The sequence below is a fragment of the Falco rusticolus genome, chromosome 14, assembly GCF_015220075.1.
Source record: "Falco rusticolus isolate bFalRus1 chromosome 14, bFalRus1.pri, whole genome shotgun sequence".
In the NCBI taxonomy this organism is placed as follows: Eukaryota; Metazoa; Chordata; class Aves; order Falconiformes; family Falconidae; genus Falco; species Falco rusticolus.
In genome coordinates, this window is record NC_051200.1 from 21,629,721 (window position 1) to 21,855,655 (window position 225,935).

The 225,935-nt window shown below is 44.9% G+C and overlaps 5 protein-coding genes and 2 long non-coding RNA genes across 9 annotated transcripts; 3 read left to right on the forward strand and 4 right to left on the reverse strand.

The window, feature by feature from the left end:
- Positions 1-66,147: 66,147 nt before the first annotated feature.
- On the forward strand, positions 66,148-73,015 carry LOC119157398. The gene is made up of 5 exons (XR_005107525.1): positions 66,148-66,258; positions 66,713-66,950; positions 67,806-67,970; positions 70,761-70,940; positions 71,397-73,015. It is a non-coding gene; the product is annotated as an uncharacterized LOC119157398 (long non-coding RNA).
- A 3,598-nt stretch (positions 73,016-76,613) lies between these two features.
- Positions 76,614-92,052, reverse strand: LOC119157578 (transmembrane protein 182-like). Its single transcript, XM_037408598.1, has 5 exons — positions 91,872-92,052; positions 89,180-89,297; positions 87,045-87,143; positions 84,311-84,448; positions 76,614-77,386 (listed from the first exon to the last, which is right to left on the reverse strand). Exons 1-5 carry the CDS (start codon positions 92,022-92,024, stop codon positions 77,157-77,159), a joined length of 738 nt encoding a protein of 245 aa, XP_037264495.1. The 5' UTR covers positions 92,025-92,052; the 3' UTR covers positions 76,614-77,156.
- Positions 92,053-99,610: 7,558 nt separating this feature from the next.
- LOC119157540 (sodium/hydrogen exchanger 2-like) lies at positions 99,611-131,186 on the reverse strand. Its single transcript, XM_037408552.1, has 12 exons — positions 130,798-131,186; positions 128,812-129,275; positions 128,197-128,447; positions 123,004-123,221; positions 119,617-119,813; positions 114,720-114,809; positions 112,578-112,648; positions 111,276-111,440; positions 110,482-110,593; positions 109,018-109,152; positions 104,520-104,586; positions 99,611-101,971 (listed from the first exon to the last, which is right to left on the reverse strand). Exons 1-12 carry the CDS (start codon positions 130,961-130,963, stop codon positions 101,835-101,837), a joined length of 2,073 nt encoding a protein of 690 aa, XP_037264449.1. The 5' UTR covers positions 130,964-131,186; the 3' UTR covers positions 99,611-101,834.
- A 14,099-nt stretch (positions 131,187-145,285) lies between these two features.
- Positions 145,286-150,860, reverse strand: LOC119157579 (TLR adapter interacting with SLC15A4 on the lysosome-like). 3 transcript variants are annotated; one of them, XM_037408602.1, is made up of 4 exons: positions 150,694-150,860; positions 150,105-150,270; positions 148,842-148,900; positions 145,286-146,976 (listed from the first exon to the last, which is right to left on the reverse strand). In XM_037408602.1, exons 2-4 carry the CDS (start codon positions 150,116-150,118, stop codon positions 146,009-146,011), a joined length of 1,041 nt encoding a protein of 346 aa, XP_037264499.1. In that variant the 5' UTR covers positions 150,119-150,270; positions 150,694-150,860; the 3' UTR covers positions 145,286-146,008. The 3 variants fall into 3 exon arrangements, with proteins under 3 accessions (XP_037264499.1, XP_037264497.1, XP_037264496.1); XM_037408600.1 differs by having other exon boundaries at positions 148,842-148,903; XM_037408599.1 differs by lacking the exon at positions 150,694-150,860 and having other exon boundaries at positions 148,842-150,105.
- Positions 150,861-151,046: 186 nt separating this feature from the next.
- On the forward strand, positions 151,047-154,572 carry LOC119157581. The gene is made up of 2 exons (XR_005107581.1): positions 151,047-151,326; positions 151,888-154,572. It is a non-coding gene; the product is annotated as an uncharacterized LOC119157581 (long non-coding RNA).
- SH3BGRL (SH3 domain binding glutamate rich protein like) lies at positions 153,345-190,966 on the reverse strand. The gene is made up of 4 exons (XM_037408603.1): positions 190,830-190,966; positions 164,862-165,047; positions 161,514-161,594; positions 153,345-157,294 (listed from the first exon to the last, which is right to left on the reverse strand). The coding sequence occupies exons 1-4, from the start codon at positions 190,872-190,874 to the stop codon at positions 157,262-157,264; spliced, it is 345 nt and encodes a 114-aa protein (XP_037264500.1). The 5' UTR covers positions 190,875-190,966; the 3' UTR covers positions 153,345-157,261.
- Positions 190,967-203,605: 12,639 nt separating this feature from the next.
- Positions 203,606-212,904, forward strand: HMGN5 (high mobility group nucleosome binding domain 5). Its single transcript, XM_037408281.1, has 6 exons — positions 203,606-203,844; positions 205,251-205,280; positions 205,807-205,836; positions 206,769-206,819; positions 210,777-210,920; positions 212,218-212,904. The coding sequence occupies exons 1-6, from the start codon at positions 203,830-203,832 to the stop codon at positions 212,263-212,265; spliced, it is 318 nt and encodes a 105-aa protein (XP_037264178.1). The 5' UTR covers positions 203,606-203,829; the 3' UTR covers positions 212,266-212,904.
- The last annotated feature ends 13,031 nt before the right edge of the window (positions 212,905-225,935 follow it).

Below are 225,935 nucleotides of genomic sequence, written 5' to 3' on the forward strand. Positions count from 1 at the left end.
GATTTCTGAGTGCTTTGCATGCCAAATAACTTGTTTACCCCCTCAATGTTTGCCAAGTTTACTGTCAATTTACAAATAATTTCCATTTTGCTGTTTATTCTGCTGCCTTTTGATGGATATGTCTTCCAGACTTTTATCTTGCATGTAGACAAACTAATTAATATTTTCCCTTCAGGCAAATATTTTTTTCTTAGATCTAAATGTGGGTTAGATTCTTCTTCGTTTCCATATGCTTTGTTCTGTCAATCATTTCTCTTCTATGTTACTAAAAATGTACCTTTGTGGATGTCATTTCTCATGTTTTACAGATTTATTTCACCTACATCTATATGGGAGTGTATGTATGTAGAGAGACATATTTGTTATATATGTGTTCATATATGTTTAAGCAGAGAGAGTGAAAATACTAACCTCGCATTAAGGTTTGGTTTTTAAGAATGAATGAAAATACATTTTGTCTTGCCTGTTGCTGCCATTTCCCAGGCTTGACCTCACAGTTTGTGGTTACCGCTGCCCATATGGCACACGCAACACTGAGTACATCTCTTCTGCAGTGTCAGCCTGGATTCCTGCACGTCTTTTTGACCTAGTCCAGCCCTACTAGCCATGTATAAAATCCTCTGCATCTCCCATTTCCCTTCTCCTGCTATCATCCCAGCACAGACCGCAGTGGGCTGACCCTTCTGGGGTGAGCAGGCTGATGCAGAAGCGGTCCTGAGCTGCTGTGGCTCCGTGGGAGGGATGCTCCCCCCAGCTGGGCTGGCCAGGCTTGGTACCCAAACCTCCTCCTGATGCATCGGGGCAGCCCCAGCCCCAGGGACACCCCTCCCGCAATGCCTTTCCTCGACATCTAGGTATGTTTCAAGATCTCAAATAGCTAAATATTGTCATATTCAAGGAACAAGATTTCCACAGAGTCCCTGCAGCTTCCGCAAAGCTTTCAGGAGGTATTGGAAGACACAGTGTGGGATTTTAAAAAAAAAATGTTATCGGAAGCCTGTGTGTTAACCACGTTCTGCTGAGAAAAACACAGGTGGTAACTGAGAGCACAGATATTGCGAACAGATTCTTGCAACTTACCAGTCGTAAAAATATCTCTGCAAAAAATACTCCCAACGACTCTGTTTACAAAATGCTTGGTATTTCCTATATCTGGAAATATTCTCGTTGTAGCTCCATATGTTGCAGCTAGTCTGACAAGCTTGCTTTTGAACTGTTTGCAGGTTGCAGTCTGTCTGGAGGGCTGGGTGCTGATGCCTTCAGGTTTTTAGGCCCTGCATTATGGGCATGATTATCTTGTTCACTTTGCAGGCATAGAAAAATGGAGCAGGGATTTAGCAGGATTTGAACAAACTTCCTAATTATGCCAAGTAGAGAGCTGCCTGAGTAAAATCTCAGCCAGAACCCCAGGTTTTTTATTACCGGTTCTGTTGTAAGTGTAGCTCTGTAATTTTCTGTGTTTCTGCTTTTGTTTATATCATCGTAGTCAGCGGGACTGGGAGATTAAAAACCGAAATATATTATCTTCGCACATCCTCAAAACCTGTCGAGAAAGGAGGAGAAATTAAACAAGGACAAAAACTCTCAGTGAAGTGAAGCTGCTTCCTTTGAGCTGCCTTATTAACCAGTCAAGCACTTGACTGCCACTGTCAGCTAGATTTCTTTAGAGAAAGAGTGGCATTTTGAAAAATACAAATTCACCGCCTGCACAAGTTAATGAGGCCCTTCAGCAATGTTCATTGATAGTGTAAATTCATCATAATACAGTGCTACAAACCATAAATGGGATATGCATACAGGAAATCATCCACTATTAGAAATTTGCCAGACACGAGAAGAAAAAAAAGCCATTGATAAGCAGAAAACTCATCTCAACTGCTTGGTGCTGATGGGTGTGCGGCACATTAGTAATGCCAGATAGTGCCATGATGAGAACTTATTAAGGTGAATTGAGGTAGCTCGTCAAGTATATTTTGCTTCCCTTTGTTCACGTATTATGGACTCTCTCAGCTGCCTCCCTTACGTTTTCCAGTGTCGGGTTAGATAAAGTTTGCTGTGTAAGGACTAGCATCAACATAAAGGGACAAATGTCTCCAAATACATCCATTTTCTGCACATGCACAAATGTGCTTATGCATTTAATCAATTTTCAGTTGCATTTGCAAGCTATGGCTTTACAGACACCAAATTATCTTAAGGGCTATACAGTACACCAGGAGTGGACCTGTAAGTAATAAAAACTGGCAACGCCCCAGAAAAAATATATGAATGTGACTTCCTGATCTTTCAAATAATTATTGAGCAGTGCTATTTTGCTGTCCATATCCATCAATAAATCTCTCTACAGCACAATACATTTGGTGTTCCTACTCTTTTTGAATAGTATCAGTTTAAAAATCTCTGGAACAATTAAGCCAATACTTTAGTGTGATTTGTCTGCTGGCCAGTTTCCATCATCCTGTTTCAGGGAATGAATAGAAAAATTATTACCTTGCATTGCGGTCATAAAATGGTCAGCTTCTTAAAGAGGTGTACAAACTTGTTAAAATCTTGAAGATCATGGCCCCTGACATGCAGGACACCACCAAATTGTATGAATGAGCTCTACAAAATAAGGCAGACTGGTAAGAAAAGGCTCTGAAACATCTGCATTCATCTCCTGTGGTCTTGATTCCAAATATATAGGGATCTGAGGAAAGACTACATTGGGTTAGTCACTGAAAAGTGTCTGGAAAAAAAGGGAATCACCACCCTAACACCCTACTGCCCTGAGTCCACGCTGTTAAATGAATCTGCTTGTTGTGGAGCCACAGGTGGCTGGGGACCCAACAAAGGACCATCAACAGCAGAACCTGAGAAGGTGCAGATTCTGGTACCCCTCTTCCCTCAGGGTCTTGCGTTTCACACACGAAGACAAGGTCAAGGGCGTGAGCTGTGTTTTTTTCCCCCAGGGGGTCTGTTATCAGGCATCATCTGTAGCCTTCCCCCAGGGGTCAGTTCAGACGCCATTCCAATCCATGGAAACCCTGAAGCCCAGGTCCCCTCCTCCCAATGTCACCTGTGTCATTCGGCTGACGTGTGTTTGTGTCATCAGCTGCACAAGGCATTGGGCTGATCAGCAGAATATTAAGCAAACATGCCTTCCATTTGTAAACAGGAATAACGATGTTGGCTGGAAGATAAGCAGGAATCACCGAGCAGAAACTGCAGATGTTCATGCTTTCACTTCCCTCTGCCTTTCTAACCACCTTGGTAGCTCCTCTGTACTGCCCCTGTCCCCTCTCCTGGAGGAAAAAATCCTTGTGGGCAGCTTTTGTGAGCCCCGCCAGTATCTTTTTTTTTGTGCCTCTTCCATCTTCCTCACATTGCAAACTATTTCAAAGCTGACAGGCCAGAGAGATGCTCTTCGGTCCTCTCTGACCTCCTGTGTTCCTCCTCCCCTCTCCTCTGCTCCAGCAGCTCTTCTTTTCTCCTTTCCCCCTTGCCCCATCTGACTCTCCCCCGGCCCCAGTTGCCCCACTCTTCTGAACCAGTTTTTCTCTCAACTCTTGCCAAAGTCCATACGATGATCTCCAAAGAGATCTCAGAGCTTGGCTTCTGAAAGGGTGGCTTTCAAACAGATCTGGAGTGCATGTTGTTTATGCACTGTGGACTCTGAGAGATGAAACGGAGTTAGACGCTTTTGTTCCTTTTGCCTGCTACTCAAATCCCCAGCTGATAATTACGAACAATAGATGAAAATGTGTTTGGTATATATCATAAGAAGAAATCTTATGGAAACATTAGGCAGCCTATTATTGTAAGGCTCTTGTAAATACTGTTTTGTAAGAAGAACCTATCTAAGATGATGTAAAACTTAATATTCCTATTAACAAGATGTACTATACAATTTCCAATTCATATCACTGGAAATGCATTTTAAATTACAAAGTGCTCGTATTTTATCTGAGCCAATGTTCTGATTCATATGCCTCCTCTTCAATCCTATTTTCATTCAAAGTTTCACAATTCACATCTTCTTTTTCCTATTTTATGTAATATTTTCTGTGTTTTCAAAATGTAATCAAAGCTTGTTAGCTTCTACCCAACCACGTTTCATTGAATGGGAATATTAATAATACCAGCTATTGATGTCTTTATGTTAAAATTTGATTTATTGAGCAAGTGGCACATAATCTGTGGGGAAAATACCTAGAGATAACACCTTGAGATGATTAATTGTGTTTACAGTGCATTTCTGTAATAATTGTTTACAAGGAAATTTATGCATGAGTTGCTGCCCCAGTTCAAAAGAATAACTCATCAGATTGTCAAGCTCTCTGCTCTTGAGTATTCTAGCTAATTGCTATCTTTGCTAGTTGAGCATCATAAATCCTTCTTCCACAGAGCTGAGAGCAGGATTTTTGGATCATGCTTTTTCATGCAATGAAAACCTTTTCATCCTTAGGAACATCAGCTTTCTCATGCAGGAAGGGTGGGGGGAGAAAAAAAAAGTAAGGGGATGATATCTACAGAAGATTGTGACAAGTTGCCCAGTGGCATTGGATATAACTTCTGAATGAGCTTATACAATCATGTGTTAAAATCTGTGTTGGGCAAATTTGCCACTAATGTTATTGATAATGAATAACATATGAGGATGTAGACTTAGTCTTCTATATTTAAAAACAATTAAATTCCCAGTTCTGCTGCTCTCTACTCTTGTATTGCTTTCTCCTTCACGAGTGCTGCAGGGTAGAGATGGTAGGATGGGTTGGAGAACGGTTCCTTTGCAGCCATCTGTGCTTATTACTGATCTAATAACAATTGCACAATTCTCCCTTTTGGAATGAAATTCGCCCTTATAAATTCACAGAGATAAACATACTTTTCTTTCGCACAGTTCCATGTGTCTGGGAGTGCGTGTGTGTGTGTGCTCTGTTTCCAACTTTCAGGTTTAATTATTTCATAACTAACTTTCTTGTAGTTCCAGGAGTGTTATCCGAGCAATACGTTGCCAGGAAGGAGTTGATAATGCTTAATAATTCCCGATTACATTCCTGTTCCAGTCCATGATCATGATTATACAAATGTTTCTGGTGCTATTTTTCAGTACAAATCCCTCTTTTCAGATTTTTTTTTCTTCCTTGTTGACAGTGTATTGGTCAGAATACAAGAGAAACCGACCTATTTGCTAGTTTAATTAAAGATGTCAGTAAAATCCTTAAGGTTTGCCTGGGAAGGAGCAGATTTACTTGCTGCTTTTATGCACACTGTGGGATTTAAACATTTTGAGAATTGCTTTGGTGATTTTTCCCAGGAGATAAAGGAATGGATTAAGTGAAGTAGTTTCTGACTATAATTGGTCTGGTTTAAACACTTAAAAATAACTTTAAGAAATAAGAAAACACAAAACAGGTTTTCAAGTAGGGATTTAACTTTTTTTTTTTCTTTTTATTTCTTTCCACCACCACCCCCCCCTTCCAGCTATGTGTTTATTTCAGCTCATTGTGCGCTATCAAAGTGTGCTGTACGTAAGGTGGTATATATGTACTTTAGCTGCTCCCAACAGCAGTCCAGGCAGAGGACAGATGTCTGAAGGAGAAGAAACAAAAGGACTAAATCTGAAGAAACAGAGAGGGAAGAGAAAAAGAAGGAGGGGTGGGGGTGGGGAGGCTTTCAGCCTTTGGATAGGTTATTTGCTCTTTTCAAACAAAGTGGGCTGTGTGGGCTTTAAAGTTTCCCCGTGTTTCCAGGCAGCCTGGCAAGCCAGCGCCATCAAAGGCAGGAGCCACCTGTTGCTGAGGTGTCCCTGGCACAGCACCTCTGTGGCTGGCACGCTGCTGCTGCTCCTGGCGGCTGGGAAATTCAATCAGCTATACACACGGGGCATCACGGAAAAGCTGTTCTGTCTATTTTTCTAGTCAAACACATGGGTTCTTCTTTCTGCCTGCCTTTGTCTCAGGCAGGTGAGCGGCCAATAACAAGGAACTGCTGCCAAATGATTCATGTCATAGTCATTTAGGAAGACAGAGGTAGCTTTGGCATAAATCAAAATCTTCACATGACTAAACCAAGCCTAACACTGCAAGCCCTTAATACCATCAGGTCTTACGATACCAGCTGCACTGGGTGAAGGCAATAAAACACACTGCTGAGCGGTGCGAAAATACAAATTTAACAGCTAAATTTCGGTTCGTGGTCCAAATAAACGTGGATGATTGTTACACGTATAGTAACTATAGTTCATCGAAAGTCAGCAATAAAGGAATTCTTGAGAGAAGAGTGAAAAAAACCCACCAACCGAGACTTCACAAGCAGGTTTTGATCAAAAGTAGACACAACACAACATGTGAAGCAGATTCTGCAGGAAATATTAGACTAACCTTACAAAATATTCCAATCATGCCTATCAGGAAACATTAATAACAGTGTTATTGACAGAGTATTCATTTAAAGTCTTTCTGTTGGATACAATTAACTTTTAGATGAGAGACAGTTATAGGTACTCAGATGATATATACGAAAGAAACAATGACTCATCTCTCCAACAGCAGCGGTACCAAACCTTGCAGTGGGGAAATTGCATTTCTTCTAGCTTAAAAAAAATAAATTTCCACGGACCTTAGAGGAGAAATCAGCTTGTTCCTATCAGAAGGATTGCTGTGTACTATTTCTTATTCAGAGAGGAAATTTCTGTGTGAATTGCCAAGCGCTGGGATGAATGTACTTTGGGCAAGGGTAGGTAGTGTAGCAGAAAGGGATGAGATGGACAACTCAGCCCTGGGGTAAGGAGAGGCCGCTGTGCTCTTCTACAAGATTTTTATTCCAGAAGATCTTTGTATAATCAGATTTTTACATCACCCACATGAACATCAGCAGTTGATGAACCTCTGTGCATCAAGGGTGAGGGCAGTGGTGGTGGCCCCACCTCCCCCTCAGTATCTGTGCTTGAAAGCATGAACCAGAAGTCCCTTCTTGCTAACACCATCTCCCTAACATCAAACCAGACCTATTTAGACCTGGATAAATGGTGGATAGGATGCTGGAAGGATACATTCAGACAATGATTTCCTGAGATTCATGATGTCTCCAACCAGGTAACAGATAAACCTTGGGGCTTGGATTCATCTCACCTGCTTTTAGTTCTTTAAAAATTAGTCTAGGCTTGCTCTGAGTTTGACAGAGAGAAGTAAGTTTGGCCTGAAAGCCGTTCCTCCCAGCTAGCTTCAGATCTCTTATTTTCAGAAGACTGAAGTGCTATCCGAATGCAAGATAACAAAAACTTCAATGGCAGTCACTAGTCTAAGTCTCTTTGAACGTGCTGATGGTGAGCTGGCTCAGGAGCCTTTGTATTAGTGAGCCGCTGCTTTCTTCTCTGCCTCTGTACCTGCCTGGAGGTCTCTCCACCTGGCTGGGTTTTCTACAGTTTTAGAAGATGCCTGATCAGAAACTAGCCAAAAAAAATGAGTGCAATCCACTGAGATTAAGAAAATCTAGAATGATGACAGAACTTTCCACCGTAAACACTCTGCACGCTAGCAGCACTGTTTTGGTAACTAAGAACATGATGACTAGGTTTAGAGACAGTGGCATGAAAATTAATTGAAAAATGGCCTCATGTTCCAAATAAAAATTTTAGATGAAATGATGCCACAGTAAGAAGACTTGCAAGTCTTAAAATGGGGTTACCTCCAACCATGCTGCTTTAAATCTGATCTATAATAGCTTGGTAGTAGTTTACTTAAATTATTTCTGTACTGTATATTTTACATTTTGTAGAAGTGCCTAGAGCAAGCATATTAAGCAGTTAAGAAAATTAATCTGCTTGAGCAGTGATAACATTTGTAGAATGAAATCCTCACAATTAGAAAGACATTTGAAGAAACCATGTTAAAAGGTGCTGAAATGTTCTTGAAGAAATGCCACATGTTGCTGCGGGCAGTAATGAAACATTTCCATATAAAGTACTACATAAACACATATAAAATGTAGACATATGTTAGCAGATTATGGAGTGTGAGAGTGCTACAGTAGTGATGATTATTTGCAAGTGTTAATGTTACCAAAGCTTAAGGTTATCTCCTGGTCTTGGACCCTATATGTAAATAATTATATCTGAAAATATGCGTCTCCAAAGCTATCAAACATAATATACATTCAACACTTCTGAAATACTGTAGGGTTTATTGATCTGCAGTATATGATACTAAATTTCAGCAGATTTATGCTCAGATATCAGTGAACATATGGCTTAAGACATGCAAGTTTGAAATAAAGTTATTCATATTACATACACTTCCACATGGTTAAGTATTTGCAACTCGGAGAGTGATCAATATGCAAAAGGTGAAGTCAAATATACATTATCCACACAGAGGCAATTTTATATGCATAGCACATAGGAGTTCTATTAGTAAACCAGAGAAATTTTATCTCTGCGTTCGTCTAGCAAATGTTTCCTGTGGATATGTCCATCTACTATGTAAATAGATCTGTTTTTCTAAATATCTGTTTGTCTAAGTGAGAATAACCTACATATTCCCATAGTCTACTGGACCCAAAATAGTGTCTAAAAGAAATGAACATACAGCAGAGAAACAGCAGTAATAACTTCAGCTTTGGGAATATGATCTGAGTGGGCCTTTAATTGGGGATTTATTCCAAGCCTATTCCAAACTCTTTAAAACCTCATTTTTTTGTTGGTGACTTTTGCATTTGTCTTTGTAATAACAACGCTGAACGTCGCTCATGCTCCAGGATCTAAAAGCACAAGTATGAAATAGGGTAAGTTGGTTGAATACTTCTACTGAGATTCTTAGTGTTGTTTTCCTAATGAGCATTTTTTCACATCCTTTTTTTCCCCCAAAATGTTTGCTTGAATTAGAAAACAATCTCTGTACTCGAAAGTGGCAAATCACTTGAGCCTCGTTTCTGAATAGTGCTGAGAAATCCCTCTTTGCCTATCTTTAAAGATGTCGCTCCAAGAAAAACAGGAATTTGTAACTTTAAAACCTTCATCAACCCTGTATCTTTGAAATATATAGTTCTTGAAAGAACCCGGTACTTATCAGGCCAGGCTGCCTAGTTGGTGTGCACTGAAGCTATAGAAATTCAAGCAAAACAGGCATGATGATCTTAATCTATTTAATAGAGTGTGTTTGTCTGCATCACAGAATTGCATCACCATTTTCCATTCTATAAAGACCAGATGAAGAAAAATCAGAGAAGTTAACAATATCATTGTATTGCAGAAAGCCTCATATCCTTTCTGACTGCTTTTGTCCATATACTTTTTTTTGCTAAGGACTGCAGTCACGCAGTACATTCCTGAGAAACCTGCTGTGTGTTCTGTCGATATCAGTCAGAAAGAGCCCCCAGTCATTTCCTTTGGTTCTGGATCAGGCTTGTTCTTGCACAAACAGGAAAAATATGTAGGCCAGTGCAGGGTAGATTAATTATAAATTCTAAAAGGCATGACAGTATTAATTTGCATTTCATTGCTTGGTGCTGTTTAGTTATCAATCCAATGATTCTACATTGATTTTTTACTACTAATACAGTGTACTTATGTAGTGTGTCGGAGGCTTGCAGACCCTGAAAGCAAAGCGGTATTTCCACCCCAGTGCTATCAAAAACCATGTCCCACCAGCTGTCTGCAGAGTCCAGCCTACATCCATGATCTGGGAGAAAGGAACCGATGCTGACAGCATTGTTTGATCTAAATTTCAAAGGGAAAATTGAAACCATGCTTGGGGTGCAAAGAGGTTCTGTAAACAGAATAATCCACACCCTCTCATTCCTCTCCAAGCCTGATTCCCATGTGAGTTGTTAAGCCCAGCTTGTACATTTGGTGGCTCCGCCAGCGAGTTCTCTCATGTCCGTGCTGCAGGAGTTGGGGACAGGCTCCCACTCCCCGGCACCGGCAGGGCCCCAGCATCCCACAGCCCCCTTCCCCCCGAGCAGCAGGGTCACTGGCAGATGCCCACGTGCCGAGGCAGAGGGGACGGGGCTGTTCTTGCCTGTGTGATGCACGACTCGCCCGCTAATAGTGTTGGCGCATCAACAATGTGTTGAGCACTAAAGTTTTACTGTATCTGAAGAAGCCCTTTTGCTACGTGCTGTGCCCAGCACGTCAACAGGCGTCAAGGGGCGTGAAGTAAGATCTGCAAGCAAAGATCGGGCAAGTGTATTTTCCAGGTATACCTGTTTTCAGGAACCCATCTATCTCCTTTCCAGAAAGGAGTTAACTTTCAGGATGAATCTTTACTTTCTTCATTAGTTTTTTATTAGAATTGGACTGATCAGGTCAGGTAGAATCAAAACTTGTCAGAACCCTCAGCTAAAGATCAGAGGAAGCCATTTTTCCTTTTGAAAATTACATTTCTTTTCTTTTCTCCTTTTTTCTTTTTTTTTTTTTTTCCTGATTTCTGTTCCTGCTGTCGTCATACAGGAACAGATGTGAATGCGTTCCCCAAAGAAAATTTGTTCTTATGGCATTCTGGTTCAATTTCTTTGTCCATACCAATCCCAAAAGATAGTAAACAGACATTATTTATAGGAAGATTTTATGATCTGTCTATTTCAGATCCTTTTGGTATTTAAAAAAATGTGAAGAAACCTAAGTGATAAAATTGCAGCTAGAGTGCCATTTTAAATCTGAGTGTATAGTAAATATTGCACTGCTAGTAAAAGAAAAAGCCGGATTGAAAAATATTAAAAATCATACTCCTAACAGCCTGATAGGGTAGATAGTATGAGTAGTTATTGTAGAAGCTGTTTTAATGGAAGTTTCTAATGCAAATTCAAACCATACATTACCAGCATGACTCTCTGTCATGCCCACATAGTAATCTAGATCCTATAGTGGTTCAAAACGCTGGTTTTGAGCTTATGGATTTGGATTCTTGTGGGTGAATGATGGCAGCCTTGTACCCCTGCACCGTGGTGTACAGTAGCATCATTTGGACTGGGAAAGCAGTAGCTATAGATGCCACTTTGAGGCTGGATTATGAACACCCTGTCAGATGCTTCGGAAGTATGTGGGATACATACATTTGATAGAATGTATATGCATTTATAGGGTTTGCTCCATTTTTTGGTAGGAAATGACCTACTAGAGGTATGAAAGGGCTCGGAGATTTCTGGGTGAAATCTACTTGCTCTTTGGCAGGGCTGAAGCAGTTTATCAATAGTACCTCACCACAATTAGCAATATTGAAATAGCTAAAATCATCAGTTTTGTCAGCTTAAACAGCATGCATGAGAAAACATGGTGGTTTTATAACAGTTATGGAAAGGTCTGCAAGCAATGTCAATGTCAAAGGGGTGCAGGAAGCTGCTTGTGATGCCAAAAGATGTACAGGGATGCTCCTTGTCTTGCTGAAGGTGTTTGGAGATCCATCCTAATCCATCCCAGCCAGCAGCTCCTGTCCCTCCCATCTCCCTCATTACTTTGTCCTCTTGGATTCCTGGCTCTTCTCCCTGGGATCCTGCCTTTGGTTAAGATCTGTCACTTGCGTTGCAGCAAGAGCAAACCTGTTCTTAACCTGCCCTGTCAAAGCTATTATCCATCACTGTCTTCTCCCCTCCCATATCCTTCTCCTTCCCAGCCTGCTTTGCTCTTAGCTTTTAATTTCCTTGTTCACATTTCTCTGCTGCTGTCCATTTTTCTTGCCTTTTTTTTTTTACCTTTCTTTTTTATTAGTCAGAGCAGCATCGATTGGTGATTTAGTGCAATCACTTATATTTTACTCCTTGACCACTCCTGCTAGTTATTTGTCACAGCAGCAAAACATGATCTGTGCCTGAGAGACTCATTAGCTGGGTAAATGCCATATTTTATTTGTATATATTTTTACGAAGAGTTCAGGAATACTCTCCTCTCCAGCATCAGTGACATGTGGATGCCCATGCTGTCCTGGGCTGTGGATGATCACTAGGGAAGGAAGAGGTGCTGCAGGTGGAGGCATGCATGCCCAGGGCTGTCCTATGTCACGGCCGGCACCTGGCACCTCTGAGGGAACTTTCTGGAAGCCTTTCCAGCTCAGGAGCTGCTCTTCTAGGCTGCATAACACAACTGCACAGTACAACGTGCTCGGCAGGGCTGGTGGGAGCATCCAGAAGGACCAATGGTGCCAGCACAGCAGTCAGGACAGGACAGTTTTAACCATACGTGAAGGTGCAGAGCAATTTTGGGAAAAAAACCCCAAAACATCAAAAACAACCAAAAAACCCCAAAACACTCAAAAATTAATTTTAAAGGCAAAAAAAGTGTAATTATATTTTAAAATTGGATTGATTTTTCCCTCATTCTCATAGAACCTGATGACATCCAAGGCTGCAATCAGACAGTTTTTAAGAACTTTTCCTCATCAGATATCATAGGGTGTTCTGAGAAGTGCAACAAGTGTCTTCTCACATTCATCAACTATTAGCACATCCTATAGCAAAACAAAACACACTGGCAGACCAAGTCGGAAGTTAAAGATGCAAGTCTTGGTGAAGGTTAACTTAAATCAACCTTCAGATGTGAGGCAGGGCCTCTAAGCTCTGATTGTAAAAGCCTCAACCATCGCCCTCATCACATCCTTTAAGCAGTCAATTTTAAGAACTATCAATATCTGTACAACAGAAGAATTTTTAAAAAGCTGAATGAGATTTTTGAAGAAAAAAGTCAGTTTTGGAAGATTGAAAGAGACGTTAACCCTTTAGTGTAGGCAGTGGGCTGCATTCGTAAGAGGGACTCTTAAAGACAAAGAGCAGAGCAAAGCCAGAGGAACCCTTCACATCCTTTCTTAAATGGCAAAGGATCTTTATCACTGTGCTTTGTGGGGACCCTCAGAATCTGAATATTCAAGTTACAAAGGATACAAGTGCTAGCTAACATTTAGCCCCCAGTGAGTAATGGAGGACGTGGTTTTCAAAAGAGGTTTGTATGTCCTCATTGGTATTTCATTGTAAAATCTTATTACCAGATTAAAGTAGCAAAGGGATAAATCTTAAAGGAGTTCATTATTATAAGATCTCATCTAGTTGACTTAATAATGAGCCTGGTGGTTCTGGAGGGATTTTCCTGATTGGGGTTGGAAGGATTGCTGGCTCATGGTCCCATTACTAGGATTCTGGTAAAACACACGTGCCACCCTCGTCACCAAAAGCAGTATCGAGATGATCACTTTGTGGTTTCTGAGTTTATGTTTTCCCGGTTATATAGTTCCTCTAGTTTGTGAGATTGCATAAAGATTGTGTAATTTGTGAACGATTTAGCTTCATCTACAACAAATCTGCTTAAAAAAAAAAAAACAAAACAAAAAACAACAAAACAAAACAAAAAAAACCACCAGAAACAAAGTAGGTAAGTACTTTAAATGAGAGAAAAATAATGTTTCCTTTAAATGATGGTGGGATACTAGGAAAAGCTGCACACTCACATGGAACTCAAATGCTCTAAGGGTGTACCCAGAGCCTTGTAGCATTTCTGCTTGTGCTCCCGCAGCTGTCTGCACCATACAGTGATGCTGGTAATGATGGCAGAAATCACCCAAGCACCATGAATGCTCTGCACTGCAAACAACAAACTCTTCTAAGTCACCTGGTGGCTTAGAAAAATCAGGATAGCAGCAGAATTTCCAGGAAGCCCCCAAAAAATTCAGACCTGATCTCAGCTACTCCAAAAATCACTGAGCTTTTGGCGGGGGAGGACGGGGGGAAGGTCAGTCTGGCAGCCCGAGGACATGCCCAGAGAGCAAAGGGAGCAACCTGGTCTTCTGCTGCATCAGGGCAGCTTTCAGACCTTATCACCTTGCACAACTCTGGTGATCTGAAACTATAGCACAAAAGTGGAACTTTCTGGGTTGTTATGGTGTTTCTTGATTTTAATATAATAAATCTGGATCTAGCTCACCCTACTTAAAAAGTGTTGAGCCACCAGAGTATGCTGTGGTTGCCCACAGGCTAGAAAGTAACACTACTGGGGCTGTTTCCAGCTTTGATGCTCAGCTTTCAACACTCTCAGAGCAGTGTTTTCAGGTTTCTCCAAGGACAGGCTACACTTTCGGTCCCGCAGCAGTGACACGAATTCATATTTCTTGATGTTTGAAACATTTCTAGCTCTGTGAGTGATGTTGTGTGGAAAACAAATTATTGACAAGGTTTGTTGTTATGCTGTTTCTGCTGTCAAGGAATAACGGTATGGTGCTGCGAGCTGTCTGACCCGAGTCTGTCTTCTCTTAGTCTGGAGACTGTTTCATAAATTTGCAAATGCTAGTAGAGACACCATGTTTTGCTATTATTGATCCCATGCTTGATGTTGGCTAGGTTCAACTAACCCGCATAGCACTAAGCTATTCAGAGCAAAATCTGATGTACGTGTGAAAAAATACTACTTCCCCATGTGCTGCTGAGACTTCTGACCTTTTATTTTTGCAGTTTGGTTTTAGGGTGTGGTTTTTTTGGTATTAACAAAGCTACTGCATCTCAGGATGGGCTTGACACCGTCCTGAGCAATGCTTCTCTTGCCCTATAGGGTAACACAAAATAGAAATTTAAGAATCTAATAGAAAAGCCACAAAAGTAAATTTGGGTCATTTCACTGACTTTACGAGGCTTTTGAACCGCTCTGATATATTCCTGCAGCAGAATTCTGTAAGGTATCTCGTCGGACCTTTGGAAAGGTCATTATACTCCATCAAATAATCTGCGGCAGATCCTCCGTGACAGGGATATTGGTATGCTAAAATGAACTGTAATCATCAAACAGTTTTATAAAGAACAGCCTTCAGAAAATAATAGCTTTTTATTCCTTTTGCAACAGGCCTCAAATGGAAGGAGCAGCCCAGCCTCGGGTTTTGGTGGACGCAGTTTTATTGACTTCAGTAAAAGGACAAGCTGGTATGAGACACCTGCGGGCTTCAGTCTCCGTGTCAGCTTCTTCTCTAAGTTCTCAGCCCCCCGAGTCAGCAAGCAATACAATTTTTAAACCCACGCATGCCATCTTATAAACATTATTTATCTTTTTTTCTCTTCCCACTACATTAATTATGTGTTACATCCTTGAAACAGAAATACCCCAGCTACCAAAATTAAAGCACGGTAGTGATAACGCTGTAAAAGTGCTTTTCTGGAAAAGAAAGAATAGATTTTCACAAATGCTTATTGACCTTCTAGAAACTCTGTTCTGGAACTTTTCAGCATGCTTTGGTGCGCAGCAAACACTTTGGTACTTGGCCACCGCCTGGTAGGATTTCCATCCTCAGCACTCAGTGGAGCAGGAGACCCGATGCACAGAGCTGTGTACTCCAGTACATCACTTTAAACCAAGCCTTTACCATCTGTTTCAACCTCTAATTACAAATGCAAAATAACACAATTCACAATTGCATCATAAAAAAGTAAAATATAAGTGATTTAAATGCATGTGTGTGTTCCTTATGCAAGGCAACATTCATCTGTTATGTTTTACCATCTTTTAGAAACAACTCTGGGATGAGATCCCTCTTTGTGGAAGGAAGAAAAATTATTTCATTGTAAGAAAGCATTTTTTAAAGGTATGTTTCCAGGTCATTATTGCATTTTATATATTTCTCTCTTCACAAATTCTTCTTCTGCCAAAATAGCACTATTTTTTTCATGGTGGCACGGATGATTTGTCCAGAGCAGTCTGCTGTCCTCGAACACGCAGGCTGGAGAGTCCTCCAGCCAACTGTGCTCCCTCCTGGCTTCCCACAACATCAGCCATGTGCTGCTGCTGTTTTCCCTCCTCTTGTAGATCTGTATGTATTTGTATCATTATGTTTACACAGGTTTTTTTAACCTGTAGTTGGAAATACCTATTAGTTCCAGCCAGTTCATCTCCTTTGCAGGGCAAAGGCATTAATAATCTTAAAGGCAGCTTTTAGTTATCCCTCACCATGGAGTTTTTCTTGGCTTTACTATCCTGGGAGGCAGTGCTGGGAAGCTGCGGTGGCCCATACCCGGCTAAAACTCAGCTTTCTAAAAAATTACATTCATTTGAGTTTTTTTGTTTAAGGTATTGTTATAATTCTATTATCACTGTAACACGGGTGTGCTTAACTTTTAATTTCCATCAGAATTCACCGTTTCAGTTGACCAGACACGTTTCTTGGTCTTGAATAAGCATCTTGTGATTTCTCAATATCTTTTTGGCACTGAGATACCCCAAACCGAAGCCTGCATGCTCTCTAAACCTCTCACTTTCCTCTGTCCACACCTCTGCCTCAAACAGAGATGACACCTCTTAACCTGGGAGAATAGCAAACTAAAAATTTGCTTTCCTGGGGAGAAACAAATTATTTACCATAAGCAGCTCTCGGGGAGCATCAGAGCGGCTTTCTGAGCTCAGGTCTGATGGCAAGCAGTGAGTATTTTAAATGCAGCCAACTGTGAACTTCTGAACCCCACAACATTTGGAGCCTTTCTGGATAGTAAAACCCAAGCCATGCGATGTGTCAAGCCTTACCGCATGGTCTGTATAGCATCCATACGTGCAGCCTACGCACAACCCTCTGTCCCAGCATTTGTCCTCCCTTTCCCCTCCTCTCCTCATCAGTGTACTTAGAATAGGGGCCCAATCTATCAGGGGATTGAACTTTATGGATTTAAAATGAAAGCTGAAGAATTTGTTTTCACTCTAACATGAAAGGAACAATTAGCAAGGGCGCACACCCCTTCCCGACAATGGGAGACTTTTCAATTACTTTGAAAGGCTTTGGATCAGGATCTAAAAGAGCAAAGACTTACTCCTAACAAAGATACTTGAATAGGGATGGAAAACTGTTAATCAGACACTGGCATACTAGAAGCTAAAACAAAACCATCAGTAGACTTAGTGCCTTCGTTTAAGCTCTGTTATAGACAAAACGATCGGTTTATAACTAAGGAATCCTGGAGGATAACTTGTGGCTGTTACAGCCCTCACTGCTGATTGCTCACACATGTTAAATGGTCACAAATGCAACTCGTTTATTCAGTCTCATGCCAAACACCTGGGAGCATCCTTGTGGCTGCAATCAGGTGTGGGCATGGGGAGCAGGACGTGCTTGCTGCTGGGGAGCGAGAGGAGAGGGACATGGGGAGCCCTGCTGGGCGCAGCCTGGGTGAGTGTGGGGTGCTGGGCTGGTCCGTGGTGGGTGTCGGGGGGGCAGTAAGTGTGTGGGTGCTCAATGTTGTCCAGCAACGTGCTATGTGAGAGGGATGCTCCCATCACCCCTATTCCTCATCTTGGTGTTCTGTTTGGTATCAATGGGGTTGAAAATATTCATTCTGCTATTGGGTTGTAACCATGGTTTGGATTCTGGTGAACCTATGAGATGGCAAGAAGAATATGAGAAGTTACTTTTATTTTAATAAAACTTAATAAATGTAGTAAGTTTTTTTTTATAGTACATCTAAAATATAATAGAATCAATTGAATTGATTAAATACAATTTTAATAAAAGGGAATATTTTACACGTTTTCATGTTGCCTGCTCTATCAGTTGGCGGCTTTTGGCAGCCTGGCTATTCAGAGGCATTTTGGAGTTGTCTGTTCCTGTTTTCTTTTCCTTCTAGTCAGCTGCGGTTCTGTTTTTCTTAGCTAACCATTCTGTACTGTTAGGGTTCTGTGGATTTTTTAAAAAGTTTTGTAACTGAACTATTTTTTTTTCTAAATGTAATTTGGTTTGGAAGTTGTCAGAACATTTTTTGTTAAGAAAAACAATAAATTCGACCACATTATGAATTAGTTTTATTTGAAGAAAACATAGTTCCAGATGCATTAAAACTGGGTTATTTAGCAATAGGAGGCTTCGGGTCCATTCCCTCTGGAATGACATAGTCCCAATGAAACAATTGCTAAAAGGAATTTATTTTAAAATAACATGACCTGTGCTTTAAAGAAATTGGCCTCAGATAGTCCAGTAAGTTGCTTTTTCCTAAGCTTGCTTATTGTTTTATTTAAAAGTTTGTTCAGAAAAGACCCATTAACTGGTCATATTATTGTGAGCTGGTCTTTTCTTTGGCTTATAAAAGCTTTGGATTTGGGTCAACAAGAAAAGGGATGCAGTAGGCAATTTTAAATTGCCAATTTTTCTCATTTGAATATCAGTTCTGTTTGGCTTGTTTGCATTATGCGTCTGAAGCTGTGGTACCAGAACCTAAAACCCTGATGGTGTCCACGCACTGCTGCGGGCTGCTGAGAGCCATTGTTTGGCCCAGAAGCTTCTCTTGTGGGCTGAGGGAAAGACCTTGACGTTTGTTCTTCATAATATCATTCCTTTTCTGTTATTCTGGTTTGCCTATGAGGGCATGTTCTCCCGCGTGTCGGTGATGCTGCTTTATTTTGTGCTGTAGACAAATGTCATCAGTGTTTTCTTACTTTGCATGCCACATTAATGCAAATACCGAACAAGGGTTGTTTTTAGTGAGTCCTCTTCCAGCTGGGTATTTTTTAAATCTTTTTTTTCCTTGGACCTTTAAAAAAAAAAAAGTTATTTTTCTGAAGGGAAGGGTCTGGAACCTGTGAAGAGCTTTACCACTATTGGTCTTTTAGAGCTACAGATTTTCTTGTGAGAAAAAAGAACAAAATAATTGTCAGTATCTTTCAATTAAAAACATTAGTCTTGATTCACCCCAAGTGGTGTGTATTGTAAATGAAGCTGTGATTTGAACTCTCCTTGGTTGTGTTTGTTTACACATATTTATAGTAGCATAGCTGAGCATTGCAAGTGTCAATTTAATACACAAGGAAGATTAAAGAGTAATAATTTACCAGGCAAGTTTCTATCCAAATATGTTGCACGCCTTTGGCTTGGGTAAACCAGCTGAGGTAGGTGGGATAATGCCTTGAAAAGGAAACAACTGACAATTGTAACATAATTTGACGCAGATTTTAAACCAAGCTTTGGTGTAGTCTCATGTTTTTTCTGAAGCAAGGCAGGCAAAACCATAGGCAACTGCATAGAAGCAATTACCTTTACAAAAGTTTATAAACTATTTTTTTAACAGCTAGGTAGTCTGGCCTTAATATAGCTAAGACACTTATGCCATATCACTTCTAAATGATCACTTATGTTCCATCTGTAATGCAGAGGCAGACTTGTGGCTTACCCTCATCCTGGGGAGAAACTGCTTTTATTGTGAACTATTAAAATTTTCTGTATGTATGAAGGAGACTTAACAGTCAGGATATTTTCTTGGAATTTGCAATGACTGTATGGAGATGTTCTTACTGCTATGACTTTGTGGGACAAAAATATATTCTTCTCAAGGAAGGAGCGTTGTGGTGAAAGCTTTAAGATCAAATCAGTACTCCATCGCTAAGTAGGGGACTAATACACTACGTCTACTCCCAGCAATTCACAGCTGTGTTATGTCAGATTCCATGGTTTTGTCGTTTTTGGGGAATTCTGTAGCCACGACATGAGGCAGGATGGTCCCCCCATGTATGGGGATGGGCTCTGCCTCGAGCCACAGCCCACTCCTTGGCCGGTGAGAGCAAGGCAGTGGTGTTTACTCGGGTCAGATTGCTTGTCTTATGAAAGGTTGAACAGGTATGTTGTAGGTGCTAATCTGATAAAACAAATTTTGTATTAGCTGCAGGCTCCAGCCACTATTTTCTTTATTTTTGAGAAGTGTACTGAACATAGGGTTGTTGTTTTTTTCAGAAATCCATGTATTTTTGGACCAATCAGTATGTTAAATATTTTCTAGCATTCCATCCTTTTTTTTTTTTTTTTTTTTTTTTTTTTTTTTTTTTTCCCTTCCTGAAAGCACCACTTATGTTAGTTGGAGAATACTGCTGCCTACCAGAATGTGAAAATAGGTTTCATTTAATTAATGAACTGGAAACAGGAAGACATTACATAGTAAATGAGGTTTACATATGATAATGTTGGATTTGTCATGTAAAAGATTGCTTCCTTTCAGCTCCCTGAAAGGACTAAATTTTGCTTTTGTACAGATTGTACAATGCTAATAAAAAGAGAAGGCTCTGTGGAAGGTATAACAATAAACTAAATCTATAATTCTAATGAGCAGAATAGAAAAAAGATGATGATATTTTAATACACACACAGATCAGAGTTGGGTAGTAGCATCAAAAGCTAAAGGCTCAATCGCAGCTTTGCAATGGGCTCCATCCATAGAGCAGCATCTTTCTCCTACCCGTGACTGATGCACGTTGGCTGGGATGGGTGTGGAGGAGGAGCTGAGGTTTCACCCCCTCCTTGCCATTTTGCCCCCGTTTCAGTGGGAACAAATGACATCCAGTGACTAGAAACCAATGAGCCCCTACCCAGCTGGCTGAGAGCTGCCTGCCTGGCAGGTTGCACCAGGCTGGGCCCAAACGCTGCCCACTCCCAGGCAAGGAGCAGCTTGGGGTTTATTCCTTGTGACTCTCTTCAGTAATACATTTTACCTTTTTTTTAATCAAGCCAATTAAACTAAAGTAACAATGGGTAAATGCTCTACAATTAGTCCAGTATCATCACCTGTTATAACCCAATTTTAACTCTTGTACAGTATGTTTAGTTTTTTGAAAGTTCATATCATGAAAAGGGGTGTTAGAGAACCTTGATACTTCTTAATGTGGAAGCAGGGGAAAGATTGCAAACGTGATTTGAGGATGAAAACTCACAAAGTAGAAGGAAAATAAATCTGAAAGGAAAGTCTTACAAGATGCTGTGAGTTTCAGCTAAGTCTCACTGTGCTGGGTGCTCCAGCCCACCCCTTTCTCAGTGCATGTTGGCGATATTTCTAGGGAGTTTTGATGCGTGTGTTAACCAGCATGGTAGCTAGATGAGTTTAGTTTAGTTTAACATTCATCTCTTGCTCTGCAGGAACTGTACTCTGTTTCTGTCTTTATCATTAGTAATTCTCCGCCAGTGTTTCCCATCTCTGACCTCACCGCTCCTCCCACCGACCCGGAGCACGTGATGCTCTGGTAGCCCCCGGCACCGGAGCTGTGCTGACCCTGCCCCCCTTTCTCCAGAGGGAAAGAAGCTGATGCAAGTCATCTTGCATATGTTTTTATGTCACGGAATTGCCTTCAAACCTTAAAACAAATGTGCTAAACTTTGTATACAAAATCAACAAACAAAAGGTCTCTTCTAATGGAAGACAGTTACCAGCGTGCTTGTAACAGTAGTCTTTCACCAACTGGAAGATTGTTGATGATATCGCTCCCAAATTTTCTCTTCATTAAACTGAAGAGCATCATCTTACTCCTGCAAGCCATACTTCAGCCCTGACCATGCTTGCTATTCCTAGCTGGGCTTTGTTCAATTTTTCCCAGTTTCTTCGCTCCTTTGTAAAAAATATGGGCTCAAGACTGGACCCAGAGTTCTAGCTGAGGCCCCATCTTAATTGAGGGTAGGATAATAACCACAGTGGTCTCATATAAGATGCTTTTGTTAACAAATCCCTGAAATCACCTTTTCTGGAGCAGTTTTGTTCCATGTGCTGAGGTCGTAGGCCACTATAACTTTGAAACCCTTCTCCGTGGTACAGCTCCCTTCCTGGCAATTTCCCCTTTGCACTTGACTTTTCCTCTGTAAGTGTAATGCTTTACACTTGGCTTTACTGAATTTCATCTTAATTTCAGACCATCACTCGAAACTGTTAATATCTTCTTGGATTTTGATCCAGACCTCCCATGGGTTCCCACCATCCCAGCTCCTCAACATTGCAAATTTTATAAATGTAATCTCTTTTTCCCTTTAACTGAGTCATTATGAAAATATTGAATACTGCTGGAGCAAGGACAGATCCCTGAGGAACCTCACCTGAAATTTCCTCCAGATTTGACAGTGAACTATTGATAACTACTCCGTGAGAGCAATTTTTCAACCAATTGTTCCCTCCACCTTATGGTAATTTTATCTAGTTCTAGACCATATTTTCTTAGTTTTATTATAAGAACGTCATGTGAAACAGTATCAGAAAGCTTACTAATAACAAGATGTATCACATCCACTGTGTCTCCCTTATCCAAGAGGCCAGTTATCCTGTCAAAGAGGGAAATTAAATTGAAGAGCTCGGTGCATGATACTATTTTTTTTTTTAATAAAGGCATTTGAGTTATGACCCCTGCAATATTAGATAAATTTTTCAGAAATAACAAACGTGCTGGTTTTTTTCTAGGCTACCACTGTAAAACAGTTTGCTTGTTTGTTGGGTTTATTGAAATAATCTGGTGATGTGAGATTAAGAATAAATGGTTTGAAAGCCAAAAGCCGTTACCCGAGTGTCACCAAAGATAAAAACTAGGGTGGGAGAAACAAGCCTTCCTCCATAATAGTGTTTTCTCCATTTCAAGCTGATCAGTAGGAAGTGGATTTAGAAGTGCTTTAAATTATTTCACATCATTTACTGGTAATCTAACCAGCATGTACTGCGTGTACCCTAAGTGCTGATTTTTTTAAAAGCATAAGAGGAAGAGCAAAAGAACTTTTTATTCTAAGTCATTCTGTAATTTACACATTTTTGTATCAACCCACTTACTAGTGCCATACATAAGTGTTTCCTCTGAACAGATTTAATTTTTAATTTTCCTGAATCAGTGTTAACCAGGAAAAAGGTAATTGTTGTCAAGAGTATTCAAACTGTCAGAATATCATTCAATCTAAAAGCTGTTAGAATCTGTGCAAAAGTAATTACTGAAACTCTATTCAACTGTAATAATAACCTGCCACTGATGACAGCAATTACTGGGGAAAGTGTAATAGAAATCAAAGGCGCATTTTTCTCTGACAAGTACATTTCTAACTAAGGTTTACATTGGTTGAATAGTGTTGACAATGATGATGTGCTGTATCACTCTTAATCACGGTTGGCATGATGTTACAGTTTGAACTGCTCACTGTTAGAGAGGGACTAATTGCCTGTTTCATTTGACACTGTCCATGCTTTCTGTACATAGGGCTGTATATTATAGATGAGCAGAGTTTAAGTGTTGTGCCTCATTGCCTGACTCACATCCTTTTTAAGTGTAGGTTATAAGTACTTTTGCAGTTAACATAAAGGCTCCAATTAGAATCGGGATGAACCAGTTAGGTCAACTCCTTGTATGTACAAAACAGAGAGGGAGAAGAAGGAGCACGGTGGCAAAAGTCACCCTTCTTCTCCTTCCTGGCTAACAAAGGCCGCACAGAGCCCTGCTCCTGGATTTACCTCCCCAGGAGGTATAGCGTTTGGCTCAAATAGGCTTGAGAAGATGGTTCTTTGGTGCTTCACCTTAGTAAGAGGTCGCTGAGGCCAGAAGTTTGCCATTATTGTTATTATTGTCAGAGCTGAGCATCAGTGTTTCCCTTCAGCTCGGATGAAAAACAAGACCTACATTGGTACACACAAGGTGCCAGTAGGGGTAGTTTCCCTGGTTTTGGTGGACTTGTGTTGGGAGACCTGGCTGTATGCATTATTTGGAGAGGGAGAAAGAATGGACATCCTTCTTGACAGCACTTATTCCTCTGTTGGCAAACTTTGCTCACTTTTTCAGCAACAGGTGCAAAGGTTCCTCCAGAATCCTTCCCCATTGTAAGAACTCCTCAGGAACAGCTCAGTTTCAGAATAATCCATCTACAAATCTCTGTTTCAGCATCCTTCATGTGTGCGTCCCTCAACAACGCCTGTCACTGGGAACGAGCTCAGGAGAACTGTCCTTTGGGAGCGATACTGGGGCACGTGTCCAGTGCCATGTGTGTTGGTCCTGCCCAGTCATTCTCAAAGTCCAAAAACATGTTGAAGCATCACAGAAGGAGCTAAATTTAGCAGGTTTTTCAGGTTTATCAGAGTGACTTTAAGGATTGAACACATGCAGGAGATGATGCGGGGGTCTGGAGCAAAGATGATGAGAGCAGTTTCAGAACACACTGATGATCAGGTTTTTGCGCAAGAGCTTAGGTCCATTGATTTTTACGGAGTGGAAGAAATGAAGATAACTGGGTGACAATTGTACAGTTAATCGCATTGCTCTTGTGAGGGGCTGTTCTGTCCTTCCTACACTTCCACAATCCATCAGCTCACATTCATTACAAAGGCCAAAACTCATTGTTATTTCATGGCAGAGCAAGCTACATCCACCACTGAGAATCAGCAGGAAAACACAGTGTAGGATTCAGGTGTGGAATAGGGAGAGACAGAGGTACACAGTCTTTCCAAGGGCACCAGATAGGCTATGTCCATTAAAGTTAAACCCAACTACGTGCAGAACTTTTCTGCTGCTGCCAGGAGGTTTTCCAAAACAGCTTTTGGGTGGTGCCACTTCACCACAGATTCATTGACCGTCCCTGCAATGCAGTTTCCCCAAGATATTTCTAAGCTTTTTACAAACCGCTTGCGCTAATGTGTGAGTAGTCCCAGTAGACTCCTAGGATGATCTTGGGGACTTAAACACATGCCTAATTGTTCATCAAATTGGGGCCTTGCTTGGCTCCAGATAGGAGACTTCCAGGAGGAGTTCATTGTATCGTTCTACTTATCACACTAATTGCTTGTTTATGTTTGTTTTCTGACAGCCAACACTACCCAATAATTTTTATAAACAGAGGTTCTTTCACAAAATCTACTAAATAGAAGTCACAGCTCTTGAAAACCAAAATGATTTTAAAGGAAACTTGATGTTTCCCCTCTGAATTTCCTATTGATGTGTAACGGTTGTATCAGGCTGGGTCCCTGGTGTTCTGTTAACATGTGGCTCTCTTTTATTATAACATAACAATAATGCAATTCAGCTGAAAACATGTGTTAAAACACTCTTGGATTTTGTGCACACCTTATTAATTATACTAACTGCAAAATGATGGGGTCTTTGACAATCTTTTCTATAAACTCTTTGGGTTTCTAAAATGATGGACTACCTGAATGAAGGTAGTGCTTTTCTGGTTTATTGAACGGCTGCAGGCAAGTGTTTGCATAACTAGGCGATACGTGTATTTATGTACACCATGCTGATGAGCAGTTGCACTTCATTTCTTATTTGAAATAAAGACACGAGAGTGACTGAAAACAAAAACATGCCAGGACCTCCTCCCCGATCAGAGTTTTCTAGCTAAAAGAAGAATAATGTGAGCTACGGCTGAACGAAGGGAAGAAAGAGCCCGTGCAGATTCCATGCTCAGCATCACTCTTTGCTAATTACAGATGCTGGATTTTTTTTCTTAGAGGGTTGCAAAGGGTGGCAACCACAGCAAGGTGGCACAGGGTATGTGCTGTGCACAGGGTTTCTGTATGTCTCTTTCCATAGGGTGAAAGCGCCCAGGGCAGAGCAATGTCTCTGTGACAGTCGCTCCGCGGGTGCTGTGGCTGGTGTGACTGTCGGTCATCCTTTTCACAAGCTGGCAGGGGACAACATAGTGTTTGAAAACCTCATTCCTTACTGAGTGCAGGCAAACTCGGAGTCTGTGTGCTTGTGCAGTTTGCACTCCTGCGTCCGGGTGGAGAGATTAGGTGTCTGTGGGACTTGCAAAGGTGTGAACTGCGTATATAGTGGATTTTATGAAAGGGTTACAACCTCTTCCATGATACCCAAGCAAATTTGTTTGGGAATTTAGAGACTTTATTTCTACTGATGGTTTTCCCTTTATGCATTTGCCTTTCCAGCACTATGCTTGCTAACAGCATGGAAGAAATCCCCATCATCAAGTGCTTAGAAATTATTAATCAGGTCTCCCCTAGGTTAGGATCGTGGCTTAAAAGAAAAAAACAGTTGCTTGCTTTCTCTTTTTCCATGTCCTTAAAAGTTTATCTTTTAAAGCTTTTCTCTGAAAACCTGAGAAGCTTTACTTAAAAAAAGCAAAAAAGCTGAGCTTAATGAAGATCATATAGATAACGTAAACCCATTGTCTCAAGAGAGCTGAGACTTTAAGAAAAATACTAACAATCACAACTTTCTGATAATTTTATCAAGTCTGACAATCCAGTGTGTTTGCTAGAAAATTGTGAAGTGTAAATTATAAGGCTTTTCTGAAAACAGCAGATGCAAGAGACCGCATTTGAACCCTGAATCTCTTCCACTCATTCTTCCAGCTCTTTCCCCTCTCCCGCTTTGTTCTGGCTCTATGGGTTTGGGGGGAGTGTGTGGGGTGTTGTTGCATTTCACCACTGCCTTCTCTATCTGCTGTGGCAGCAAACAAAGGAACTGGTAACTGTCAAAAAAGGGTAGGAACAAAATTTGAGAGAAGCCAGAGGAAGGTGGGCAGTGACAGCACAACTGCAGCTGTTTCTCTGGCCCAGCTACGGCCGCTGCGGGCCAGCGCTGCTGCTGGGTGGGCTGGGGACACGAGTGCTTGGCTGGGTGGTCTTCTCCGGTTGTGCCACCCAGGCACCACTTCACAGTGTCTGGATGGCAGCTGTGCCCTGCCTGGAGCTTGTACCCTCCTGGTTTTGTTCAGTGGGGAAAAGAACAGGAAAACAGAGGAGCTGTGGCGGGGCTCCAGCGCCCTCCATGCAGCGGGTGTGCGCCTTCAGTTCCCACCACTTTGGGCTCCAACCTTGCTCAGAATTTTACATTCTTTTCTTAAGGTTTTTGTTCTTTGGTTTTGTGGGGTTTTTAAAAATATTTATTTTATCTGGCGGTTAATATGAGATTTCACCCTTACAGCAATTTGTCGCTGCTTGCTAAATTCATTAACGCTGGTTGAAGCTGCCCACCTGACTCTTGTTCCAGGTGTGCCAAATAGAGACATTTTTACTGCTTGTTACTGAAATTTCTTGTCTAAGCTGAGGCCCAAAGCTGCTATGAATGAATATTTGTCCACTGATATCCGATAATGCTATGCAAGTTTACAAGAGCTGAAAATCTGCTCAAAGTAAGAGAGCAGTGGTGGAGATTCGTTATTGGAAGCCATCTTCTCCAGAGGCTTCTCTCCCTACAGGAAGAGGCTGAAGAGTAATTAAAAAAAAAAAACCACCCCTGCCTAAAAAGCAAAACAGTGAAATGGAGTGAAAGTGCCTACTCTATGATTAGGCTTCTGGAGACCTAGAGCAAACTGTATCCAGTGGAAAGGAGATGAGATGCGCTTTGACTGTAGATCACTTGAACAGCAACAGCCCGTTTTCTCGTGTTAAATATCACACTCGCTCTGTGGAGCTGAGGTGTCCCTAGAGCTTTACTTTCTCTTCCTGCAGGGATACACCATCACTGATGTTTTTGCTTTTATACCAAGCTTACATTTAGTCGAATTGAACACCTAATAAGCAGGAGTACCTGACTTAGACACATCATGACCATCTTCTCTGGGGTGCCCACCCACCTCCAGTGGGCAATCGCAGAGGAGGTGGCGTGTGGGCCAGCGGCGAGCTGCAGCGTGGGCAGGACGGACAACATCTGCCTTGCATACTTCTACTTGCCCACATAATTATGCATAGCTTTCTATTGTTCCAGGAGTTACTCAAGCATATAATAGAGTTTCAATGAGTTCAAACCTCCTGTTTTAGATGGTGTTTCAGTGAGCTGTTTTTCTGCCTCAGCATAAATTAGATATTAATTTATTTATTTTTTTTTTACCAACCCTGTCAGACACAGGGAAGCACATGGAGAAAGCATGAAGGAAATCGTGGCTTGTAAATGTTGACTACACAGCTGTATCACAAATTTTAAAATGTAGGGAAACCAAATATTACCTGAAATATACTTGTGACTCCTGCTCAGTAACTCTCTGTCTGTCAGTGAGAAATAACCCTCTGGCCCCCAGCACCTCCTTTGCCATTCACAGATCCTGCACCTGCAGGTGGAGTTTCAGCCTGGTGCAGATGAGCTGGCAAGGCAGAGCGAGGGCTTCACCTCGGGAATGGCAACCCCAGGCAGGATTCACACCCGGGGCTCTTGCCTGGTAGTTTGGTCTGCAGGTTTGTGATGACAGTTCAAAGATTCTGTGCAATTTTGCTGGGGTCACGTAACTAGTCCTGTGCAGTGATGCTGTACCTAAGGGATCCTGTCTCCTGGGCCACGTCCCCTGGAGATTGCACAATTTCAGTCATAATAATATAATGAGGAAAAAATACTAAAAATAACATATTAAGTGCTTCTGGGCCCATGTTACACTAAATACTTTTAATTCAAGTACACAAATGATAGACTCCTGTGAAACTGGAATGGGAAAGTGGGATGTGTGCTGGCTGAGGCAGAGCCCACACGGGCTGGCGGATGCTCCTCCCAGGCTCCGTCAGCCTGCTGGTCAAGTACTGTGTGCTCATGCTCCTAATTCCTCTCAGCCAGCTTGGTTTAAACTGTTTGAATTGCTAGTCCCAGCTAACCCAGATGAGGTTTCCTTTCTTTTTTTTTTTTTCTTTTCTTTTCTTTTTTTTTTCCTGAAGAGAATTAAAGTGCTCATTTGAACTGCTTTGCCAACAGATCTGTTCAAAACCTCCAGCAAGCGGGTTTTAATGAGCAGCTGGGGGAGTAACTTCTTCCCGGCACAGGCTGCTCCTTAAGAGGCTATCTGTGCATTTTCTTAAGACATTTTAAGAGACTGAACGTTTTTATAACTTTAAATCATATTAGAAGTGACTTCAGGTGTTGCACTGCTTCAAGTCATTTGATTCCTTAAGACTGTGTGGTGCCCACATCTGCCATTAGTGCATCCCTTTAATGATCAAGGCGGGACTCTTCAAACGAGCTTAAGCAAGTTAGCGCTCAAATCCCTTGGGTAGCCAGCGGGACAGATCTGAACACATCAGTCCTGCTTCTTAATTAGATCCCAAAATCTCAAAGTAAAAATCAAGTAATGTTTTAAACAATTCTTGTATAATTGCTATCTTAGTTAATTTTTCCTAAGGATTTTCAGCCTTGATTTAGAAGATTACATCAGTTGTGCACTTAACATTAAACTTGTAAATAATCTCGCCTCTCCACAGCAATAATTTCAGCAGCCATATGAACACCTTTGGAAGTTAGGTGAATGCTTAATGTTTTGCTCAATAGATGTCTAACATTAAGCAGGTATTTATGTGCTTTGCTTCGCCAGGGTCTTAAAGATATAATTTAAGTAGATGGGTGTCTTCTTCTAATGACTATAATAAAGGATCAGTGAGGGAAGGTGGTGGGGAAGTGTCAGATGCAGTGGTGGTTCTGGAGAGTGCAGGAATGGATTAGAAAATTTTCCATCTCTCTTACTTTCATTTTCCAAGCACATAAAAAAGGAATCTCATCCTTTTCTGCAGGTGAGTAAATGAAAGGACTGCTTTCAAAACAGCTGCATGTAAATTTTCAATTTCTTTCTGTGTGTTTGGTCACTTGAAGAAAAAAATCTGTCTGGCAGGCAGATGTGAGAGACTTCTCTGTGCTTTCTCAGAGGGAAAATGTTTAAAAATAAACTCGCTGAGGGCCATACGATGCATGGTGGTTTATTAGCCATTGTTCTATTATATGACCCATCATTCTGCCTTAATACATGCACAACAGCAAGTACCCGTGTCTTAGAAACAGCAAACCTGTGCTGTTTGTCTTGCATTTTCTCCAGTGGACAGCATGCCATTATTGTCACACTCTCTGGTTATATTTAATGCAAGGAGGATACAAGTCCTTTAAAAAAAAAATGTCACTTCAGTGGTACTCTATGCATTTTTATTCCTGAATATTAAGTCTCAATTTTTATAGCCTTAGCTCAGTCTGTGGCTTCATAAAACATCATAAATTGGAGCTTAGCTTTACAGGCAAGCAAGATGATTTGATAAGTATGGGATTGCCCCTACTACATCAAATAACGTTTCCTCTCTTAGTATCCAGCAGCACTGAGTTATGGCACTGGTTCAATAGCCAGCCAAGAGATATAAGAAGCCCTATGCAATTAACTTCTTGCATCTTGTCTTTTTATTTTCCAAGGGGAAAAAATGAGAAAAGTTCTTTTAACCAGGTATTTTCTTCCAATTTTACCTCATAGTGGAGTCAGCTAAGTGCAACCTCTTGTCAGCACAATGATTATCTGTAATTTACATGCAAGAAGCAACAGAAACTTTTAGGATGAAATGAATGTAAAACCAGAAACCTCTGCCTGTTCCATCATCCAGCCTTGCAAGTACAGTAGCTATGTCAGTGACTGTATTAAGAGCTATTAAAATGGCTTTGATGTATTGCTGGGTTTTGGTATGATTTTCTAGGTTTTATTATTCCTCTGACTATCATTTGCTATTTTTAAATGGAAACTACTATTATGGGATACGAGCAGTCTGTCCTTCAGAGGAGACTCTGCACCAGTAGCCCTTCTGCTCATCTTCAGTGGCATGTACAGGGGGACGCTAATGATCCCCTGGTATTTCTGTGTCCTAGCCACCATTTATACTATTTATCATCAAAGAAGATTCTGATATTCAAGGTTGTGTGCAGGCACAGGAGCTGCATACATAATGGCTCTGCTGTTTGGTGCTGCAGCCAGAGAGCTGTGTGAGCTTAACTCTGTGCAGATCTCCATCGGGGCTTGCAAACCACGGGGTTCCCTTCGGCTCTGCCCCCGCTAGCAAGTGGTGTGGCCCAACGTCGGCCGAGGGAAGGAGCCGGTGCTGGCCTCCCCCCATTCTTTTCCTGCATCTGACCTTATTTCCTTTAGATAAACCACCTTTCTCCATCCATGGCCAGGTAGCACTCTCAGCCACAGCTGCTTTGTGGGTCTGCTGCGTGGGGGTTTGGCAATCTTCTTCCACAAAGACCTGCACAGTGCTTTAAGGCTAATTCAATACCTGGGTGACATGTAGTGGTGAGAAAAACAATGGGATTGTTGAGAAAAGAATAGCACTTAATGAACAGTAAAATGTATTATTCCCTTTTTAACAGAGCTGCCTAAAAACTATTGATTTCACTACCCACAGATTTCTAATAATAAAAATTTAAAGCCTTACTATCGTTGCCCCCAAATCAGGTTTATTTCCAGCATGCCTGAACTCATAAATTCACCAGTTAGAACTATGGGACTCGGATCCTCCAAATTAACAAATTCCTCTTCAAGTCTAACGAAATGTGCTGTTCATCTGCACCCGCATCCTGGGAGTCGGTGCTGCTTAGTGAGAGAAACAAACCGCAGCTAGATTGCCTTCTTCGTCTTTGGCTGCTGCTCTTTTCCCTCTGGCTCAGCCATCTTAACGAACCCCTCCCCGTGCATACTTATTTTTGTAACTATTTACAGATATTCTTCTGTTACATCTCTTTGACTAAAGTTAATGATAATAGGCTGTTTTATCCCTGCCTGTCACTCTGGTTAACCTCCCGTTAAACCTTTTGGGTTGCATCTGGAATGACAAGGCTCTAGTAGCAGTATCAAGGTACCACACCTGGCCCTTGAGCCACTCTGTTGCAGCTACATCTGCATTCAGTTTTGTTATTCATTTGGTGCTTTTTTTTTTTTTTTTTTTTTTTGGTCCTTTTCACCACTGATAAGATGCCACAAAGAGACTTTTGGCCAAGCTACTGGTTTTCCTTGCAGAGTGGTTATCCAGTGTATTGCTGGCAGTGCCTTTAGGGGGAAATACATAAGTTGGAAATCAAGCTTCCAAGAAAACAAACAGCACTTCTGATTAGTATCTCATATTGTTATCCTTCCTGCTTCATTTGTTTTCCAGATGGGCGAAATAAAGGTCAACAACCCTAGGGCAACGATCTGATTTGAAAGAAATGTGATTTCTAAAGGGAAATTTGCAAAAATAGCCATAACCAAGAAATGAGAAACATTTTAAGAAATTGGCAGTTCAGACTAATCTTCCATGTAGTTTATCTTCATGAATTGGTGATATTTTATTGTCCATGCAAATACACTGATAATCCAATCCTGTTCTTTTTGTGGCATCTTTAAATCATTTTTCTTTATTCAAATTTTGGTATTGCCATCATAGTGAGTGAGGAGATAAAGGAGACCATCATGCACTTAGTCGCCTACAACATGCCCCTTTTTTTTTTTTAACTATAGCTATAGTTTCCCTGGAGGGAGAAGTTGGAGCTGCCACGTCCCCAGGTTGGCTGGGAACTGTTCTTCCCACCACCCATCCCCTCCCGTCCCCGTGCGTGCCTCCCAGTGTGCTTGGTCCAGTACATCATCACGGGATGCGCTCTGCCGTGGGCTCCTCCTGCATCCTGGGTGGCTGCTCATAGATCAGGCCAGCACTGCCCACCGCTCCTCCAGGAGCTCCACCAGTACCACGCATTCTTGGCAGGGCGGGGAGGGCTCACGGCAGAGCCATCGCCCGGAGCATCCCTCTGCTGGGAGCATCCCTCTGCTGTGGCTGACCGCTCGGGCACGCCTGGGAGCTGGGATCCCGTGCCTGCCGCCTCCTAAAATCTGGGTCATGTCTCCCCCTAGGGGCTCGCAGTGAGGCTGAAGCCCACCTCCCCGGCCCGAGGCGGCTTCACCGCGCGCTGCCAGTCCCCCGCGGGCAGCGAGCCTGCCTTAGAGGGAAAACGGTGTTTAAGCTTGTGGAGGCTGCAGTGTAATACTGAGGGTGTACCCATGGAAAAAACAGGTTAAAAGTTTTATGTTAATAAAATTTTCTGGCAGAAATGAAATTCCTGCCTCCTGTCACACTATAAGGAGGCTGAACTATAGGCCGAGGTGATTTTGCCGTGTGGCTGAAGGTCCAAGCAGTCTTGTCTTTGCTGTGCGCCGTGTCCCCAGGCTGGGCAGCAGTGACACTGCTCCTGCAGCCCCCGGGCAGGGCAGCGCCGAGTGCTGCTGTACCCTGTGCCCCAGACCCGCGGGGTTGCCCCTCGCCCTCCTCTGCAGCATCCTTAGGCACCTTGGAGGTGGGTGTTGCTGTCTGCTCTTCCAGAGGGTGCTGCCGGGTGCTTTGCTGATCACTGATGCATCTCCCCCCCATGCAGGGGAAAGGATGGGGACACAGACGTGGTCCCCAGGAGTAGAGTGAAGAAGAAAACTGGGGGGGAACATCAGACTTTTATTTCAATGTTGTGTTGAAATGGAAGCCCAGAAGCATCTAATTGGTGCGATGCAATATTTAAACATAATTCATAGAGATGAATTTTGAGTTTGCAGTTTAATTTGACACCTTTGTGGACTTTCTGGATAGTTTGTGTTTTCTGTTTTTACAGTAACAAGAGCAGTGGGATTTTTTTCCCTGTTTAGTGGCCAGCCAGCCGTGGTAATTGTTCTGTGCCACAATTGACCTAATATTGATCGAAAAGTCTAGGAAGAAAAGAGGTCTAATAAATAAATATAAATCAATAAATTCAATCAAAATATAAAGGATAGTCTTCCTAGAGGCACAAGTGGGAATTGCAGAAATTGAAAGCCAGCCGATGTAATTTGAATGACTTTGCTGGTTTTGTGTGAGAAATCAAGTATGGCTCTTGAAGGTCTGGCTTTAATTAGGGGACAGAGAGATTCATTTCACTAGCTTTAATCATCTAAAATTTAAACTAAGGCTTCTTCAACAGTCAGCTGAGAGATGGGATGAGTCATCTTCTGGAGGAGTGTGCTCATCAGCTGCGGTACAGGATCAGCTGGGCAGTCAGTGCCTCATTTTTAGGTGGCCAAAGTTAGGTGCAGTTCATCTCATCCCTCTTGACAATGTCTTCGTGGGCCTTTACAGCCACTCCCTGAGAAGCCACGAAGAATCCTGTTTACCACAGCAATTATTTACATTGAGATGATTTCCCACTGCCTGAAAGTAATTCATCTTTTTTAAATTATGGTTGTTCAGTCAGCAAAACTAAGGATCTCTATAAAGATGTAGTGGCAGTGTTGCTGATAAATAATCTAACAAACTTTTGAAAAAGCCGAAAACAATTTGGGTACAATTATTTTTTTCATTGACTGCGGTGTAAATCAGGAATAGCTCCTGAACACCCAGCTTGCATACCAAAGACTTTGTGTGCCACTCATATAACACCTACCAGCTTTTGGTCTCGCAGAGTAACGTCACTGATGCTATGAAACATGGGTATGTCAGGTATGTGCAGTTCTTACATAATAATTACTACTTGCTTGTTTGTATTAACCCTAATTAAAGATTATAGTTACACTCAAAATGAAGCTGAAGGATTTTGCTGATTTGGGGGTCTGAGGATATTATTGTAGATTCAGCCTGGTTTGGGCTGGGAGGGAGCTGACAGCCCCCCGAGCCCCAACCCCCGCCAGGGGCAGGGACACCTCCCACCAGCCCAGGTTGCCCCCAGCCCCGTCCAGCCTGGCCCTGAGCACCCCCAGGGATGGGGCACCCACAGCTGCTCTGGGCAGCCTCTGCCAGCGCCGCCCTCACGGGGAAGAATTTCTTCCCAGTATCTGCCCTAAGTCTGCCCTCGGTCAGCTTAGAGCCATTCCCCCCCGCCCTGTCACTGCACCCCCCCGTACAAAGCCCCTCCCCAGCTTTCTTGTCGGCCCCTTCAGGTACTGGAAGGTGCCAGAAGGTCTCCCCGGAGCCTTCCCTTCCCCGGGCGGAGCAGCCCCCACCCCAGCCCGCTGGCACAGCAGAGGGGCTCCAGCCCCCCGTCATTCTGTACATGTCTGTGCTGCCAAATGACTTTGCTCCAGTGCGAGCTCTCGCAGTCTAATGGGGAAGACAGATAACTGACTGTAAAAGCCTTGTACTGGGGCTAGAATAACAAAAAAGTACTCCATGATTACCAGAAAGTCAATCCCTATTTGCTGCTTTTGCTGAATAAGCATTATTGGTATAAAAGCAGTGTCCCCTTACCATCAGCCCTGCAAGATGCAATGGCTTTGCCCCGAAGCACCGTGTTTAGCTAATTGCTCCTGGGAAAGCAGCGACCTGCGGACCATGGGGCAGGGAATGTGATAAAGGTGCTGGGAGAATCGTCCTCATCCCACCCCAGGTGCCATCCTCAGCAGAGCCCTGCCAGGCAAGCAAAGTGTAGATGCAGGAGATTTTACTGGGCCACTTGTGTCTCTTCTGCCAGTTCCAGGGAGAATAGCTGAGGGTGAGTTTAACTCTTAAATGTCCCTTTCTTTCATTTTGACTCTTCTGCATGTGGATGCTTTGGCTGAGGTCCCCTCTCCAGGGTGGCAGGACCAGCCCTGGCTGCGAGGTCTCAACCTGGGTGTCCCCGTGGCTGCTGGTGTGCCCTGACAATTGAAAGAGAAGTATTAGAATTGACGTTGTTCTCTTTATATATCAGCTAAAGAACATAATAGAAGGATATGAAAACCTTTAACGACAAAGACCCAGGGGCTGGGGGTTTGTGAAGGGGGAGAGCTGACGGGGCTCGCGGCAGCAGGCGGCAGGCAGGGCACGGGCAGGCAGCCTGTGCTGAGCCAGCCCCAGCAGCAGCGCGGGGAGCCAAGCCTGTGCCCCGAGCACTGAGTGGAACGCCAGGCACGCGTGTGGGCATGCTCGGGGCCGCAACCCAGGGGGGAATAAATATACGCCAGAGAGAAGGATGCTGATGTTGCATGAGGGGAGGAAAGGTTTTAGGTTTTTTCCTTTTGATTGTTATTTACAGAAATTCAGAGCCAGATCTGATGAAAGGCTTCATATCTAAACTGGGTTTGGTATCTGAACTGGGCTGTCCCGCTCGGCGGTGACATTTGCATCCAGGCCTGGCAAGGACAGCGCTGGGGCTCAGCAGGGTAAGGGGACCCTTGTGGTCCCTCTGACTGATCAGGGCCGAAACCAGCCTCCGGTTGTGGTGGGCACAGAGTCCCTGTGACTTCGAGAAGGTGGCCCCAGTCCAAGTGTCTCTGGCGGTGTTTTGTGGCTGCTGTGGGTGCTTTCTTAGATTTTCTGCTGATTATGCTAGAGCAATATCACCAGGAATTTATGCATAATGGACATAAATCTCGCTATACGAGCCACCTGAGAGGCAAGAAAAATGGTCTCTGTCAAGGATCTACATACAGAAATACATTAAACAACAGCTCTCGGTAGAGCAGGAGCTTCGGTTTCGAATGTAGGTTTGAGGGAACAATGAGGAATAAAATTAGTGCTTTTATAATGCATTAAGCCTTTTGGGGAGTTTTCACTGGCAGATTTTTATAGCCTTAAAGGATAAATGGTGATAAATTTTTCTAACTTTTAAACTGATCTTCCAAAGGAAGATGCAGAAAGCTTTTCCTGCATGGTTGTGGAGCTGGAGAAGCTGTTTGGCTGGGACCTGAGACCACTGTTGTAACTTCCCATTAGCAAAACATACGTTAAAAGCTGCTACCTGCCACGACAGGAGGGCTTCTGGTGGCCGTGATGGATGGCCCTGCACCCCGCGCGATCGTTCAGATTTCTGCACGGGGTCTTAACAGGGCGGTTTGTGACTCGTCCACACAAACTTCGTCAAACCCATCAGATGGGAGATGCCTTTTAGCATGGGATTGCATCTGTTAATTACACTGCCTGTTCTCTTCCACTAGGACAGGCACGGTATTTTTTTGCAGTGACTGAGAGCTGCCAAATGGTGTTGATAAAAGGAGTTTAAAAACAAAATTGTAAAATGAAAGCACGCTTGTTTCTTTCAATGTGTTAGTTATTACAAAGGGAAGCGTGATGTTATTAAAGTGCGTACGAGCCTTTTCCCATCACATTTCTGTGGCTCTGGCTTTGTTATACATATTCTCATAAATTATTTTGTTGCTATAGCAATACTTTTCTGTGGGCCTAATCCTTTCTTATTTACAGTGAAGCCCTTTGCTTTGCTCTCTCAGTGCAAGGGGGCTTTTACTTCAGCAAATTATCTTTCAAATTACATCTTGAGGTTACGTTTGCTTTTGCTTTTCAGTGTTAATCTGGATTAAGGAATTCTTAATTTAGGTTAAAATGGATTTAGAAATTCTTAGTAAAATAAGTGCCAAGAGAACGCATCTGTAAAACTACAATATACATCATGTGTGCGTGTGTGTATGCATGTATGTGTGTCTGTATCTTTGGAATCAGAATGGATGTCATCCTATAATGTCTCTTGTTATGGAGAGGGAAGTGGTGGGGAAAACAGAAACATATGATAAGAAACTCCCCATGCTTCACATTTTACAGATTTCTGAATTGCATTCTCACTGTAACTCAACTCAGCATTTAAAAATTATCTCTCAGTCCAAAAAATTTTTCCCAGCCCTGAGGCAGGAGGAACAATGGGGAGAATCTCAGATGGCACAAGGCAGAGGCAGTGAGTTCTGATGGGTCCTAGCACTAGTGGCCAAGTTCTAATCCATCATTTTTCTTCTTTTTATTTCCTCTTTTTTACATCAGTTATTTGCTTGGGTTTTTGGTTGGTAGGGTGGGTTCTTTTGCGTGTGTATATAAACGTGTGTGTGGGGGGGGTGTTTGGTTTTTACAATGCTCATGGACCAGGTATCTGCTGTCCCTCGCGCTGGGTCACTTGCAGCACTCAGCAATCCTTTGTTGTGTGGTTCATGGATCAGCAACAGGGGTGACAAGATTTAAATGACAAAATAAATACTTGTGATTACATATGTATGAAAGCCTAGTTCAAGGTGAAAGGATTAACTTGCTTGCTTTGTATTAAGTAGTACTTATTAAATAACGTTCTCTTATATTAATTTTTAAATGGGCAAATTTAGGAATGAGACCAGACTCTGGATGCTCTTTCCTTAATACCCTAAAAAAGTAATTATAAAATCAGCTATGTTGCCACAAGCATGCAAAATTAGTAATCATGAAAGGTTAATAAATGTAACTCAAGTTGTTAAGCAGCAGAAAGCTGCTATTGAAGGGCAATAAGGGGCTGGATTCTGATACTGTTACTTCAAATAAAGGCATTTAAAGTCCAGCACTACATTCATTGCAAAGGTCTGAAACTCAGCCCAGAGGGCTGTGGGTTAGTGAGGGGTAACTACCAACCACAACGGCCTCGTTAGGCTCGCAAATATTGGCATGCATTTGAATTCAACCCAATTTATTCATGGTTGCTCCTATAGGCAAATCTATTCAGATGCATCAACTCTTTCAACTATTCCCACTGGGTAAAAGCTTCCTAGCTGACAGATGCAGGTGTCTTAGTTTCTGCTGCGCTGCTTTAACACCCTCATGTACTTCTCCTGTTATGAATAAGGTCCCTTCCACCGTGAAATGAAACGCCGATATCTCCCTGTTCGAATGCTCGCGGTGACAGTGGGGTAGGATGGACGAGGTGGGCGCAGTCCGGGTGAGTGAGAGCCATAGGCACAAGGAAGGACAATGAACTTCTCAGTTCAAGAAAGAGAAAATACGGGGGGGGGGGGGGGGGGGGCGGGGCATGAGTTCCGGGCTGTTTTTCTCCTGAAGTCTGTTGTTTGTAACTTCCTCTGACTTTAAAGAAAAATGCCACCATGTAGAGCTAGAGAACCTGACTCCCATAGTGGCTGCTGAGTCCACACCGGTCTGTCCCAGTAGAGCTGTGTCTCAGAGGTTCACTGTGATTGATGTCTTTTCTGTCTTTAAATGCTATTATTAGTGTGCCTGAACATTTCACAGAATTTTAAAATTTCTTTTTCTTGCCCTTTCAAGAGACCCAGCTGGAATTATTCTGTCCTTATTTTCTGTGCATTTGTTTTTGTTCACATTCCATAACAAGTAATGCTAGATTATAAAAATCTTCCTCAGGCAGAGATATGGTTCTCTATCATTTTTCACTGAGACTGCTTTCCGTAAGTCACGTCTCTGTGCTACTTATAGTGGAGAGCTCTGCTCTTCCATGACTGAGCTATTCACATGGTAGTCCCATGTGTGGTGTCCTTGGGTCCCTCTGTAAAGCATGAACTCTTCTGGAGCCACCATGGCGTTCTCTGAAGATCTTAAATTCCCAAACTCTATTTGTTATTTAAGGCCATAGGATGTTCCCACTATGTATACAGAATACAGTTTTAATGTATTGCCTTAAGTATGATTGGAGGGAGCTCTTTCTGATATCTATTGTAATAATTTCCCCTGCTGGGGATGCATGATTGATACAGACTTTGATCAATCTCTGGATATTTGCCTTCACTCCTCCCCATGAAATGATGTATGGGTTTTGTTTCTACAATCTTAAAATGCGGACATTTTATGTAAGATTTAAATATTGGTTTAGTTTGATAAAAAGTCTAAGCAGGTACGTAAATATTCCAGAGGAATTACTGTATTTGCATTCGTTTCCCTCCTTTTATCATGCTGGTTTGTCTGGCTTTCTCTTCTCAATGTTGTATATATGCATGGAGTGGGGGAGCTGCAGGGACCCTATTGCTTCTGAGGGCTGGAAAACAGAAGGGAGGAGAAGTCAGTGCCACGCGTGCCAGACCCGGGATCTGAGGTATCATACTGACCCAAGGCCCTTTCTGAGGTGGTACAAACAGGTTAAGTGAAAATCCAAGTGTGCTGAGTTCATACCTAAAGTCCTTTTGTTAAATTTCTGCTCAGTCTTTGCTCAGGCTCCCGTGGTACCTGATCTTGTATCCATCTCCATCAAGTACCTTAATAATACCTTAGTGAATCTGGTGCTGTGAATGGTCTTTCTAGAATAAGATCTCCAAACGTACATTTTTTGTAGAAATTTTAGCAGTCTGTTGTTTTCATACTGAGTGTTACATGTTTTGAATGCTAATTTTGGTGACCAATTAATTTTTATCATGGCCATATAAAAAACCTAAGATAAACATCATTTTTTGTTGTTTATTTCCCAACGCAACAAATCAATTTTATATTTTGAGTAGGAGGAAAACTAACTGAAGCTAGGAGAAATATAGATAACTATGTATCTTTGTTAGGCCCCAAAAATAAAGATATCTCACAGCTTTTTAATCATGGATTCTCAAGGTCTACATTTAATATCTGGGATTTAGCATAATTAATTTCATAGCAGAGTTTATCATCAAATTCATTAATATTTGTCAGAATGCAAGTGATAAATTGTTCTGGATAAATAATCATCCATCTATGCCATTGTCGAGAGAGCAGCCCGAAGCTGGGCTTTGGGGCATTGGGAATCTTCCTCCATCCAGGCTTGTCAGATGAAGGCACTGGTACCCAGCAGCCACCCCCACTGCCACCTTACACACCTCCAGCTGCTCCAGCTGCAGGTAACCCCATGCCTCGCCAGACACTGGGACATCTTCTGACAACGCAGGGGAAAGCCACCCAAGGTAGCTGAAGTCATTGCAGAATGGGGTATCTTGGTCTGACCTTCTGTTACCTCTGAGCAACGAATACATATGCATGTTGCATTATTTACTAGCAGCAAAATATAGGCCAGCTTTGAAATGCAAATAAGCTTCCTCATCTACCAGCCAAAGCATGCGGTAGACTGAGTCTACCAAAATGTACCATTTTGTTGTTCGGACAGTTTTGTTATCACTGGCAAGCCAAGCTCACTGAGACACCGCACTTTTCTTTGGGACTTCCAGGGGAAAACAACCTCTGCTTTTCATGTGGTGTTCTTCCGAAGTCTCGGGTTTCTTGCAGGTACCCTTTGCTGGTCTCCATTTGATCATGAAATCAATCCATGTTCCCACAGGGCAATCGCAGCCATTTGCTGCGTCTACTCCCTGAAGTCTCATACGACAACATCTCAAACACTAACCGTTCTCAGGTGGTGGGGCAATGTGCTCTGCACATGGGCTCAGTTGGGACTTTTCACACAGCCATCACATTAGTTTAGGAAGAAAGTTCCTTTCCAGAGCAGAAACACAGCATCGTCCTTTCTTGTGCCATCTGGTAAGAATAAATGCTGTAGCAGAGTAAATGTATTGTGCCTGTACCTCCAGGCAGAAGTTCCCACCTTACTGCACCTGAAAACATGTCTGCTGTCACGGCCATCAAATAATTTCCAGCACGTGCAGACAAGCCAGTAAGTGTTACTCTGATTCCATGGTAACTTGAGCAAAGAGTAAGGGAATCCGACAAACAGGGAAGATAATCTTGCTAACAACATGAGTATTGGAAAAGAGGGAAAATATATCCAGCAGAGCAGATGAAGACAGATTAGGAGAAGACTCGACTGGAATCTGTAAGCACAGCTTTCCAGCCTTGTAGCTCAGTGGTATGAGAAAAAAATCAGCTCCTTCCACAAATCTCATTTTACTCCCAAAATAAAATTATTTATCAGTATTATCACATCCAAAATAGTGTGTCACACTCTTATTCCCAAATGCTTAACATTGCAGTCCCAGATTTTTGGCTACACATTTTTTAAAAAAGTAATAGAGAGCCTTCCTAAGAAAATCAGTTTTTATAGCCCTGTTTCCTTACCATCCTTCATCCTGGGTGGTATTCTTGGCTGAAAATCCCAAGGAATGTCAAAATTTAATTGTATTTACATTTGACTGTCCTAATCTTCAATCGGCAAGAGCCCAGCTGTGATGCTGGATCCCCCGCAGGGCCGCGCTGCTGGAGGCAGCAGAGGAGCTGGTCCAGCGGGGCTGCAGGGCAGGGTACCCCCAGCGCCCCGGACGCGTCCCTTCCTCGCCGGTGATGCGCAGCCAAGGTGAGGTGCGGAGAAACAAACTGGGTGATGCTGCACCAGCACAATGCACCGCAGCTCAGTGCTGGAAATTAAAAATGCTTGGTGGTTAAAGCTAGAGGAGGAATTAAAGAATGCAGATTTATTAATCCCAGTTGTTCAAACCAAATTCCAGCTCGGATAACGTCTCTTTTCTCATACACTAAGATTTTTATGCTAAAACTCCTCTTTTGGAAGCGTCTGGAATATTTTTCTATTACTTAGTTGTTCATGCTGAGCTATTGATTTTTTTTTTCTTGGCTCTAATCAGATGTTATTGCTTTCTCTAGATTTAGTTTTATAGTGTTTAATGAGTGCTGTTCCTGAATGGGGGAAAAAAAATAATCCAGAGGTTTTAAGGAGCTAGAAAAACTCTTGGAATCTGATTTGTGGTGTATCTCAGGTAGGAGGGGGTGACTAATGCTAGCTCTCCAGCTTTGATAAGGCTATACAGCACTGCAGATGAGATCATTTAGTCAGTTAAAAGTCATCCTGAAGCAACAACAGCTTCCAGATGTTTCTCTAATTTTGCAGGATGCTGAACTGTGAACAGTCGTTAAACTTTATCCCTTTTGCTTCCTGACTTTTCAGAGAGAGAAACAGATAAAAGAAAGTGGAAGGGGGGGGGGGGGCAAAAAACCCAAAGCACTGTTGAGAGATAATTCTGTAAGGGAAAACTCTGGACTAAATATGTTTCTTGTGGGTATGGCCAGAGTGGAGGAGAGGAGGCAAGGTACAAGAGCAAGGCCTGGCAGCACGGTCATTGCACTAAGGGCAAGGTTAACGTCGTGTCTTGCAGCAGCTCAGTGTTGGTAAAGTCAAGTGCTGGAAAACTGCGCCGAGGAATTTGTTTAACAGTTATCACTTTCTCTATAAGTGGCTCTGATTGAGACTATGAGATTGAGATCTGTCAGCAAAAGGGGTTTTGCTTGCAAAATTCATTTTTACTTGCTGAAGAACAAGCTCCTGAGTTGCAGTCCTTCCTAGCGCTGCTTAACTACAGTGAGAATCAAGTACATATTCTCCTAAAATGCTATTTCCAGGACTATGAATTAAATCCTTCATAAAATTTTGATAAAGATCTTGAAGCTTCAACTTTAGAAAGCATGTACTTATTAAAACTCCTCTTACTAGATGTTTAATAGTATATTGACATCCAGTAATTAGTTTATCCATGATAGCCTTCAATTCATTTCTGCCAATTTGTGCTGCAGTATTCACTTCTGCCTGTCAGAGAAATAAACAGAGAAGACACCCTTAGATTTTATTCTGTTACTTTTTTTGATGTGATTTTCCTCTTTCTTTTTCACCCATTTAATTCTGGAAGCTGTACTGAGATGTGGGAATTTGCCAGTCACCCCAATGCATACCCTGCAACACCTCTTTTTTTGGGGAGAAACACGTTGGCTCTCACCTGCCCAGGTACTGCCCGTAAATCAGCGCCTGCTCAGTTTGAGTGACTTGTGTTGTTACTGCTTCAACTTCTCACATGGCTGTTGAATGGAAAACCAAGTGGGTTTTTAACATCTCATTTGTATTTAGCAATTAAGAACCGCTAAGATCCCTTCATGTGGTTGCAACACTGTTTGGAAAAGACCCAATACAGGCTTTTTCAACATTTTCCCTGTAAATGGTGTCATTTTACATTAATATCGTCTCTGGTTTTGTTGAAGCAGCTCCTGTGTTTTTTTGTCGGTTCTTTGGATTAGACTGGCTGTTATGAATTTGACAACAGTTATCAAATCTCCCCTGAAGCGGACTGACTGTCAAGGATATGATGGTCAAATGTTTCACATATTGCAATCAAACCATTTGTGTTTGGTTTGAAAAATTCCAAAAGAAAGCTGTCAGCTAAGAAATGAAGTTGAAGTAGCCTGAAGCTTTTGGAGCATGTTGATCCAATTATGATGATCCACTCATATCCTTCAGCTTTTTTTTCAAAATCAATTTTCATTTTAGCTCAGGGGACGGGTTTTTTTTGGTAATGCAGAGAAACATCTGTAAGGGTATTTCAGATGTGTTGTTTCAGGAAATTTCTTTTTTGTGCAAGAGAGCAGTGAACTCTACATGTATTTTGCAAGTGTCTTTTGTCTCCACTACACACACACGTACATTTATACTACAGGTTTTCTGCCTGTACATATATGTATATGCATGCAAGCATTATATACTAATTTGAATATGAATCTGAAATTAATTTACACATGTTCAATGCAGTTGCTTTAACACTAGGGGAAAAATCTACTGCAACATCCCAAGGGGTTAAAGGGCCAGGATATAGGGATGGATGTAAAGAAACCTAGACCACGAGTGCTGTGGACCAGATTCCCAGCTGGTGTTTAACAGCAAAGCAGTTTGTCACCAGCAAGGCCACGTCCTGGAGAGACACTGCTGCCTGTGACACATTGACACAATGAGTCAGTGGTCAGCTATCTCCTTTCATTCCTTTGGCTGAAAAATAACATTTGAAACTGCTTAACATTTGCTATTCTGCTGCCAGGGTGTTGTTGCTGGTGTGTCTTGATGTCTTTGTACCTAGTACAGGCTGAGCGCGATGCCGCAGTGTGGCTGATGGGATGATGAGTACCAGAGCCTTGCTCACCCACATCACCTGCCCGCCATGGCCATACAACACTTACGAGTCAGGACAACAGGGCTGATCCAAGACAGCTGTGCTATTCTCAGCCTATATATGTGTTGTCACTATGTTTTCACGTTATATGGCAAGTCTTTAATAAATGTAATTAAATAAGGAGATATTCCAAACCTTTGGCCATGGTACTAGGAAGTAGGTCTGGGCACTGTCTTTGTGATGACGGACGTTGCCTTTGGGACGATAGACTCTCCAGTGTCCAGCAAAGGAAGAGGAGATCCCTGCTGCTGAGAGGGCAGCAAGATGCAAAGCAGGAGCTCCATCCTTTTGGTCAGTTTACCTGATGGATCCAGTTCTGCTGATGGTTCCCTACAGCCACAGCTAACCATCAGCGCCCACAACCTGATTCTCTTCTTGGACAGGAGCTCTATAAATTCTTCAAACTGGCAATTATTTCACAAACAATCTATACACCCAGCAAGCTGTGAGTCTGGTGACCTTTCAGAGATCCATAAATGCTGTTCAGAAACCACCTGTATAAAATCTCGATCATTTAACCCAACAGTAAGAAATATGTAAGTCCTCCAAATCTCCAGGAAGTGAAATTTGACCTTTTCTTCGTGATTCATCTTCGAGCTTCATTTAATGATGATTCTGTTATGAAAATGCACTACTGTGAGATAAGGAGAGGGAGCCTGTCTATAATATCAAGAAATATTTCCAAGTTTAGCATTGATGTTCCCAGAGAGAAAACCTATCTTAGTTTTAGTAACGACCGGGTAGGACAAAAGTTGTTTAAGGGGTACAGGTCCCCAGACACCACAAACGTGCTGTGGTCAGCAAAACCCTAAAAACCCACACCTGATACAACTGTGCCAGGGTAAATAGTGAACGTTGCAGTTCTCATCTGGCGCCTGATTCTTTCAGCCATCTCACTGCAGGGGCAGAAGGTCTTTTATGCTGTTTATCACCCATGCTGTGGGGCATCCTGCTCGCTCACCCAGCACAGCGAGCTCGGGACGTTGTATCTCCTCTTTTGGCTTGTGATTTCCTGGAGACTGCAGAAAGCTGTTCAGTATTGTTAGGTTTGTTAAGGATTTTAAGATTTTAGATGAGGTATTTATAGAGAAGTTCATCTTCTTGACTTTTATGCCAAAGGTACCTAGAGCTGAAGGGCAAGTTTAACCACTCTTTCAGCCATGTATTTGATTAGATCCAGATATTAATATCAATTGGATTGCTTATATTTTCTGTGGTATAATGTAAGCAGAGGCATAGCTGATGGTACTTAAATATCTTTGCACCTTGCAATACTGGACTTTAAGAACAATCTTGACAAATGATGGCTTTCAGCAGAAACCAGATCTATTTTCATTTGGTTCTGAAGTCCTGGCATTTCTCAAGGAAATGAAGAGTTTATTTGATAAACCCCAAATACCCAGGAACAGGCTCCAAGTGCTGACTTTACCAGAACGATGCGGATTTGCACCAGTTGAGACATTCAGCCCTTTCTCATACACAAAATTTGCAGTAAGGCGGTGCCACGTTCCCTGACGATTTTACTGGGAAGTGGATTAGCCCCATAAAGGCAGATACCTGGACAGGAATAGACCAACAGATACTGAATACCTTGTCAAGTATTTTTATTAACTGATGATGGAGAGCTCACTAAGATCAGAGATCACCTTTCAAACCTTTTGGCCTAAATGTCCTTTATCTTGGACTTAGAGTATATCCATCAAACTTTGAAGTTAAAAAAATGAAACAAGTTAGTTTTTTGGAGTCCTTTCACCTTGTACACTAGCACTGCTGTTCAAAAGAATTATTCAAAAATCATTTAAGGTTTTATTTAACTGAAAATATTTATTTTTCGTCAAAGGAAGGGAGTCCCAGAGGTGGGCTAGGCATCCAGCTGGCAGGTTTTCAACAATGTATTAATTTTTTGTATGCATTTTTCCAAGCTGTGCAGTCAGCAAGAGTCAAGTCGCTGTTGAAGATACGGCCTCCTGCAAAGGCCAGGAATGAGGGTGAGTTTCTCATAGGTTAACACGAGGGACTGTATTCTGCTCTAAAAAGGATTTATCCCGATTTTCTTTTCCCCCCAAATGAAAGGCTTCAGTTCTTTAGAAGGCAAAGCAAAACAATGGTTTCCAGTCAAAACAAAACATTTTGTAGGCTCCTGAATATTTAATTATGAAATCATTCCCTAATTTAGGTAAATTTTGAAAATATTTTTACCGTACGATAAGAACAGAAGCTAGAGTTCAATGCTCCTCCAGGAGACACTAAACCTCTGTGTTTGCAAACAGGGTGACGGCACTGCACAGATGTTTCAGACAAGCACGGACCTGCATAAACACAGAAGAAAACCTGTCCGATCTCTCTAGGTACTAAATTGTACAAGGAGTAAAGCATGCAAAATTAATACGGCTCATGATACTGAAATAAGGAAAGTGCCAATCAAAGTCTCCAACTGCTGATATGAAGTGTCCCAGAAACACAGGATTTGGACTAAAGCCTATGTCAGCAGTTAATGACTCACAAAACGATGTGATTAGTTATTTTTCAGTGTTGCTGCGCGTGGGTGCTCTAGCTGTGGCCCGGGACAGAGCTGTGTCAGCGCTGCGTGAACGCAAACTGTAATCAGGGATGAAATACCAGGGTGCCATTAGTGTTGTACGAGGAAACACTGAGGAAAATATTAATTGCCTGCACACCATAAATCTGACCTGTGTCAATTTTTTCTGCAGCTCTTCCAAGAAAGGAAAACTTTACAGAATGTTTTGAAGAAGAATCCTGTCGCTCTCCCCACGCTCGTAGGGTGGTTTGGGTGAACATGCAAATTGCTTTTTGGAACCTGTTGGCCTTCCAACACTGAACTGGGTGAGTTGGAAAAAATCAGGTTTGATGTTTTGATGATGAGTTCCTCGGCAGCCTGCTCTGACTGGAGCTGGTGTGAGCAGCAGATGGGCCTGGGTGGCTTCTGGAGGTCCGCAGGGGTCCTGTGAAGACACAAAATGCTGGTGGTTTGCTGTATGGATGAACAGAGAACGTGTATTAACTGTATCAGGCAGGGGAAAAAAAAACAACTGAGACTTAAGAATAGCCTGGAGGCTTACATAGGAGGAAGATTTGCAAGTGAGTATAAAGTCAGTATTACATAAATACAAGCTAAAGGATCAAAAGGCAGATAGCATGGCAGTATTTTCCACAACTGTTAGGTGCTCATATGTCTGATCAGGCTCGGGAAGAAAGATGAATAATTCCGTTTAAATCATATTGAACCAGAAGAGGTGTCTCAAGATCTACAAGAAGACTTCAACAAGGAGAGAAGCAAGACGAGGAGAAGGAGGGTGTGAGGCTCAGGTGCACCCATCCTGATCTGCGCTGGCTGAAGCTCAGCGCCACGGCAGGTGCTCAGCGCCACAGCGGGGAGTGTCTGAGCAAACGCTTTGGGGTTATTGCATCGGGTTTATCTTCTGAACGAGAGCAGGAAGACCCCTAGTGCTGTCTGTATCCTTGACCCTTCGTGCTTTCTGCTCTGAGCATAACCCCCTTATCAAATTCATGCATATAAATATCGTACAACTTTTAGAGTTGTGTTTAGCTGCTGAAATTTCAGACCTGAGCAAATGGAATAATTTTATTTATTTATTTTTCACTCTGCGCTGTCGCTGCTCAGGGGCAAATACATAAAGATGATGCATTTCAAAATCGAAGCTTTTGACTCAAAGTTTAGCAGAGCCATTAGTCATGTCACACATGCCAAGTCTGGTGGAATTTGGCGTAGCTGTTTAAACTTTAACAAGGGGTAAATTAAATGAACCTTCACCTAAGATATACAGTTGAGGACAGAATGCCTATGGTTACAATACCGGTGCTAATTTGTCAAGAAGTGTTGAGTACTCAGCTTCATATTAAAATACCAGTGTCAGCCAGGATCAATCCCTACAAATCTGCCAAGAAAGATACAACTTGGATCAAACAATAACATTTTTACTCAGGCTGCACAGACACAGCTTGGCTCTGATGTGTTTTCCTGGGTGAATTACAAAAGCAGGATTTGGAGATTCTTCCGTCTCGGGAATTAAATGCTCAGAACTATTGGCTGTCAACTTGAAAAATGTTAGATCTGCATCTCTCCACAATTGTCTTAAGTTTCTTGGAATTGAGCCCAGCTATTAGCAGGGGGTAAATAAGACAAAAATTGACAACAGTGTGCATTATAGGGCGAAGCAGTGAAGGATGAGTTTTAGATGTGAACGGTTAATGGATTTCTTAGAACGGCAGTATTTGATTTGAAGCTTACTATGTTTTTGAAGCAGGTTCACCTCAGTTGCTCTCCAAAACTTAAAAATATATATTATTTTTTTTATTCCCTTTGAAGTACCACAAAAATGTAGGGTAGTGTTTATTAAAAATATGTTTTAAATGTGCAGCATTATAAGTTTGAGGTCATCCGGCTTCAGTTTGGCTGTTGGTGTAGACCAGCACAGTAAAATGGAAATTGCTTGTTGAAATAAGGGTTAAGTATCTATTATTTCCAAGTGTATTCACATTATTTCCAGACGCCTCCTTTTGTTTTCATAATATACCATGCCCATATGAGTACAACGTTGTAAGGTCAGACTGGGAGCGATTATGCCTTTTCAGAGAAATGGTTTTCTGCTTTATTATTTCTGCTGACTTACGTGTTCGGACAGTAAGAATCCTCCTCCTCTTCCATGTGATGAACTGGGCTTTCTAACCTACATCACCTTTACTAGGGTTGAAAAGCCCCAAGAAATAAATGATAATTTTACTGCAGAGCCAATGAGTAAATAGCACAGTTAGAATATGGCAAACTTGTAAGGCATCCCATTTCAACAGATCCACTCAGTTGTATGCGAGAAGCAGGGGTACGGATACTTTGACACGAGCTCCAGGCAGCATGAACAAACCTAAGTACATATTAAAGCTTAGTTCAGCAAGGTACTTCAGCCTGAGGTTATTTAAACGCACATGTAGTCCCATTAAAGTCAATAGGTATGTTTACCTCCCCGCACAGTTGTGTGTGTACAGAAACACTTTGCCAAGCCGAGGGCTGACAAGCAAAGCCAAACCTTTATTCCCTTCCCTTTCTTTTACCATTGAAGCAAATGAGTGATTTTCTGTCTCTTTCTGGGCTTCTTTTCTTAAGAAAATATTTTCAGTGGTATTTTTCTTTAGGTTCTGGACGTGTTTCTGCAATGGCAGCAAGTTCCCCCACCCATGCCCATGGCAGTGCTGCCCGAGGCTCCGTCCAAGCTGCTGGTGGAGGCTTTGGGTAGAGCCTGGCTGCATTTACACCAGCTCCAATTCTGTCCTGATGGAAACACCAGGTTTCACTTTGGAACTTGAGACAGGTTTCTACTCAGAACTCGGGTAAATCTGCAGGCAATAACGATGAATCGGGGCACAGAGGTTCTAAAAACAGTGTGCAGGTTATGCCTTTAAAAACTGACTTTACTCAGTTGGGAAACATCACCCCCCTGCCCTGTCCTGTCTTTAGTAAACTGATGTTATGTCCCAGCTATCACATTTTATACTTGGAAGTTTGCTGGCTTTTCCCATATATACAAACAACTCTTGATTTTCTCAAGAAGGAAAGGAGGATTTTTTTTAAACGTTGTCTTTCCATGATTACAGGTATGCATTATGGCATTTGAAAGGAAACTACCTCCACATATATTTGGTTGATGGAAACCATTCAGGGGTCACGACGTGTAATAGAGAAACTTCCAAACAATTTGTCAAGGCACAACTTTACTAAGAAACATAAGCCTGGGGCTGAATGTAAGCATCTGGGTTGTTCCATTTGGTGAGACCATACAGCCCACAAGGGATGGGCTGAACTGAAGTAACTTTGTCTTCTGTTTTTACCAAAATATTACCCACTTGGGACTAAGACCCTGTACCAATATAATCTCATAGCTTAGATTCAGTAGCTGCATTAACATTAGGTCACTGGGTTAGAGAAAATGTTACATGGAAACTATCTGAGTGCAACAGCAAGTCCCAGCAAAGTACAGGAACAGACAGGTTAGGTGCAGCTTCACCAGGGTTCCTGTAATCGAGGAGTTTACAAGTTCCCATTGATCATTCCTCTTTGCAACATGTGTATAAAACAGCAATCTGAAGTTTCAGGAGGTCATGTCTGGGTGATGGGTCCATCAATTTTCTTTGGCTGCAGGTTTCCCTTCGGTGACTGGAAAGTAAATTATGAGAAGCTGAAGGAGAAAGCTGTAAATTATCGGGCTCTGCCAACTTCAATATCCTCAGCCTGATGGATCCTTGATTTGACAACAATCTGCTTGTCAGTCACTCTTGCAAAATATTAACACACTCAATTATCAAATGTGTTAGCCAACTGTTAAATCTAACGGATAGAGCAGTCGAAAGTCCAGAGATGCAAAGGCTCGGTCAGACTCTGCTTCCATTCCTGCTGCAAAGCATCTGCTGGAGCTCAGGTGCTCGTGGTTGGCATGTGACAGCAGTTTCTTTAGGGCATACAGTATTTTTTAGGACATTCTGGCTCTTTCTAAAAGAAAACTGGAAAGAAGACCACAAACATTGCTCAGTTTCCCCAGGTGCAGTCCAAGTTTCTGCTTATGGTCAATGGGAATGGGGCAAGCCCATTGCTCCCAAAACCCAGCGTTTTCGAAGATGCAGAAAACAGATTATGTGCCTAAACAAAGTCCCCAAGTTGGGAGGAAGAGCCAGGTTACCGTCACTGAAGGGTATTTTATAACTAGTAAATCAGCTGTTAAGGTGTCTCCTAATAGCCAGTCAAAAAGGTCATCTTCATCTGAAAGACCCTTTGGGAAAACCGTGGGGGTTCACCGTGGTTTTACCTGTCCCTCTGTATTTTCCAGCCTGATCTGCCAGCAGCCATGGCAGCAGCGTCCTTCACTGCCTGCTTCTACAGCACCTGGGGCTGCAGTTTGCACGTGGACCGCTCTGGGGGATGGCAGGGCGTGCAGGGAACTGAGCACCAGCTTTCCCCAAAGGTTGTGTGAGCACAGCAGAAAACTTTGCTCTCTTTGGAAAAGCAGTAGCTGACAGTGCCTCTGGGAGAGCTGTGGGAGTGCGGAATAGCAAGAGGGGAAGGAGGTGGGACCACAGGGAAGGGGCCACCAGTCACTAGTTGCATCGCTCAGAGATGGGAAACAGGCATGAGGTGTTGGAGAGAAACCTGCAGTGAGGTAAAGGTGGGTTTCCTATCCCCCTCCCCCAAAAAAGTATGAATTTTAGGAATATTTTACCGGCAATAACAGAGGGAATCCCCTCTAGCATTACAGCGCAAAACGAGAAAGGTACGTGGTAACAGCCTCCAGCAGCTCATGGAGCTGCAGTAGCGAGGTGGCTTGCAAACACCTACTAACAGGAGCACTGGTCCTTAATAGGCACGGTTAGTTTAATTGCCCCCATTACAGATGTTATCAGCAGCAGGAAGAAGAAAGGAATCGCCTGTCAAGCGGAGCAGCAACACCAGGGCAGTCAGCAATGAGGACTGCTGCGCTCTGCTGAATGCATAATGAAACTGCCAACCGGCATGTAAGGAATTATGCATTTAAGCCATAAGGCCTCTCTTCAAAGATTCCCACAGCTTTTTTTGGAATGACTATATATATATATATGTAAGTCCTCCTAAAATAACGTGCCTGCAGAGCTGGTTAAATCAGCACCGACCATTGGTTTAGTAAGCTCTGAGATACATCCCACCAATTCATGTTGGCAAGCTTTTTAGAGATGTGGCATTGATCAATTATTATATTTAATTGCTTGTGTGGAATTTAAAAAGAAAGTCGTACCTTTGAGCTTGCTAATCTGCCTCGGGAAATGATGATGGGCATTAGTCTGTCTCGTGCTGTAAACTGTGATGGGCCACTGTAGGTACGGGTGTTGTGCTAAACTTTAAAAACAGTTACCTGGAAACAAATAAAAGTATGAATAATAACCAAATGCAAATTTATCCCCTGTTTATAAGGTGCTAGTAAACGCTGACATTCCGAGAGAGGGAATGCAGTGCAGGAGGATGTTGGGGTTTGCAATTACAGTTCCAATCCATTCTCGAAAGATTAAAGTTTTACACAGTGGTGGTTCTCAGGAAATTTGCTGAATCCTAATATTTAAGATGAAAGCATAATAAGAGATGATTTTTAAGTTGTCTGATAGGTTTGATTTGCCCGTTCTCACTGAAGCAAAACTTCCCACTGGCTTCAATTATCAGTAAATTGTGTTGACCTCAATAAGGGGTTTTGCAGAGCTGGACCCGGAGCATGAATAGGCTGTTCTCACTGGAAAGTGACTGCATGAAAATGGCATCTTCTTACTCATCAGTTCTGCTTCCTGAGGGCACACCGAGCCGCTGCATCTGACTCTAGTGACAAAAATGAGGGTTTGCTGCTCTGCTCTTTCCTCCTGCAAGACCTTCAGAGCTGGTGGAACCAGCTGAGAGCTGGCACAACAGCAGCAGAGTCTGGGTGAGAGCCACTGTGCAGAGTGCTCATGCCCCCCTGGCCCTACATACCCGGAGGGGTGTGAGCCCCAAGGTTGTCCTTGGGCCCCCTCCCCATGTGACAATGAATCAAACATCATTTTCCCAGTGCGCTACTTCAGTCTGGGAGCTTTAAATGCTCTCTGTTTGACATCCTCCTGATTTATTGCATTTGTAAAGGTGACCTTAAATATTTTAATGGTAATAATTCTTTCAAGGGCTTGAATCAGTAAATGTGCTGTGTTCATATTTTGGCATTATATACTGTAGGCAATTTAATCCATATAAGCAGTTTCAGTGATATTAACACTGTAGGCAAACTGATACTAAAGTTTAAATGTCAGAGAGAGTTTTCATATTACATCTAGTGCAAACAAAGCATTTTTTCTCCAAGTACTGAGGCATAAAATACCAGGAGATAGTAAAGACAGAGAGTGCCAATGAATCTGAAATAAACAGGAGGTGAAATTTATAGTATTTTCAAATATGTGCCCTATCCAAGGACTGCTGCAGCTGCACAGATCTATAAAATTAGAGATAAGAGAAAAACCTTGTAGTGCTCCACAATAAATGCACCTCCACCAGGGTATCTATCTGGATTTCTGTAACTCCTTGGAGATTTACTATTTCACTTTGGATTTATTACCCCACTGTGCATACCATAGATGGCATTTTATATTTCTTCCATTGCCTCACTCATTATTTAATGACAGGTCCCAGTTATAATCAGCGTGCAGGGATGTGCCGTCAAACCATCGCCCACCCCTTGCAGAAGGGTACGAGCAGAGAAGCGCTGGGATGATCCCACCAGTATGTATCCAGTGATGCTATGGGAGCTCTAGGATCAGGCAGCTTTCCACCCTGTGGCCCCGAAGCTCTGGGTGCTTTCTCACACTCCAAGTCTCTGCCTTATTAGGGAAAAAAGCATGGACTGGTTAAAATGAGGTGTCCTTCATGGTCTCCAGCTTGCGGTGAGGTGCCGGTGCTGCCCATGCTGGGGTAAGTGATGCCCGTGGCAGGGACGCCTGAGCCGACCAAGTGCCCAGCGGCACTGGCCCATAAACCCTGTGACAAATGGTCAAGAAGTTTATTGCCTGTGTACTGCTGCTTATGACCCCATAAACCACCAAGGATAACGTGCGTGGAAACACGGGCTGTTTGTTAGGATGTTTTCTTGCTAAATAACCTGACCAGCTCTGAAACCTCCTGCTGGCATCCCCAGGCAAAAAAGGAGCGGCTGTAGGGTGCAGCCCTCTAAAAATAGGTAAAAATAGGTAAAGCAGCCCATGTGCACGCTTAGTAGGGTATGTAAATAACATATCCTTGGTCCCATGGGAACGCTTACCTGACTTCAGCTTCTGCTTTTTGTACAGGTAAATAATAGAGGTTCAAATCAAGATAACTGCCTGTTCTGTACTTTGGACATCTTCCTGCTAAAGTACTTCTTGAGCTGTGGACATCTCCCTTTCTGCGTTCCCTTGGCAGGACACGCATCCCTGTCATGCTGTGTCTGCCTCCCCCGCCCAGCCAGCCCTGGGCCATTCACCAGCACCGCTTCAGCTTTGGAGAGGCACTAAATGTAAGCTTTTCTCTTCTTTTTCCATCAGAGGAATTGTGCATATAAGCACAAGGTAAATGGGGATGGACAGGAGAAGAAACCTGTTCCTACAAGAGCGCTCATGCCAGTATAGCCACTGTTGATGCAAGGGAGATGGGCTCCTCCCAACCAGGTTTCTACTCAAGGAGGAGAACATGAGCGTGGAAACAACCTCTAGGTCTTCACAAAGCTTAATCATATTTCAGTACAATTAGTCACAGTTTCCCAAACTGTAGTAATAGGAGTCCTTGACCTTGGACAGGCATGGGTGGTGAGATGGTGGCTGGATAATGAGGTCTGGGTGTGTGGTGTTGGTGTTGTTTCCCAATCAGCCTGCACTGTGCAGCACCTATTTCTCTCCTTTCTTTGAGACTTCGCCAGTCACTCTTATAACACTCAATACAACCGTTGATCAGATTTTTTAGAAGTGGGATGAAGCTGGCAAGCTGTCTCCCTCAGAAAGCCCACAAACATGGTGTGGAGTAAATGGCTTTGTGGGAGGACAACTCAAGGACTCAGAAGTGACAATTTTGGAATCATTTCTCCATGCTACCCCAGCGAATGATGGGTATGAAATCACAGCAGGAGGAAGCACAAGTGCTGCCACATGGGAGGTGAAAGTGGGAGGGGAATGACCACTGAGAATCAAAATGTGTGAGCTAATGACGCTCCTTTCTCTGACAATTTTGTCCTTTCCGTCAAACGCAGAAGGTTTAAACCCTCTGAAGGTTTGGTACAGCTGTGGTGACTGTGGCTCCTGGGTGTGTTCATCGTTACCACTTTGATATATAGGACCGTGGTACTGGACTTGGCGGTACCCCTTTACCCCAAGGTATTTTGAATGTGCCTCAGGCAGCTTTAGGCATCTGTACTTAAGAAGGCAAATCCTGCCTCTGTTGCAATGTCAAAAAGGTCCTCAGCCTCCACCCTTCCCTGGCTCCTGGGGTGCCCAAGCTAAGCCCCACTACACCCTTCTGAGATGCCCCAGACCAGAAACAAAAAAAGCTCAAGACCCCATGGGTGGGAAGGAAGAGACAACCCCTGCCAGGAGTAGTTTCCTTCATTTTTAAGAAAACTTACACATAAAGAGGATCTTCCCAGCAGTGTAACTGTATCAAGGTGAACTTTTTTTGTTCCAGGCTGAAGGACTTATCTGGAACGGCGCTTGCTTTCAGGAGCCCCCAACAGCAGATGTGACCGTCACCTTTCCTGGCCATGGAGCTTAGTTGAGCAAGCGACCTGTGCACAACTTGCAAACTGCAAGCCCTCTAAAATTGGTAAGAAAATGAATGTGCTGAACAGCTAGTTAGACATTTCAGTCTTCTGCTGAAACAGAGCCCAGATCTTTAATTAATATTCAGATCTCTAATCAATATTTCAAGAAAATCAAAGTGTAAAGATCAACCTGCATTTTCGTACTCTGTCTTCATCCTGGTTGCACTTAATTTCAACAGGGTCACGCTGAAGAGCACAGGCTTGCTTAATTCTAAGCTCCAATAACAGTCAGAGGAACCCGATTTTAGTTGCCTCTCTTTTTTTAGTCAAAAGCAATTCTTTAGTTTTCTTTGGCCTCTTTAAATTGACAAGCAGTAAATAAGGTGTTATCACGGCTTGTTTCTCCATAAAGATGCTATCGCTATACTTAAAAACATACATAGAATGACTTGTGATAACTGCTACTACATCAATAGATGATAAACCAATAAATTAAAGTAACGATGCATAAAATGATGAATTCTGATAGACTTAAGGCAATATAAAAATAATTGGAGACTTTATTGCTATTTCCATTTTTAATGGGGTACTATGGCAGTACATTCTTGCAACAGGGCTGGAAAGGTAAATTAATCTTCATGCATCATCATCAAGCAGTGTAAACATGGCCAAACTTAATTACGATATAATAGATTGTTAAGTGTCTGCCCCACAGAGGTGTGATTGCTCTCAGGCAAGTGATTACAGCAGAGATGACTATCAGACAAGGTCTTCTTTAAAAGGCTGGTAGGAGCTTTTGCACGCCTCTGACAATAAATCCGCCACGAAAGCCGTGCCGGAGAGGTAGCTTCCCAGGTTCCCAGCTGCAGCAGAACTGGATTTGAGGGACGAACACAAATTTACAGTGGAGTGTTAATGACAGGAGGCCTGAGATTGCAGTACCTTGCCGGTGAAAACTCTCGTTTCACTATAAAAACACCATGGGAGCCATTGAAAGTGCAGCCTGGGAGCAGGATGGAGATGCTGAGCATCCCCAGCCGGTCTCCCTGCACCCATTGGCACCCTGTCCCACTGGCTGGGGACCTGCAGGGAGGAAAACTCATGGAGGGGGTGACTGGGATGAAGTACTTGTATGAAAAAGGCAAAAATCTTACTTGGCATATGTGCTTTTAGAGATTATAGCACATTAAGGAGAGAAATGCAATACAACGTGTATTTCTCACTTCTGCCTCAATATTGTTCTCAGTCACTAGCAGCTCGTTCCTGGCACAGATGTGTGAGTTTATGAACCTGTCGTACCACTACCTCTCTGTCCATGGTAGCAGTTTACTTTATACATACATATATAAGTATCTATTTATACTTACTAGACATACTCTGCAGTGATCTTGCTTCTTTAATGGACTAAGTTCACTAAAGGAACGCAAGGTAATAATTTATGTTTTAAACGTAGCTGCAAAATGTGGTTCGGAAGTCTCACAGTACAGGGGTTTGTGAGACATTTTGGGGAACTAATACTGCCAAGAGAATATGTTTTATCGAATAGTTTCAATCAGTCTAGATTTGAGGTCTGTACAGGGTGGGCAGCAGAAAATTCAGGTCAGGGAATATCTTTTAGTCTCAGGGAAATTGTAGTGACGCCTGCTTTGAAGCTCATGTTGTTTCATGTCTCAGCAGCACGATGCTGACAGTGGTATGAACTGGTCAGACACAGGGTGGCAGGTCTTTTTCACACTGTCAAACACCAAAAGGTAACTTCCTAACTGGAAATCAAACAGCATGATCTTGAATTCCTTGATTACTCTAAGCCACTTTTTGGAGTTGAACATACTTGTGTTTATTTCCTGATAATTGTGCTAAGAGTTTTCTGCTGCTAAATTGCCTCAGGAATTAGGATATGCTTTTGAGAGCAGTGGAAAGACTCCCCTGCTAGCACACCTCTCCAGAGCAGAAAATATCTCTCATTATGGAAATTATCATAGATGGTGGGTGAAAAGGCTGGAAAAGTCATTTTAGAGGTATGGCAATGGCCCACTCCAAATCACCGAGGAGGTCACTTGGACCCATCTTGATAATCAGAATAAAACAGCAGAGAAAAAACAAAATATTAACATCCCAAATTATTTAGTCATTAGTGTATCTTGCAGAGGCTTTTTCTGTATTTTAATTTCTATTTTAAATTTTAATTCTTTTTTTTTCATTTATGACATCGCTTTTCTCTTTGTTTGCGCCACCTAAACCAGTTTAATCCACAAACATCTCAAAGTCAGACTGCATCCCTGCATCTTGCTTTTGCATTTCCACTCTTTGATAATAGCTTTTACTAGCAGCCCAGTTTAAATTCTTAATTTTGTCTAATTCCTCTAAATGCACAATGATTCTTCAACTGGAAAGGAAAGAGAGTAGCTCTGAATGATCCATATGTTGAAGTACTGTATTTTCATCATTTAAATGATAAACTTCCCATCAAATATCCACAAATGTACATTCATGACTCCCATCCAATGATCTATTGGCCAGAGGCACATACATTGTTTTAATTTATTTTGGAGTAAAGGTGCTTTCCTGCCGAGTTTGAATAAGCTTGCTATGTACCAAACAGATGTTCAATAAAAGAGAGACTTTACTGAATATGACATATAAACACAGGGAAAGAGGATGAAGGAAGGAAAATTACAGGATGTATGGATTCCTGGTTCATCAAACAACAGGCCACAGCTTTAATCGGGGCCCTTTTATGGATGGTGCAGTAATGAAACAGAAGGACCGGGGATGTCTCGGAAGAAGGTAACATCTATGCGTTGCTTGTGGTGGAATTAACTTTGGTGAACCCACTGTGACAGTGCACGGTTTCCCCGCCCTCTGCAGCAGCACGATGGCTTCTCTGGTTGCTAAACTGTTCCTCCCATCATGAAAAAAGCCCTAAAAAAATACAGTTGCATGATCTAGGAGAATTAAAGGTTCTGGAGATGGGCACATGAGGGTTCCTTCCCACTGTATAAAATACTCAGTTTTGCTCTTGCCAGGGAAAAGTGTTTCTTAAAATGCCCAAGTCTTGCATCTCTTCAGGCTTTTCCTATCTGGAGAGAGGTGCTGTTTAAGGAGGCACCGAGGAGAGCAAAGCTGGCCCAATTCATCATTGGGAGATCAAAGAGGGAATGCTGCCTTAGAGATAAAGATGTCTTCTCTTTGAAAGGTTTCTCCTTTGTGCAGGAGTGTTGCAGCAGGAGGTCCACCTACCAGGGAATGGCTCTCTGAGTGGGACACCTCCTCCTAAGAGAGACACAAGAGGAGAAAAGTACCTGTTCTGCCTGCTCCCAGTGAGCTTAACCTCAGAGGCAAGGTGCGTTTTTGGATGTTTCCATCAAAGCGAGACTTTGTGCCTGACCTTCTCCAGACCCACCCCAGCTTCACGGCCAGATGCGAGCAGGGCAGCACAGCTGTGCCTGTCATCTGTCTCCACCTTCTTGACAGGTAATGAGACTCAGAGCTGCATAATTTGACACTGGAAACTTTTAAAACCTCGCTGAAAACTTCCTTATTGGCAAGTGATCACAGGTGTGAATCCTGATACTGATGCACTAAGGAAGTTTTATTGTCATTTGAAGCCAAATACTTCATTTGAAACCTAGTAATTTGCTGTGCTTGTCCAGGGCAGTTCATAAACAGTTTTTCCTCACTCAACCTTCCTGTACCGATGTGTCAAAGTGATGAAAACTTGAAGTATTTTAATACTTTTGTGGGTATTTTGGTAAAATCTGATGATACAGAAGACGGACTGGTGCCTGCAGATGTCACCATGCGCGCTCTCCATCTGCATTACTTGATACTTTCAAAATCAATCCTAATAGCAGTGATAATGTCCTGACCACCTAGGTGAGCATCGTTAAGCTGCTTGAGGCTTTCAGTATAATGGAGTGGAAAGAAAAGGTAAGAAAGAGTTACTGGAACAAAGACCTTTCTCACTGGGTTGTATATTCAAGATGGGATCAGCATTCTCCATGACCAGTGCTTTGGGAGTTCGGGCAGTATCCAACTGCTTCGGGCTCAGGTGATTTTCCCCAGGGCTGTGCTCTGCAGTGGGAACTGGTGTTGCAGGATGGGTTCCAACTATTTGCAAGCAGGAGTGACAGGGAACTAGAATCCATCAAACTACAGCCTGTCTGGCTTGAATCAGCAGGCACGGAGACTTTGGCATCCTCATTTCTATTTATTTATTTACTTATTTCAAATCGTTGCATCCATCTACAGGACTTCAAAACTCTTGAAGTTGCCCTAACCCTAGGTTACAGCATTCCTAAGCCAAAAGGAAGACTGTCGTGAGATATTTGTTGTTTGCTGTTTGATTTTTTTCATGTGATCTTTTTGAGAGTCTCGTGCTTGAACTAGAGAATATATTTGCTAGTATCTTAAGAACATAACCGCTCACTGAGTGGGAGCGGCATGTAAATGGCTGAGGCTGTTTTGGTGGGATCTGTAAGTGGCAAAGGCAATTGCTTCCGGGAGCAAAGGATTCAAACAGAAAATTGTAATGATGAAGCCAATCAGCTTCATTAAAGCTGTTACTTTAATTCCATCTTACATGACTGAGTATATTTAAAACAGCCACGGCAGAGGGACCGCTGCTCTATAGGTGAATGAAGACTCTTCTGAGAAGCCTTTTAATTCCAAAAAGGAAAAACTAACTCTGCACATTCTGAGCTTGTCACTGATACTGTTGAAGATTTGCTGCTGCTGCTGCTTCTTCCCAAAGGTCAGGCTTCTGTCCTGACTCAGAGTAAAACCATTATTATTTATAGTTACGGAACACACAATCTCAGTGTGTGTTATTGGGGTGGGAACATGCAGGCACTTGCAGTGACAAACTTCCAGTGAATTCTCAGCTTTGCTTAACTCCCCTACATTCACCTTTTGTAGAAGGAACTTCCTTTCTACAACCTACACAATGTCCATTTTCATTTAGACGTGTAAAACGATGATCAGATAGTGAGTACCTGCACCTCTGAGTTTTTCAGGGGCGGGTGCTCACCCAGATGCGTAGTTCTCAAGGAATAGCTGCTCTTAAAAAGAAAAGACTTGCCTCCTGAATAAGTCCTAAATCCACTTGCTTTTTCCCCCTCTAAATCACGTGCCACTGCAAGGCCAGGGAGAAAAAGAGCATCCTCAGGCAAACAGCTGCTGCATGTGCAGCGGTCAGTCCCAGCCAGTGTCGCGCAGGGCTGCGGGCCAGGCACAGCAGCGCACCAGTGCCTGCTGTGGTGACAGAGCTGGGCAGAGCAGGGGGAAACGGGGACAGCAGCTCTGGCTGTCGGCATCCAGCAGAAACTTCAGTTTCAGCCATTGTAACGCCGTCTCTTTTCCCTCTCGCTCCTTCCTTTTCACTTACAAAAACTCCCGTAATTTATCATGGTGTACAGATAAAAGTTTAGGTGTCAATTTAGGGCACAAAATAGCTCAAGTTGAAAAACACTTAATGCTCTGTTTGCTGGAGGGTCTGGCCAAGTGGCTGTGCTTGACAAGCTGCTCTCCCTGCTGGGAGCTGGTGAGGGGCAGGTAAGGGACCACACCAATCCGGACCAGATCAGTAGGCAGGCTGTGGTGCTCAGCATGATGAGCAGGCAGTGTCACAGCAAGGAAGATGCATGAGAACCATCTGAGGCCAGAAACAAAGCTTATTGTCAGGTCTCCTTTGTGCTATATATCAAATAACATGCCACAAAACTGCACAGAAACCGCAAATGGGTGAGTGAACCCTTTCAACCTTAGTTGCAGCACGTTGGGATGAAAAAATGGGAACACTGGTAACAAAACCCAAAACTTTTAGAAGTCTTTAAGGGATGATGAGAGGTTAAGAGAGAAGAGTTGAGGTTACTGTGAGGTTCAGAGGTTCAAGGAAGGCATTAATCAGTCAAAACCTCAATAAAGAAACACCACCTCTGAAAAAAAAGTCACCCCATTGTGGACAGTACGTCAGAATATTCGAGTACCAATGAGACAGTAAACGTGCAGCTGAGAAAAGTGAGTAGGATATATGGGGAAATAGGATGGTAAGTATTAACAGCAGAAGAAAAGCTGAAGGAAATAAAAAGTCCAAGTGATAACAGGCATCAGACAACTGTTCTTTTAAAGGATCCGCTGAGATGCTAACCTGGAGATCTAGAAAGCCCTTCCTTGGCACAACATGCTAGCTACCTTCCAGCTGAGGTGAGAAAGTAACTCAGCTGTAGAACTGTATTGGTTTCTCCAAAATACACTGCAAGATTTATTAATTTGCAACAGGGAAGCAATATTGCCCTTTCAATGATAGATTATTTTACATCCCAGTCCTCAGCACCACCAGCCATTCAGAACCAAGCAGTGAATAAATAGGAGTCTGCAACATGAAGTATGATATCATGTAGATAAAAGCCTGTGTAGACTTATTGCGTTGTTACTATGTGTAAGTCCCTACAAGCAGGAGCGCCAAGTCTTCTATGCCAGCTGAGGAATTCAAGCGTGATGCTGAAGTTTCAAAACACTGAAGCCTGGGAAATATTTTTAACAAGACGGATTGGCAGTTTTAATAATTCCCAGATCCCAAACACATATGAAACGAGCCCTTGATGAGAAAGGTCTGATTACAAATAACCTGCAGTGAGATGAAAGTTCGTTTTAATATCTGTTTTTTCAAGTCTGCTTTAGATTTTCAAGAGGCTTCAAAAGAAGGCAAAGACTAGAAAACAGTTTGATTTAATACTGTTAGATGAAATAAAATGCTGGACAATAAGAGATGTAAAACTAGCAACAAGTGCAAATGACTTAAATTAAAGAGCTAATTGAAAATAATGGAATTAAAACCTTTTTTGGTTGTTTTTATTCATCTGTTTTTCATCGCTGTTTGCAACAGCGTTTTTTTTTATCTTCTTTACTTTGAAGAACAAACTTTCTCTGCCATAAAAGACAATGATTTTAATCAGTATCTGAAATGTCATTTTATGGGGATGTAGATGCTAAATGCCAGTCAGGAAGAGAAGCACCATCAACATAAACCAGCAGGACAGCCAGAGAGCTATATGGCCCTTGTCTATAGAGCTTCCTGATATAACATCATGATACTGAGTTACTGGAGCTCCCATTACAGTGATCCTCACTAACATGTCTTTGTTTCCATTCTTTCTACTCTCCAAAGGAAACAGCGGGTTTTGCCCTGTTGTGGTTTGTAGCTTCAACTGTACAAGCCTCTGGCTCCGGTGAGCAACCACAAGGTAAGGGCAAACTGATGCTCGTTTCTTTTCAGAACAGTTTTTGCACAAATCGCCCGATACAAAGTTAGAACTTTTTTAAAAAAATAAATAAATAAAGGACTTCAGAGTGCGTTTAAACAACTAAAGAAAAATGAGGTTTAGACTATGCATGTGGGTTTATTTTCATAATAGCAAAGGAGTGACTCCTGTGCAGTGGGAGTGGTGTGAACGCAAGCCTGCCTGTGCTGTTGGGATGGGCTCTTCTGTGTTCCCGGTGCAATGCCACTGTTGGGCAGGAGACCAGGTGTCCCAGCAGGAATGCAGCTATCTTTGTGGCTCTTTGGTGTCCCACTTCTCCTCCCCTCTCCAGTGCCATTGCCCAGCCAGGCTGACACCTTCTTGCACTCCTCCTCCTCATTCCCCCAGCCATTTCTGAGCTCCAGGGCAGGAGTTGCTCAGCAAACGTGCATTTGTCCAAAGGGTCTGTGAAGGCCAAGACTCTGCAGTGCTTAGAAAAATGCAGTTGAGTGGCACACGATTGCAGAGTGTGTCTGCACGGGGACGTTACCTACAGCCTTTGAATGAAGCTTTGCTTTGCGAAGCAAAACTAGCCCTGAGCCCACCACCTTTAAATGCATTTTATACAGAAAACTCCACCACGAATCCCTGTCATCAGTGTTCAGAAAGTGTCCTTCTTTTCCTTGAATGGAAGCTCACAGAAATAACTTCCCTGTGGGTATCAGAGCCAGGTGGCACAGTGGGTTCAGTTGCCCCGTGGCTTTAGGGGCGATTTGTGCTTTACTCCATCCTGCACGTGAGCAAGCTGTGCTGCCTTTCTCGTGGGCAGCTTCATTTTAAATCTGCAAGAATAACGAGGGGAAAATCAACTGAGAAAGCATAAGGACAATTCCCCCGCTTGTGGGAACAGTATTTTTTAAATGAAATTATTTCCCCTGTGTACTGCTACGCTGCTTCTTCATTAGAAGGAGAGGAGAAGTGTGTGCGCTTGCCCGATGCTGAGCGCTCACGGTATGCAGGGACTGCATAAAGAAATCATTTCTGGTGCTAAAAACCAAACCGTCACTGCTCCTTAAGTTTGGTGAAATATCCAATCAGTCTCAGTGGGGTTTTGCAGGAAAAGGAATTAACGAAAAAAAAAAAAAGAGAAAAAAAAAGAAGGGGGGGCGGGGGAGGAGGAAGAGCAAAAACCCACCAACCCCAGTGCGTTCCCATAATGAAGGGTCTAAAAATGCCCCACTCATTGATGCAAAATTACAGTTATTGTTTATCCTCCTTCTACTTCACACAGCTTTATACAATACACACCACGAAAAATACAAGCAAACAACCGACACATTAGTTAAGAGACCTTCCATTTTACTTTGGCAGTTCACGATAATGGAATTTAATTGTGGAAAAAGCTGAATAATTTTAGCTGAATGTCATTTGGTTCATTCAAACTGGGAATCAGGGACATTTTTAACAAAGGTTTTCAAACTTCTTTTGAAATCAGGAAGCTGCTGTGCACAGATAAGGGGAGAGGTTTGAGGATTCTCTATCAGAAATTTCAAGGTTTTTTCCATCTGCTTTTTCACATTAACTGGTAATTATCCAGAAAGGCACATAATAGTGCAGAAATGACAGAAGCTGACAAAGGTTTTCCTAAGATATGTAAATTGTCAGTGATAGGCAAGGTGCAACAGAAAGGCTTTCTACAGCACAATTATTTATGCCAGTTTCATTTGCTTTTAGGTAGCACTGATGGCATACCGCACCGCCGCGTTTATCACAGGCGCTGCACATTCCCTTCACCACCAGCACACAAGAAAGATGGCAAAAACTGAGCTTGAAGGTTGGTGGTCTCCTCCGACTCTGCTATTTTATGTTAAATGCGTGTGTACGTGTGCCTGCGTGTATAGATATTTCTAAGGACTGTCTTCTTTGTTATAACATTCCCCTTCATTTCTCCTGCTGCATAAATAAATAAGTGGGACCCTTCCCACTGAAACAACTTCCACATATTGATTACAGCTGGTCTACGAGTCCACCTTCCTCGCAGCAGCGTTATTTGAGGGAGGAAGCGTTAAAAAAGACAGCTGTCTGCATTTGGTGTTCGTTAGTCCTTTCTGCTGATTGCATATTTTCAGCGAATAGGTGAGCCTGTTAAAGATGCTCAGATAAACTCCCTCCCCCAGCTGAAGCGCCCAGCTACTGCCACGCACTGCTCCTCTTGCTGGGGTTGGAAGGGCGGGTGGTGGGACAGCCCCTCCATCTGCTTTTAAAAATTCAGTGACTGGGTTGGCCGGATTCAGATACTCTTTGCCTGTACTCCTTCGGGGAGAAAAGACCATCTCTCCTTAAATTGCCCATTCAGATAATTCAGGAATTATTATACATAGGAATGCAAAAATGCCACCCTCCATGACATGTCCCTCCATAGCATATTCTTGCAGGTCACCAGGGTGGGCTCCAGGTCTTGAACAGGGTTCTACACAGGTGTTCAGAGAGGTGGAGGATTGATAAATACCCCCTCCCAAAAGGGGAAGCTGAGCTTCTGAGTCCTTCTGGGAAGTTCATTTTTATTTAAGTAAGTGTAAGGGGCTGTGCACGGGAGAAATTCCTGCCTGACCCCTGCCGCATTCAGCTCATACCGGAATTACGGGCTTTAATTAACCTTTTCTGGGAATAGGACTTCATATGTAGCTACATATGTAACAAGAGGTTATAAGATCTTTAATGGATGAAAGGACTTAACCTATCGGTCCCTGATGTAGCTGCACCAGTGGTATCATAGTGGTATAATTACTTTATATTACCGTGTGAGTGATGTTAAGTTACTCTGATAGGAGGTGTTTCCACGTGTGGGAGTGGAATTTATTTCCTTTATGGTAATATTAACTTGTTAGTGGGGGCTGTGAGAAAGTAAATAAGGATGCAGCACAATAGATTTATAGAGAGAAAAAAACCCACCAAGATTGCATTTGAAAGTCAATGGTCTTAGCTATTTGCTATAAAGACCTTGCCTCCTATCTCAGACTTTGTTTTCGCAAATCAGGAGGCTGGTGATCAAACCCATGTAAAAAGCTTTGGGGTGGAGGGGAAGGGTTGGACCCACCAGAGTGGTGGGGCTGCAGGCTGCTGCCTGAGGAGGGTCTGTCCCTGCAGGAACCAGCCCAGGTGCTTGCTTGTTTGCTCTCTTTGTGGTTTTTTGTTTGTGTTTACTTTAAGGACATTTTCTCTTTTAAGTGCTTTCATGCTATAAAAAATAAACAGAAACCTTCAAAAGCTGCTTTATTTGGTCAGTACTTAACTACACCAGGAGGTGCAGGCTTGGAGGCTTTGGGTGTAAGGTTCCAGCTGTTGATTTTGGGGGCTGCAGCTCCTGTGCTGGATTTTGTTCCCCCTCCTGTTATCTCACAGGACTCCCTCCCCTCCTGCCTTTCCCTGGCAGCCCCTGGCAGCGCTGGGGAGACAGAGCCACCAGCTCCAGCTGCTGACACTGGGCTGGAGCTTCACTGCGTGCTGGTGACGCCCTGACCCTCTCCTTTGCCTCTGGGCTTCTCCCTTTCATCGCAGGGTTGGGCTAAGTAGTCGCATTAATGTAAATCAAACATGCCCTTTTTTTTTTTTTCTTTTTTAAGTAGAAGCTGATATGTTATTAATTGCAAGGGGAGGGAATCCCCAGAGGAGACCCCAACTCAGCCCCAGGTGAGACCCTGGGACAAGACAAGGTGGGGGACCAGAGCCTGAGCCCAGGCAGGGATGGATTTGGGGACTCCCCAGGTGAGTTAAATTAGGTGTCTGAACCCGCAGCATACGTCTGGTGTTTCTATGTTTCTTTATGATATTAAATTAGAATGTTCATTTGGGATATTAAAAAAGTTGCCTGAGTGTTAATTATTTCATTAAACATTCTGGATTTGCTTTGGTTTTGCTCTTTAGTTTTGGGGTTTTTTTTAATTAAGTTTAAATTAGTTAAAAACACCAGGCCTGTGAAGAGGGTCTTGGGTGTCTGCGGAGCAGAGCTGAGGGCTTCTGCTGCTGTCATGCACAGACGTCAGGTCCGAGCTGGCAAAAGGGCTTTGAAAAGGCACGAAGGCACATAAGGACAGAAACCTCTTTTACTGGGTGACAGATAGAGCTGGGCGAAGCCCTGAGGATGATCAATAAACAGTCATGGCAGCGGTGGCGTGGCTGCGGTTCCGCTGTCATTACATGTTGCTGCATTTGTTTGCAGTGACGTTTTGGCCACCAGCAGGCACGCTCGTGCCAGCCCCCAGCCCTGGGTCCTGCACTGAAAGCGAGTCCTGAGCAAAGTTTCTAAGCCTCCAACTACCAGAAAAAGCCTGAAAAAACGACCGCAGAGGACCATCTGCCTAGGTCTGCTGCCAGCCTGGAGACTGGCCCCCTCCGTCAGCCAACGCCACACGTCTGTGTTGAGAGTAGAGCCGGGAAAAAGCACCAACACAACTCAGGTGAGCAGTTGCACTTACCCAGCAGAACTTAAATTTTGACCATTAAATAAATATGGCAAAACACTCACCATCCATCTACAGCCAGAGAATTATTTACTAAAGCTATTCAGCAAATAATTGGGAGTAATGAATCCATCAAAGTAAATTGTATACTGAAAAAGAGGTGAGATTCACTGGAAGAATTATTCACTTCAACTTACTCACTCAGCCCTGCTAGTAAAGAGTTGAAATACGGGCTTCAAGGAGGCTGCACAAGCATGGGGGACTGTGTGCAATGGAAGGAAAGAAGGGTAAGAAAAAACGCTGAGGCTGCAAAAAGCACTGCACCAAAACATAGCCGTTCCCCTGGCTCTTGCTGTCGCCTAATGACCCTCATGGTGCTCAGCAGCAGCTCTGGAAGAGCCAGTCTTCTGGCAAAGCAAGGCATGGCATTAAGCCCCAAATGTATCTTTTGGTGCTTGACTTTAAGGTTGATCATAATAAGTAGAGACAAGAGCGTATGTTGGCATCCCGGCTCTCAGCAGCATCTCCCCGCAGCCTCGTTACGTAGCCCAGGCTGAGATCTGTAGTGATACAGCAGAGGTTCGTTCGCCTGCATCAATTTTCTCTGTAATGAGGTGCCAGTGGCCGGTCAGTTTGGCTCTTACGGGATTTCACTCTTGCAGACTTTCTATACATCCAATGACCTTTGTGTTAAAAAAGGAGGAGTTCAGAGTACACAAAAGCTTTGATTAAGTAATGTGCTAGAAAACCAGCCGCTCTTTTTAAAAATAATGTCCCAGTGCCCAGTGTCTCCTATAAAATACCCCGCTCAGTTTTCCTTGGTCTGTTTTAATCAGAGCCCTTGAATTTCAGAAGCACTACTGATTTACCAGCGTGGCAGTGGAAGGTTTGGAGCCAGAAGGGATTTCTGAAGGTGATGTGTTTTGCCTAAGTCCCTTGCTGCAAAATTTTGGACGCGCTTTGAGCAAGTGGTGCCCCTCCTGAGATGAGTCTCCCAGGGATGCTGAAAATCACAAAGTAAGTGGTCACTAGGGATAGCAGGAGCTCTGCATCCTTCTAGATCATAAAAAGATGGAGGAAAAAGGCACTGTAGAAAAAAAATGCTTTAAAATTTTATGTTTTCATTGACCAAAACCTTCCAGTTTCTGTGATGCCAGAGCTCCCAAACACCATGCCCAACATTTTGGGGGCAAAGGGGTGGGAATCAGAGCAGGCAGATGTGGGGGTCTTAAATACACAGAAATGGCCTGAATGCACCATCCGGATTATCTGGATTTTTTTTCTACAGCCTCTTGTTAGACTTCGAAAGAAAAAAAGAAAAAAAATTAAATATATTTCAGAGTAATTGAACTGTGTTCACATTAACTTACACTAAAATTATTTTTAATTAAATGAACTTCCCCTGTTTGTAGCTGGAAGGTACTTATGTGAGATAAAAACTCCATTCTAATAATGCTGAGACTCACCACCACTTAATTAGCATCACAATTCAAGGCAGACCAAGCAGGAAGGTGAGTGGGGAGGTGGGCTTGTGCTGCTGGGTGGGATTCTGGGGAGAGAGGCTCCCTCCTGGAGCAGCCCCCATCCCAGAGCCCACCCAGTGCTGCGAGGCATGCTGGGAGGGGAAATCACACCTAGTATTTGACACAGTTTGTGGCAAAAGCAATTATAATTAAAATTATATTAAATATTAAGTCAAGATCATAAAACGTTGATTGGTACTGATTAGCTGTATAATCCATAATTAGAAATCACTGCACCCTTCACCAGGTACTGTAGTGCTTCGCTTATGATTTCACCGCTAAATTAAGCGAGTGATTCAGCTTTTGCCCTGAGTTTTACTTTTGCATTTAATTTAGGGCAGAACTGCATCCAGGCAAAGAAAGGCACACGACCTGTTCCTGCTGAGGCTGTCTCCAGCCTTGCCATCCCGAGGGCAGCCCCCCCGTCACTGCCGCTCCCACGGGGGTGATGGTCTCCAGCAGCGAGTCACTGCACCGGCCGCCTGCGCCGGCACGCCGGGGTGAAAGCTTCTGCTGTGCCACCCTCAAAAGGGCAAATACAGAAGGTGGAGCCGAGGCCAGACGTGCCTCCTGGCTGTCCTCAAGACAAGGCAGCCCTAGGCAGCTCCCGGATAATGATTTATTGCTAGCAGAAACTGGGAGTGCACAGATACCTCAGCAAGGAGGGAGCGAGGGAAGACTCTTTAGTCTGGTTTGGGTTTAGAAGACCGAACCCATCTGTGCATCGCTCGTTAATAGGGTGGAAACCTTGAGCCTTTGGTAAAGCAGTTTGGGCAGGATGGTGGCCCTGGGCTGGCAGCTGCTGCGGGAGGGTGGGTTACCCCCGGTGCTCGGGCAGGCTTGCTGCAGCGCCCTGCCTCCCCCAGCCGGGCCTGCCCCTGGTTTTGTGGCCCATTCATCATAGGCAGCCACTTCCCAAGGATAACGTCACCATTGCACACTGGGAAGCACTCGAGTTTTGTTAAAGGAAAAAACAAAATCCACCAGCCATAAAATTTTATGTCTTTGCTACTAACTTCAGTCAATGCCTTGGCTGGAGACCCATCTGTGATTTTCCATAGTGTTTCTGGATAAAAATTGGTGGTTAAAATCCCAAACCTGTGGCAGCCTGGCTGTACCTGCTTGAACTCGGCAGCCTCCTTGCAGTGCTGCAGGCGAGCTGGTCCAGAGGGACCTTCACAGGCTGAGCTCGGTGCCCGCTGGCAAACCCAGGGCTAGAAAGAGAAAAAACACTCTCATAATTTTTCTTTTCTGAGAGCACTCTTTGGAGTCCTGGGGAAGAAATCTTTTCATTCCTTCTGCAACTAGGGCATGCGCTGTTATCTTTCGCACCGATTAATATTGCCTGGGATTGGAGATGAGGTGCTGGACAGAGCCTGATGCTCTCAATCAATTAAATCAATGCAGTCGTGATGCTCCACCAATTTTCCCTAACCAAGGGTTTGGCCTAAAAGGCAGCGTGCGCAGCGTTACAGAGGATGCATGGAATGACAGATAATGCGGCTGCTGGTCAGGCTGAGAAAAACAGGAGAGCTGTGCTCTGGATCTGCATTTCCCTGCAAGGGGCACCGTGGGATGCAGTCCTGGACCAGGTCAAGGAAGCGCTGTGCCCCGTGATGTTAATAAACTTGTTCTCACAATCTTTTAATTATTCTTCTTATTATATTAATGATTACATTTTTATTTAAATGATGGCTTTAAGACTGCATAGCTCATCTCCTTCTCTTTGGTTAGTCCAGGAAAACTGCTGTGTTCTCTCCTGCACAGGGACTGCCCTGGCTGAGCTCCTTGAGTACCCATGTGTCCTAGGGAGATGTTTACCTGTCCCACTACAAAGCATCCAAACCCCAGGGTCACCCACATCCTTCCCCTGGGCTTCTGGCAACCTGAAAAGAACAGAAGAGAGCACCAGCAAGCACTCCCAAAACTCCTGTACTCTTTGTTGAAATGTTTCTAGTCTTAAGTCAGGCTAAATAGGCAGCTATTAAAGAAGATTCCCATGCCACGACTATTCAAAACCAAGATATTTCAGCACTTTCATTAGAAAAAAAAAATGGTGGGGGAAAAAACCAAACAACAAAACCCCCAGAATTTCCTCCCTTACGTGGGCAGCATCAAGTGCAGGAGGCTGCCGCAGTGCTGGGCACAGGGTGCTTCGTCCTGGTATAACACTGCATTTGCTTCAGCCCTCATCTCCTATCTGTGATGTACAACAAATCTGTCCATCCAGCAGGAAGCCTTTTGGATTTTGTAATATTAAAAATGTCTATTTTTTTGCCTGCAGAACCAATGCATTAACTCGGAGAAGAGGACCAGAATGAAAGTCCAGAGATGCTGCCCACCCTGGACCTGAAATGTCGCTTGAGTAACAGTGGTGGCATTGCTGTAAAATACAGAAAAAAACCCTCCTCTCCAAAATGGCTGCAAAGAGTACATCTCTGCAGTCCCTTCTTAAACACTGAAGGTATTTTTATTTTAAAATATCTACTTAAAGGCAGGTTTAATCTCAAAACAGCGTTTCCCAGGTGTTTTTTTTTTAAAAAAAAGAAAACAACTTCAAAATGTCTCAGGTTATTTCTCCTTCAATTTTTTTCCAATTAGATTAATTTAAAATGAGTGAAAAAAAATTCATGCCCTAAGATCCTGAAACCTCTGGTGTCAGCTGAAACTGGCACTTCTGCTCTCAGCTTCAGCCCTTGCTGCAGGCACCTCTGCTTTGAAGCCTTTGAAGTGTTTGTGGCACAGGCAGAGGCTCTCTGCAGAGTAAGACAGTCATTTTATATATATTTAATGTGTAAAGTGTGCATGCATGTGCTTGTGTTGGTATATCATGGATTTTCACAGTACATGTGGAAAGGTGTAGACTTCTTGACTTGCAGAACAAAATTGCAGGAAAAAACACCGTCTTCCTCGATGGGAGCATCCATCGGGACCTTTGCCTCAGCCCAGGTCACTTCAGCATCATCCTGAAGGTGTGACTGGAATTATCTGCAGACCTTCAGAGACCGAAACAGCTCATGGAGTTGTGTCTATAGGATTCACTCGCTCTTGCCTCTCCCAGCATCAGGATTCACTCTTTTAAAGCTTAGATGAAATAATGTCACCAAGAAAGCACGGAAACAGTGGGAGCAATGTGGCAGTGGCTGCCCGCCCAGCTGGGAGCTGCAAAGCAGCTGGCGTAACTACCCTGTGCTTCTTTGGGGGATGTGATGGAAGAGCAACACGACCCATTTGATCAGTGGTTGGATTCTGGAGCTAATTATTTGACCTGCAACATAACGACCTTAATTGTGAAAGTGAGGTGAGTGGTTTGGGAGACGGCATCTCTGCCCACGTACAAAATGATCTGGTGCGAAGGCTCCACCTCGGCAGCCTGTGGGACTAATTTGGCGCCTGATTTGTCTATATTGTTAAATCTCCCTACTGTTTTGGCAAGGAGAGGTTCAAAATTGATGCCTTTCAGAATCAGCCTCATTTGTTCACCATGCACTGCAATTATTCCAGCCTGTAACCGATGAGGTTTAATCAGTAATAAGAGCTTCAGACCTTACAGCGGCCCGTTCACCCTGTGTTGTTTGAGCAACATTTCTGAATGTTTTGGTGAGCAACTTCTCCCATGGTCTGGTTTTGAGATAGAAGTGTGAAAGATTTCTTACAATGTCTGAAATGGAAAAACAGTTACATTCTGTACCTTTGCAAAAATATTTCTGAGGACACATAATATATTTTGCCAGGATAACGTCCCCGTTCTAGGAGTCATTCTTTCTTCTCAACATTTATTGCTTTTCTGTGTAAGATGCACAGGGAAATACTGGAAAATGGGTAGGGAAAATAGAATTAACCCTGTGTTTTTCCCAAAATTGCCCTTTGTGTCGCTTTATTTTTATTTTTTTCTAGCTTTTATGAAGCCATTATTAATCTAGTCAGCCAAGGTCAGGCGAGACTTTTTTCTGCTTTGCAGATCCCGAAGCTTATAAAGCTTCAATCTACCCTGCCATAACCAAATGTTTAGTACCCACTGGCTGGGTTAATTAGAGTGCATTCTTTACAGCTCCAATAATAATCACTACTACACTGTCATAGCAGTGGCTGAAGACTATTTTTCCTTTTGTTATTTCTTTTTAACAGTAAGCATTTACATAGTCACACTGTCTAAACCACTGGTTCTTTTGGGTTCAGCCAAGGGCTCACATGCTTATACCTGGAAATACCAGGTTCCAGAAGGTAAGAGCATCGCCTGCTCTTGTGATCTCAATGCAGCACAACATCCTGGGTATGCCTCAAAAGGGGGTGACTTTGTGTTTTTTTAAGAGGAGGAGACAATATTCATAGGGGGTGGGAAAGATGAGATTAAAGACCGAAGATCACTGAATGTCTGGCACTGATTTAGAAACAGGCTTTGCCAAGCAGGGTGAGAAGGAGCCTTCCCTGATCCATCCAGTGTATGGCTCTTAGTATTGGTAACAGGGCTTTGGCTCCTAAAACAAAGAGTAGGGAATGAATTAGGAAACAAATACATTTCTGTAAACAAAGTTTTCAGATTTTTTTAGGAAATGGGAAAAAAAAAATCTGCTTCTCAAATGTCAAGTACTTGAAAGACTGAAAATACATCACCGGAATAAATAAATTAACCCAGAAGACAGGACTGATGCTCTGCAGGCATCAGGGATTAAATAAATGCACTAAATTCAAAGTGTTATTCCAGATAAGAGGTCTTTGTGCTGCAGCATGTACAGCTTATTGATTATAGGCTTGAGGTGCTGTGCACTCTTGTAAAATGTACTCTGGCTGATATGACTTAATCCTGCGGTAATGTACAGCCCCTTGCACAAGGCATGGAGCTGGCTTACATGTGATGTCCGGTTGATGTAGGAGCCTAGGGGAGCAGCTCAGATGGAGATATTGCTCTGCAGTTATATACGTATATGCATGTTATTTCTTTTTTTCTTTTTTAATATAAGCCCACCAAGGCAGCAGAAGTGTGTCTAACCAAAGGGAAAACACTACCTGTCCAGGTAAGATGGATTTTTCCTGATTAAAAAAAAAGAAGAAGAAGGAAAAAAAAGTTTGGTAAGTCCCAGAGGGGCGGTTACACTCCTAGCTGGATTTTGGTTAAGTCCCGATTAACCTGTTTTCCATAGCAGAGGGTGCTTTCACCCTCCTGCTCAGCTGTTGAACTGCCAACACTTCACACTAATACAAAAAGATCTTTTTTTTTTTTCCCTCCTTTGAAGCTCTCCTGCCTCTGGTGGTCAGCTCAGCTCTCTGCTGGTTGCTCTGAAGAGCCAGCAGACCTCTCCAACCATGGAATTTCAGCATGAAAAAGGAAAACCTCCGGCCTCTGGGGACGTGAGAAAGCAGCTGGGCATGGCAGTGATGCTCCACAGCCTACTGGTCTCCTGGTCCATCGCTCCCTGGGGCTGCTGCCCAGCACCTTCCCAGCCTCGGGGCATCCTTGGGTGCTGCTTTTCTGAATCACTGGTAAAAAAGTTGATCTGAGCAAGGCGGTGGGGGGGGGGGGGGGGAACTTTTATCATTAATTGTTGTCTCCCTGGTATGAGGGAACAGCTGAACAAAGGTGCTGCAGGGGCTTGGCTTTTCGGTAACCTCCTCCAAATCTCCGTATCTCCCACAGGTTTGGCAGATCTCCCGATATCTTGCTCCATCAAAATCAAGCTTCTTAATCTTAAGACATATAACCTCTACTACATAACACTGCCTCCTGAGCATGATCCACGGGGCCTGTATTTCAGCACCCGAGATTCATTAATATTTCCTGCAGTGTGCAGCGGTAAGTAGCAAATAAAGCAGGAAGTGTCCCAGATGTTGGAAAGAAAAAATGGAATTATTCATTGCTTACTAACGTCAAATGCTAATGTGAGAAAAGCATCCTTGAAGAAATCCTTGACTAAAATTCATCAGAGTGATGTGAAATCACTGTTTTAATTATGCGTTTTTGAATGTATTTATTAGTCCTGGTTCTGATCTGACTTACAGATGTTTAACAGTGATAAGGGTCTACTGCAGTCTTTGGAATTACTCATGATTTATAATGACAAACTTTGGATCAGAATTAGGTCCTTGTCACCACTCTATAATATCCTTTCATCAAACTTCTTCACATTCAACAGATGAAAGAGACTGCGGTTTCTGCAATTTCAAAGCCTACCACCAAATCCATTAGCTGGTTTTTTGAAATTTCTGCTCCAGAAATGACGAATTTTTGCCACAAAAATTTTGTGGCAAACTGCTGGAGTTATAGTTGCCGCAAGAAGCTTGAGAGCAAAGGAATTAGGCTTGTTGGTCCACCAAAATTATGTGTTTGGTTAACACTTGTGCAAGCTACAAATGTTGCGTTTAAACAGAGCTGCTAATTGCTGTGGTTGTGCTGGTCTATAATCTCATCAGCTGTAGCCTTACCGTTGTGCCTGGCAGGGTATGCTCATCATCAGATAACTGTTGGACAGACTATGCTCAATACTAGATAATTTTTTTTTAAACTCCTCTGTTCAAGAATGATTCCAAGTCCTGTGTTTTTTCAAAAGAATGATGGAATTTTAAACTCTTGCTTGTTCTAGAGCTGATCCAGAATGAGCAAGTCTCCAGGGATGGTTTACTCCCTAAGGCATGCATGCATGATTAAGCTAAATGTATTCCATAAATGCCTTGATGACATTAAACTAAATTTTTTAAAGAACAGATGGAGAAAGTTAATAAATATTTCATTCTATAATATAAAACTCACTTCTATATTCACAACTTCAGGGATTCTCAGCTTCACAGATATCAATAAGTCTGATGGATTTCTTGCTGCATTCTCATTCTTCTGCCCTGGTGTCTCTTATGGGATCATCATTCCTGCATGCTTGGATTGTTTTATGGGATCAGTGAAAGGCAAGTGACTGTAAATCTTGACCTCTTCTGCTCCTGGATTATATACTTTTATTCTTTGTGACCATAAGTGTTCATCTCTACACTGAATAGATAATTAAATGACAAAAATTATTCAAAGGGAATTTATAGTGAGAAATTATCACTAGAAGAACTGATGGGGCACAGGCATAACCCAAGGAGATATCATGGGGAAAAAAAAACGTTTAGAATGGCCAAATAAAATACTGAAATATCTCTGTATTTGTAAATGTCACGAAACATCTGTTCACTGGGAAATAACATGGTTTTTTTACCTGTATATACCAGTGCTATTCAAACAAAATTTCTATTAAGGAGAAATAGTGTGAATTTTTCTTAAGAACTGTAGACCAAGCCTGGTATTCATATAAAAGAACTAATCTTTACATGTGGGAATTACAATTTCTCACTCTATGTATTCCATGGATCTTGTAAAAGAATAATTAGAACTTGCTCCAAAAGGAAAGAAATGCCAGGCTTGAATAATATTTTAGAAAGGGCATTAACAAACATTTTTATACTGCCAACAATCTTCACTGCTTTCTAGAAGAGATTTACATTACATTATTAATTAACTATACCGAGTCAAATAGCATGATATAAAGCTTGGAAGATGTATGTTTAGCACAAACTCTGACATTCATGAGAACAGCATGCATTTTTAGGAAGTTTGATTTAAAATCTACGTAAATGAGTTGAGCAAGCAAGGGCCTAACAAACTACTTCAAAGCATCACGATCTGACTCAAAAAACATGACAAGGTCAAATCTTTGTCATTTCTCAAGTGTCTTTACAAACCTCTGCATATTCACCTCCGTCACCGCGGTAGCTGTAGGTAGACCTGGCATGCATGCGCAGGACCACTGCTATCTGTCAGGCGAGGTATACCTCGGCAAGTGCAAGAAGTTAAAAATATCCAAATGGTATATAATTTGTCTTTTTGGAGCTGACTTTTGTGCTCTGTCTAGAGAACAGAAGAAGGTCCTTCACTGAGCTGGCTGACAGGGTCTATTATAACAAACAAAATAAAAATAACAGGGCAATTGTTCCCACCCCTTTCCCCCAGCCCTGACCAGCTTTCAGGTTTGGGGTTGAGAGTCCCCACAACACTGTGTCCAGGGGAAATAGTAAATGCAAAGTAATGTGGTGCTGTAAAGAAATACTAATTAATTCATACTATGTTTCATGCCACGGAAACTGGTTTATTCACTTATTGAAAGTTAGGTTAGGTCCAGGTACACTTGTATTTTCAGAATCAGGGCTTTTTACAAAAACAGAGAAAAAAATTTCTCATGTTTCCTGACATCCCATTAAAATGGTTGTCCTTTGACGTCAATTAGAGTCAGCTAAAAAAAAAAATCATCCTTAATTGCTTTTCAGAAATAGACATTACAGCGTACACTGTCACAGCCAGATTCGATTACCTTTTACAAGAAACAAAGATGCTGGGAATGCCATAAAACTCAGGGGTTTTGACTGTTTGCAGCGAAGGCTCTTCCATGGGCTGCAGAGAAAGCCGATGCAAAACCCATACACATGTCTAAATTTTTCCAAAGTATAAAAATGCTGAAGCTGGATGCTCATCTGGGGCTGGTTTTGGACTGAGAGGTTGGATGCTCACTGCTCCATCCCTGCCTCCATGTAAGGGTGTAATCACGCACCTATGCTGATGATTGTAGCTACAACAATCATCTAGTCCTCAAAACTTGTGTATATTTCATCAAAAGGAGCATTACCAATTTTCTCAGAGGCCTTCCCCAAACTTGTCTTACTCCAGGGACTTCAGAATGTCTCTGCCGACCAGGTAGAAGAGGAGTCCAGACAGCAAAACGAGGGGTACCCCCGCTGCGGCAAACATGAAGGACCACCCGTAGTACACGTGCACGGGTACGTCGTCCATGCACTTCTCACTCCTCTCCAGAAGGATGTACTTCTGAAAATCAGCGACAAACTCCTTCCACATCACGAAGAGAAATATGAGCAGGAGAAATAAACCTCCTGGAAAGAGAGACAAAGGTGAGTTTTTCTCTGCATGTGAAACACAGAAATAAAATTGGAAATCGGTTGTGAACTTTTCTCATTTATTCTTGCGGGTCCTTTGCATCAAAGCTTAGTGTTGCAGAATAATAATTTGTGACGTTGCTCTGCAGGTTCCTGTGCAAGCTAAGCCCACGTGCCACGGGAGAGCCCCACAGCACCACGACCAGCCCCGGCCCCGCCACCGGCGCCTCGTGCTTTACCCACCGGCGCTACCGAGAGCTCCGTTCCAGCCGGGACAGCCATGAAGAACGCGCCAGGCCAGGCTGATGGGCATGGTGGGGACCCGTGGGGGGTGAGCGCCTTGCTCCGCTCTTACAGAGCGGTTGGGTCGCCTTTTTGAATTTGTCTGAGGTGTGAGACGAGACACTAACTCTCTTTTTCCTTCTTTATATCTGCCCTTCCAAGTAGTGTCAGATCCGATTCCCAGCAGAAAGGCAAAGGTAGGGGGCTCAGTCCTGCTGACGGCGAGCGTTAGCTGGTGTGGGGCCACCTACCCCCAGCAGCAGCACGAGCAGAGCCCACCCAGGCACCGAGCGGCGGCTGCAGCTTGTGGCCGTTCCCCTTCACACCTGGTGCCCCCCTTCCTTAAAGTGAGCTCTGCAACCAAGTATTAACACTCGTGGTGAGGAGTATAGACGATCCTATTTTGCAGAGAAATAACACATAATAGAGTGGAAAAGGCATGTAGCCATGAGATATTAATCTCAAACGGGCTACTAAATAACAGAATAATAAAAAGAATAATAAACAGCTTATACCATGAGGCTAGAAAGTCTATTACCAGCAAGTGAGACCTCCTTTGCCCTCCCCTGGAGCCAGGTGGGAGGAGGCTGAGGCCACACTCAAGCCTGAGCAGTAAGTGCAAGGTCAGCATCTTGCTCAGCGAGGGTCCGCTCACCTCGGAGCTCCCAAGCCTTGCAGGATGGCTGTGACCCAAATAGCAGATCTCCCATGAGACCTCGTGATCTTGTATTTCCAGACGCATAGCCCTCGAAGGTCAGCGTTTGCAGGAAGAGCTCGGTCACATCTGAAAAGCACGTGGGGAACAGGCATCCCCCGGCCCTGCCGCAGCCCCCAGCAGCTCTGGGGGCTTTAGTGCCTTAATAGGAACCTCCTTTCCTTGCGATTCAAAGTGATGGTGGTCAGAGGCTGCAGGTCTAGCTCCCCCGTATGAAGCAGATGACAAAAACTAGAGTGGCCCAAATATTCTTTACCGTGTCACATTGAAGAATATATATAGTGCATGTTAAAGTCAACATATATTAAAACTGAACAGTGATGGTGTGCTGGCAGATCTGAAACCAGTAATATCTGCTCTTGCTACATCATAGAATCATTTAGATTGGAAGCTTGCTATTTTTAAGTGGTGCTGTATAACATATAGATATATGCACATACACACACATATATGAAAGAAATAAATCACAGATTCTAATATTTTTTATAGTAGCAGTGAACAGTTCAAAATTAATGTACTTGAAAAGTTACCGCACAGTTCTGTGGATGTGCTGTGGCTTCTGCTGGATTTAATTTCTCCCCTTGCAATTTTTAAATCAAAGGTAGCTTGTACTGTATTTAATTATTCTTCCTGGCAGCTCATACACTACAAAATCCAACTCCCATGCTAAGCAAAGGAAGCAGGTAAAGCTTGACATTGATATGTGTTAAACATGTCAGTGTTTCACTGTGTTTCTGCTTATAATGGATATAAGCACATCTGCTGCTACAAACTTATGTGAACGTATAGAGGGTTCAAAGTCCTTCCTACGTGTTATACAAAAGTTGGAGCTACCCCTCCTAAGCTGTCATGTCTACTATACTGCCTCCTATACCCCAAGACTGCAGATTGAATCTTAATAATCAAAAATTGGTGTAACCATATGAATATAATTTACATCACCATACGCTGCTATTTCCAGCCATTCTTCCTTACATGGGAGAGTCCTTATGTTTGCTGGGAAGGCAGGCTAGGAGTTAAATAACAGCTGTTGTAACATTTGCATGTTCATTGAGATTTTGATACCACTTGAAATTAAGTGCACAAATAAATATTTTACACTTAATATGATAGTTGTATGCTTAAAATACCAATTATTCTACTATAAGAAAACGATTGCAGGTTTAAATAGTCACATGTCCTTTACAAAATACAATATATTGATAAGACGGCAATTAAGTCTTTATTACTGATGTAATTTAAAATTAAATTAATTAGATAGCAACTGAACCTTGGAAAGTGCTCTTTTAAAGAGCAATTTCTATTTCATTAACTTAAAATACCTACCGTAAGAGACGCAAATAAAACCATAGCCCCAACGGGACAGAGGACACGGGTAGGGCAGCGTACTTTTGAATTCTCGTACTTTTGAATTCTCATACTTTTCTTTAACCCAGCTGCAGGGGGTTGCATTGCACTGTCCCAGGAACAATTTAGATGGCATAAGCCTCATTGGTTGAAGAAATCGGATTAAAACCTACCAGTTCTTCCTGAGGAGGGTGCAGGGAAGCCTCACAAGCGGGTGGCACCATCCCTGAGCTCGCCAGGAGCTAAGGATGGGGAATCGGTCCCTCTCCTCGCCCCAGGAGAAGCACCAGGTCTCAGTATGGACAGATTTATTATTAAACAGGTACTGGAGGTGATGGCTCGGCCGTGGCATCTAAATTAAGAACATTTTCACACTCTGGGAAAATGACAAGAAAATGTAAAGTAAGCAGCCGCCTTCCCTGGAATAATTACAGCTGAGTGGCAAGGAGTCCCTGGGATTTACACCATCTCCTCGGCGAGAAAAGAAAATCAAAAGGCCAGGTGCAGCCGGAGAAGGACGGTGGAAGTGCAGAAAGAGCAGCTCACTGGAAACTGTTCAGCAAAAAAATGCTTATTTGGAACAATCACAAGTATTCATGAAACTGCCTAAAAATTGTCACATTTTTAGACATTAATGGACTCTTCATAATGAGAACATCTCCATATTCCACTCCCATATTACCAAAGTAAATATTTGGTGGTTTTCTTTTAAAATGCTATTTTATTTTGGATTTTTCATCTTTTGAACAGATCTCACTCTACGACCCCCTTCTGGTGGGGGGGTTAGTTTCAGCCACAGTGGAAAGGCAGCTTTGCTTCCTGCCAGCCCCCAATGGTTTTTCATGTACAGAGCCAGATTTCTTCCTGCCTTGGGCAACAAAAGGAAAAACTGAACATAATCTACTTTTTTGCCCTAGAAATGAGCCCAGCATTGACCCACATGTCCGAGATGCAGGATGTGTGTTGGGTTTGGGTAAGCGTAAGCAAAGACCTCGTCACAGCAGACCATCCCCACGCTCCTCTCAACATCCCTGTGGTTTCTACTACTGAAAAATTAGCCAAGTGATCTCTTTCTTTCTCTCCCTTTCCTCTTTGCCTCTGTTCATTACGACGGGATGGAAAAATCCTTTTTTCACTTAAGCCTACGCAGCTGGTCCAGAAGTATTAGGGCAGCACAGCAAGCTCAATGATTGCCCTAGGTCTGGAAGAAGTGTGTGCTCACTTCTAAGCCTGGTCTCTAAAATGTCCAAAAGAAAAGAAAACAGAGGAACACACACACAGAAAACCAAGGAGCACCAGCAAAGTTGTCTCAGCGATTCAAACATTTCCAGTGCAGTGTTCACCCGGCCCTCTTGGTGACATTGTAGTGATAATTAATCATATTGTCATCTGACTGTTGAAACAAGGGGACAATTAGTCACCAGGCAGTATCTGCCTCCCCCTTGCAAGTGCTGGAGCTAAGTCTGGGATGGCAAACGTTAGAAGGAAAGCAGCAGGCTGGCTCTTTGCTCATGCCGTTCGGGGGCTTTGGGGAGCAGGCTGGCAAGGATAGCAGCTCAGCTGGGGCAGTAGATGTGCAAAGGCAAGCAGCAGCAAATGTCAGATGGGCTCTGGCTGTATTCCCCGAGTTGCCCAGCAGAGGAAATCAAGGGGGATGGCTCTGATCCCGTGAAAGCGCTCTCAGAAACACCCCCCACCGAGCATGTTATGGTAGCTGGCAGACAGTCAGATTTGTCCTCTTGAAAGTGCAGTAACTAAAAGGCATCTCAGAGAGGAAACCCAAAGGGATCTAATTGAGCAATAACAATCCTCACCCTTAGGTGCTGAATTCCACCACCACCACCCCGGCGACAGAGGGGCACACTAACTCCTCAAGATCATGTCAGGCTGGTTACCCATAAAATGCAACTAGGAGCGCATTTGCACCAGTAACATCTTCAGAGCCTTTCAGTGGCAAGTGGTGCATCGTTCTGCAATGATCAGCCACAGCTGTGATTTAATGGCCCCAGCGTGGGCTGCTACCAAAAGGGACAGAGGGGGCTTATGGATGGAATAAAGTTGCATATAAAGGATGCCCTGAGAGTCTGGGACATCTTGCAGCCATGGTGCCCCATCTCACCATCCAACTGCCAGACCATGTTCCCACTCTACAAATTGCCAGCATTTTCACACTTCCTCAAGGAGAGATCATTTCTGCGAGGGAGGTTAATTAACACTGACCCACAGGCCATGATTAGAAGACAAGACGCACTTTCTCCTGCGTTGTCTCTCCGCTATCCGAAGGAAAGGGATGGCTAGGGAGTTGAAGCTGTGTTAAATCTATTGTTCCTACTGCTTAGCGCAATTATGCAAAATATTTTTAGAAGGGATACCGAGAAAAATAACTATGGAGGGATGCATCCCAAATCCATCAGGAATCCAAGCAGGATCCAGAGGTCTGAGTTCAGGATACACACCACACACACACACACTGAAAAATAAGGGTCAGCTGAAACTTTGCTGAAATTGCTGAAATAATATTGCATTCTCCTAACTCTCACTGAGACTGAAAATGCAGCAGGAAGTCTCTTCCAGCTGAACTCATTCCTCCTAATGGCAGTTAATAACAATGATTGCTGTTCAGATTGAAATTGCATTAATACAAACTTCAGTTTAAACAGCAGCATCTTTGTCTAATGCCAAGAGATATGATGGATAATCAGATCTTCTAAAAAGCGTCACATTCTATGCCCCAGCTTTTTAATCAAGAAGTGCAAAAACAATTTGAAAAAAGGAAGAATACAGTGATTCACTATTACTCAACACCCTTTTCTGTGGGATATTTCACTTCTCTAGCCACTGTCAGAAGGCGACTGATCTCAGTTTTTCCATCTGGGCTGAAAGCTGAGTATTTTGAAGGGGTAAGCCTTTAACTGAGGTAGGCAGGGTGTCACATCTGAGAGGATTCAAATATTTGGCCCTAGTCTCATGAGAAGAGATGGGTTCAATACACACACGTGTCGGGTGGCCAACACTACTCAGCAGAAGGCGTTGGTACCTGCTGGAGACCTCATAGCTAGACATCTTGCATTCCCAAATGAAATCCGTGTGTATAAAACCATGTGAAATTTGCCCTTAGAAAAATTAAGCCCAACCAAGCCTTTATTAAACTATATAAGAGAGAGATAAGCAGATACCCGCAGGCTTGCTGCCCTCACTTCAATAACTGAAGACCTGGAGGCAAATGGAAAATTGGACAAAATGCAAAGCAAATTAGCAGAGGCAGGTAGGGCCAAATTGATTTAGTGCCTTCCAGAGTTTTTAGACAAATAGATAGATGTCATCTAGTTTTGTTTTAACAAGCAGCTCAGCTGGCATCACATGGTTAATTATCAGTACATCTGGAGGAGACAGAAATTAGGAAAGGAGCTATAAAATGGATAGGGAGCTAAATGATGGGGGGAAAGAGTAAAAGATAGTAATAGCAGGGCACAGTGAGACTGGAAGTTTAGGTGGAGCTCTTCCAAGGGCAATGTTGAGACCTTTCTTATTAAACACTTTCATGGATGCCTGCAGCCCCCCAAAACCTGGGCACGCCTAAAGACCAAACTGGAAGCAAAGATACTGGCTCACGTTTGATTCCTGCTGTGTAAGAGGAAGCAGGACCTGGTGCAGGACCCCTAATTAAGCAGTGGGTGTTCTGAGAAAGGCCTGACTTCATTACGAAGTTCCTCACTTGGCATGGCCCAGCTGAGCGCCAGCCTTCAGCTGCCTGTGTCGCAAAAAAGCTTTTGCGTGAGTTTGAGCCACTACTATAAATCAAGTATTTCTACTAGTTAAGCCAGTTATTCCTTCTCAAATACAGAGAAGGAAGAAGCCCAAGTGATAATTCAGTGGAATAATTTGTAATGGCAGAGGGAATAATGAATAAATGTCTATTTTTAATTCATTTTCCTGCTGTGCCACTGCTTTATCTTTTCAGGTTTTATTAAGGCAGCCCTCCCATTTTGCGTCGCTGGGTACGCCTTTCATCACTCAGTGGGTTTCCAGCGCTGCCAGATGTTAACAGCAGAGACAGGAGAGCCCAAATCCAGAGACTGACTTAGGGGAACAGAGCGTGGCTGATTGCTGCCCAGGGTTAACGCAGCTACAGACTTTACTAAAATAAAAGTAGTAAATAAAAAAACACACAGCTACGGAATTTACTAAAATAAAAGTAGTAAATAAAAAAATGCAGCTACAGAGTTTACTAAAATAAAAGTAGTAAATAAATAAAAGAAATGTTCTGTTCCTCTGGGTTGCACAGAACGGGGCGGGAGGGGGAAGCAGTTTTTGCAGATTCCAGCCTTCCTAGGACTAAGGACTATCTTGCTAAGGCTTGACTAAGCACAGAAGTTTAATTCCAGCAGGGGAAGAGGGAAATCATTTACTCCAAGTCAGTGCAGCTCCCATCATTTACTCCAACCCAGTGCACCAGTCCCTCGCCTCCCCCCGCTGCGCCTCCCCCCTGGCTGCCTCCCCTTCCCCGGCACCACGAGGCAGAGCGCGGCTGCTGCGTTCCTGCCCGGTTACATCCTGTTACCCAGCTCAGAGCTTACCCGAGGTGAGGAGGAATCCGCCTCCCACTTTGTAGGACCGGGGGCTGACGAAGGGCACGCCGCACACCAGCAGCAGCCCTCCCACCAGCCCGGCGGCGACGGCCAGCATGATGAACGCCGTCCAGAAGCCTCTGTACACTGGGAGGTCAAAAAGAGCAAAGTCAGGGGAAAGAAGAGCAAAAGCAGTTTTCTTCAGTCCGTGCTTAACTCCTGCACCAGCAACAGCAAAAGCAATAACCTGTAACACTGCTTGTGTTAGGCAGAGCTGGAGCACCCGCTTTGCTAACTGCCTGCCGCAGCGTGGGTGCAACGTGCCTGGAGCCATGCAAGTTCAGGTTGAATGTCATGCCCTACAGAATGGGGTTGGAATGAGTACAAGTGGTTGGAAGGGTCTGCCAGGGAAGCGTGCCACAAAGGGGGGGGGGGAGTAAAGGACACTGTGCTTAGCTGTGCCCTTGGGGGGTGGAAAAGCTTGGCAAGAAAGGAAAGAAAATAGCAAAATTTGGAGAGATGGAATCAGACCACATCTTTGTTCCATTTTAATTAACACTTACGGAAGGTGCCAGTTTCCTGATTTAAAATAAAGGTGATTTTTGTTAGCAGGACAGTGGGAAGAATGGGAGCTAATGATTTCCCCCATTAATGGCCTTACTTGACTCCAAGTAAGAGAACAGGGCAGGAGAACAGCTGCCTCTTCATCCACCGGGTTCAGGGGGGTTGCTGTCACTTCATGCAACCACACCAGCCCGAGCTGAACAAGCTTGTATCCATCACATCCCATGGGATGGGACATAGCCCACGGACTTCAGCCTCCCAGTAACCAAGCCTCTTCCAGTCACTGCCATAAACCTTGGCCAGAGGTGGTGGTCTTCTGGCAGAGACCCTCTGGTACCTGCCTCCTGCTCCTCCAATTACCTGGATCCCCTCAGACCCCTGCATCTCACCCTGCCCCTTGTTTTTCAGAAGTGCTAGTTAGAGATTTAAGCTGAGCACGAGCAAGTTGGTAATGCTGAAATGATTCACACTTGAAAGAAAAATGATACAGAGAAGATGCGTTTTGCTCATTTGAAACCATTTTGTCAGGAGAGCCACTTAGGGAGAGATAAGTATCTTGAACTCTCCAAAACCACAGAATTCATTTTCATGTTTAACCTCCCGTCACCCGTTTCTCTCAGGGAGCCTAAGAGGATGCAGATAAGGCAGAATTATCTCTGGAGCAGGTAATAGCTGGAGAACCCCTCTTCTTGGATGGCCTCCTGTTTTGTCATCATTTGCGTATGAGGATAGACTGATTTGAAATAAAATGAGCATTAACGATGGAAGCATCTGCTCGCTGTAGATGTCCAAAGGCTTTGCAGCCAGGACAGCGCAGCAAAAGAGCCCTGTGCTCCCTCTGCCCTAAATGTGGGTGCTTAGACATCCTCATCTCCCCAGGGATCATAGCTGGGTGACTGCCGGGACCCTCCAGGCAGAGTTCCCCAGCACCTTCCTGGGACCCAACGGGCATTTCTGAGAGGCAGCTGGAGAGGGTTTCATAGCAAGGGCTGACAGGCAGGAACAGATGCCTCCAGGGCCCTTTATTTGGTAGGGAAAAAATAGTATGTTTATCAGCCAGACCATTCAGAAACTAGATGCCGTGTCTCTCCTAAGCAGAAAAAATCCCACCGCTGAACCCACACGTTAGCTGCACACAGCCTGCAACGAGCTCCTCCTCCTCCTCCGATTGACAGGTCCCTCGTATCCATTTTACACTACGGCATGCTCCCCGAGGCAGGAATCCTGCACAGCACAGCAAAAGAAACTAGCTGCTCTCCCTCACATGCTCCGACTGACAAATGTTGGGGTTTTTTTTAATTAATTCCTCATAAAATAAAAAATAAAAAATAAATAAAAAAGGTACTGCTAAAGGCTAAGGAAAAGGTCAAGATGTTTGTTTGTGCAGTACGCCTGCCCTGATCCCCAGAGGCAACGCAGAGTGATGCACACTATTTAAAGAAATCAATTCATTTCAAAAAAGATCATTGAATTAATTCTAGCTGCTGCCACCAATTTAGCAAATTAAAATTCCTAACAGCAGCTCATTCATTAAAGAACTCAGAAAATATAGAGAAACATAAATAAAAAGGGAACCAGTTGAAAGGAGAGCTCTCCAACTGTGTCATGTTCGCTGTATTAAAACTAAGCCAGTCACTTACGTGGGTCTTCTAACAATTTGGTCTTTAACTGATTTTCCAGTGTTTGTTTATCCTGTCTTACAACAAATCAACACCAGAGCTCTCCCAGGAAGCCAGGCTCTGGAAACGAGTCAGCACTGGGCTGCCACAAGCCTACAGCCCAGGAGAAATTATTTTCCTTGCTCGCCTACGGGGTCTGGAATTGGCCACAGGGCTGAAGCCCTCTGCCTCCAGCTCCTCCCAGTGAGCAAGGAGGTGGGGGAGAGTGGGTTTAGCATCTTCCCTAGCTCATAGGTGCCAAGCACCCAGCGGGAGGGTGCACAGCTCATGGCCAGGCATAGCAGGCTCTGGAGAAAGAAGATGTAGGAGAATGTCCTGATGTGCTCACAGCTCAGCTCAGTCAACTAGGCAAGGCCGTTTTGTAAGGGAGCTTTGCAAAAGTCTTGGTCATGCTTGGCCACGTGCATTTACAATGGGAGAACCGCAGCCCTGACACGCGTCGTAAATCTCTGCCCCAGCGCTTGGAAAGGAGCTGCTGGGGGAGGAGGAAAGGAACCCACCTGCGGTCGTGTCGTAGGTAGGGTGGGGGAAAGGTCCAAGAGCGATGGGCATGGGAAAGAGGTAGCCATGCATGCAGAACTTGGGGTGTGCTTGGCTGGCTGAAAAAGAACACACAAAAAAAAAAATAAATCCCGGTTTGCTTTGCTTTTCTGCAAAGTCACAGTGAGAGTATTAAGATGGCAACGTACTATTCTGCAATACCTACAAAACCCTCACTGAAAGCAGAAGGCTGGGGAGTAAAGACAGACAGTAAATTCTGGCTAGAAAGAAAAAAGAAAAAGAAGAATTATGAGAGAGGGGAGATATAACAGGATCTGAGACCGCTACCCGTACGTCTTCTCATCTTCATAACCTGAGTCTGAGGTGGACATAAATCATGAAAGCCACAGCAACTGAAATCAGTGTAAATATCCCCATCGCTGTTTTCCTCCAGAAAACATGTCAGACCGCCTGGAAGGGGCAAAGGCATTCAGGTACCCAAACAAGCTACCTCACAAGACCTCCAGTTTGTGAGAAGGGAAAGCACAATTAGAATGGAAGTGCCCCATCAATATTAATACCACTGAGGCTTATCATGATTAACGGTAATAGAATGAATGTTAAATGAATTAATTAATGGTTGGCCACTTATTTAAATATGTTCCCCAGCTCAAAGGAACACTTTATAATAGGTGGACATTAGTTCATGCTAAATTGACTATGGAATACCTATTGAATTAATTATTACATCCACGAGAGCAGCAAATTAATTTGCCATGATCAATCCTATTATAATAAATACCTAAAGAAGTAATACAAATTTGCCAGTTATCAGAGTCATCTTACTTCAGGTAACATTATATTCTATCATGTATTTTCATATAATGTAATTAGATAGCAAACTTCCTCTCGCAAGCCTGTCCTTTTTTATCAAAAATTCCTGTGTGAAAAATCTCACATTGTTCTGTTGAAAGGTGGCAGTAACCGTCCCTGCAAGATTTTACAGGAAACACAGGTCAGGGACCGGGAGACAGCAAAGTCATCTGAAATTTTAATCAGCGCAGAGTAAATTTATTGTGAGAACCTGCATTACCTGCAGTCCAGTGCCCTATGCAGCGATCACGCTGCTCCACAGGCATCTGAGCATCCTTGAGCGGATCGAAGCACCAGCGAGCGCAGGTCAAGGCCTTTGCAGTGTTTAAAACCTTTGCAGAACTGATTTAAAATCTCTTTTTTTTTTTCATCCCCAGTACTTCTCTAGGGTTGTGGCATCCCAGGGAAAGGATGACCTCTAATTACCCACCGTGCATTAACGCAGGTGAGCTGGCTGCTGGCTCGGCTACCGGCTGGTGCTGTGGGGTGGTCTCACTCCTCTGCTCTTTCTGGTGGGAGCACCTGGTTCACTGGGCCAAGACCCCACGCTTCACTGCACGTGGGCCACCAGTCAGCACCAACTGGTGTCTCAGAACAGGTTTCTCTTTCTCCTTCAATTTATTTTGAAGAGTGAATGCACTTTCAGAAAAAAAAAAAAAAATGCATCCGTCTGTGTTCATCCACACCTCTAATTTCAATGACCTTTGAAAAGAGGCAAGTTCTTAAAATAAAGGTCTTGTGTGCTTAAGAGCATAAACACATGTGGTTACAGCTCTCCAAGGTCCACCACTGCCCGCTGCTCGAGGTCCTGAGCACCCAGGGAGACCACACACGTGCATGTGCAGCCTTCCCCATGCTGAAATCGGTAGGAGCTGGCAACGCTCAGCACCCCGGTGGCTGAAAGCACTGACAGAATAGCAATGCCAATGGTCAGCCAAGGTACAGGCTCAGATTTAGCCGACCTTAGTTGAGCACAAACATGAAGAGTTATGGGAGAGAGAGCTGGTCTTGCTGGTGGAAACCACCTCTACATAACACTTTGTAGGTGATATATCAAATGGCGTCAACAGGATCCTACATTTCCGTGACCAACCCTCCAAGAGCAAAATCCAAGTCAAAAAAAGAGCACAGAAAGGGTGGGCCAAGTTTGCTTTTGATAGAGAGATGATGTGAATGAAAAAAAAATTAAATAAAGGCAACTGTCTCCTCATCCCTGGGAGCCCTTCTTGTGCTTATTTGCAATTCAAGCTGTAAGAGAATGCTGTGGTGGCACTGTACTCACTGTACCAGAAGGTCCAGATGGTCTCTGGGTGGCCCTCGCCGAAGAACCAGCACCGCCAGAAGAAGCCCTCATGATGGAAAGTGAGGATCTCCTTCCTGACCTCAGTCAGTGTTTCAGCCTGAGGAGGAAAGAAAGCCCAAGCTGATACAGGGATGATCATGGTGGAAAGGTGAAAAGTGAAATTATTTTGCTTAGACAATTGTTGCTTTCATTCTCTGTTGGGGTTTTCATTTGGTGTTTGAGTTGGTTTTGGAGGAGCTGGGGAACACAGACACAGCTGCTATCCTTAATTTTTTGTTGTATCACAGCTACAAAATGTTCTGACAACAAATTGTCCTGCAGACCTTCACAAAACAGTTCTTTCCCTGATATCTTTAAACTACTGATGGCCAGAACTGGACAGGCACGTCAGGGAGCAGAGCATTCTGGGTGATTTCTACTTCTTAAACGCTTTCCTTATGTAAATGTTATTGCTGTTGCAAATGGTAGGAAGCAGGCTGATTAACAGGTAAGCAAGTTTAGGTGTGACCCAATGCAACCATTCAGATGTCCTTGCTACTCTGCAAGATCTGTGCAAGATCTGGCTTAACCCTAGAAGACATCCCAACTGGAACACTCCCAGTGAGCCTCTTCCAAACTCCAGCCCAAAAGTTTCCTTCTTTCTCTCCCTCCGCTGAGCCTGGTAGAAGTTATGCTAAACTTAAGTGAGACAGAAATTACTCTTTTTTTTTGTACGAGGGACCACACCAGTCTTCTCATAGACCACAACAGGGATGTTGGCAGTTTTCCCTTTTCTGTGAGCCCACCTCAGCCCCCAGGCCAGACCTGTGAGCACAAGGTTTAGGCCTTTCCACAAGGGAGGATGCGCAAAGTTGAGTTGTGAACTATCTACCAAAAAACTTATTAAAACTATAGCCAAAATAAATTTTATCTTGATCACATACAGTTTGGTCAAGGAGACGTGACTGCTATGAAATTACATTTTGTGGAGGACAGAGAAACTCCATACAGGATTGGACCCTGTGAACTAGGAAAAGGAGGTGGGACTCAGTGAGGAGGTGCTAGAGGAAACTGCCCTCCCCTTGGGGTTTTTATGCATCAAATTATGACTGCTTCCAGAGCTCTGACCTGAATCTCCTTTCACTTTTGGGAAAAAATGTGAACTATGGCAACGGTAGGATGCAGCCCTCAAGCTTCATCAGCTGGGTGGCTGCTGACTGAGGGCATCTATGGCACATTTAATCGCTGTTTGGCAGATGCTCGAGCCCATCCTTATCTGTAAGGGACAGGATTTGCCAGTTTAAGAGAGGGAAGAGAAGCTAAAAACACAGCCTGTTGTACACAACGGGTAACTGAAATAGAAATAATAGAAACAGTGTCTGAAATAGAAATAAAACAGCTCAGAGGAAAGAGCAAGAGCAGTTCCTAATTCTGCCTGGCACTTCTGAAGTCACCTCTGCCTTAGCGACAGGCACACTAACAGCTGGCCAAGAGTATAGCTCAGATATTTGAGGTGCTTATTCACACGTGCCGTGCAGCATCTCTAGTCTCTCCACTTTAAAAGACAACAGCACAAACAGATATCTGAAACAATTCACACTGTCATTTCCCAAGCGCACCGACCGAGCGGCACTCCTCTGTCCGTGGCGCTCTGCCATCTCCGGGGCTTTACTGCACTGCTTGAAACAGCAAAGACAGTGTCTTCTGCCAGGCAGTTTTTCTATCATAATTTTTTTTTTCAAAAGTAATTTGGAAACATGAGTCAAGCAAACAGTGTCCTACATTTGATTATGGGATTCTGAAATGAAAGAAAATGTTTCTTGCTGGCATCATGATGCTTGCCCAGTGTGACTCACCACACCAGAAAAAAATCAAACTTAATTGGATTGAACTTTGAAGTAACAAAAAGTCTGCACACAACAAGGATCTTCCTGTCATTTTGTAATTGAAACCATACATTGATCGGCACAAAAACATTTTTGAAGAGTGGGAGGCTCAAGGAACTGATCTGGTTGTTATTTCATGGAGGAGTTAGACAATAGCAAGTGCAGCTAAAATCAAACTTTTGAAAGGATCTATAACCAAGTGACACCAGCAGTTAGCCTTAAAATAACAAATTGTCCTTTCAAAATGACATTTCCTGCTAACTAAAATCCTATATAAATCCGAACTTGAAAATACATAGGCCTCTTCTTGCGAGATGGCTGGAAACTCTTGTCTACTCTGTTCTGCCTCTGATACTCACTTTTGTTTCCTGCCTGTGCTGTAGTCGTATCACCTCAGATGGCAATGATTGCCAAGTCCTACACCTTAAAATATGAACTATTTTAAAATGAAGAAATGACAGAAGAAATCTTCTAATGGGAAATATCAGAAGATAGTGTTTGTGTTTAGAGGTGACTGCTGTCAACAAATACATCTCATTCTTACATTGTTGCCTTTCATTCCCTAATGTTCATCTCTGCCAGATTACGGAGGTGCTATCTTCACATTTCCTAGACACACCTTACATCAGTCAGAACGCTAGATAGCATGGAAAAGCTGGTTTGGATTTTAACACTAGCTCAGGCTGATGTTTGACATCAGCAAGACACTCTCAATGAGTATGCATATTATCACAGATTTAAAACTTTTTCTTCAATTACTTAAGTAAGTGAATTCTTGCAAAGGGAGACAAGATTTCAGAGTTTACCTGCCCAGTCTGCAGAGTACTATTCCCATGCTCAAAGACCCCGCAGGACTCCGTCGCCAGAAGCCAGTAGTCTGTCCCAAAAGCGACGAGGAAGAGCAAGATGCCGGTGCCACCGAGGATGCCGGCTGCCAGGGCGGCCACTCCAGCCTTCATCGGGCAGCAGGTAGGCAGCAGAACTGGAAATCAGGAAAGAAGAAAACCACTGAAGATTCCAGGATCACTGGAAGAGGCGGATGAGAGGAGCGCTATTTTTGGCCACGGATAATAATCTCCTGTCTGGTGTGAGTTTCAGTGGGCGGTGGGAACAGGACTAATAAAAGCAGATGACCTGGCGTAACCAAACAGCTGTGGCATTAAGGAACATGATAAATAGCTATTGAGACAGAGCAGGAAAATTTCCAAATAAACACATGGCCGTTGGTTTTAGCAGAGCGGTGCAGAGCCCTGAGCCCAGGCCGGCCCCGCAGCGGCTGGAGGTCATGAGTGGTTACGATGCAGAACTGCCCAGGACACGGGGGAGTTTTGGAAACCCCATTTGGGCAGGAGATCAGCAGAGAGGCTATGCGTGGCTGGAGCAGATCTGAACTCAAATATCTTTACCATGTCACAGAGTGCAAAGTTCCGCAGCCATTGCTGTGAGATACCTTTAGCCGTGCCCTCACAAGCGCAGTATGGAAGCTGCATTTCTGGAACATGCGGCTCCTTCAGCTCCTGCTTCCTCTGAACAGAGCAGCTTTCACACAAAGGAAGCCCCGAGATCCGAGCAGTAACATTAGCACATTGGCGATATCTTAAATGCCTCGGTGCTCTCAGAAGTGATACGATCGACCTATGCAAACACATTTAAATCAGGCAGGTCCACATCTGGCTAGACAAGGAGCATTAAATCAGGTGTACATACCAACATACCTGGAGTGTCTTGCTATGGGCTTGTAGAAAGGTGTTCTCTCTCCTGCTGGAGAGCTCTCCCACTGCCCAAGCCTGCTGTGGAAGAAGTGTCTCAGGGAATGAGGACATTCCTGCACATAATTTTGTTGCCATTTGGTTCCTAATGTTTTTGTCTTCTGCTGGAGCATCTGCTGTAGATCACTGCCAGGAATGGGATGCCAGACTAGGAAAATTATAATTTCTGTAGGGCAATAACTGTATTCCTACAACTTGCCAGGAGGCTGGGGGAGGAAATTCAAATTACAGTGAAAACTCAAGTTCTGATTTTCTAACCTTAGCCTAAGTCATGACCTGTTCAAAAAAGGAGGGTAGATGAAGATGTTGACTTCCTTATCCTATGGGATTTTGTGTTGCCAAATTAATTTCCAAATCAATTTAATAGATAAAGTTAACTGTGAACATATGGGTATCTCAGAGAAACTGCACACTGGTTAGGGAAACTAGAGAGGGTTGGGTAAAATTTTGACTACATTTCCAGCCAACTGTTGAGACATATGGACCGATGAATATGCTCGCTCTTATTCTATAAGCACAATAGACTTTAAATTATAATAATTCATTCAATCCTCTGCATTGTTCTTTCTTAAATGTTGCAGGGATATTATTTATATAATACATTAGCCCTCTCTTCCTCACCGTGGCAGTGGCAGAGCTGCTGTTTGTTTAACCTGACCGCAAGCACATGAAGCATCCCATAGGATCCAGGAGAGAGGTCCCTGCCTAGAGGAGTCCCTGCGCTGACACATGGAGAAAGGAGAGGTGGGACAGGTTGCAGACTTACCATCGTACAAGGTCGAAACTCAGCCCCAGTCCCCACAGCCCCATTAGTTAGAGCAAGAGTGGGACTGCCAAGGGCAAGAGCGCAAGGAGGGCAGAAGATGTCATCGCGTCTGGGATGGTAGGGCAGATGGTGGGTGAACAGGGCGACAAAGAGCTGCAGGACAGGGCCAGAGGGTTGTGTCAAAGGTCAGGTTTACATCTTGGTTGGCTGCTAAAAGTGAAGGATGCCTTCTGATGTTAGCATGAGATGAAAGTCCCCAGGGCAGGGCTGAACACTGCTCTCGGCAGGTCGGGACATCACTGTGTGGCCTTCAGACAGGGAGCGGTGGACGTGCATCTGAGGGGAGGGCTGTTCTACAAAGGCCATTTTCAGGGAAGTGAAAACATGCATCGTGCCTCCAGCCTGCTTAGCTATTCCGTTTCTTCCAAGTGAACTATGTTAGTCAGCTAAGGGAGAAAAGAAATCATTCTGACATAACACAGCCTCCCACCAAAAACCCTTGGCATGCCCGTGGGGGAACAGCAAGCAGCTCCACTCCTCCCACACCCTTTTGGCAGTGCCACCTGGGAAACGTGCCCTGCTCAGCCCTGTAATTCTGCATGGATAAACACGACCTGTCCCTCCTCGGCCACTTACCCTCCCGCATTTAGCTGCCTGCTCCCTGTTACTTCAATGGCTTCGCATGTAGGTGCTTGTGGCCACCCCCCCTACACCTTCACTCGTCCCTTTCCTACACATATTAACCCTCTCCCAGCTCATCCCCGGGCAGCCCAGCATATCCACTCTTTTTCCATAGTTTTGAACTGCAATAACATACCCATCTCACAGTCGTCTGGTTACTTTGCAGGCAACGATTACTGCAATGAGATGACGTCTTTGTATTGAACATAAAATGGTTAATTAAATACAATGTGCAATATGTCTGCCACCTAAATAATCCTCAATAAGTGTAATTTCAATCAGTTACTATTTAACTAACATGTAGTACTGGTTAAACCTGGCTGAAGTGACAAGGAAAATCAGTTGCCATCTATCCTTGTGATCTATATCTCAAGGCTGAAACACAACCGACGGGGGGGCTTTGGCAATGCTGGAAGGAGCTCGGTGAAGACAAGTGTTTGCACACCAGAAGTGAGGCCTTTTTTTCTGCAGATTGCACTGCAATCGCATAAAATTAAAATGCAAAGTGGGCACTTGTGTATTTTTAAAAAAGGGATTAATGCACACTTCCACATTGATGTGTGTGCGCTTTTTAGTCAGCTGTATTTGGCATTGCTGTATTTATGCTAATGCGTATTCGCAAGTTAGCGCTGTTTGCCATTTGGAAGGTGTCCTCAGCAATTCTGGGTCCCGCTGGCAGGAAAACCCCGGCGTGGCTGAGGCAGAGCACTGCTGGTGCCCAGCCTTGGCTCCTCGCGGGCTGCTGTGCGCCCAGCCAAACCTTTTCCAAATTCTTCGGCTGTGGAATAGGAATTGAGTTTGCAAGGTCAAAAACACCTCTCCACGCAACAAACTTTCCCCTTCTCCTTGGCACACCCCCACGCACGTGCTCATTGCTATTAGGATCTGAAAAATTCCTGGACACGATGGACAATGGGGCACCGGCAGCTGCAGGGACGGGGCAGCTGCGCCAGCAGCATGTGGTGGGAGCACCCATGCTTGCTGAGGACAGCTAATGCACTTGTGTTTCCTTCCATTCTGCTTGATTTTTTTTTTTTTTTTTTTTTAATTAGACATCAGCCCCATTGCAGCCAGCCAGCCCAGAAGGTGCTGGGGCCTGACACCAGCACGCACTGGGAGCTACCAGAGGAGCAAGCTTCTGCAGCCCCGCTCGGCCAGGGTCCACCTAACCTCTGCACACCCCTTGCTCCTCTATTTCACCCATGCTTGGGGGAAAAAAATTATAAAATTAAAAGTCTTGTAACAGGACTGGTTTTTTCGTAAGACTAATAAAAAAAACAGCTCCTTTACTCTTCAGTAAAAACATCTTTGTTAATTATAAGACTCAGACCCATTCTGGTTTCAAAGCATAAATTAGTTTTCTGATTTTCTTCTGTGCAAGAATTTTGTTCGTATATATTTCCTACAGTGCAATAGACAGCCTTGTTACTAGACAGGACACACATATACTAGAAGAAAAGAAAGGGATAAAGAAGAAAGAAACAGCAAGAAAGCCACCAATAAATCATTCCAGCCCCCTCTCTTCCTCTGCAGTTAGAAGGGGCTGGGGATTTTTTGATGAACTAATCAGAAAACGTGGGCTTTAAAAACCAAATCATTTCTGAGGAAGGGCTGGGTGAGTTAGTACCTCTGGAAAAAAATTTAAGCAAGCCGTTTCTTAATTTTGAACATTTCATTTCAACATTTTTAAAGAAAAAGTTACGTTCTGGATGGAAAACCATCTTTTGATGTCTATCAAAGAACTAAAGCAATTATTAAAGAAGTATATTGATGTAAAATTTTTATTAAAATAATTTTTATTAATCGTGATGAGCTCATCTGTATTTTTTTCATCTGGTTGTTTCCTGGGGTGCTTTATGATTCCCTTGCATCTGAGTTCTGTGTGGAAATGATGCCCCTGTACAGCATGTGTAGTGTTGGGGGCCAGACCGCAACCTGGGGTGGCACCATTAACATCCAACACCCAGCACCTCTAACTGGGAGGTTAGTGCAGTGGGGCTGTATGGCTGGCCCAGCATCTACCCAGCCTGAGCTCCACCACCCTTTGTGTGTTTGCAACATATTGTGGGACAGGGGGGAGAAAATGGGACTAAAAGGGCTGTTATTGTACAAAAACACATAGATAGTGGGTTTCTCAATTTCACTAATGTAATGGGATTTCACTCTCCATCTCTCAGCCTTATGGAGGGCTCAGTGAGCCCTGATCTTACTTTTCTAGCAGAGGTGACCTTTAATCTAGGAGAAGGAAAGAAGAAGTTTCCCAGCCAGGAGCAGCAGACCCTGGTACCAGCACTCGCCACCGTGGCCCCAGGTCCCACAGATGCTCTGCCCAGTCCATCCCACCCCTCAGCAGGAGGTCCAGGAGGCCCCTCCAGATGGTGATGCAGCTCTTGGTTGGCCCAAATGACCATTAGGACCACACTTGTTTCTGAGTGGAAACATTTCAAACAGGCTAACGTATACACGGATGCTGGGCAGACCAGGAGCTCCTCTGCCTGTCTCCCCAGCCTGGGGCAGGTGGTTGTGTGGGGGAGCCACGAGATCATCCCAAACTAGTCTACAGCCTCCTCCCATCACTAGCCAGTGCCTGAGTTAACGTAACACCCCTGGAGCACTATAGCTATAGGCTTAGGACCTCCATCCACCCAAAAAAACCCAACAACCCCCCAAAAAAGTAACATTCTGCAACAATTTTTAAGCCTATAGAAAATAGCAATGATGTTGGGTGCCCTTTGTAGCTTGCGCTGGGATCTCTGGAGTGCTACACCAAAGCTAGGTAGGTGTATTAACTGACCATCACCTTGATCCGTGTAAAAGTCAGACACAAATACCATTTAATTACTGAGGAAAACCACCCTCCCCATCCTCCCTTACCTCTTCTGGTGCCAGGCGGGAGCTGCCTTCAGGGTCCTCTTACCCAGAGAGGTCGAACGAGGTGCCACCACAGACAGCCCAGGACCTGGATGGAAGGAAAAGGAAGTTGTATCCTGGGCAGTTTAGTGACCTTTATTTCCTAATTGACCCTGATGATTTTTTTTCCCCTTAAGCTTTTAAACTGCAATTGTGACTCTCTCAAGCATACAAACTCTAGCCAGGCGCTGGGGCTAGCCAGCTCAGACTTTTCACAGAATCAGTGTTTTACCTTTTGATTGATCAAAGACTCCATCAGCACGCTCTGAGTTATTGTTATTTTTTGAGGTTTGATCCATGCTTGCAGAAAATAATTACATATTATGTAGATAGATCAACATATTTTCACACTCTCATGCTGAAAGCAGAGGATTTCTTGCAATTTTACAAACAGATGTGATTTCAGGGCTGCCTTCAGAGACTTCCCCGAATCCCTTTGGAGTTCTACATACCTTTCTGCCTTGGAGCTTACCCTGACAATCTGTCATGCTCTGAAAGATGTTCCATGTAACGTTTCTTTAGGAAGATGGGGTTAATATCTCTCACGGGTCTCTGCCTTTACTGTTGTCTCCACAAACCTCAGAACAAGAAGAAACCAAGGAGGAGAGCAAAGCCATCCAGACCATGACAAGCACTACCCAGGCACTACCAGCTTCGCCTTGGAAATGCCAGCAACATCCCCCGGACGGTTTTGCAAAGAGCAACCCCCCAGTATGAACAGCACGGGAAGGGAGAGGAATAGATATCCATATTGACATTTGCCCCTTTAATTCGGCAATAAAATTATAATCACCAGTTCATCTCCATCACATGGTCCTTTTTCATCTCTCCCGTCTCCATGTCTCTTGGAAGAAGCACAAAAGCCTGGATGATGAAAGATCCTTAACGTTTCTTAGGAGGTTGGATACCGCCCAGTACTTGACGTCAGGAGAGAAAAAAGCTCAGATTTGCCTCACCTGCTTCTTAAGCGTTGCCAGTACTTTCCAGGATTAAGCCATTACAATCTCCTTAAGCAGTCATGAAATAAAATAAACACAAGTGTGATTTTGTGGTCAAAATAAAAGTTAAAAAAATGTCCCCACGCTAAACACCAATGCTTTTCAGAGCTGCGAGTGCAGGGGAGGTTTAGCCTGATTTTTAAATGCAGCTGCTTGACCTATGTGCCCAGACTTTTCTGATGTAGTTTTTGGGCTCTCCATTTGCCATTGAGCTACTCTCCATGGTTACAACTTTTGCCTGTTTCAACCTTAACTTTCCAAAGACTCCTGTAAACTTCCAGAGTAAGCACAGAGCAATAACTCTCTGAACTACTAAAGGAATCAAACTGATGCAATTTATTTCCACAGAACCATGCAATATTCAATGATACACTGAATCCATGTTTTTAACACTTTTTAAAGGACTAAAACCCTGGAAAGAATTAATTAGGCATGCTCCAAAGCCTGAGCATTTAACAGTTTTCCACTCGGTTGTAGAATTTTAAGACCACCAACACTGGCTACTGGCAAAGATTATCAAAGGTATTCTGGGCTGAAATACATACTAGTCAGAGGGCTTGGCCACTAAGCAACTGGAAAATACTTCATGAAAGCTTTAGCTGTGCTATTATATTTTGTAAAGAAACTTTAAGAAAAAATCCATAGTATCTAGAAGGTTAAATTTGGGGCAGTGTGACTCATTGGGGAAATATGTACTGCACAGCATATTGTCTTCCCTGCAGATCAAGCAAATTGTTAATACAGCAGAGAGGTATTTATGGTCCCAGCACTGCAAAGCAGGGTTGAAAGTGATTAACGGGCTGGGATCTGCGCAGGATGCGGCCAGTTCGTGTGCACAGGGATGCGGGGCTGGCTGGAGCAGCCTCTGCAGGAACGAGCCACCGAGATGCACACCTGGAGCCCAGCAACATCTGCAATTGCTCAAAGCATTGAAATGTCTCTTGTGCTAAAGCGAGATGAAAATGTACAATTTTGAAAAAATACAAGGAAAATGGTTGTTTTCTTGCACCCCCTCCCCCCCCCCCCCCCCCATCAGATAAAACATCAATTCCATTTTCTGGAAGTGCCCTGATTTATCTAACCATTTCTGTTGCCTACTACAACATTACAAAGAAATCGACACATGCCAAAACAGCCACCATTCGGTACGGTCCTTGGTAGCCCATAACAATATTGCAGAGAACTCATTTTCCATGGTGGAAAACTCAGATGGAAAAAAATCATGATTTAAGTACCTGGTGCCCAGAAGCATGATGGATGCTGTACAAGCCAAAGACAGTACAGACATCCAGATGTTTCGGACAAAAGCAAGGCAGTTCAGAAGCCAAAAGGGGGGGGAACAAACCAAAAAACCAAACCCAAACCAAAAACCACCACCCACCCCACCCCTTCCCCCCCAAAAAAAAACCAGTATGCAGGAATTGGCCAAGGGATTCACAAAGTATCTATCCTTGATTTTTTTAAAAAAAATTTAAAAACTCCTTGGCAAGCAACTTGATTTATTTTCATTTTTGCTCTCCAGCTACAGGATAAAAGCGACCCATCTTAGTAAATCTTTCTATAGCTATTTACTCTGCAGAACTTAAAGAGAAATTTTAAACACAGTGGACACTAAACTGGAGGTAAAGGGTGGACATTCCATCCCCAGATAGCCAAGGACCTTCAGATTCAGGGGGTTTTTCCCTTGAACTTGTATGCAACTGCTTACGCCCATGAACAGCCCATTTTTCTCACTGGTTACAACTGCTTGCCTTACTGGTGATCTTGTGATCGCTGCGCAAGGGCTGCACGGGGCAGAGCTGAATGCGCCACTGTTCAAAGCGGATCGGCCAGGCTTGCTGTGCCGGGGCGGTGGCACCCAGAGAGACACCCCCCGTGCCACTGCTACCCTGACGTCAGCCTGAGCGTGCTGCGGGTGCGAGGAGGTAATAACTGAGGGGATTTCATAATACAGCATCTTTAATTGAAATAGAAACGTAGTACATTACAACACGTTCGTGTAAGTTGTATATTACAACATATTGAAGCACAGGCAGTTTTCTAAACTGTAGTCAAATCCACATGACTCCCGTGCAAGGTGAATTAAACTAAGGAAAAAGCCAACATTTCAATAAAGTCATAGAAGATGACAATGGACTTACACTAAAATCAATAAACACTTATATATAAGCGTATACACACACAAAATACACGTATAAGGCTAAAAGGTCCAATTTTCATTTGCAATGAGGTGAATTTCCAGCAGTGGGGCAGTGAAGAATGGCCTTCACGTCAAAGCTAACTACATCAGCTTATGTCAGGACACTAAAGGAGTTTGTTCAAATGAAAATGAGACCTCCACATCATTGCAAAGCAAGTACACACAATTTTGTGTCTTTAATTTAAAATTAAAGCCCCAGAGTACTAGGCAGTGGTCTCCTCGAGTATTTCTGCAAACAGGAGATCGACTCTAGAAGTCTAAAAATATCATGGGCAGGAGCACGCAAATTCCTACAGTTGCTTTTACTTTTATTTCAGAAGGAACCACTTGTTCAGATTAAATATTCTTGGATCCTTCAATGCAGAGGAAGGGAAATAAGAAAAAGAATTTCGACATTTACAATGCTAAAACTTACCCTATCAGGTTCAGCTAAGGAGGAGGATTCAAAGTCTTGAACACTTACCTGGAGTTTCAAAGAGCATTACCCAAACGCAGAGGTACCCGTCTCCCTCGGGTACTACCCCTGGAGGTCACCTGCACCTGCCCTGCAGAGGGGATGGCACCTTCCTGGCAGAAGTGCTCCACAGCAGTGAGGGTTTGGGTCCCTCTCTCTGCCGCATCTTCTGGGCAGATGCATCCAAACCTCGCCGCCCCTGCAGCTCTGGGCCACAGCAGCAGAGATCATGCAGTGAGCCCTTGCAGGCTTCCTGCAGCCAGCCAGCCGCAGCGCACGAGGCTTGCACAAGTATCACCAGCGGATTTGGAGCTTCCCTGATTTACTTTTTGAGGCGAGACGTTCCTTAAATATTTTTTTTACAAAATCAGTAACAATACATTTCCCCCTTTTAATGCAGCTGTAGTAAGTTTTCATTAAAAGAACACCATGTCTAGGTGCAGGACAGTCCCTCTGGTATGACACCCACTTAATTACATGATTTGGCTTTGGATTTCAGGTGATGAGCATTCATAGTCAGGAGCCATCAGTTCCTGAGGAGCAGGAAAGATCTTTCACTGTTTCTGCTGCCTTTCAGATGGCATGCTCCAGCGCCCCATGAAACCCCCCTCGAGACCACAGTTTCCTTAACGTATAACCTAAACGCTCCCTGCTGTTTACTCCATCCCTGCTGACTAATGAGAAGACCCGATATCTCACCTTATTAAAACACCCTTTCTTGCAGTCATAGACAGTTTCAACAATTTTCCCAGATGTTTCTAAGAAATTCTCCCTCGGACATTACCTTGCCTTGCTAGTGCTCAGCTGTGCCCCTTTTCCCTCTAGAAACCCAGCACTGTGCAACGAGAGCACGTTCGATGCCAACCACTCAGGATGTTTTGCCCTGTCTGTGCTGTCCTTTTCAATATGCGTCTTATTTACATTATCTACATGTATAGTAGCCAGCCACGAAACAGCCAGATCCCTCGTGGGAAGCCATCTACCAGTGTTTTCACATCTCCAACGTCAGCTCTTTCTCCGTTTCTTTCTTCTCAGCGCAGGCCGTCCCACTGGGCTGCGGCGGTGGGATGACACACACCGACTTCGACCGGTTCTCTTTCACTTCCCGGACCTTTTCCACATTCCCCACTGCAGGAAGAGAAAAACACTAACTTGTGTGAGAAATGTTCTCCTTTGTGCATCAACAGGAATGAAGAAATACCGAAAACTACAGAGGTGGCCGTTTCCTCATTGGAGATGAGCTATTCCACCGCAAGGATCACTTTTCAGTTATAAAACAAAAAACAAAGATCAGTATTTCAATGGAGGAAAAAGAAAAATAAAGACAATTCACACCCTGTTTCGTACTTTGAAATCTATTACGTATCTTGACCAGTATCATCATTCTTTTGTCAGTCCCCATCAGCAACTTTACAGAACAAAAATTCACATCTGTGACTACCTTAAAAGAGCTTTTAAAGATGCAGGTGTCATGCTGAGGCACCTACGATTCCATGTCACCACATTAACTGATTTTTTTGCAGGGGATGTATGTGCAGTCATGATGGAAGGGTTACGGTCTCCTCCAGCCCTGTCACCAGGTATGTCAGGGCGTTGTGCTCACATTTTCCCTGGGGCAAAAAAAAGCCCAACAAACCCCACCTAGAAACACCGCTTTTTATCACTTCACTCTGCTCACACTCATGTTTTTCTTCCAGAAGAAGATAGTTTAAACATTTATAATACACTGTGGATTAAAATAGCTGCATTCCCAGCAGATGTCCATGTTATGAACACACAAATGCCACACGGTTGTGTTCCTTCCATCCACTCTTGCAAACCCATAGTAAGATAGCATCATGCAGACGACCTGCCAGCTGTTCTACGGCTCTTTACTTAGCAAGTTTTTAGTTAATTGTTTAAAGAAAATTACAAAGGAAGAAAACATTAGAAATAGAAGAACACAAAAAGATTGAAAGGAAACTTTCTCCCTTCTTAAATATTTTTCCAGTACATATATAATAAAGAAATGTTCTGTATGTTAATGTCAGACCCAGCCCCTTAAGCTATCTCAGCCCATATTGGGAGGCAACATTATTTTTTTGGGTTTTTTTCAATGAACACTGAATCTTTTCAGCCACCATTCTTACAGATGAGATTGTCCTAAAAGGTGTGCCAAGCATCATAAAAATTCAGTGCTCTGCTTCCCACTGATGATGTCACTGAGGTTCAGAGGCTGAAACGACTCTGCCTACAGTTTTGACTGGCTATACTTTGTGTGACGCTTCATTGACCATTTTTAATTCATAAAAGTTCATAAACCTTTTTTTTTTTTTTTTTAAGTGTGAAAACTAAGCTTTCAGTTATCTGAGTTTGGGCTTAAGAAAACATGAGGCCCTGAGCCACTGATCCTTCTGTAACAGATATTCAAAAGATAGCGCTGCTAAGGGGGCACTCAAAAAGCATTTTAATAATAGTTAGCAAGAAAAAAAATATAATTTTTTGAAAGAATTTGAGCACAAACTTCATGTTTTGAAATATCATTAACTTTTAGAAGGTTTTAGTCTATTCAGTAGCGTCACCATGGGCAGAATGACCTGCAATTACTGCCAAAAATCTTAGCACTTCATGGAATATGAGGAATGGTACCAGTTTCAAACGCTGGCCTGGCTGGACATGGGAGACAAGAAAGCTGCATGAAAACTCACACACACCCCCTTGCAGCACACAGGTAATGAGGAGGTCAAACACCTGGACCGGGACACACTTCGCAGCTGCCCGGAGCACCTCCACTGCCAGCAGCGCATCCCAGCGCTCGGCACACCCGGCCTCAGGTGGGGCCGAGGTGGGACACTGGGGGGTGGGGAGGCTCGAAGCTCTGCTCGCTCACTCACGATGCTCGTCACGGTGCTCATTTTCCCCTGCGCCCGGCACTGGGGGGGCCCCGCGAACGCGGGGTTCAGGGCTGGGCCCCCGCTACAGGACAGACCCCGAGGGGCTGCAGCGTGTCCAGGGACGGGCACGGAGCTGGGGAAGGGGCTGCGGCACCGGCTGGGGGGGCTGGGGGGGCTCAGCCTGGAGAAACGGGGCTCGGGGGGGCCCCATCGCTCTGCGGCTGCCTGAGGGGGCTGGAGCCGGGGGGTCGGTCTCTTCCCCCAGGGAACCAGCGACAGGACAAGAGGGAACGGCCCCAGGCTGTGCCAGGGGAGGGTCAGGGGGGATCTCAGGAGAAATTCCTTCGCGGAAAGGGTGGCCGGGCAGGGGGACAGGCTGCCCAGGGACCCGGTGCTGGCACCGTCCCCGGGGGGGCTCAAAACCCCCGCAGGCGCGGTGCTTGGGGACACGGCTCAGCGGTGGGCTTGGCAGCGCTGGGTTAGGGGCTGGGCTGGGTGGCCTTAAAGGTCTTTTCCAACCTACGTGACCCTGTGACTCTGCGATGTAAGGAGCCCCGCTCTGTCCCCCGGGCTGCAGCAATGGCCCTGCCCGCAACACAGAGCCCAGGTCTTCCCGCTGCTGCCTGCAGGGAGGGCAGGGGGCTTTGCCTTGACTGTCTCCCAAATCCCAGCCCTGCAACAGACACACCGCAGACCTCAGCACATCCTCGCTGTCACCCGTGGGGCCATCCCTGGGGATGCAGCAGGGTGAGTGAGGGGGGGGCAGGAAATCGCTGCCAGCACCCACCGGCTCCCCAGCTTACCGGTAAAGGAGCGGCACAGCTTGGGCTGCGTGCTGGAGTCACCCTGCGCCAGGTAGGAGTCGTCCTTCTGTGATTAAAGAAGAAAAGTACTTTAATGCATTTACGAAGATTGCTAGCAAGCCTGCTAATGACACTCCTGCTTCATAAACAAGCCATTTGCAATCCCCAAGGACTCTGTTTCCATTTGTTTTACTTTTGCCAAGAAAAACAAAAAGAACTATCACTAAAAATAGACCAAATAGATGGCAGGAAATATTTACAGACAGTGATTTGTTTCCAGTTTGTGGAAGAGGTCTGAGCTCTCCAGGAGTGATTCAACAGACAGGATGGGACGGAGCAGCCCTGGAGCTCCGGGGAGGACAGGGCAGGCGAGCGTGGGGGGCAAAGCCCATCCCCAGGCCACGGGCGCCTCTCACCTTGGCTGTCCCCCACCTCGGCTGCAGGCCAAGGAGGCAGGTAATGAGCTTGCACTAACGAGCTCCCTGTCCTTTCACTCCAGTGCTAATCTCCACCCTTCAGGGGGGAAAAAAAAATAAAATAATCAGGTGTCGTAATGCTGCCTGAATTGTTCAGTGCTTCTGTAAACTGGGAACAAGTCTCTTACGCAGCTCTGATTTGGCACCTCGGTCCAGAAACCCAGACTGCCAAAATAACTCTGGACACCTCCCAGCCTGGATTTCTGTTTTGTTTCTGTTCGTTCCCTCCCCTAACGAGGACTGATGCTCTCCATCCCTTGTTCACACTTTTATTGACCATTTTAATAACAATGCCTTCCCGGCTCCAGCAGCAGCGGCCAGCTCCCTGGAAAGCCATTCCCAGGGGCATTTAATGATTCTCAGAGCATGCTCCATGAAAGGGCTCCGACATAATTACCAAAGGCAGTATGTCATTTACGCACATGGCTTACAGGCAGCTCCAAATAAGCTCCTTCTGGGGGAGTGTGCTCATGTTTTGGCAGAAGAAAAGAGGATGAAGTTGCCTGGCTACAGGTGCAAGGATTTTCTGGGTGCTCGGTGGTAAATAAAAGCTATCCTGGGTCTCAGAAACCGCTCTGCCAGTGTACGCTGCATTGGACCCCTGCCTAAAATAAGGCAATCTCAAAATCCGGACAGCGTTTCAGAGCCAGCGTGATGCACAGCTCCAGGAAGCAGCAGCCTTCGGCAGGAATTTTGTCCTTAGGCAGAGGAAGGCGAACTTTCTGCTGGAAATAGATAGTCTTGGAGTTAATCCTCTGGGCTGCGATTCAGATCTGAAGTCACCTCGTAGTCTTGCCAAGGTTTTTCTGCCTGGTGTAAATCATTTAACCTGCGCCGTTGACTCGAGAGGGATGAAGAGTGCCCTTCTCCTACCTCCTCTCTCTGCCTTCCCTATTGACCCTCACACCTCTCCCTGGCGGGGGCTTCCAACGCAGCCTAGGAGCCATCCCTCACCAAGCGAAGGCAGACACCTCAAGGGCACCTGAAGCCACCCAGGTCAGAGAGAAGGGGCGAGTCGTCCTGGCTGAAGCCTGCTGTTGGCCACGGAGCTGTGCCTGTCCTGGTGCAGGCACTGGTTTCTCCCCACCAACTGGGGAAGGGGATGGATTGTCCATCATGAAAGGTGAACTTCATGCTCGGCTCCCCCCAAACCTGGTGGAGCCACAGACCCATGGAAAGATGCTCTTCCAAGCATACCTTATTTCGTGGTGACTGACACAGGGGGGAAAAGACCAACCAGCACATAATAAACTATGAGGTGAATCTAACTGAGCTGTAACAGCTTCGTGTTTTAATAGCAAAGCACTAACCAGCTTCACTAAAAAAGAAAAATGTATGCACGGACAGCCAGCGAGCAGAAGCAGCACTGTTTCCACTATCCAAAGGGATTTTTACATTATTCATTCAGCTTGTAACAACCTCACTGATGGAATGTATCACCAGAGCTTTTTCCAAAGACTGGCAGTAGATGTGCAGGTGTTTCAGCAGCACCAAAGGGTTTGCAGTGGCCCTTTGCTTGAAGTTTGTTTGGCAGTTCCTTGATTTCCAGCTGGCTTTACAAACACAGTTGTAATGCTTCCATCTCGTGGTGAAATGCAGAACAGGAACGTGCGTGGCCGGAGAGCATCTAGTTTTTTCTTGCTGACTCAAAACCTGGAAGGCCAAACCCTTCCTTTTGGGACTACGAAAGATGGAGTAGCTGACAATTAGAAAAATCTCAAACACTAACCAGCTATGTTTTTCATTCATCTCCTTTTTAAAACAGGAAAATGCCGTTTGCTTGTCAATCTGGCATGAAACTAAATCAGAGTGGCTAGATTTTTTCCCCCAAAATTTAAAATATTGAGCTGCTTTTAATGGGATGAAATCTACTTTTCAGCACACTGTTCCTTCTTCCTGCTGACAAATTCTGTGATCTGTCCTCCTACAGCATAAAGTAACAGCATTCACCCACCCTCCCACCTCGTGTTAATATTCCAGGGCTCTTTCAGAACATTATCCCATTGCTTTTGGGTATCGCCTTATTTCTATTTGCAGTACAATGAGGCAGCTATTCTAGAACATTAGCAAATAAGCTGCCGATCACACAGAACACGCCTGGGTTTTCCTTTTGGGTGCAGAAGGATGTTTCTTGGGCTTAGAGTCATGCCATTTCGACGTCAGAGATGCCATGGGATTGGGCTCTCAGAATTTACATCTGCTTCACTCAGAGTGGCACAAAGCAAAGGTAGCTGCTGTAAAGAGGCATGATTAGCACCAAGAGATGGCTTCTACGACACAGCAGTATTCAGCATTAAATTGGCATTTTGCATAATCCATAGAAGCGCTCACCGCTCCCATAGGGCACGAGCCACCATCCCCGAGTCAGTACAGAAACAGAGTGAATTCTGCGGCTTTTGCAATTCCCCTCAAAATATTCCACTCCCTGAAAGGCCAGCTGTAAGCAAAGTAACAGGAGAAACCATCTTCCCAAAGGTGCTACGTTTCCTACCAACTGCACTGTAGTGCCTAAGGGGAGCAGCAGCAAAGGGGAGAGCAGGAGCGCGAGGGTTAACAATCAAATGTCCTTAAAGTCTGTAACATCGTGCTCAAAATCAGCCCTAGTTTGATGTTGTTCTTTTGAAGTTTAATTATACCAAATGTTCTACAGGAACATGCCATGTTCTTGCCTATCTATTTTGAATTCTAAGTACCAATCAGCATGTAAATGATCAAATTAAATCTTTTAAGTTGTTTGCAAGAGCCGGAACACCTTTCTGTGAATGAAGGGCTGAGAATCAGCAGCATTTGGTGCGTTACTGCCGTTCTCGGTGGGCTCTTCAATGACTGGCATTTGAACAAAGAAATCAGAGTGGAAGAAAGCCTGAGGCAGTCCCAAGTTCTTCTGCTGTTGTGGAAAATTACTATCTAAATAAAGAAAGATAAATTATTTCTTTTTAAAAGGTCATTCTGTTCTCCTCCACGAGGGAGCCTTGCTGCCCAGACTAGAGGCTGCAGTTCGCACTTGGACCGTGCTCTAGTCCAAGCCATCAAAACCTAAGATGCAGGGAAGCGGGTGAAATTTAGGAATGGCTCGGCAATTACTGCTGCTGACCTGGGGGGTGAGAGCAAAATACTGGGGGAGCTAATTGCTTCTCCTCCAGAGCAACAGTTACAGAGGATAGGAGGGGTTGAAAAGACCAAGCCTGCTCCTCCTGCACCATTCCTGGAACATTTCATCTTTCCACTGGGAAATGTTGGCCCAGCTTCTCTTGCTGATTCCCAAAGAAGCCAGCAAAAGTCTTCACCAGCCACAGACAACGTATTTACCTTGTTTCTCCTCTAATTCAGAACATGAACAGACGTGGACCTGTGCCAGCAGTAAATTTGGACTCAAAGTGGTTCTCCCAGGAATCCAGTATGCAACACTTCCCTCTATTTTACTTTCTCCAAGTCAGCCCAGAACTATAGCTGCTTTTAAAACCAAAAAAAAAATCACCTCTAGAATAAACAAGAAAGCTCGCAGTAATGCTTCTGTCCTTTCAAAAGGGTTGGGGCAGGGGGGAAATCACAGAACAGTTTCAAATATTTACAGTCCATCTGGACCGCTGACAATGGGCGAACCACATTCCCGCCTTTGACAAAATCTCCCAGAAAAGAAAACATGGGAAAAACAGGCCTCTGAACGTACAGACTGAAACCAAATTAATAACATTTGCTCAGTAAATAACTTTCCTAGCATGGATGGAAGCCTGTGTTCACAAAGCACTGAGCAGCGCAGCATGTAGGATGGTTCATTTGTCTGTCAGGAGTTGGGTTGGGTTTTGCTTTTTTCCCCTCGGTATTTCCTACTCACTGGAGCACAACTTCGCATTGAAAGATGCTTTTTTTTTTTTTTTTTTAATATAAGATACCGGGATTTGCCTTTAGAAGGAAATAGCACCAGCAATAAACAGCACTATTCCTAGTGCCAGTCACACCCGCGGGGAAAGGCAGCCCGTGCACGGTCTCTGCAGGTCCAAGCCTTCCCTGCTCCCTCTTACCTCCTTCCTGCAGCTGCCCGTGCCGTCTCCACTCACTTCCACCCGCAGGCTCTTGTGCCGGAGGATCAGGATCTCCTTGGCATGCTCCGCGGGCTCGGTCTCCCCGGGCAGGGTATGCCTGTTGTACGCCGGTCCCTGCACGTTGCACCAGAGAGACCACGTTGGCCGCAGGACCATCCCTCGCTCCTAGCAGCATTCCCTCACTAGTGCCTGTGTCTGTCAGGGGTCTTCACACCCTCTAGCCATCCTGCCCAGTTATGGGGAAAAACTGATCTACCCCAGTACTGGAGGCGGGGATGGAGGGAAAGAGCCAAAGAAGGAAGACAGGACTCCAGCCTCTGCTTCTTCATGCAAAAGTGCCCAAGCAATCGCTGAACGACAAGACTGAGATGCATCTCTATTAGCCCAGGTGACACACCAACCTAGCATTAGCTACTCTATTCAAGGTGTCTTTGGCCTCAGTGCCTCCGCTCCAATGTTTTTTATATCGACCCCACCTTCATATATTAATCATACAATCAACAGGAACCATAAATCCTCTCCAAAAACCATAAACCAGTCGAAGTTAAATCTCCCACTAACATCAGTGGGAGCTGGGATAACTGTCACTAAAAGGGGTGAGGCTGGATTTAGGCAGGAGTAAGTGTGAAGAGGAGGTATTGCCTTCATCTTCATCCCGTTCACCATTTCTATAGTTGTCTCCCAGCCTTATCTATTCGCTTCTCCCGGCTCAGCAAAGGGACAGGAGGGGGTGGTTGATCTCTCTGTGCTGAGCTGCCCACACCAGCTGCACCCCCAAGGACTCAGTATTTCATGTGTAATCCATAAAACAAAGGCTTAGGTGGATTTTAAGGATAAGGCTCCATGTACCGCCACGTGAACAGCAATTATAATGCACAGTCCTAGGTGCTGCAGAAAACCTCAGACAGATAATTCAGGAGTTGTTCTGTAAACAGCAGGTAGCTTCTGCGCTATTTAACTAGTTGTACCAGTTTCATGGCAAGACTGCCAAGCGGTTTTAAAACCTCTGCAGATTAATTCTCACTTGCAGCTCACTGACTGTGTTCTCTTCTATGGGAAAAAATGCAACATGAGGATAACCCCATCCCTGCTCTGCCCTGTAGGCAACCAGGAGCCGCTGCAACTGCTGGATCTGCTAACCTGATGCCTGAAGATCCACGTGCTCCTCCTTTCTCCTTTCTGGTTCTGGGTACTGATGCCTAAAATACTTCATGAAATTATAGGCTGACTAGGTGAACCTTTCAAAAGCTGTCATGCTGAAAACAGAAATGTGCCACTGACTTGGAAACTGGATCTGGCTTCCACAGCCAACTATTCTCTGCTCACAAAGAGACATCATTAGTAATTATGTAAATATTCATAACATCTGCTCAGGCTGTTCAGATAACTGAGATAACTTTTGTTATTGGACATCTAAAATACAGATTGAGGGAAGAGTTATACCGTTCTCCTTATTCGGTACAGGTTCCTTGCCAATATTTCCTGTATGTTTTCCAGGACATCCGGATTCAGAGCATCCACCAGTTTTTTGTCCGATATGACAGTCCTGTTGTTGCTGCAAAAAAACCCAGAACATCTTAGTTCGGTAGACACACAGCAGCGCAACCAGCACATCCCCAAAGGCCAGAGCTTGCAGCAGCCCCCTGGGACCCCACCACCCGTGGGCATAACCCTTGCAGACAGAGCTCGCTGCAGAAGTGGCATGCGGTGTTTGCACCGGGGCTGTGCCGTCCATCCCTGTGCTCCCTGGTAGTTAAAAGGGCTGTGGGGAGCTGTGACCGAGCAGAAGCCTCAGTGAGGGATGAGACGGCCGTTCTGACATGCAAATACTTGACGCCACTGTCTCAGCTGATGCTCACGCTCACTGTTGGTCCCTTCAGTAGGCGTGATGGTGCAAAGGCATTGAAAAATGGTGGCAGAGCCTCTTCTACAGAGCACTGTTCCTGTGTAACTCTGGGGTATACAGGTGAGCCTCCACATACAAAGTCAGAATCTGTGTCCATCAATGCCAGTAGGTTGCTCAGCCACCTGACCGTTTTTAATACCCACCTACTAATCTTTATTAAATAGCATTTACTTTGCATTTGTCCAAGCTACCTTGCTCGTTCCCATGGGCTAGCCCAGCAGGGAAGAGAAGAAGAGGCAGAGAAGTTTGCAAAAGTTTTTCATACCCGTTCCCTCAGGCAGGAGGGTTGGGAGGAGTGACGGGAAGGGGACGACTGCAGGCGAGCACTTACAGCAGGGACGGGTGAGAGGCAGCATGACCCAGCTGCCCTGCTTCTGCCAGCTCAATGGCGTGTTTCCTCTCCAGCTTTTCATAGAGGAGCACGATACTCGATTTTGGCTGGTCGTATTCTCGAAGTAGGATCTTCTGCAGGTATTTGCTGTTGAAATATTCTAATCTGTTTGAGAACAAAACAGGCTTAGCCTCTTCCCATGACTCTCCGACACCAAAATGGACCTGAGCAAGCCAGCAGGTTCCTAGCCCATGACTGCCTCATATTCTGTTATATTCCATTACCTTCTTTCCAGAAATCAATGGTCCAAGAGGTCAATCCCTAATTATTTCTGCATTATAGCACACGAGCTCAGATATTAAAACTTTGCCAAATACAATAAAAACTCCCCAAAGTGCCAGGTTTATCATGAACTCTAAGCACTACAAGTACATACAGTAGCCCCAGGGGATGCAACAGGTTTAAACACTTCCAGATTTCCTCTTGAGTCATTTGCTCTCGCTTTCTGCTCAAATGCCGCACAACATTTGGCAAAAAAGTAGCCAGTACCAAATACCGATGCTCAAGTTTGGCTGGTTTTAGCTGTTCACAAACCTGCTTGCAAGGAGCCAGGACACTCCGCAGCACAGCAGCAGTTCCCATACCCTCTAGTGGCACTTCCAAGCATGGGCATTCCTAAGAAAATCCCTACCAGCTGCATCAATCAGTCCTTACCATTAAGTTAGCTGCATATTTCTGCACAGCCATGGAATTGAACCTGGTAATTTCCATTAGTATATTTGATGTTATTTGTATTTATTTAAAAAAAATATATATCTCCTACACGTGTAATCTACCAGAGCTTAATGAAAATTGAGCACTTTGCTACATAAATCTGTAGAGAACCTCTGTAATTTGTCAGTCCACAACAAGCAGTTGCCCCTCCAAGTGATGCAAGCTCATATATTTAGTGTTAATTGTGAACAGGCGGGGCTGGGGTCCCCAGCCTGGCCGGAGGGCAGGGGCAGCACCGCTGCAGGCAGCGACAGGCTGAAGCCACAGGGGCTGTGCGCTGTGCTGGCATGGCCCCCTCGCTTCCAGCAGCTTTCTTTGTATAAGAAGGGGCAAACACAACAGGAGAAGAGAAAGGAGTGCCCCGAGAACCTGGTCTCACCTTGGCCAAGGAAAAGCTGCCCCCCTGTCACCAGCCTTGTGCCACAAGTTTGAACAAGGCTCAGCTGCCCGCAGTGGAATCTTAGGGGATAGAAACCAGCCTCACTTTTTTCTACACATGTACACAGTTGCATTTTGGCAAATCCTTACTTGTCTTTCCAGTAGTACTGTCCCCAATGTCCAGATATATCTTCGATGCCAGCCAGCAAATGATCCAAGAACTAAACAGAAGAGAGGATTTTGCTATACACCAGTTGCACGCATCGCATACCTGATGAATTCAGTCAGCAAACATCAAAAGCCAGCAGACAAAATGGGAGATGCTTTTAGCCCAGTACACAGTGCCGGCAAACAAGGAGAAGGGATGTCAGGCTAATTCCCAATCCAGTCATCCACGTGTATCCCTTAGTCCTGGAGTACAATAAGGGGTTTGGCTGCTTGCTTTCAGGTCTGTGCGAGCAAAAAATAATCGCTGAGGGACGTGGATATGCTCTTTGTGATATGTATAGGGTGGCCGATGGCTTGCATGTCCTGCATATCAGGCCTTGATAAGCAGGAAATGCTCAAATTGTCCTCAAAAACCTCAATATGTCTCAGGAGATCAGTTATCTTCAGGATGTAGATGCAGATAACATACAAATGATGCTTTGACTTGAATAAGAAATACTGCCTTCCCCCAGACACTTCCCACTAAATGAAATCATTGGTCATATCACGCCTTATACAAAAACATTATTATTGTTTAAAATTACATTAAAAATCCCAGACAAGTCAATTTTTTCACCTAGAAGTTAAATCTCTAATTTCCCAAATTGCTTTCCCTCCTACTGGCATTTCTAACCTGGGAGAGGGCTCTGCTCTACTACAGGTCAATACCTCTCCACACTCAGGCCCTGATGTCCCTGGAGCTTCCTCCAGGTCTGATTTTTTAAAAGATTATTTTGGGGGGGTCAGAGACAGAAAAATTTCAGAGTGGTTCGCTCAGCCCTGCAGCCTGGTACAGGTTTAGAGTCCTCACATTGCAGAAATTACCTGCCCCCCTGCCTCCCCATCACTGATGATCGCTTTTGCGAGCAAAAATATCCCGATGATGTGGACAGAAAAATAAATTTGAGGAAGAAAGCTGTTTCTGGCTTCTGCAGCCCTGATTTCCAGCTACCTGCATTGATGCCTTCGCAGCTTCATTGGTACATGGGCCATTTTCAGCTCACATTTGCTAATAAACACGTTTGCAGAGATAATGTACTATTCACACACTAACAAAAGAAAAAAAGTATTCTCTGTTCGTGATAGGGAGAGACTCTTCAGCCTGTTGAACTGTTCTGAACCTCGGACAAAGCCCCGCAATACAGCCTAATTGTGAGGGTGCCAAACAGTTTTTATAAAAGTCTTCAGACCCGATGTCTTCATTTCTAGCTACCCGAAAAGAAGACAAAAATATTACTGAAGGATTCATACCTGCAGAAATGTGACTGGTGAACCAGTGTGGAAACAAAATTTTCCACTGGATGCAGATGCAAATGCAAAGCCTCACCCAGGCATGCAGAGCACCCCGCTTTCTCCTGCTGCTGACACGCTCTCTGAAGAAGTCCTCTATGACTAGAAAGGCCAATGTTTGGATGGCGAGAAGGTGAACTAAGTTCCACCTTTGGGTTATGAACTCAGAATCATGGAATCACAGCCTGGTTTGGGCTGGGAGGGAGCTGACAGCCCCCCGAGCCCCAACCCCCGCCAGGGGCAGGGACACCTCCCACCAGCCCAGGTTGCCCCCAGCCCCGTCCAGCCTGGCCCTGAGCACCCCCAGGGATGGGGCACTTCAGTGGTTCCCTCCAACACGGTGCTAACCTTGCCCTCCCTTTTCTAAACTTTCTTGCAAAAATATCCACACTGGTGGTGGTGATGTGACTCACGAACACATGGGAGATCCCAACCCTGAAAGCAGCCAAGCCTTGTTTTCTTTTTCACTCCTTCCAGAGAAGCAGAAAAGTTGGAGTTTAGGTTAGAGTACAAACTTTTGGGTGAGTAATCATTGTTTTCTGTCATGTTTGTGCACCATTTAATGCAACATCAGCCTGACTCAGTCAGTGCTTTCTAATCCAACACAAATAACAACCCATGGTTCGGAAGCTGCATAGGACTTAAAACCTGGAAAGGGACCGAAGGGCAGAAGATTCAGGTAAAACTGCAGATCTGCAGAGTCCCTGGAGGTACCCACACTTCAGAAGGACCATACTGCTACCAGCAGAGCCTATTGGAAAGCTCTGGCCACATGTTGGCAGAGGTATCACTTACCCGAATATGGATCTGCTCTCCCACTGTGGGAGCACTCTCTCTTTTCCTCTTGACAGCCAGCAAGTCAACGAGAGGACGGATGGTCATCCCCTGCACACAATGACAAAAATCAGCCTTTCTTTGCATCAGGCTTTCTTAGCGGTACCTGCACTGGAACAAAACTCACCCACATGGCATGGTATGAGCCACAGCTTGTTTGCCAGAACAAGCCCTGGTGTCTGAGTGTCTCCCTCTGTTCCGTTTCATTAGCAAGATAAAAACCACAAAGCTTCAACAAGACTAGAAACTCTGTCCTCCCAGTTGTGAGCCAAACATTTTGTTTTCTCGTGGTAGTAGCCTGTCGACAGGAGCTCACATACAGGCTTCGGGATGGGGGTGGGCAGGGAGGGGAAACACTCTGCTCTCCTCATCTGGCATCGCACAGACCACAAAACATCAACCGCTAATTCCAAGGTCAGGCCTGCGGCTCGCTGTCGCCCGTGGCCCCCCAGCTGGAAAGGGGCTTGAAACCTTCAGAGTTCAAATGCCTGGAACAACGATAGCCCCGGCGACTTCACAGCACGCAGCCTCCACCAGCACCTGTCTGCTCACTTTTTGAGTATTATGTGTCACAGATCATTACTCCAGTGATCTTTGATGGCCAGCCGGTGGCTAAGTTTACTAATCAAAGTATCCACCTGGTGGGAAGGGTCAAGGGAAGAGTTTTAATGTCCTTTGAACCTCATGAGAGAACTTCTAAAATGCTGCTGTGGTGCATTTCTTAGCCTGACTTCAGTATGAAATGGCTTTTCTAGGACATGTTTACAGCAAAAACGATGGAGTAGTTGATGTTTATGACTTCTGAATGTCACAAATGCTGGCAGAGAGGAGAGTTGAACACATTTTTAATTGCAGAAACAATTAATATGTCATTTTAATAGCTAATAGCAATAAAAAATGCATCACTATTCAGAGTAAATAACATAAAACCCACAACTTCAGAAATAACAGATATTAAAAAAATTAAGTAGAGACAATATAATTTGGTCTCTTGCCTTCACTGGATAATCAGCTGCATTTTAAAGTGGCACTTTGGAGTTTTGTGACCAGGACTCCCAAACTTAGAAACACCTCTGGCCCTTCCTGACCTTGGGAACGTTATGGGAATCCCACGAGTCATTTCAAGCCACAGGTGATTTCACAGCACACCTGTAGGTACCCTGTGATGCTCCTGTACCCACCAAGGATAACTCATCTGAAGTGCATCACCACACGCTGACGGCTCTGTGATGGCTCACAAAGTTTTTCTACCATCAGCGGACCAATAGCTGCTGAGTCAGTGTAGGCAGCAAACAACAACAACAAAACCTCTTCACAATTGTTGTATTTGCTAACAATTTCATGGAAGGGGTCAGAGGCCAGCAGGCTGAGAGAGCAAACTTCAAATGGAGAACATGGTATTTCATTTTTAAACCGCACTGAAAGGCGGAACAATGAGGGCTTTTTGTGACATTCCAGATGAGCCCACAGCTCCTTGGAGGACTTTCTGGTCTACATGGCACATATCCAGGCCTGCTTAGAAGTGCTGAGGACCTGACAATTGCTCAGTCAGCCTTCTCAAAGTTATTAACCAGGCTTGTTGTGGGAAGAGCCTTATGCAACCGAGTTAGAAAGGCCAAAGTAGATGAGTTTCCTGGGTTGTGTAATGCACCGATAGACCAAGGTGTACGGACAAGCCCAGCTGCTTCCACATCGGTCATTATTCTGTGCAGCGTGAGGCTTTTCAGACAGCGTGGTCAGGGTTTCCAAGAAAATGAAGTGGGTTTGTGCTCTGACAAGATGTCTTTGCTGGCCTTCATCAGCTTAAAAGGGCCCAAATCATCTCACCCAGGCTGTCCCTCCTGTCCTCACACTGAGACACCCCCCCCAAGTCTGTACTGGTATCACTGTGACTATAAAGAAAACTTACTGCGCAAAATAGCGACACTCCACTATCTACAGAAGTTATTTTGTAGTCAACATTTTGCTTGTCCTTTTCACCCAAAGTGCCCTGCACCATGAAAGATGCTGGGATGGGAAAGATGTCCACACTTCAACCCTGCATCCACCGATGGGCTGGAAGCAGTGAAACAGGCTTCAGAAGCTGCAGGAATCATTTGCAAGCCCAGGTTTCTACAGGTCCCTCTTAATACCTGCTTCTGTTATATTTACCTATTTTTTCCTGTGCTGAGCTACAGCAACATCTTTCTGGTTCTGCTTTGAAGTAAGTTTACTCCCCCTGCCCCATCCTCAGGCACACACCACGCAGGTACCTGGAACCAGGTGAGAGCTGCCTCCAGAGATGCTGCGCTCCCACTGAATGGCTGAAGGTCAGGGGGTCGCCCCGCCGACACATACCCACGGGGGACCCTGTTTAACTCTCACCCTTTCGCACAGAGATGACATCATCAGTTGAGCTTTGAGGTGACACAAAAGCCCTTTCCCCAGTCCTGGGAAGGACTTTCCGAAGGCTCGGCAGAATGGAGCTGCTGCCTTAGAACAACCTTTGTCTGAGACTCAAGAGCGTCTCTGCATGAGCGGACGTGCCTAGTGACCCTATCTTTTCAATTTCTGACCCACATTTGCATCTTAAAACTTGTCAACCTCCACCTAAGTGTGCTCCCCCCACCCCGGCCCCTGCTCGCTCCTTTCAGCCTGAAAACAGTGCCCAGTTCAGCTGCCCTCAGGTCTCAGCTCCGAGCCCATCGGCACGTCACACTTGCTGACCATGTTTTGCAGCTCGTGGTGAGGGTTCGGTGGATGTGGGGATGCACAGCGTCAGCCCCAACCCTCCACATTGCCCGGGTACCCAACACCCCCCACCTGAGGGGTTCGGGGAGGCCACCTGGAAGGGATTTGCTCTTGAGGGTGATGCTCAGCCATGGGCCATGCGGCAGCTGTCACTGTGAGCTGCCGTCTCCCAAAGCCCCAGCAGCTGCTCTGCTCCCCCCATCCGAGGGCGGGAGGGCAGCCCCGGGTCCACAGCTCTGCGCGGACCTCACGCCCTGCCGCAGGAGCTCCCGGCAAGCTCTTCCGCACGGTGCCTTTCCCAGACCTCCATCCCACTTGCGTCAGCCCTACAGGGACCTCCTCTTAACTTTTTGGGATAGAGCACACCAGGCAGACATCAGCCTTGCTCACTTTGCAACCGGACAGCCCCAGTTTTTCCATCCTCTGCATCCTCCTTCGCATATGACAGCATTTGCCAGGTGAACTAAAAGGTGGATTTCAGGGAAGGGATCCTTGCCCCTACAGGCTCGCTGCTGGGCAGAGGGGAGGCACATCCACAGCCTCCAGCCCACCGGAGGAAGCACGGAGGCTTTCACCACTAGATGTCACAGCAATGCCGAGAGCTGCTGCCTGCTCCTCCCCAGCCCTGCAGCACAGGAACTCCTCACAACTCGGGTTCTCCCTCCTTTAGGCACAGCCTTTCCCCATCATACACCTGGAGGGTGCTAATTAAGAATCCGTGACAAAGGCACGTTAGTAAGGAGAGCAGTACCAGCAGCAGGCTGGCCAGCCTGGGACCCTGTCCGCTGTGTGACAGCAGGCAGGGGCAGATGTACCACCTCCCATGGGCTCCCCAGGAGCAGCCCAAGCTGCAGGTGCTCCTACAGCCTTCATATAGGATTGTGCTTTGCAAAACACACCCACGGCAAAAAACAGTCTTTAAAAAGAAAGGAAAAAAAAAAACAGGAAAAAAATAGTACATTCGTGCTTGAAACAATAAATCAAATATCTCTGAGCAACAGTGCTGTGAAGGTCCACCTCCCTCTCCTACCCTGGCAGATGAACACGTCCACAACCACTCCGTGATGTGGGCAGGTTGCACTCACTCACAGAAGTTTTCCCACTGGGTGGGAAACAACCCAAGAATCGCCAGGGCAGAAGGAGAAAGAAGGTAGACACAGGGCTTAGGGTTCCTTTATAAAAGAAAAGTTAGAGGCAAATAAATCAAATGTGCTATGACTTTATTTGCTTCTGATTTTCCTTGCCTGGTATAACAAGTCACACCCCCACATTTTTTTCTCCAGTTAAAGCAATCCCCTTCCTGCTGCATCATCATAAAATAACCGCAGCTGCTTTGCTGCATGAACTTAAAAACATCTCAGATGTATATATAAAGTATTTTGATGAACAACTAAGGACTGTTGTGGCTTCAGCTCTTGGATGCCCCAATAAAATGGAACTTCTCAGAAAACATTAGGAAGTCACTCCTTCAAAATTAGGTCCCTTTACATTGTCCCGTTTGTGAGCTACCAAAACTGAGATGACCAAACCATAAACCTCTTAAAATTCTTGCTGTCAATGTTCAGAGGGTTTGGAGTGTTTCCAGTCATCCTCCACCTTCTCACCTTTGGGATCAGCAAAACTGACCTTCATTACTGCACGGCTCAGGTGGCATTTCAGTTCATGACAAGATCTACAATAAAAATTAGTTCTTACCTTGCTCAAAGAGCAAACTAGTTGTAGAGATTGGTTTGCACTGGCTTTGCTCTCCCATAGAACACGCAGAAGCACTACAGCACTACTCCAGAGAGGAAACCTATGCCAGCAACATCCTTCACCGTTTTCACCACTGCTACCCCAATACGGGTGGACCAGATCAAAGATGGGACAAGTTATCATGGAAAATGATACAGCACACGTTGTAAGTCAACAACTGCTAGCCAGCCTCATGAATGTGTGACACATTCTCACACTTCTGCCTCTTTCAGTAATAATTTTAGATTTTTACATGCCTAGCCACTCAACGGAGGGAAAGTTTTAATGACTGGTAAACCCTAATATCCATCTAATGGCTTAGTACCAGTTATTTGTCTGGAAAATAAGTCACTCTCATTCTTTACATCTCCTGGTGACACCGAGATTGTTTTACCTGTACAAACACAGTGAAGAGGATGACAACAGTTGTCGCTGCAATGAAAAGCTTCTTTCTGTGAAAGTCGGGGAGCAAGAAAACCAAAGAGAAACAAATAGCTCCTCGGAGACCCCCGTAGGCGATAATGAATTGGTCCTTGCTGGTGATGGTGTTCACATTAAATCTGTTCACAAAGAAAGTCAGCACAAGAACCCCTGAAAAGCAGGAAAGAAGATGGGAGCACATCAAACAAAAGGAGCAATTTGATAAAACTCAATCCTATGATGTATTTCACAGTGAAACATCACTGAAATGGTAAACACTGGTCACAAGGAACCAGGGCCCAAAGTGGAAAGTTCCCAACATCCCACTGGAAAAGGGCTTTGCTTCCAGCCTGGTCCAAAAGGTTTGCATGTGATTTGTCCAGATAAAAATTAATCCCCAACACATTTCTGATTTGGGGGATTGCAAACACCATTGAATGGCCACAGTTCTGGGGGTTTGTACGACTGTAAGTATTTAGGTAGCACATATTGTAGCAAATTCTCCTGGTTTTTAACTCAGCCTTGTGCTTACCACAGTCCAGCTGGGAAACCAGAGTGTCTTTCGGGACTCAGCTCCACAGGGGTGTTTGTGTCATCCTGCTCCCATGACCGTGGGTCCCCAGAACACACCGTCCACCTGGTGACTCGGTGTTAAGCATCAGCTAAATGCTGAACAAACAAGAACTACTGGCAACAGAGGATGTATGAGCACATTTATTTTGATGGTAATTAATTAAGGTTTATAGGGCCATTCTATGGTCATGTGTCAGCTGAAACTTTACCCATATAATGATACGGCGCCAGATCCTCAGAACCTAATTGAAATATTAATTGATTTATTCTAATTGGTGATAACAAACTATTTGATTGCTTGGGTTAAAAATGCTCTCGAGGCAAACCATCAGCAACAGCTTAGCCACAGGTTACCCTCCGATTTCCAAAAGTTTCTAAGCAGCAGCTTGGATAAGTAGCTATATTCTGCCTGCATTAATGATGTTTCTTCACAAATCTTTCACTCAAAGATTTACACTGTGCAAATTTAAGACTGCGCAAGGTGACATGGCAATTGATGTAAATTATAGTCATTTGCAAATACATAAACAGATGCAGAAAGGTACAAAAAGTCAGGCCATAAATCAGTAAGCCATGATCTTAATACCAACGGATACAATAAACATCTTCTTTCCTGAAGATATACGGCTGTTTTGAGAACTGATGACACAGGTCGTCACTGACTTTTGCTAGGAACCAGCTGGATCCACATCACTATGTTTTTTCTAAAGGGTGTTTGTAAAACAGTGCACTTGTACGTATCCAACATCTTCCCACACACATACAACTAAAAATATCTGAACTCTGACTGCATGTCAGCGCAGTTTGAAGAAAACAAAAAGCCAGCGCTGTTTAGGAATAGGGAACTCACTAACTGAACCTTGCAACACCTTCCCCAGCTCTGGAGCTCTGTGGAAAGGGCGCCCAGACCAGCAGGCATGAAGTACTTCAGTGTCAAGGTTCTTTGTAACTTAAGAACAAATAAATACGTTAAATAAAGCATACCTCAGATCACATCTGCGGCTATGGTAAAGCTCACACAGTGCCAAGGATTTAAAGGAACAAAATTTACAGGATCTGATATCCTGGCCTTTGTCTTAATTTAATCCTTCCTCATAAATTATTATTAGCATGCCCTAAACTAATTCAAGGCCAGTTTGCTCCAAGAAATTACATACAATTAATCATTTTGAGCAGATTATATCTTCTTCTAGAGAGATACCTTCAGAAAGAGCAGAAGGAAGCCTCGTTGGTGCTTGGATAACAGTTGAATGTTAGTGCTGTCATGCAATTAATGTATTTTGCTTTTTAGATGATCTCTCTGATATCAGAGTAATTCCAGTCCCCAGGCTTCAGCAAAATCATTTCTTGTTTGAGAGGAGAGGGAGAATCCAACCAAGGACCGGGGCACAGCTGACACCCAACCCCAGCACCATCATCACAAGAGTCCCCCATTCCTGCAAGCAAACTCCCTGGGCACCTCCCAGCTCTGGACCAGTGCCTCCAGCAGCTCCAGAGCTGCTGGGCACGTCGAGCAGGTAGGGCTCTCCTCCCAAGCACCATCTCCAAGGCAGGCGTTTCCCAGCCCGGCTTCATGCAGCACCCTGCCCCGCTCGCATCCTCCCGGCATGCTTACAGCTCTCCAGGAAGGCGCTGCAGAAAAGGCACAACTTACTCGGCATCAGCTGTGCAAGACTATCTTCAGCCCTGGTTTGTGTATTCTCATTTAATTTAAGGGGAATTCTGAATGGAAAGAGTGGTTTCTTTCCTGGCTGCAGTGCTGAGCCCTGCGCTAATAATGTGCTGCATAATTAGAGGATGCAATCAGAAGAGCAGCGTTTGGAGAGCTGCAGCAGTCTGGTTGCACTTTCATAATGTTACTGTGTTCCTTATGTCTTGCAATAAAGACATTTTGAACTAGAAAAAGTCAGACTCACTCAGAACTTGTTTCATTGAGCAAGTCATTTAAGAGCAAACCACTTAATCATAACAAAACATTAAAATGTACACATAACTGACTAATAAGCATGTTTCCAAGCATGTTTATGGTGCAGTTACTAAAACAAACCCTGGCCTGTATTACCAGCTAATGAAACCCATTCCGCTATGTGTTGCTAATCACGGCCTGGCCTATTTAAGCAATTTCTCGAAATGTCTATCAAATTTGAGTTCACTCTCTTTGTGGTTCATAAACATAAATCCCGTTGAATACTTTTAGCTCTCAAATTCTTTGCCAAAACGCGAGCTCTGTTCCATTTGCAGACACAGTTAATATACACAACCATCCATAACTGAGGAGCTAGGCACTCCACTCCGCACCCATATAGGTGACAGTAACTGCACAATGTTAGAGGCACTGGAGAATCAGCCTCTCGGAACACTAAACCAACTGGTACAACTGGGGACAATGGGAGAACACTGCACCTGGTGTTCTAGTCGTTTACAATGAATGAAATCAGGATCCCAGAGTATTCCGGGACCAGGACTCAGATTTTCATTGTAACTCATCTCAAGAAGGTTATCGTTAGCCATAATTATCAGAGGAGTATTTTCATGCATAGCTCTCTTCCTCTTGAGAGATAGATATAGATATATATACATATACACATATATATACATTCACACAAAAACCTTGGTCACTTTTTTACCATGAGGCTGGTCAAGGGCTGCAGTAGGTTTCCCGGGGAGGTTGTTGAGTCTCCAGTGACGGAGATACTCAAAAGCCATCTGGACACAGTCCTGCCTAGCTGACACCCTGCTTAAGGGTTATAGATATAAAAAAAAAATAAAATCTGTAATTTCACCATACCTAGTGCTCTCCAAATGAGACAGAAAATGACAGTGAAGCAAATGTATGGCCAGTTCCACTCGTGATTTTCTCCAATGGTGGAAACTCCAAGAAAGATGAAGATGAGGGTATCGCTGACACTGCTCCACATCTTCATGAAGTATTTGACTGTGGTGTGAGACTTCAGAGAGATGTTGGCCTCCACGTAACGTTTCATGCCCATGGCACAAGCAATGATGCTGAGAAAATGAAAACAAAACAATAAAATTGACACATTGTTATTTATTTAAAAACAAATCGGCTTCGTCAGGTCTTAGGTATTTGCAGGTGCTTCAATTCCTACATCAGCCCAATGGTATCAGGAGGACCACCAGGATGATAAGATACTATGCAGGTCGACCAGACTGTCTGAATCTGGTTTTTAACAGATAAACAACTTGCCGTCTATTGCGCTTATTATAGCTACACAGCCATACCTACAATTAACTGCACCCAGCTCTTCCCATCACAACAACCTATTTTCAGCCCTTTAACTCCAACCACCTGGGCTGAAGAGTTTCATGCTTAGCAGTCCCCATCCCCTGTTTTGCCTGGCTGAAAGACATTCGAGGGAACGGGAGAGTTGTTTCTCAGCATGAGACGTGTAAATAGGACTCCTGTGAGTTTGGATGGTGTCTGGTCACTACAACAGATTCTTGCAGGACTTTGGATCAGCATAGTCTAAGAGCAGCCCCAGTGCTGTACCCTTCACACAAGGGACCGAACCCAGTCTAAAGCTGGAGAAACTCACGACATAGCTCACGCTGTGTATTTCTAAGCCTGACGGGGCTGGCACAGTAGGTTATTTGGGCACAGCTAGGAAGCCATCGACTCCACGCAACCCACAGACAATAAAACGCTAAAGCACACTCACAAGGCTGCACAACGAGCCAAGAAATGCTGTTGCTATAGTCGGAACATCTGACCTCCTCAGGTATTGAATATCCAAGGTCAATTCAGAAGTGTGCAGCACCAATTAAAACTTCTGCCTTGCAATTTTTCATGGATAATTGGTTCTTCAAGTTGCAGGGTATATGTGGTTAGCCTAATCCATCAGCTTTTCAAATAAATACATTATCAGGCCAGCAGTTTTAAAAGGTCAAAACAATTGAGCACTCGAAGAGCCAAAGTTCCATTTTTTTTTATGTTTTTACCTGGACAGCAACATTTTGTTCTAAATATTTTACCAGCGACAGAAAAGCAGTTTTAAGTTTCTGAGACCTGATTTCCATTGGTATTTGGTAACGCCATCCACACAGTTTTATCACATCAAAAATTCCTTTCACATGGGACACAGCGGTTTCTCTTCATATCACATCAAGCGCAGACAAGGCCACAGAAGATCCTTGGCTTGCAGAACTGCACCTGGGTCTGGCAGACTGGCTTTAAACACCAGCTTTAACCTAAAGCTACAAAGCTGTGACCAGGACAGGTAAGTGACCCATATAGATGCAAATAGGTGTTAGGATAGGTGGTGGCCTCTGCACCACATCATCCATAACATATCCTCTCAGCTAAGAGCTGGTCAGAAAAGAGCCATGCGACTACTGCTTTGCAGCAAAACCATCACATTTAACCGCAGAATTTCACAAAGGAGATTCTTTGGATTTTGGGGGTTGTGATGGAAAAAAAACAGGGTTGCCCACTGGCAAGCCTGCAGATGGGCAGAGCTGCCTGTGCTCTGGTTAGAATCAGAGCATCACAGCCTGGTTTGGGCTGGGAGGGAGCTGACAGCCCCCCGAGCCCCAACCCCCGCCAGGGGCAGGGACACCTCCCACCAGCCCAGGTTGCCCCCAGCCCCGTCCAGCCTGGCCCTGAGCACCCCCAGGGATGGGGCACCCACAGCTGCTCTGGGCAGCCTCTGCCAGCGCCGCCCTCACGGGGAAGGATTTCTTCCCAGTATCTGCCCTAAGTCTGCCCTCGGTCAGCTTAGAGCCATTCCCCCCCGCCCTGTCACTGCACCCCCCCGTACAAAGCCCCTCCCCAGCTTTTCTTTCTGGATGTGGTTTTATGAACTGTATGAAACCAAAGACCCCGATTCTCTCCTCCACAGCTATGTATTTATTTTGGGAAGATGCTGTCGTCCACTGCATTGCTGCTCCTCACCTGCACGGCCGCTACCTGACGCGGAGTGAGGGCCACTTGCCCTCTGGCTCAGCAGCGAGCCCCCAGCTCACCCTCACCGCCACTCAGCACCCACCGCTGGGCCCAGGCAGCGGAACGGGCAGCAGCGACATTCATTTCTGCTGTACTTAAAGCACTAAGCAAATCAGCAACACTATTACGGGAAAATACTTATCAGATATTTGGTTGGGAAAATAATTAAGAAATTAGAAGGAAAATAAAATCTTTTTTCAAATGAATATCCACTTCTGCCCACTGTGAGTTACTGATTACTGGGCTTTGCATCCAAACAAAAAAAATCCCCAATATGCATGCAACACATTTCTATATCTATCACTTAAAAGTAATTGTTATTTGGTTTTCCTCATTACTGTGAAAACACACCATACTTTTTTTGAAGGAGAAACATCTGGATTTGCCTGAAATTAAAACTGGGCTCCAGGAAGAGGACTTGTACTAAAGGTGCAGGACACGAAAGGTCAGACTCAGGAAAGCCACGGTAACCCTGCTGGGGAAAGAGACCCCGCTTTATCCAGCAGCATGAGTCCAAGACTCAAATCCGTTTTTCACCTAATGCTGTGTGAGTTCACATCTTTCACCTCCTAAAAAAATGTACCAATACTTAAAAATATTCTGAAATCAGTCGTTTTTGATTTACCCTTTTTTGACTGATCCACTTTGCTTAAAGCACTGAGCTAGAAAGAGTAACATGGATTGAACCACAGGCTAAAAAGAAAATAATGAATTCTGTTTCTGTGCTGGCCTCAATAAATAGTGGGTAAAATAGTTCTACCTAGGAACAAAGCAGCCCAACAAATGTTTATGGTCAAGTGAATTCCAGAGCCCTGGTTTGGGAACACTTACCAGAGAATGGATATGGGCTCACTCCGGATTCACGGAGAAGGTATAAACTTGACCTGTCCTGCCACAGCTTCAAAGATGGACACTGCTACGGGGGCAGGGCAGGGGCATCAAACTAAAAACATTTGCAGAATTGTTTAGCGGATTGGGTTGCATTCACAGATTATTTTTTTCTTTGACTACATAGAATTGATTTTTTGGCAATCATATTATTTTTCAAAGAAACAAACTGCCAAGATCTGCTTCTTATAATATAGTATTCCCTGGTCACAAATGAATGAATTGTTTGAAATCAAGATATATGAAAGAGGCATTTATAATGTGGCAATTATAAGGCCAGCGGTGCAGGATTCAGCTGCCTTTGCAATTGTTTTGCTTTAGAAACAATGCATTATTCAAAAGAATGGAAAATGGGTTCCATAATGGGTACAGTAGATTGTGATTGATAGGAGGAGACACCATTAGGATTGAATGTTTTCTGCTCTGTGATGATTATGCAGCATATTTATTTCACTGTTCTGACTTACATCCCTATAAATAGGCTTTCTCTCACCTATTCCCAGAGCTAGAATTGTTTTCAGTAATGCTAGGATATTGCTTCCATTAACCATTCAAGGAAAAAAAATCTGCAAGATATAGGAATGGTTTATATCCAAAGCAGTATCATTAGTTTAAAAATAGATCTTCCAGATACTCTGTGTCTAGTGATACCCAACAGAACAATCAAGATAAAAAGAAAATTAAAAAAAAAAAAGGTCAGATTTATAGTTGTTTCCACTGTAGCTATCAATGCAGTCTAAGTGCACTTTACAGTCTTTTGGGAAATATTAAATAGCTCGTTGTGATCCTCAGCCCCAGCTGACTGAAGTTCAGGTAGGAGAACCAAATGCAACAGATACCAGCCCACAGAAACCAGGACTGAATTGCTCTGGTTTTTGTCTGTCTCTGCTTTCCCAGGTGAGCTTTCTTTGACCATTAGGATTATTGCATTTATTTTTTTCTCAGCACCTGCTCTGCAAGCGAAATGCACGACGAGGTAAGCACGAGGTTCAATTGCATCCCTTAAAAGTGAAGGATCTGACCCAAAATTACTCGTTTTATCAAGAGACCTCCCCAATAAAAAGAAAAATAAATTAACTGTATTGTCTATAAACGACCATTTATGAAAGACTGAATTTACAGAAACAAGTCGTTTGGCTTCACGACCGGAGAAGCTGCCGGGGAGCGGGCGTGGGGCTGGGCTGTGGACAGGGGGTCCCCGTGCACCCCGCGTGCTGCCCTTGCTGCATGGCAGCTCACGGAGACACCCGCCGCACTCTGAAGCCCTTTGGAGACTGAAGAGCATATGGGGCTGGCTGCGCTGTAGGAAGCTGCAAGCAGTTTGGTTTAGCACCTTTGAAGCCTCTGAGAACCGTGGCTGAAGCAGATTTCCAAGTGGAGATCGAGAGGACGGGTGACACTGTCACTCAGGGGACCAAACTCCAGAGCTGCACCTGAACTGCGGCAGTAAGTCAGACTCTTCAAAGCAGAGGTTTCCTCACAGCCTCCACTCCCAAACAGCAGGAGTATGGCCAGGCTTTTGGCTCTGTAGGGGATACACAGCTCCCACCCCATGACTCGCTTTGCTCAGTCCCCACCTCTGGGGCCACCACCCAGAGCCAGCTGGTGGGGAGGGGTGCGGATGGGGACGGGGGACACTAAAACAGACGTGTTGTACACTGAGACCAAACCCTTCCAAGGAGTTGTTTAAATACTTCTTGTAGCTCTTCAAATCTTGGTTTTGACTAGGCAATGTGTGGACAATAACAAAACATGCCAAGAAAGCTTCGCCTGGCTCTGCCAAATCTACTAGACACCTCACTGCTTGGATGTCCGAGGTTTCCAAACAGAAACCATGGAGCTCAAAGAAGCATTCCTCAACAGCCTCCATAAGCTGACCAGCCATGGGAAGCTTGCCCAGTGGCAGTCATCTGCATGGCTTGTGACTTGCAGCTACTGCCACTGACGTGTAACTGCAATGTGTGCAACGGGGTTACAGCTCTCTGCTCCTCCACAGGCTTTTGGACTCGCTCCTCACTGCCGTACACAGGTTTCCAACTAAGCAAACTTACTTTAAAACTTTTACAATACTTTTCAGTACATACAGCCAGAAAGCTTTCCTGGACAGGTGAGATGCTGGGACATACTTACGCCACGATCCCCGAAAGGTGGAACATCTCGGCAGTGAGGTAGGAAAGATAGCTGTACAGGAAGACAAAGAGCGGTTCGATGACCCGGATATCCTTGGTGAACCGCGTGGTAAAGGCGGCGGTCATCCCAAAAGTAAGACCTACTAACACTCCTCCTAGTCCGACCACAAAGAATTTTCCAACTCCAGCAAAAACATCCACACTTTTGATGGTTGGCATTTCGCAGAAAGATCGAAATAGCTTGTAGAGCACCTGGATGAAAAACAAGAGACAAACAGCCGTCACCAAGTTACTCACTAGACACGGGCATATGTAGCAATGACTAAAATACACTGCTGGGATGGATTTCTGCCAGCCAAGGGTCAGCATCCTTCTCTGGAGGTCAGGCTCCTACCAGGGGAGTGCTATAGCACTTCTGCCTCAAGACATACCGTTGAAGAGATGTTCACCTGAAAGCTTCTCAGGACCCGAGGCCAGAGAAGTGGGCCAGGAGTCCTCTGCTAGAAGAGGCTCTTGATGCCTTTGTTCTCCCTCTGCAGATCCCACATCCCACCTCTTGGCACCTGCCCATCTTCCCTCTAGACATTAAATACTCATAATAAAAGCTAGTCCTTACCACCGTCACCGCATCGTTCAGGAGCGATTCGCCGAAGACCAAAATGTGTAGCTTTTCGTTGACGTGTATCTCCTCAAAGACGGCTAACACAGCCACGGGGTCCACGGCGGCGATCAGGCTGCCGAACAGGAGGTTGTGGAGCAGTGACACGTCCTGCAGGCGAAACGCCTTCACCTGGCAGATCCCGTACAGGGAAAAGCCGATCCCAAACACGTTCCATATCGTCCCCACCACCGCGTACAGGAGGATAGTGCCGATGTTCTCAAAAAAGGGACGGCTGGGCATGAAGTAACCTGCGTCAAGCACGATGGGTGGTAGAAGGTAAAGGAAAAAGATATCGCTGTCCATAACGGGCGGTGACTTGTCATTTAAGCCATAGATGATTCCCCCCATGATGAGTCCTACGAATATCAATAAACAGCTTTCGGGAACAACAGAAGGCAGCTTGTTATAGAGATGGAACCCTGGAAGGGGAGGGATAAATAAAAAAAATGTATTATCTCACCAGCCCAAACTGGCTAAAGAGCACCAACCACTCCTGGTCGGGGCGAGGAAGACCCCCACGCTCCCGCCCCCATCGGGCTCCGCTCAGAGCACCAGTAACAAACACACGCAATTAAGGTGGAGTCACTCAATCAGATATCAGCTAGAAACATCTGAAAAAGGACTGAAAAGACCAAACTGTTGGTTCAGACTGCTTTTCACCATAGCATAAGGTTAGAGATATATTTTTTAGGTAATACACATATAGAAAAAGGAAATAATCTGCACAAATAAAAAAAGTGGAATTACCTACAATGTAATCTGGTTCACAGGCTACCTTCAGCACTAACATAAAGAGCAACTGCTCATTTGAAACACAACACAGGTTCCTTCCACACATTAAGAAAAAAAACAACACAAGAAGCATTCCTATTAATTATAAATGGTGCACTTTATAATCTTAATATTATTTAATCATTAAAACTTAAAGCTAAAGGCAACACTGAAAAATGTCCAATCAAGCCAGCCTTGTGCAATGCCCAACGTTAGAGAGAAATGCTGAAATGCTGACAACCACCAAAGTACTCAAGGTGATTATTAAAAGTAATTGAAACAAATGAAACTGGAACAGAAATAATAAGGGGGGGGGGGCGGGGAATAATCTGTGATCATTAATTATTATTATTTCTTCAGGCATGTTAACAGAATTGGGATCTCATCATAAAAGATGAAGAACAGCAAAATAAAAAGACAATTTCCATCTGAAAGAAAATTTTTATCTGACTGAGTCTGAGAGGCTTCTCCCTTCTGAGGAAAAAAAATAAAGAAAAAAATGCTGTAAAATAACTTTTATAGCTGTAATTTAACAGAAGTGAACACAATTCCTGGGTGGCGGGGGGAGAATATATAATTTTGACTTTCCTATGCCCAGTTTTGCAAAGAGGAAAAAAAAAAAAAAAGGTCCAAGTTATACAAAATATCCTTTCTTAGGTGTTGTTGCACAGATAACCTCCGCGATGCAAAGGGATTTTATTTTAGGCTGTATAACACCCTGCACACGGACTGAATTACTCCTTGCAGCTGGCCAGGCACAGGACCCTTTTATAAGAACAAGGAGGATTCATTTTAAGATGAAGATGTCAGTGGACAACCTGCATGGAGCATAGCTGGCAAGCTCATCGAGATGGAAGCACACCTGGGCACGTGCTGCACTTAAATAAAATCCCTTCTCCTGGAAAGCCTAATATTTTTTGTACTAACAGAACAGCATGCAGAGGCATGAACTCCTAGACGGGAAACCACCATTTCCAACGTTGCATTCCAAAAATGCAACTGGGTAGTTATTTTCCATGCGTGCAGTACGTTTTACACACAGTATGTGTATCCTTAGGACTTGGCACGTTCTCTCAGGCTCCAAGATTGGAGAAGAGGTGACACAAAGGCCACCCCACCCCTGCCCACCCCATCCCCACAGAGACCCCCATCCCTCTCAAGGTACCTCACCTATTTTGGCCAAGGATGCAAGCATGATCCAGAGCGTGATTTCAAAGGGGACTTGGACATGCTGATAATCCAGAGAGAAAAACGCGTGCTTTGAGGATTCGTTGCCCTGCACTTCCTCGGCAGCCCAGCTGACGTTCTCCAGGATCACATCCTCTAGCAGCGACATCGGTGGGGAGCCCTGCAGGGCTCTGACCCTGGTGGCTTGGAGGATGGAGGAGAGCAGGGACCCAGCTAGGACAGCAGCTGCAGTTTGGCACCTTGGCCCCAGCCCCTCCGTTTGCCCTGGAAGCTGTCTGCCAGGGGATTTGGCAACTGGTTTCTCCCGGCCGTTGGCTCTCGCTGCTGCAGGCAAGTGGTTGGGAGCGCTGCTGGGGACACCGGAGCTCGGCTCGCCCTCGATGTGCGGGTCACTGCAAAGAGAGGAGCAACTGCTCCGCCTCACGCTGACTCCCCTCCCTGGTCCGTTACTTTCCAGCTAGGAGACTGTGCTGGAGAATCACACCCTTTGGCACCGTGTGAGCAAACGTGTGGAGGTTCCTCCTGCAGATGCTTCCCTGAAGGAGCAGCTTGTGTGCCCTTAGCCAAATCGCACGTCTACGCATGCTTGAGAAAGAGACAAGTTGCATTTTAGTCCTAACTCGTGGCATATTTAGGCTTGTGGTCTAAATCCTTCTTGGAGGGGGCAAAAAAAAAAAAAAAACCACTAAAAAATCCTTCATCGCTGCTAGAGCAGCCAGGTTTGATGGAACAGGTCCCACATAACACAGCCCCATCCAGAAACGGCCTCACCTTCCAGTGGACTTCACTGGGCTTCTCCAGTGCCCACAGATACCACATGGCAGCAACATTACTGAGAGCTACAGTTTCCGTTTGGTAAATCAAGCAAAGCTTTTTTACACCAAACACAGAGCGGTAATGCTGCGCTGGACGAGTAGGTTTCAACAATTACTTAAAGCTTCTTCCTACAGTAAAGGCCACCAGGAAAAATTACTTTCATCTCCCTTCACCACTAGAAATGGCATCAAAAACTGAGTGAGCTTGCTTCGAAAAGTTGGAGAGACAGAAAAATAAAGTTATTTTCAACAGTGTTAGATGTATTAATAACACAGAGGGGAAAACCCCACACGTATCAGGCCAAATCCCTCCACTGTGGGGTTTCATTTAAGGTGATGATGTTTCAACAGGGATGAACCTGGTCCAAAGAACACATGTAATTAAAATATGAAGGCCCTGGGCTGTTGCTAGGCTGATCGATGGCCTATTTGTTCCTCTTCAGCTGCCTAAACGACACCAAAATTGAGCTGCAATAACAAGCTGGTGACCCACTTTGCTGCTGCAGAGTCAGAACCCGGCATCAGGCAGGCAGAGAGCCTGGGATGCTCCGTGCCACGGCAGCTCCCTGTCCCTGATCTCGTTTGTAAAGCAGGAGGGGGATAAACTTTGGGAGACAGGAAAGATGTAGTGGTACACTCCAGGAGCGACTTCTTTCTACTCTACCGTGGTTAATTTAAATTTATAGCGTGCCTTTACCACCCCTGCTGACTTTGAAGCAAAGCAATACTCATCTCATTAGAGCAGTCTTCTAGCAAGTTCAGCTTTTTAAACCTGGTGCCACTTCTCCCTTTGTATATTAAAAAAAAACAAAAAAACCAAACCTGCAGGACAGATGCTTGGAGGACAGAAATCCCACAGGGTCTTTGTTCCATAGTTTGATTCCACAGGGTCTGGGATGGGGATGAGAGGAAGCATTGAGGAGATGGGATCCCTCATGACTCTGAAGGAGGGAGAACACAGTGCTCTTAACAGCAATAAGAAGTATTTAAGATATTACTTAGCCAGAGTTTAGAGCAGTGGAAGCAGTCCTGACCCTGTGCTTGCATGCCAAGCCATCATATTTCCTCTTTCTGCTGAAATGTTTGGTGCTGAATTTGGGCGTTTGAAGACTTGTTCGATTTGGTGGGATGGCAGAGGAGTTCTGCCAACCCCCCCTTCCCCTCCACCCTCAAATGAGCCACTTTGATTTCTGCTATTCTCAGGAAAAAAGCAAGAATGTTAATATTCACTTACATTTACCTTAAGCCAAAATTGAAATGTTTGCACCTTGTAGGGAAAAAAAATAAAGACCTGAAGTGGGGAGCTCAATGGCACCGCCTGGAAAATCTTTTTGTGCGTAGAATCAATATCTACTTGATAATGGAACCAGAAAAAAACAAACCAATAGAATTGGGACAGGATTTGAGGAAGGTCAACAGAGAGGCTAACACTAAAATATGCTCCATTTTTCAAACAAAGTCAGCTTATGAAACCAGGACCTTAAGGACTAAGCCAGTGATCAGCTGGAGCGGACAGACACGCATGCGCACTGGTTGACCTCAACTGCTCACCAAAGCTCTCTGAAGGGAGCAAACCAACCGTGGTTCTTCAGAAAAAGATATAAATGTTAACCGAGGGGCACAGAGCCTGGGCCAGCCCCCCGTGCAGGGGTTTTAACGAACCCGTTTCACTTGTTTTCTTCTCCGCTCCTTTCTGTGGCGAGCGTAGCAGCCCACACAAGCTGCACGCAGATGGGTCAGCGCAGCCTCTCTGCAGCCCGGCGTTCATCCTGCAGACCTTCACACACCTCCCTGAATACCCAGTTCTCCTTCTCATCGCTCTAATTGCCGGCTTGCTCTGCCTAGACCTGCGCAAGGACAACAAAAGACTCTTCATAAATATTTTGGACATTGTATTTCATTACAGTGAGAACCTTCAAGTTTGATTTTAGAATTTTGAAACTTTTCATTTTTCAGCTTTGCACTGTTTTACCCTGAAGTTCTATAGAAATGAGCTTGTAACTTCCCTTCAATTCTTATACGTATGCCTGTTCATTACATATTAGTCGTAAATAAACCAAAAGCCAAAGACAAAACGTTTTTCTAGAGTTCTATGACAACAGAATACGTGTTGTTCCTCTTGTAATAACTATTGATATTATTGAACCGCTTTTTAATGTGAGTACCATTTGATCATACATTTATTGACAAGCTTTCATTTTTTCTGCTCTAAAGTGCTTTCCCACATTTCTAGGTTTCCGGGCTAGATTCTAATCCCCATAATTGCATTGATGGGTCCCTTGCTCCTGCTGGAATGAAGAGGATTATGAGAAGAACAAAGTGTCATGTGATACGGTGACAGGGACCAGAATTCAGGCTCCTACAATAAAAACGTTAAAATTTATTATTTTAACTTCTTACAACAAATTATTTTTCTTTACTTACTTTGAGAGCAAAAGGAAAGGTGTGAAATCTTTTCTCTTACCTTCCTGATGTATAATTACCTCTAAGGGCACTCTAACTCGCTATGTATGCATGTATCATTTAACACACACACACAAAAAAGGTAAATCTCAGTTTTCATCACCTCTTGAAATTCATATATCAACTACTGAAAATGATAAAAGATAACTTTGAATAAGTTTGTGCCTTATATAGGGGAAAGGAAAATAATCTGTTGTGTACCTTTTAGCTATGGTATCACAAAGACTTTCCATATTATTCGGGCCTCAAATCAAGAAAGCATTTAAGCATTTACTCAACTACAAGGGCTCAAGGTTTCACAGCTTATGGTTAGTAACACCTGAAAATCCTACATCGGATCGGGGCCTCCCAGAAATACCCAGCACAAAGAATCACAGTATAATCCTCTCAAAAACTGCGCCAAGCTCAACACGCGTCGGCTGTCTTCCCCTCCGTGCAAAGGGATTGCAGGATTTCCCACCACTGGGACTCCCGCCGATTTCCAGTATTCAGTAGGATTCAGGTAATCCTGGTAGAATTACTTCTTCCTTCACAGAAGAAAACCTTGCTTTTTGCATACAAAGAAACGCCAGAGCTGCGGCACCGCACGAACGCGGGAGCGCCAGGGCTGCCGTCAGCCAGGGCAGCTCTACCTCTGGATCGCGGTCTGCGCCGAGAACGAAGAGGGTTTCAAACAAGTACTCGCGGTGTTTACTGACCTCAGACAGGCTAAGCATTCCTTTTCTATTTTTATACTAGGAAAGTTTAGTATTTCCAGAAATTATTTAAACACAGAGCCGCTGTGTGCATTCTCAGGGTGGTTTGTGTTTTCTCTTCACGCAGACGCCCCTCAGGGGCCCGGGGCACGCTCAGGGGGAACCTGCTTCCCTAGCGGCCCACGCTCGTCCCCGCGGGCTGCCCAACTTCGTGGTCTCCCTAGGGTGGCCGAGGCACCGCCGCGCTCCTCCGAGCTACTCACCCCCACCCAAACGCCACGGCCACCGCTCCCCGCAGCCCCCAGCCCAGCGAGCTGCTCTCCCCCCGCCGCACCCCTTCTGCCCCCGCCGCCCCCCCACGCTCCAGAAACAATCTGGGCCCCGACTGCGTTACCACTGCTGGGACAAGCCTGCTCCCCACAGCTCCCCACTCTTCAAAAACCGCCAGCAGACCCCAACCCCTTACCTACCCTACACCCATTTCCAGGACTATTTGGCTTCGACACTCCAGGCACGGCAGAGCAATCAATTTCTCCTCTCACAGTTCTCAGCAGCAACATGGTTTCCACCCTTTCCCCCCAGGGAACGCTCACCTTCCGTCCACCACCAGCCCCAGAGGTAACTCAGTGGATTATCCCTGCGGGAGCTCTTGGCTCCCTATGGGGAAAGCCTTCGTGTGCCATGCCACACTCTGTGTATCTCGTCTAGAGATCACCCACATGATGTTTCAGTGTTATCACCTTTCCCACCCCCTTCTTTGAAGCAAACCTTTTTTTCCCCTCTTACCCAAAAAAACCCACAAAGCTTCCTTTTTGCACAAAGCAGCCAAGAGATTCGTTAAAAGCATCCCACTCCACAAGCAGATTAATAGCCAGAAACTTCTTCAAAAAAGCTAAATAGGGATGGCAGTTTGGTTTTTCTCCATCCCAAGCAAAAATCCAGATACGCATCCTCATCTGAGCTGGGTCTGCGCTGTAACAGATCCAGCGCTCTGACAAAAGCTGAAGGAGGGGCACATAGCAAAGCTCCCAAAAAGTTATCCATACACTTCACCTAGTCAGCTTGTCAAATGATAAAATATAAATGTTAATGATACCTACGTTTGGTATGTGAATATGATTTTTCCCACTGTCATCAGAACAGCCATTTGTTTACATGCATTGGCTAAAATCGGAAGAAGAAAGCCATTCTCATTTATGAACATGCAAAATCTCTTTTTCCCCCCATCAGAATGGAAACTGCTTCTGTTTTCACATATAATCACCTTATTTTTCAGCTTCTCCTCCTCATTGCCTACATTTTCCATTACATTTTAATATGCCCAGTGAAGACTGCGCACAAAATACAGATCTTTCTGAAGAAGCCAGGACAGAAGAGCACATATTGCCACCCATACACAAGCCTGCGAGCAAACAGAGCACGGGTCAAGCAGGCAGGCAGTTTAGCAAGAAGATTTAATCAAAACTGAAATTAACCCAAGCCCTTGTCACACTTCCCTTGCTGGGAAAGATCACACTTGCAGCTATTCTGGACAGCAGGAATGGAAAACCCCTTAAAATCCAAAGCCAAAGCATGGGGGGTGGGGCGAGTGGGGGGGTGGCATATCACAGCCCATCGATGTGTTGAGAAACTCACTTTGCATTGCAGGGAGCTGGATGGATTGACACGCTGCTGAACTCACTGGCACCCCATTGAACCCAGGCAGGAACGTACATTTAATTTAACATCAGCAACTTCATTCACAAATCTGGTTTCAATGAGAACCTGAATTAAAAAATCCATTGAGCAAATGTAATATTAATAAGAAATGAGTAAAGAAGAATAAATCAAAAGAGTGAGACACTCTCCCCCTCCCCACCAGGGAGCTGCAGAAGATGCACACAGTGCTGGATACAAACTCTGTGGTTTATTGCCTAACATTTCTCCAGCTTGAAAATCACAGCTTTACCACTGATGGTTTCACCTTGCCTAAACGGACAGAGTTTAACTAATAGTCCCTCCCATACCAATATTAGGACGATCCAGAAGATCCATAGTCTCCTCACTGAGCACCTACTCTTCTTCCATACAGCTTCCATATAGCTTCCATCCCGCTCTCCCTGTCAGCACAGCAGCCTGGTTGTGCTCCCCGCAGCAGACTTGCAAATTGGCTGTGTTACAGCTTTACATTTAACAACTGCCTAATTAGCATGGCCTTAAAGAATTCCTATAGGGTAATCCCAGACCAAGTACCACTTTAATCATTTTGGCACCGACTTCTGTTCAGATTGTTTTTGTCAAAACCAGCTTGAGCTCTTTGAGCAATTGCTTAAATGACCGGTACATGGAATGGTCTAATTTTTTCTTCATCGTTATAACAGGAGAAGCCTGTAACTGTGGCCACAATAAAACAATAATACTTGTCCTTTTTGATAATCTACAAACCGCTTTTCTGATTAAAAGTCCAAACTTCTAATACCTAGAGACAAATCCAGAACTCAAACAACTGCAGCTCAGATTCATACTCAAGTGGTGGTATGAGATTTCTTCCACTAAATCATACTTTTAAGACTCATTACTTTTTACATGATCAAACTAAAGTCCTTAAATCTGTACCAAAAAAAATAACTCTCCAGGTCACGGTGTGGTACAGTGGGTCAGTCTGAGACCCAAAGGCTGAGCCCAGCCAGCAGAATCAACAATGACATGGCAGTTGTTCCTCATTAATTAGGTGCCCAAACCAATGGGGCTTCCTAAGATCCTTCAAGCCCTCCTCATGAGGGCATAGCCAAAGATTTTTCCTGCTCTGGCCTCAGGTATTACACATAACAAGGCTGGAAGGTATTTCACGGTGCAAGGAACAAACCCCTTGCAGGAAGCTGTCCTGCTGGGATGAGCTCCATCCTTTCCCCAGCTGTGGTCTGGCTGCTGGGGAGGGGAGGGCTGCCAGCTGCTCCCCCTCCATCACGGCTCTGGGGGCTTCCCCTCACACTCACACCAGCCTCCGCAAGGGTGGAGGGAAGAAATTCTTCTCGCTCACCTTTTTCTGCCAGCTTACTCAACCCTTCCTTCCCCAGTCCAAACTGCTAACCGCCCACTGGGAAAATACGCAGGCCTGGACAAACCAAACGCTGAGTATTACTGCTGTCATGGTGTGTGGTCATGACAGTTCTGTAATCCCAAAATAAAGCAAGAGCCAAAGAGGAAAACGGCCCTGGGGATCACCGTGATTTCAGCAGGCAAACTGCAGTGCCACCTGCAATAAGCTTGTGACTGGCAATAAAGCCATGGGACGGTTTGGGTTGGAAGGGACCTTCAGGATCATCTAGGGAGATGACACTGGTCACTCTTCCCTTACCCACCAGCACTGTAACCCCATCGTAGAAGGCCACCAAATTTTTCAGGCGTGATTTGCCCTTAGTGGAGCCATGTTGGCTGTCACCTCCTTATTTCCCACGTGCCTTGTAATAAAGTCACAGTAGATCATACACACACACAATAATTCTTCACCTCAGAGGGGTGAGCACATTGTGCCTCCTGAGGATTCTGTATTTACTAGCTATATGGATATTTTAATTTACAGAGTTCAACTCTGGGTGGAGATTGGTCCCCATTTATTGACTTACTGAGCACCACACAGCTCACTCTGGACACCCACACTCTGGCCCCACATACTCCAAGGTAGGCTGGAGATGCTCTGTTAGGAGGGGTCTACTTTAGAGAAAGTCCTTTATCTGCTGAACGTAGCCTTTGCTTTCTTTTTGTGGAATAAACATAGGCAGGTGGTTACTTCCTAGGATGTATTTGTTACATAAAAATATTCAATAGATCTGGCCAAAAGCCATTTCGATGCAATGGCATTGCCTGTGACCAGTGACCTGTACTTTATGTTTGATAGCTGGGTTCCAGCGGTGCATGGTTAGCAAGGGGAAACAGAGTTGTGCCAGTTCCTTCTCTGAGCATGCAATCGCCACCAGCAAACACCCAATCATATTATTTTACAGTCTAACTTGCACAATTTTTGCATCTGCAACATTAATGTTTTCATTTTCTATTCCAGTTTTTTGCAATTCAGCTAACAGGAAAGAGGAATAAGAATGAACAAAACTTGTTAACTTAAAACTTCAAGCCAAGATTTTTTGGAAACTACTTTGCAGTTATGTTCCTTGTTCCATTAAGTTCACAAATGTTGCTATTTTGAAACAAATCAGTAACAGTTTACGTACACAAAATGAGCAACAGCAGGCATGAGTCTGGGGTTTAACTCACTCTTCTTTGTTAACTTTTGTTACATCTCAGATTGAAACATCAGCTTTATAAGGTTGAGCAATGGACGGAGCAAGTAAATGGTCAGTGTCTTAGAAATTTGGCAATGGAAAGCAGAAGTGTATACTCACTACAGATGGAGAGTGAGAAAAAAACAGCAGCATCGCATAGTGAGTTATATTATTGCACAAAACAAGAATTTTTTTGAGAAGCATCAAGGAGCACTAAATAGTGAGTCAGAGCTTACACATCAGCAATGCTCTGTGGGTGCATTTCTATCACAGGGAACTCTAAGCATATGCTGTGTCTTAGAACTTGGGAAATCTATGTGGGGCTTCCTACAGCTGGGTACAGCAGGACCTGAGAGTTTGCAGAAAAGCCTGATGCAGAGGCGTGAGAGTGAGTTAGAGCCACACCGTGCTGCTTAACGTAAAGTGAAGCACCTCAGCTCCGAGGAATAACACTCCGCGTTCACAGCAAAGCTCGGAAGTCCAGTCCCACAGAAACAGCAGAGGGACATTAAAGCCAGCAGCCCCCTTTGGGATCAATTCAGCTGCGGTGACACTGCCAAAATAAACCTGTAACCCAGGGCTGGCTGAATTGCCAGCACTGCCGATGGACGGAGCAAACAACCACAGCCTGGTTTGGGCTGGGAGGGAGCTGACAGCCCCCCGAGCCCCAACCCCCGCCAGGGGCAGGGACACCTCCCACCAGCCCAGGTTGCCCCCAGCCCCGTCCAGCCTGGCCCTGAGCACCCCCAGGGATGGGGCACCCACAGCTGCTCTGGGCAGCCTCTGCCAGCGCCGCCCTCACGGGGAAGAATTTCTTCCCAGTATCTGCCCTAAGTCTGCCCTCGGTCAGCTTAGAGCCATTCCCCCCCGCCCTGTCACTGCACCCCCCCGTACAAAGCCCCTCCCCAGCTTTCTTGTCGGCCCCTTCAGGTACTGGAAGGTGCCAGAAGGTCTCCCCGGAGCCTTCCCTTCCCCAGGCGGAGCAGCCCCCGCCCCAGCCCACCGGGACAGCAGAGTTTATATTCCCAATATAGAGTTTCACAGAGTTCAGAGCCACGTATTTCAATTTTACATAGTCAGAGCTATATTTAGGAAAGATGCTGCTTCCACTTACCCTCAAGGAAAAGCAGAGTTAATGAGACATGGAAAAAGCCTGTGAGTCTTAATGCTGCTTCTGCTGCTGCTTTTAAAGACACAGCTCTTCTGGTTCCCCGCCATTATCCTTCACCAGGTGAAGCTCCTCAGCTCCTTGCTCACTTGTCTTTCAGCACTTCAACAAACATCAGCAAATAAACCCCCAAGAAAAGTGACAAGATGCCAGATTATTCACAAGAAACAGCAATTTAACAAGATTTTAACAACAGAGTCAAATTTTCTTCCTGGAAGCAAGCCCCAAACAAGCATCCCAAGCAAAATAAAGCCCTGATAGACACAGTCAACAAAAAAGCCCCAGCACGTCTGTGCAAGTTTCAGCTCCGGACAGTCACGGTGCCGATTGATGCACAAATCACCCCGACTTGTGCTGCTGTACCAGCTGCCCCTCCAGTCTTCCCCAGAGCACAGCCCTCGTGCCACGGGGGAACATCTGCAATCCCTGCCTGGGACAGGAGGCACGAGGAAGGTGGGTCTTTGGCCTCCTGGGATTCACAGGTCAATACCAAACTCTTCCATCTCCACTCGAAGCCTGCAGGCAGCCAGGACGTAGCAGTAGCAGAATCTGTTAGCAGCTCAGCACCAAGTGGCTGCTGGCCCACACAGGTGATTTATATTCCGAATAGATTGATGGGGTTATCACAAATAAATTAACTCAGGCAGGAATTAAGTGGTAAGGATCTTCTGGTAAAGAAAAATGGGTTAATTAAAATCAAACACGCTAAACGTTGGAAACTTGTAAAACAGGAGCAAAACAGAAATTAAAAAATCAGTATTTCGATTTCATGCATAAACTAGCGGAGGAAAAGCTGGATTACCATCTTTCTAGATTTTAACCTGCAGAATATAAGAACATCAGCTGATGGAAGCTGTTATTCTGCACACCTGGGCATCCTTTTTGTGGGAAATAATCCTCCCTCCAAAGAGAGGTGGACTTTAGGATTTATTTGCAAAATGGTTGCAAAGCTCTGGAAATCCTGAACTAAAAGGTACTAAAGGAAACCACCACTAGGTATCATCATTTGACTATTGAATAGATACCAGCAAAATTGTTAACAATGATCTGGCATGTAAAAATCCTGATTAAACACCCAGGTAGATTAAGTCACCTTCTGTAGGGGCTCATTTCCCACAGCAGAGAGCAGGCTGGGGAATGATATCCCAACTACAGGTCTCAGTTAATTGGCTATAATTAGCTAAAAAGCCCAGCTTACTCCAGGGTCCTGGTCCCAGCACCTGATGAATGTTTTTCTGTGGCAACAAGGAATCAGAACCGGGTATGAAAGTAAAAAATTCCCTGCCAGCATTTCTCCTTCAATTTCAGATTTTCTGGCATGTGGATAAAAATAACCACCAGCCAGAATGTGGTTTTATATGTCTGACCTGTAAAATTCGGCACTGCTTTCATTTGTAATAAAACACATCTGCTGTCCTTCAGGAGTCTGGGAAAGCACACCTTTTAAGGGATTTTCCTTATGCAATTTGAGTTCACAGAGCTCTTCCTGCTAGTGAAAACAGGCACAGCTTCAGTGCAGCTGATGGAGTTTTCCTCACTTAAATTCAGAATGGGACTTCGTATCTTTCAAATAGAAATAAATCCAAAGCATCTCATGGATTGAAACATGTCAATTAAAATTGCATTGAAATAAAAATAGTAACTGAGCAATAAACATATGTCTCATCTTTCCAGAAATTAGCAGATTTTGCTCCTAAAATGTATTCTGCAGCAACACTGCAGGTATCTTCCTACAAAGAGAAGTTAATTTTGAGAAGTTATTTAAGTTTTGGATTAAACCAGAGTAACAAACACAGGGTGGAAAAAGTACCCAGACGACACTTTTCCACAGGCGAAACCACATAGCATCCTTAAAAAAATATCATTTGTGGTGCTTCACATTACCAACGTGCATTTATCTACATCTTCCCTTGCACTGCTAAAACAAGTGTTACTGTGCTAAGTACTGTTTATTTATTAAAATTCTAAAAACTAGGTCACCTTATGTTTTTCTGTTAGAAAAATGAAGCCCAGAAGCATGCCTGCAATAAAGCCATGTATTATCCTTACAGGTGCGAGACGTATCCTGGCTTCAGCTGTATCCACGGTACGGCTGGGTTCAGCAGAGCTGCTCTCAGGAATTATATAGCACACTTCTCGCCTCCATCACGCTGTAACACTGGCTGTAATTATAATAAAGGCTACAGATAGCAAGCTTTTCTCATCACATTGCTTGTTGTGCTGTGTTTTCTTTTCATTCTAGCTAAAATTGTCCATGTATTTGAAAACAGTAACTCAAAACCAGGTTCTGTAACCAGTCCTGGAAAGGTGTGGGACGGACGCAGCTTTGCAGTAACCTTGGATTCTGCCAAATACGGAATATTCATTTCCATACTCTCTTCTGTCACTCTGTTTCTTTGATGGTGACGGGAGAAGCAGGGCCACCACCCCAGCAGCTGATGGTGCTCAGCGGCTTGGTCAGTGTTGAAGCCGCAGCTGGCTTCAATATCTGGGGCCGGGGGCTGGGGTTAGCAGGAGGGAGAGCAGGTCTCCCCGAACGCGTTTCTCAGGACAGAAAAACGACCGGAGTCCAGACCCCAGCTTTAAACTCTGACTCGCATATTTCCTGAGGAAGCACCTTGCGCAATTAACTTCTTTTAAGACTTTAGTTCGAACTATAAATACATCCCAGGGGAAATCAAAGGCTAGGGCAAGGCAGCACAAATGCCACAGAGCACTTTATTCTATGGTTAATTGCAAACCCTTTGGTTAGTGATGCCCTTTGGAGTATTTTTCCTCTCACCCTCAGTTAACTTATTCTCTGCCCCTCTACCAAGGAAGACTTCAGAACGCTGCCTACTCTGGACTCCTCCAGAATTTAGTAAAGTCATTTCGCCTCTTCCAAAGGACTCCCAACTTGATTTGGAATGCTGAGAAGGGGATTGAGACACACGTGGAATTAGGGCAATGCACAGTAAAAGCAAAGCATCCTTCCCTATCTTCCTCTTAAAAAACAAGGACTAGTTTCAGTATTACTTTGCTCCTTGCACCACTAAGATCAATGGGAATTTTTGATCAGGCAAGGATGTTCACCTAGGTCTTGGACACGTATGAGTCTGATTTTATTTAATTATTTGCTACATACTCAGCAGGAATTGTGTTTGCCTGTCATTTCGATCAGGAGACAGGTTCTTACTTTGGCCACCCACATCGCTTTTCCCTGCAGGAGCAGGTTCTTCCCAATCCTGCTGGTCACCAAACTACAGCAATCCCTCTTTTCCTTCACCCCTCTGGAAACCCCCATCCTGCCACAACACTATCACAGAAAAAGCTACCTCAGATTGAAGGCTGCCTGCCAAAGTAACCCATTGAAAGCTGGGCACTCAAGATGACAAAGAGCAGGAATAGGATTTTTAAAGGCAGAGAAAAGCATACGCAGCTTTCAAGACAGTTCAAGAGAAGCAAAGCGCCCATCTTCCTACAGCTCCCAGATGAAAGTGTATAAAAAGCGGGGAAACACCCCAAAACCAGGGGTGTTTGCTCCGCTCAGACGCTGCATTGGCTCGACGCTTAGACAGGCTCACTCACCACCACCCATCAGGCTGAGCAGCCTCGTTGGCCAGCTGGTTTCTGTTTGATTTCAGACCTTCGAGGTTTGACCTCAAACTTCAGCACACATACCACACTAAACCCACGTGCTGCCACCCCAGCGTGTGTTAAACGTTACGTACATAGATTCATTGAGCTGTGCGCTTAAGTTCCACCCATCCCAAACGACATTGCAAGGCATCAGGAAAGGTTAAAAAAAATAAAAAATCTTTAAGATACCCAAAAGTTTTGTAGTTCCCTTTCCAGTATGCACAGTGCTGTATTTAGCAGGCTGTTTGACAACACGTGCCGTGACGCACACAGCGGCGGTCGCACCCTCCTCCTCCAAAAGCCCCAGCCACCAAGGTGCAGCCTTTACACAGGTACAGCTGACTACGGGTCCACTTCGCCTTTCTTCTGCAAATTTCCTTCTCTGTATAGGCCAAAACAGACACAATTTTAACCCAAAGCCCCATCACACAGTTCCTATTACAGTAAATACAACTAATTCATAAGCTAAATTACTTGAATAAAGAGCTTCCAGGTGAATCCCTTGTGAATTCCTGTCTTCTCAATGTTCTGAGGCATTCTTTCAAGCCTACGGATATTTTAATTGTAAATGCCAGCTCAGAGATTATTTTTAAAAATGCCCAACAACTTAAGATGCTGGATTTAAACAAACAAAGAAAAAAAGCAAAATAAGCCATCAAAACCCCAACAACTTTGATCTCTTCAAAGGACTGATTGGATGCCAAGGGCCTTCATTTACAAACATGTAAAAAATTGCATTTGATGAATTATTACCTAGAGATCACCAGATCCTTTGCATTCTCTTAAGAGGGTTGACAAACATGTAAAAAAATGCGTATTATGCATCAGAGGTTAAAAGATGCGTCTCAAAGGCAAGGAAGGTTCGGGTTTACATTAGCTGTTTCGGAGCAAGCTTCCCCAAGCAGCTCTGCTTTACACCGTGTCCCATACCTGTGCCTTGAGGGGCATCAGGACCCAGGCAGAATGATGTCACTGGCATGCCAGCGTGCATTTGGGAAGCTTACACTTATAGAAACAGTTTGTTGCTAGATTTTGGATTGGGATTTCACGATTGCAAACTCAGAACTGCAGGCATGTCAAACTACTCAGTCACAGTGGAAGGGAAGAGGTTTCCTTACCAGAAGAAAGCTTCTGCAGACCAGGTAGCAGCCTAAGTAATTCATCATTTTACACTGGTGACAGAGTGATTAATTTCCAGTTGAAATACTGAGAATTAACAGAAAAGCAAGACAATGAGTTTGAAAGCAATTTAACAAAGTTTCCATATCAAAATCTGCATTTAAGTTTCCAAACCAAGGTGAAGAAAGCTTGCACTGGCTTTTCAGGAATGTTGCAGTTGTCTTAGCTTGCTGAGGCTGCAGGTGCTTCACTTCCAAGGAAATAAAAGCAGAGTCCATTTACTAAAAATGCAAATAGAACATAAACCAGCAATGTACTGACAGAAAACCGTGCAGATTTCATTGAAAAGGTCGGGATTTATTTAAAAGAAAAACATTTATTACAGAAAATTAAGTACTTTCACAATGTTGATCAACAATTTCACCTTGATTTTCATGGTAGCATACTCCACCTATGCAGTACAAACATACCTATGCAACAATATCGGCATCTGCACTCATGTGCCACGTTGATATATTTCCTGTGTGTGATAATATATACATAATAATCCAGAGTCCTGAACACCTCCATCTGCTGACAAGATTTTCAAACCAAAGAAACATTTTTTCAGCCACTGTGATCAAGCTTTTCAAGGAACAAAATTTGAACCCGAATATCCAAAACTTGGCCTTCAACTCTATAGCCCAAAGTCCAAAATAGACAACGTGACTCTCACTGGCTGGCTCAGTCTCACAGAGCAAAGTTTTACCAGCACGTCTTGATTGATTTGTCTTGCAGAAATAAATCCGATGATACATGACTACAATTAGTAAGCCAAGGGTCCTAGGAGAAGGACATAAAAATATGGCTGACTAGCATTTTTGAGATAAATTCATTTCAAATTCTTTATTAGAAGAAAAGAAGAGACCTGTACTTCCTTTGCTAACAAAGCATGGTTTAAGCCTTAATATATTTATTTGAAAAAGTCTGTAGTGTGTAAATGTTTTCATTTCCCAACCTAATCCTTAGAGTGAAATATTCATTCCTAACCACATTCATCTCTTCAGCTAAGTACATCAGTCACGATGTAAACTGCATCCTGCCACTCTTTTTCATGCATGCTGGGTTTGAGATCTGTAAGCTTGGAGTACTAAATTCAGAGCTATTTCTATGGGTAGTGTGCAAACTAAACAAAGCTAAAGAGTGCAAGAGCACTTCTCTGGCTTTTGACGTCTCTATACTCTGCTCCTGTGATATCTGAAAGCTTAACTGATACACGTTATTCCGTATCAAACTGGAAGTGAGGAGGTTTGTTACAGAACCACACCTGGTCAAGTTCTCTTCAAAAAACTGTTTATAGAGCTCTGCCACTTTTGTTTCCATGTACTTGTTGAGCACGGAGTTTGAAAGAGGCTCCTCACAGAGAATGATACTCCTATCTCCAGCTTCATCTCCACACAGAGATTTTATATTGGGCCTTTCGGGATGCTCACACAGAGGGGACGGCCCCAGAGGAATATCTATGGACAGCAGAACAGGGCCATCGGGAAGTTCATCACACACATGGTCCAAAACACAACCTGAATCACACGTATGGCCCCCCACACGGTCTCCCCCAATATGTAAGTCAGGATAGTTTTGATAAATACTGTTGCATGACCAGGATCTGTACAAGTCCATCTGCTCAGTATTTTGCTCTCTTTTGGGGATATGTAAAGCTGGCGATACAGTTCCTTTAACAAGTGTTTTCTGATCTTTTGGAGGTGCCTCTTGTATGGATCTCCGCTGAGGACCACCCCTGTGTTCCATTTTGCTACCCCTAGCAGAGATCTCACTCTGCTTCTCACATCCATCAGCAAAGCCTTTAATTTTTGGTTTATCTACAAGTTTCTGTCTCCAAATTCCCTCTTCAACCTTTCTGGATGCATGAGATCTGCGAGGTTTATCTTGATGACAGCTTTCTTTATAGATGAGGCTGGTTAAGATGCCTTCTGCCAGCATGACGACAAGCGTGAGCAACAGTCTAATCACCAGAGTTCCATGTGGTCCTGTAAGCGAAGGACAGGCAGGCAGAGTATCTCAAACATATTTGGACAAAGAGGAATAATAATAAAAAATGAACAACGCACCTTTCATATTTTAGAGAAAAAGGAAAATTAGTCTTTATTTTCTACAATTTTAACCTCTATACCATGTCAACAAAAGTAATTCCGAAGACACAGAAAGGGCATTAACCCGGTTTTTCATCTGTAGTATCACTTCTGTTCCTAAGTATCTCTTCTGCATTGTGGCTAGTTGAAAAGCTACAAAAATCAGCAAGATTAGTTTACTTGTCTATATCACTACCAACAGTTGCAAATCAAGATTTTCCATTGAAAGACAACAATTTCTAAGAGCCAAAGAGGTGACACAGGAAGGAAATCAAGATCAAATTCAGACTTAGAGGTTGATTCTGAATTGGCCTGAGCCCTCCTGCAAGGTGCCAAGGATCTTCAAAAGATGCCAATAGTTCTTCAGGCCTAATAAAACTGCATCCAAAATGCAATTCACATACACAAATGATTTTAGAGTTCCTCTTAATGATGATTTTTAAAGATATAGTTAGTTTGTCTTCCCTAATAGTGAAGTGATGAGTAGTATGTTTCTGTATCTATAGGCTCCACAGTTACACTAAATGCACATGAGTAATTAAAGGCTAGCCAATATGTCTCAAAATAATCTGCTACAGTTAATTATTCCTTAACATTCCTTTTCAATTTGCTTACTGTTAAAATCAATGGGAATCTTTCCCTTCAGAGCCAAGTCCAACCTAGACTCTCTAAGGAAAAGATCATCACCACTCCTCTTACGGAGGAATGGGAAAGGTCAACACAAGAAAACCTCTCTGTTCTTCAAATGACTTTTTAATCTCTTCATAATCTCTGAAGTACCTTCACACACCTCTCATGGTTTGGAACAGGGGAGGCAAGGGATGAGGCAGTTTTACTGAAGAGTACATCATAATTCTCCCAAACAACTTGATGTACTGACACGCTGTTTGAAATTCACCAGAAACGCCGCTTATATCAGGGACAACTAAGGCTCAATACTTTTCACAGTGCTGGCAATTCACATCAGTAGTAATGCCATGCCAGTCACTAGATAGTTCTGTGCACAAACGAAACCACTGCAAATTTAATACGATATCTGATATATAACCAGAAAGATCCTCCTCACTCAACTCATTTGCTTCTATCAGCAACCAAACCATATACTCTGGCTTATTTGTTTTGCAACAAAACTTGATGCACAGGGTCATTTATTTTTAATCCCAGTTCTAAAACTCCAATTACTCGAGAGATGGAATTTCTCGACTTCTCTTCTAAATTTACACATTGCCACAGTACAACCGTTTGGTTTTTTTCTTTTTCGGGGTTTTTTTTGTAGCTTGAATGGCACTGTTCCCTCCCTGAAGCTGAAGGTAACACTGAAATTGCGGTATGTTTGCAAGGGAGACCAAAGCAGACAAGAAAGGCAGTACACCATGCCCTGCCTGTTACATTAGCATAACTGTTTCTCTACAGAATCATTTACATATGTAAAAAGCAGGACAACATTTTCTTAAGCATTTAAGGCATTTAGGAAATCAAGTGCCGTTTTCAAAAGAGACAACAGTACTTGGCAGTCTCAGTCTTGCTGAACCTCAATGGAATTTGCAATGCTGCATGCCTCATTTGCTTCTGAAAAGCAGGACACAGGTACCTAGACCCTTACATGCTAAATAATTTTGCTTTGAAAATGCTCATAGTGCTAGTGTAGAGCTAAAACGTGGCAGTCTTAGCAAAACTGCTGTCTTTAAAAAAAATTAAATAGTGTCTGCATTCTGGAACAAAGCATAAGAATTTTTTTAAAGGCACAAAAAGCTCAGACTTACCGATCCTAGTCGGGTGAGAGAGGCAGATAATCACATAGCCCAGAACTCTCCTACTACAGCTGCTGTAAGAGAATAGATTCTTACATACTCTTTCTTTACTGCTGTCTATGTGGAAAAAAACCTTCCATACACATGATTTAGTTCCCCATTTTTTCGCTTCTAAAACAGAAGTGATCCCACTGGAAAAGTGAGTGGTTTTTGAATACAAAGTGACACTAGATCTAAAAGAGGATGTTAAAAAAAAAAAAGAAGAGATGTTTCCGATTGTGGTGCAACGCTGATGAGTTGCTAACTGCCATAATGTCATTTAAAACCAACAAAGACTACTAAAGGATCAGAGTGCCTGTACTTTGCCAGGCTGTTCAAAACTGAAACAATTCCTCTAAACATTTCCATCTACAGAAGTTCAGTTTTGTTCTAATATCCACCTGACTTACAGAGGCGATGTTATTTACATAATTTCCCCTTTTGAAACAATAAGTTAAATTAATAGTCTTGTGACCTTCTTCTGATGGGGAAGCAGTTGACAACTTTGTTTCATCAAGATTTTGATGAAATATCATTTGTCTAGAAAACACAAATACGAGAATCTGCCTCTGAAAGCAGTAGCAATCAGACAGCTGTGGACGATCACTTTTTTTTTTGCTCATTGACCAAAGCCACTTTCTCTGGGCTCAGAAATTAACTCCATCTCAATGGCACGTCAGACATGCCCCCATGGCATTGCTAGCGTGTCCTTCTCCCACAAGCTGAGGCTGAGCTACTACACTGAGCCACACCACTCCCCCAGCACCAGATCCAGTCTACAGTTTGAAGACTTTCTGTTGATGCCTTTCTAAATTTCCTTATTTGCAGATGAAAAAATAAATAATTCAGAAGCTGAATCTCAACCAAGTACTGGACAAAAGATCTTAAAAAGACACCATTTAATGTAGTGATATGAGCAAGACACAAATGCAAAATAAAACTAGAGTGCAAAGATAACATTACAACAACATTCTGATTGCAACCCATCGTGCAACATGTTTTGGCAATTAAATAATGATGAGTCTTAGAAATGAATTAATGTAAGGTTTGATATAACTATGACCACATAGGTCTAATGAAGTCTCTAAAATTATTCCTCTTCCCTACTTATCACCTGTATTTCACAAAAAAGACTTCTGGTTTTACAGAGCCAGAATGAAAGCCATTTTTAGTCCCGCTGAATTTGTATAAAACTGATTTCATATTTAAAAGTTGTTTAAAATTATTTTTGATCACCTCACACCATTCATTTCTTCTGCATGCTAGATGGGGCTGTGACTTCAACAGAGTACTCCTGCCCCAGTCTTGGAGGGCAGGAAACAGGATGGTTCAAATTCCATGTAGTTTTAAATCTTGCCTCCATCACTGAGCTTGTAATTAGTGCCAGCTGTGGTGGTGTTTTCTGCGAGGTAGTTTCAACAAAACACAAAAGTAACAGAGAGAGGGAGAGGAAGAAATCAAATTAGGTAATTAGTCTTGAGTGATTAAAAACAAGTCACCTTTCATCTCAGTTGTACTCAGGTGTCAAATGCATCAATATGCAAGGAAATGAATGCATTTCTATCAATAAGATCTTGCCAATGTGTTTCTGTTAGTAAGATCTTACCAAAAATAAATAGAAATATTACAAAAATAAAACCAGAGCAAGGCAGAACCAAAGTAATTTCAGAAGCTGGAAACAGACTGCAGCCAGTCAGCAAGACAAGCACGTCTGAATCCCGAGGCTGAACTTAAAGGAGAATGTATAAAGGAAAAAAAAATATTTGACTGCATCATTCATGTATAGGGAAAAAATTAATATAGCAGTGCGTATTACCACACGCACTTGTCACATTTCTGAAATACAGCAGCATGTGCGCAACGCCCCTGACTTCGGCCCTGACACGGTGTTTGATGCACGTGTGGCGGTGAAGCAGCAGCTGCTGACGGTCGCTGTTCCCCAGCACAGCTGTTGCAAGGCTTTGCCACTCGCAGCAGCAGGACTCCATTCCAACAGCCCCGAGCTCCCCGCAGCCCATACGCCCCGGCACAGCGGCTCCCGGGCACGTCCCGGACACGCGCCCGCCCCACCGCCGCTCCTCGGCGCCGCCTCCCGCGCCCGATGCACGGAGCGCAGCCCCGGCCCCGCCCGGCCGCACCGCGGGCCTGCGCCGCCACCTGCCGGCACCCACGGCCTTTCGGCCGGCCGCCGCTCCGGGGGGCCGCAGTGCTTCGTGAACACAGCGCAGCCCAGCCCCCCACACCGCGGCGGGCGGGCGGCACGGCGGGGCCGCGGGGAGCCAAGGCCGCGGGGAGGCGGGTCCGGAGCGCCTCCCCCGGGCCGCACAGCTGCGGCGGGCCCCGGCGCCGAGGGGAGGGCGGCGGCCCGCGCTCGGCGAGGCCGCCGCCGGGAGAACGCTGCGGAGAGGAGTGGGAGAGCGGCGCTCCCGGCGGCGGGGCCGCCCCCGCACGCCTCACGGTAACGGAACAGGCCGCCCGCGCCCACCCCACTCCCGCCGTGCCGCCCCAGCGCCGAGGGAGGGCGGGTCTTCACGCTGACTGACAGGAGGAGCGGCCAATCGGGAAGGCGGGGCCCAGTCGCTGTATGGCGGTTCGTTGCCGCCGCAGCAACGCCACGAGGCGGCGGCCGGTGGGGGGACGCGGCCGCCATGACGGTCTGTTCCCCCGGCGGGGCCGCGGGGGGCGGCGAAGCCCCGGCCGCTCGGCCCAGCCCGAACCCCGGCACGGCAGGGGAGGCCGCAGGCACTCGGGGCTGGGCGCCACCGAGCAGCGGGGCGAGTTCCCCGGCCTGCGGGCGGGTGACGGCCCGGGCCCCGCAGCCGGAGGCGGTGGGAAGGGCGGCCCCGGCGGACGTGAATCCGGGTTTAATGCCGGTGCCTGGTCCAGTTCTGTTTGCATAACGACAAATAACCTGCCCTGCCTGCTGGGAGCGGGCTCGAAAAGGGATTGGAGTGAGAGGGGAATTGTACTGCAGTTGACATTATATTAATGATGTTGCTGGCTGTGGGTTTTTTTAAAGGATTTTGAGACGTTACACCAAGTGACTGAAAATGGAAGTCTCAAAGTTCCTGAAGATGCCTTCAATAAACCAACCTGAGAGAAGGGATTACTGTAGATAGAACCAATTCTGATACTCCGCAAATGCAGCATACTACACGTATTTTACACGGAATACTCATTATTTACAGCAACAGTGCTCACCACCTGTACCAAGAGTGATTACTTCATCGCTTTAAGCTTTTAGAATCCTATTGCATTTTCCAGAGTTTTTCCAAAAGTTTACTAACAGTTCAAAATTGTTACTGATAGAAAAGTTCATTATTAACAATTTTGAAATCTAAAACATTCTACCAAGATCACATAATTTAGACAAATCACAGACTACTTCTGTGGGAAGCTCAGTACAAGTAATTTGAGTGGGATTATTTTGTGTAGGTACAAATTCAGGTGCGTTTCATGGATCTTTTTTTTTTTTCTACACTAAGTGTAATCCATTTCCAGAACAAGCGCAGATGCTGTCATGATCCCGGTGACAAAGGGGAAAAGAAAGTAACATGGAAGAAATGCAGTGCCAGTACTCGGATCAGAAACGGGCTGTATGGATGGGAGCAACGAGTACATGCCTTCATTTTCTGCTTTCCCCTTGAACCAGCTCGACATCAGAGGCTGGGGAGATGCAAACACAGAATACCTCTCTAGGCAGTATTGTGCAGGCTCTCCCACTGTTGTATTTGCATCACACAAAAAATCCTGAAAAAGCAAGAATGGCAAAAGAGGAAAACGCTAAGTCAGGAAACGTTAATGGCTTGGTCCCAGGTAATGAGCTGTCTCGAGTTTCTTTTTAAATTGGCTATTAAAATTCTCTTACCATAATGGGGAAAACACAGGAGAGATCTGGTCTGGTAAAAGTTCTTAACACAGGTTACCGATCAATCTGAATCTATTATTACATTGATAGATTTAAATTAGTCCAAAAAAAATTACGTTGTGCTTCGCAAGTCTTATTTTTTTGTATTTCTCGAACTATGTGCCTGAGTGCACAGGACTGGCCAATACTTTTTTCTAATGTTAAAAAAATAAACCCGAACAGAAAACCAAGCCACAGAACAGATCTTTACTTACAGCGTGTGTGTGTATATATATGTATACACACACACATAATACACACAACCTCCTACCAGCAATCGAGGTGCTCAAGAGCGACTTGTTACCTGCTTGTGCTGACTGCAACTGTACCTCACGGTAACACATTCTGGGCATTGTGAAGGTAACTGAGCTGCCCTGCTGAACGAAGAGTCTTCAGTAAGGGGCTAGCAGGCACCCATCTCCACTATGCACACCTCCAATTTGTATTGCAAGACACTTCTCGTATTTGAAATCCACGCAACAGGAGCTGAACGATACAATCAGACTTTACAGAATGTTCCATGTCATATTGATTAAGAATATTAAACAAGAAATTAATGAAATCCCACATTAGTTGGTAGAAAAGTTTATTACAGTGCACACCATTGTAAACTGAAACAGCAAGTAAACATATGCGCACACGTGGTTTGTTTTTCAAACAGATTTCTGAAAAGTATTTGTATTGAGCTTTACATTAATGAATAACAAATTGGGCTTTTTAAGACTTTTTTTTTATAAACAGGAAAACCAGAGATTTTTCTGAGTTATACAAGTGAAGTGCATATACAAGGAAAGTAAATGGGATTACCCGTGATTTAGAAATGGCATTAAAAGCCCTTTTCCCTATCTTACATTATGGACCATTTTTTAAGACACTAAAGGGCAATTAAGCATGAGAGACAAGCCACAAACACCATTAGATGACATCGGTGTAACTGACAGTTCTCGGTTGTGCTTGAGGTGGTCAGAGAGAAAAAAGTTGATCCTATAAATGGCAAAACAAGCAGCTTTTTTGAAACCACTCTTTAAAGAATTAAGTTATTGGTTTCCTTCAGAGGATGTGAATTGAAGTCTGGGATTTGGGCAAGTCAATCCTAGTGCAGTTTAGGAGCTGCGGATGCACCTTCCGTAGCTCTACAGATGTAGGTGGTGCAAAGCTTAAAAAGAATGCACCTGGCTGGATCTACCAGGCAAATAGAGGTAAAAGTGAATAGTTTTAGTTAAAAAATTTTTCCTACACTGCCCTCCGGCAACACAGATACTAAATAACATAGTTTCCCCGCTGTGAGCATAAAGCTAATTAATTACGCATTGCAAAAAAAGCAACTGAGACTGTTTGGCAAGCTCTGCAGGCATGGGGCGAAGCCGATTTGCCCTGTCCACTTTCAGTTTGTACCTGCCTTGGGGCAAGAGCAGGAAAAACGGGTTAATTAGGGAGTGTAGTCAGCGCTCTCCCAAAACCCCCAAAACCTCCAATGACTATTTTGGGTAGGTGTATCTGATGTAATCAACACCCATTAGTTGCAACAGGTGAGAGATCCAACCCAAGAGAGTTCACATGCAGCAGCAGCAGATGCATTATGTTCGCTCTGTTGAATAGATCCTGTACTTTTAAAAAAATTTTCATTTGAAAACTCCGTTCAACTTAGGGGACCACCTCAAACCATGAACAAAACATGCAAACAAGTAAATCATGTCAGAAAGCACTCTAAAACAGTTTTATTGGAATGATAAAGGAATGGTTAATATACAGGTTAAATCCTCAATGCCTGCCTTCTACATGGGGGGGGGGGGGGGGGGGCGCGGAGAACAAAAAAAGAACAAACTCAGTTCTTGTGCCCATCATTAAACTAACACAGGTATAGGAAACAGAAAACCAGCATATAGGCAACAGATTCCTAGCACTCCTAAATTCATGCAAGATATCCGCATCAAAATGAAAGGTTTACAAGCAGTCCCACAACAAAGAGCTACTTTCGGTGGTTTTCAGTTTGTGTCGGTGCCTTGTTCCCCAGACAAAGAAATAATTCAGTCTGTCTCAACAGAGCTTTCTTAGGAATGCTGATACAGTTTGAACGCTACCATATGGCAAGGGGGGAGACCAGATGAGGGAAGTGACTCTGCTTTCTTAAACTGGGCAATTTTCTTGACCATCAGAAACAGAGATTGACATAGTTTCAGAATGTTTTGGGTCGCTGAACTGACAGAATTTGGCAGCAACTTTCAATTACAGCTGCTCCAAAATAATTACTGTAATTCACAAAGCTTACACCATACTTTCCTTACACAGGAAACGCAGCAAATTGGCATGAGTATAGCGACCTGTGTGTCAAATTCCAATTTCTTCGCAAGACTTCACTTAGTATTCTTACTTTCTCAAAAATTTGACCACTAGTTTAGACACAGAGAAAGACAAAGCCAATATTAAGAAAGAAAAATCACCTCGTCTGGGACAGACTAAATCAGAACAAACAACAAAAACCAGACAATGGATTTAAAACGTAACTTAGCTTCCATCCCCAAAAGATCTTACAAATAAATTTCACAAAATTGCAGTAATTACTGATAAAGCCTGTTAATGAAAAAGCACAAATGCATGTGTTAAATCTTGAAGGTAAGGCAACAGTAATCTATCCCTTGTGGTACTGCGCTGGCTTTTGTAAGCACAAGCCTCAAACTGACTCCCAGGCTCCCAAATCAGCAAAGATAAAACATCAATTAAATGTAATTTTAAGGAATTTGGCTCCGTGCTTGATCCTGCTTTCTTGGACGTCTGTGACTGTTTCATCACAAGCTGTGTAGAAGCAGAGCTGCTCTCCTACCAAAGCAACTAGTTGCATTTCTTTTCTAACAAATGTTGACAAAATCATCAGTTATAGTGAACAAAAGTGGAGCAAAAGCCCCTAAGAAATGTTGGCGAGGGAAGCACTTGATTACTGCACTTTGGAACACTTTTGTAAACATAAGTTTTTACTTTTATCCGCTTCCTAATTTCAGCCTGCAAAACTATGAACTGTAATCTGTTTCAGAAAGTATTTAAAAAGCTCTGTATACATTTTACAGCATCAGTGTAAAATAACCAAACAGCAATGATGCGTTGCAGGCTTTCTCTGATCTGTACCACCTGCTTCTGTTGTCATAAAGCAAAAAAAAAGCAAGATATGTATGCACAGAGCTATTAGAATGATCCTTTAACTATAGCAAGAACTAATTATCTTTCTTACTGTGTTTTGATGCTTTTGGGGAATAAGTACATTATGTGGTGCAAACTCATTTTAAATGACCCACACACTTTTAAAACCTTTTTCTTACCCTTCAGAGCACTTGCAGTTATTTTTATTTTTGTAGAATATAGCCAAGAAATACATGCTATCTCACAAGCACTGGGGGAACCGACAGGTTAATATTGCACGTGGTAAATTCACCAATACAAGACATTTTAATAGATTTGCAATTCCTGTAACAGCTTCATGATATGGCAATAACAATGGAAAAAAAGTTTTTAAGCCTTAAGAAGTCTTGCTTAATTACAATAGTTCTCACTATTCAAACGTTTCCTCATTTGAAAAAATGCTGTATGAATCTAATGACTACTTGAACATGCAGTAATATGCCTAATGCTATAAGCAGTGTGAACTGGTATTTTTGCAGAGAAATACATTAAAGGCTTTCACCCTTACACAGGTAAGGAAATGCCATTTCTGGCCGTTTTGGCTTATTTGCAACGTTGCCTGGGAATTAGCGCATATGTGGCTGAATCTTGCACACAGACAGGTCACCGAGTCATGCATAGGCAGCTGGGTGATGAACTTGCCAATGCAAAGGCTGTCCATTGCTGAAATCCCTTTTTGTCAAGAGCCCACATGGATCACTTAGATGAGAACTACATGGCATTTTTGTTTTAATCATCTGTACAGTGTGTTACAATACAAATCTTAAATATCCATTCTACAAAAGAACAAACACAACTTCCAAAAGTGACTACAATGGCTGTACTACACAATACCACCTACAATTTCATCTGAAACCAGAAAAGACACTGAAGAATTACTGTGTAATTCAGTAACATTTTTGAGGCAACTCAGGCACTAAAGTTAGTATCTGACAAGGGTTTAGATGCTGTTTTCCATATTTTAAATAGTTGGACCTCTAGGTATAACCCCATCTGTATTATTAGTACTAAAATAGTTTCTTTAAGTTTACACAAAATGGACGGATTGCCAAGACAGTTTAAACTACATGGAAATCATTCATGTCTTAATTGCTTCAGTTTCCTATGCTTCCAACTTTGTAATAATACACTCCATGCTCTCTACCTTTATGTTCACATTTTCATCTTGTGTTCAAATCTGTGTTATGTATGGTGAATGCTGCAAGCACCAATCATATGTTAGAAATCACATCTACGTTTCTTGAAGCAGACAATTGTACTATTTTATAAAAAGCTGTGGAAATTCCCTTTACAGAACATTTAAGGCAGTTGAAATTCATGCTTGCTGCTTTGCCAGTGCTTCAGCTTCCTGAAACGGCAGAAGAGAATTACACATATTAGTACTTTATGAGTCTACATATCTGTGTTTGCATATGATGTAACAAAAACTGCAGCAGTATGTGATTAAGAAGTGAGTAGCACTGAACCCAACTCAGTAGAGAGACCTCGCTGCCTGTGATGACATTATAAAACAAGGCCCATACGGTGCTGGCTTTAGCCCCAATTCTGAGCTAGCTCAAGTAGGACCTACAGGAATATTCCAGCCTGTGCCCACAGCCAGTTTTGACCATAAAAGTTTAAAACAAAGGAAGATCAGATGTAACAAGTGATGCCTCATTTCACATTAGGACACAAGAACTATTTAGAGATCAAAGATTATTTAGAGAACTATGGTTAAAAGGAAAATGAATTCTTAATTAATAAAAGCCCCCACATTAAAAAAAAAAAAAAAAAAAAAAAAAAAAAGGTCTCAGCAGAGATGCACTTTACTTTCTGAACCAAACCCTATCAAACAGCCAAAAGCCAGCGTTTTGCTTTTGCCTTCCAGAACAGTGATCAGAGCAGCCTGCCAGTCCTTGGGCAGACGCAGCCCGGAGCCGCTCCAGCACAAGGCCACTGCGTGAGACCTGTCCCCGGCTGGCAGCAGGTCTGTCCTGGCACACGCGTTGCTAAGTAATGTGCCAGCTCCCTGCTGCAGAGGCAAGCGAGCCTGAGCAGGATGTGCTCCCTGGGGAGCTCCTGCCTGCCACCAGCTCCCCATGCCCAGGGCTCCCAACCCACACCTCTTCAAGGTGCCTTCGGCTACATGAAAACATCCCTATGAAGCTTCTGAGACGAAGGAACAGCTAAAGCAGTTAGGCAGACATACCAGATAACCTCTTAACAATTCTCAGGATGTTTCAGAAGGAACATTAAAAAATAACAGCCTGCATTTTGCAGTTTTCTTTTAGCCTTTGTAAGATGGTCACAAACGGGAGCAATGACAACAGAAGAAATACAAAAGGATTTTTTTTCGGAAGATGGTTTCTACAAGTGTACTTGTTACTGAAGATTCATTTATTACCTGTTAGCAGCAACATGGCCTACAAGAAGATGAACAGAGTCCCACTGTAGCACTTCAGGGTGGACAGTTGGTTTATTTTAAAGGAAAAAGTTCAACATCTGCTAAACAACTTTCATATAATGGAGTTGTTTGCTTTTGCGACTGCATAGAAATACTGACAATAACAGACTCAATAATTGCTAACATAAGCCAGTATGCTAAACAAATAAAAAACAAGAGGAGGAAGGACTAAGAAGGGAATTTCCCAGAAGCCTGTGAGACTTGTAAAAGAGGGGACACAGAGGGTGACCGCAGCCTGCAGGGCAGGAAGTACCATGCATATCTCCCTTATCTTAGACATGGTGGATCACTCTGGTTTTCCTGGCTATCTGCCCAAGCGCCTCGCATTGTGCTGCCTCTCAACCCAGGGGCGTGGGAACAGCCTCGCGCAGACCGCTGGCTCAGGTCTGCTGTGCTCCTGGCCTGCGCTCTGCTTCTCTGGCTGCACGTCGCAGGTCAAAGAGCAGAGCCCGGGGCATCACCGCACACCCATGCTGCTCATGTGAGGGCATCCTATCTATTCATGGCAGAAAAGGCAGGGGAAGAACGAAGGAAAGATTAAAAAGAACTAGAAAGCCTGGAAAAAACAAGGATGTTTGATATTCTCTAAAGGACAATGTAATTCTTTGCAAGGTAAGAAAGAGGAGATTGTTCCTTTGGCTTTGTAACAACTCCATTGGGCACTACAGAAGTGACATCCAGCTCTTTTTTTTTTTTTTTTTCCTCCAGAAAATGCAAGACAAGGTACTTGTCTTCAAAACAGGCACTGGTAAGCTGGAGAGGATTCCTGGTATTTCCCTCATCACCAGGGAAATGGGTACAAGTATCTCAAAGAGCATGCGAACCTGTTTGTCTTGAAGGTCAAGCTCAAATTTTTCACTCAAAACCTGAAAATTTCCTTGGGCGTGCTCCTGCACGTTACCTGGGAAAGCCTCAGCTCTTTGGATCTGACACCATCCCTCTTTCAAACTTGTCCTTATTTCTCCCTCAAGGCCCCTCACTGAGCATGTTCTCAGTCCTTACATCACAGCCTTTAACCCACAAAATCCTCTCCCTTTAAACCCCACCCATACTGCTTGAAGCAGGTATATTTAAGATAAACTGAATGCCACCCTTTCCCTGGGTTTGTCAGTCCAGTTGCACGCTCAGTGCCCAAAGCACAAACCAAACCACCAGGCCCAGTGAACAGTTACTTGCATTTCCCATGCTCACTCCTGAGCCCTTCTTGGTAGCGTTAATACTGGACCTTTGTGTTCAGAGTCAACTATCTTTCCAGATCTCTCCTAATGACATTTAATGGAGGTTTGCTGTTGAGGTCCTCTCTTGCAATCACACACAGGCTGATCCCAGACTCCTTCCATTTTCTGTAGCAGCATACGCAGGCACAATGTTATTAACGACAATATTATATGCAAGCTGCACGGAGCTATTCTGTAAATACCAATTTCAGCATCTACAAATCAGTTTCTCCTCCTCAGCAGCATGCAATCAGCTTGATTTGACATTGTGTAATTGTGGGACAGATACCAGAAGTCAGACCAACAGCACTGGGTACAAGGTCACTTATGCAAAGCTTATCCTCATCAGCTCAAATGCACCTCCCCAAGTTGCAGCAAGTAATACGGAAATGCAACAGAGAACTGCATTACATTTCTTTTTAAACCTCACCTTAACTTGGGTGAGGACGGACTCCGAGCACCCCTGAGGACAGAATGAGAGCAACTACTAGCCATGCAGACTGCTTCTGCAGTCTGGCAGGTTAAGTAAGCAGGAATGTTTGTAAACATTACAGAGACAGATAACCTGGTTCATTACAGCAGCAACTGCTCCCCAGCACCACTGCACTTCCCAGATCTCGACTGTGAGGGGAAATGCATGAGCTTTCCTGCATCCCATGGTCTCAGGGCTGCTTTCTCACTCCTTGGCTCCATCCTGCATACTCTCGTGCAGTGCCACACAGACGTTCCAAGTAACTTTAGTAAGATTAACGTGACTATTGCACTGTGTGCAGCTGGCCTTCGGACACTGGTGACCCATGATACTAGGACACATATCACAGGTTTTGCTCTCTGAAACCCTGTACGAGGCAGAGTTTCACCATTCACACTAGCAGAGCTAATGCTAGAAATTAGTTTGGCTCCCAAATCTGCTTCAGTCTGACCCATAACTTTTACTGCTCACTGCTGGTGGGTCATCATCCACCTTTAAAATTAGGTCTCTTAGTGATGTGCACAGCATGACCTTCAACTCTTACATGAATGAAGTTGAAAGGAAATGGCATGTTTATCCATTGGAACAAGAAAGCTGGAATTGACCTGGAGGATCCTGCTGCTGCTAAGTGAAACGTACAAAGCAGGCTTGTCCCATCCTATCAAAATCAAAGGGAGAATTCCAGCCCATTGCATCCACAAAGCAGCAACCCAGTTTGTAATTGGCAAAGGGAAACAAGTCTTCAGATAACAAGCTGGAGATAAAAATTACTCTGAAGCAAGACCACATTCTTTCAAAAACAGTGACTCTGGTTTCAAAGTATTTTCTAGTACAAAAATCTTCAAAACTTCAGATGCATGAAGTTTTTTCACTGAACTGAAATAACTCTTCAGTTTTGTGACAAGTTTTTTCACCTAAATTTCTTGTGCATTCTTCAGTGCAAATACTAACTACTCTTTGACTTATTCCAAGCATGTACAATAAACAAAATAATAAAAAAAATCCAATGGTAACATTAGTAAGAGACAATTATTACTAGTGAATAGCTTGACCCAGATCTTCTTTCCAAAGCTTGACCCAGATCTTCTTTCCAAAGCAACAAAAGCTTTTCCATTAACTTAAAAAGGAGCATCATGGCTCTGCAGTGAGAATACCAAAAAAGCATCTGTACCAAACACTTGAATTTTTCTGGTAGAAGGAGGGGGTGGAAAATGCCACCAGGGAACACAGCATCCTCCAAATAAACCAGCACGTAACAACGGTGTGTTGCTGCAATGTTAAAGCGTGAAAGTTAGTCTCTGGAGACCGAACATCAGACTAGGAGGTAAGACTGACTGGGGCAGTCAGAGAACACACAAAAGTATCCTACTATAAGCAGAGAAGAACCAGGTGTAAAATACAGGTTGTGTTCCATGTGAGAAATATGCACACCTACCTTTGAACCAGGTGGTGCAGTCAACCCTAAAAATGCATATACTGCATTGTTCTCTCGCGCTTCAAAGAAAGCTTCGTAGTCCTTCAGCATGGGAGTTGGGGTGGGGTGTGGAAACAAAAGAGAGAAGTATGAATTGTCAGAAATAACTGCAGCTCAATTTGGTGTGTTACCCAACCTACACCGAGCAAACTCCTTCCTGCAGCCAAATGCAAAATTCAGCGTGTCACCTCAGGTATTTAACATTAGCACTAATACCCCGTGAACTGTACTGTCTGCAAAGTGACAAGCTGGGAATTTCACTATCTGTAGCAACAAGATGCTGCTGTGAGGTGCTCCCACCTTTCCCAGAGGGACAGCCTCCACAGCAAGGTAGCTGTCACTGGGCTGGCACGGGTGTCCCTCCTGTGGGAACGGGCTGGGCCTGTACCTTGTCATCAGAAACATGTCATCTCCAGATGTCACTGATAACTACTGATTAGTAATGGCAACCATGCAACTATGGACATTAACTCTTAAACCTGTTAAAAGTTAAATTTAAACCTGTAAATGAGAATACACCTTTTCCCATCATGTTTCCCATTAATGATTAGTCTGTGCAAATAAAGGAAATGGGGTAGCACTGTTCATCGTATTCAAGGTGCAATATACTTGCTCTAAATATGCACGCAGCCACTTCCCAGGAAAATTAAGGTAAAAACAATGAAATAATAAAAGAATACCAATGCTTCCCTCTCTGCCCTTTCTTATATTTGAGGCAGAATGCAGTGCTGTACAGAGTACAAACAACTCAGCTTAGTTGTCTAAGTTAGGAAAAAGCAAGTAAGATGCCAGTGTGGCTCAGCAACAGCAGCTGCCAAACACCAACCAAACGAACCCAGGTTTGTGCAAGTCCACCGCTGTCCGAGTTACTGTACTTCACTCACTCTGATTTCCAAACTCAGCACATATCTGTCCTATGACTTTCCTTCTCTCCCTTTTTAACTGAAGCAACAGTACCAGCTTCCTTTGGCTTTACTGGGGAGTGTTTTGATGCAGGAGTCCTGGCTGAGAAACCCAGGGCAAGGCAGCAGCAGATCAGAGCAGGCTCAGTCTCGGGCTGCAGACAGGGAGGGAGCTGCCATTGAGGGCACACTGCTTCACATGCCCATCTGTCTGGTAGGCAAAAACCCAATAAATAGCCAATGCTGCTTGAAAATAGCAGCGTGTTCAGAGTGGGGCAGCTCTAAGAGGCTGCTGCAGCTGGAACAGAAGAAAGTACAGCGAACAGAGGATTCGAGCTGCCTACAGATCAGTGATGTCAAATTCTTGTTCCATTTGTACACACAACATTCAGGTGCTGGTTTGATAAAAACATGTATGATTATGTTAAATCCTCCCTGAAGCCCTTCTGTTGACGGCACTGGGGCTGCTTGATAACAAAGGGGTTGTTTATCTTGCTAGCACATAGTCCAGCAGTCTGCTTTGTGGCATCTACCAGGAAAGGAATGCCTGTGACTAAGGAGCAGGGCTCATGCCAACTTGCACGGCATCTATAGTTACAGCCTTCCTGCTGTGCACAGGCCAATAAAGTCATTTTGCTCATTCCTCTGCCAGTTATGCTGCATCAGATGAAACAAGCAGGGTAGTTCATGCTTGAGATAGATCAGATAGAAGCATAAAGGGGTTCAAGTGTGTGGGCACAGAACTAACTTTTACCTTCCTGAAAGCTAAACTGTACTAACTTGAATCCAGCTACACAAATTGATTGAACTTTGAAAGTTCAGAGTGACACCAACCAAAATTTTGGGGATGAATAAACCCACAGCAAGAACCAATCTGAAGCATTTGTACTCCTCTCTCCAAAATTACTGTATTCAGAACTGTTGTGGGTTGCAGTTGGGGATACAACAGAAACATCTCTGATAAGCAAGCATCCAGATCTAGGTACATACACAGCTTCTCCTCTTCCTGTCCCACACCACTGCATAGTAAAGCCCCGTTCTGCTGCACAGCTGCAGCAATGCAACAGAAATTTGGCAACGTTTCACTGATAAAGGACAACTGCGCAGGGATCTGCTTGCATCCCTAAAGCTGGGACACACCAAGGGGGAAGGGTGATACTGTTGCAACTGGACATTCTATGGTTACAGAAATATTTGCCTCTTTTTGATTGTTTGTTTTTAAAGAGAGATAACGAAACAGAGATCTTCAACTTTTTGTGACATGCCGCTTCCCACCTTTCAGCTGCAACTATTGATCATTACATTTGTTGCTCCAAATCAACCTTTTTCCAGGTCACAACGACAGTAAAATTTTGAGAGGCAAGTGGTACATTAGCTCACTGTGGATAATGTTTCAAGTTCTGCTCTTATTACAAGCAAGAAAAATTCCTGGCGCATTGAGAATAATTTCAGTAGCCACTGCATTGCCTTGCAAAGGTCCAGAACTAGCAGGTTATGACTTACAGGCCTTGCAGGACAGAACCAGGCTGCAAAATGACTCAGAAACCAACACAGCACCAGAAGAACGCATGCTGTGAGCTCTTTTCAGAAGATATTAAGTTTTAAAAATAAAATTAACAGTTAATCTAATAATCATTCAAGCATGGCCTGCTGAGTAGAAGTGCTGCAGGGCAACTTACTTTTGATCAAGGATTAAAATAATTACAAGTAGGAATTGTATTTGCAACATGAGTTTTAAACAGTTCAAGGCACTGGAGTAAGTGGACCGCAACAGCCTTCATTTTGCAATCAGTACATTAAAACTGATCCCAAGAAAGATCAGAAAACTGACTTACGATCGTGGCGGACATCACTTCATATAAGCACTTATTCTGGGAGATGAACAGACTACAGAGCGATCTGGGATCCACACATATTGGCAAAGCCCAGGTAGACTGAACAGATCTCTGAACTTGCTACAGGAGACAACGTTGGTGCAACAGTACTGGTTTTCTGTGAAGTGTTAGTTCACAATCATGGTGAACATGAGAATTAAAAAACTCTGTAAACTTTCGGAGCCAAAAGAGGAGGAAAAAACCCAAAGGGGAAAAAAAAAAAAAAAAAAGTATCTACACTGCAAGGTGGTGGTAGGCTCAATCCAGTACACAGCACAGTGATCTGAGAATCAGGAAGTCCAAATTTTAATCTCTCCTCTATGGCAGAACTAGAATATTCAAGAACCAATTGTTATTAAAAGATCAAGAGGAGGGGAAAATGTCTAACACCTTCCACACCCTTCACGGTTTGCACACTTGAACGTAGAGCTGGCCAGGTCCTTCCCCGCTGATTACAGCAGCAAAGCACAGGCTATGGCAGGGAGTTAGAGGACTGAGAGGAGGAGAAATGGAGACCTGAAGCCACCGCTTACCCCGAGGTACCGGCTGTCATTGAAGAGCCGGGGCGGCAGGGGGTTCCCACTTGCGGGCCGGCTGTCTTCAGGGACGTTCTCACGCATCCATTTCCGATTCTCCTCGTTGGCGGCAATATCCTTTTCCTCAAATTCAATTTTGTTGGCTTCCAAGAAACCTAACACATCTTGTTGCTGCTTTTTAATCTGTCACAAAAGAGGCAGGAGGGGAGAGAAAGCAAACAAAATCAGTCAAACCATTTTTTTCCACTGCTGATTATGCAATTCCAGGGTTCAATACAGAAACAAGGGGGTACAAAACAGGTTGAAAATGGAAGTGGTAAGAAACTTCTTAGAACAAATACGTATCTTCTAAAGAGCCATATCTGAGCCTTGACTTGCCTCCTATATAACTGAATAGGCTGAAGTCTAAAGACACTATCAGCATACACATGAGTGTTGTGAACCTTAAAGGTCTCCAACCACAAGCAAAGGTGCGAGTAGCCACCTTGCAGAGGCTATGGTGGTTGGGCTTTAGAGTTAACTCAGGGGAATGTTGTTTTTTAAGTGAAGTTTGCTGGCAGGACATCTGAGATACAACCTGCTTCCTTCACGTCTCTGGAAGCACAGTCTCAACCCACCCTTCTCAGAGTCCAGGTTTTTGTCCCCCCCCCATCTAGGCTGTGCACCTCACTGCAGGGACTTCCTGACAGGGGTCTCTGAGTTGTTCACAGCAAGATCCCACAGCAATTTTGGCTCATGTTTCTTTGCACTAAAAAATCCCCCTCTTCTGCTACATTCCAGGTTTCAGCAGCGGCAGGTATGGTTTCTGGAGAGCTGTGACCCTGCACTCCCTGTCCTCATTCATCTCCAGAAGTCTCAGGGAGTGACTGCACAGGCCGGATGAGATCTCACACCTGATGCTGCCCATCCTCTGCATACTCACACAGCAACCAAGTGGAAAGCAGGGCCTATGGGGCAAAAACTGCTGGCTTTTTACAGGAAAGGTGGTTTTCATTACTGTCCTATATGAATTACAGACTTCCTGATACGGCAATGTTCTGCTTACGGTCTGTTCTTCCTCTGCATGACTTTTCCACCATAGAGGAAATTATAACCATGCACATCCTGGCAAACAATTAAAAATGAGATTTGATGGGAAATTTGTTCCCTTCAAATTATTCCCTTCAGTACAAAACCAGTCCAAGGCCCGGCTTTAACCTGATCAGCTCAGTCCAACAAAAGCAGCACTTCATACAGATGTGGCACTGCTGCTAATTCAGGTCAGCCAGCAGCCTCCCCGAGCAGCCTCTCCATATAGGGTGAAGGGAAAGCACGCAGCTCCGGCGGCACGGCACGGCACAGCACGGGCACCCAGCCACGGAGAGCTAAATGTGGTGCCTGCGGCCCCGCACGGAACGGGAGCTGCAGGGAGGGCGAGAGGTCCCGCGTAGGAAAAATGCTACTACGGGACAAAACCGGCAAGGGTGCAGTTTGGGAGAGCAGCGTGTGGCATCTCCAGAGCAACCCAGGAGAGCAGCGTGTGGCATCTCCGAGGCGGAGACCGCCATGCCTCGGCAGCCGTTACCCATCCACTGCCTTGCCGTGGAGCAGCTGCTCCGGAGCCATCCCTGCTGCCTGTGCGACAATCCAGGATAGGGGAACCGGCCCAGGTGAAACTAGGACTGGGGTAGCGTAGGGTGTTTTTTAAAAACCTGCATAGCTAGATCTTCTGCATCCAGCTCAGTGTAGTGCAAAGGGGACCAGCCCTGCCCTCCTGACAGAGGAAAAACATGCTCCCAGCTTCAGCGGAGAAGCCACCTGGCCAGGGCTGCGAGAGCCAACTTAAGTCTGGCCAACACATCAGCAGAGGAGCTGCTAAACTCCATAAGTGAGTACTCTTGTACCCTCAAATATAAGAATATTGCTGGGCATTAGCCAATTTTCATCACGGCTAAAAATAAAAATGGACAACTTGATACCACTCTAAGGAAATAATTCATGTTACAGTCTGTATAGAAAAACATTTCTCAGCAGACTCTAATCTACTGGTAAGAGATTTCTTCGCTTGCTTTTATTTTAATAACAGGGGTCACAGCAGGAGGCAACAGTCAGGGCAAGTTTTTCTACATCATGCCATACAGCTCAGAGGTTAAAAAAAGGCAAGCACTTCCTTCATGAATTATTCTGTAGGACTAAAGTAAGGGAAAGATCTTTGTAATTGTAAACTCCTCTGTCAGTGGTTGTGGGTATGTCATAGGCCACAAGTAGTCAGTATCTAAGGCAACATACTGAACTGGTAATAAACAGATATTTTTTTTCCCCAAACTAGTAACATTTTAATTAACCTTTTCCCACCATTTGTAAATGCCAGATCCAACTAGTTTTCATCAGTCTCACTCCAAAATCTGCTGCTTAGTGAAAACACACTTTGAGATGTCCCAGAATTTTCAAGAAAAAAAAAACACCAAGTTTTAACCCAATCTGCTATCAAACTACACGCTCTGCCATGTAAAACAAGAGCTCTAAGTTTGACAGCAATTAGCATTTTGATCTCCTGACAAGTCTCTTTAGTTTTTAAATCAATTTTACTATTCAACTGCCTCCTAGCCATAAAGACATCCTCACATTCCTCACAGCATCTCAGCTCAGGCTTACAGTGCAACCCCTCCACAGGCAGACTCCCCTATCCACTCCTTTCGTGCAGCACTCAGTATGACAGGGCTGTACTACCTCAGCCATTCAGATGCTTCTTCAACAGGAAGAAAATAGCCTCTGCTATCCTATGTTGCCATTATTTCATACGATGAACTTAAACAGAGTTTTCCTCTTACACATACATATGCAAAACATCTCTCTGTACACTGCCACATTGCCTGTTTTGCTCTATTTTTGCTCGTTCTCCCAGCTTCATGAAGCAAGGATAGTCTGGGTTGTTTTTTCAGCTACAGGTAGCACAACCAGATCCCAAGTTCACGACCGCAGCTCCAACGGGCTATCACAGCAGATAACCCTCTCTGCTTGTTTAGGAAGAGCTAGCAAGCTGGAAATATATTTTTTTCTGCTAGAGAAGGCACTGCATGGAAGGCAAGCATGACAGCTTGGTCTCTGTGCTGTTCTCAGCCCATCTGTGGTCAAAGGAGGTAATTCTCTGAAGAACTTTAAAGAAAAGCAACGAGCTGGTGTTGATGCATAAGTAATATTAGTTTGAAATCCTAGTTTTCAGGCCAAAGGAAAAAAAAACAAGTTGGAAGATTAAAGAGATGATGTCTTCCCCCCAGCTCCTCAGACAAGTCTTCTGACCACAGTGACAAGCACTTACACAAGAGTGTTAAATGCTCCAGCAAAACACGGCACCGATCACTGGGCTGAACAGACACCGAGCTGCCAGACTGCATTATTTTATGGGATTTTATTTAGAAAACTTCTGTTAATCTCAGGCAGCAGAATACCACTGGGAGGGAAGTGCCTAAAATAGAGCAAGAGACGGCTGCTGCTGCTTCAGGGGATTTTGTCTTAATCAAAAGGGCATACGCTGTCCTCAGGACAAGAGCCTGGAAGATGGTTCCTGCTGCCCATGTTTGGTAAGGAGCGAGGAACCCTTCTTCAGGATGCGCCTGTCAACATGCAGCACTTGCTTCCCAAAAAACCCTCTCCCAGCTACCAAAGCAGGCATGGACACCGGCCAGCGCCCTCCCTGATACTGCACCTTGTCCTACGCCAACAACTATCATATCTACGGCTATTTTGGCCTGTTAGCTGTAGCTAACCACAGTTTGCAACCATGAAAATCCTTGTTTACAGCAAGTGCTTGCGACACATTTTGCAGGGCAGAGTGTGCCAGTGGAGAGCTGGGAACATGTGTGCAGCCAGCACAGGAGCTGGGGTGCCGAGAGCAACACTGCTGAGGCCGGGTGGTCCTGAGGCTTGGGGACCAGCACTGGTGAGGCAGGACTTGTGGATAGACACAAAAGCACAAGAACAACAGAGAAATCAAGGACAGGCATGGGTAGACAACGACAAGGAAGGAAAGAGGCTACAGGCAGGAGCAGATGGAAGAAGCAAAATGGATAGATGGAGACAGGGGTGAAATCCCAGGGGTGGAGGTAGGATGGAGCCAGAGGGACAGAAGAACGGTTGGGGTGGGGAGCAGCACAATCAGTTCTGCCAAGAGGAAGGGCCGCATCCTGCTGGAGCTCACTGCTACCCTGCTTGGGGAAACAAGTATGCTCTCACGAAAGCCAGTTTTGCTCACAGATGGCTTTACCCCCACCCCAGAAACACACACCTGGTTTCTCAGCCTGAACACACTGACTTACACTTCTCTCTCAAGCCATTCCGGGGGGAAAACAGCTAAAAATACCCAAGTGGAAACATTATACTTTTTGCTGATGTTCCTAAGATAATGTTAAAAGGGAAGCTTTAACCAAATGAATCTATTTCCACTTTGTTTTGCCTTTCAATGTCTGTTCCAGAGACAGAAATAGCTTTATGGTAAGTTATTGGTGGTTAAGTGAAGTCTCACCACCAAGCTGTACTCTTCTGCATGCAGAATCTGCATGAGCAACATCAGAAGCTGATGCTTCCAGATTTTTTTTTTTGTAAGATATCCTTCTGTTTTAAGATTCTCTTCCTTTCTAGTTATAAGCTGATCATAAAACATGAAGCTTTCAACAGAGCATGTGTACAGAATAACATTATGAAAATGAGCAGTTTAGAGTTATGAACAAGTATTGTCCCTCAATTGAATGTACATCAGAAGTTTAATTTGCATCAGTGAATGATGTCAGTATGCAAGAGAAACTGCGTCAAAGCTGCCAAGAGTAAAAACAGGTGACATTTTCCAAGGAATCACAGTCCATCAAAAATGAAGCTTTCAACCCTAAGTGGGCAGAAAAACTTCCCAGAAAATGCTGGAAACATTTTAGACTCAAGATTTTTTCTCTCCTCCAAATCTTTACTCATTACAAAAAAACCCCAACCAACCAAACAAAAAAAACTCAACTAAAAGATAACAAACAGAACGGAGGCAGGGGGTGATGCTGCAGGACCTCAGTCCAGCAAGCAGGCAATACTTCATCCCCACCTCCAGCCAGGCCTGTAAACTGGCTGACAGCCAGCCTCTCTTAGCACTACCTGCTGCAAGGCAACAGCTGTTGTAAACACTTTATTGAAATTCAAAGAAGTTTCTATCTTATTTTGTATACACAGCCATACACATAGAAAAGAATAGTCTAGTTTACACTGCTGGCCAAGAGGGGTTTGGGGTTTTTTTTAGGTTTTGTTCTTTTTTCAGTTTATAAATACATTCCTTGTTGGACAATAGACATGTTTTGGAAATCTATTTATGGACCACAGGAACCCTAAGTAAGTTTACAGTTTGAACGCTGCTTTTTTGATCCCACAACAAACTGCCCCATGCCGATAATGCAGCCGCAGCTCTGCCGTTCTGGCGCTCGGCATGGGGCGTTCTCCACCAGTTCTGTGGGTCCTGTGTCCTGACCTCCATGCAGGAAAAAACCATGGAATTTTCCCCCCCTCTATAAAGTTCCCAGCCATGGTTATATCATCACTTATAGTGTCCAGCTCCAGGTGAACATGTGGCCTGCACCGCCTCTCCCAACCTCACAGCCAGGAGCAGCAGGACAACAGAGAAGCAAAACCTTACAGCAGATCTAGATCTTGCACACTTCTCAATTTGGTTTAAAGACAAAACCAGCTTTAAAAGGGTTTTTTACCATTTCCAATTCCAACCTTCTGGGTTCTAGATTAGGAAAACCAACTACATCTTTAAAACAGTTGTATTTCAAGCCACTGATGATTTCAAACAAGCTGTTTCATCATTAGGGGGGCAATTCTTTAAACCACAGGGGGTATCCACTTTGTGCGGAAAGGTGAAAGAGTTCCAATCCCCAGATGATGCTACTGTTTGTAGCCAGACTTGTAACCATCAGTTCTTACAATGGTTCAGTACCTTTCTGAAGACTGATGAACTCAAGTTTAAACAGCAGAGTGCAGCATAAGAAATCTTCATCAAATCCCAGTGGCAGCCAGCAGTGCCATCCTTTCACTCATTTCAGCCAAGGTGAAAATATCCAGAAAATGGTTTTCCTTGGAGGGAGCAGGGCAGCACAAGGAATGCTGCACTGCTGCCAAGACAAATTAACTTGCCACAGGGTGTCCCACAGGCTGAGCTGAACACTGACTTCAGGACTTGACCACCTCTGCCACTGCGGCTGGCTAACACCACAGCAATTCACAGCCATTTTTTGAAGAAAAAAAAAAAAAAAAAAAAAAAAAAAAGTTGGGTGGGTTTTGGTTGGGTTTGGGGGTTTTCTGGTATTTCTCATCAGATTTCTAAAAGGGTAATGTCTTCCTCATGTGTGTTGCTAATGCAGAAGTTAATACTTGCAAATTAGTTGCAAAATGCTTGTCATTTCACCTCCTAGCACAATGTAATTTGTAGGAGTTAAACAGCACAGCAGTTCAGCTATGTATTTAAATGTCCTAGATTCCTGACAGCCCCCTAAAATTGTTCTCCACCCTCAGGACACTACAGCAGGGCTCCCTTCAGAGACAAAACACCTCTGAGCAGGCTTGGTCCTGGGCCTCCATCAGTTTTCTTTGTTTTTACTGTAATATTCAAGGAACCAGATTTTTGTATGAAGTGTGTTTGTTGATTTTATTTGTATGAACAAGCCAGTTTGTTTTTTTTCCCCCCTATCAGCTTAAAAATCAGGAGGTGTCAGTTACGGTGGTGCTGGTGGTCACCATCCACTGTCAACAGTGGACAAAGGGTGGGAAACCAGTAGGCACCTACTGTCTCTGAGGTGTCTCCCAGTGATTCGTGTCTCACTCTCACTCCTCTCTGCCTGGTAGAAAACCTACCTATTTCTAGGTCTGGGCAATTATCATTACAGAACTCAAACCACTTCTTTGTTCTGGCTGTTTTAAGCCAAGCTTTACACATAGTAATGTCGTCATTCTCTCTCCCAGCACTTGGTTTCTGGTCTGCAAGGAATGAGATTGAGGACAAACACAGCAAAACCACCATGAACTTACATGACCTAAATCAAACACAAGAGGCTGGAGAAGCTCACGCTGTATTTGTGCTGCGTTTTTGGATTTGGGTTGTTGGTTTTGTTTTGTTTTTTTTTTTTCCCCAGAAATCAGGCAGTGTCCAGATGGACTCCATATGTACTTTCTCCCTCCAGGGCCCTTTGGGAAAGCCCATGCAGCCCTATCTTATTGTGGTTTGCTCCCAACAGCTTAAAAGTTGTTTATCTGGATATGGCTCTCACCACCAGGCACCCACTGACCCTGGGCTGCATTAGCATCATGTTCCAGCCTGGGACCCAGGGCAGGAGGGAATGGGCCCCAGCTCACAGTGAGAGCGGCAACCAGACTCCTGTTGCTTGCATGTGATTCTGGAAGCCCCTTTTTAAAAGCAGGAAGAAGTCCTGGAGTGAAAGGATGCAAAAAGAGCAGCACTAAGAGCAAGGTTGGGGGAAACAAATCAAGGCTACTGAAAGGTTTCTGCAACCTAACCTGGAGGTTGCGTCACGTCTGGCAGCACACGGTCTGCCTGCAATGGGGCATTATCCAGGCGTAAGGTACCACACCACAGATCAGATTTTGCAGCACAAGCCAAGAATAAAGCTAGCACAAAGAACAAAGTCTGTACTTCCCAAAACAAATCGCTCCAGAAACCACAGAAAGTTATATAAATGGAAAAGCTGATTCATGAGAACAAAAATAAAAGCTTCTCTTATGGATTATAATGCATTGTAAGTGCACTTATTCAGCAACTCAAAGCCTAAAATTTTCTTAAATCCCCCACCAACAAAACCCAAGTCAAAAGATCCTAGTGTATTCAACAAGTTTTTCCTACCAGAAGAACCAAGTATGAAAGTTAATGTCACCTCCATGTACTGGAGTCCTGGGGATCAGGATTCTCAATGGAACCAAAGGCCCTTATGAACTCGACTCCCACTCAGTTTTATTTACTCTTAGACACAGACTGCAAAGAGAATAAAATCCCCAGTGGGAGTTTGGCTTTTAGTCCCCTTAGCCTGCTTTGGAAAGTTCAGCCAGTAACACAGGCTTAGCTCCTCTGTTGGGCACAGCCCAGTAAAGCAGCCTGCTGAGTAGGTTCCTAATTGCTATGGCGCTGACTTGCCATCGAATTCAAGAAATTACTTAGCAAAAACTAAGAAACTTTTTCTCCATTGTTCCAAAGGAAAGAAAAAGTAACATAATCATCATTTTGAAGATACTAATTTAGAAAACTAATCTGAGCCTAATTCTGTTCAGAAGCACAGGGGAACACTAAATGCAGTATCTCACACGTTTCACTTATGCTGTGGAAGCGCATCAAGAGCTGAAGGAACCACGCAGGCTCACTTTTCTGAAAGGCAGGTGAGCTGCCCGCTCCTTCCTCATCTTGGTCGGTGCTCGGCACCCGGATGGACGGTGCCTTTGTACCACGGACGTGTGGTCATGCACCCTGCACGTGTGTAAAGGCCTGAACGGTGGGACAGCACGCATGGCGTATGCTCAAGGCAAGGACTTCTGTGCCTTGTAAAGTATGATAAGCGTTGAGGGAAAGTAGTGGTGTAAATACACTAATGCCTGGTTTCCATCATCACTGGCTGTGCACATGGCAGTGTTACTTCCCACCCACGGGAGATCCAGGTGAGCACCAGTGTCACATCATTTCAGGTGGAGGTGTAAATACAGTGCTATGAAGAGCATGCATCAGGAGAGCAATGGTCATGGAAAGCAACTGCTCAGAAACAGGATCCCAAAGGCTCTTCACAGTTACACTACATGGTGATTTGGGGTATTTGTCATTTGGTACCTACAAAAGTAGACACCTGTTAGCAAGAAGCAAGGCTGGAGCACATTAAGCAATCCCTTAGTCATGCTGTGGGCATAATCACACCAGCACCTGGCAGAAGCAAATCTACAAGAAGTTCACTTTTGTTAGCGTTGCATCGTACCATCAGTCAAAAATATCTGGACTCAAATGGTATCAACTCTTTCATTTAAATGTATACAGGATTCAAGGTCAATGCTGCAGCAGGATTTCTGAATGTCGCTAGTTGCAATACAGCAAATTCTACCAAAGTTCTATTACAGTCAAGTTCTAATAAGAAAGATACTAAAAGGCCAGAAATAGGCCAGAACAGACTCGCCGCATCACATCGAACGTCTGTGTAGCTACTTTCCTGCAGCAGTAGCCAAAAGCAGATTCCTTTACCCAGTAGTCAAATATGAGGACAACTAACATTTCCTTACTTATATCTTCTCATCTTCTGGCAAACAGCAGTAGCAGCACTGCCTAATGAAGCCTTGATAACTTTTTAATGTGTTTTAAGTTAACTTTCTATGAAGGTACCTTAAGGATCAACATATTATCCCAGCTTAAGTCAAATTCTGCTCTTAACAAATACTATCCAAGCATGGGGGAAATGTGGGAGATTAATCCATTCATCCTTTTATACCTGCTTGTCAAGGATTACTGTGGTGCTACCAGGTTTCTAACACAGATCATCTTCTCATCAGCAACACCTGAAGACAATGTATAAAAGAACCATTTAATAAATTGCAGATTTAGTTCCAGTCCATGAAAATGATTCTCCATCAGCTGAAACACCACCCTTTTTCCTACGGAAGCCACCAAATTCAGAAGTAAATCTTTCTCTCTTTTGGCTGCAAGGAGAAAGAGTGAGATTGTGCATTCTCCTTTAACTCTCCTCCCTACTGGCCACTCCCCAGTAATTCAGTCACTCATTTAGCATTTCCTGGCCTGTCAAGGCTCATGTACCACATTGGCAGCATCCTACTCGTTTTGCCCAAGCGCCCAGCTCAGCCACAAGCCCACCAGCCAGATGCGCAAAACTCACAAGAGTGTTCTGCATGGTTGTACAGATCAGATGCAACATGCCTTTAGTCAGGGTATCTGTGTCCTCACCAAAAAAAGAAATTAAACATCCCTCTACTCTCTGCTTTAGATGCTTTATTAATTCTGTAAAGTGCTTAGAAAGAGTCACTATTGCCAAATCAAAGTTATGCAGAAGTCAGGCTGCCAGTGCTCTTCTCCATAGCAGTCACAGCCTACTAAAGGACTAGAACCATAGGAGCAATAGAAAACATTCCAAGGTTTTATCACAAATATGGATTAACTCATTGTGTAACAATAAACATGGCATGTCTCTCACGTTTCGCTTTTCTTAAGGAAAGGTCTTCCCTAGTTACCTGTGGCTCCTCTGCTGGAAATACAGTCAGAGTTCACTCTGGAGGAAGGAGCTACATGGTTAGAACTGAAACTCCAATACAAAGGAATTAAATTACTGTTGTGATCTGGTTCAAATCGCTCCATGCATGCTCATCTTTGCTCTACGCTTATAAGCACTGTGCCCAACACACTGACTTATACTGACAATCAGGTTATTAATTGCGAGGAAAAGAACCACTACACATCACGTGACTCTAAAGTGATCGGTTTCTAAATCCAAGGGGAAAAAAATAAGGCTCTCTGTGGGGTCCGCGTGACAGTCCTTGGCAACCTGGATTTACTAAACCCTGCATGACACTACTTTTCAGTTGGCAGGTAAGTGGCCTTCCTACAGAAAGCTTTCCATCTGACCAACGACTGATAGCAGTGACTAAAGTACAACAGCTAAAAAACCTTGGTTGTGCAGTACATCTGAACAACTCCTACCTCCCACCATGCGATTCAGACAGTACGAACAGTTACAACACATTTTCTGGATTTTTAAACCGTGATGCTTTTGGTATGCCAACACCCCTGAGTACGCTACTGCAGTGGCTGGTGTACTGTGGTGACCACCAGTATCTCTCCAAACACAGATCCCTCTGTACATCAAGAGATCTGCTTTTTGTTTGTTCGGGGTTTTCCATTTCCCCCCCACCCCCCCACCCCCACCCCTTTTTTTTTAAAGCCATGTGAAAAGTGACAGCAATGCCCAGTGGGATTATTTGCCTGGATTTCAAAAACAAACAATCCCCATACCACCAAAACTTCCATTTTCAAGGACTTCAATACAAGTTTTTAACATTTTAAATCTCTTTCCATCATCAGGCAAAAACTAGAGGTGTTTGCAAGCCTTTTTATACTCTGCACTTCCATGCACCTGAAACACAAGACCCCCAGCAGCTGGGCAAGGGAGTAGAGTTAAAACCCAAGAAGTCACAAGAAGGGGCTGGCAGCACCAGAGCTGTTACTAGAAGAGGCACCAAACCTCCCTATGCGAATGTTTTTTGTAGACAACCTAACAGCCCGAACACGGAAATACAGTGAATGCTAATGAAGCTTCCAACTGCTGAACACCGGGTGAAGTGTTTCAGCTCTGGAGAGGTGTCAGACTTAGATTTGTCCTCTCTCAAAAGGAAGGATCTGTGCTTCATGTAAAACAAGGGGGATGCCCGACTACTGCTTAACTCCCTGTTCACGCTGGGCTTCAGGGAGGAGTGACAGCAGCACAATTATCCCCTCCCTTCATGTGGTTTCTGCAAACAGCCCCACCAGGAGCCCTGTTTGATTAAGGATGAACTTTGTACTTGAAGCAGGCTGGTTTCTCTGGGCACTGGCTGGCAGCAGCTTGAAACTCATAGGCCCAGACCTCGCCAGCATCAAAAGCCTGCTTATCCTCACACAGGCACTCCATCTAGGCTGCTCCCAAACTTCACCTCCTCCAGCATGGGGTCCAGGGACAGTTATCCAGGAGAGAGTGTCAGAGAAGCACAGCTCATCACTGGGACCTTACACATTCAACCTGCAGAAATCAGGGTCATGGAAAGAGACCACCTCCTTGAACTCCAAAGGCTTGTCTCTGAGCACGTGTTTGCCCCTTCTTGCACCAGCGTATGCCTTGGTGCAGCTACATGGAGGTCTGAGCTGGAGAAACTCTTCCAGTTGCACAATGGTATTGTTCTGGGGGCCTCAACCCAGCTCACCGTGCTGACATGTGGATACTTGTGCCGTCACAAGGAAAAGCACAGGGCAGGGAAGAAAATGAGGCAGGGGATGCAGCACTGCCTCTCCCAGCAGCCACACCAGCTGAAAGGATGTATCAAACCGTGGCCTCAGGCCACCCTGTATCGGGCCTTTGCTTCATTCAGCAACAGGAAGGATTTGCAAGTGCAAATATTCACTTATCAGTGTTTTTTCTAGTTTCTTTTGTAAATATACTACTGAAGTTAGCCAAAATAAATGTCTTTCAAAACGAAGCTTACAGACCTAAGCCTCCCCTTATCTTGCTTTAGATGAGAATGTAAAGAAACGTTGATGTATTGCAAAGCCACAGCTTTAACCACGTGCACTGACACCACCCACAAACCATTGCAGCACTCAGAACTGTCACAATCAAAAGGAAAACACCACCATTGCAATACAAAATAAATTGACCCTTGGCAATTTTCTAAGTCAATTTTGTGGCATTTGACTTTCATAAGCCTGAAAATTGCTTGCCTGGTCCAAAACCAACAGAGAGACAGCTTCCTACTGCAGGAATACAGGCTCCATTATCTCGGTTATCCGTTAACACAGCATAAGCAGCAGCAGAGTATGAACTCTTCATTTATTACGCACGATTGTTTTCTGTGGCAGGCTTGGAGCTTGGCAGTCTGTATCTCCCTGGACTTTCAACCTGTGCCTATTCACTGCATCCAAATGCTGTGCAGGGTTAAATAAAAACAAACAGATCTGCTCCTCCCAAAAAACAGTACAAAACTAACATAGCTCCTGAACATCACAAACATGAGAGCAGCAGGAAAAGCAGACAAAGGAACCACACACTGCATTATCCTGCAGCAGTCACCAGGCTTCCAAGACTACCAGGGAGAAGGAAATGCAAACCCCAGCATCTGCGTAACAACAACTGCCCCAGGGTCTGGAATGGATGGTGTATCAGCCAGAGCATCTCCAGCAACTGCACATATCTGAGCAAGGTTTATGATTAGCAGGAAAGCAGAAATCTAACAACAAACCTGTCATCACAGCTTCTGAATTTTCCCTCATTAATCATTACTGACATTTGCAGTTGGTTGTGTGGCACAACTCAGGCAGAACAGCAGAGAACTGCAAGCCTCATGAAACCTTGTGTAATGTTCCTACTTGTACACCAACAAAGCCATTCGGGTTAGTGCCAGTACTAAGTGCCTGCTCCTGGTCCATCCCCCCAGGGAGGAGAGACATTCCACCACCACCACCGAACCTGGGAGCAGCCCCACACCCATCCACTCCCCAGCCATCAGCCAGCACTGTAGCCTCTTTGTCCATTTTTCCAAGCAGTGCCAGCTGGGTTAGGCACGACGGAAGGTGAAGTTGTTTATGCTCACTCCCTCCTTTGGGATGGTCACCTGGGATGGTCAATGGACAACTCAGAGAGGCCCTGAGCAGAGAGCAGCCTCCAGCCACGGCCTCTTCCCCTAGCACGACCGTTCAGTGTATTGCCAGTGTCTCTACAGCCTCAGCATCTCGCTCTAACTCTTATCTGAGGCACAAAACCGTCTCAGGAAACAGGAGCTTTTGCTATGTGGAAGAAAAAAAAAGTTCTTAAGTCTAAGCTACTTCTGTCACAGACTCCCTGAACAATTCTGAATATACCCTTTGCCTCCCAGAGCTTCCTTTCCTAAGCTGTTAGTTGGCAGGAGGAATTATTTTTTCAAATCACTGCTTATTTACTTTCTTATTTGGATTAGGGATCATTTTTGGCTGTTTCCACACACAGTATCAAATGCACCACCAGCCCAGCCTCATAGACACGCTTCACACACCGACTATAATGCAATTTAACACAAGACTAATCTCCCGCAAGATAATCAGGCTCAGCATCCTACAAGATGCAGAAAACTCTCTGGAACATGGCACGTTCCTAGATATTCAGAAGTTCTCAATGTGGCTGAGAATAATGGCGGGAAAGGCACTGAGGGTGCCACTGAAAACCTGACTACTTGCTCTAGAGGCTTTCAAAAGGGCTTTAGTCCTGAAAGTCTGAACTTCGCTGTTGTTGTCAGGTTCTCAGTCTGATTTTTTCAGCCAGTCTCTCTCTGAGAGCCAGAAGATTTATTCCTCCTTTACCTTCATTTTCATGGAGGGCTCCAGCACAGGTCTTAGCAGTCCATGCAATGCTGGCAGCAACTACACCCTATGAAAACTGCTGGCTGTTGTGTTACATCAGTTAAAATGGCACAGGTCCCACCTCGTTCCACCCTGAAACTTCAGCCTCCACCATCTGCACAGCATTTGGCTAGTATTTACCAGGGAAGCAGCCTGAGAAGCTAGCCTTAGATCAACATGCCCCACAGACTGCGGAGGGCTACAGTTTGGGGTGTTTTATGGAAACAGCTGCTAAGATAATTATTTCTCAGAATCTGTGGATTTATGCTGGCAATGAGGAGCCCTGCACGGCAGAGAGAGTAGAGAGGAAAAACATTTTTTGTTTTGTTTTTCTGATGAGAGATGAACTCTGGCTAGGCAAGGAGTTAAAAGCACAGGCAAGCATTGCACAAGGCTCCTGTGGCTTGCCATAAAAAGAAGGTTTATTTCCTGTATGGTTTAGCACAAGAGAGGCTAAATTAACTGACAAGACTAAAAGTTTACAGCATTAATAGTTGTTTCACTGCCAGGCATTTATTACCTTTAAATAAGAAACTACTTTAAGAAGAAATATAGTATGACCTCAGGGATCCTTCGCTAAATCCAGGTGCTTCTGATCTGTGTTACTTTCTATCTTTGAAGATCTCATACACCACTGACATTTAGCAAAAGTCTTTTTGATGATCGCTGTTCTAAAACTGAATCAAATAATTTTGTCAAGAGAAAAAAAGCTTTTTTTCCTGAACTAAAATACCTAAATACCATAATACAAAGGAAGAGGGGATTCAGAGAAAAGCTATGGATTAAATATAAGTTTTCCTCCTCTTTCCAAAAAGAGTCAGGCTGTACTGAGACAGAACAGCAGGTCAGTACAGCCACACCAAAGCATCCCAGAGTCGAAAAATTTAGCAGACAACAGTCTCTATGGGCACCAGCTTTCTGACCAGTTAATTTGCCTGGGTAACATTTCAAGTGCATGTCATCCTGGGGGCCCCTGATCCCCTCTTTATTTTAGTACAGACTTGGACAAAATACTGTAACTTCATAAACTGTCTTTAAGGGAGGCAGGGGTAGTGAGATAAATGGAAAGCTCACAAGAATTGGCTGCATTGCCGATTGTAATACTTTCGGTAGCTGAAGCAATGCAGCAGTTGGCCAACTTCTGCTTGCAGTAGCCAGGAATGCTGATGCCTAGGGATTGGCTCTCAAGATTTCTCAGGAGACATCCCAAAGTTATTCTTTACAGGAATTAAAAAAAAAGAAAAAAAGGAGCATTTTCCAGCACAGTCAGGTCCTTCCCATCAACAAGCTACTTTCCCCCGCTGCATCACTGCAGCCCAAAAAGTGCCAGCTTCCACCCCAGCCCAGAAGCACTAATCCGGATGCTGCCTACACCATGGTGGCAGGCACAGCCACCAGCACAGCCCCGACCTGGAGGCCACTTTGCAACCCCCCCACTGTCTTTTCTCAGCTTTTTAGATCACTTTTGTCACCACCGTATCTGTTGGGGGGTGGGTTTTTTTTGTTTAAACCACAAGCTTCCTTCAGCCTTTGTGCATAGCATCTGCTTACCACAATCAGAAACTAAGACAAACACACACTGCATTTTATTTTTTAAAAGACTAAGTCCCCCAGCTGTTTATTTGCTGTAGGATGGAGTTCTCTACGCCTGGGCAAGCAGCCAAAATAGCTTCATTCCCCTGATATTCTTCAGTCTCAGCTTAATGCTCGATGGCTGGCAGTATGAGGTGATGGCTATCCTAAGGCCTTCCAAGCTCCTAATTTTGGTCCCAAATCATTTTATGGAAGACATAGCTGTCTGTTGAGCTGTTCCTCAGTTTATACAGGTGTAAATTCCTGGAAGGAGCATTGCCCCAGACAGCTTTATGGAGCTACTTTGATCCTTTCACAGCACACACAACTCAAACCTTGATCCTCTGCAGGTGAAATGGAGGCTCTCATGGCTACCTCCTAATACATTTTAATGTGATGAAAGGAAATAGAACCTTAGAGAAAGACTGCTCAAGCACAAAGGTTTCATGGGTTTAGCCACCAAAACCACGAGACTTGCTTATCTGCATTACAAGGTGGAAAGGAATTTCCAGTTCATAATCAGGATTATCAAGTCACTAACAAGCAAGTTTGCAAACCTGCTCATTTTTATCTTTTTATTACTCCTCACATATATTTTCTGCCTAGGGGAAAAAAATCCTACACCTATTATCTATAAGTCAGCTTCACTTGAACTTTATTTCTGTTCAAGCCCAGTGAGAACATTTTGGGTTATATTTTTAATTCATTCACAGAGTTATTCTGCTCCTCTCCCATTCTTGCCAGCTGCTCTGCAGCTGCTGCTCTGGCTGAGTACATTTGCAACATGTGCACAGGAATGATCTTGGATAAGCGGCATTAAGTATTTCCTACAGAGTAAAATCTTGTCCTGCCACAGTCCATGGCAAACCTCCCAGTGACATTAGCAGAGCCAAAGGTGATCCCATGAGGTGAATACAGATGCGCTTTTTAAACCTGCCTAGAAACTACTACTCTCATAAAAATGAGGTTTTATGTGCAAACTGTTATTATTTTCCCCAAAGGCTGCCAGTTTTCTGTTTACATTGGGCTTTGCCAGTTTATTTTGACCTATGCCTAAGGCAGGAGATGTTTCTGATACACTACCTTACTACCTAGGTCTAAACATGATGTATGTCAGCATCTGTTGTTCATGCTGCAAAATCATATTGTTTTTGGAATCACCTGCTGTCCGTATCACCAAATGCTCTTACGTTTTGTATATAGGAAATGTTGAGATTGTGATTGGCAATGAGACACGTGACGAACAGCCACACTCACTCCTGTAAACTCTCATTCACATCTCCCTGTCCACCCAAGAGCCCAGGAAGAGTGACCTTTCAGCTCTGATTAATGGAAACCTCTCCCAGTCACACCCGAGCGCAACATCCAACTCAAACCTCAGATGGAGAGGCTGAATTTCACCTTGCAGAGCTCGCTACATGCTGACTCCCCCAGTTACTAACAGCCCAATCCCGATCTGGATCCCACCGTGCATTTCACTGTATGTAAAAGAAGATCCAATGGCAAATCTTCCCTATGCAGAGTCATACTCAATGTCCAAACCTTGAGATTTCAGTGTTTATCTCTCAACAGAAAATTTTGAGCCTGCCAGCAGCTACTACATAACAAACAGCTTCATACAATACTTCTGAACAGCTACAGTTCGGTTCAGGAGCGGAGGGCAAGGCTGTAAGAAGGAAACCAAAGGCAGAATTACCATAATCTTCTGCTTTCCCCCCTGGTTTCTAAGATACAGGGGACAAATATAATTAGAACTTCCTCTCATACCTACAGTCTCTCACACATCTTCAGACTTTGCGAAGCAGACAGAGGTAAGATTTCAGTCACACCGGTATGTCTGAATATGAAACAGATATAGAATCTGTTGACTTTTCAGACGAACTTTCTAGTTTCGCCTAAATGCCCAGAGCCTAATACTTTTACAATTGCAGGTGTTTGTAATAACCACCAAATTAAAAACAAACCAACACACCCTAAACCCACACATACATTCTCTTCCATCAAACGTTTTTCGCAGACAACACATTCTTAAATGCAAACTGTTAACATAATTTTGGGAGCAGAGCCAATTTCATCCAGGAACAGTAGAACAGGTTTATTGGGTTACATCCAACGCCTGTCTACCCCAGTATCCTGTCTCCCCTGGCCACAGACCCCAGGGAAGAGCACGCTGATGGACTGACTGCAGAGGGCTACATCACATCACACTTTCCCAGACTTGCAGTAATCCGCAATTTTGAGTCAGAGGTGTACTAATTATGTTTAATAGCCCTTAATAGACTTTTCCCCTTAATTTGTTTCACTGCTTTCTGAGCACATGCAGTTTTTGCCATATATGATGTTCTCTGGCAGAGTTTCTCCGTTAAACTACATGTCGACAAACAAAGTACTTCATTTATTCTGAACCTGCCACCTGCTAGTCTCATTGCTCTCCCCACACTGCTGAATTAGAAGTTATGAAAAATCACTTCCTATTTGTTGTCCCATGCCTGACATGATTTTATTAATTATCATACTTTTTCAGCTCTTTCTCAGCTGAAGAATTCTGCCTTATTTGGTTGTTCCTCCTACAGTGATCATCACACCCTACTTAATACCTTTTCTTACTTTTTTTGTATCACTTAAACACAGTAATTTCAGCCTATTAAAGATACAGATTTAACAGTGGTATTGTTTGGTTCTTTTTTTCCTTTGCCTTCTCCCATTCTAAAAATTCCTGACATTTTGTTTGCTTTTTACGATCACTAATATGGTATTTTTGCAGAATTATCTCGTATGGCTCCAAGACCTCTCTGCTAAACAGCATCGGCTAATTTAAACCTCAGTTTTTCACAGGGCGATCCCACCTGGGCCAGCCACAGCAGGCTGCTCTTGTGCTGTGTAACCGCACTTCAACAGCCTCATCACCTCGCTCCCTCTGAATTGCTCAAGGTACACCACAGATGTCTGTAGGCTCTCCTTGTAACTTCTGAATATTGCAAAAAGCTGCCTATATATTCCAAAGTCTTGACCGTTATCTGTTTCACAGAACTGATGTGTAATCAATTATATAAGCCAAAAAATTGTTTTAAAATCCTTTCCTTTTCTCCCACACCAGCTTAGTTTCTTTATGGAAAAAAAAAAAAAAAAAAGACTTAAATTGACCAAAGCTTGTCCAAAACTTTCTGTGGAAGTCCAGGGATTCAATATTAAGGCATCACCCATACTCATATGCTTGGTGGCTGCCCTGAGTAACTCTGCTGTGAGGCACAGCTTTCTTCTCCGCCTGTGTATTGATTCTTCCCACCACTCTATCTCTGTCCACATGGCTGCTGGGAAAAAGTCTAACAAAGAACAACATCAATTTGTCCAGCACAGGAAGATAGCTTGTAGCTTCCAGATTTCCCTGAGATCTTTTTAAACCGGTGCTGCCTTTGGCTCATTTTTTCAGTCTTGACACCACAGCCATTTAAACAATAGGTCTCCCAACAGGTAATAGTTAAAATTTTACACTCGAGCGCCTTTAGAACTTAAAAGCGAGGCAGTATTCATGCATGGAAAAAAAGCTCCACGAAAACTAAACTTCAGATAGCTAATTAAAGAAATCAAATCACCACATCCACTTCTCATGGGGAAACTTAAGTCCAACAGGAAGAAGTTCCAAGTCAGGATTCCAAAACTACTTCAGCTGTATCCAGAGAGCGTTTGTTAACTCTAGTCAGTCCACAGTCTGATGTTAACCCTTCGCATTTTCTTCTGGTGGCTCAAACCTCGGTCTCACTTTACTACGTTCTGAATCTCAGAAAAGGTTTCAGAAAAGTTTGCATTTAAGAAAAGGTCTCCCCTGAATATGGCTGGGGTTAAACAAATGTTGTTAACACTGTATTGTCACGTTTGAGTAGAAACATTCTTGAATAGCATAATATTGATCTAAGTTGTGGATCTGGTTCAGGTTTCCAGATCACTGATTAGTGCCAGAAACAAAGATCAGAGGTTCCAGGGCAGCTGCTCAAGGGTTGGGGGACACAGAGAACAGCTACATAACGCAGAGCTCATCCATCTCTGGCTACAGCAATGCCACATCCTTAGCTCTTATTTTTATCATATAGGGAAATATTTTAGTTCTGTTATGAGCCTGAACAGCTGAAATCTATCAATGTTTGTTTAGTTCCATTTGTCTCCTCTCTCCTCAATTCCTCCCCTTCTGGGAAGAATAAGAATAACCTTGCAGGGACTCCTGGTTTTTGGCATCCTCTGCTCATTTCACGCATGCCAACTGACTGACTCCTATAGGAATTTTCTCAGTGTAACTCTAATACCTCAGGACAAGAAAAGTTCCTTGCTCAACTTCACCAATATTTATTTCAAAAGCACAAGTGCTTAGCACTGACATGACACTATATGGATCCTATCTTAAAAGATGCTGTGGTTTGGAGTTCAAGCAAAGATTGTGCAAGCTGACAGCATTCACCTTCTTCCCCAAGTCAGCCTTTTCTCCCCAAGCAGTGCATGAGAAAGGCAGGATCCTGATGGACCAACTCAAAACAAACACTGTCATACCTGCATATACAGTCTACAGATATTCTCAGCAGAAAGCCTTTCCCAGCCTTAACTGTGGAGTATAATTTCCCACCTTTCTCATGCTGTCAGGAAACTGGTTTTATTTGAGCACAGTAGAATGTTTTTATTTTCATATATTAAAACTATTGTAGCAATTGCAGCCAATTTAATCTCTGGCTCTACTAAAAACCTGAATGTAATATTTTAAGAAAAATATTTGACTTATATGGATTTTTGAACGACTTTTAAAAAAAAACAACCCACAAGGCAGATGGAATGCATCCTAGCTAAGTGCCTCACTAGATTCACATTACATGTTTTGTCTTTCACCCTGAGAGCTCTAATACAGAACAATTCACGTGGGGTTTTTTTGAGAGAAACTAAGTTTGGTTAACACTGGGTATCCAAAAAGTACTTCATAGATATTATGTTTACACAAGAGATGGGTTTAAAAAACAACAGCAAGCCTAACAAGTCTGTTTTCACCCCCAGTATATATGCATGAGCTAGACCACAAAATCACAAAAATGCATATACACTTGTGAGATTGTTTTTCAAACTACAGGTGCAGCTTGTTTTCCCCATAATAATGGTTATCTAAAGTTGCATCATACTACAAGCCTAATTATAAGAGATTCATATCAGTATTTTCACCTCACAATAACTGCACTGATATGCAGCACCATTCGGACAGAAGGTGGCTCGTTAGCAGCTCCAGAACGTCTGCTGCCACTGCTTGGGGCTTCCGGGATGACAAACGTGACCACATGCATCTGGGCTTTGATAACACATTTGCAATCTTGAACGCGACTGCAGAACAAGGCTCACCTATTATGCACACTGATAAAAACACTGGATGCAAAGAACCACCCAGCTGTAGCTGCATTTGTCCTCAGCAAGGCTCATCACAGAGCCATGTCCTGATGTGGCCCTGCACTCCTGGGGTCTTCACGCAGCAAAGCGCCAGCCGCTCAGCAACCTCAAAGCAGCCAACCACCACAGAAACAGAAAGCATGCAGACTTTACTCGTTCTGTCTTAGGATGGCAATATTGGCGTTTATTGGGAGAAGCAGAGAAAAAAGGTTCTAGAGGGATTTAAATGCTTCCCCCCCCCGCCCCCATTTCAATTCCTCCATGTATTGCTTCACTAGGATTGCTTCAGAAAGGTGAAGTAACTTCACCAGCCCTCCCAAAGCCCCAAGCTGTTGAACAGGAACAAGAGCTGGTGGTTACACACAACTCTGCTCACTTCCAGTCGCTCTTCTCCAAAGCTGTTCTCCCTCAGTTACAATCTGTAACGCTCTAGAAAGCACTGGCCACTGGCTATATATTCCCAGCAGCACCAGAAAGTACCCCTGTGCCTTGGTGTGTTATGTAGGGGAAAATAAAAGAGTAATTGTGAGCAAATATTCACTCTCCAGACATGGGCCACTTTCCTCTTCATTTCCTGGTGGGTGGGAAGAAGACCTAGATCCTTTCTCAAGCAAGAAAACTATACAAGAAAAAACATGAAGTACCCCACATCCCTAACTTCATGAATGAAAAAATAAACTAAAATTTCCTTTCCTTTCTAAAACCATCCCTAAACAGCGGCAAATCTGATGTGTGACATGGGATGCTGACACCAGCTCTGGAGATCATCTCTTATTTTTGCTATGTCTGCAGTCACAGTAGGAGGCGAGGAAGGAAAACCACCCACGCAGCCATCAAAACAAGTGAGGGGGGAGACCCTGGAGAGACGGAAGCACAGGCTGTAGACCACAAACACGAAGCGCCTGGCTCTGAGGAACAGTTTGAACACCAGTTTCCACAGCTCACAGCACTGGCAGCAGCACATGGGAGAGCTCAGCCCACCATCTCTGTTGCTGGCACTTCCCTTCCATAGCCACCGCCTCCAGGTTCCATCCACGCTCCTGGAGCTTGCAAGGGGACATGGGATGAGCAAACACAATTCTATTGAACTAAGTCCACAGTCAGGATCCAGGCAGTTGCTGGCAACAAATGCACACCCATAAGACCAAGAAGAATTTAAACAGCCGGCTCCTTTCCACATGAGGTCAATAAAACCGGTAACCCAACCGCATTCAGGAAGATGCACACAAGTACTTCTGGTGCTGCAGGAAAGTTGGGGCAATCTCTTACCCAAAAAACAACACAACACCTAAACACTAATTGAGAAAATCACAGACTGCACTTGTGCAATTCAGCTTCTTCCCTCCTTGTATTCTTTTTCTTTCAGAAGCAAGAATCTTAATTACTCTCTGGCCTCTCCTCTTTTCGTCTCCTGAAGGATATGAATAGAAGTCTACAGTCAAATCACTGTCACAGCCTTTACAGTCCCCGCTCAAGTCAACGCTTGGGTGCTTCTGAATGCAGCATTTGCGTCTGTCATTTTATGTTTGTAGCCTCCAACACCATCTCATACTCAGTAATACCGTTCACTTCAACTGTATGTCACACAGAAAGACTCCTGGAGAGAAGCTACACATGCATTTTCCCAGGTTTGCTGTCTACAGCTCATCTTCATAATTACAATCCCTCCTGTGTCCTTGCCCAAGCCCACGACTCACCAGTACAACATTCACATTGATGAGAAAGATGAAAAGAAAGGGCAACTTTCCATACAAGACCTCCAAATACAGCAGGAAAGTGGTGCTGTAACTATTACATTATGATTTGCAGGGTGACACTCAAACAGGAGTACAGACCAAGACTGCAATCATCACATTTGGCCAAGTCCTTAATTATGAACTTACAGCATATTCAGTTATCTCTGCTTGTGAGAACCATGGCAATGAACCACCCCAAACACAAAGTCACCTTTACCTTGACCATACAGAGGTAAAAGCAAACACCCATGACCAAGAACAAATACAAGACTTCACAACCAATGAAGCACACCAAAGATAACACTGCGCACTGAGTCCTCAAGCTGCAAAACCTGTCAGGGGGCAGCTCTACAGTCCCACTTTCGGCTGCAATGCTCATGCACTGATTCTGAATGACACACGTACACAGGAATTATGTGAACTTCACCAGAAATTCCTTGAAACATACTTGTAAGATGTCTTTGCTTAGACATGAGCTTCATAGGATATTTCTTCCTCACAGATACATATTACTGAATATAAGCCTTATGGAAAACAGTGCCTTGGGGAAACATTTTCTATACTATGATGTGGCAAATTATACTGCATAACAAAGTATGACTTTGCCAATAAAAGACCACAAAATTTGGGCACCCTCCAAGACTTACAGCCCCAGGCTGTGAGGTGTGAAGCAATCTCAACCCCTCTTCCCTTCAGTGGGAGACGACACTTCCCAGAGTCTCACAAAAGCTTCACGAACTTACAGAAATGGGGCAGTCATTTCCCAGGAAGGAAGAGAAGAGATTTTACACTTATTTCTGTTTTGCTTCTACTCAAGCTAATTAGGTTTTTAAACACCAAAATAACACTGTGCCGGGTGTCGCTGACGGCACAAAGCCAACTTAGCAGGATTGAGAGCCCTTACAGGGCTGATGTCAGCCAGTTCAGTTACTTTCCTGGGAACAGCTTTGAGACTGTTCCATCCCTCTGTAGCAACCTCCTCTGATGTGGATTTTCCATTCTTAGAGTGGGTTATTTCAAATGCAGCACCCGGAAAGGCTCCGCTGGTCCTCCAAGCAAAGCCTGTCTCACCAACATCTTATGACCCACAAAAATGACTTGTTCCCATCGAGCACATTTCCCTCCAGATAGGTGCCTCTCTGTCTTACTTTAGGTTGAAACATCCATTAAAATTCTTAGGCTAGAAAGAAAACAGCCACCTGGTGAGGTACTTGGCTGATCCCTGCCAACAGAAACACCCTTGATGAACTCAGTAAACTGAGAATGTGCAAGTTCTGCTCATTACCACAAGATTACTTGAGCTACACCAACTTTAAACACAGGCATGAGTGTGTCTATATAGTGAGAGAGACACACATATATATATACACACACACACACATCATAAAACTGGCAATTATGTGCATGGTACACTCAAATTCCACAAAAACAGGCTATACCAACACCATATCCAAATTCCACAGTCAAGGATGCACAACGGAGCTAAAAGGCAGCAGTAAGTCGGAGTCAAGCCTTGTAACACGTACAATCTACACAAGGATGAGATAGCATCGCAGAAACCACTAAGCTAATAATTAAAAACAGGAAAACACAGCCAGGATTCAGATCAGTGGTTGCACGCCTGGAGCTTAGTATCACCACACAGACAGAAATCAATAACTGCCATTAAGAGGTCACTGATAAAAACCTATAGCAACTGAATCAGTCAACTTGAAACCTATTAACAGCTGTACTAGAAAGAATTACTTTTACAATTTGCTAATGACCGCTTCTTTCCTTCCAGACGATCATTTTGTATAAACCCAGCAGAACCTCTGGACCACTCTCATGGATGAACTACTCCAGATTTCAAGAGACTTTCCAGATCAGCACCAGACAATCATCTCCTTTTCACCATCAGCATCAGCACGTCAATGTCAGCATTGACATCAAGATTAACAAAAATGAGACGGGAAGAGAGCAACAGCAGGGACACCCAAGGCACACACTCCCGTGCCATCTGCACTCCACAGCTACAGGGCTCAGCTTCTATCATTAGAGCTAAACGAGGGGTTACAGCATCACAGCCATCAATGGCAAAGCTTACCAAGGTGGTGCTTTATCTGCCGAAGACCACAGATCTGAGACTGCACTCAACCGGAGAAGGAGAATTCAGTGAGGGCTTTTTTTGTCTTCTGTACATCACTGTCCTCTGAAACTTTGGGAATCTGCACCTGAAGTACACAGCCTAAAAAGTGACTTGAAAGGTCATCACAGAGCCACTGCTTAGTCTCTTTATCTACTAGACTATCTAGTAAAAGTCACCGATCATTAACTGCAATAGCTGGCATTTTCTAAGTCTCTGGCATTTTGTATCTCTCCAGCACATTCATATCAGGTGTGAATCCCCTGGATTTTAGACCCAGAGCATCTTTCCAACAGATCAAGCAGAAATCAGATGATCTTGAGGACACCACTGCTCTGAGCTACATCTGAACCTAGGCACGAACCCGCAACATTTTTATTTATTTTCCTTTTGAAAAATACAGTCTTCTGACCGAGTTCTGCCTACAACGCGCTGGGGCCATAAAAAGCGAAACCCAGTATGCCCACACGGCCACGAACTGCGGCTACCCGGTAGCCACACACGCCTGCCACCATTAACGAACGATACGATGTAAGGGGAATCAACTCAGAAAAACCGTTTTAGAAATGAACTTCAGGAACGACAACTAAAATAAAACACACCAAAAAAAAACCAAACAAAAAATGCACAGCAGCACCGCGGGCTTCGCCTTCCCGGCGCAGGACGAGGGGCGCGCTGCGTGCCACCCACCCGGCCCCGCCAGAGCCGTGGGCGCAGCGCACCCAACTCACGGAACAAGCTGCGAAATCATGAAGCGAATGGCATTTTCAATGGCATTTTCTTCTGGACGGCCAGCTGCCGCGCACGCCATCTCCCGACAAGAGCTGGACGCTTCTCCCGGTCCGCCGCGGGGGGCGAGGCGCGGCTGCCCCAGCCTCTCCTCACGCTGCCCGGCCGGAGGCCGCCGCCCCCCGGGCGCGGGGAGCCCAGGGGAGCCGCGGGGAGCCCGCCGCCGGCCCCCAGCCCCGCCGGCCCAACTTTCCCGGGGCGCCCCTTACCGCCGTGGAGCCGGAGGAGGAGGCGATGTAGACCTTGATGACCATGCTGGGAGCGAGGCGGCGGCGTGCGGAGCCGGGCGGGTGGGTGTGTGCGGGCAGCGCGGCGCGGCGCGGCTGGGCTGGGGCGGGAGGGCGGGAGCGGGGAGGCGCGGGAGGCCTCGCCCCGCCTCGCCGCGCTCACTGGGCTGCGCGCCCAGCAGTCACTGCCGCCTGGCCCGGAAGAGGGAAAAACGGTTTAAAAAAAAAAAATGAAGAAAGAAAGGGGCGAGGCAAGTTCTCGACGAACCACGCGAGACATGCGGGGGAGGGGGCGCCGCGCCATAGCGGCGGGAAGTCCCGCTGAGGCGCCGCGGGGCCGCCGCCTGAGGGAAGGGGCAAGGAGCGGGGCGGCAGGGCAGGCCGGGCCGCGGGCCCGCCATGGCAGCGGCCGCCCCCTCCCCTCACGGCCGCCCAGCCGGGGAGGAGCGGGCCGCCCAGGAGCCCGCGGGGGGCAGCACCCTGCCCGGGGGAGCCCGGCCGCCGGCCCCCGGGCCCTCGCGTGGCGCGGCGACGGAAGCCTGCGATGGGCAGATGTTACAGCGCAATGCTATTTAGAATTGAGAATTCCCTTTTAAAATTTATTGCAGCCTGAAAGTTACAGCCAAAAGGCACCCAGTCGAGTTCTTTGCCTTCCCATAATTATCATAAAGTATCTTCCACAGAAATAAAGCATAAAAAAAGCACATGCCAGCACAGGTACTGTGGGCCGGGCCCCTCTGCAGCCCCACGCCTGGCTGTGCCAGGGCCTTCATGCCCGCTTGGCCCCAGCAGAGCCGCGGCGCCGTGCCCAAGGCCCACAGGGACACCGCCATTCCAGGCATGCTATGTCATCACTCGTGCTAATTAGAACACTAGATAAGACCTCAAAGAGTACTTAATTGCTACAGCCAGGGTGACACGTTATTTAGGGAAATTTATATTCAGCACCTGTCTTCCACTTGCCTGTGGTACTCCAAATATTACCTTCTATGTATTCTGTTATCCATTCTGATAGCACCTTCACAGAAGATAAAAAATACTTACAGTGATAAACATTGCAAGCTGAAAGTTTACCACCTACAAGCAAAGATGAAAGGAAGATGTTTGTTCTGCCTTTGGCAAAAAGGGGGGAGGTATTTCTGAAATTATTTTTCCAAACAAATTAAGCCTTCCTGTCTCAAATTCTCAGGTGTTTTTTCTAACTGCAGAAAGGATTTAAAAAAAAAAAAAAACAACACAATACCTGTTGAAGTCTATTGAATGAAGTCACCTGTATTAATTTTACTAATTTGCCAACAGCAGGAGGAAAGAACTATTTTGAGGATGACATAGCTACTTTTGATGTTATTTGTGACACCTGAACCTTTGAGACTGTTACAAGATTTATGTACATTTTGAAAAAGCAATAAACCAAAATTTATTTAGGATGATAGGACACAATAAAAATTCCCTAGTTCAGGGAGTTTTGAGATTTAATAAAAATAAATGGTGTACTTTTTAATCTCTTTAAAACAAACCGAGTTAAGTCCAGGAGATTAAAATTCTTCAAGGAATGTTTCTTCAGATGTGTTTGTACAACCCCCTTCACAGCTGCTTGAGAAATGCACTGGTAATTCCCATTTCCTCCAAAGCACCATGCTACGTGCCAGTCTGTGATCCAAGTCATGGCAAGGAACAGTAGAGGTAGAAACCGCAGCATATCAGAAAGAATGAAAAAATGCAGGCAGAGAACAGGACAGATAGGTTTATTTGAACTTTGGGCTCACTTGTCACTCTGCTGGCTGGCTGCCCGCTCTCTGGCCAGCTCGCCTCTCCTCCTTGTAACACGCTTCAGCTCCTCGGAGCTGAAATTCTTCTGGAGTGAGCTGCATGTTGTCTTTCTGCCTACTAAAAATCCTGATATAATCATTACTCTCAAAAGTGCACTTTAGAAGGCATTTTGTCTTCATGAAAGAAGATTTATTAAGTTAAAAGCAATACATGAATTGGGTATTATTGAAACAACTAGGTTTGCTTGACTCATAATAGTAAATTTTCTGTTCTATTGGCAGAAAAGCACGATGTTTTCTATTCCCAGGCTACTCATGTAAAATCCGTGGTGTTATTTTTGTTTTCACTATTAAACAGTTGTGAAGTGTTTAATTATCCTTCTCAAGGTAGACCAAAACCTCAAACAAAATTAACAAATTGATCTAATGCCTCTAAGAGGAAAATCTCCTGTTCTTGTGCAGCCAACAAAATAGTATGTATATAATACTCAGCGATGATTGTTGTTGCCTCAATTCCCTTGTGCACTTGCTGTAAGGTGTGTTTGTACAAGGCTGTCTTGACAGGATGCATCTTTTATTACTGTCACTCAAAGGAAAACTGAACAGTTGCATTTTGGTTTACATTATTTTATATATTGTGAAGCAGCAATATTGAGCAAGTGGCAGCACTGGCACTGACTTCAGTGGCAGCAGGAGCGTAAGCGATTCCCAACAGGGAACCCAATGGACTGGCTACCCTGGGGTGAAATCTGGGGATTTCAGATAAAAATTTTGCCAGTAATGGCAAAGATCTACTCGCTTTTTTCTGAAACCACACACAAGAACAAGGGCTTTGGAGTACTGGCAAATTAAGCCATTAAAAAAAAAAAAAAAAAGAAAAAAAGGTAGTAGAATCTCACAATGAAAGATATTACAGTAATAAACTACAAAATCCCTCTTGTACAAAAGGTCAGGAAGCACATGTGCTCCAAATGCTCCACGGCTTCTTTGTAAGCACAGAGAGAAATACATCCAGAATTCAACTGCAAATATTTGGCTAGTAATGTGAGACCGTGCCAGGTTTCATTCCCTGATTGCACTTGCACTATTGCTAGAGAAGATGATCTGGATCTGTCTGAACTCCCGAAATGGAGGAACGTGCTATTGGTAAGAGATGTCTGCTCAGCACTCTCAATGGGAAGTAAGGAACCTATTCTTCATCTCCAATCCCAGCCTACCGAGCTTGCAATATTGGAGCCAGACTCAGAGCCTGTCTTCTGACTTCACCCGTGCTCTGCAAGAGCCATGTCCTGCTACAGCCTGTGCCAGTGCACTGCTGATTTATGGTGGGTGGAAACTCCACTCCCCTGCTCCAACATGTCCGTGCAAGGGGGTGGGGAATACCAGGAGATCTGCTTCTCCTCCTCCTTCTCATCTGGAAGCAGAGCAAGGCCGGGTTTCCTTGTTTTTATATCTAATTGTGCAAGACACATAGCAGTTGGTTACATAAGGAAGAAATCCACAGTGCACACAACATGGTACCCTGTTACTGCTTTTCACCTGTTGATTACCTCTGATGGAACTACTGGAGTTATGCTAAAGTCCCTCACAATCCAGAGCTGCGTACCTGTATGACATAAACCACAACATAAACCAACACCTACTCCAGGATTAATGCTTGAACTGCTGCTAGTTTGTGCAGTGTCCATCGGTACTGCATGCAATGCTCAGAATTACCACTAAGAACATTAAAGGAAAGCAGAGAATAATAGAATCACAAAATCATGTAGGTTGGAAAAGACCTTTAAGGCCACCCAGCCCAGCCCCTAACCCAGCGCTGCCAAGCCCACCGCTGAACCGTGTCCCCAAGCACCGCGCCTGCGGGGGTTTTGAGCCCCCCCGGGGACGGTGCCAGCACCGGGTCCCTGGGCAGCCTGTCCCCCTGCCCGGCCACCCTTTCCGCGAAGGAATTTCTCCTGAGATCCCCCCTGACCCTCCCCTGGCACAGCCTGGGGCCGTTCCCTCTTGTCCTGTCGCTGGTTCCCTGGGGGAAGAGACCGACCCCCCGGCTCCAGCCCCCTCAGGCAGCCGCAGAGCGATGGGGCCCCCCCGAGCCCCGTTTCTCCAGGCTGAGCCCCCCCAGCCCCCCCAGCCGGTGCCGCAGCCCCTTCCCCAGCTCCGTGCCCGTCCCTGGACACGCTGCAGCCCCTCGGGGTCTGTCCTGTAGCGGGGGCCCAGCCCTGAACCCCGCGTTCGCGGGGCCCCCCCAGTGCCGGGCGCAGGGGACGGGCGCTGCGCCGCTGCCGCTGGCCACGCCGGTGCTGGCACAAGCCGGGATGCCGGTGGCCGCCGTGGCCGCCCGGGCACGCTGCCGGCTGCGTTTGGCGGGTGCCACCCGCGCCCCCGGCCCTGTCCCGCCGGGCAGCCCCCCCAGCCGCTCTCGCCCAGCCCGTGGGGCTGCTGTGCCCGGGGCAGGGCCGGCGCTGAACCCCACGCCGCTGGCCTGGCCCCCGGGTGCAGCCCCCCCAGCCCCCGCGGCCCCCCGCCCGACGGGCCGAGGGCAGCGCCCCGCCAGCCCGCCCGGCGCCGCCGCTGCCTGCCGAGGGGCGCCCCCTGCTGGCGCTGCGAGGCCACCGGCGCAGGGCCCAGCCCGGCTCCCCGGGCGTGGGAGGAGGAGGAGGAGGAGGGCAGAGCGAAGGACCGGCGCTTCGCTGGGGAGCCTGCGGTGAGCCTGAAGTTTGCAGGAGCATCCAGCAGCCCCCCCTGCGTTTGCCGACCCCTTTGTCAAGTCTGGATTTTGCTTGGGGCGAAAGCGAGCAGGGCTTATGCCGGAGGAGCGGCCGGTGCGCGGGGGATGCAGACCCTGACCCGCAGTTTGACTCTCAGCTCACAACTAAAGGCAGAATGGGTGATTTTAATTTCTGTAATAACGTGATATGGGTCTGACAGCTCAGCAGGTACAGCGCCGAAGTTGCCCGGGGTTCTGTGAACGCTGAGCTGTCCTTTGGGGGAGCAGCAGCAGCTCCCAGCGAGGCTCTGCCTGCAGCAGGCACCACGCTGCCACCCACCCGCCGTCGGTGGGCTCCTCGGGGGGGCACTGGGCTGAAGCCAAGCAGGGAGGATCACTCCAGGGCCACGCACAGGGCGCTGCAGCAGCTGGGAAGCATGTGTGGGTCCTCCTCACTGGCCATTCCACTGCCCAGGTGTGTTCCTGCTGCACCCCACTACCTGCCAGGGCTGATCTGCACAACTGAGCCAAGCTTTACTCAAGACAAGGGCTGGACTGCCCTTTCCAGCATTTTCGGCAGACTACATCTTACACATAAAAAAACCTCCACATCCCAACCAAGTGAAGCCAGAGGTGCCAACTGGTCCAAGGGCTGGGGGTTCTGCATTCCCACTGCAGCAACCCATTCGCATGGGCAGTGCGAGGCTGTGCCCCTGCCAGGGCCTAGGTGGCCCAGCTCTGGCCGGCAGTGGCCACACCGCAGGTCCTGCCCCGGCTGCCTGTGCTGCCTGTGCAGCCGCCCCGGCTGCAAAACCATTACGGCAGCCTTACAGGGCTCAGCTACAGCAGACAGTGTGGGATTGTCCCCGTTCCTTGCCCTTGACACCTTCCCGTCCCTCTGCTGACTTCCACCCAGACGGGCTGGCCATGCACAACTCCCAGCTTAGCATTTCGGATCTCCCTTTCCTCGGGCCCCAGGCTGGCCACCCATCGTATGGCTCCGAGCCACCACCCAGCCCTGGCTCGGACAAGCCCTGTGCACCCTCCTCAAGTGCACTTCATTACCCTGAAGTACCCGAGGGAACTACATGGAAGGGAACACTGCAGAAACCAGGATTTCAGCCAGAATAACAGGAATAGTTGCACTTTTAACGCTGTTTTAGGCCAGTTTGTTCAACTGGGCGTTCACAGAGGATTGCTGCCCTGAAAGGCAGAAGATACAATCCAGAAGCCAACACCCTTGCCTGGTCTCTGGCTCCTACTCAGGACTCGGGCTGGACAGAACACATTTTTGTCTTCTGAACACTAAATCCTGCCTTCTCTGAGCCTGTCCAGCAAGTAACCTGCAGCTCTTGCTTGCTGTGAGCTCACAGCAAGCTGAAAGAAGGGGAAGTAGAGCTGCAAATCAGTACATGATGCCTGCCATGCTGCTGTTTGAAGTTTTTACATACTTGGAGATAGCCCTTGCATTCACAGTTGCAGAGGTCTTGGGGTTTTCCAGGACCAAGTCAGCTTCGGCTCACAGGCTTGCTCTCCCCGTTCCATCCTGTGTTCTGGGCACCTTCAAATGGCTGTTGGAAAGACCTGTTACAAAAAAAAAAGTGCTAAAGGTAGCGCGGCTTTGTAAAATTTTGCCGTCTTTACTTAGTCAGAACCCTCTCGGGTGCTGAGACTCCCCAGGATCAGATTTTAAAAGCTGGTGGCATCAGCCATCTCCTAAGGCAGTGTGTGTGGAAGCAGCTTTAAAGGAAGGCTTACACACTTCTGCGGCGGTAAGGACCATCTGGCAATGGTTAGTTTGTTATTATTTGCTTTGTTGATTTATTCTAACCCTTACCAATGCTTCGGTACAAGACAGATCCTCAGGCAAACTTGTGAGTTCCTGTCTGGGAACTTCCCCAGCCTCCTCCACAATAAGTGCAGATGCAAAAACTTCATTTGGGCTTTCTGCTCCAATATTGTCTTTTCTGCATATTCATTTTACACCTCAACAGCAGACTGGTACTAGGAAATGTCTCTCTGGCTTCCTGCTCCTGACAAGACTGAAAAATTACTTATTATGCTTTTTAGATCTTTTTGCAAGTTATGTGTCAAACTCTGATTTTTACACAACTGTTTTTGCATTTTGCTTGTTTATGATCTTTTTTGTTTTCCACATCAGAGCACAAGTTCAACTTTTTGAAGGATGTCATCTTGCTTCTGAGAGCCTCCCATGTCCCGTCTTTTAGCTGTGTTTTATTTTTTAGCTGTTTTTTTAGCCACGCTTGATTCTCTCACATGTTTTTTTGACAGGTGATATGCATTTGGCCAGAGCTTCCAATGTGATGTCTTTCAGTAGCCTCCATGCTGCATAAAAGCCTTTTACTCTTTTAGCTACCCCCTTCAGCCTTTTTCAGGAATCCTCACTTTACAGAGTTCCCCTTTCCAAAATCAAGAACAGGGGATTTCTTTGGTTTTTGTTGCTCTGATCAGAGTGGTGACCCTTAAATCCATAATGGTCACTGATTCAAAGACTGCTTAGTTAGGTCCTGTTCTCTGCCTTCAACCAAATCAAGAGTAGCTTCTCCCTTCATGGCTTCCCTGGCCAGCTGCTCCATAAAAAGTCACTAACAGTGTCTAACCTCTCACCCTCAGATGTTAGCAGCTATGTGGTCTACATCATGGCACTGGACATTTCCCATTGCAGTTGTGTTTTCTGCCCTTGCTGCCTCCCTCGTCTTCATCATCTCTACTAAGTTAGCTGGAGTTAACCCTGTGTCATGAGGGTAGTGGACTTTTCCACTTATTTCTATGTTGAGAAGTCACCAAACCTGTTAATAATCTCCCTTGTGTTAGGCGAGGAAATGTATTTTCTGGTTTATTATGCCAGGCTGAACGTCTGTCCTACAGTGGGGTGTGCCAGACGCCAAAGGTGCCTGCTTTGCTCTGCCAGCTGTAGAGGGAGTCCAGCCACTGAACTCAAACGTAAGCATCTGCTTTTGCATAGATGAATCCTGCCTGTAGCTCCCTGGACGTCATTCTTGTTTTGCCTATTATATTATTTACATATCTCAGTATGAAATTTGCATTTTTTGCCACTGTGTCATCTTGCAGTAAAGGCATATCCCTCAGACCCTGCTCCTGAGCATAATTCCAGGCAGTTTTGGGGACAGGCTTCCATTCAGTGCTTCATGCAAGGTCAGGCACTGGCAACACTTCGCCCACATGCATGACTCCTGCCACCCTTCAGACTAGCCTTTCTCCTCTCACCTGCGCTACCATAACCTTGTATTTTTTGAGAGAAAGATAATTGTACCATTAATGGTAGTCATTATGCGTTAAGAAACCTGTAGAGCAGTGCATGCTGTGTGAGAATTGTGAGGTAAAAGGCAAATAAAAGACAGCATTGGCAACTGATCAGCTGATGAAACTACTGCTTTTGCTTTTGTGCTTTTTCTGGCTTCATTTTAGTAGTAGTCTTAGATTTGACTGCTTTTCCAAAGTACATCTTCACATAAAGAACCAAAACTGGAGAAGAGAAATAATGATAATACAAATTTGCTGTTGACGGTCAGCTTGTCTGACTGCGATGGACTGAAATGTCTTCTTATCTGTATTTTGTGTGTAATAAAAGTCCACGTTTATTTTGGTGCTTGCAGTCAACCCCTTTACTGTCGGGGACTAGGCAGGAAGCTGTAGCTAAGCCAAAGGCTTTACCAAAGTAAAGATGAGGAAAAGAAAACGGCCTCAATGAGAATCCTAAGACAACCAACAGAGTTAACACCCTCATGTTCCCAGATTAAATTAAACACTAAATGTTTCATTGCAGTCAATACTGAATTTGACACATAAATCAATTTTTACCCAGGACAAACCATAAAATTACCCAGGACAAACTATAAAATTAACCAAGCACAAACATCTTCTATAGATCAATAACCCACTCATCCCAATAGTTATATAAAAAAAGGCTAACGGACACTTTAAATGCCAGGTACATCACAGGAAAACGTGTTTTGCAGTATTTTGCCACAGAACAATGCATGTATTAATGTTATTTGTCATATGTGGCATGACTATGATCACATACAGAACCCTAATTGCCCTGAACTCGGGACTACGGAGCTGTTGCACAGCTAGAGGGGCGCGGCTGAGAGCTGAATGTGTCCAAAGCCCGTGTCGTGCTTGCTTGCTTCTAACAGAAGCTGTCATAGCAGACTTCGGCAAGGTAGCGAGGGCAGCCTCGCCATGCCTTCAGCCACGCCACCAGCACCCGCGGGTGCACCTCATCCACCCCTCTGATCCCAGAGAGAGCAGTGGTGAGGAATGGTGTAACCGCTGTACCTCCAGTAAGGCCAAGTCTTTACGCATTAGAGACAAGTGAATCAGGGAATGAAATGCCTCGAGGTCTGAGCAGCATGACTGTGAGAGCTGCAAGCCTGCTGAGATCCCATGGTGGAAAGGAATCTCCTGATGTTCAAAGCCTACGTGAATTTTAGCACAAAGGAACGGGAAAGCAACATCTATCTAACTAACTGCCTGTTTGGGGAAGGCCAGACGTCAGTCACCCAAGTGTGACTTTGGTATATTTTGACTTTATTCAGCAATATTTTGATCTGCTTCAGTTCAAGAAGAAAACGTAGGAAAACATTGATCAAGTACTACAGATCTTCTCTGATATCAGGAACAGGCTCTCCTCCTCTGCAGGACATTCCTGACTTGGGCAACAGTGGGAATATCTATATGAGATATTGTGAACCAGCAAACATCTTGAAAACCATCCAACATTTCAGCTGTGGTTAACAGCACCATGGAGGATGCTGGAGAGATGTAGATCTCTGGGATGGCTGGTTAATGCACACAGAGCAACCAGGAGTCCAACCACTGGGGCATCAACATCGAGTTGACTGAGTCTTGCCATGTTTTGCAAAGATAAGGGGAAAAAACCTAAACTGACTTGTGACAGTTTCAGTCTGAAAGTTTGTTCTTGTACTTAGGTTGTCTGCAATTTCCCATTTTTCTAAAAGTTTCTCAGCATTTGAGCATTGTTCTGTAAGTTTAGTGTGGGCCATATTCAGAATGCTAGTTTTGTTTTGACAGAAGTCATATGTTTCTGCTTGTAGACTGGATGTTTTTTACCTCTGGAGTCAACAACCTGGTTTGAATACGGATGCTTGCAGAAGCAGAATTCAAATTTTAGCATGAAGTTTTCTCACAGAAATAGCACAAAAAGATTTCTGGCTTGTTGCTTTGATTTACTCTCTATGTAATCCAGTGATATGATATCATAAATTCAGGTTTAGGTCTTTTTGTACTGAATAAAACCAACCCATTTGACAAAAAGGCAAAAAAAAAAAGGTCACATGGTACAAACTAATGCTCCAGAATAAACTTATTCTCCTAGGCCTAATTTAACAAAAAAGTTTAGCTGGTTAGTTTTGTACCAGCAGTCTATGTGCCAGATTAGGTATATCGGTCCATGCCATTCTAACGTGTCATCATCCCCATTGATTTGATAGGTGACTTCCTATTCTTTCCAGTTACTATTGCATAAAGGAATTAAATATAAAATTAAATATAATTGCACTTTTCACTTGGCCTGAAGGAAGGGTGTTTAGAATATCCATAGGCTACAACCAGGTCTGTAATTTTCTAGAGGTCTGCATAGTAGCAGCCATTTATACTTTCAACATAACAGTATCTCACAGCAGTTTATCCTGTCTGTTCAGAGGGAAGTGGTCTTCTAACGAACAATTATTTAGTTCAGTTTGTGGTTTAATGAACATTTTTAGAAAAGTCAAAACATTTGAAAAAATATGCAGGGGAAAAAGAAGGCATAGCAAATATAATGCAAAAATTAGTAGCAAATTTTAAATCTGTGCTTAATTTGCAGCATGCATTTTGATCCAAGCTTTCAAACAAATTGCTTGTCATGCAAGTTGCTCAGGAGCAGACATTGACAGACTCTTCAACAAATTCCTGTTCCTCTTCCAGAAAGGTACAAAGACTTCTCTCTGAATACAGAAAGAACAAAACAGTAACTGCAAGGAGACAGGCAAAAACCCTCAAGGCAACTGACAAATGCAACTAAGCACAAACCTTGTTGGTAATGGAGAACTTCTGCTGTTAGACACAGACTCTTGAAAGAAGACCAAGAGCTCCTGAAGTGTGTTGCAGACAAGTTTTCGTTCTCAGAAGATGGGAGAAAACTGTTGGAAACATTATTTAAAATCTTGATTAATACAGGAGAACTTGACGGTGGCATGATTAATAGGTAGTAAGAGAAAGAAACCCATTGATGCAGGAGCATGTTCTATTTATACACATTGGAAGTAAGAACAAAACAAAAGAAAATCTTATTACTGACAGAAAAGGAGAACAAATAAAGGAAAATGCGCATACAAAAAAGCTGTGTGTTTTTGCTTCAGCCTTCATATAAAGCCACCCATTACTAAACACAGCCTTTTCAGGAAGATGACAGCAACAGGTAGCAGCAAGAAAAGACAGACTAAATTGTATTTGCCTGTGAGGTTACATGGGGGTTGGCAGTGCCTGCAAAACGCACTCCCTGGTACTTAGGCCAGTCATAGGCATTTTTGAATAATTGGTCCGCATCAACAGAGAAAATCATGTAATTTGATGGCTCTATGTTGACCAGAGGAAGGAGAAGAGAGGCAGACCTGTGGACAGAAAACTTCTTGGCTTAATTCCAAAGTCCAGGGAGCTAATAAACTATTGACATATAAGCACTTTGAGAATGAGGTAATGTAAAAAGTGACAAATCAAAAAGTCACCATGAGTCTGTCAAGAAGAGGGGGAACAGCTGTTCAGGGAGAAGCACTGAAAGGGATCCGGGGATTACAGGGGATCAGAAGAAGAATCTGAACCAACATGGTGATGCTATTGCAAACTCAGCAAATGCCACTCAGACAGGTTACCTAATTAACCTGATTATTGGATATAGATGTAGGGAAGAATGCAAAGTTGAAGAGAGTCCGAGGCAGCCTAAGAATGATAAAAGGTTTAGAAAACATGGCCTATGAGATTGTAAGATCTATGGGAATTTGTTTAGTCTAGAAGAAGGAAGTTTGTGGGAGACTATGGTAGTATTATGTGAAATGATGCAGCATCTAAAATGTTAGTGTAAATCGATGCTTACTAATTGTTCTGTCTGCTAGACACTGGGCAAAGGAACTCTTAAATTCACAACTGAAGTTCTGTTTAGATGCTGGGGAAAACTTAGTGGTTTTAAGGACAGTTGAGAGCTGATGAAGCCTGCCAAATCTCCTTCATTGTAGATTTTTAGAGATGTGACTAGCTTTTGGCAGGAACAGGCACACCTCACAGTGGCAGCTCCTGCTTCTCCAGCCTCAGTTGCTTTGGTCCTAAAGGCGGTATTAGTGAATGCCCTGTGCTTTCCCCTAAGAAACAGAGGTGGTGGAAGGTCTGGCAGAGGCTGCAGCCGGTTATGATGGAAAAGGGAGCCAGTTTTCCTGTCCCCGCGCAGAAGGCCCAGACTGGCACCTCAGGGCCTACCCCCAAACGCCAGCTCCGGCCTGGGGTGCGCTCTCGGCCGCCGCAGCCGAGGCGGAACGGGCCGAGAGGCCGCCGCAGGGCCCTGGGCCCCCCGCACAAAGGCCGCCGGCCGGGCTAACGCGGGGCCGCGACGGCCCCGCCAACAGGTACCGCAAAGGCGGGAGGCGGCGGCTGCCGGCCGGCTGCGCTCCCCGCTCCCGCCCCGGGCCCGGCCTGTGCCGCCAGGCCTCAGGGCCCCGCGGCATGGCGGCCCCCCGCAGCCGGGCGCGGCGGGAGGGCCGGAGCCGCCGCCGCCATGTTGTCGTCCTGCGGCCTGTGGTAACTTTCGTGGAAGTTTCTTTCCCGGCCTCTGGGGGAACGAGGGGGAGGCAGGCGGGGGAGCGGGGGGCGAGCCGTGGCCGCCGGGGCAGGAGGCGGCAGAGCGCCGAGGCGCTGAGGAGAGGCGGCGGCGTGGGGAGGCGGCGGGCCGGAGGCTGACCCCCCACGCCCGCCAGCGCGCCCGGCCGCCGCGGGCCGCGTTGGGGCCGCTGCCGGCGCCCTCCCCGCCGCGGCGGCGGCGCCGTATTCACCGCGCGCTTTAGGCCGGCTCCGCTGCGCAGACAGCGTAGGGCCGCCGTCCCTCCGCCTGCGAGCGTCTCTCGCGCTACGGCCGCCGCCCCGCCCCCCGCCCCCGCCCCGCCTCTCGGGCCGCTGCCCGCGCTCCCATTGGCCACCGCGGCCGTCACTCGGCGGCTGGGCCCATCTCGCGCTCCCCATTCATGCAGTTTGGTTGCGTGTTGGTGTATTTTACTGTTTGCAATAAAAGAGGGGGGGATTTTTTTTTGTTCAGTTTGTGCTGCAATTAACTCTTGGTCCTTTATACATCTCTTTTTTTTTTTTTTTTTTTTTTTGCAATTTGGCAGAACGGTTGAAACAGTTTTTTGGTGGTTACGTTTATTTTTTATATCTCTCTCTATCTATATATTTTGCAATCAACTATTAAGGTGCAACTATGCCCAAAAGAAAGGTAAGTACAAAAAAAAAAAAAAAAAGATTAGGGGAGACAGATGGGGAACGAAGGGGAGAGATTAAAACAGCGATTTGCAAAATTACCTGTAAATTTTCGCGCGCGCGCGTGTGTGTGTGCCTATGTGGAGTTTTTGCATTTTTAATTTTTTGTGGATATCCTAAAGCGGAGCTGGGACTGGAGGGAGAGGGCTAGGGCGTGTGTCGGGGCCGCTTGGCGCGGGCAGGGGAAGCCTGTGAGTTCACTTTGGGCTGTTTTGTTTGCAAGGAGAAGGCTGAGCAGTGTCTCCATGCTGGATTACAAACAGCCATAGTGCTGCTGCTGCCCCTATGGAGAACACAGGCAGGCAGCGCTAGGCACGGAGGGCTCTGCCGCTCGCCCAGCGCCCAAAACCCCGCCGCCGAACGGCCCCAGCACCCCCGGCCACCTCCGGCAGCATTTTAGGGCGGATCGGGCCATTCCCCGGGAGGATTTGGGTCTAAACGGTGCCTCTTTCTCCTGCGTTTGCCTTTGTTCTCCTTTTTTTTTTTTTTTTTTTTTTTTTCCTCCCACTTCTTGTCATACCAGATGGTTGTGCAATGGTAATTTGGAGCCATTAGGCGGCGCAGAATTTGAAACTGTCCTTGAAGGAAAGCGGGGAAGGGATTCACCACCATAATTAGTAACTTTATAGCTCGACGGGCCCCACCGCGCACCCCCCCCTCCTTCCTCACCCACCCACCCCGCCTCTACCAACCCCGACGCCCCCCCCCCCATCTCCAAGCTCCCCAGCCCCGCCGCCCGGCCCGGCCCCGCCACTGCCAGCCGGGCCCCACGGGCCGCCCCTGAGGCCCTCAGGGCTCGGCGGGGCCGCGCTGCCGGCGCCCCGCCGCTGAGGAGAAGGAGGAGCCGGCGGCCGCCCCCACCCGCCGCGTCCCCCCCCGCCCGGCTCGCCCGGGGCGCTTCGGCCTGGCCCCGGAGACCCCCGGCCCCACCGCGGCAGGGCCGGGGGTCTCCGGGGCCAGGCCGAAGCCCCCCGGGCGATAGCGTGGGGGGCGTGGGCCAGGCCGCCGGCATTGTCCTTGCGCGGGGCTGGCGACGACCTTGTTATGGCAGGTAATTTGGCGGGAACTTTTTAAACGCGGGGACGCCTGGGCGTGCTGACGTAGGCCCGGCGGCCCCGGGGCATTGTGGGAGTTGCAGTCCGTGAGGAGATTGAGGGAGGCGGGAGGGGACACACAGACACACACACAGACGATCGGTCGCCGCCATCGACCTTCCTGTTTTTAGCCCCCCCGGGAGACGGTTTAGCCCTGCGGGGGATGCTGGGGTTCCCCTCAGGCCCTTGGGTTCCCCTCAGGGCTCTGAGGAGCCGAGTGCAGGGGATGGCGCCACCCTCTCACCTCAGTCTCTGGCTTTCCTTGCAGGCTCCAGCTGAAGGCGAGGCAAAGGAGGAGGTAGGAGCTGCTTCTTTGGTTGCCCGTCCCCGCTCCTCCAAGAACTTCTGTGGTGCTCCACAGAAATTACAAGTTCCCCCAGGGTGGGTGCGGGCGCGGGCCCTGTGCCTGGGTTCGGGGTGCCCGGGCTCATTCCTTGGCCTGTCACCTGAGGTGGGCACTGGGTGTCTTGGCTGCAGCCAGTAGCTCCGCTGGGCTGAGGCCATTGGCTCGAACAGGAACATGTCCCCTTCAGCTTTATGGGCAGTGGCTCAGTGACAGAGCCTTAATGGCACGACACCTGCAAGTAAAGAAACTTCATCACTTACTGCCTCACTGCGGTAAACGGGCAGCTGCATAGAGTGAGAATGATTGAACTAAGCTGTGCTTTTGGGAGATCATCACCATAATGTCCATAATTTCATAAATCCCCTTTGTATGGGGCTTCGTGACGTAGTGTGCTTTGTTATTATTCTGGGTTGCAGTTCTGAGAAAGCACTGCTTTATATGCTTTCTGAATGTTAGTGACACATCTTTCTTTATGCAGCCAAAGAGAAGGTCAGCTAGACTATCCGCTGTAAGTATCTTTATTTACTTTCTTAATATTGCATCACGTGGAATGCTAAGTTCTAAGGGACAGTTACAGAGAAACTGTGTTTTTTTCCCACTGGCACTGTGAAAGGCATGGTTAGAATATTGCAGTGTTCAAAAGTAAAATTCCTACTATTCTGTGTTTCCAGTCCATGAGTATCAACATGTTACAGTCTTACTTTTAGACGTTTCACGTGAGGTGTAACCATCTTTGTTAGTTAACATTCAGTCTGGAGGCATGAGCGCCCAGAGTCAAGGAATATCGATGTCAAGATGCATTTGTTCTTTGTAGGTCTTCTCCATCCACATTCCTGCTCATAGCTCTATAGAGTGCCTGCTCTATACTTGTAATTTGCCCATTGATTTTGTGGGCCCAATTGCTGGGTAAACTGAGACCTAGAGGGTGTAAATCTGTGTCAAGCGGTAGGGTTCAGCCCAAGGCCACAGCCTTAAACAGGCTCTTGGCATCCTTTTCTACAGATGGTTAGTGCACCCAGCCCTTTTTTAAGCCATCTTAGACATGCCAAATGGATAATGGTTGCTATTTAAAAAAGAAAGTACTTAATTTTAGTGAAAGCTAAGATGTGTGTTCATACTTAGAATTATGTCCAGATGTTAACACCTTTCATTTTTTACACGCGTTTGCCTTGACAGCAGACAGTAGCACCCAGACACAGTAATGGTCCACTTACTGCTCCTGTCAGCATCTGCACGAAAGCCACCGTAACATACATGAGGAGATGTGGATTTGGATAACGAAGCATACTGATCTGCCTCTGGCAGTTACTCCTCTATACTACAGAATGAAGCAGACAGCTCTAAATTATTTTCTGTTTGAACAGTTTTCGAAAGTTACTAACGTGTTACTAAAACATATATAGCATTTGTCTCACTCTTTCTTATGTGTGTTTTGTACAGAAACCTGCTCCGCCTAAACCGGAGCCAAAGCCCAAAAAAGCAGCACCTAAGGTAAGTGCTCGAGATCTCTTGAACTGAAGTTATGCTTCTTGTTCTCAAGGTGTTTATAGGGGGGGAAAAAAGATCCACAATTGCTCATTTTGTTTTTTCATTATTTTCTTTAAAGATTTAAGATTGGATTTCATGAGTTGAAAGAATGTGAAGGATGTAAAGATAATTTTATCCAATTCCTAGTGAAGGAATGTCGTAAACTGAACAGATTGGTTGTGGTGAGGCTTTACTGCTTGCCTTGCAAGGCCATTCTGAACTTTCATATAGTGCATTGTTGGGAAAACAATGCTTTGAATAGAGAACAGAGGGTCAATTAGAGAAGGCATTGAAAATCGTGCTTTTAATTACAGTTTCTTACAATGTTTTTATTCAAACGCACTCTTGTCAGTTAGTTATCAATTTATACAATTTTAATTGCTGGGGGTAAAGTTCTACATACCCGTTACCTTAAGCCAGATAATTTTGGAAATGTCAAAAATATTGGCATATCTGACAGTATACTTAAAAAAGAATCTAAAGCTCATTGTTGTTTTGGAGCTACAATTTGAAATTCAAAAGGGGACAGTTCTGCAATCCATGAGTATTTCTTTGTACCCCCTTCCTGTCACAAACTTCCCCAGTGGTCAGTTTGCAGTGCTTTTTTCTATCTGTAAATATTCAGATCTTATGAGGACTTTGCAGCTGGAAAAAAAATTCCAACAACAAAACTTTAGCGTTCTTTTTAACCTGTTCCTATCATACATTTTCTGTTGTGGTTTTGGACAGTCATATGGGCAAAGCAGAAGTGTGAGAGATGCGGGGGATGACAGGCTGGGAACCTGCAGCTCTTTTCTGTACATTTAAAAGGCCCTGCAATTGCATATGGCACAGTAGACTTCCAGATGATGAAAACCATTCTACCTCCCAAGTCCTGCTATGTGGAGCAACAGAGATAGGAGAAATGGACAAGAAGAAGAACCCTGCTTGTCATTTTGGGGACCCGGCATCTCAGCTCTTTAATGGCAGTGGTGTGCAGAGCAAGTTTTTTCACATTTATGTCTTGGTTGTGCAGCTGGATTTCTAGATCTCATTCAGGAGTGGCAGGGGAACCTAGGAGCCCTGCTGCTCTGCGTTCCTGTGGTGTGAGCAAGCAGCTGGCACACAGTCTGGATTGCATCTCCCTGTAGTGGCTCATCCCTAGGGAAGAGGAGGGCCCCTGCCACTGGTGTTTGCTCTTCCAGCCCAAGTGGCAGAGAGCGGCTTGGGCATCTAAAAGTCTTGGGTTCTGCCTCTGCTGATGAACCATGCAGAGGTCAGTGCAGTGGCATACAATGCATGTTGTTGGTATTTTCTTTTTTTTCCAAGTTTGCTTTTTTAGTTATATGGAAACATCTCAGGGTTTATACACAAAAGCTGTGTTAACCGCATCTTAAAAGTTGTGAAAATATGCATTCAAAAGTTAAGGACTGTAGGTGACTGTCAGGACTTTGTTTGACAGTTCCCTGTGCAAGCTATATGGTGCAGTCTCCCTCTGGGATCAAAGACTGTTCAGTTCTGCCAGGAGTGGTGCCTTGGTCATTGCCCCACACGTTGCCCCCCTGTTGGAAGGGTATGGTCCTCTTGCTTCTAAGATGCTGGTTTGAAACCAGGATATTTGAGTTGCCTTTTTGGATCTCCAGAGCTTCTAATATTGGATCAATATCTCTGCAAAAGGGGATGTAATAAGAATTGTGCAGGCATCTTTAATTCTTGTTTCCCCCAAATGCTTAACTTTAAAACTTTCAGATTCTTTGAATGTTTCTTTGTGTGTAAGAATAGATTTCACCTTTTAAACTTAGACATAGTGGAAAACATAGAGCCTGGAAAAAAGTTTTATCACTTATTTATAAAACACATGACCTTATTACTGAATTGATGTTGCCATCTGTATAGAAAAGTCACTCAGGAAAATTAATGTAATGGTATTAGCTCAGAACCAGCTGAGAGGATGGAAGAACCTTGGAAACTGAAATATAACAATGTCTCCTTGGGTATTTTTTTTCCTGGGCTCGCATGGTTGTGGAAGTGGGCTTGATCCCTTAACAGGATAGCCACTAGCTTGTCCCCAGAAGCCGCAGATCTTAGAATAGAGCAGAGGTCCTGGGTTCCTGCTCACAGTCCTTTGCTATGACACACTTTCTCTTTGGTCAGTCCAGTCATGGAAGCCAGTTTCTGTGGATTCTCCTCAAATGCTTTCTTCAGAGGAGCTTTACCAGTGAAGAGTGGGCTACAGAGAATTACAGTTTTAGCTCCATTAATATTTTCTTGTCTTTTTCAAATGGGGTAAAGGGAAAGATACCGTCCTTCAAACAACCCCAAGTCTGTAAATATCCTTCATGGTTTACATTGGAAGGGCAAGTGACTGACACACCTGGGCTTGTGAGTTTGGAGCTTGCTGGTGCTGCTGGAGGAACCCTTCACTGTGGACTACTTACGTATGTTTCAGAGGTCTGGTGAGGTCTGTTCTAGTGACAGAGAGCAAACCAGTACCATAGTAGCAGTGCAATTATAACCTTACTGCCAAGCGGTACCAGAATACTTGGCTGCTGACAGTACTGTGATCTTTTTCCTGCCTCTTGAAAGTTGGGAGGACTGTTCAGCCAGCAGAGGGGGAAAGAGTGAGTGGAGGCATACTCTTTCCTCCTCTGGTGACACATCTCTTGGAAGAAGCCACTACATGTCACTGCTAATTCAGTCCCCAGAGAGGAGGAGAGGTTTGTTGAGGGTGGGCACAGCCCAGGAGAAGGGGCCTTCTAACTGTATCATAGTAGAGTTTCCCAGGTGGGCTGAAACCCCTCAGCAAGGTCAGGCTGGGGAGTGGGAGGTCAGAGAGGAAAAACCTTCAACCATTTGAGTGCTACTAAGTTCCTGTCTTTAATTTTCTGCGTTATGATAGGAATTGGTGAATTTTTAAGCATCAGTATCATTGAAGAATCAGGTGACTTTGCCCCTTATACTCTGAATCTAGGTTTACCTTTAGCAAGCAGCTCATTTTTAATGTGAATTAATTTTATACATTAATAAGCAAGGTGCTGAAGTAAGAAAGTATACTTTTTGTAACTTCCAGTCACTGAGACAACTCCATCTTCTGAGAGGAGAGAGAGATATATATCTTCAGAATTTATCTGTTTATCTTCACTTACCTGTGAGGAGTAATTTTGCAGGTATTTATGGTTCCTCTGTTGGAACTAGGTTAATCAAGCAAGGAGCTAAGCTAGTCTGCTTGGTGCATTTACTTATTAGCAGCAAGAGGCAGATCCTCAGAAGTAAAACTAACGAGAGTCATGTTTGTTACTGTATTGGGGTTGGGATCTGACCTTCCCATATAGAAAACTGTTACTACAGAAGTTGTAGCATCAAGTGGTGCTTTGATTTAGCCTGGTCCACGTATAAGAAACTGAGCCTAAATAATAAATGCAAAGTTCTCGTTGTTACTGAAGTGATGCTGTTGAGCCCCCAACTTGTCTATCACACAAGTGGTTTATTATAGTAAGGAATATTTCTGGCAGCGAAGGGGGAAAGTCCTTTGACTATAGCTTTGTTACAGTTTTCTAAATAGGCGTTAATAGCACATCTGAAATATTCTGGTATTTCCACTAGTTGTACATGTTCTTTTTGTTCTGTGGTACGCCTTTCAGCAGCACAGCAGAAATATGGGCCAGTTTAACATTTTTTAGCTAATTTAATTGAATGCCTATTTAAAATAGGAATTCTTTTAACCCCAGCCACAGCTTTTATATTATGCACTTCCCAGTAGCACATTCAGGACAGAACAGAAAGAAAGCACTTCTCCTTAGAAACTTTCATCTCATCTTTGTCAATAGAAGTTCAGTATGTAGGAGCAGGTTGTGTAGATGGTTTTCGAGTTCAGGATGTGCTTCTGCAGATGTACGAAGTGGAAACTGGCATTTACCATATCACGGTCTGTATTCTTAACAGAAAGAAAAGGCAGCAAATGATAAAAAGGAGGACAAAAAAGCAGCAACAAAAGGGAAGAAAGGAGCCAAAGGCAAAGATGAAACTAAACAAGAGGATGCTAAAGAAGAAAACCACTCTGAAAACGGAGATACCAAAACTAACGAGGTACTTTAGCTACAGTAAACGTGAATAAACGCAGATGTATTGGTAATAAAGCTGTGGGAGCTTAACGCTTGGGCCTCCTTGTGAGAAGGTGGTGTGTGTCACTGCCATCCTGTAAAGACAGACTGACTGCAGTATCTACACAGGGCAGCTCCCAGGGAGAGCCTGAAAGAGTAGTGTTCTCCTTCAAACTTGCTCCTGCTCTGTGGTAGAGTGCTTCCACAGGTGGTCTGTGCTATCATAGTGTCCCTCTCGGGGTTGGCACAAGAGCAATGCAGAGTATTTGGGGAACAGTGAAGCTCAGTAAGATTGCTATCCAGCCCTGAGCTGACTTTGCATATCCTGTCCGGACTGCTGGATTGCCTCTGCTGCTCAGCGTGGGTTGGTACTGTGCCAGAAATCTGGTTTTAAGTTTTACACAATTCTTTAAAACAATTCTTTGCCTCAGAACAATTCAGCAAGAGATCTGCAAAATGAACTTGGGTCTTTTCTCTTGATCTGCAAGCCTCTTTCTTACATGTTTTTACTGTATCAGCTGCTTACCTGAGAGCTATGACTAGCTACAAGCTTCAGTCAGCCTCTGCTGGCCTTTTCCTAGCAGATTTCTTGCTGATAGTAGAGGAGTAACATTTGCTACAGGCACCCTTTGCCCCTGTAGGCACAGACTAGCCCGTTGTGTTTTCTGTTGCTTTTGATTTACAGTGATCTCTGTTCATGAGTTGGGTATCATTATCCAGTTAATGGGTCGTTTATTCTTTCATTTCTAAAACTAATTCAGGAGCTTCTTTGCTAAAAAAATAATATGGAGCTAATGTACTTCAAAGGATCTTTGATAGAAGCTTTGGAGTTTTGATGTGTTGACTTAAAAAAATAATAGCAGACATTTTTATAGAAAACAGGTGAGAACCAATTTCCCCAGAGTTTGGACAATACATGAGTATCGCGGTTTGATGTGTAATTCCTATACTCTGCTGCTTACGGAGATGAGGACTTGGTACTTTCCCTAGCGTATGATTGATCTTAATGTAAAATACATTATAAACTTCTGCCTCTTTGGAGGCTTTTAACATTCCAAGGTCAACTCAACAATTAATTAATACTCAACTGTGTTACAATTTTTAGAATTACCAGCTGACGTGGTGTTGTGTGGGTGTTTTCTGTAGTAGCTGTGCATTCTTGTCTGTACACAAAATGTTGTCCATGTCTGTGCTAACAAACTAGTCTCTCTTTGATGCTTGTTAGATTGGAATCCGATTAGCATTACAAATAATATTTCTATTCTTCCCAAACACCTTTATAGGCACCAGCTGCTGAAGCATCTGATGATAAGGAAGCCAAGTCCGAGTAATGTTAACCCTGCCCTATATCTCCATCATTTGGTATCCGTACCTCCATGCTGTATTGTTAACAGAGAGGAATATTTTTATCAACTATTTTATAAATGCAGGTTTTTTTAGCATGAATTTAATTATGGAACATCTTCATCTCGGTTACTTGGGAATTAAATCCCTAACAAACAAAACAAAACAAAAAAATTCATTGTTTTTAAATTTTGTGATTGTAATAGTTTGTATGGTACATGGAAAGAATAAGTGGTGGTAGCTTTTGACTTCTGTCAGTGTGTCCCTTTTTGTGTAAGTCATGCTTACAGACTTCAGACTTTAATTTTTCCCTTGTATGTGTTGTATGGTTTCTTAAAGTGGGGAGGTCTCAAAACAAATAACCGTGTTAAACATTCCAGTGGTTCTGTGGGTTGCTTTTATAAAGAAGGTGAGCTATTTTCATGAAAAACCTAAGAGCTGGAAATCTGTTGTTTCCCAAATGTAATTTTATTTTGTCAGTTTTGAAAAAAGAAATAAATAAAAGTGTAATCATGTTTTTAAATGAAATACAAACATTTCTTTTAAAAGGGCAGGTTGGTTGTATGTACCCACTGTTAGGAATTTTGCTGGATTTATCTTAATAAAAAAGACTCCTCAAAAGCTGATTGTGGTTTGTTGCTTGGGCTGCAAACGTACTGCTGGAAAGCTCCCAAATTCCAGAGAGCTGTGGTAGTGCAGGGCTTCAGGCTGAGGGAACTTATGCAGCTTTGGGCCACAGCACGATTAGGGCTCGAGCCCCTGTTGTCTGCAGTTACATAAACAAAAATGACTTTAGGGGCCAGCCTCTCAGTAGCCGAAATGGGAATAGATGATTTCAGAGGAAGCGTGCTGGCTTACCCCAGCTGGGAACTTCAGCTGGTGCTTTTGGATGATGGCTGACCTTGTAAACTCTGGTGCTTACTCAAGAAGAGGTGGCATACTTGGTGTTGTCCCATAGGCCCTAACCATTATAGAGGTTACTACAAATTCTGAAGGGTATTGTCCGGTTTTCTTTTATGTACCTATTAATTGATTATGATTTGGGGAGTGTGTGTGTCTTTCCTCTGAGAAATATTGCAGAAGCTTAGAGACTACTACATTTACATCAAACCCTTAACAGTATAAAATAGTTTTCTGTTAATGTAGGAATGTTTGTAGTCCTGGTTAAAGTGCATACTTCCGTAACTGTTGTTTATAGCTTTCTTCCTTACACGTGTGTTACTCCCAAAATGTTGTTTTGGACTTACTTAGCCGCTCCTGGCCTGATAGCATGTACGTGTACAGAAGTGCTTTCCATTAAGGCAGGCTTCATTATTCTGGGAAATGACAGCTAGACTAGGCAGGAGTTAAATAAGGCTTTAGTATTGTTTTTACCCAGCCTCATTTTTGTTGCTACAGCTATTCTGTGCAACTTGTATCAAGGACACTTAAAATTTTCCTCTTAAAGCTTCCTTTTATATAAAGCCTCTTCACATTGATGACCAAATACATTATATGTTTAATAGGAAGAAAAATGTCTGCAATGCAGAACCCTTATCTTGTGCATTAAATTGTTGCACAGCCCAGGAAAGTGAAATTCCAAAAGCTTGCATATTTTATCTCATATCCAAAACCTAACTCAGCATCTCTGTGCATAGTGTCTTGCATAAAATGTGTGTTTCAGGATCAGTACCCCAGGGCACTGGCTACTAGATGATGTTTAATGTGGATTTAATTTTCAAGGCCTAAAGCACTGGGGATTTTTATTCCTGCTGCACCACCTTTCATCTGGTGAAAGCATCAGGGTTAACTGAGCTAGATCTTCCTTAGCAGAGAAGGTGAGAGAGTATTTAGGGGCCTTCTCCTTGGCAGTATGTTCCCTTAATCCAGCGCAGCTTGGGTAGCAGTGACTGTCGGGTGTACGCTGTAGTCTCTCCTGCAGTGAAAACCGATGAGGTAGCTGGGATCCCTTGTTTGGTGGAAGTGTGGTGAATGCCGCTTGAAGTTGATGCGAAATACCAATGGGCCTGTACTGCCTCAGGGAGAAAATGCATATTGCAATGAAATGTTTTATACTTGCATATTCCCCCTGCCCCTGGTGGTTTCTCAAAAAAGCACTTAAAAATAGCAAATCCTGCTCTGCAAGGAAGGTGAGCTCCTTCTCCAACCCTTGGTACCATTGAGCCATTTCTCTTTGGCTTTGGCCTCTAGTCACTGAGCATTTCAAGCATTGTTATTTAAATAACAGAAGGCGCTATGAATATGGTTGATACTTTCTCCTTCACAGAGGGCTCATCCATACGCCAAGGTGTAATCAGCCCGTCATATGCTAATTGAGGTCATTCTCTGTGTCAAGTCATGTTTCTCTATTTTAATACAGAGGTTGTTCTACAGAAACATACAAGTGACTGTGTGGTTTTGTTCATTTCTTCCTCTTCTAGTGCCAGGACGAGAGTTGTTCTTAATTCTATAACTATTGTTATAATGAGATTCCTGTTTCAAATAAGTACAGAAAATTGCTTAACAACTTTTCAGACAAGCCTCACTCCAATTCGTAACTCTTCTGAGCAATGGGGTATTGAGCGAGCTGCACAACTGAATAGAGCCTGCCTTCTGCCAAATCCTCCTCATCTGTTGGTGCTGATGTCTAGACACTGGATCAAAGGCTAGCTCCACGGCAGCTAACGAGCTTTGCTTAGTTTATGGTTGTCCAAAAAGTAGAGGTTTCGAAGGGAGAGAACCTTTGCACTGACCAGTCAGTTGGGTGTATCTGCTTTCAGGTTCAGTTGGAGTATGTGGAGGAACAATCTTCACCGAGGTGCTTGGCCGGCTGTTGAGCAGTGCCCCGGGTGCCACCGGCACAGGTGTTCCTCTTCTGGTGCTGGTTATGAAAGTTTCATAGAATTGCTGGGCAGGCAGGGTGGGCTGCGGGGCTTTGGTGATCAATATTCATTTTAACAGTTATGGACCTTAGACAATGTGATGTGGTGAACAGATTCACGAGTCTAAAGACTGATGATTCTGCAGTGGCATAATGTTATTTTTAGCTAGGGGAAGAGATTTAAAGTGAGGTGGCAACACCTTGCAATGGTGAGATTCCCTTGTAGCTCATCAGTTATTAAACAAGATATGTGGGCAACTGCTGACTTGGATTTTGCAGTGAAACCTGGTGAAAGGAGGTGATGCTGCTGCTCGTAACGTTGTAGATACCATCGTCAGTTGAAGCAGTTTGACAGACCTGATGTCCTGTTTAAACAAGCAGCCAGTGAGCAGCACCGATGCTGTTACCCTGCTAAGCAGGAATCCTACACATTGTTAAATCTTACATGTAGAGAAAACCTCTGTGGCAAGGCGAGTGCGGGCTGTGGGTGCGTCCCGCTGTGCCTAAGTCACGTTGGGCATTTCAATGACCAGTGCCAGGCCCGGGAGGTGCTGTGGTGTCGAGAGGGTACCAGCGTGATTTGGGTGGGAATCGGTGTGGGCCCACATTATCCTGTCCAAACAGACACTGGTAGTGTACGTCTCTGGAGTCAGGGTTAATAGAGCAAGATGACAGCAAACAACGGCCCAATTTTGGTGCAACACTGAAGGGATCATGTTAATGCTTCAGACCCGTCTTATTGCTAAGGAGGTTAGTTATCATGTTTTTATTTGGTAGCAACCATTGGACAAAGCAAGGCTTTTCACCAGGGTTTTTGTTTTGGCATTCTTGCCAGGCTTGGTGCATTAATATGACTCATGATGTCACTTCTGGTGCAGCCTCCTAGCGCAGCATGGGGCTGACGTAACCAGGATGGCTTTAAAGTTTAAAAGAAAGTACTGAGACTTCCCATTCCTTGCAGTAATGCGTGTTCTTACAGGGTCTTCAACAGCTTACTGTTTTGTCAGGACAGCAAAAGGCGTAGAAAAACACTGCTCACCATCCTGGAAAGAGGTCTGAAATAAGGGGAAGCACCTCTAGGCTTATTCCTGCTGTTTGTCATCAGCAATGTGCTGGAGCAGCACAGGGGCAGGAGTGGGAGAGTATAGAATCATAGAATCACAGAATCATTTAGGTTGGAAAAGACCTTTGAGGTCATCAAGTCCAACGGTTAACCCAGCACTGCCAAGCCCACCACTGAACCGTGTCTCTAAGCACCACATCTGTGCGTTTCTTGAACATTTCCAAGGACAGTGATGACACCACCCAGTCTCTGGGCAGCCTGTCCCAGTGCCTGGCCACCCTTTTGGTGAAGAAAATTTTCCTGTTACCCCATCTAACTCTCCCCTGGTGCAACTTGGGGCTGTTCCCTCTTGTAGTGTCATTTATTCCCTGGGGGAAGAGACTGACCCCACCTTGCTCCAACGCCCTCTCAGGTGGCTGGAGTGAGCGATGGGGTCCCTCCGAGCCTCCTTTTCTCCAGGCTAAACACCCCCAGTTCCCTCAGCCGCTCCCCATCAAACTGGTGCTCCAGACTTTTCAAAAAAAAGCACAGAAGAAGAAAGGAAAGGAAAGGTATGGCTGCCATCAGCAAGCAGAAAATGAAAATCACAGTGAGGTCCTTGGGATTAAAAAAAAAGGGGGAAATGGAGGAAAGAAAAAACCAACTCTTAACACCTCCAAAGCACATACAAGGAAGGCTTTTGTAGGCACGTCCTACATCCACCTTTGCTCCTTTGAATAAAGTGACTGCCTGAAAAAGCCGGAAAATCTGATGGGTCTGATTTTCAGATCAAGAGCAACTCCTTGGTAGTTAATGGAGTTATATTGGTGTTAATCTGATGAAGTAGAAAGAAAATTGAATCCCCTGAATAGAAATGGATGGCTCTTCTTTCTAATTGTCCCCGTGGTGATGTTCCTTACCCCTGCAGCTGACATGGAAGCCCCTGCTCAGAAGCCTGATGCCCAGGACGGGCTCCAGGGAGTGGAGAAGACCCCTTGGGCCAGGCCACCGCGTGGCTTTCGAGGAGCCTCTCTCATTTTGAGAGAACAATGTTAACGTGGCTTCTGGCCAGAGACTGTTCCAGTGCCCAAAAGAGGGGAGCTGGTCACAAGCAAGCGTGGACGTGGGTGGCAGAAGTCATCAGTGTCTTGTTTGGCCGCCGTCCCCTGCTTTTGAAGGTGTGATTAGGACTGGGTGACTGATGGAGAGGATGGGGAGAGGACCGGTGTGCTGCTCCCAGCCTTCATCTGCCCCGATGTAGCCACCTCTGCCAGTGCCGCTGGAAGAAGGCAGCGAGGGGCCGGTGGGAGAGGATCTCGGAGGAATGAAACGTTGCCTTCCTCCTGTGGCACCGGCGGGGGGATTGCTCGAAACGTGTCACATGGAGATGTGTAAGTGATGCCCAGATGCATTAGTGTGAACTTCAGATTGAGGTGTCACCTGAAAGCAGTGAAATGAAGTAGGTGCTTCTGTGATAAAAAGGAATAAAATCGCAAATTAGAAAGCTCTGTTTCTAAAAGCCTGGCAATCAGATTGACGCCATAAAGCTCTCAAAGGCATGTTAATACAATTGGATGCATCTTAAACATTTCCAGACATTCTTAAAAAAAAAGAGGGGGGGGTAAGCATAAATAACACAGGCAAAAATGCTGTATTGACACCTAAAAATAGAGTGGTCAAGCCCACTCCTCCCTCCGGCGCAGGCGGTGGTGTCGGTGCCGTGCTGTGCCCGCGTGCTGCCCCAGGGCACGGTTCGGGGCGCCGTGTGGCAATGCCTCCTCCCAGCCGAGCCAGGTGCGTTGCTTTCCTTAGGGGTGCAGGGTAGCACAGGCCTGGAATTTGCAGTCAAAGCTGCTTGCGAGTTATCTGAGAGCCCAAATCCAGAAAAATCAACGGGGTTTTGTTTGTTTAACATTTAACAATTCGGGGAGGGGGTCGAAATACATTTCTTGGAGCTAAAACCAGATGTGAGACATCTTACCCACAAAGCTTTCTGATTCTTTTCTGTTTGTTTTTCCCCCAGTAAGATAAAAGAAACTGCAGAGAAAGTTTAGATTGTGGCAGCTCTCAGGTTTCATCCTGGCTACGAGGGTGGTGGCAGATGCCGCTCTGCAGGACCGCAAATGATCTTTTTCGATTTATTGATAACGGGGGCCGTCGTTCCCCATGGCACACGTCTTGTCACCAGAGATGGGCTGTCGCTAGGCCCAGGACTGAGCCTCGGCTCTCCAGCCGGATGGAAAGTTTGCTTGGTGTGATTTCTTCCTTCATATAACAGTATCCGCTGTCAGAGAAGTGCCAGCTGTAACTACAAGGCCAAGTCGCCGTTCTATTTTGCACAGAAAGCATCGTCTCTGCTAAGAAGGGAGAGGCTGGAGTCGCCTCTCCAAGCCTCCACACTCTAGTCCAAGGGAAATCCTGCAGGATCTGCCTTCCCCTAAGGCTGCCTCCTATAAATCTTTCCATGCTCCAAACAGAAATTTGCAAATCTAGGCCAAGCTTTCCCCGCTCCGTTTTCACCAGCCGTGCTGTTACAGACTGGCTACATCAACATAGCTCTTTGGAGTAAACACTGACTTTCCTGCGCTGTGTTTATGGCCCAGTGGGGTCCTCCTCATACCTGGAGCAGTACCCTGGGAGTAATTAAAATAATTAACAAGTGTAATTAACTGTTGGAGGGTAAAGGAGAGTTTTAGCGCATTATATCAGCAACAATTAAATAAATTACCCTTTTTGTCTTGCAAAGAATTGACAGACAGGGGGAAAAAGGAGGAGGGAGATGTATAGACTCATGCAGTGGCACAGAGAAAGTGAATAGGGGTCGATGGCTCTTGTGTTGGAGGACAAAGCAAACAAAGCGGCACCAAATGAAATTACCAAGTGGCAGATGCAAAACGAACATATTTCACACAATGTGTAATTAAGCTGAGGAACTCATTGCCCAAATGGATCCCAAAAATCGTAATGCTTTAGTAAGTGATTGGACAAATTATTGGAAGATGACCCAGTGGGGCTGTCAAACACAAAGACTCATCCACAGTGCCGGACAAGCCGAAGTGGCAAACCGTGGGAGGCTGGGAGGGGACCCTGGCGCCGTCCCCTGGTTTTGCCCCTCCCTGTCACCTCCAGCTGGGGCTGGAGGCAAGGGGACACAGGCTTGTACACACCTTTGGTCTGAGCCCCTCTGGCCATGCTCCTGGCACCCTGAAAGGAGAAAAACTTGCCCACTGTCACAGTGCACACGTCTCTGGCTGCTGGTGGGGACAGGCCCACAGCGGTGACTCCGGCGTGGACATAACCAAGGTACCACAGGCTGGCAGACTGCTGTGCGTGTCCCCGCGGCGCCCTGTGCTGCTGGACCCGGGCTGCGGGGCAGCCGAAGCCAAGGAACGCAGCTGCGGCGTACGGCCCCTGCAAGCGTCTGCACAGGAACCAGCTTCCATCGGGGCTGAATCACGGGCTCCTCCGTAACCCCCCGCCTGCAGGGGAGGCAGCACAGGAGGAAAAGGGCACCACATGCTTCTGCTCTTTGCAAAACTTCCCTAAATGCATCCCTCTGGAGTGGCAGGTTTGCTTGGTGCTGCCCTTGGCTGCTGTCGGGTAGGTGGATGTTGAGGTCAGGGCCACGACCGGGGCAGAGGAAGGTGGTCCAGATCCCCAGCTCTCCTTGTTGCTCCATTTGGGTTCACGTAAGATTTCCAACTCCCTTTTTTTGGCCCATCTTGCCTGTAAATCTTCTGAGCTTCATTTAGTGCTCTAGCCTCTAGGTGGTGGTCATGTCTGAACATTCTTGTGTAACTGCTGCAAACATAACTTGACAGCCTGGGAGGCCCCGTGAGCCTGAGGTTAATCCGCTGGCTGGGGGTGACGGCGCTGCGAGCAGCAGATGTACCACGGCTCCCCACGTTTGCTGCTGCGGCATCGGTGTATTTAGCATCGTGTCACCGGGGAGGCTTCCCTGCAGGGTCGGGCGACGTGGTGGGAGCATCTGTGTCTGAGCTCCCACAGCAGAAACACCCGGCGACGCTGCACAAGCACGGCGGAGACCACCAGGCCAGCCATGGCGTGAGCTGGGGCTGCGAGGCAAGCTGCGTCCACCATTGCCCCCATCACTTGGAAGCACGATGTCCCTGCAAAGAGCTTTGACCTCCCTGCCTGCCCTGCAGCCTCTTCAGCATGGAAATGTGGGGGCTGCATGTCCCCATCCCCCAGTCTTCATCATCTTGGACCAGAGGCTGAGCTTTGGGTGGCCAGCCTGCTTTCCCTTGGGATGCAGCAGAACCTGCAGGCACTGGCTAGCGGCCATCCGTTGGGATGCCCACACTTTCCTGCTGCCCCGGTAATGGGGACGGTGCCTTGTGCCAGTTCGGCAGTGGATAAGAAGCAAGTACTCTTGTTTTATTCTGCATGTCTTACTTCCCAAAGTATACAACCACTTTGAAAGGGTGATCAGGCATGGGAACAGGCTGCCCAGGGATGTGGTGGAATCACCATCCCTGGAAGTGTTTAAAAAACGTGTAGATACGGTGCTTAGGGACATGGTTCAGTGGTGGGCTTGGCAGCGTTGGGTTAATGGTTGGACTTGATGATTTTCAAGGTCTTTTCCAACCTATATGATTCTGTGATTCGATGGTTCTGTGTCAGCTTGGAGGAAAAGAAACAGCAGTTTGTAGAAACTGGGGTGGATACAAAGGTGAGGTCATTGCTCTGTTGCAGTCAACAGAAGTTTCTCCATCAGGGTTAACAAGGTGAGGATTTCATTCCCTAAATCTTTGTATAAATTTAATGTGATAGATAAATGGTGAGAGTTATTATTTGTAATGAGGACTATGGAAAACAGGCCAGCTGACCAGTGAGGTGACAGGCGCATCCATGAAGGACATGGAACTTAAAGCATAGCAAAGCCCTCCTGGGATTTGCATAAAAGAAACATTAAAAATAAAACAGAGTGACCATACAGGAGCTGAAAGAGAAAAACATAAAGAAAAGGGCTGTTGCAGAAAGGTCTCTTGCACGCCCAGCCCCACTGCCCCGCATGCCATGGGAAATTTGGCCCTTTGACATGACAGCAGGGTGGGAATCGCCAAGGGAGAGACTACAGCTCATCTTCCATTAGGTATTTATTGTAAAGATCCCAGTCTTAGCCTTGAATGAACTGCAGGTGCCAACGTGCCGAGCTGTCCTTTGATCTTGGGAGTCTACTCTGCCCCGTTTTCCAGAGAAGGAGCCTTTATTTTCACGTCTGCAGGGAACGGTTGGGACACACACAAGTATGTGGGCACTCGGCTCCGTAATTGAAGATGCACAGTCTGGTGTCTGGGCATTCAGAGCTGTAATTAATGGGTTTCCTTGCACCAAGAAGAGCCTGACGTTATGTAAAAGGGGCTGGAAATGATCTGCAGTGAAATACCATGAGAACATGGTCCTGAAAGAACAGCCTAATGAAACCCAGAGCAGCAGGCACTGGGGGTCCTGGTGCTGCCAGCCCCCAACAGCAGAAACAAAATGGGGCAGCGCTGAGCTGCAGGGGCTGGTGGGCTCTATGGGGGGCTGGCTGGGCCCGGGTGCTGAGGCCGGTTGTGTGGGGCTCAGCACCGGCCCTGCCCCAGGCACAGCATCCCCACGGGGGTGAACGCGGGGTTCAGGGCTGGGCCCCCGCTACAGGACAGACCCTGAGGGGCTGCAGCGTGTCCAGGGACGGGCACGGAGCTGGGGAAGGGGCTGCGGCACCGGCTGGGGGGGCTGGGGGGGCTCAGCCTGGAGAAACGGGGCTCGGGGGGGCCCCATCGCTCTGCGGCTGCCTGAGGGGGCTGGAGCCGGGGGGTCGGTCTCTTCCCCCAGGGAACCAGCGACAGAACAAGAGGGAACGGCCCCAGGCTGTGCCAGGGGAGGGTCAGGGGGGATCTCAGGAGAAATTCCTTCGCGGAAAGGGTGGCCGGGCAGGGGGACAGGCTGCCCAGGGACCCGGTGCTGGCACCGTCCCCGGGGGGGCTGAACCGCCATGAGCCATCTCGGACCCGCGGCTGCGGTCTGTACGTAGAACCATTATCTGTACGTAGAGCTGTGATGTAGAACCATTATCTTGAAACTGGTTTAATGGTGCTGCGGGACACATGCCGACGGCTGGAAGATGTCTTGCTTGGTGTTTGCAGAAGGGGCCCCAGTTTGTGCAGAGGTCAGTGGCAGTTGCTTGTGTGCCATGGGCAGCTCCTGGGGACATTGGTGATGGCCATGGTGCCAATCAATAAATTAAACTGGGTCTATGAAGGTGTCTCACCAGTACATTTTCGAAAGCCAAATAGACTTTATGGAGTGGGTAATAATTGCTCCATATATCTTTTACAAGCATGGGGTAGCCTATTCACGTTTTAAAAATGATCCAGAGGAATGTTTGGACAGGCAGCAGCGTGATTTGGCTTCAAGCCATCGCAGGACACCGGATGAGGAATACGTGCTATAGAAGCCCCCCCATCAGTGCACGTGTCGGTTAGAGCAAGTGGTTGTAATCTATGGAGCGAATACACCTCATTTCCAGTGGCTCCGGCTTTGCAGCAGGGTTTGTGCTAGGGATGGAGCTGTGCCTTCAGCCTGGGGACCCTCATGCCAGGTCACAACCCCCTCGGTGTCACACGGATCGGCAGTGCTTCCCTTTTTATCCATAGAAACCTCCAGTCATTACTTAAAATTACCTTATAAATGTGATTCAGCACTATCACCCCTGGGTTTGATCCAGAAGCACCCACACGCTGCAGAAGTCAGGAGCCGCCTGGGCTGCATGTGAGCTGGCCGGGGGATGTGCCTGGCCGGGGGGGCTGGAGCCTCATCCCAGGGAGCGCCTGACATCAGCACTTGCCAGCCTTTTTCCATGAAACTTGCTCAGGCAGTTTTTTTGTTGGGGCAACAAACTTGCCTTTTCAATTTCCCATCGCATGTTGCAGAGCAGCAGGTTTCCATGTTCCCTGCCTGGCCTCGGCTCACCCCATCAGGAGCATCAGCGCTGCGGGAGCAGTGAACTCCCGGCAGCCATGCGGGCTCCCGGCCCTGGTCTCATTGCTAGCCCTGTCCCCGGGGCTGGCACCCACCCCCTCCCCAGCTGGGACCCCAGCCGAGCTGGGATGCTCGGCACCGGCTGCAAAGTCTCCTGACCTCAGCATCCCGGGACATCCTTGGGAGAGCGACAGCGCACCCATCGGTACAGCAGCAACCGGTGTTACTGGCCGTATTTTCTTCTATTTTATATATATAAACTATATGTAATGTATAAATTACATATAATATGTTAAAATAATATTTTAACATATAAAATACACAATACAAAATACAACATGGTTGCATATACTAATAGTAATAAATATATTATTATAAATATAAAAAATATAGGTAATGTGGTTGGAGGTCACATTTCTTCAGACAGGAGCAACTCCGTGGTGCATGCTGAAAGCCCCACCTGCTGTCCCAGCGCCCCGCTGCCCAGGGGCTGCGCACCCCCCGGGTGGGTACCCCTGCAGCCACTGCTGCACCGGTGCCTCCCCGTGCCCGTTGTCCTCTCCCTTGATGAGGCCAGTGGGTGCAAACCGGCAGTTTGGGTTATTGCCCGGTTCGAGCCCTCGGCTTGCTTCAGTCACGATCTGCATGACAAAGCCACCAGCTCGAGCTCATTTTGGACCAGGAACCTCATGAGTTGCATCAAAAGCTTGGATGATTTTAGGGTCTAGGTTTTTATTCATTACAGCATTGGCTGACAAAGCCCATTACATCATCCGTTTGGAAGAGAAATTCTCTGCAGCTGCTTGTGTGGCACTGAGGGAGGTTGTTTGAAAAATAAGACAGATTTTTGTTTCTTTCTTTCAGGGCAATTTTCCTCCCAATTGCTGGAAAACTGTATGCTAAAAGGCTTAAAAAGTGGAAAGGAAAAGGGCGGTGCGCAGCAGTTCAAACCATTCTCTTTTTTTTATATTATTATTTCCTTCCCAAAGACCAAGGGGGGGGAAAATAGCCCCATTACCCCGCGCATCCAGCGCGCCCAGCCAGGCGTGAAAAGCAAAGCCAGCGTCATGGCAATGGCAGATGGCACGAAGCAGGAGGGAGGGCTCTGTCCCCGACCTCCGGACGGACCACGCTCCTAATTAGCTCTGGAGCAGAGAGTAATTAAACCCGGAGGTAAGGCAAGTGATTACTTTTCCTCGGAGGGCGCTTGCAGGGGAGAGCGGGCAAGGGCAGGGTGCGGGAGCGGGGCTGCCCCGAGCCGGAGCGGGAGCTGGAGCCGGAGCCAGCCCCACACTGACGCTGGGAAAGCATCTTCATCTCAGCTCAGCCCTCCCACGCTGCTGGGCAGCAGGGAAACCTCACCAGCTACTCCTTCGTGTTCTCCACATCACCATAGGCTGCATGAAATGACAAAATGGGGTGTTGCAAGGAAATACCGATGGAAAGGAGAGAGGCTGTGTCTGGGTGCTGTGCCGACGATGCTGACATGTGACATACTCACTTATTTAGCGTCGTTGTGTTCAATGCCCAGTGTCACAGCCTTGCCTTTTCTTTCCTCCTCCTCAGTTGTTCTGGAGTATTTTTTGTTATGCTAGACAACCCCATTTCTTTTCATCCACTTTCTTTGGTTTGCTTTGAAAGAAGCAGTTGGAAGTAAATTAGTTTTGTTGCTGCCAAAATGGGTGCAAAGCTCTCCCAAAGCGAGATTTACAGAGTGAAATGCACACCGAGCACTATGAAAAAAATATTCCAGTTCTTCATTCACTGTGATCAAAAGAGTACTTGGGGGGGGGGGGGAATCCCTAACTTGATAGCCGTGTGTTGTTGGCTATCATCACCACTGCTTTTAGACTTCAGCTTGAAAAATGCAGTGGATGAGATGAGGGTGTCCCTCCCAGTGAGAAGCACCAGCCCATGGCTCGAGCCTGCGTTTTGCCTGGTGCTGAGCTCGGAGCCAGCGAGTGGCAGCACCCTCACCACCGTCCAGCAAAGTATTTTCTCCAGGGCCATCCTTGGGAACTGCAGGTTTTTTGCAGCAGCAGCACCAGCAGAGCCTACAGTGGCTGCGCAGCCCCCAGGCTTTGCAAGGGGCTCAGTGCAGCTTCAAGGACGGGGTGAGGGTGAGGAGGGGGAGTGGCAGCGCGGAGGTGATGCTCCCAGCCCAGGGACCGGGCGTTAGTGTGCAGGATCCCTCGGCCCCTGCTCGGGTACCACCTGCTGATGCTCAAGGAGGTCCTTGCTGAAGGATTTCTGGTTCCATTTGAAAGAGGCCATGTGATTATTGTCCTCTTGCTTTCAGGGGGAAGCTCTGATGATAGAGAACACCCAAAGCTCAGGAAGCAAATATAAAAGGGAACTGGACTTTTCTTCTTTTTTTCTTTTTTCTTTCAAAGTATGACTTCAAATCCACGATGGGAGGCAGCTCATGACTCGGCTGCCAACCTGGGGGCTGGTCTGGCAGAGGGGTGATGCTCAGCTGGGCAGGTCCCGCACGGAGCCTGGGATCCCACAGCCCTGGGATCTGCACGGAGCTGCACACAGCGGCCGCATCCTGCCAGGGTGCTGAAGCCTGTCTTCCTGCTGTGCATGCCCCGGTCTAGCAGGGAAAAGGCTTCTCTACAGAAATTATTGCTGTGCTTTAAAAGCAGGGTAGGTGCTGGGGAATAGAGTCATTTTTATTCCGGAATAAAAGTGTGAGTTGTGGTAGAGGAATCCAAGGGGAAGAGTTTTTCTGCAGCCCCAGTGCCCCGAGCTCTAACTTCAGGCAA

Bases quoted from the DNA above. Each gene is read 5' to 3' on its own strand.
- LOC119157578 (XM_037408598.1), bottom strand. From the start codon at position 92,024: ATGAAGGCTGGAGTGGCCGCCCTGGCAGCCGGCATCCTCGGTGGCACC. The intron at 84,449-87,044 runs GTGGGTTCCTTT...TTGACCTCCCAG, and splicing joins TACCTACGACACGACCGCAG to TGTACAGAGGCTTCTGGACG. The intron at 77,387-84,310 runs GTAAGCTCTGAG...CTCTCTTTCCAG, and splicing joins CGGATTCCTCCTCACCTCGG to GAGGTTTATTTCTCCTGCTC.
- HMGN5 (XM_037408281.1), top strand. The intron at 206,820-210,776 runs GTAAGTGCTCGA...TATTCTTAACAG, and splicing joins CCAAAAAAGCAGCACCTAAG to AAAGAAAAGGCAGCAAATGA. The intron at 210,921-212,217 runs GTACTTTAGCTA...ACACCTTTATAG, and splicing joins GAGATACCAAAACTAACGAG to GCACCAGCTGCTGAAGCATC.
- LOC119157579 (XM_037408599.1), bottom strand. From the start codon at position 149,148: ATGACATTATGGCAGTTAGCAACTCATCAGCGTTGCACCACAATCGGA. The intron at 146,977-148,841 runs GTAAGTCTGAGC...CTTCGCTTACAG, and splicing joins CTCTCACCCGACTAGGATCG to GACCACATGGAACTCTGGTG.
- SH3BGRL (XM_037408603.1), bottom strand. From the start codon at position 190,874: ATGGTCATCAAGGTCTACATCGCCTCCTCCTCCGGCTCCACGGCG. The intron at 161,595-164,861 runs GTAAGCGGTGGC...CCCATGCTGAAG, and splicing joins ATGACAGCCGGTACCTCGGG to GACTACGAAGCTTTCTTTGA. The intron at 157,295-161,513 runs GTAGGTGTGCAT...CTGCCGTTTCAG, and splicing joins CTGCACCACCTGGTTCAAAG to GAAGCTGAAGCACTGGCAAA.
- LOC119157540 (XM_037408552.1), bottom strand. From the start codon at position 130,963: ATGTCGCTGCTAGAGGATGTGATCCTGGAGAACGTCAGCTGGGCTGCC. The intron at 110,594-111,275 runs GTAAGTGCTCGC...GTTTTTTTGCAG, and splicing joins GCCTCTCACCCGTCCCTGCT to CAACAACAGGACTGTCATAT. The intron at 104,587-109,017 runs GTAAGAGGGAGC...CTTTAATCACAG, and splicing joins CGGGCAGCTGCAGGAAGGAG to AAGGACGACTCCTACCTGGC.